We start from the raw sequence: 242658 nt of genomic DNA, 5'->3' as shown, positions 1-242658 counted from the left end.
TATTGTCCATTAAACAACCCATAATGATTATTCAGTTTGTCATACAGAGTATGAGATAATACAGTAACTGCTTGGATTTTAGTACAGGCCTCTAACTATTTGTGTGACCTTGGTCATGTCACCTAATCTCTCTGAGCCTCACATTCTTCATCTGTAAAACAGAGTCATTCTGGTTACCTCCCAAGACAGCTATGGTCAAATGAGATAACACATGGGAATAGCATCACACCAATACCTTAAAAAAACTTGTAGTTACTGAAAATTTCAATCATGTACTAAAGTTGAGAGAAGAAAGTAATATCCTTCTGTACCTGTTACCCAGCTTCTACAGTCATTCATTCATGGTCATTGTTCGTCTACCCCCCCATTCAATGTGCCTCTGTCCCCAAAAGGAGTATTAGAAAACAAGTCCCAGATTTTTAGACTTTTCATCCTTAATTATTTTACTATGTATCTCTTTTCAAAAGCACAACTATAAAACCATTATCATACATAAAAAAATTAATAAATATTCAGTCAGTGTTCATTTCCCCAATCGTCTTCATGGTAGTAATACAGTTTTGAGTTTGGAAACCGATGGTTCTGTGATTTGTTGACTTGGCTGGGCCGCACTCCAGTCCCCGAATTTCTTTTCCAATGTGCTACCTGTTAGGCCGGATGATGCAGGATCTTCTCATGTAAGAGCTGGAGGAGCAAAGGGAGGCAGCCGCCACGTTGTAGTATGACACACCTTCTCCCAGTTAATCTTACATAAGTTAGATGCTACTGTGTACAGATTTTACAGTTGTAATGAAAATCCCTCAATGATTGACTGTCAATTAATTAAAAGGGAGATTATCCTGGGTGGCTCTGACTGAATCAATTGGCAGACTTTTAAAAGAGGGCTTAGTCCAGGCCCAGCTGCCTTCACTGGTAAATTCTATCAAGCATTTAAAGAAGAATTACTATCACTTGGCTGGTGTGGCTCAGTGGATTGAGCACAGGCCTGTGAACCAAAACATTGCCGGTTTAATTCCCAGTCGGGGCACATGCCTGGGTTGCAGGCCATGTTCCCTGTAGGGGGTGCATTACAGGCAACCACACCATTGATGTTTCTCTTCCTCTCCCTCTCTTCCCCTCTCTCTAAAAATAAATACAATCTTTTTTAAAAGCCAATAACAAAATTAAAAAATAAAGAAGAATTAATACCAATTCTTCACAAACTCTTCTAAAATATAGAAGAGGGCTGAACAATCCTCAACTTATTCTATGAAGCCACTATTACCATGCCAAAATTGAAGACATCACAGGAAAAGAAAATTAGAGAATAGTAGTATCTCTTCTCTAAGAGACATAAAATTTTTCAACAAAATATTTACAAACTGAATCCAGCAGCATATAAAAAGGATTATATTCCATAACCAAGGAAAATTTATCCCAAATTCAAGGTTGGTTTAATACCTGAAATGAGTCAACATATCACACTGTTTTAATAAAATAAAGGATGAAACCCATATAATTATTTCAATAGTTGCAGAAAAAGTATTTGATAATATTCAACATGCCTTAATGATAAAAACAATCAATAAACCAGGAATAGAAGGGAACTTCCTCAACCTAATAAAGGATGTCTACAAAAAACTTTCTCTGGAGAGCCCACACTTTCCTTTGTTTTTCATTCCAAAAATTTTACTTATACCTGATTCCTTGTAGGGCCTTCTGAGATAGCCCAGTGTCTGGACCCTGGATGGGTGAGATTGTCTTCTAAGTGTGAGGTTCAGTTTTAAGAAGTCCACTTTCTCACAGGTATGTGCCATATTTTTCACTCTAGTTCTTATTAGTATTAAAGGTGATCTTTTGCCTTTTCCAGGCCCTGCTGCCTTATACTCTACATTATACCTCAATTGGTTCAGAATTAGGTCAGGGAAGAGGGGTGCTAGGTGCTGGCCCCCTCAAAGACCCCAGCATGAGGCAATAAAATAAACAATTTACAAAAAAGTTTTAGACATGCATTAGTGATTAGAATCTTAGATTGACTTTTTAAAATTTTTATTTATTTTTAGATAGAGGGGAAGAGAGGGAGAAAAGGAAAAAAACATCGATGTGTGGTTACCTCTCGTGTGCCCCCTACTGGGGACCTGGCCCACAACCCAGGCATGTGCCCTGACTGGGCATCCAACCAGCGACCCTTTGGTTTGCAGGAAGGCACTCAGTTCACTGACCCACACCAGCCAGCCAGTCTTAGACTTTTTAAAAAGTTGGAAAGGATCCTAGAGATTATTCAGCAGATAGATTCTCACCCACAGAAGCTGAGTATTGTATACAAGATTACCCAGTCATCTAGTGACATATCAGAACCAGAATCCAAATTTTCTTCCAGTCCACTGCCCTTTCCTCCACACCCTGCTGCTTCCTTAATGTGCTGAGATAAAAATAGCCCATTATGCTGTTTTTATCATCTACTTCCTTGAAGATCGTAATTTTGTCATTGCTATAGGTAAAGAAATAAATGCATTTAAGTTCAATAATTTTCCTGTGGTAGTAGGGCTCACCAGAGGTTATACTGGAAATGAAAAATAGCGCCCTAATTTTAGTTCAAAGCTGTACTCATGAGATCATTTTTTCTGTCAGAATGTCACACTGAAATAAATAGAAAAGTGGAACACCATGGAAATACAGTTACTGTGGCAGTCTCTGGTTCACACGGTAACTCAACAGACAATCTCTGGTTCTTTTTCTAACTTGACGTCATAGTGTGTTGTGGTATTAAAATTTCCTCCTGTAAGAATAGAAGGAAATAAGTAGAGTGGGTGTCACTGCCTAACTCCAAAGCCTGTGATCTTAATTAATTATGATGTTAACTGCCTCCCCAGATGTGTAAGGTACAAAGTCAAACATTTAGACCAGCAGTTTTCACCTGGTGTGTCACATGGGTGTACTGCAAGAAATTTTAAAAGATGCAACACCTAATTATTTAGTTATGGGCACTGACTTTTTCCCTTAGCTTGTCAGTAGAAAATGACAACAGCCAACACAACAATAGCCATCTGGTATGAGGGAATCAAAATTCCTATTTTTGTCAGATCAGCAAAAAATATATATTTTGGTGTGCTGCAGAATTTATTTATTTTCAGAGAGAACAGGAGGGAAGGAGAAAGAGAGGGAAACAGCAATGTGTGGTTGCCTCTCGTGGGCCTCCCACAGGGGACCTGGCTCACAAGCCAGGCATGTGCCCTGACTGGGAATCGAACCAGTGACCCTTTGGTTCACAGGCCAGCACTCAATCCACTGAGCCACACTAGCCAGGGCAAATTTTAGTAATTAATTTTCTGTGCTGTGAGATGGAAAAGATTGAGAATTGCTGCTTTATACTCACTGTAGTTGACTCTTGGCTGATTAAAAAATAAAAGCACACCTTGTTATGTCTTTTAAATCTCTTTTAATCTAGGTTCTCCCCCATTCTTTCTTTTTCTCAGAGTTTATCTGTTGTAGAACTAAGTCTGGTTGACGCACAGAGCATTTTACAGTCTGGATTTTGCTGACTGCACACTCGTGATCTCGTTCAACATGTTCCTGTGCCCTTCGTGTTCCCTAGAAACTGGCAGCTCAATCCAGAGGCTTCATCAGGCTCAGATTCAATCCCTTTGTGTCGTTTTTTAGGACAGTCTGGTTTTCACAATTGAAAAATTTTTAATTTTAGCAGCCTTTGAGATTGAATTCCAATGTACAACATAAAGAAACAATATACAGCAGATGAGATTTTTTAAACTTATTTCTATTCTTTATGCAAAAAAGTATCTATGCAATTTGGATTGCATTACATAATTTATTATAATCTTGAAAATTTGATTTTGTTGTAGAAATTAATACCATCAATATTATAACTGGATTTTTTATGTGCAATTGCTGACTCTGTGTTTATGGGTTTATGACACTGTGAGAATATTTGCTCAGATGCTTTCTGAATATACATCTAAGAGTTTGATAAATGAGACCTGACCAACAGGGAAAAACATAGTCACAACTAAAAAAAATTCAACTAACCACAAAAGTCATTTATGCTGTTAAAGAGCGATCTTAGAAAGTGAATGGAAGTTTCACATCTTTTTTATTTTTGAATTATTTTATTGTTCAAGTATACTTTTAAAAATAATTTTTATTAAATTTATTGAGGCACCATTGGCTGATAGGATCATGTAGGTTTCAAGCATACATTTTTATACTAGACCTGTGTATTTGACTTTAGGTGGTGGGCACACAGTGCAAGATTCACATCTCATTTTTACTCAATAATTTGTTTCTAAAATATCAACCTTGTTTTATAAGTTTTGTTATAATCAGTAACTGACTTTCACCTGCATGGATGTTATGGCTTACAAAGCACTTAACAACCATTATCTCAATCTTTTCCCAGTTTTGTGGAGTAGAAGGTATTATCTTCATTTTACAGATAAGATTACAGGCTTAGAGACGCTTTGCCACTGTTAAAGATGGCCCAACTATTAGGTGGCAGAAATGGGATGTAAACACAGTTATTTTAATGCATAATTCATTGTTTCTGTTTTGCTCTTTCACTCCTCTGAATTGAGACTTTCTCCTCACTTTTCCCCTGTCCCATTTGCCACATTGCAAGTGGAAAACTGCTTCCCTAAGTAATTTACTAATTAGTCACCAGCCTGAGATCAATCAACTCTAACAGATCTCATTTCTTCAGAGTAGAAGAGAAATCTTGTGCATCAATATTTATTTTCCCTTCACTCCACAGTAGTAGAATGGTTAACTAAGAAAATGGCCACCCAGAGTCAAGTTCATTTTCTGGCACATTTGGTAGGTAGGTATGGTCATAAAGGTAACCATGTGTGACAGCTTCTAGGAATCGTCTTTCAAAGATGCCCCTTTGACCCTTTTTCTTTGTCGCTTCCTCCCACATGCTGTCTGGAGCAGAGATCCTCCTCTTCGATAGTAAGAATTAGGGCTGTACCCTAGGAATGTCACCTGTGTAGTGAGCTAGAAGGAGATCCTGGGTCCCAAGGACTTTTGGAGCTGAGCTGGCTGCTGTAACCAATCCTGTAGCAAAGTTCCAGACTTGTAGGCAAAAAATAGAGAACTTCTACCATATTAATGTTTAAGCCATTAGTATTTGGACTTGCCCAATCACATCCTAATACACACATTCAGTATACATCTATGGAAATCTAGTTATCTTCCCAATATTCATTTAAGCTTTCTCCCATTGCGAGCCAGCCTGGTGGTTGAATGAGGCTGACCATTCACCCCACATTTAGAGGGCACACTGGCTGATTTATGGCCAATCCAGGTAATTTCAACACGTGGCAGCAGGGAGCACCTAAACCAATCACTTCGCAGCCTTCCCTGGCCTCAGTGGTTGGTTCTGGTATGATAACAACAGTGTGTGGTTTGGGAGAGGTACCTTCTCTTCAGAGAAGGATATAACCCTACATGTAAACATGGAAGCATGGTTACAGAAACCTGGCTGAGGATATGCTGGCTTTGGAAGAAGGTACATTCAAGAGAATTGTGGGAAAATGGTGTTATTTCTCGGACTGGACCAACCCAGCCAACAAACTTCCAGTTACACGGTTGAAGCTAATTCGAACTGGACCCAAAGACATGTTTACACCCAAAGACATGTTAACTGATATACCTTCCAGTGGCTTCAGGATTATATCAATATCCAATAATGTAGCTCAGATTTCCAGGAAAGTATTCTTGACAGGACGTCCTAATTTAACGTGATGTTTCCACATTGTTTACCTATCATCACTTCATTTGTTAATTTCATTTTCAAAGCCTTGTTTTCTTTTTTAAAATTTTAATTTATTTTAATTTTTTTCATCATCATTTATCCTCCTTATACCCTGTTCCATCTCCACCCACCCACCTCCCCCTGTATTTTCAAAGCTTTGAAGGCTAATTTGGGAAAGGCTGAAGTGTATAACGTTAAAATTCAAATGTAGACCTTATCCTTTCTGGAAACACCCTTTGGTTTTCTTATGCTGTCTCATTTCTTCACCTTTTTTCTTTGCCCATTGCTTAGGTTGTATCTGTGCTGACCCCCTTTTAAAAATTTTTTCTCTATTTTTTCCTATAGCTCTCTAATGGTGGGCGTGTCTTAAGGCTTAGTCCTGCCCCCCTTGATGTAACATGAAGTCTTTCTCAAAGGCGCTGCTCACTCGTATGACTTCAAATGTTCCCTCTTCCAACCAGGTCTCCAGCCTGCTCTGTTTCACACCTCCCTCTCCTCCTCCACCAGCAGGCACGGGAGCCATTGAAGAGCAGGGTGCCTAACCCTCACTAACCTTTCGCCTAAAACTAACTCTCTTTAAGAAGCTTCTCTATGTTTGCCTATGCACCACCATTTTCTCAGTCTCTCAATTTCAAAATTTTGAGGTCTTCCCTGTCTTCTGCTCTCCCTTTTCTACCACATTTACCCCGTAACCAACATACAGTTTCTCCCTCAGTAAAGAAGGTTTTCAGGAAGCTCTACCCTGGAGCAGACCTTCACAATCTTGCACCTGGATAACTACATTCATTTTCTAACTCCTCCTCCTGTCTCTGCCCCTCCAATTCATGTGATGTGTGAATTCTGAAGCACGGCCTTGCTAAGAACTTTCAGAGGCTTCTTAAAACCTGTATCCTGGCCGTAGAGGCCTCCAAAGTTGGTTCCTCCCTCAGCCTTTCCAGCCCGTCTCCCTTCACTTGCTGACATTGACCAGCAAAGTGGTGTAATCACATCTCCCCAACTTCCACATTCCTGTCTTGTTTGCTCACATCCTTCTCCACCCTCTTATGTACCCTTTTCCTTGTTTTCCATTTTTTCAATCTTATTTCTCTTTCAAAGTGAAGCTCAAGTTTTGTTTCTTCAAAGAAGTTATTTCTAAGGTAGTAGAAGGCAGTGGGGGGGGTCCCCTTTTTGCCTTCTTTCTTTCTCTTCCAGAGTCAGACATATGTCAGAAAGACGTCTGGCCTTTTAGCAAATTTTCCAGCAAATGCAGGAAACACCTACCGGATGTTTAACTTTATTTGCCAGCGATCTGATATTTTAGAGATACCACAACCCGAGGGCAAACCACTAAGAAGGCCTCTTTTCTCTTTCCATCTTGAGCCTCCAGGCTTGGAAACCCCAGCGGAGATCTTGACTAGGTCAGAAGACTTGACAATAGGCAGGAGAAGCAGTGGGTCCTAGGAACCAGGAGAAAGGGGGGTTAAAAAATAACAAAAAACCTCTGTAGCTACAGGGGAGGAAGTTTCTCTGATTAAGGGAATGAGGGAGGGTGAGGTTAAGGTCTGGCCCCCGTGAGAGAATTTGGGGAGTAGAACTGATAGAAGAAAACAGGAGTTACTCCTGTATCTCCAATGCTAGGAATAAGAGACTTTTGTACATTGTTTCACAATTTGTGAACTTGACCTGTCTCCAAGTGATAAAACTCCTTGGGGACAAGGACAATGATACCTCCTTCTTTCTAGAACATGGATATGTTGTATCAGCCAGGGTGCTGGCTGGAAATAAATGGCACACCCAGCAGGTTTAACTGAAGAATTTTAGAAGGGGCTATTTTCAGAGGTGTGGGCAGGGTGCAGGGAGATAACAAAGGATGGCGAATTAACATAGGCCTGAACACTTAGAAAGTAAGCAGTGTCCTGAGAGCTGAGGCTCTGAAACAGTGGGAGAGAGACTATCCAGCAGAAGTTGTGGCTATAGAGTGGTAACACAGCCCTTGCCAGAACACATAGGGTGGTAGGGAATAAATTCCTGTATATCTCCCTCCCAATCATTCTCAGGAGCAATGCTTCTCTTTGGCCATTCCCAGAGAAAAGCCACTGGATAAGGGAGCATAGGTCATGCAATCCTTGGAGGTCATCCTCCTAAGGCACAGAACAAGGCAGAGAAGAGCAGGTAATGAATGAATCTGTGGTGAGGGGGCAAACCCAGAACACCTAGCACACTGGGTTTATATAACTGTGAGTGTTTTCTATTCTGAATCCCATAGCTCTTACTGCTTATACCTCATTTCAGTGTTTGACAAACGTTTCTTGAGTGCTTTCCATAAGTGCTAGATGCTTTGGGATGACACACAAGTGATTAAACATTGGTCTGTTTGGAAGCTCAAATCTGTCAGTCAACCAGGGGACACTCAAGAGGTTTGCTGTGCTTGTGGTGGGTGCTGTGGGTTGTATGTTTCGGATTGCAGGAGCAGAGATATATGTCAGGCTCCATATAAAACTAGAATGCTAGCCCAGACACTGGTAAATCTAGTGACACCACAGTGGCTTTTGCAAGAATCATCTCTGGATCTGGTGGCTGTGGCTTTCTGCTCCCTGCTCTTGTCTCTCCATTCTTGTAACCCTGCTTTTCTGTCTGCTAACTGCTGACCTCTTTGTTATGTCCCTCATGTTTCCTGAGAGAGAGGATTCAGTTGGGTCAGTTTGCTCTTCTCTGTCACTATTTGACAGGGTCCTTCCATGAGGCACCCCACAGAGTAAATATTTTTATTTAGTGAGTCTTTTCTTAAGTGAGTCTGTAGGTGAAGAGTTATCCCTTGAGAAACCAGGTCATGTGACACAAGTATGGCAACTGTAATGAGCATTTGCCATTCCCGGCTGCCCCAAATCTTCTGAACATTTTCCCCATAATCACAATTCCTCACAGTGGAAATCCTTCCTTCTTCATGTAGAACCATTTCCCTTTCCAGCTTTCCTTCTTGTCAGAGTGAAGACATGATGTAGATTCTGCTCATCAGATTCAAGACTTGGTTTCAGAGTGGGGTGAAATAGGGAAAGGGGGAGACTGTAGGGTATGCACTTTGCAGGTGGAGATCTGGCCAAGGTGGTGCGGTTATGGAGCTGGTGAAGGGAACTGTAGCAACAAAAGAAGAAATGGGCATCCACATTGCTCTTCTTACTCTATATCCCAGGTCCAAGCAGGCTTTAGTCTTCCTGAGGATGAAAACTTTATGGAAAGAAAAGAAAAGGCTGTCAAAACAGTATGGACACCTCACAGCCAAGGGAAAGCTTAAAAAATGCAAAGGCTCACTTGTGCCTGGGCTTTCCTACTCTTTTAGGGAGAAGATGAGAGACAGGGCAGATCCCAATGCATAGCTGGGTTCACTCTACATCAACTGATACCCAGCTAGCCCCGAGAGACATGGAGCTAGTCTAGCCTGGCCCAGTCTACATCAGCTGACCCCAAGACATACGAACAAATCTAGTCAAAATTAATAGAGCTGCCCAAATCAGCTCAGAGCAGCAAACCAAACTTCAAGTAACCTTGAGATGCATGAGCAAGGCAAACTGAGGACAGCAGACCTACCCATCCCTGCCCAGTTAAAGTAAGCCAACCCCCAGCCGACCCATAGGTTCATTGCCAACAAGAGTAAATTGCTATTTGAGCTGGACGAGGCCTGGATCCCCCATGGCTCAAGCACCAGGCTCTCCATTAAACAGATGCTCACACAGCTCAATACTCCTGCCATTGTGAGGCAAGCTCCAGCCACCACCCAATATCCCGTAAGGTTCTCATTCTGAACAACAGCACCCAGAGGGTCTTGTATATTGTCAAACATTTCACCTCTACGTGCAGAAATAGTTTGAAAGTCACGCTTTCTTTGTTCCCAATTGGACTTCACATTCTTGCTTGAAATGTGAAGGCTTTGAAAATGCCACTCACTGCTTCCTTAGAGTTTCAAGGTGAAATTTGCCAAATGAAACTCTCTGTAGAGCCTCCCATAACCCCTATAACACTCCTCCTTACATTCAAAGGCCAGCCAGACACAAAACAAGAAGAGGAGTTAAGGCTTGGGAATTGTGTGTGTGTGTGTGTGTGTGTGTGTGTGTGTGTGTACTTTGTGGGTAGGACAAAGGCTCAGAACAAAATATTTACTCAAGAAAGGAAGAGCCATTGGGCAGGGTCTTACTGATCTCCCTCCCCACCTCCATTGAGATCTGCGTGTGTTGCTAGATGCTAGTTTCTTTCTGGGCTGAATGTTCTTCAGTGTTCTCTGTAGTCTGAGGTAGGCAGAGCCCTGGCAACCTGAAGGGTCCAAAGTGTTGGCTGTAAGGCTCTGTGTCACACCTGTCCTGCAGACACTGTGCTGGGTGGTGGCCACACAGACAGTGGACAGAAGACCAGGACCAGATCTTCATAGATTGTTGGGGAAATGATGTAATTATATCAATAGTCATATTTTTGCATCAAAAGAAAAATAAATGAATTTTTACCTAATAACCAATTTGGAGAGAATTTACTCTGTGAAGATAGAGGACAACCTGTCCAAAGCAGATACAATTAGTTGTGCTTGTGAAGAACTAAAATAGAAACCTAAATTCTTTCAGAAAAATTCAAAAGAGCTGCTGGTTAGTATCAAATCTCATTCATTCCCCCATGAAAGAAAGGCTATGATAATGGGTTGAGAGTGTTGTTTGCTGAGAGAAACTTTGATAATTAAAAAAGAAAATACATGCATTGGGGTATTTGGGAAACGATCCTAATGTTCCTGACATTCCAAATGGAATATTTGACAGAGGCCCAGGGGGATTGTTAGGGATGACCAGATTCCCGAGGAAGAAGAAATATCCAATATCCAATAGAGACTCAAGGTCCAGTGTGTGTTTGTCCAGTGTCTTACATGGATTAGATACCACTTCCACGAGGGCAGGGTCCCGGAAAAAAGAGTCCCTCCATCAGGCCAATTCCATCTCTCTGCAGGAGCAAAACAGAGCTTGTCCAGGTGCTCCTCACACTGGCTGTGTCATTTAGAAGCTTTTTTGGGTTCAACTTTCCACCTGAACTGGGAGCCTCTGACCCAGGCAGTTCCTCTCTCGTTCTCCTATCTGGGGAGACGTGTTGCAGAGGAAAGAGAGGACAGTTCCTGTGACATAGGTCCCTCCAGTCTTCCATTCTCCTGGAAAGTGAGGCGGACACTCCCCAGGAATCCTCCACCCTCTCCATGGGCACTTCCTGACCCAGCCCATCCTCCACTGGCAACAAAAAGTGCCCGGACAGAGACCGGGCTGTGTCTCTGTCCACACAGGCACAGACAAAGTACACCACCTTCCCAGTTTCTCTCTCCGTGACTCTAATTCTGAAGAGCCAAGACCACAGCAGGGTTTTTTCTCCCTCTCTGCTACGCTACATTAGATTTTTTGCTTTTAGTTTTACTGCTACTAAGTGATTATATAATGGTTCAAATGGAAACTTGATAGGATTATAGACTTTTAGGATAATAAACTTTTACAACAGTATGCTTGAATAATGTGAACCTTGAAAATTCATTGTTTCCTTGTTATTTATAGATAGTATAATAACAGTGTTTTTGTTAAAAAGTTCATTAAAATAATTAAGAAACACATGTTTTTGTCTTCTCAGATATTTTTTTCCTCTTTTGGTTTTATTGTGTAAGTGATTATACAATAGCACAAATTGAAATTTAATAGGACTGTACTTCTTTGACAGGTTTTCTAAATGTCCCCTACATAATGTGAATCTTGTTAGTAAATTGTTTTTATCTTATTGACTTCTAGGTAGTGTATCCTATTTTTGTATTGCTATCATCTAACAAGTCTCTTCCACTGATCCAGAAACAACATTTTTTTGGTCTCTTCCATAAAGTGATTTTGAATATTCTCTCTTTTACTTTCACTATAGGTAAGTGATTATACAATTGCTCAGATATAAGCTTAATAAAATTATAATTCACAGGATAGAGTTTTAGAAATGCAGTTTATTTAAAAGTGATTTACAAGTGCATTGTTTCCTGTTCTATTTCTAGGTGTCATAAGAACATTTTAGTTGTTTCTGTCTAGCCAGTCCTCATAACTGTTGAGCTGTTGTAACGGTTATACCTGAGAAGTCTCACAACCAGAAACATTTGAAACTCATAGTTTATTTCTGTATGCCAAAGATGAAATTTGCTCTGGTTATAAGACTGATATGTCTACATAAGTTGTTTAATTAAAAATGAGCTAATTTCAAATATTCATTATTGGTAAAGTGGGAAAAACCATGTTTATGAAACTAATATTTTTAAATAAGTTTTGGCTTTAAAAATAGAATGGAACAAGCAAAAACTAATGAAATGGTAAGCTAAATCATTGTTTAATCTAATTTAATTGCTCCATATAGTCTTTAAGCTGAGAAAGGTTGAACTCTGACTTAAGGTTTTATAGTATGTAATAAGGCTCAAACAAATAATATATTGGTTTCTTACCCCTTACTATAACTTTATCATCCAAGGCCCCTGAAAGTGGAGTGCTGGAGTTAGCCCTGAGGCGCTTAGGAGGGCTGCTTCTGTACCTCTCTTCCCAACCCTGGGCTCAGTGTCTTCACAACAGTAGTTTGAACTTGGCCACAGTGAGAGTATTTACACCAAGAAATAGGCACACGCTATATAAATCAGAACTCCCAGGAATAACTCACCCCACCTCTGAGAGCCAGTTTACCAGCATATCCTGGCCATAAGGCAGTCATTCTTAACCGACACTGTGTGTCAGAATTGCAAATGCTTGGACTCCTCCTCCCAGAGATTCTGATTCAAGTGGTCTGGGATGGCACCTGGGCATCCTACTTTTCAAAAGCTCCCTAGATGATTTTACTGTGTAGCCAAGGTTCAGAAACACTGCCTGTTAACACTTTCAACCAGCCTTTGATCTGTTGATTGTGAAAGAGACCTTTAGATGTTTCCCCAATTCTTCTTTAGGGAAAAACAAACCTACCTTATCAAGTTCTGAGATCTCATCCACTGGGACCCCTCCAGTAAAGAAGGGTTTGTGAAAACATTGTAGAGGCTTTTCTCTTCTCAGCTGGAAATTGCTCCTGATAATACATAGCTGTTGTTAGCTCTCCTTCCCATCAGGTATCTAACATCATCACAGAACAGTTTCTTTATGTTGGGTGTTGCTTTTAACATAGGTTTCTGGCACTAACTCATTGTAAGTAAATGGTACCTTTTTTTTTTTTCATAAGACGTTTAAATCTTTCAGGCAAAAGTATTAAAGGTTTTAGTGATTATTCAGCTTCTTGTTTAGAACTTGTTGAGGTTTCATTATGTATTCCTAACAATATATCGAAAATTTATTTTGCATGAAGCACAGGAGTCAAGGCCTTGGGTGCTTGGGTGATGGCCATAGACACCGTCTTTGCCGTCGTTCCATAAAGACACATGATGGAATCCTGTGGCTTTCTTCTTATGTACATCTTGGCTCCCTGCGCCTTTCACTGTGATTAGCCATTGAATGATGTTGCTTTCTACCACTTAAAGGTTAGCCGTGTGTTTCTGTGTTTTCTGTGTGTATAGCTCTGGAGGATATGGAACAAACCAGAAAAAAATGCTGATAGGAGGATGATTTAGGGATGAGAAAAGAGCTGTGTTATTCTGTCTCACTGCCAGTTCTGTGTATGCATTTAACAGTGATATGGAAGCATTTGCCCCTACAGTTCAAATTCAGGTGGCTTATAAATGCCTGGGATTTGTTATGGTCTTCTCACTGGAAAAATTAGAGTAGAACTTTCAGATAAATAGAGACAAAAATTTTAGCTTGACTTCCTCTATTTGACAAAGAAATATTATTTTTGTTCAGTAAGACTTTTATGCCATTAGCTAGTAAAGTCTAGGTTTTTAAAATGCTTTGGGATAAGGAAATAGGAATAAACTTAGAGGTTTTTTGCTTTGCATCAATATTACAGGTAATAATTTTAATTATTAAATTATTAATAAATAATAATTTATTTTCTTCATGAGGGTATTCTTTACATCACAACCTCTTGTAAAATTTTCAAGTGTATTGAAATTGTTACACTTATGAAATACCATATTTTTAGGACTATAAGACACCCCGGACCATAAGACACACCTAGGTTTTAGAGGAGGAAAATAGAAAAATATTTTGAAGCAAAAAATGTGGTAAAATATTTAATAAACTATAACTCCGCTCCACCACTTCCCCCCACCCTCAGAAAGCCAGGTGAGCTACATTCAGACTATAAGACACACCCCCCAAATTTGGTGGGGAGTGGTGCGTCTTATAGTCCGAAAAATACGGTACATGTAAGGTGAAAAAAATTCCAGAGTAATATTACAAACACCTATGTATTCACCACTTAGATTTTTAAAAATGTGAAGTGATCCAGCTATATTTGATGTAGATATTTCCTTCTTAAGTAAATAAAATGTTACCAATATGATTGAAGTTCTCTATGCCTCTTTCTAATAATTTATTTTCCCTTTTCCCCCAGAAGTAACTGTCCTTCTGAAGTTGTTTTGGACACTTCTCACCCATGTCTTTATATATTTATTGTAATTGTAGCTGTCCGTGAGCCACACCTGGCATTGTTGAATGTGTGTCTCTTTGCCTGTTAAGGTTTGTGTGAATGGTAATGTACAGGGTGCATCCATCTGCCATGTGCTTTCCTCACTGAACCAAGTATTTTCTGAGATTGTTCATGTTGATACACATGGATTTAAATGATTCGTTTTAAATGCCGTTTCTTTTTTTTTTTTTTTTTAAGGAGTAGTGATTGCCTTTCCAAAAGTCACACTACTTTGAGTCACTAACTTTAGCAGTGCCTCCTTTTATTTATGTTTTTAAAGATTTTATGTATTTATCTTAGCAGGGAAGAGAGGGGGAGAAACATCGATGTGAGAGAGAATCACTGATCAGCTGCCTCTCCTATGAGCCCTGACCAGAAACTGAACCTGCAACCCAGGCACATGCCCTGATGGGAAATCAAACTGGTAACCTTTTGTTTGGGGGACATTGCCCAATCAACTGAGCCACGCCCGTCAGGGCTAAATGCTGTTTCTTATTCCATTGTACCCATATTCCAAGTAGTCACCTAGCCCCTATTGTCCAGATCCTGTTTTCTGCCCCCCCAATAAATAGGGGCAGATAATATATGGAAAGAAAATAATTGACTTTTCCTTAAGTATTTGAAAACAGGTTTCTCCTCCTGCCTCTTCCCCTTTCTCCTCCTCTGCCGTCTTCTCCTCCTCCTCTTTCTTCGTCTTTTTCTCTTCCTCCTCCTTCTCCTTTATCTTTAGGTGCTTATCAGTCCTGCTCCGGACTTACACCTGACTGACAGTTTTGTGTGAATGATGGGGGAAAAAAGGAGTGGGAACTCAGACTGGAATAAAATTTTACATTTGCAGGTTCAACTGCTGCCTAAATCAATTAAATTGTGCTTTAAAGTCAAAAATAACCACTGCTACAAACTTATTAAAATATAATTTAATAATACTTAAGGAGATTTGTATCATTTATCTTTGATAACAGTGTACAGATTGCAGTCCCATCCAGGATAAGGCCCAGTCTGTTAACTGACCGCCTCAGACTCTCCAGAGAGAGGGTGGGAGTCATTTTACCCTTGCGGAGGCATAAGGAGAACGAGAGCCCTTTGAAAGCAAGATTCACTCCAGCAGCGGTCCAGTCCTGTAAACTAGTTAATGGCCCAGGGAAGAATCACAGAGCTTTGCCCATTGGAGAAGGCCACGGTCTTTAATTTAGTTCCATTTATGTGAAATAAACAAATTTGGCAGCTTAAATATTGCACGTAATGAAAAGGCATTTTTTCCTCTGAATATTTTGGTGTAGTCACTGAATTGTCCTCATAGATCATGTATCCATTCACTGATTCAACAAATCAGTAATGCATGTCCTTAAAGAGCTCACAAAGGGATAAGACATAGATAAATGACATTGACATGTTGTAACTGAAACAGCAGAAGTGGATCAAAGTACGATGAGATCATAGATTGTGGGGATGAGTCACTCTGCGCAGCGACTCAAGGGCAGAGATATTTGGTAGGTGGATGACATGTCTGTGTGGACCACAGCTGGCACCTTTTCTCTGGGCAGCTTGATAGGCACCCACATGTAAGAGAAATGGCAAAGGGAAAAAATGAAGTCTAATTTTATTCATTTTGTGCTTTGTATAGATTTACAGAAATTTCATTTATTTATTTTTTAGAGGGCAAGGGAAAGACACAGAGAAGGAGAGACACACTGATGTGAGAGAAATATCAGTTGGTTGCCTCGTGCACACCTAAAGCAGGGGCCTGGCCCACAACCCAGGCAATGCCCTGACTGGGAATCGAACCGTCGACCTTTGGTTTTGCAGGACGATGCCCAACTAACTTAGCCACGCTGGTCAGGGCTGTATAGACTTATAAAGGATGAGTGGCCTACCCAATCATTTTAGAACTTGAAAAACATTTTTTTCTATGCTATTTCAACAGGGCTTTAAATATCAGAGCACAACTTCTTTCTCAAGGCAGGAAATTAGGAATCAACTGTGCCAATATACAAAATAACACATATATGTGTGAAAACACATTTAGGGCATTTTTAAGAAGTACTTAATGAATTTAAGAATGGGGCTGTTATCACACGTTAATCACGTACCGGTTTTATTCAGAGAGTGCAACTTGAGAGCTTTGCCAGTACTGGAAATGTGAAAAAAGAAAATGCATGCAGCCGTGCAAAAGCACCCCTTGAATAGCAGGGAATGGAGGAAATAACTGAGAAAGGGAGAGAATACAAGTCTCTACTCAGTATGCAGAGACTCTAGAGATGTTATAAATGGACCAAAATGAGTCTATTTCTTGGCTAGTGATGACTATAAAGTTCAAGTCACTTGGCAAGAAATTCAAGAAATATGGGAGAAATAGTGAGGACAGAAGCAGAATAGAGAAAGAAAACACACAGAAAGCTAGAAAAGTGCAACTACAGTAAAAGTAACAGACGGCAAAGTCATAGGAGCCATGGGGACTTAAGGAGCATACAATGTGTGAGAATGTTGGCTCTAAGACACAAGAAAACCAGAGTAGCTCTCAGCAAGGGGGAGCAATCAGACGCCCTCACTCTTTTACAAGGTCATCATTATGCTACTTTGAAGGCACACCTTGGCTTTGTTGAAGAGGGAGCATCGAGAGCAGTGATTTTCAACCTTTTTCATCTCATGGCACACATAAACTAATGACTAAAATTCTGCAGCACACCAAAAAATATCTTTTTTGCCTATCTAAAAAAATAGGTAAAACTGATTCATTCACACTGACGACTACTGTCTTGTTGGCTGTTATCATTTTTTACTTTGACAGTCCAAGGGAAAAGAGGCCAGTACCCCTCACTAAATAGGTATGTATTGCCTTTGAAAAAATTCTTGTGGCACACCAATGTGCCGCAGCACACGGGTTGGAAATCGCTGATCTAGAGGAAGGGCAAACAGGCTCAATTTACTTTACTAATACACAGATGGTGTCTTGCTGAAGGCACACAAAAGAAATCACATGTAGCTCTGCAGCCTTAAGAAGGGGCAGGAAGTGAGGTGTGGTGACAGATGCCTGGGACTCCCTGTTAGAGTACCGGTAAACTAACTCAGCGGCCTGAGTGACCAGATGGTGGTGCATTCAAAAGAAGCCAGACCACTGTTCACTCTTCCAGAGAAAATAACTAGTTCGGGTACATTATTAATCAATAAAACAACTGACTTTTGCAAGGAAATGCTGGTAGCTGAGCTCTGTACCTTTTGAAAAGTGTCTTTGGTATTTCAAAGCCAGACTTGGCATGGAAAGCATAGTTATGCCTGGTAAACAATATCAGCAAATTCTAAAACTGCAAAACAAGTTGGTGGCCTTTTTATAGAACTCAGTTCTGAGCAAAGTCTGCCCCTGGACCATTTTAGCAAGGTGATGTAACTAAGTTGTTTTAGCCAGGCAGCCTCTCCTCTGCCTCTAGCAGGTGCCTGTGAATTAGTGTGCTAGAGCTTTGGGAGAGTGAGGACAGACTCGCTGGTCTCGTTCTCATGCTGCAGGCTCCCCACATTCAATTTTAATGATTGGAAAATGTCATTTCCTGAAATATTTCAAGTGTCACATGAGTTCCTACTCATTTATGCATTTATAGACAAAGATTCTTTTCCCACTGATTTTATCAGCTTCTGGTATCCTTAGTTAAAGATTACTCTGCGAGAATAGCAAAACAAAATTATTTTATTACTAAACTGTCATAGAGCTTGCCTCCAAAGGAGTAGGTTAGTGTCTCCCCTTCCGTTTTATTTCCTATTCAACAACCCCCAAATACACACACACATATAATGTGTATGAGGATATTTGCAGCTACTTTGTAATTTTTTAGAAAGTCCTATAAATGACTTAAATAGAAATAGAATTTATTATCCCACAGAATGAGAAATCTCAAGGATTGGCTGTATCAGAGTTTCAATGATATCATGAAGGGTGCAGGTAACTTCCACCTTTCTGCTTAACCATCCTTTTACGTTCTCTTCAGCTAACAACTCTCATGGTCCTAAGAAGGCAGTCACAGTACCAGACACCACACACACAGTGACATCTAGCAGCAGGTGAGGGACTGTTTCTTCTTGTGTGTTTCTCTCTCTCTCATTGTGGGTAGTTATTTTATTTTGGAAAGTGATACATTTCAACAGAAAATGAATTTCTTTCTTTAAGGGTAAGAAAAACCTTTCCCAGAAGTATCTCAGTAGACTTCTGTTGCATTTCGTTAGCTAGATTTGCATCACGCACATGTGCCTGAACCAATTACTGACAAGGAGATTAAGACAATGCTGATTAGCCAGGTTTGCCAGTCTTGGCACTACTGGCATTTTGGGAGGAATAATTCTTTGCTTCGGGGACTTCAATGTACTCGTAGGATATTGAGCAGCATCCCTGGCCTCTCTTTACTATATGCCGATGGCCTCTCTTTACTATATGCCGATAGCACTTACACCCAAGGGGACATTCAGAAATGAATGGGGCCTATCTTTTTCTGAAGCACAGAGAGTGTGCTGGAGATCAGGATTCTGTTAACAAGAAAAAGGAAACACACAGCCAGTGGGCAGTAATCTTCCCTGCTTCATTTTCTTTCTTGACATTTTCAACAGACCACAGGACCTTATTAAAAATAAGAAATATGTAAGAATGAATTACTTGGTATTACTCAGCAAAATCTAGTTCCTGTCTAAGTGCCAAATGGGCAATGTTAGTATCGTTATAATCAATTGGTGATGTAGAAAATTTAATCAAGAGTAATTTGCATTGAAGCACCAAAATCATGACTGGTTGTGTTCTTCAGAGTTCAGATGTTCCTACTTTTGGACATATTCTTGCAGCAGTACATCAGATTTTTCCTTTATTTATGTCCTATTTTTAGTGTATAAGACATTCTACTCTTGTGACTCTTATTAGTCATCTACTGGTGATGAACACTTGCATCCTGGATTAAATCATTTGAGATTTAATCTCAAATGATTTAATGAGAAAAAGTATGAATATTTTTATTAATTCAATAAAAATTTATTGGTTGCCAATTATGTGAAAGAAGGTGACAAGGCTGAAATACTACATTGGAGACTTAGAGAAAGCTCTCTGAGGAGGTAACGTTTCAGCTAAGACAATGGACTGAAGCAGGGGACAGGTCTGATTGTAATGGGTTATAGTAGAGTTCTGATTTTATCATAAGTGCAGGAATAAGAGTTGATGGGGTTGGGGATGCTGTGTGACGAGCTGCTTCCCTTTGTCTGTTGTATTTTTTGTATTTGGAATGCAGTAAGATTCTCAGCTGGATTTAATTCCTCCTGGGCTACAATTAGTGGTGTATGCCAACCTGCATTCTTCTTTTGTAATTTTTTTCCTTCTGTTTCTTAAGGTAACATTGCTGTCTTGGCTTCCAGTCTCTTAAGCGCAGCTCTTAACCCTCCTGGTCCTCTAAGAAGTTCCAACCTCTAGCTTTAGACCTAGTGTTTCCACATCGAGTGGCTTCAGGCTACAGGGTCTTTGGTCTTACCTGGATCATCACATTTGATCTAACTCCACTGACTGTGGGGAGAACATCTCCTGGGGAAAACCCCACTAGAAAAACTCTTCTTCTAGGAGCAGACCACCTTAATCTTGGCCCTCTTCCAGCTCCTTTTGAGTCCTGTGGCCTCATGGTGCCACACCAACCCCACCAGGTGCTCCCTCCAGAGGTCTTGTCACAGGGCCTGTGACCTGATGCACACTGCCCTGGTCCTACGGGCTTTATTTCTCAGAAAGCATACCCAGTGTATGAATGAACAGAATCAAGGGAAGGACTTGCCTAAAGTGGTATCCTGGTCTCTTAGTCCTATTTTCTCTCTCCTAGACCAGTGCTATTCTAAGTGTGGCCTGCTGACCAGCTGCAGAGCTAGTCTATTGTCAATCTCAAAGTTTATGTATGTGCTGCTAGGTATATCTGCCATGGTTTGCACAGAAAAGAGTGACAGTTAGAGGGACTCTCCCAATTCCCTCATTTTACAAATAAGAATTCTGAAGCCCAGCCTTCCAAGCATGGTAGCAGAATCAGAATTGGAACCCAAGTCAACTAGGGTATATAATAGTAATCTAACAGCATTTATAGCTCCAGGTCTACCCATGAGTATTAAACTTGTTAAGTTTATTGAATGAATACTGGTGTTACTGGCATTCCGTTTCGCCTCAGGGTTTGATTGCTTTCCCTACAGATCGTGCTGGAGTTTCATTGTTCGCCACCATTTGAGGGCCCACAGATGCTTCTCTCAGTTCTCCCTCTAAGTTCCTCACTCTTCGTTCTCAGAGGCCGAAGTACACAAAATGCCCGGCAGGGGGCGGTGCAACCCCCGATCCCGCGGCCCCTCCCTTGGCCAACCGTCGATTGGGCCGGCGCGTGACGTCACGCCGTTTTAGCCAAACAAATGGGACTCGGGGCGAGCGTTGGGCTTCGCCGCGCCGCCGTGGGCGCTCGGTCCGCCACAGCAGTAGGGAACGAGCCAGGCCTCCTGCCGCCGCAAGCCGCTGCTGCATCGCGGTGTGCAGCCCCGGGCCAGGCCCGGGCCGGGACAGGAGCGCAGGTGGGTCGGAGCCGGGTGGCGTCGCGCTAGGGCAGCGCGGTCGACGCTCGGCGGCGGCCACCGTGGCCATTCCCCGCCCCCCTCTCGCCGCTCTCCTGAGCTCCCGGGACGCGGGGCGGGTGGGGGCGGGGGCACCGCCCGCGAGTCCGGAGCGCGAGGCGCTGCGGGCGCGTTTGGGGCAGAGAGCCAGCGGCCGGCAACTCCTCCCGGGCGGGCCTCAGCCCTCACACGGGCCGGGCACTGCGCGCCCCCGTGTGCCACAGAGGGTCTGGCGGACCGGCGGGCGGGAGAGGGGTCCCCGGTCCGGGCTGAAGCCTAGCAGATTACGGATAGGCCGTGGTGAGACGCGAACCGGCTCTCCCACCTCTCGGTCCCACGGCCAGTGAGGAAGTCGGGCCCTGGGTGGGGGTCGCCTCGCACGGTCGCGCCCGCTTGGGCTCGGCCACCCAGTTCTTCCTGTCCTGGCGCAGGTGAGCTGGAGCCTGTCCTTAACCTTTCTCGGGACCGGGCAGGACGGAGGCTTGGAAGCTTCTTTAGCCTCCCGGCTGGCGCAAGGTGACAGTGGGTCGGCCCCAGTTGGTGATGAAGTCAGAGTGCTCTGAATCCGCGTGTCTGTGACGTCAGGTGTTCCAGGAGATGGGCTGTGATGTCACTGCAGGCCCTGCCCGGGACCATGGTGCGGAAGGGTAGGTTGGTTCTGGAGGGAAGAGAAAGGAAGTTCAGTCTGGAATCGTTGCGGTTTTGAATTGAAAGTTGTTCGATACCTGCCTGCAATTTACAATTTTAATGTAATGGTCGTCAAATTCTTTAACTTCAAACAGGCATTGTTAGTGCATTTTAATGTAAGACGCATTTGATTTAGAAACAGCTACATCTAGAAACAGCTACATCAGGAGGGTTTTTTGGGGGGAGGCGGGGGGGGAGGGCTTAATGTAAATGTCTTTCAAGAAGCTAAACTCACAGTTCGATGGTTTGTGATTGGAATTGTGGAAAAAAAATATACCCAATTTGAGTGCTGGTAATTCAGTTCCCTTACTTATTTTTTTTGCCAGATAGTTTGGAGATCATCTATCTGCTAGTTCATAATTTGGTGGAGAATGGCCTGGAAGGGGGAGAGCAGATCTTGAGTGAACTTTCTCTATTGTAAGAGGCATGATGTTTGAATTAATTCAGTTCTTAAGTAATAATTACTTGAGGATTTAACTTATCCAGATTGTCTCTGCCCCATGCTACCCTGGATAATTGAGGGGTTCCTTGGGTTATAGCTCAGCAACAAGCCTTTTTCATGCTCACTTACTAAGGATGGGCTCTGCAATATAATAACATCTTTTGGCTGCTTGTTTGGACATGTAACTAAAATTTTTGTCTGTGGTGCTTTCAAATATGAAACTACAGAATTAAAAAAAAAGGTTTCTTGGTTTTCTTCCAAACCTTTCAAGAGCTCAGACAGGAAGAGAAGCTAGTCATTTGCCTTTCCAGGTCCAGCTTATCAATACTTCCATCCATTTCTTCCTCTGTAGAATCATTTATTGGAATCTAGTTTGAAAGGTAGATGGCTTAAAATCGAAGGGTAATTACAGTTTTGTGTTTTCAGCAGGAAGCTTGGATAGGAGTCTTCAATCCTTCACTGACCTTTGACTTTTAAGGTAGGTTTTTTGTTGTTGTGGTTAATACTCCGCCCTCCCCAGTTGTTTTTTATAGATAATTGATAATGTATCATCTCCCTGGATTTTGCATTAACCTGCAGGTGAAAGTTATGCTGTGCTTTTTAATGCAGGAAATGAAAGCAAAAATTTACCCTCATTAATTACTGTTAGATTTGACTGGAAGTTCACAAAAACAAAGCTTTCCTATAAATCCCATTTTAATCCTCACCATACCTTGGAAATTCAACAGCATTGTGTGTACTCCTGAGAGTTATTAATTTTTTTTTTAAATTGGGAACTGTATGGTGACAATGTTGAGTGAAGATTCTGGAGACAATATTTGAGCCTTCGGGTCCTCAAGGCTGATAGGTACTGCTGCTGTTGAGGGTGTTACCTACTTTTTAAGATGAAAGAGTCGTGACAAGATATGTAATGACATTGAAGGAGGTACAAAAAGACCCTTGTGTGTGTGTCTTTTCTAGGTGGCCTTTCTGGGTCTACGTGTCTCTGTGTAAATTAAGTGTTCCTCGTGTAAATAGGAAGGGATGAAAGTGAAGCTAAATGTGAGTTGAAAGATAAAATAGCTCCTCCTTGGCAGTGCATTTCAAAGAGAAGGGAAAAAATACAAAGTAGGAGAAACTTTCATTTTTCCTCATGGAAAATGAGTTAATAGGTGGAGAATAAATGTCTTTGTGTATTTTGATGTGGCTGAGGGAACAATAGCAGCTATAAAAAAGCCAGGTTATGCATATAGTTGCATAACAAGCCATAACTCTTCTGAAACATTTTTACAGTTTGTTACTACTTTCCCCAGGATATTTTTCAGCTTTGCTGTTTTGGGCCTAGGAAGCATCTCTTACTTCTTATAAGTGGAAATTATTTGAGATCAGGTTTATTATTATTTTAAAATATTTTGTCATTTTATCCAGTTATAGCATATGAAGGGACTAAATCAGCCAGTTAGTGATACAGCATTTTTTTCTGACAGATAAAAACAAATATGAAGAGTGAAAGCACCAAATTGTGGAGATTCTTTAGGGTGCGTTTATTGGATCAATTATTCTCTGAAGATACATTGAATTGAAATTCTTTTGCAGACTTTCTACTTTAGTTTCTAAACTTAAAGTTTATACTGAGTCAGTTTACCATGTTTCTGATGTTCTAGCATTTGTTCCATATTAACACATATTCACAACAAATAATAACTTGTTTTCATATTTGTTGGGGCGAGAACATACTAATCGTTAGAGACATCATTTGGTGTTATCTTCCAAAGTTTGCAGCTGTTTAGAACCAGATACTTGAGGGAAGCCGCTATGGTATAATGAATGCCTTCCTTGTTAGGTCATGTGTGACAAGGGCAAAATTCAGCAAGTGCATAATCTGTGGTCTTTTGGAAACAACAGCAAAAAAAGACCAGATTAACTCCAACTACGTTGTTTAGGTCATTTGGAAATTGAATTCCTATCAATCCTTATCTTTGCATAATTTCTCTTCTTTCCTTAAGTTCATGCTTATGGTATTTTGAAGCTGATGAATTTACTGTGTTATCAGGGAAAGTATTCATGGTTAAAGTGTAGGTGTTTCTCAATGATAGTTGAGGGAGTTTATCAGCCTGTTGTTTCCAACTCCACCTTCTGTTTAGCTCCACAAAAGAAGCTTCAGATCTTTGTAAATATTGACCTTCAGAATTCTAGCATATATTTACTCTCCTCAGTACAGTGTAGGTATAAATGTGAAACTAAGCTGTGTATGTGTATTGTCAGGTATGGGGTTCATTAATCCAACAAACATTTCTTGAGTAATGCTAAATACCCGGCATTACTCTATGCCAGGTATTTAGCCAGGCACTCAGATGAATTGCCCTTACTATAAGGACTCTTTGTTTTAACATTGCTTTGCTGTGTAGGGCCATGGGTCTAAGGGTCCAGAATTGGACCAAGAGGATAAACCATTTGTATTATGTGAGATTGGCCAGAGATCTTGTCTAAAGGTCGGTTTAAGGAAGTATTAGAAACTCAGGTAAAAAGATTGGGGAACAGATTATTAGAGGGTCTAAAATTCACAGATTTGGATAGTCTTAGAATGAATGGAGTGAGTTTAAGAGAATAAGCTCTTTCTCTGAGGCAAGAATAAGCACTTAAGGCCAGAACTAGTCTGTATATGCAATCTAAAATTGGAGGTAGCTAAAAAAATAAAAAATAAAAAATAATTTGAGATAGAAGAGGGAAAGTCTAGACATCACACTCTCAGAGGCATGTATATACCTTCTTCTGTGTTAGTCCTTTGACAAACTCCTGAAATACATGAGCCTTTCACAGCCTTCATTTCCATTATTTGCTTTCTTTCCTTATTATTTTATAATGAAAATTTTCAATCACAGAAAAGTTGCAAGAATTGTTTGTACATTGAATATCTAAATATCCACAACCTGGACTCTGCAATTCATATGTTTATATATGTACATATATATGTATATATATTTTTTCATGAGGACATGCTTAATTGATTTTAGAGAGGGAGACAAACATCAGTTGATAGCCTCTGGTGTGCTCTCTGATGGGGCACCTAACCTGGAAACTAGGCATGTGCCCTGACCAGGAATCAAACCTGCAACCATTCAGTTTATGGGACAGTGCTCCAGCCAACTGAGCCAAACTGGCCAGGGTTCTGTAATTCATATTTTATAGCATTTGCTTATTTATCTGTCCATCCTGTCTTCCCTTACTACTTCTATCCATTCATTAATTTGTCTCATATTTTTGTTGTGTTTCAAAGTAAATATGCATTATCCCTAAACTCTTCAGTGTACCTATCATGAATTTTTTTTAGGCAAAATTTATATGCAGGAGAACTACAGATCTTATGTGTATTCATATGTACAGCTGTGTAACCCATAATCTTGTCACACTATAGAATTGTTACTGTCACTATAGAAAGTTCCTTCATGACTGTCCTAATCAATTTAATTAACTTTTTAATTTCCTGCAATCTTACTTCCAGTACTGCCTGTTCTTTCTGAAACTACCTGTTTAAAGGGCCTGCCTTGTTAGCAGCACATTTGAATGGCATTATGCTAGGGGTACAGAACATAAGAAAATCAAAAATATAGTCCCTGCTCTTTTTAAGCGTATAAATTAGTTTGGGTTTTAATTAGGTGTCAAAGAAGGATAAATGTTACATGGATTCAGAGGATGCAACTGATTATTGCCAGAGAAAGCTTCCTAGGTGTGGGTTTTGAATTGGGCCTTTATTTTAGGATCCAGATTCTTTTTTTTTCTTTCTTTTTTTTTTTTTAATAGACTTCAATGAGAAGTTATGGTATAAAGGAATAGATCCAGACAGGGTGGTTGGGACCCAATTTTGGAAGGAATATGAGCATTATTTAGTACCCAATAACAATTTTTGAGGAAAAGAATAATGTGAAAAACAGATCTTTTAGTTAAATTCTTATCCTGTTTGTCATTTTTGGTATTTAGTTGTATAGGAGAGCTCTTCATCTTTTCTTTTAAAAAAATATTTTATTTTCAGAGAGAGGAGAAGAGAGGGAGAGAGAGGTAGAGAAACATCGATGTGAGAGAGAAACATCAGTTGGCTGCTTCCAACCAGGGACCTGCTCTGAAAGCCAGGCTTGTGCCCTGACTGCGAATCAAACCAGTGACCTTTTGATTCACAGGCCCATGCTCAGTCTGTTGAGCCACACCAGCCAGGTCAAGACCTCGTCATCTTCTGACCTCTCTTCTCTTGGTTCTTTGCTTGCCTTTGATTTCTTAGCTTTGTTGGTAACTTTTTTCTAGATCCAACTATCTGATGTTCTGTTCTTGACTTTTTGTGGTACTCCTTGTAATCTGGCCTTACCTCTTAGGGCTTGTTAATTATAGTAGTTTCCAGGTCATGCCTACATCTGAAAGCATAAGTTGTTAACAGTTATGTTTCTAACTGCTAATGAAATGCTTCTTTTTGTATATCCCTATTTACTTTGTACTTAACTCACTGTTCAGGGATTTGTAGCAAGAGCATTTGCTCTAAGTAGTTGTAGCAAATGGGACTTATTGGGAAAGAAAGATATGTAAACTTTAAGTGGACTGAATAGACCGTTTAGACTGAGCTTCTTGGAACCAATGCTAGAACGACATTGCAGACAGAACTTGCGTGCTGCTACCATGGGCCGGGTTGTTGAATCAGAACACTGCTTCTGCCATACTTGGCAGCAGTTTAACTTGCTTGGACAGAGCCATTATATGGCTGTGCCCTCCATATCCTTTCTACCCTCCATATCCTTTTTTTTTTTAAGATAAATTTAGTACATGTGATTGGCAGATAGATGTTGCTGATGCTGTGCGTATCTTTTGCAGGTATGCCTGCCTGGCCACATTTAGATCATATGTAAAACCTCACCTTCTGGTTTTCCATCCTCTATAAAACAAGAAGTTTTGTGAGAATAGATTGGAGTGAGTACTGAGTGTTCAGTACACTCAGTTTTTGAAAAACGAATTTTCCCTATATCCCCTCAATGTGGCAAAGTTACACCTTTTCTAGTTTTGCTATTTCTATACAAAGACAGGGATATAGTTATAGTTTCCTGAGATAGATACTATGGAAATCAACTGTATCATTTAAATTTTTTATGCTGAGTATAAGGAAAAACCCAACTCAGATTTACTGACAATACTAAAAAATCCAGAGGTGAAGCTTGAGCTACTTGTATTTATGTGATCAGAACCTCATCCTCCTCTTTCTTTTTCTTAATGAATTTTGCTTCTAAGGTGTTGGTCCCTTTGTGGTTACAGCATGTTTGTCCACACCTCAAGTCCCATGTCCTCATGCCATCGAGTCCAGAGGAGAGGGGAAGGAGAGTGCTTCTGCAGAAGCTATATAGGGCAGGGCTCTTGACTATTTTGCTCAAGAGACCCCTTTCCGAGTAATATTTTTTTAACAAAACACATAGGACTAAAAACTAGTTATACTGAAATACAGTTGGCTTCCAGTCAAGACAGTGGTATAGGTAAATGTGATACTAGCATTCTCCCACACTACATCAGAATTACAGCTAAACTATAGAACAATCATCATTCAGAACCAGCTGAAATCTAGCTGGACAGCAGTCCTACAACTAAGGATATAAAGAAGAAGCAAGATTGAGATTGGCAGGAGGGGTGGAGACTCAGAATGATTTGATCTCACACCCACATGTGGCAGATAAAAATTGAAAGGTCCCCTGTGAGGAGCAAGGGGTCTTAGCCCTACAGCAGATCCCCCAGCCCAGGGTTGTAGTGCCAGGAAGAGAAGTCCCCATAACTTCTGGTTGTAAAAACCAGCAGGAATTGAAACTGAGTGAGACAGGTGGGCTTCTGGAGTCTGAGGCAGTTCCTCTTAAAGGGCCTTCCCACAGACTTAAAAGTTCCAGTGCTGCAGCGGCAGCTTGAAAGGCATCAGAGACATACAGGGAGGTACCAAACTGGCTGGCATCAGGGCTAGAGCTGGAGGGACAGCTTTCTCCCAGGCAGAAGTGCTGGCAGAAGCCATTGTTCTTTTTCTGACCCTTCCTCCACAGAGCCAGCTCGGGAGTGCCATGTCTGAGTCTCCATTAACTTGGCTATCACCTGCCCTGATGGTATGCTGACACCCAGGGACACCCCGGTGGCATTTCTGTACCAATGGCCTGTCTTGGCCTATGCTTCAGACTTCTCTAAAATTGCTCAAACAAGCAGTATCTGGCCTTGGCATGCTCTAAACCTCTCCTTAAGTGGCCCCAGCACTAGCGGTAGCCAGCCTTGTACCTCCTGAGAGGCCACAGAGCCAGCAGACTGAGTGGAGAGCTTCAGACCATGTTGTAGCACCAGCCAGCCACTTCCACAGGTGACACAATCAAGGATGGCCTTAGCGGGCATCAGAGCTTTATGGAAGTAAGTCCTACTCCATGAGGTGGGCCCCATGGCTGTGGGCATCTGTCGCAGCCAGTGCTTGCAGTAGCTTGGTCTAGGGGTAAATCCCAGGTGTAGGTGTGCCAACAGTAATCAAGGCTCAAATTACATCAGGAGGGTATACATAACCCACAGTGCAGGGGAGGCAGTTCAGGTGACTAGTGAGACTGTGCCACTGGATACTACAGAACACCTATACATTAGGTCCTGCTACCAAGCCAGGGAGACGTAGCAGTTCTACTTAATGCATAAAACAAACACAGGGAAGCTGCGAAAATGAGGAGACAAAGAAACATGTCCCAAATAAAAGAACAAAACAAAACTCCAGAAAAAGAACTAAACAAAATGGAGACAAGCCATCTACTAGGTATAGAGTTTAAAACACTGGATATGAGGATGCTCAATGAACTTAGGGAAAGAGTAAGTGAACTTAGAACTTCAACAGCATAATAACAGTCATGGGAACCATAAAAAGAACCAGTCAGAAATGAAGGAAACACTAACCAAAATGTAAAATAAATTACAGAGAATCAACAGAGTAGGTGAAGCTGAGAATCAAAGTAGCGATTTGGAATGTAAGGAAGCAAAAAACAACCAATCAAAACAACAAAAAGAAAAAAAATGAGAGGATAGTGTAAGGAGCCCCTGGAACAACATCAAGTATACCAACATTTTCATCTTGGGGGTGTGCTGGAAGGAGGAGAGAGCAAGACATTGAAACCCTATTTGAAAAAAAAAAGGTTAGAAAACTTCTCTAACCTGGTGAAGGAAATAGACAATTTCAAAAAGTGCAGAGGTTCCCAAACAAGATAAACACAAAGAGGCTCACACTAAAACATATCATAATTAAAATGCAAAAGGTTAAAGACAGACAGAAAGCAGCAAAAGAAAAGCAGTTAGTTACCTACAGGGGAGTTCCTGTAAGACTGTCAGCAGATTTCACAACGGAAATTTTGCAGGCCAGAAGGGATTGGCAAGAAAGAATTCAGTTTGAAAAGCAAAGACCTACAACCAAGATTACTCTGTATAGCAAAGCTGTCATTTAGAATTGAAGGACATAGTAGACTTCTGGCTAAGATGGAGGCATAGGTAGATATATTTTGCCTCCTTGTACAACCAAAAGAAGGACAACAACAAATTTAAAAACAAAAAATAACCAGGACTGCCAGAAAATTGAGCTGTGTGGAAGTCTGACAACCAAGGAATTAAAGAAGAAACATTCATTCAGACTCACTGGTAGAAAGGGGCAGAGGTGGGCCACTGAGGTGGAGAGAACATGCGGCAAGGCACCAACTGGATGACTGGGGCGGGCGAGGCGTCAGCCTGTGGACTGTCGGTCCCACATTTGTTTGTGGATAAACCAGGAGGAACAACTGGGGAGTGAGACAGACTGTACAACTCAGGGTTCCAGTGTGGGAAAAGAAAGCCTCAAAACCTCTGGATATAAAACCTGTAGGGGTTGCAGCAGTGGGGAAAACTCCCAGCCTCACAAGAGAGTTCATTGGAGACACCCACAGGATCCTAGAATGTACACAAACCCACCCATTCAAGAGCCAGCACTACAAGGGCCCAGTTTACTTGTGGGTAGCGGGGGAAGTGACTGAAAGCTGGCGGAGAGCTGAGAAAGAGGCACTACTCCCTCTTGAACCCCTCCCCAAAATACAGCACTACAACACAGGGAAGTGAGTTGCCCCACCCTCATGAATACCTAAGGTTCCACCCCTTACAACAGAACAGGTGCACCAAGACAAAGAGATATGGCCCAAATGAAAGAACAGATCAAAACTCCAAAAATAGAACTAAGCAATGAAGAGATAGCCAACCTATCAGTTGCAGAGTTCAAAACACTGGTTATCAGGATGCTAACAAATGGTTGAGTATGGTTGCAAAATAGAGGAAGAAGTAAATGCTATGCAAAGTGAAACAAAGCACAATGTACAGGGAACCAACAATGAAGGGAAGGAAACTGGGATTCAAATCAACAATTTGGACCAGGAGGAAGAAATAAACATTCAACCAGAACAGAATGAAGAAACAAGAATTCAAAAAATTAGGAGAGGCTTAGGAACCTCTGGGATAACTTTAAATGTTCCAACACCCAAATCATAGGGGTTCCAGGAGGAGAGGAGGAAGAGCAAGAAATTGAAAACTTATGCCCTGGCTGGTGTAGCTAAGTGGATTGAGCATGGGCCTGCGAACCAAAGTATCAAGGTTTGATTTCCAGTCAGGGCTCGTGCCTGGGTTGCAGGCCAGTTCCCAGCAGGGGACGCACAAGAGGCAACCATGCATTGATATTTCTCTCCCTCTCTCCTTCCCTTCTCCTCTAAAGATAAATAAATAAATAACCAAAAGAAACGGAAACTTATTTGAAGGAGAACTCCCTCAATCTGGCAAAGGAAATAGACTTCCAGGAAGTCCAGGAATCCCAAAGAAATTAGACCCAAGGAAACACACACCAAAGCACATCATAATTATATTACCCAAGATTAAAGATAAGGAAAAGCAGCAAGAGAAAAGGAGACCATTACCTACAAAGGAGTTCCCATAAGACTATCAGCTCATTTCTCAAAAGAGACCTTATAGGCTAGAAGAGGCTGGAAAGTATTCCGAGTCATGAAAGGCAAGGACCTACATCCAAGATTGCTCTATCCAGCAAAGCTTTCATTTAGAATGGAAGGGCAGAAAACGTGCTTCCCAGACAAGGTTGAGTTAAAGGAGTTCATCATCACCAAGCCCGTATCATATGAAATGTTAAAGGGACTTATCTAAGGAAAAGATGATCATCAAAAATATGAACAGTAAAGTGATACCAAAGTCACAACTGTCAGTAACTGAACCTATAAAAACAAAACAAGAATTAAGCAAACAGCTAGGACAGGAGCAGAATCATAGAAATGGAGAGTTATCAGCAGGAAGGGAGTGGGGGGAGAATGGAGGAATTGGTAGAGGGAATAAGAAGCATAAATGGTAGGTACAAATAGACATGGGGAGGTTAAGAGTAGTATAGGAGATGTACAGCCCATGGACATGAACTAAGTTGGGGAAATGATGGTAGGAGAAGGGGGTACAGGGCAGAGGGGAATAAAGGGGAGAAAAAATGAGACAGCTGTAATAGCATGATCAATAAAATATACTTAAAAAATAGAATCAGGACATGTAAAGAGCTTCTCAGACATGAAAAAACTAAAGTTCATTACTACTAAACCAGTATCACTTGAAATGTTAAAGGGTCTTGTTTAAGAAGAAGGCAAAAAATATATATATATATATATATGAGTAATAAAATGGCAATAAATATATGTCAACAATTGAATCTAAAAAATAAACAAGTAGAACAGAAACAGACTCGATACAGAGAGCATTTTGATGATTTCCAGATGGGAGGGATCTTGGGAGGGTGGGTGAACAAGGTGAAAGGTTTAAGAAGTACAAATTGGTAGTTACAGAATAGTCATGGGGATGTAAAGTACAGCATAGGGAATATAGACAATAATATTCTACTAACTGGTATCAGATGGGAATGAGATTTATTGGGATGATCACTTACTAAATTATATAATGTCTAATCACTGGAGCGTACCCCCGAAACTAATATAATAATGTATCTCAACTGTAATTGAAAAATAAAAAAATTTAACTTAATAATCTGTAATCTAGTATAACAAATCAGAATCACATTAATCAGAGATCTTCCCCAGTGTCAAGCTTCACTAATAATTTCAAGGGTAGACAATCAAGAAGCAGGCCTTGGACGTGGAGGGTGGCCCCTGTCGTGTGAGGTGCCTTTCCATGATCTCATGGCTCAGAGTTGCATGTCTTACAGGAAGAAAGTACCTGAGAGCCATCCTCTACTATGTGGTTTTTTTTCTTTGACTTAGTAGTATGTAAAATATTCGAGTAAATTCCCAATGATATAACTATCTTTGCTTTGTGATGGTATTTATCATTTCTAAGTGTTTTGAGCTTTTGAATTTAAAAAATTACTGGATTTATAATTTTTTAAAAGAAAAAGCATAGTTATGAAAATATCTTTTAAGTTATAAGATTAATATGTGCTTTATTAAATAAGATTTATTTAATAATAAATCTAGTAAATTCCAAGTAGCAGTGAACATTGTTTGCAGGTGTGTGTCACCGGTGATCATGTGATAGAAAGTATCTGTGATTTCTGCTGGTGATAAGGTCACATATTGCTAATATTATTGTTCTCTGTTGACTGAATTCACAGTGGAAGAAAATACTAAATTTCAGTTACAGGTGAGTGAAAGATACAATTTTACCCCTTCATCTGAGTTTATAGGTCCTGAATTCTATACCTAAACCTCTTGGTGGGGTGTCTTTGAGGCCCAGCTTTAGAAGCCCTGCTAGAAGAGCATGCAGTTCTCTTCCCAGAGGCTCCAGGAAATGTCTTGTATCTCTCATTGATTTTGAGTTACATTTCTGACATTTCGGAACCAGTCACTGAGACTACAGATACCTAATTTATTTAGTCAGCATGGGCCTACTCCTGGAGCAGGGGCTGGGGTCATTGCTACCTCCCTGGCATGATGAGAGAGAAGTAGATTCCAAAGGGAAATTCGGGGACTACTAGATGCTGAGTAGCAAACGGTAGATGTCCATTATGTCATACTTAGTTCATCTTTTCTCCCTTGCTCTCACAGTTAACCAGTCACTAAATTTTTAGTGAATCTTTCACTTGGATTTGTCTTTTCCTAGTCAGTCATTCTGGTAACATCCTAGGCCCCCACAGTGGAGGCTGTGGGATAGTCCATTGCATTGCAAAAAGCAAAATGTTAGAACTTCTATATTTTTGTCATCATTTCAGTATTTACTTTTGCATAAGTTTATTCTGTATATAAAATATATTAGTACAGGGGTGTATGTGTGTGTGTATTTATGGGCACATGTTATATTGTTATAAATCATGGGAATGAGAGGGGGAAGGGTTAGGAAAGTAGAGTTAGCCAGAGAATAGTTCAGTAGAAAGAGCTACATGTAATTAAAATTTTTCTTAGCCACATTTTAAAAAGTAAAAGGAAACATCTGAAAATAATTTTAATAATACATTATTTAACACAGTATATCCTAAACATTGTGATTTCAATGTTATCAATATAAAAATTGAGATAGTTTACATTCTTATATAAAGTCTTTGAAATTCAATGTGCATTTTACACTTAATAGCTCGTCGCAGTTTAAACTGGTGATATTTCAGGAGCTCAAAAGCCACATGTGGCTAGTGGATTCTGTGTTGGGTAGCACAAATCTAGACCAATGATAAATCTCAATTTAGATTTCTATAATTGTCTGTGTTACAGTTTTAATAATCCATTACCTGCTGTCTTCAATCGTTTTGTGTAGTTGCCAGGTTAATTGAATAAAAATTCCACTGGGATGTTACTCTCCTGCACCAGGTTTCTGTGGCATCACATTTAAAAGCAACTTTTTAGACTTCCTGTAAAATGGTGCATCCCATCCTCCTCCTTCACATGACTTTGGTACTGCCTGCAACAAACCTGGTGGTGCTCAATTAGGCAGTTTCCTCAGCCTTGCCTTGTCCTTCCCATTTGTCTAAATATGATCATCCATTATAAGAAGTCTGTTCTGGTAAAACCTCCTTGGAATCTCCAATCCCTCTGGAGCCTTTCCATTTTCCGAACTCCTATGGGTGTATATTGAGTACACAGCCACTTAGCACTTCATTAAGTATCATTATTTATTGCTAATTATGTTCTGTGTATTAGTCTTATCTCCCCTACTAAATTCTAAGCTTCATATCTTAAGTCCCTAAATTATAGACATAATTAATTAAAGGCTTAGCTTTTTTTTTTTAAATCTTTAGGGACATACCTGGGCTATTTAAATTTATAGCTTTAAGTTTTTTTTGAAGTTAGTATTGTTTATAAAGTTGTCTCTTTGTAGTTGTAAAATCACTGTTGTAACTACAGTAGGAAATTATTGATTAGCTGGAGTTTCAGAATGTGAAATTTGAGTTTGACGAGGAAGTCTCAAAGGACACATTTGCTCTATTGTCCAGGAACTGGGAGAGTTCAACTTGTTTCCAAAGTAGGGCAAGAGATTTTATTTCAAGTTCAGTAATCAGAATTATTCTCTGGAGGTTCTCTTTACTTTCTACCCATCAGTCAGTTTAGCTGTAGGGGAGAGGTTTCTGTAGTTCAGGCAGTCTTCCCATACCCTATGTGAAGAGTTCACCACCAGCACCACCACTATCACCACTATAACCGCCACCATCACCACCATCATCATCACCATCACCACCATCATCACCATCATCACCACCATCACCACCATGCTTTAGCTCAACCCGGGAGACTGCAGGTAGGACTGAAAAGGGATCCTGAAAATAAGTCCAGAGAAGGTCATAGGCTTTATGCTTTAGGAGTCCTGTCTTTCATTTGACATTTTCATTGCCTGTGTTTTGTTTAACATGTTATATGGTTAGCTTAATAAACTAGCTATATACCCACTATTTTTAATTTGTGGAATTTCAAGGCCTGTTTATTATTCATTTACTAAAAAAAGTACAGTATGTTTTATATGCAGGCACCATGCTAAGTGCTTTAGTTCACCTGTGTCATTTTTCATCTTAACACTGTTTTACAGATCTTCTGTGTATTATTTGGCAAATAGTAGTAGCCTTTATTTAAGAATTCATTTTTTAGTTCTGGCTGGGTACCTCATTTAGTTAATGTCAGATACACCAAGGTTGAGGGTTTGATCCCCCATCAGGGCACATAGGAGAATCAACCAGTGAATGCATAAATAAGTGAGACAGCAGATCAGTGCTTCTCCTCTCTTCCTCCCTCTCTCTCCCTCTGTCTCTTCCCTGCCTCCCACTCTCCCTCCTTCACCCCTTCTCCACTCCCCCCCTTCTCTCTAAAAAGAAATAAAAATTTAAAAAAGATTTTACATATATATATATATTTTTAAAGATTTTATTTATTTATCTTTAGAGGGGAAGAGAAGGAGAGAGGGAGAGAAATAGCAATGTATGATTTCCTCTCGTGAGTCCCCTGCTGGGAACTGGCCTGCAACCCAGGCATGTGCCCTGACTGGGAATCGAACCGCAATTGTGTGGTTCGCAGGCCCGCGCTCAATCCACTGAGCTACACCAGCCAGGGCAAAAAAGATTTTATATTTTGTATTATTTAACGCCTTGCAGGTTTTCCCTCTCTTTTTGGCAAATATTATTAATAAAATTTATTATTAGTCCAAACAAATATTAACATTTCTAGAAAGTTACCTTTTGTTTTACTAGCAAGAGGTTGTAACTTTCCCTCAAATTAAAAGATTACATTCTAGTTGCATATATTTATTTTTAAAACTATAATATAAAATATTTTTATACTTAAAAGTTCATGGCCATGCTAGTTACCATTTTATTTATGAATCTAAAAAATCAAATATTTTCTTCCTTCTTTAATTGATCTAGGGGCTCACCCTGTGTATTGAAAATTTTCTTGGTTACTTAAGATATTCTTGGGTTTATTACCAGAAAAGTCACTTGATTCTTACTGTAGTTGTTATCTTGTTTTATTTTGTGAGTCTACTGTGTCTTTCCTGCTTGAATTTTAATTATTTTAGTAGAGAATTAAGAGTCATGAAGCTTCTTGTAAGAATTCTTCCTTTATGGAAGTCTCACATATTTCCCTTCCTTTTAAGGGACATAAAAAGGGGGACATGATTCTTTAGAAGGTATCATTAATTTTGGAGATTAATATTTACTTGCTACGCTGGCTGGTGTAGCTCAGTGGATTGAGCACGGGCCTGCAAACCAAACAACCACGGTTCAATTCCCAGTCAGGGCACATGCCTGGGTTGCAGGCCAGTTCCCAGCAGAGGATTCACGAAAGGCAACCATACATTGATATTTCTCTTCCTCTCTCCTTCCCTGCCCCTCTGAAGATAAATAAATGAAGTTAAAAAAATATTTACTTGCCAACTCACTTGTTGGACTACTGGAATATTAGTTTTATGAGCCCCCAGTGTGTCCAAGTATTTATTTTACCAGACCCTTGTTGAATCTTTTTCTTGTTCATTGGCTCTGATTTTAAATATATTTTACCTCTTGACCAGTCTTTTTATCCAGGGGGAATTCCTGTTGAAAATCATAAGATTTTGGCTTCTTGAGTAAGTTCCTTAAGGACAGGTCTTATAGTTAACTAATCTTTTTTTCCTGTAGAATCAAGTAAAAATTTTTTAGAATCAAATTTGAGTAATCCCTGTCCCTGTGTCATGCTGTTTGTTTAGTATTTTTTGTAAAATACCATATGAAATTAATTTGATTAGTCCTTTTTTTCACCTCCAGATCAATCATTTAGAAGTTAGGAGAAAATCTTTACCTTTTCCCTTTCCTATTTAAAAATATAATGAACACAATTTCCCACCTTTCTACTCTCAAAGCATGTTAGTCTTATGGGTTATTAAAGTAACAGTGATACTATTCCCCTTTAGAAAAAAACCCATGTCAAGTCTTCATCAGTGACCCTCAGTATAAGTAAGTGCTCAGTTTAAGAAATTTGCCATTTGTATTGTATGTTTATAGTGTAGGCATCTTATTCAGAGAAGTAAAGCTTAATTTTATTTCCCTGTGCCTTGTATTATTGTTTCTAAACTGTTAGTGTTCAGTTCACTCACCAGGTGTTAATTGTGTGCCAGTTTTGAATTTGAATGTTCATTTAGTCTAAGTTGCCAAAATTCTACTTTATAGGGTAACACAAAGAACTGTATTGGTAAATGTAATCTTTGCCCTTAGGAGCATACACCAGTGCTTTGAAGGGGTTAATGATTATTGTCGATACCTACAGGTGTTCAGAAACCCCAAATGAAATTTTCACACCCGATACTAGAATTTCTAAAGGATTAGTGAATTTGTAACCCTCCAACCCATCAGAAACAATTTGATGTTTGTATATACTATTATTAGCCAGAGGATGTAAATGATGTCTCCTTTCTGGGTATGAATATTTGTATTTATCACATAAGAGGTTGTTTGTAGTTGAAATGGATCAGTAGATGGTTGGTGGCCTATGGGACCTGGATAGCCATAATCTGGCATTGGTGTGAGCAAGGGCTTTCTTATTGACTTACCTTTTAAAAATGAAAATCTAAAACTTTATGGATATTTATAAAGTGAGCAGTTTTAAATTTTGTGCAATTTAATTATTACATAGAAATAAGTATGAGAAAGTGAAATATAAAATATATATACACTGATCATACAAAATCATACATAAAAATCAATCATAAAATACATGTATGTACAGGCTGAGACTTGGGCAACCAATATAAAATTAAATGGCATATTTAAGACTGCAGAAGATTTTCAGTAACTCTTTTGTTATATTGCTTATACCATGAAAAAGGTAAGAGGGTTTTTACATAAGCAGTATTTAAATAGTGTTAAGAAAACCACCTAAGTTCAGTTTGATAAATTTCTAAGAAATTCTTGTTTTATTTCAATTTACAGTCCGATTCATAGACTTTCATGTTACTTTTTAAAACAGTTCTTCATAAGCTGTATTACTCTAATGAGAAAAAGAACCTTTTGTATGATTCCTTCAGCTAATCAAAGAAAAAGCCTTCTTGGCCATGTTGATTTAGCTAGCTGCTTTTGTTTATTCTACATTAAAGCAGATAATGAGAAATTAAAAGATACATAATATATTTCTAACAGTAGAATAAGCCCAATGCTTTTCTTGCCTTTTAACCAGGAAAAAAAGAGTTCTCAGCACTCTCCGTCCCTTTTTCCCCCTTCCAACATTTTTTTATTCTTTTGTCACATTTTTGTCTTGTTGTTCTTGGGGTAATTATTTCAGTGTGGGATCATTTTGAAACTAAAGTCAGTATAAGTCTTCAAATCATTAAAATCTTCATGTACTAAAATTTGAAAAAAAAAAGAATAACAGGGTTAAAGAACATTTATTTATTTTTGAGTAGCTATAGCTAGTTAGTGTGTTCAATCGACATGGTTCAAAATGCAGAAGGTGCACAGAGTTTTCTCTCTTCTGTTCCTCAGGCACACTTTAACTAGAGGCAACCAGTTCTATTCTCCCTACCTTATAAAACAAAAACAAATGATAGCATATTGTACATACTCGGATCTTACCTTTTTAAATAGATTGTGTGTGGGTTTTTTTTATATACTGGTACATGAAGAATGTGTTAGTGATAGAAAACCTAAACCAACAGCGGGCTAAACAAAGTCTGCAAGGTCCGATCTAGGGTTGGTATAAGCACTTGAGGTATTGCTTTCATGCCCCTCTCCCTCAATTGCCTGTGCACTTTCTGTGTGTTGCTGACATTCTCATGCAACCCAGCTGGATCTTCAGTTTTTGCAACCCATTCCAAGCTGCAGGATGCAAGAAAGGGCAAAGATTACATGCCAGCCTTTCTTTTTGTCTTTTGCAGGAAGATTTCTAGAAGCTGCCGCTTCACAACACTTCCCATCATGTTGTGTTAGCCAGAATTTAGTGTCACGTCTGAATGCAAGGGAAATTGCGAAGTGGAGTCTTTACTATCTATCCTTTTCTATTAGAAACAGCGCTGCAGTGAATCACCTTGTCCATAGGTTGTCTTGTGGAATAAATTTCTAGAAGTGGAACTGCTGGGTTAAAAAGCATTTGTAGTTTGAGAGTACACTTATATTTCACATCTTTGTTGATACCGATTTTGTATTTACTAACAGGTAAAACATGGTGGCAGAGGGAAGCTTTAATGTGCCTGGTAGGTAGAGAGAAAGGACTTCCACTCTAGCTCAAGATGCCTTGAAAACATGGATTACACAACCAGCTAATATGCCACATTTGGTGAAGCACATTACAGCATATTTTCATTTTATTTAGGCCAATGCTAAGAGGAGGAGATTGATAGTTAAGGTGAAAAGAGAGACCTTTCTACCCGTAAATACTTCACAGGAAGACAGCAAGTAATGTGTTTTTCAGGAGTTACTCTCTCAATTAAAAAGTAGACAAGGTTAAAATTCATTACTTTTGTCCTCCCTTTTCTCTCACATACATTATCACGTACATTCCTTAGAAACATGTTTTCAACTAATAAAACATTTTTTCAATTACAGTTGATGTATGGTATTATATTAGTTTCAGGTGCATAACATAGTAATTAGACATTTATATAACTTCCAAAGTGATCACCCCAATGAATCTAGTACCCATCTGACACCATACTTAGTTATTACAATATTATTGACTATATTCTCTATGCTGTACTTTAAACATCCCCATGACTATTTTTATAACTGGCAATTTGTACATCTTAATCCACTCACCTTTTGAACCCATGTTTTCAACTAATCTTAAAGTACCCTTTAGCTTATTTGGGAGGAAAGAAACTAGTAAACAGATATATTCCATTTGGTTCCTTAAATTAAAAAAAATTTAAATGCAGTTGACATTCAGTGTTTATATTAGTTTCAGGTATACGGCACAGTGGTTAGACATTTTGTAACTTACAAAGGGATTCCCCAGGGAAGTGTTGCACCCAGCTGACACCATATGTGCTTATTACAGTATTATTCACTATGTTCCCTAGGCTGCACTTTACATCCCCATGACTATTTCGTACCTGCCAATTCGTACTTCCTAATCCTTCCACCTTTTCCTCCCAGCCCCAATCATCCTCCCTCCCTGCCCCACACCCCCTGTCTGGCAACCATCAGTTTATTCTCTGTATCTACGAGTTTGTTTCTGTTTTGTTTTTTTAGATTCTACATATAAATGAGATCATGTGGTATTTGACTTTCTGTGACTTAATTTCATTTAACATAATACCCTCTAGGTCCATCCATGTTGTCTCAAATGACAAGATTCCAGTCTTTTTTATGGCCAAATAATATGTTATTTTATATATGTAGTACATCTTTTTTATCCATTCATCTTTTGATTGGAGCATCGAATCCATTTACCTTTAAAGTAATTATAGATATATAGTTATTGCCATTTTATTGTTGTCTGGTTATTTTTATAGTTCTTGTTTGTTCCCTTCTGATTCTCTTGCTGTCTTGTGTGTTGATGACTATCTGTAGTGGTGTGTTTGGATTCCTTTCTCTTTATTTCTTGTGTATCTCTTATAGATTTTTGCTGTGTGATTACTATGTTCTTTATTTTACTAAGCTATGTGGATAGCAGTCTTTTTTAAGTTGATGGTCACTGAAGTTTGAACACAATCTAAAATCATTACCATTTTTACTCACCCCCTTCAATGTTTTTGTCATTTTTTACTTTTGTGTGTGTGTGTGTGTCCTTTAATTTACCGTTGTAATTACACATGGTCTTCCTACTTTTGCCTTTAAGTCTTTGTAGTAGCTTTAGTGTTCCTTGATCCACTGCTCTTATGACATGTTTGCTTTTGTCAATGAGAATTTTTTCTTTGCAGTATTTTCTTATTCATAAAAATTTTTTTTTTTCTTCTTAAGCTCCTTTAACATTTGTTATAGTTCTGGTTTGTTGGTGATGAGCTTCAGCTTTTTTCTGTTTGGTTATCTAGTTCCTTTTATAAAATATTTCTTGTGGTTCTCAACTTTCTAAAGTTTTACTTCCATTGCTAGGTGGGCTCAGATAAATTTTATAAAATATATTCTGCTAAAGTTGTAATTTTTATAGAATAATAAGTGTTTTTAAAATGTGCTTTTTAATTTTATAAGATTTGATTGTGGTTTGAAGAAAAATTCATAGTAATTTTCTATGCAACCAGGTGTTATGAGCTGTACCTAATTTTGAAGTAGGAAATGGCATAAAAAAGGATGTATATGCTTATGTTTTCCAGTACCACATGACCTGAGACCTTGGAGAGCAGAGATATCTTTGCTACCACAGTACACAGCATAGCACCTTGCACTTGATAGATAACATTTTTTTCTGTAATTGAAGTGAATTTTGGGAATGTGGTAGAAAAATTATTAGACTACTGGTAGCAGTGTTTTGGTCCTTCACGGGCCTGGGGGAATGCTCTTGAAATTATTACGTCTTTAGATAAAGAAACTCAAGGGCTAATCTCTGTGCTCTGAAGGTGGAGACTTTGAGATACTTTCAGTATGGTATCATGCCCCTTTATCTGGAAGTCAGATTTCTGTAAATCTCTGTATTTTTTTGAAAGCAACAAACAAAGGACAGGAAAAAACTACTTCTTATACGTAATAAGTGGGCTATATCGATGTTAATTTCAATAAAGTATATTTTAAACAGAATTAGAGCTGACTCATAACTAGATCTTTCTTAGACTTAGTTTAGCTCATAAATAATTCAGATTACCTCTGCGGCAGAATCTGTTTGCTCTTCCTTCATCTTCCCTAACAGTAAGATTCAGCAGGAAAGCAAAAGTTGTAATGTGGCTGTATAGGAAATATAATTTAGTGGAGGAGTAGTGGGGTAGACAGTAGGTGGGTTTTCCTGTTCTTCTAGATTTTTAAGAAAAAACATCTCTATAATTTGTATAAAATTATACTAATGGAAACAGTCATTCACTGCCTACCACACAAAAGGATTTAATTGCAAAATTCTAGTAGAAAACTTTGATTATTTAGTGTGAATTACTTTTTGTACCTCAATGGGCTATTTGTCTGTTTTTCCTTGTAAAATAGCAGATTTTTTCCCCTGCTTTTTATAAAAAATATTTCTGCTCTGTTCTAAGGAATTGCAGACTATACCTGATTATCTCCAGTATCGTAAATTAATTTTATTAAGTTTTAGAATAGAACTGCTGATTTAGATGGATAAGTCAGAATCTACGATTGCAGGAAATTATGCTTAAGAACACACATTTACATACTGAAGCCTGTAATGTGTTTTGCGTAGGAGAGATTGTAGGACACTGTTGTGTACATGGCTAGTAGAATCATTTATTTATTATTTTTTAAAATTCTCCAAAGCAAGACATGAGGTACTTTTTGGGTAATAATGTTGAGACTGTTCTCTGGCTTGAGGTGATCATTGGTGAGAGAGTTTCCTGTGTAGCTTTCTAGAACTGGGATGAGTACATCATAGTTAATTAGGTACTTTCCTTAATGCTCACATCCAATTGTACACTTCTCTTTTTTTTTTTTTTGCTTTTGAAGTAGACAGCAATACTTTCTCAAATACATGTTCGTGGTGGGTGAAAAATGTAATGGTTCAGAAGAGTTTATGATGAAAGCAGTAATCCCCTTGTCACACTCACACCTCCCCACCTCAGTTCCCTCTCCTAGGGGGACCGGTTCAGTTGTTTCTGTGTTTGAGTCTTCTAGTGACAATCCCCTGTTTTCATGTGCTTATTTCTCCATTTCCCAGTTTATCAGTTTTAAGCATTATTTATTGACTTTCTGCAGTGATAGTAAAGATTTAGCTCCCATTTAGAATTGTAAAGGGTCTGAGATTTTACTCTCTACCTGAAGTTAGCCTGTCACAGTTTTATGGGTGTTGGTAGGAAATGCAAACTCGTGTTGGTGGCCAGTGCAGAGGCAGAGATGGAGTACATACAGTATTACTCAGCCATAGCAGTGGCCAGAGTATCAGCATTCATTCGTGCCAGTGTCCTGAGCCTCAGTGCCCACAGGGCACGGCAGAGAGGGCCAGATAACACCTGTTCACCTAGTGGGCTTTGTTACTTGGGAAAACTGCGAGTTTAAGGATTTCAAATAATTTACAGTGCTGTCCTTTGCTACTGCTCCAGAGGGAGAGATAGTGAAGTGTGCCTGCTCTCTGCATTGGAGGAAGACACTCTCTTTCATCCAAGGCTGTTTGCTGTATGAACATCCTTGAAAATACCGTCCAGAACGAAGAGCAAACAGTGCCTCGTTTGTAAGACAGAGACCCATGAATTATTTCCCACCACCACTACCCCATTCACCACCTCCTTTCTGATATATCATTATTTGTAGCTCTCTGGTCACCTTGATAAATACTGTGCCTTTATTTTGATATCACTAACAGTAGATGGTATCTTTTGATTTCTTGCTTTGAAAGAGGAGTATTTTCGTTAGGGATCCTTGTGAGTGTTAGAAACCCGGCTTAAACGTAATTTAAGTGAAAAAGGAATTTTTTTCCGGTAACTTAAGAATTCAGAAGGATGAAGTAGGATTGGGTCTAGGTGCTCAAACCTTGCTGTAAAGAGTTGGTCTTTTACTATGGCTGCTTTCCTCCTTTTAGCTTTATTTTCAGGATCTTCCTCCTTTACCTCTCCCCCCACCATTACTGATTCTAGGCTGTGGGTTATTTCTGAGCAAGTTACCATAGCAAGGTGGAGAGAATTCAATTAGAATAGGTAGGGCCTGGTAATACACCTGCCCTCGGAGCTGGGTGTGAGATCAGCCCCATCTAAATCACTTGTACTGGGAATGGGGTCTCCATGGTTAACTCAGGTTGCCTCCCAACCTCAGTGTTTTCACTTGTATTCCTTGTTTTTGTGTTACTTGCTTCTAAAGCTTCCTTAATTTGTCCATTTTCTGAAAGATGATATCAAGTGTCTAGTGTCTCCTTTTTTTATCCTTACCTTCCTCCTGATGCCCTCCATCAGTCTGAGCTTTATTTAGCACTGCTGCTCTGCTGACGTCCTATCACTTGCCTTCATTATGCTCGTATTTCCCATATATTCCTCTTTTTTTTTTGCTTTGTTTTCATGGGGTACATACTAAGGTAAGATGTATGGGAGGTAAAGTATGAGTAGTTCCATGTCTGAAAATATTTTTTATTCTATTTCTAAAGTGGGGATAGAATTCTAGATTGAACATAAGTTTCAGTCAGAACTTGAAAGGGTATTGCTCCAGAGGTATTGCTCCATCATTGGCTAGTGTCCTTAAAGGTGAAATGCCTTAGGCCCTTTTCATTCTTGTTCCTTTGTTAGATAAGCTGCCTTTTCTCTGAAGGCTTTTATATTTTTTATCATTGTCATCTGAAATTTCCCAATGTCTTGGAGTGGGCCTCTGTTTATTTGAGCACTGAGTGGGCCATATTAATTAGAAGACTTCTGTAAACTCTTCTTTTATTAATTTACTATTCTTTTAGTTGTAGAAAATTAATATTTCTTTGAAAACTTCCTCTTTTTAATTTTTTTGTCTTTTTGTTCTGGAGTTCTTGTTAGTCAAATGTTGACCTCCTGGACTGATGTTTTTGTCTCCTTTGATATTTTTGTCTTTGTTCTGCTTCCTTGATTTTTGTGTCTACAACTTTAAACCTTATATATACTGCCTTTTTTTAGAGAAAAATTTCATTCTGTTTTGCCTTTCACAGCTTTCTGTTTTGCTTTATGGATGCAGTATCTTGACTCCTGAGGATCTAAATTAGAAGGCTTTTTAATAAGTTCTATTCTTTTTTATGAATTGTTTCTAACTTTGTCAGCGCCTTTGTCTCTTTCATGTTACAGTTGTTTGATTCTGATTTAACCAATCAAATGGAAGAATGAAGAAATATGAAGCTTACTGGGGTCTCTGTACCTACACAGGGTCTCTTAACTTGCGAGCTTTGCATTAGGGTGAGCAGGTAGAGGGGCCCCATTATTCTTGGTGAGTGGTGCCTATAATTCTCTCCAGACAGTTTAATTTCATTGAAGAAGGACCTGCCAGTTTTTTTCCTTAAATAATGTAAAGTTTCCAAGATAACTAGGATTGTGAAGAGGATGAATGGTCTGGGGCCTTAGAACTGTTCAAATGGTCATCTTTCCTGTGTTTTAGAGGGAAACGTTGTAGGGTAGAGCACAGTATTACAGAGAGTAGCCCAGACATTGGAGCCAGGCTGCTTGGGTTCAGATCTGGCTTTGCCACTTAGTTATGCCTAAGTTACTTAACAAGCTACGTAACCTGTCAGTGCCCCTTTTCTCATCTGCAATATTTGGACAGTAATACTACCTGCCTATCAGGGTGGTTAGGAGGATGTCGTTGAAAATACCTATATTAAATGCCTGGCATATAGTAAATTCTCAGAAGGTGTCACTTTTTCCTTTTCTCCTGTCAGTAATAAAGATTATGTGATTTAGATATGGTGGTGATTGTCCACAGCAGAAATTTTTATAGGATTGGGTAGTTTTAGATTGCATTTTTCTCTTTAGAACCTCAGAACATTTGGTATCACTACTTAAAATATTGAAATGCATATGTGCAAATATTTTCACAAAAGTCTTTAAAAGGTCCTCCTCCTCCCTCCTTCCCAAAAAGGATCTCAGTAAAGATAACTTGATAAGGATAGTACAACTTGATAAGGATAACTTGATAAGGAAAGTCCTGGAGCACAGCCAGAAATTAGGAATGAAAAAATACTATTTTCACACCCAGAAATTATGTACAATCAGAATCATATGTGCTCAGGATGTTAGGGAAGTTTTGTTCCCATACAAAACACATGCTGACAGTCTTGGGTTTTGCACTTCAGAAATGTTGAAAGTTTCTTTGTAAATGGACATTTAGGGAATGCCCCATTGTGGTGGAACACTGAGACTCTCCTTACCCCACACTCTGTGGACCATTTGTAAAATTTAGGTGAGTTAATGAATATAACTATTATTTAGTGGTTCCTGCCCTCTCCCCTCCCCCAGACTTGACCCTGTTTTGAACTGGGGTGTTTTAGTTTATATTATTTATCTTGGTTTTTTTTTTCCCCTCTCCTACAGGAGTGGAAGAAGTCATTGAAATCTAGTAATGTTACTCTTCTGTCTTCAGTAGGAAGTTTTAGGTATAAGGCAGGGAGCCAGGGAAACCATACTCATTCTAAAGGGTTAGGTTGAGCCAAGAACAAATCTGTCAGAGTGAGCCAGGGTGTCAATCTGAGCCACTTGGTCAGGACAGGTTATGAAACAGCTGATTACGACAGGTTAGTCATGTCATATGTACTCGTAGTCCACCATTACTTGTTCCCCACCTCTTGTCACTGACTGGCAGATAGTACAGTTCAGAAAATAGGCATTAAATCAGTTCTTGGAATATAGGAACGACAGTGATTGGATTACTAGGAAGACAGAGCAGCAGGTGGGGCCATTGGGAGCTGGAGACCAAGCAGTAGACTGGCTGTGAGGTGTAGCTCCAGCAGCAAGGAAGTGCAAGGTGGTCGCAAAGCTGCATGCAGAAAATCTAATAAGAACCAGAGTAAAGGAGTAATTTTTAGTTTCTTAAACAATAGTTTCTTTCCTGAGGCCTTAGAACATCAGAGATGATAAACATCTCTTTAACAGCTAGAATCAGACGTTTGGGTCTGGATATAGTGGTCATCTGCTAGTTTGTTTCTGCTTGGTGGTACTGGAAGCTTGTATGGTGTTAGACTAATTAGTAGGATAGAAATTAAAATGCCCTTGCTCACACCAAGTGAGTCTGTAGTTTTTGTTTGGAGGAAAGTATTGCAGGTCCTTGACTAATGTCATTTTGTTTAGCATTGTTTTGTGATGAGATGCTGCAGGAAATTAACTCTTGTTTACATTAATTAGCATATGGCAAAATTGGCTTTGTTATATGTTGTGAACCTACTGAGGATGTTAAGTGAAGACTTACTGTGTAGGAATAAAAGGAGTCTTCTCAAGGAAACTTCCTTTAGTAGTTATTTTTCTCATAATAGAAAAATGTGGATCTGAATAATAGAAGAGACTTTATAAAAAGAAAGTAGTGCTAAGCGGTTACTTATTAGACATGGAAAAATCATTTTTTGTCTTTTCTTGGGCTTAGAGAAGAATTGATTAAAGGCTAAGAAGTTGTATTTTCTTCTTTGGCAAGGCTCTTTCTAAATCCAGGCTAACCACTCTGGGCAAAGATGTCAAAGTATAAGTAAGCAACTTGCCTGTGATTTGAACAAGATCCATTTTCTTTTTCCGGTGAAAAATGGAAGTAGTAAAGAGGCTAAGAGTTGTCAGAGCTTATGAAGAGATTCTGAGTCAAAATCTTGCCATCAGTGTTTGCTCCAACTGTTCCTTAATTTAAGCAGGTAATTTCATGTTCCTGTTCTGGAATAAACTGAAAACAAATAGTATGTTGAGCACATTAGAACAGAGTATAAGAAATAGTCAAGGACATTGTGCATTCATTTCCTGGAGTAAAAGCTACCCACAATGGCCTGGGTTATTTCGATAGAGTAGAAATCACTCTTCAGATGTGACAAAGAAGAACAACAGAAACATTTCTCAGCTCCTTAAATATCAACAATTTGTTTGGAGGTCCATTTGTAAGAGTAAATATATTTATAAGTGAATTGAACTAGCAAGTTTTTGCTTGGTTGTTCTTTCCCTACTAGGAATGTGGGTGGACTCTTGAGAAAAAGGTTCTTGGTTATGTCACCTGACTTGGCAGTCTGCTGAAAAACACTTGAGATGTACTTCTAATACCTGCATGGACTTGGGACCTGGAGCTTACCAGGGTCCAGTACTATGATGGTATTGAATAAACTTCCTTTTGCATTAGGCTTTAAAGTTTGAAAAGCATGCTATTAGTCCTTTGGCACAGCTCTCTGAGGTTGAAGTCTTTGTTGGAATGACTTCTTTACCATTGGAGAGGTTGAGACTCTGTGACCTCTTGGGGATGGGTTATAAAAAGGAATCAAATATAATATTGGAAATAGGTAAACTTCAGATTATATGTACATTTTGTTCATTTATAAAATGTAAGATTTAAAGACTTCCCCAAATCTCGAATAACAAAACCAGAAAATGTCTTTTTTTTTTTTTTTAAGATTTTCAATTTATTTATCTTTAGAGAGGAAGGGAAGGAGAGGAGAGAAATATCAATGTATGGTTGTCCCTCATGAGTCCCCTGCTGGGAACTGGCCTGCAACCCAGGCATGTGCCCTGACTGGGAATCGAACCGCAATCATGTGGTTCGCAGGCCCACGCTCAAATCTACTGAGCTACACCAGTCAGGGCATAAAATGTCTTTAAATTTATTCTCTCCTCGCTCCTCACCCACATTATTAGGCTTTTATAGCTCCAGTTAATATCTATGTTTCTCTCCATTTAGAAATATTGTAACTACATACATACCTAGTTCTTTAAAAAAGGGGAGAGCAGATACCCTCTGTTTCCCACCACTCACACACCTTTAAAACTATACTGTAAACTTAAATAAAGCTTACCTTCCTTGAGTCTATTTTGGCTAAAAACTGTAAGCCCTCTCCATTTACCAGACAGTCAATTTTTTTGAAGATGATGGCTTTTTAGTATGTTTACATAATCTAGTGGTATTTACACATACACATTATTTTTAAAATATATGGTTTAATTGTCATTTACTTGCAATACTAATTGTTTAGGTAAAGGCAAACACAATAACCAAATAAAACCAACCTTACCCTTTATTCCAGTCTTAATGTTTGGTAGCTTTTATTCTTTAGTTTTTCTGACACATTTCTGGCTATTTGTGAACTATCCTGTTGTGCTCAAGCTATGAGAAACTGGCCATCTTGGGGGAAAATGGCAGACTTCTATAGCCTTAAATGAACTAACTCACTGACTCACTCAGTGATTTGCTGATCTCTTCGGATCTTTTCAGGGGAAAGTAGACAGGTTTGCTAACATCATCGGGCAAGGGGCACAAACAAAGCATTATACTTTGGAAGATAGCAGCTGTTTTAAATCTTCGTCACTCTCTTTTGAAAATACTCAAAATACAAAATAGCACCAAAGAGGAGGGGTGCAGGGGTGTTTTGATATCACTACAGAGTTGAATGTCTCATTTGTAAACACTTTTAAGTAATGTTGTATAATGGTTTTCTCCTCCTAGCTTGTTTGCATATATTGGGGTATCTCTCTCTCTCTCTTCCATTTATGGCTCATCAGTGTCTCTGTGAATGCCTTTGTGAATGATAGACTTCACTGGTTTGTGTTCTCTTACTCATGGGCCAGATTTCATCTAGAAGTTCATGATTAATTCCTTTATAAATCAACTATAAGCATTCAAAGGAAATTTGGGAAAAGTTGGAATAGGAATTTGAACCTAAATTTTGTAAATTTACCTTAGAGAGAGAGACTTACAAATACATTTTTTTGTGTTTCTTTTTTGTTCATGAAATAGTTTTTAAAATGTTGATTAATCAGAAACTTCAGAAAATATCTCAGAAGAGCTGAAATTTGAAGTGGTTATAAAATAGCTCCCTTTTATTGAGTGTTCCTAGCATTTTTGCTAAACATTCATGGTTGTTAAAGGCAGGACAGGATCATTGTTGTCATACCATTAGACCTATGAGTGAAGTGCTGTTCTTTTCAAGTTCCCTGGGAGGCTCCAGTATGCAACTAAGGTTGAGAACAGTTGCTTTAGGAAGACTCATAGATTTCTGGTTTGGATCTTTGGGTGAATGGTTGAGCTTTTGGGGGAGACAATTTGGAAAGAGGCTTTGTGTGTTAATGTCTCCTTGGGCTTGGCAGTTGGAAATAGGATCTGAAGCTCAGTGGCAAAGTTGGTACTAGAGGTATGGTGGGGTGGGGAGGGGAGGGGAGGGGGGATTATTGGCCACTAGATGTTACTCAGAATTTTAGGATTAGGCGAAATTGCCCTGGGAGAGGTTGCACGATGAAGACTTCAGAATCGTGGGGAAACTTGAAAATGTTTTGAGTGGGTAGAAGGAGAGAACACAGATCTAAATGTTCTAAAAAACAGCATCAGCATCAGCAAGGGAAGTATTGCAGAAGCCAAGGGAGAAGATAGTCAGGTGACAGGGGACTATCCTGCATATGGTAGGTGCTCAATAAATAACTTCTTGCAAGTAGAATTTAGTGAGTGTTTAAGGAGTCTTAAGTTATTATCAGTTAGGAAGTTGCTGGTGACCTTGGTAAAAACAATTTAAATGAAGTAATATTTCTCCTACTTTAGTCTGGGCGGCTCCTAGTCTCCTTTATAAGTTCATTATCCTCTATTTTAACTTAAGAGTTCTGTGGAGCTTTGCTTACAGGCCATTGGTTCCCCAAGTATGGTTCTCCAAACCAGCAGCAACATCAGCATTACCTTGGAGCGTGTTAGAAATGATATCCTTAGGCCCACCCAGACCTACTGAATCAGAAACTCTGGGCATGGGACCTTTTGTAATAAGCCCTCCAGGTAATTGTGATGCTTGCTGAAATTTGAAAATCAGTCTTTTAAGGCCCTTTCTCTGTCTGTGCTTTCTCCTTAGGCATTTAGTCTTTTATTATGGCTTGAATTACCATGCTTTGTGCCCAGACTTCCAAAGTTACCTCCTTGGTCCAGTTCTGAGGACCAGGTCCACAGATTCATCTGTCTTTTTATTCATTTTGAGTTTGGTGTCTCATAGTTCTTCCTGCTCAACTTGTCCAAAACTGAGCTCAGAATTTTTCTCTTAAACATCTTTTCAGGCACTATCATCCTTGCAGATGTTTACACTAGAAACCTAAGCTTGAGCCGTGTTATTACACAAATACTAGTAAATTCTAAGTACATTTCCACTATATGGGTTCAGAATACACACACACATGTATATACATACAGACATACATACAAATGATATGGTGATAATTTAAATAACAAAATGAGTAAATGCCCCCCCCAGTTAAGTGTGAGACAGGAAGTATCTTTTAGGAAGTCTCAATTCTCAGAACTGCCAAGTGATCAACCTGCCTTGCTGAGTGTGATTCCAGAGTTTAAAAGCTGGGTATTTATAAGACTTGGTATCCAAATTCAAGTTAAGTACTTTATTTGCTCAACCACATAAACTTGTGTGTAAGTGTATGATATATCTGGTTACTTTATGGGATCAAATATACAAAACTATGTCTGCTGTAATTGATAGGCAATTTCCTGGAAAAGGGTGTATGATGAAGTGTTAAAGATTGTGGAGACTCTGGGGCCAGAATGCTTTGGTTCAAGTCATGATAGCACCACTTGCTGTGACCTTGGACAGGTTACTTTCCTTCACTGTGCCTCAGTTTCCTTAAATGGATAATAACCATCCATACGTTAATGAGTTATTAGAATTAAATATAATATGTTTAAGAGTTTGGAGTAAGCAGTACCTGGTTACATAGGTAAAGGTTGAGTAAGTATGAGCTGTTATCACTTTCTCTTCCACCTCATTACCCTATCTAGTCATTCTTGAATTCTTTTAGCTGCTAATAGTTATTCAGACATGCCGTGCCTGTTTATGCTTTAAAATGCTTATGCATCAGGTCTTCATCGTGTCTTCACTTAACTATCCTTTAATTCCCCAAATTCAGTCAGGGTTCCATTTTTTTCTGTTTCCTTAATGCTCTGTAATTCTTCACAGTGCTTTGTAAACATTATTACTTTATATTAACAGCTTTATTGAATTATAATTTCACATAACCACACAATTAACCCACTCTTTCTCCTTCCCTTTCCCTCTCTAAAAATAAATACATAAAATATTTTTAAAAACATTTTAAAAACTTCATTCTTTTTTATGACTGGATAATCCATTGTATGTTTATACCACATTTGTTTATTCATTTATCAGTTGATGGACATTTAGGTTGTTTCCATTTTTTGGCTTTTATGAATAATGCCGTTAAGAAAATGTGTTTATAAATTTTTGTGTAGACACATTTTTATTTCTTGTGAGAACATACCTAGAAGTAGAATTGCTGGATTATATGGTAACTATGTTTAACCTTTTGAGGAACTGCCAAACTGTTTTCTAAAGCTATGCTGTACATTTTCCAACTCCATTGTATGAAGGTTCCAGTTTATCCCATATCCTTGCCAACAGTTTTTTTTTTTTAATTTTATTTATTCATTTTTAGAGGGGTAAGCAAGGAGAAAGAGAGGGTGAGAAATAACCAATGTGTGGTTGCCTCTTGTGTGCCCCCCACTGGAGGCCTGGCCTGCAATCCAGGCATGTGTCCTGACTGGGAATAGAACCAGTTACCCTTTGGTTCGCAGGCTGGTGCTCAGTCTACTGAGCCACCCCAGGCAGGGCTGCATTGTAGTTTTGACTTGCACTTCTTTGATGGCTAATGAAGTTGAGCATCTTTTCAAGTATATTGTGTTTGGGGAAATAGCTATTCAGATACTTTCCCCATTTTTTGGGGGGTTATTTGTCTTAGCATTTTGAGTTATGAGAGTTTATTGTATATTTCAGGTACAATCTTATATCAGATATATGAATTGAAGGTATTTTCTCTTATTTGGGGAGGTTGTGGTGTTTTTACTTTATGGGTAAAATTAAAAATTTTTAATTTTGGTGGAGTCTAATGATCTTTTCTTCTCTTGTTCGAATTTTTGGTGTCAATCTAAGAAACCATTGCCTAATGCAAGTTGTGAAGATTTATGCCTATGTTTCTTCTAAGAGTTTTATATTTTTACCTCTCACATGTTATATACCAGTAACTATTTTCATCTTCCCTGTTAGACTCAGCCGCCATTCGTGGGCTGGGCTGATGTTTGTCTTAACTTATTTTTCCTTTGGGCCTAGTTTGAAGCTTGGAAAATGCTAAGTGTTCAATAAGGATTATTAGTAATTTTGGAGAGACATTTTAAGGAGCTATTATTAAAACATTAAATCTGTGAAGGATTTAGAGAGGCTTTCTGCACAAATGAATATCTTTAACTCTTGAAATACCTTCTTTGTTTTGTTATTTTTTTTTAAGCTAGGAACTGAACTATTTTGTTTGGGTTGCCAGGAATTGAATTAATGCTGCAGAATAGGTTTAAGAGACTAAACAAGTGTATTTATTATGATTGTCCTCATTAGTTCTCAAAACTTGTCTGTTTAGCTTTACAAAATTGGGCTTCGTAGGTGAATATTTAAGGCATTTGCTTTTAGATTTGGAAAGTATTGTTTACTATTCTGTTCTTTATCACTGCTTCTTAAAGAATGAACTAGTGAGCAAATCCCATGTTTCTTTGTCATAAACAAAAATTTCATGCCACTTTCCAGAAATCTGATATCACCCTCTGTGTGTGTATTGGGAGAGCCTGTTTTCTTATTATTTCTACCAGTAAAGAGTATTTTGTGGGGTTTTCCTACCACAGATTGTGTTACTCGCTCCTGTAATACTGGCTTTGGAGTTAGGGTGCCACCTAAAATGAGGGCTTGACATAAAATAAATTCATCTGTCATGACTTTCTTTCGAGAATAATGTAGACTTTTATCACTGTAAAACTATACACTTAATTTTTTGAGGATCGAGAATTTGTACTTTGGTAATGAGTGATTTTATTGATAAAGTACTTGACAAACAGTCCTTTTTATTGTTTTTTCAGGGGATTGATAGTATGATTTTAATGAGAAGTGTCATAATCTCGTTCTTTAACCAAATGTAAGTGCATTGCTAGATATACTTCAGAAAGAATTGGGGTGGAGAATTTTTAGGATGAAGCTAAATCACGGAAGACTAGTATGAGCATTTAAAAAAATAATGTGAGTTTAAGATGGCCTCATAATGGGTATTTATTAAAAATGTATATGCATTTGTATATATTAAAACAAATTTGGGATTTTATGTCAGAAAATGAAGCAATCTGAACCTTTTAAGGATACACAAGGGAAAATAGTATTTGGATTTATTGCTTAGTTACAGTGACATGTCTATTGCTCAAGTGTCAAAATTGCTTAATATGACTTAATATATATCTCATTTCTAAAGAAATGGGCTCTATGTCTATGTTTATGCTTGTGCTTTTAGTTTTTACTATGGTAACCTCTCATTCTCTCATTAAAAACTACAAAAAAAAAACCCCTGCCGGATTGAGTGCTGTACTTTCTGTGTTGAGAATAGCACATTAAATGAAACAACAGCCTCTGTCTCATTAACACCATCACTTTCATCCCATCCATGAAAATATCCTTCAGATAAATTTGAGTACTAACTAAACGTAATATTAAGTCATTTTTTTGTGAATAAAATCTTTCTTCCTTCCTTTTTTTTTTTTAAATAAAATCTTTCAGAGCCCTGGCTGGTGTAGCTCAGTGGATTGAGTGTGGGCCTGCGAACCACATGATCGCGGTTCAATTCCGAGTCAGGGCACATGCCTAGGTTGCAGGCCGGTTCTCTGCAGGCCAGTTCCCAGCAGGGGATGCACAAAAGGCAACCATACATTGATGTTTCTCTCCCTCTCTCCTTCCCTTTCCCTCTAAAGATAAATAAATGAAATAATAATAATAATAAATCTTTAAAAAAATAAATAAAATCTTTCAGTGAATTCTTTTCTATACAAACAAATTTCTAAACAAATGTTTTCCCATACCTACCTACCACTTAATTTTATTGCGAACTTGAGTAATTTTGTTTTTGTGTGATTTTTTTCTGTGTAGCATAGCAGTCAGTTAATTGCAAAGCAAAAGCAACAAAACAGAATACCCCAAGCTTCAGCTTCCACAAATAACAGGAGATAGTGTTCCCATACTTCAAAGTAGCGATTCGTTTAAATCAAATCCACTTCAAAGGTATGGATTTGATTTAAATGAATTATTTATTAGTCTTTTGTGTTCTGTTTAATCTTTCCTTTTGACTTTTAAGTAGGTTCCAAAATACATAAAATTGATGGAATTTTCTCATTTGTATTTTCTTATTTTGTTAGTCTGTTTTAAAAATAATTGCCTCCCTCTCTGTATATAATTTAGAAAAGGTTTGCAACATATTCTACATATTTTTTTAAATTATGTATGACCGTATTCTTCCCTCCTCCCTCAAAGGGAGAAGGATTACATAGTCTAATTTTTAGAAATAAAGAGGAAAATAGAAGCCATGATAGAAAATTTTGCTTTTGGCAGTTTTTTGGAAATGCATTTTGACAGGAGATGAACCTCTTGTTTTTTGCAGTGCTTGGTGCAAGCGCTAAACTTCTTGTCTCGTCTCGTCACCTAATTGCCTGAGAAGTGTAAAGGTATGGCTTCAATCTTAAATATGGTAAATGATATTGCGCCCTGGCTGGTGTGGTGTGGCTCAGTGGATTGAGCATGGGCCTGTGAAGCAAAGGGTCACCAGTTCCATTCCCAGTCAGGGCACATGCCTGGGTTGCAGGCCAGGTCCCCAGTGGGGGACACACGAGAGGCAACCACACATTGATGTTTCTCTACCACTCTTTCTCTTTCCCTTCCCCCCTCTCTAAAAATAAATAAATAAGTTATTTAAAAAAAATAATGGTAAATGATATTGCCTAAAATACACTGTAAATAGCAAGTAATTTAGAGGTCAGCCCATCATCATTGTAATCATCTTTCTAGGGCTGGAGCTGTGTGAGACTGGTTGGTTTTTTAAACATATTTTTTAATTTAAAAATTTGATTTTTACTTTGTGATTTTTGGTGGAAATTATTATAAATGGTTTCTGTTGTTAGAGCAAACTAGGGCAGTAGATGCTGAATCTGCTGAAGAACTGCCCGAGAAGTGGTTAAAAACTCTTTGGGGTTCTATTAAAAATAGCTGGTCTTAGAAGACACTCCCTTTTCAGCTTAGTTTTAGAAGTAGCTTTCTCACACTCGTAGTTAACTGACCTAAAATACAAGTTCTAGTTAATGTATTAGAATTACAACAGAAAAGACTGTTTTAAAAATGAGTCTTAAAAGTAAGCTCTTGAAATTGTCTTATAAAAATTTTTACTAAATCGATTCAATAGTGGGGTTTCTCACAAGACCTGAATTTTATCTCCCATTTTTCACCTTGCTACTAGGTACTATATCTATGTATAAGGTTACATTGATATGATTATAAAGTCATACTTTATGTTTTTAAAGCTCTTTTTAATTTCCTTTGTGATTTTTGCCTGAAAGTCAGTCAGTAAAATATCGACTAATGTAATTAAGACAGTACATTGGATAAAATACTGACATGCCACAGGACAGATAAAATGCTGTGTTTTAAACCTATGTGGTCTAGTAGTGGAGAGGTCAGTGTTTTAGCAAATAAACTTTACATTTCAGCTGAAAAGTCCTACTTTAAAATATGTGTGCATGTATGTAAACCATAGTTCTCTTTTCATAACCACTTACAAGACAGATACAGTTTTATACTATGCTTGAGAGTAAGCCATGAAATTGAATTATGTTATCACCATACTTTTTCAAACAATTGCTTTATGTTTTAGACTTTATTGTGATTAGGTAACATAGAGTCAGGAAAACCTTATGGGAGAATAATTTGCTTCCTGAGGAATAACAGCAGCTGAATACCCACAACAAACGAAGCATTTAGTCTCTGTGGTGCTATTTATTGCCTCATTTAATTTCCACTTTTATTAAATGTTTCTGAGACACTTGTTTTTCTTCTGGAGTTGCAGTGCCAGTATTTAAACTTTCCCACTATAGTTGTTTCTACAAAGCATCCTTTTGAAAATTATGTGATATCAGATCTGATATCCAGTGCGTATATTTTAAATTTACAGATAATACAAGTAAGTAATACAGATCTTTGTGCTTTAAAACAGGCCATATTTAGGTTTTAGTAAATGGAAACTTGCTTCACTAGTACTTTTCAAATAGTAAAAATTTTTATTGTGTTAAGGAGGAAGAGAATTTAGCATCTACATTAGGATCATATTTTCCTATATCCTATTAGCTAATTCCAAGATTGTTTAATATGGTATCCACCCATTTCATTTGGCTGCAACCTTTGCTCTCATGAAAGTAAGACCGATTGTTCTGAATTGCTGTGTGTATGTGCTTTGGCACAGCATGAAGGTGCCCTTAATAACATTGCCATTGTCTTTAAAGCAGCTTGCAGTTATGGCTCCAAATAAAGGGTGCGACTGAGGGCATGACAGATGATGGTTCTTTTTTCCACCGCCTAATGTTTAACAAATTTGCTTTGTACTAGGAGCCTTTGTTTTCTCTGGACTACCTACTGTATTTTATGTATATTGTTTCTAGTCAGCCAGTGTTCGCATGTTTGTCACTATGACTTTGAAATGTCTACAGTTGACCCCTTTGGATTGTTTTTCATGGAGGCAAACAAAACAGTATATAGCAAGAAGTTGAGTGGCTTTGCCTCTATTGGCATTTTTCCCCAATTGCATGCTCTACTACTACTGTGCTTAAATTATTTCATATGACTCTTGTCCTTCAAATGTTTGTTTACTTCTGTCTGGTTTAGAAATTTAGGAATGGCTTTTGGTTTTAATTCTTTTCCTTTTTCAATACACAGTAATAATATCTTTACTGCGTGATTTCTTTTTAAATAAGGAGTTTCTATAGAAGAAACTTGCTGTTTGAATGGCTCTGTTTTAGATTGCTGAGAGATTCTGTACTGACCATGAAGGAAGGATATTATTTGCGCCATACTTTTTTCTATTATAAATAACTTTATCAAGTGATGTAGGAAGAGAAAGTAAATATTCATAATGCAGAAATCAGAAAATCTTTCTTATTACTTTATGAGATTATCTTTGAATCATGTGTTCCTCATTAATCTCTTTAAGAAAATGAGACTGACAGTCACCCTCATGGTGATCCTCCAGTCACCTCTGAAATGGAGGATCAGAGAAAAGAAGCATTTGCCTAGAATTACAAGCACATGGCTTGTTTTCCGGGGCCGGCCTCCGACGCCAAGGAAACATCTATGCGAGATTTGATGACAAAGGAAACAAAATGTTTATTTAATGCTATTCAGGCCTAATGCCACCACTAAAATATCAGAGTCCTTTAGGGTATACACCTACACCCACACAGCGCTCCCTTCTCCCACTGTCCCAACTCCAGGTACCGTAAATCAGGAAAAGAGCACACGTCCCTTTTTCAGGCCGCTGGTGCCATCAGCTGTGTCACTGTGCAGGATCTCGAGTTAATCCAAAGTACTGTGGTACCCTCTCATGGTCCACTGGCAAGAGTCCTTTGTACCCAGTTCCAGTCAAAGTCTCTCTTGCTTTTTCAGGCCACGCGGCCAAAGGGGGCACCCCAAAGCCGCGTGGGCCTCTTCTGCCAAAGCTGCAGGAGTCCACACTCCACCAAAAGCATGTGGCTTTCTACTTCACCTGGCTGCAGGGATCTCCATTCTGGCAAAGCTTCGTGGTTTTTCCCTTTCACCTGGGAAAGAGGGGGTCTGCACCCTGCCAAAACCACGTGGCTCCCTCTTTCACCTCTCACATGTTCAGTAGACTGACTCCAAAGCCAGTACCTTTTGTTCTTAATGTATCATTGTCCACCTAAAGTGGCTTACTTCTAGGGTCAATTTGTAATTTGGGAGACTCACTGGATAATATAAAATATTTAATGTTTAAGGATCCAAACCCAGGATTATCTCATCCACCATGCACACTCTTCTTAAAATATTTAATGTATTAAATTAATCAGCCCTGGCTGATGTGGCTCAGTGGATTGAGCACAGGACTGGGAACCAAAAAGCCACTGGTTTGATCTGCAGTCAGGGCACATGCCTGGGTTGCAGGCCAGGTCCCCAGTTGGGGACATGCAAGAGGCAACAGATTGATGTATCTCTCACATCAGTGCTTCTCTTCTTCTTTTTTTCCCTTCCTTCCTCTCTTTCTAAAATGGTAAACAAATAAAATCTTTAAAGTTAAACATTTTAAAAATAAATAAACCAGGATTTGATGATATTTAAAGTATGAGGAGCCCCCCCCCCCCGGAAAAAATTCTGAAATTATCTTCTGGAGTTCAGGCCCTTCATAGTACAGGCTTCCACCACGTTGTAAGTGTTCTAGGAACCCATCTGTATCAGAGTAACAGCTGGCATTGTTGTGAGAGGCTGCGTTTGGCTTCAGTGAAAAATTGCTTTGAAGACTCTCAGGAGTTTGCTCATTTCATCATGGGTGATTTGCGAGCACACCTGCCCACACCATGATAAGTGTTCAGTAGTTTTCGACCAAAGGCATGACCCTTGTGTTCCACCCTCCTATTCACCCGATTGCTTCCTTGTTGGAAAAATTACTTAAAGGGAAACGTTTTGCCGGTGCAGAAGAGATAAAACAAAAAAAATGGCAAAAGCCCCAAAAGTCATAAAAATTGAGTTCAAAAATTGTTTTTATCAGTGGGAAAAAATGATGATAGGTGTATTTCATCAAATGGACAGCACTTTGAAGGTGACTATAGTTTAAACATGTAAGAATATACATACAGGCCCTGGCTGGTATAGCTCAGTGGATTGAGCGTGGGCTGTGAATTAAAGGGTCACTGGTTCGATTCCCAGTCAGGGAACATGCCTGGGTTGCAGTCCAGGTCCCCAGTGAGGGTCATGTGAGGGGCAAACACACATTGATATTTCTCTCCCTCTCTTTCTCCCTCCCTTCCCTCCTCTCTAAAAATAAACAAATAAATAAATAAAATCTAAAAAAAAAGACTATACATACAATTTGTTAAAATAAATTCCAGGGTGGGTTTTTTTTTTTTTTTGAGCCCCCTCCATATACTTAGGAACAAGAATAACTTGTTTTTAATTTATCACAAAATTCATTGGTAATAATCTTACCTTTAAAGGTACTGCTGTAGTACCTTAACATGGATTTTTAAATTAGATTTTTACATTAAGGTTCTTCCATAGTTGGGTCATCATCTTCATTTTACAGATGATGAAACTGAGGTGGAAGCTGGAAGTGTTAAACGCTAGAAGTGAGGTTCAGGTTTACAGAAGGAAACGGTGATTTGCTGTAAATAGAACCCATTGATATGGAATCAAGATAACTTCTGGCAAGTAGTATCAAGTCCTCCTTAGTTCCCTTATCTTTGAAATGAAGAGGTTGAACCAGTGATCTCTAAATGTCTCTTTAAATGCTTTAAAAGCTTCAGGGGCCATGAATTTGAATGAGAGACTGTTAGATACTTATTTTCACTAATCTCTAACTGAAATTTATCATTTTCTTTAAACCACAGCAAATCAGCAGTCTCTGTGACCTTTTATTTGAAATCACAAATACTCTTACATCACACGCAATTGTTGCAGATATTTTTAAAATATCTTTTATGTTGGTCACAATTTGGAAATTATGTAGTTAATAGACTTGTCATTAGAGTTTGTTACTTTATATATTAAAGAGTGTGTTTAATATTGTAAGTTTCAAAAAATTTTGATAACTATATTTTAATGTATTGGTTTATGTTGTGTCGTGGGTATTTTTGCTTTAAAAGTTCCGAGTCTGTCCCTGGCCAGGTAGTTCAGTTGGTTAGAGCATCGTACCCATATGCCAAGGTTGTGGGTTTGACTGGGGAGTCAGGGCACATCCAAGAATCAACCAGTGAATGCATAAGTGAGTGGCACTACAAATTTCTCCCTCTCTTCCCTCAAATCAACAAATAAAAACAAACAAACAAAAAAAGTCAGAGAGAGTCTGTAATCTCCATATACTGCCAAAAGAGTGTATAGCACAAAAAATGTTAACTACCCTCAAGTTGCATGTTGCCTGCAGTGGCTGCAAAATGGCCCAGACTGAGTCTAGTTGTGAATGAAAGAACTTACTGGACAGTTTCGGGGGAGCTGTGTGTGGATTGAAGAGGAGTTGCCTTTGTGCCTCTCTTCTGTGATGGAGTATGATTATGTGGCTTTCCACTAATACTGAGCAAGCTCAACAGGAGCAAAATGGTGATGATAGAAATGAGTTTATGATCATCTCTATTTTGCATGTTCTTTCTCAAAGAATTAAGTTTCCAAGTTGTTTTGGTTGAGGGGTATAGGAAAGACCTGTTGAGGTTATCTACTATTGATTTTTGTAAGCAGGAGTACTAGCTTGCTAAGAGAAAAAGTTACCCGCACAACACATACACTGTACTAAAATATTTCTGAAACAAAAGATCAGTTGGAAGGCTGTATAACTTTAAAAATATTATTGTATTTGTTGTTGAGTTTTTGTGTGTGTTTTGTTTCATATTTTTTTTCTTGGCCCTTAATATATAATTTATGTATTAATTGAATATGAGGGAGGAAGTAGTAAATTCTTCATATTAGTAAGAAGTAGGAGTATACACAGGACTCAATAGCTTAATTGGAGCACAAAGACTGCTCGAGTTCTGTCCTGCCATGAGGCTGTTATTCCATTTGTAATGCATTTATCTTCGGGTAGGGTGGGATTTACATTCCCAAAGTTACAATGAGTTTCCAGATCCTTATCAGTTGGTATTAGGAGTGATTGTTTTTAGTGGTGATAATGAGGCAGCTATTCCCGGGAGGAGACTTAGTCACTGGCAGATTTGTCAGAACCCTGAAATAGTTTGTGAAAGCTTAGGGTGGAAAAAGCAAGCTGTTTCAAAAACAAAACAAAACCACAACAAAACCAAAAAAAACCCTCAAGCTGTTTTTGGGGGAGGGTGAGATATGAGGATGGATGGAGGTGGCAAGAAACCAGATGAACTTCCCTGAAGTCTGCAGGCTATCTGGAAGACGGGAAAGATTAGTACTGTTTACCTAAAGCACTCTAGTGTGAACATGAAGTTTGAGTGTGGTAAGATTAAGTTGGTTAACAGCCACTAATCTGGAAGTATATTGTCTGTGTACATTGGCAAAGTTTAATTTGAGAAGAAAAAATTCTTCTGGTAGCAACTCATTTTTGTTGCCAGTTTGAGAAAAGTTAGTTTTATGCGAAGAGGATATTTGATTGGCATTTGTAGTGTGTGTGTGAGGAGTGTCCCTGATCATGCAGGCCGCATTACCGTGCTGAGGTTGACGAATCCCGAAGACCAGGTAGTCTTTTCCATGACTAGGCAGAGTTAAGATGAGAAATGTGGATCATGCCTTCAGGTATGTATTCCGTCTCAATTTTGAGTGCAAAAGGAATCTTTTTTAAGATTAGGGTTTCTTCATAGCTACCTGCCTGCCAACATAACAAGCTATAAAACTTTGTTTAGTTTTTCTTAAGTGCAGAAATCCAAACAAATCAAATCACTCTTAGGGAAATAACTGAAAATGTGTAGCTGCCTTGGCTGGACTACATCTGTCTGCAGACAGGCTCAGTTCTCTGTGCGAATAAGCACATTCCTTCTTAAACATCCTGTGGTGGCCATCGGTGTCAGCATCATCCAATATGGAGGTGACCAAGGAGGTGACAGCATTTACTCATCTAAACTGTGTTGTAAACTCCGACCATAACTACTTTTCTAGGTAGATGAGAGTCAATGTGACAGCTATATAAAAGATAAAAAATAAATTCTATCCAATTGTGTTAAAATAATATATTATATTGCAATTTATATATACCGAAAGGTTTTAGTTTAGTGTTGACAATAATAAAGGTATAAAAGATATTGAAGATGTTGCATCCTTAAAGGATGCACTATGGAGTTGATTGTGTTCATTGAATTTTTTAAAAAGATTTTATTTATTTATTTTTAGAGAGAGGGGGAAAGAGAGAGAGGGAGAGAAATGTCAGTGTGTTGTTGTGCCTCTGCATGCCCCCTTTTGGGAGCCTGGCCTGCAACCCAGGCATGTGCCCTGATGGGAAATTGAACCTGTTTCCCTGTGATTCATAGGCTGGCACTCAATCCACTGAGCCACACCAGCCAGGGCTATTCATTGAATTTTTCATGAGGTTAAATGGAAAGTCTTGTTGAAGTAAGCCAGGTCTAAATCTATAGAGAATTTTTGTAAAATTTTATTTGAGCCAAACTGACCATATGCCTGGAGGCAAGATCTCAATAGACTGAGAGTTTGCGGCATCAGGAATTAAGGAATTACGCGTTGAGGCTGGTTACTTTGAAAAAGACTCTGAAAGGTGTGTCAAGCTAGGTGGTTTCCCTTCGGAGGGGTCTGAAAAGAGGAATTGCAAACATGCATCCACCTAGTTGCACAGAAACAATGGACAGGGCTTACTTAAGGCAGAACTTCTTTACTAAAAAAGTTGTATTCCTGGGGCATGACTACCTACCATGACCTGCCAGTCTGGAATTTATGATCCTGCTCTTCTGTGAGATTGAACCCTCTTTTTGTCCACAGTCTCTGTACTGTTCTGGAAGAATGTGGGCTAGCAGAAAGAAATCCATTGTGAGATATGGAGTAATTTGTTCTAAACTACTGAGGAGACTTCTGGAGGGGAACTGCCTTTTCCTTAGCTAGGTCAGATTGGGTATCATATGACATAAGAACATTCCTAAATAATAGTTGGAGTTACGGGTGATTTTGAATATCAGACAGTAGTAAGATGATTAGTAGTGACAATAAAACATATATATTTTTGTCAAATATATATTTTTGACAAAACATATATTTGTTTTAGAAAAATTGGAAAAAAATTTTAAAAGATTTTATTCATTTATCTTTAGAGGGGAAGGGAAGGAGAGAGGGAGAGAAATGTCAATGTATGGTTGCCTCTCATGCGTCCCCTGCTGGGAACTGACCTGCAACCCAGGCATGTGCCCTGACTGGGAATCGAGCCTTGACTGTCTGGTTCGCAGGCCCACGCTCAGTCCACTGAGCTACACCAGCCAGGGCTGGAAAATTTTTTATAATAAATAAAGTTTACTTTCATTTGGATATAAGGATGCTCAAGGCACTTAGGACCTTGATAGCATATAAAAGATCCAGTCAGAAACAAAGGATGCACTAATTGAAATAAAGAACAGTTTACAGGGGACAATGTAGAGTTGATAAAACAGAGAGTCAAATCAATGATTTGGAACATAAGGAAGAAAAGAACAGCCAATCGGATCGATAGGAAGAAAAAAGAATCCAAAAAGCAAGGATAGTGGAAGCTGCCTCTGGGACAACTTCAAGCATTCTAACATTTGCATCATAGGAGAACCAGAAGGAGAAGAGAAAGAACAAGAAAATTGGAATTCTATTTGAAAAAAATGAGAGAAAACTTCCCTAATTTGGTGAAGGGAAGTAGACATGCAAGTCCAAGAAGCACAGAGATTCCTAAACAAGTTGGACCCAAAGACACATCATAATTAAATTCCAAAGTTTAAAGATAAGGAGAGAATCTTAAAAGTAGCAAGAGAAAAGCAGTTACCTACAGGGGAGTTCTGGTTAGACTGTCAGCTGATTTCTCTAAAGAGACTTTACAGGCTAGAAGGAACTGGCGAGAAATACTCAAAGTCAAGAAAAGCAGGGACCTACAGCCAAGACTGTTTTACCCGGGAAAGATATCTTTTAGAATTGAAGGGCAGAGAAAGAGCTTCCTGGACAAAAAACTAAAGGAGGTCATCATCAAACTATTATTATATGAAGTGTTAAAGGGACTTACTTAAGAAAAAGAAGAAAGTCAAAACTGTGAACAATAAAATGACAAAAAATACAAACCTATCAGCAGTTGAATCTAAAAAACAAACTAAGCAAACAAGAAGAACAAAGACGGAATCATGGATGCGGAGAGCATTTTGATGGTTGCCAGATGAGAGAGGGGTATAGGGGAATGGGTGAAGAGGTGAGGGGATTAAGAAGTACAAATAGGTAGTTACAGAATAGTCATGGGGATATAAAATACAATATAGGAAATGGAGAAGCCAAAGAACTTGCATGCATGACCCATGGACATGAACAATGATGTGGGGGTTGCCTGAGGGAGTAGGGGGTGCTGGGTGGGGGGAGGGGAAAAATTGGGACAACTGTAATAGCATAATTAATAAAATATAATAAAAAAAAGAATGAGATCCTGAAAAGTTGATTGGAATCTCTGCCTATGCAAGTAGGACTTATGATATGTGAGCTACACTTATGAGATGTAAAATGACCTGGCTAGACAAATTTAGTTAGAGAATTTGTCAGTGTTTTTATTTTTTTGCTCTTAGACTAATCACTGGTCCAGTTCCCCAGGGAAGTCTCTTCTAATCTCCCCTGCTTGGAAGTGAAGCGTTTTGGGAAGACTATTATGGCTTGTGCTGGCACATCAGAACCAGTTGTTAAGTTTAAGGGACTTTGTGAGCCTCTTGCTGAATACAATAATTATTAAAGTTATACAAACCTATACATAAATGTTAAAATCAAGATGTGATAAGTACTAATAACTTACCATATTTTAGTTATCTTGAGATTATGTGCCTCTGTATGGTGGTAGTATGTGTAGTAATAGGGTACTGTGCATTTTTTCTCAACTCTGCATTCAGTGACATTATTTGGTAGCTTGAAAGCAGCCAAAGAAACAGTATTTATACCACAGGAATCAGCAAATATCACACATAATATTGCCCTTGTACTGTCCTTGCCCTCATGCCCTCACCCCCACCTTTAAGTAAAACATTTATTTACCACCAAACCATGGACTGGGATCTAGTACTGTGTTAAACTGCTTTCGCCTTACCTGGTGGTCTCTAGTCTAGAGACCCTCCTTAGCCCTCTTTAAATTTAACCCTTCTTAAGTTACCTTCAGCCTTTTGCAAGGATGAGGAAAGGGCATTTGTCTGCCTACCTGAGAAAGCGAGAGAGGGGATCTGGGAAATGCATTTCAGAAAGATCTTTTGTTAATCCTTCCCATTTTATCCCTGCTGGATCTTTTGGGGGAATGCTCCCTGACACTTACCTTAGGATTCAGTTTTCTTGGGTGTTTGAGACCTTTACCTCTTGTCCACTTATTTTCCAGCTTTCAAAAATGTAGCCATAGTCTTCATTTCTCTGCATCTCTGTGGGTTTATATCTTTAAAAAAGAGTTCCTTGGTGTTAATCCACCATCCTTACTCAGAAGTATAGGATATAATTCTTGGGGGGAAAAGGGGTAAATAGCCTCAACAATTCAAAGGGGTTCTAAATAGGCTTAGCCATTCCCCTCTTGGTTTGCAAGTCACATATAAGTACAATCTGAAAAAAATTCCACTGATTCTAGAATATTTTTTATTTCCATAAAGGGAGAAGTAACCCATGGTAATCAGGTGTTGAACCAGATGATCCATTGTAGTTTTTATATGGATGTGTGGGGCACATAAAGACACCCATGAAACAATTTTAGGTCACATAGTTTAGTCTTGAGGACAATTGGAACAATAGTATCTACTCGTTGCAAGTTCTGTAGCAATTCCAGTTGCCCATCCGTGGGTGGATCTGGTGACCTGTTCACCTAATCCTTTCTGAAGCAGGCTTCCTCCACTGATGAATCTTCTAGTTTTGTGACTTTGTCTTCACTCTTAGCCTCTTCTGTTCAAATTCAGTGTGTACCTCCACCATTAGGTTTAATGTGATTGGTTGGGTTGGTTAGATGCTCATTACCCTTCATTTCACAACAGGCCACCTCATAGTCCACTAAGTTCTCCTTGGAGTATTGATGGTTACTTTTGATTAAGGCCAGAGTAGAAAACTCATAGGATATACCAGGGTGGCAGCTTAAGTGGAAGAAATTGCCTGTCATCTCTCAGAGGGGTGTGTGGGCCTTCAACACTTAAGGAACTCCTGGATCCCTCTTTCTGAGGAATATATATATTTATGTATATTTTAAAAAAGATTTTTGTGCTTCAAGACAATGATAGCTGTGGCCAGAAAGAATAGATACCTGATCAAGTTCTGTTTGACACTGTACATGTGAGACAGATTAGATGATCAGTGAAAGCTGCTTCTTCAAAGCTGTGAAGATGGTAATTATTTCTAAAGATCTAATGTATAGGAATATTTAATTGCTAAATTAAACATTTGTGGAAAAAGAGGGGGTTCTGGCAACTACTTTTTGTTGGTCATCCTTGGAGTCTCCTTCCTTCACCATCTTTTGTATTACAAATAAAGGTACCCTTCTCACCCCCTGCCCTTCACTTCATAGAATGAAGCCCAGGTCAGACTTGTTTGTATGTGCTAATGGCTGTTTTTTAATTTGTAAATTCCTTGTAATTTTTGATGAGCTCTTGCCTGGGAAGAACTGCTTCTCCATCTCAGGATATATAGGTGGGTGGGGGTGGGGGGATGGGGAGTTAGGCCAGGTTTTTCTATATTGCTATATGCTCAGGAGCAACGTTCTGTAGTCTGAAAGAATTTTTTTCTGGGGTTTTAACCTTTTTAATATAAAGTTCATACAAAAAAATTTTCAAGAGTGCAACTATTAAATTATCTATCACTTATTTAACAAATCACCTTATGTTTAAAAAAAACCTACAATATTGAGACTGTCTTGGGATATCTAGATTCTGTGATGGTCGTGCTTGCTGTAATTTCTTCCTCAGAAGCTGACCTGCATTTGCCTTGGTATTGCTCCACAGTGTGCATTTGAAATGGGAAATCCATAAATAAGGGGCCTCGTTGACCGTCAAGGTGATAGTGAATGCCTGCTTGATGAGCAACCTCAGAGGAGCTCCTTTTCTCAGCCCTGGGTGGTAAACCAGGTAGCCCTAAGGCGGTGCATCACCAGGAGCTGCTGCCATGTCTCACATTTTTGAAATGCCCTAAGCTAAATAAATGGTAGGGTGAATTTTTTGCCAAACTTAACAGTAGGTTCTTTTTTCTGCCTCCTTTCACTGATGGGACAGTTTTATTTGGAAAAAAAAAAAAGTCTTAAGGTGAGAAAGTTAAAAAAATTTATGCACATAGTATTTATTAAAACTTTTGTCGAAACTGTCTTACTGTTGAAATAGCAGATGGCTGTGATAAAATAGGAATGTGTGAACTGTGAAAAAGAAACCAATGCAGATTAAATCATAATTTAAAATATCACTAATAAGATTCACTAAAATGTTTTTTTCCTTGGGTTAACTATTAATACTGTGTTCTCTTTTCATTTACCTTTTGACAAAACCAAAGAATAAAAAAATGAACACAGAACAAATGACCACAAGTGGCTTTGAAATTTACTCATTCAGAGATTTTTAGGAAATGGATTTTCCAAAGTCAGAGAATCTTGAAATAAGACAGTAACTTGTAAGAGCAAGGCCGAGTTGTCAAAAAAAGGATTATAACTTTAACAGATACCTGGTCTTATAATAAAAAGAGTATCAAAAGGATATTTTCACAGATGCCTTAAACTTGCAAGGGCTTTAACATACATCCCCTCGTATCTGCTACCTTAAAAAAAAATAGATGATTTTCTTTCTATTCCTTGCACCATTTCTCAAAGTAGGTGTAAGTGACCTTCTGCCAAGACAACTTAGAACATTTCTAACAGGTCCCAGTGCTTACTTAGCTCAGCGCCAGGCCCTATTAGGCATTCAGCAGTTGTTGAATGGAGAAATTAATCAATACTTGCTTCTACTTGTGCCTCTCATATCCATTCATTCTCAGTAAAGTTCAGTAAAAAATACTGACCCAACCATGCTGCTTCCCTTCTAAATATCTTTCAGTGGCCCTCAGCTACTTAAAGGTTTTGCCTCTCAGACTTTTCTCCTTCTAAAATTGTTTTTTATTTTATAAAATTAACATATATACTGTGGTCAAAAATTCAAACAACACTGAAAATAGATGTAAAAAAATAATACTTCTTATTCTCCTTTCCAAATATTTAGTTTGCTGGGCATATACTATATTGACTGGTCTTTCCCATTTACTTTTTAATTTTGATGTAAATTATATACAATAATATTCACCTTTTAAAAGTGTATAATATAGTCACAAAGTTGTGCAGTCATAACCTGTCATTCTAGGGCATTTTTATTGCTCCCCAAACAAGCTCTATACCCACTAGCAGTCACTCTTCCTCTCTGCTCCTCCTGTCTTGCCTGCCCTGGTTCCAGTCACAGTCCCTGTGCCGTGTCAGGCTCTCCCCTGTCAACACTGTCCCTAGGCAACCACTAATCCATTTTCTGTCTCTATAGGTTTGCCTGCTCTGGATGTTTGCCTGCAGTTGGAATCATGACAATATGTGATCTTTTGTGTCTAGATTTTTTTTTTTCAGTTAGCATGATGTTTTCAAGAATCATCCATGTTGTATTACATACAGTATCAGTATTTCATTTCTTTTTATGGCTAAATAACTCACTATATACATACCACAGTTTATCCATTCATCCACTGATGGTCATCTGGATTGTTTTTACTGTCTGGCTATTTTCAATAAACTGCTATAAATTTCTATGTACAAATATTTGAGCGCCTGTTTTCAATTCTTTTGGGTGTATACCTAGGAGAACTGCTGGGCCATGTGTTAATGCTGTTAAATGTTTGTTTTATATGATATTTTTTATTTTTTTCTTTTATTTCTTCAGTCTTAATTATGAGAATAAGGGTTTTTCTTGGTGATGATGAACTCCTTGATTTATTTGATCTTATCTGAGAAGCACCTTATCTGTCCTTCCATTTTAAATGAAAGTTTTGCTGGATAGAGCAATCTTGGTTGTAGGTCTTTAGATTTCATGACTTGGAATACCTCTTTCCAGCCCCTTCTTGCCTGTAAGGTCTCTTTTGAGAAATCCGCTGACAGTCTGATGGGGACTCCTTTGTAGGTGACTGTCCTCTTAGCTCTTGCTGCTTCTAGGATTCTCTCCTTCATTTTAATCTTGGCTAATGTAATTACGATGTGCCTTGGTGTGTTCCTTCTTGGGTCCAACTTCTTTGGGACTCTCTGAGCTTCCTGGATTTCCTGGAAGTCTATTTCCTTTGCCAGCTTGGGGAAATTCTCCTTTATTATTTGTTCAAATAAGTTTTCCACTGGTGGCTGTGCCTTTCCCCCTTCTGGTACCCCTATAATTCGGATGTTGGAGCGTTTAAAGATGTCCTGGAGGTTCCTAAAACTCTCCTCATTTCTTTGAATTCTTGCTTCTTGACTCTTTTCTGTTTGGCCATTATTTGCTTTCTTCTGGTCCACTCCATTGATTTGAGTCCCAGTTTCCTTTTCATTGCTATTGGTGTCCTGTGCAATTCCATTCATTTCAATTAGTTTCGCCTTCATATATTTGTCTAATTTGTCCGTATAATCAACCAGTTCTGTGAGGATCCTGATCACCAATGTTTTAAACTGTGTGTCTGTGAGTTTTGCTATTTCTTCATCGCTTATATTTATTGGCTCTGGGGCTCTGAGATCCTCCTGCGCCATTCTTGGTCTTGTTCAGGCCCTTTAAGTGTGAGAAGCGGTGCCTTGGATTCCCAGGTCGCTGGGTTGTGATGCTGTATGTGGGGGCGTGGCCAGAGCGGGGAAATGGCGACCCCCTCTGCCGCTTCTCACAGCTGGGTGCGGAGGAGCAGTGCCTTAGGTGGTTCACCTGGGCTGGGCCACTCAGAGTCGCAGGGTTATGACGCTGTATGTGGAGGTGGGGTCAGAGCAGGGAAATGGTGGCGCCCTCCACTGCCGCTTGCCGTGGGGACCTGCCGGCCCGGTCCAACCGCCCACTCCCTCGCCTGTCCACCCTTGCACAAATGCGCGACCTCAGTCAACACGCAGCCCTGGGCCCCCCTGGGCCCCGCTGTCTCCCCCGCGGTCGCTCGCCTGGTCGCTCGCCTGGTTGCTCGCTGGGTCGCTCACTAGGTCTGACCCTGCGCCTGGATTCCGCGGGCCTTAGTGTGTCTGGCCGAGTCCTCCTGTGCAACCCTGCTCCGCCAGCCGCTGGTTTCGCCCCTTACCGGTCAGGCTGAAGAATTTGTTGTTAACGGGCTTCCGAAAAGTTCAATTTTCCGTGTTCTGGCTGTGTTTTCTGTTGCTAATATTTAGTTTTCTCTAATCTTGGTTGTGTGAGAAGGCACGGCACATCCACCTATGCCTCCATCTTGGCGGAAGTCCCTGTATTATATTTAATTTTGATATTTTAGCTGGTAAATTTTTCTATTAGAGCAAATAATTTTTAAATTGTTTAACTTGAAAGCCCCAGATAACATGTACTTTTCAAATTATGACAGATTTTTGTTTCTTCCCTTTGGCTATTTTAATCTTTTTGTGATATGATGGCTGGTATCTCTGTTTTATTCGTGGCTCTAATTTGGGAATGTTTTTAGTATTTTGCTATTGTGAATGCTGTTTTCTATACATTTCTGGTAGATTTCTTTTATTTGGGTAGTTTTTTTTTTTCTACCTCTAGTTTGCTAAGAATTTTTTTAAAAACCAAGAGTACATGCTAAATGTTATTTCCTTTTTAAGAATATGAGATACACATCTTCCCATTAAATTGTTGGTGTTTCAGGAGCTTGCATTCCTATTTGCCTTGGGTTTTTCCTGATTACTTCAGGGATTTTTCTTAACATTCAGACTGTTGGTCACAAATGTACAAACTCTGAAAACCAATCTGAGAACATGTGTTTTGGAACATCTGTAGTGCCAAGTTCAGTGATGCTATGGAGCTGTACATGTTAGCATATAGCCCCACATGTTTATTTACTCAGTCTTCTTAGTCCCTTCATTTTTTCCTGTAAGCTAAACAATTTAAATTCTTGCTATTCATATTCAAGAAACACACTTTGTATTTGGTTCTGTTTCTCCCACCTTATTCCTGATAAAAAATAAAAAACAACAGAGCTTCAGTGAAGTAGCAAATTATCTGTTTGTTAGGTGTTAGGGTGCTCATCACCATAGTAACAAGGAGCCAGCTCATACTTGAAGTGGGGCGTAATGCAGATCTGTTGCTTTTCTAAAGGACCTAAGACAATCCAAATACCCTTTTATAGATGAGACAGCAGGCTTGTGCAAGGTGTATCTCAACATCCTCAGCATGTACGAGATACAGCTGAGGTAGTTTGCAGAGGAAATAAAATGCGCTGAGTTGAGGTTCCATCACATCTTGAAGACTCCAAAACATATCCAGATGTCCTTTATTTTCTGCCTGAGGGTAAGCGTGTAGCTTCCTATTAAGGCTTATTAACAGCTCCCGATTCCCCAAATCCACATCAAAGATAACTGGTCTGGGGGAGTAGAGAATTCAGTGAGGCAAAGGCAAAAAAAGTGATTTTACATTTGGGTCAGATTGTATAAGTAGGGGCCACAGATAATCTTTGGTTTAAACATATTTTGGTTACATTTTGAAGTGCTCTGTCTTAGATCTTGCTTTGAAAAAAGGATTTTTGGGATCTGCATCTTAGAGACTTTTCTTAACAGGTTTAAAGCTAAGATCTGGGGAGAGGGTTGGTGGGGAGAAAAATAGACCAGCATTTGAGATTTTTTGCCTGAAATATTTTCCATGATTTTTGGAGAACATCAGAAATAAAATTACATTTTCAGGAGCCTACAAAATATATCTAATTTTTAGTTTGGTAATAGAATTAAAGAGCTTAGGAAAATCAAAGTATAATTTTGGACTAGCCAAAAGGTAATAAGTTTATTATCAGGAAAATAAGAGACTTTGAGATACCGTATAGAAAAATTCCCAATAATACAAACTCTGGGGGCAATTAGAAATCAAAGACCTCATAAAACAATTGGTATAGTTTTTATTCAACAAATATTGTGTCTAAAGTACACTCTTTGGGCCCAGTAGATACAGCTGTAAATAAAACTAAGTCTTCCCCTAGAGTCGTGCACCAACTTAGGAAGAGGCACCAACATGGAACATCAGGAGGAAGGAAGGAAGTGCTGCAGAGAATGTAAAGAAAGGACAAAAGGAATAGGGAAAGTGGGGGGGGGGGGTAGGACTCCTATAAGTGGATGAGCAAGGAGTGCCTCTTTAAAAAGATGACATTTGAGCAGAAATGTAGAAGAAATTCAGAGTGACACGGTAAATGTCAGGGGGAAGACAAAGGAAACAGAATCAGGTGTAAAGGCTTTGAGGTGGGGTTGTTCTCTGTTAGTTTGAGGAAGAGAAAGAAGCCAGTCTCATTGGAGCAGAATAAGTGAAGGGGAGAAAGACAGGGAGAAAATGAGAAATAAGGAGGGCTATCTTAGGGGAAACAAGTGGAGGGTGTGCAAATGAAGTGATGGGACGTCCCTTTTTTCTTTTCTTACAGAACCATTCTGCCTGCTGAATTTCTGAGTAGGTCCTGTGGAGAGCAAGATTTGCATTGAGAGACTGGTAGGAGGAGACTAATGCAGGTAAGAAATGATGGTCACTTAGAACAGGATAGTAGCAGTGATAGGGGTGAATGATAGCTAGATTATGAATATATTTTGGTGACTCAGGGTTTTATGGTTTTAGCAGTTGGAAAAATAAGGTTGCTATTTACTAAAATGGGGAAGATTTTGGGAGGGTAGTGGTGAGGTGTGCACAGGGAATCAGGAGTTTGATTTTGGACATGTTGAGTTTGAGATGCTCATTAGACATTCATATTTTGAGTTCATGCATATTCTGAAGTTGAGATTTTGAATAGTCACTGTTGTCAACCTTAAAAATAAAATGGCCAATTATTTTACCAACAAAATTGAGTTTATTCAGAAATGTAGAGAAATTGCAATTTGGGACTCTCAAACTATGGCAGACAATACAGAAGCCTGTAGAGAACAAAGAAGAGGATCATTATAACAAAAAAGGAGAGAGTTGGGAGAGGCTGTTATAAACAAGATGTTTATTGAAGGAAACCAGGAGTTCAAGTGTGTTGGTTTCCCATTGGCTGAGCCATGGCAGTTTCTCATTGGCTGGGTCTGTTGCCAGGCAAGGAGAAAAATCTCCCTTCTTCCTGTTGGAGTCTACAGTGGGTGCTGAGTGGTAGTGCATGAGGGCTTCCCTTCAGGACTTCCCACTCCATTTTAAATAATGTTTCTTTGATTCAGTTTCACAGTATACAGACCTGTAGTCCTGAAGATAATTTTTAAAAAAATTTTTGTACCTATGTGGTTTGAAGAGAGACTGACTACTTGGCACAGCATGTAGATGGCATTTAGAGCCATTAGATGGGAGGCAGGTGGGGCATTTAGGGGCTATCTCCTGAACTATTTGAGGAGCTCTAGGGCATCTAGCAAACTCACAGGGTGTGCTGAAGGATATTTAAAAATTTCCAGGGAAAGCAGCATAGATATGTATGCTTGTCATACATCTGTGTTTTTAAGAAGTTTTGTGTGTACATGTGTTTTGTATGTTCCTGTACATCTGAGATCAGCTGGGTGCAGTTTTGTGTATATAATAGTGTTTCTTACAGAAGAAGTCATGTAAGCATATACAAAATTCACATTTTACTCAGATGATTCCCCAGTGTTCTCAGTCGACCCCAGATAGCAGAGTTGGTTGTGCTGGTAGAGAATCTGCCCAGAAAACTAGAGAACTGTGGCTGAGGGGCCCAGGAAAGGGCTGATGAAGATTTGTGCAGTCTCTTTTTTAAAAAGCAGTTTATTTCTAAAATACATGCATTTTTTTTGAATTCTTGCTTTAGTACAGTATTCTATTCTTAAAACTTAAAAATTTAAAAGCAATTCCACAGATTAACATTTGTTGCAAGAATGAGTGGGTAAGGAGGCTGCTTTCTTTAACGTGAGTATCCTACCCTACTATGAGATAAGATGGCTCTTAGAAAACTGGGGAGGTTTGAGTCATAATGGATAAGGTCAGACATCTTTAGAAAGAACAGCGTCTAGTAAATGAGTGCTACAGAGATTTTTAAATAGTCAAGGGAATTAGTTTAAACTCAGAAGAGTATGAATATCTAGGAAGTTAAATAACATTTAGTTATATCAGCTGAAGAAAGTATGTAATAAATTGAAGACTAGGCCTTTAGGAGGAGCTTTGAAAAACAAAACCAAACCATGTTTGTTCTGCCTTTAGAAGAGAGGGCATGGGTGGAAGAGGCTCAATCTTCATTGTACTGAGTGAGCACTTTGGTTCTTGGGGGTGGGGTATAATGTTCTGGGTCAAAAGCTGTATTTCAAGAGTCATTATATAGCTTGGTTGAATTGTTCCTGAGATGACTCTTCTTTCTTTGCTTTTTCTTGCATAACCCAAACTTTCTGGTTGAATAATTTTAATACCAGGAGAGGGGACAATATGAATGGAAGATTCAGGCATTCTAATTTCTGAAATCGGGACTTGGGTCTCCATTAGGACTTAAATAGGCACACTAATTTATAGCATGAACTAACTTTGGGAGCCTCATTAACTTGGAGTGCAGTGATAAGTGGGTTTCTGATTCTGTATTAGTATATGAAGTCATGACTACATGGTTATCATGATTTCTCTATGATTCTCAAGATTTATAATTCTAGCTGTAAGGAGGTCCTATTCAGGAAACCAAACTTTTTTAAAGGCATTTTGGGATGTAGTAAGTCCTTTCTTAAGACTAAAAAAATTTCCACAGTAATTTGACTTTTTTCGATAAAATATTCCTAATATTGAAGGAGATTTCCATTTCCTCTATTCCTAGTTCCGTGCTAGGAACAATGTTAATTTCAGGGTTTTTTTTTCTTTTTTTTTTCTTACCTATGGCTAGCTTTTGTTTTCATGTTAAGTTCAATCAAAGATAACTTTTTTCCTGTTTGACTTGCCTGTTTTTTGTTCCTCTGCTGATGTTTTCCCCTTCCTTCTCCCATCTCTCCAAATGAGAGCCTGCGATAGGCATTTACCTTTAGTTTTGATCTGTGTGTTTTCTGTAACCATGCAGGAAATTTAGAGCTGAATGGCATCAGGTGGGCAAGACATCACTTTTCTGTATCCATCCAAATTTAGTTTTTTTAAATAACTATTTTATTGTTCAATTACAGTTGTCTGCATTTTTCTCCCACCACTCCCCCACCAGCCAATGTTTCCACCCTCCCCCTTGGTTTTGTCCATGTGTCCTTTATATAGTAGTTCCTGAAAACCCTTCCCCTCATTATCCCCTCCCACCTCCTCTCTAAATTTAGTTTCAGTATTGAAAACTTAGGAAATACTGTACACTTATGCTAACAGTGAGGTGAGCTCAAGAATAATCTACCAATTTAAAACTTGATTTCTGGGTGTTCCCTCTTTCCCTATGTTGTCTCAACCTGTCTTAAGTTTTTGCGGGGGTCTGCATAAGTGCAAGTCAGTTCCTGCCGTAGGATATACTGCAAAATGTTTTCATACGGGGAACTTGGTGTTTATTTAAATCTTTTATAACTCAAAATATATTGTGTTTTGAATTCTTTAATGTGTCAGAAAATGTCAATTTGAAGCAATAGCTACATCACTCCAGTGAGCTTGAGCAAATTTCAGGTTCTTAACTTTTATCCGCTTTTTGGCTCAGTGGTTGCAGACTGTGAGGTTGCAATACAAAAGTATTGAGGGATGCGAGATTTGTGGTGACATGGGAATCCCATGGGGCTAGGCATGCAGAGACTGGAGAGAAAGAAGAAGCAGCTGGTACAAAGACCCAAGATACAAATGAGCTTAGGAACAGAAAGAGAGCCAAAAGAGATGTTTGTGAAAGTGCTTTGTAGATATAAAACAATCCTGTACAGCTCAGGTGCTGTTAGGCTTAGGGAAGATGTGAGTGTGTGTGTTTTCTTTTTCTACTGAGCTATGGTTTGTTAGCTACAGGGCCACCTTGCCTGGGGAGTAGGCGCCTGCCTTGAGGATGGAAAGGAAAAGCAGGACCCATGACTCACAAATTTCAGCAGTTTGTATATTATGACAACTGTTACTTTATTTGTACTAATAGTCTTTTTTTATAAGATGGGCAGTAGGAAAGAGAGGAATAGAATTATAACTAGAAATGTTGGGTGAGGGAGTTTTGTATCATTTCTAACTCTTACAGTATTTGGCTTTGTTGTTTGGTACGTATAGTTTTGCCATCTATAAACCTGTCACTAAAATCCGATCTTGGGTATTAAGTTCTCCTTTGTGGTTTAGTTTGTTAATAACTGAGGTACCTAAGGGTTCTGAGTGTGAACTCTGCATACTTTATAAGTAATTTAGGACCAGGGAAGTTAGAATTTTCTGTTAAAGTAATTAATGAAGCACTGTGGCTTCAAAGTAACATTATATATATATAATTTACAGGAATAACCAAAACTTGATAATAGGGCATAGTTTCTTTTTATAACCCTTAAAGATGAAGTATTTTTAAACTTCTTGGTGTGCTCCTCCTTTCTAGTTAGGGTGTGTAGGAGTCTGTTTATCAGAAATTTTGGTAGTGCTGATTTTTTTAATCTTTGTAAACATGACCCTAGACAGCTGTGTTTAGTGTAGTAAAGACTCATGGGGAGACTTTATAGTGTTTCTGTTTGGGACTTAGTGTCTGTATTTAAGGGATATGGCTTGGGGCTTGCATAACTCATAACTGAATGGCTGCATATGTAGACTCTTCTGTCCTGGAGGTTATTGTGCAGAGGAATATTGTTTTTACCTTAGTTAAATTGACAGTTTTGAATTAAATAACTTTGTTAGGAAAAAGGAAAATGTTTGCACATGGCTGGTGAGTAGGATTTTCTTTAAAATATGATATTGTTTAGGAGTGATTTAAGTAACTAGAGTGTTGGGAAAATGCTGTTACTCAGGCCAAACTACTTACCGCCTCACAGAAAAGTAAACAAGATTAAAGGTGACCAGGGCCTGGAGAGTGTCCTCTGTGCTTTCACCTCCCACCTCCCACCTCGGAGAGAGCAGGGTGCTGAACCAGGAAGGAGATGGGTGGGCGGAGTTGCTTAATTGCATCCACTTCTGGGCTACCCAAGTATCCCTTAGTTAGACACTTGAAGTGTCTAGCTAATAACAAGAATTTTTAAAGTATGCAGTACCTGACTGTTTGGTCCAGGGCACTGGACTCTTTTCCCTTAGACTGTCAAAGTAAAAAACAACAGCGGCCAACACAGCAATAGGCATCCAATGTGAATGAATCAAAGTTCCTATTTTTTTTTTTTTTGGTCAGATTGGCAAAAAGTATATTTTTTGTTTGCCATAGAATTTTAATAATTAGTTTATGTGTGCCATGAGGGCTAGGTAATGCCCTTTGATGACCGAGGTATTGATTTTTGAGGCTCTGTAGAGAAATGAGGATTTTCTGTGGTAGAACAGTCTTCCTTGTGGGTGGTATGGTGGGATTTGGGGAACTGAGTTTAGGCAGTGTCTCCAGAGGGCTCCAGGTTGCCTTGTCAAACTGGGTTTCCCACCCAGCAGATTAGGTGAGATCTGTTAGAGACTCCGTGACGGTGAAGGGCAGGTGTTTTTCAGTCAGAGGAGTTTCTTATCATTTCCCTCTTTATTTGGAAGCTAGGTATCTCCTGAAGAAGATACAGGAGACTAGGATGCTATTGTAGGATAGTTTTTGGCATTTACTTTTCACTGAGCTGCTCTTCTGTGTGAAGTGTTTCGTGCTGGATCTTGTGGGGGAATCTGTAAAATAGCAGACAGGGACCCCTGCCTTCAGGAATTGATAGTATGTAATGCTTTCCTTTAGGTTTTTTGTTCATCTTGGATCTACATACATTCAGCTATTTCAGGGTCTTCAACCATTTCCTGGGCAAAGAGAAATATTTCTACTAAAATGATCTTGAAGTGACTTTGGTTTACAGCTTATTTTTCCTTAAAGAATGGAGAACCACTGGGATTTGAGTCATAAATAATACTGTACATATAATTAGGAGCCTCTGTACACCTGATTTGACTCTTCTGACACTAATCATTCGTTATGTAAATGTATGTGTGTACACACACACACACAGCTCATTTAAAATACTTTAAAGCACATTTAAAAAAAGGACCAAGCACTTGGTGTTCTAAGGTGAACTGCCACTTGTATATCTGATCACAAAATTAAAATATTCATTAAATTATGTCATTAAATATGTATTTATGTTCACAAATGTAATATATTCATTAAATTAAAAGGATCAAAAGCCATATATGTAATTAAAAAATGGATTGATTGTTCTTGACCACTGTTGGCTTTGTTCTTTTTTATTTGACTGTGAGTTTGTCTCCCTTTCATTTCATCTTTCCTGTTGCTTTCTGATTTATTTCCTGTCCAGCTTTCAGTAATGGGTGTGGAGTAGGACAAGAACTTATGTTGGTTAGTGCCCTGTGTCTGAACCAGGAAGGAGTGGATGTACCAGACAGCCTGTGGCTTGTTGGGGAGGAACTTACTACAGTGAGCTCAGCGGAGCTGCCCTGCCAAGGAACTACAGAATTCCACAGTTTCTTCACTCCAGATTGAATCGGATGCAGCTCCACACTGTGTGTGTTTAATGGACATTTCTAGGCTCATTCATCCAGTGTTTTCCAAGTGTTTCCATTTATTTATTTCTCTCTTTTTAAACCAGTAATTATGGGAGAATTTAGTTATGTACAAAAACACAGAAATAGTAGAGTAGTAAATCCTCACTTAGCCATTACCTAGTTTCGTGGCCATTCTCATTTGATCTATATTCCCAACCATTTCTTCTCTCTCATATTGTTTTGAAGGATATCTCAGACATCATATAAGTTAATCTAAAAATATTTTAGGATGTATATCTAAGAGATGAGGACTTAAAATTCATATATGTACATGTATATATACACATATACTAATTTTTATATTATATCTGTTTGAGTCATGATCCACATATTGGTTTCTTAAATCTCTTTTAATGTACAGGCTACTCTCTCTGTTTCTCTTGGAATTTGCTTGAAGACACTAGCCTTATTATATTGTTCTACGGTTTCTCCCCAATCTAGATTTTTGCCTTTTTTGTTTGTTTGTTTTTCAGATTTTATTTATTTATTTTTAGACAGAGGGGAAGGGAGGGAGAAAGAGAGGAAGAGAAACTTCAGTGTGTGGTTGCCTCTCATGTGTCCCCTACTGGGGACCTGCCCTTTCATACGTGCCCCGGCCACCAAACCCACAACCCAGGCATGTTCCCTGACTGGGAATGGAACTAGTTACTCTTTGTTTCACAGTCCTGCACTCGATCCGCTGAGCCACATGACCAGGGCGATGTTGCTGTTTTATATCCTTTGGGTATTCAACTTATTTCTCTCGTGTTCACTGTAAATTGGTAGCTGACTCTGAGGATTGAACAGATAAGAAGTGATTTTTTTTTTTAAGTGCTTTTTTTCTCTAACCAGGGGATGTAATGTCTGGTTGTGTTTCAGTTTTGTGATGTTAGCAAGGACTGATGATTAATACCTTGATCTGTTAATTCACTAAAAGTTGGAAAATGGTGATATCTATTTCTGTCATTCTATCCATTTATATTTGAATTGAAACTTATGAGGAAAGAAAATTGTATTTGAGTCATTTAATATCTTTAAGTTATTTTGAATTAGTGTTCTTTTTCTCTGACTTAGTAGCAGTGATTAAAACATAGTACATGATTTGGTATTAAGATATGCAGTATACTTTATTGGGTAGTTGATTACTGCAGAATGACTTCACACGCATACAGTTCATTTAGTTAGGAAGTTGTCTTAGAGCGCTTACTGATGGCTATTTCCCAGCTAGAAATACTAATTAGGGATAAATATACATAGTTACATCTAGTGTGTAACTTCCCTACTTGTATAATATAAAGTGCTGTTTTAAAGTCTTGCCTGGTTATGTAAATTATTATTATTTTTACATAATATGCTATTTTTTTTTTAAGATTTGATTTATTTATCTTTAGAGGGGAAGGGAAGGAGCGAGGGAGAGAAATATCAATGTATGGTTGCCTCTCATGCGTCTCCTGCTGGGAACTGGCCTGCAACCCAGGCATGTGCCCTGACGACTGGGAACCTAACCACCAACTTTTGGTTCGCAGGCCCAGGGCTGTAAATTATTATTTTTTAATGAGCCTAATGTACTTGATTTTCTGAAAGTCAATTTTAGGCTTGATTTGGATTAAGAGTAAAAAAGTCTAAAATATGTCTCCTTACTACAGTTAGCTTTGGTGTTACTTATTGATAACCTAGGTTTCAAAATTGTGCAGTTTGCCCTGACAGGTGCGGCTCAGTTGGTTGGGTGTGGTCCCGCAAAGCGAAAGGTTGCTGGGTTCAGTTCCTGGTCAGGGCACATCCTGGGTTGTGGGTGTGGTGGGTGGGGCACATATAAGAGGCAACCAGTTGATGTTTCTCTCTCACATCAGTGTTTCTCTCCCTCTCTTTCTCCCTCCCTTCCCCTCTCTATAAAAAAAAAATTGTGCAGTTATATTTTGTCTGAAATTATAAAAGAGGCTTGGAAGATAATCTGATTTTTTCCTAGTTTTCTAGTTTACAGTAAGTCCCATTACATAACTTCTGCATTTTGCACTTGAGTACTATCTAAGGAGGTCCATTTGGTATCTTTAAGAACCTTCCCAATAGTTCCCTATTAATATTTATAATATGACAATATGCTTTTATTTCTGGAAAGAATTTGTTTAGGGGAAGAAAAAAAAAACCCAGTCACCTGATTGGTATTCATTTTAAAGGAAGCAGCTGAGCTGGAGCACTAGAAAGTGCTCTCAAGCCTAAGGTTTGACCAGCTCAGTCAAGTTCAATAAGAATGTCTGTGGAGGAACTAATGGGAAATTTTCAGGTGACCAGATAGTTGACTTCTTTCCCCTCATATATTCTTACTGCCTTTCTTCTTTATTCTCTTCAGATCTTGTTCAAGCTTAGTTTTCTTTAGTTAGAGCTAGTAAGTATGGTCAGGGTGGAATAAAACTGATTTTCACTTTTCCTTGGGGGGATTTTGTGAGTCTGCCTTCCAGATGAACTTGGATTTTTGATCATGTAAATGGACATAGAAGGGCAATTAAAGTAATAGATCAGGAAATAAAATTTAAGTTTTTCAGCGGTTTGCCAGATGGGTCTTCAGCAAGTTATTTTTTAGGTAACTCTTTAGAAAATAATGGTATAATAAATCTCTTTGGTGAATAGCAGTTTTATGGGGCTTCATCCTGCTGCTAACACAGGGTGGGGAAGGTTTACAGTTGTGAGTGCACAAAACAGTGTATTCCTGTATTACTGTTTATTTATTGTATTGTTTTCCATATGAACAACTGTAAACCTACTTTGCCCTACCCTGTACTTTGTTAGATTCAACACAAGGTTAGAGCGATCTGTTGAGGTGCTTGTGCAGTAGAAATGGATGTTACATTTTTACCCTGTTTTTCAGATTCAACTTGTTTCATTTAGAGTAAAACATCATCCACTCAAATTCAACAGACATTTTTTTGTGTGAGGCTCTAGGGAAGCAGTGGTAAAGCAAGCAGACAAAGGTCCCCATCCTTGAGAGCTTCCACCTTGCTGAAATTACCCACAGAATTCCCGAAGTGGAATGGTGGAACTCCACATCCCATTTCTCTTCTCACCAGTTGTCCAGAGCTGCTGTTTGAGGAAAGTCTGGGACAGCCTTTGAGTAGAGAGAATAGAATACAAGCCAGGTTTTTAAATTTTATAACATTATGTTTGTTGGCTTTGAGTTGAGTTGGGTTCTTTTCCAAAAGAAAATAATGGATCTTTTTCAAGTAAATAAGAAACCTTGTAGTGATTTCTATCTATTGTTATTTTCTCTTTTATTCTAAGATTTTGTGCTGAACTTCGGTTGGTTTTCTAGTGTAGATTTTCTGAAATATTATTTCTTTTCGCTTTTCCTGTCTCCCTTCCTTTATTGTTGGTGGGTAGGATTAAAGTTTATTCTGATATTATTTGGTTGATTGTTAACAGCCTCCAGTCATTTGGGAAGTAGCTAAATGTAAATATGGTTACCACATATCCTGTTTTTTTTTTCTTTTTAAAAATTTTTTTAAAGTTTTCCCCCCTGTATTTTTCAAGATAATTTTAATTTCAAGTATTTTGTCCCTTTTTTTTGGACCCTTAGTTTTTAATTTAGATAATAAATGGTCTGTTGAGTCAGTGCTCTTTAACCCGAGTCCAGGGACCCTGCCGAGCTCTAGGGAGATGATTTGTGACTTGTGAACAACGGTACCAAGCCTGGTAGATAGGAGCCCTTTTCTCAGGCGAGCCTCGTTTGATTTCATCAGAATTTCAAAGGGCTTGGTGGCTGCAAAAAAGGATCAATAACCACTGTTTTGTGTATAAATGAGATTTTAATGAATAGGAATAACAATTTTTTCCCTTCCAGACATATTTTTCAGAACGTTAGATTACTACCCAGCTGTTTATTATTATTGGGGCAGCGAGTCCTTGAACCATTTGAAGTGTTCTCTTGAGCCAATTTAAATGATACAGAGGTCAAATAAAAAAACTTTATTTTTATTTTACACAGTCTTAAAACATCAAACTGGAACCTGTGAGTTTCTTGCATTTACCTCATTGTTATGAACTGAATTGTATGCCTCTCCTCACTTCGTGTGTCAAAGTCATAACCCCCTGTACTTTGGAATGTGACTGCTTTGGATAGAGAGAGGGTGGGCCCTAATCTAATGACTGGTGCCCTTAGAAGCAAAGGAAATTTGAACACAAGGATAGATAGGAGGGGCCATGAACAGAGGAAAGACCACGTGAGGACACAGTGAGATGGCAGCCACCTGCAAGCCAAGGAAAAAGGCCTGTGGTGGGAAAAACAAATCTAATGCCATTTTGATCTTGGGCTTCTAGTCTCCAGAACTGTGAGAAGTAACGTTTTTGTTGTTCAAGCCACCCTAGCAAACTAATACACTCATGATGAAGTAGCAGTTGAGTGACATTAAAAAGTATAGCAAAGTAACTTTATCTTTGCCACAGTACATTTTGGGAGAAATGTTAAATGTTGTATGTAGCTTTACATAGTCTGGTACCTGAAAGAGATGGTAGGACCTATGAAATTTAGACATAGCATATTAATATTAATTCCTATTCTTATTGCTCTTATTCTTTATAGATTTATCATTTTACAGTTTTCCATTTACCTGTGGTTATATTTTGTCTTCTGTTCTCTAGCACTTTTCATTCTACAGAACTAATTTTTATAAATAAGTCTATTATAAATCAACACCAGAACAGCATCCCTGTGTTTTCTCCCCTGTGTGTTCTGTACAGTCATTCCAGCCCAGTGTTATTCTCTGGTGATGTCACCTGTCCTTGTGCCTCTTCCAGACTTCATTTTTGACAATACAAGCATACCTCAGATATTGTGGGTTTGACTCCAGACCACCCCAGTAAAGCAAGTCTCAACAGTAAAAGCGAGTTGTAATCTTTTTGCTGGTGGAAGGCAGGGGCTTGCCTTCACTTTGTAGGAAGTATAATAAAGCGAAGCACAATAAAACAAAGTAGACTCGTATATTCATTTCTTGAAGTTTCTCTTTGCAAAAAAAAAAATTTGAGTGCTTCTAATGATGTCTGCTTCTATTGCTAACTTGATTCAATAAATTGGAAACTTTTAGATTTAGAGATCAGTGAAAGGCTCAGGATGAATGTGTGTTTCTCAAGTTTGCCATAGGGCAGGAATTCTGTCAGTTTTTTTCATGCTGAAGCTCCAGAGTCTATCTAGCACAATGCCTGAAACTTAGTGGGCTAATAAATATTTGATAAACACTAGATTAATTTTAAATAAGGCATCACTTAAAGCATCCATATTAAACTCATAGCCTGAATTCTGCTTCCTTTCACAGTTAGATTTCTAAGTCTTCATTTACGATACTGAGTAGTACCTTGCTAAGGAGTACCCTATTCCTGTGTTCCTCATCTGCTTCCTTCCTTGCATAATGTGGTAGGTGAGATATGCTTTGGCTCCTGACCACATGTGCATCCAGGTTCCTTGATGTGCTTGCTGTGTGATCTCAGCAGGTTCTTCAGCTTTCCTCTGCTTTGGTTTCTTCATCTACAATTAGAGATAGAGTATGCACTCAAGTTTGGGGGGATATTCTGAGCTTAGAACAGTGCCTAGCACGCAGTAAACATTTTAGAGCTGTTAAAGCTGTTGTTATTCTAATGCAGAAATAGCTATTCTGTTCTCACTTATTTGTATCTCCTTTCTCTAGTTCTACATTGGTTTCTTTCTTTAGGTATAAAAACAATTATCTTTGAATAACAAAACCTTTGCCATAAAACTAACATGATTTTCTTGGTGGTAGCAGTGTAAGTTAACACTACCCCTTTAGAGAGTGGTTGGACAAGATATATCTGGTCATGAAAATACTCACACCCATGACTCTGGGAGACTTACAAGGATATACCCTTAAATGCACAAGAGATTGTATCCATGAAGATGTTACATTATAATGTCCAGGGTTGGAGAGAATGGTTTAATAAATTCTGGCACACATTTACAATTGATGGGTTTGAAGACCATGTAATTATATGGAAAATACTTGTTATGAAAAGTACAGCATTGTATGTACACTATGATTACAATATGTTAAGTAAATATATCACCTAGGAATTTCCAGAGGATAAGACTTAGTAAGAGCTTTTTTAACCCCATGGCTTCGTTTTAAAGTCTAGATTTATGCAAAGCCAGTTCTAAAGGCCCCAAGCTTATCCTGAATTGAGAGTTCTTTATACCTTGTTATAACTGTGTCTTTCATATTTGGTGTTAGGAATTCCAGGTTTAGTCAAAATCTGCAGAGTGGGCTGGCCATAGGGTACAAAGAAGAAAACACACCTTCCATGTACTCAAGGGGTCGTTTTATATGAGAGACAAGACTAGTACACAAACCCCACAGTGTGGTTTTTTAATTCTTAAAAAAAAATTTTTTTTTTGTCCAATAACATGACAGTTTGGGCTTCTTGGTGCCAAATGATTAGTTTTCTGCAGTGTAGATTTATTACATTAACCTCTTAGAAATACTAATTTTTAACTCAAATATTCAAATTGGCTTTGGTGAGTTATACAAACAGGCCCCAAAGCAACAGGGTTTTTGTCTGTTTGTTTGTTTCTTTGTTTGTTCAGTTTTCTGTTGACCATAAACCTCATTTCTTTTCAAGTGGTGATCCTTAACAAAGTGTGCCTTGACCAGCCAGTACATAGACTGCCACCTCTGTCCATGGTTCAACAGATGCTAGAGGAATGTGGTGGAAGGATGAGTGAGTACTTACCTGGACAGCTGGGCACAGTCAGGACTGTGGTCAGTAAATGCTTTATTTCCTTGGTGAACACTCTGAGTCTGATTTCCGAAGTAATGCCCCGACTGCGCCCACCCTTACCCAGGCTGCTGACGAAGTCTTGCTCACTCTTTTGTCTGCATTGGTACTGCAAGCAAACTGTTTCGCTTGGTTCCTTAATATTTGTTACCCTGAATTTTGACCTTTCTATTTCCCTTTTTTCTTTGAGAAGCCATTTTAAAATTTAATTACTTAAAATGGTGCCAATGGGCCAGCCTGATACTTGGCTCAAGGTTGAGGCACCCAGTTCAGAGGTGTGTGTGTGTATGTTGGCAGACAAGCACAGTATGTTTTTGCATTGACACTGTAGAGTTAGTAGCTATTCTCTCATTTTTCATATCAAACTCTACTTGGCACCTAGTGGGTTTTTGAACTATTCATTGCTAGTATTATTATAGAATCTTTAAGATTTACTTCCTAGGAAAGATGACATCCTTTTGTCTGAGCTACGTTTTGGTCAAATAGGGCATGTGGTTAAAGCTCTGATCAGCTCTTTGAAAGTACTGCATGTCACATACAAGTCATGTCCAAAATTGCCTTAAATACATATAAACTTACATGCAGTATATGAGGAAGGACCCCCCCCCCCAGAATTATCTCATGGAGGGCAGGCCCTTGTAGTATAGGCTCCCCCCTGGTAGGTGGGTGTTCTAGAACCCATTTGTATCTGCTGGTGGTGTGAGAGGCTGTGTTCGGCTTCAGGGAACTTTTTGGGAAAACTCTTGAGTTTGCATATTTCATGATGGGTGATTTTGAGCGTACCTGCCCACACTGCACTGATTGTTCAGTACGTTTTGGCCAAAACACTGTGACCCCCCCCCCCCATGCTTCACCCTCTTTATTTACCTGATATTGCCCGTGGTGACTTTCGTTGTTGTTTCCCTGGATAAAGAAGGTCCTCAAAAGGAAATGTTTTGCCCATGTGGAAGAGGTGAAACAAAAAAATGGCAGAAGCACTAAGAGGCATCAAAATAGCCAAGTTCAAAAACTTGTCTATTTTGAGCAGTGGAAAAAATGTCTCAATAGGTGTATTACAGCAAATGGAGAGTACTTTGAAGGTGACTGACCGTTTAAATATGTAAGGATGAATATACAACTTTTTATAAATAAAATCATTTTGGGGGTTCTCTCTCGTATGTGGAAGAATGATTGGTTTCAAAGTAGAAAAAAGCATCAGTTCACTCAAGGAAGTTAACAGTTTGTTATGCGAAAGGTTAAAGGTTTTCTTTTCCTTTGTTTTCTGTAAGAACTATTAGGATAGGGAAAATAAGCAAGAGGGTTTTAACGGGAATGCCGAATATCTCAAAATCTGTGGAGGCAGGGTTTTCTTGGTAATACACTTTTCAAAATATAGTAATGATTTTTCAGGGGAGGAAGGGTGACCAAACTTTTTTTTACTGGGTTTCATTTGGATTTTGGTGTTTATTCTAGCTGGGGCTACCAAATTGTAGATGTCTTATCTGACTAGGTGGTGATAAACTGGGACTTCGCGTGTTTTGTGTTGGGCATTATGTCACAGGAGCAATAGGAAATAATTCTGTGAACTGCTGTTCTCTGTGTTAATTTAGGTAAACATGGTACATTGAACCAGAATGAAATACTTCATCTTTGTCCCCAGCTGTTACTTAATCATTTGTAACAGCCTAAACCAGTATTCTTTCAGGCCCTCCTTTTTTCTTCCTACTCTGGGAAAAGAAGGGAGGGGGAACCCATGTAAACTAGCATATCACTAATTCAGTATTTTGTAATACTGTTGAATTGTGTTAGGGGTCACTTCTGTTGTGATCGCAATAGAGTAAACAGCAATGTAGTGGCTACCATTCCCAGCTTGTAATACTCCTTTTCAGTATATTTTATATACTTTGATGCCCCATCAAGCTTATCATAACCTTTATTTCCTGGAAATTAGCTTTGTTTGGTATATAATCATGATATAGAATCTGTATCATAGATAATTGTGAAGCAGGTATGTGCTGTACTTAAATACCATTGTGAATTCCAGGAATGATGAAAGCTGTGAGCGGTGAGTTCCTGAAAACCTTTCATGATGCTGTTCTCTGTATTACTCAGTACTATTAACAGACTGTAAAGGGTTTTCCCATTAAATTGTGCATTACTAACCATCCAACTCTCCTGAGGCAAAGTTCAAAATTCCTACGAACTAGCTTTAGAGAATACTCCTTTAAAAGAAAAAAAGGAGTGAACTAACTAACTCACTGAAAAAAAGCCCCCAATATTTTGGAGCTCAGTTTGAGAAATACCATCTTTCCTGGCCTAGAGTTTGTTCTGTTGTTTTGTTAAGGTACTTTGCTGGGGCTGGATGCATTTTGTCAGTGCCTAGAGCCTGTGGGTTAGTCTTTTCTAATGCCTTTGCCTGTATTCACACCCTCCTGGTCTTTGCATTTCTACCACTTTTACATAAGAATGTATGGCTTCCTATGTGATGTATGTCTACTTTAATTCATCACAGTTCTATGTAGAAGTTTTATGTGACACCTAAGAAAAATTGTCCCAGTTTGCAAGACGAAGGCTCTTGAAGTAGATGCTGTCAGAGTTATTTTATTTGTGTCATAATTGAACCTAAGATATTATATGCCTTCTTTTTTTTTTTTTTTTTTTTTGTAGCAAGGAAAGGATAGCTCCAGGAGATTCTTATCTAATTCCTATCTTAATTCTACCACTGTCTAACTTTGGGGCTTCAAAAGTTGTTTTAGCCCTGTCACTTCATTTGCAAAAACAATGGCTTTTGTTCTGTATGCCTTACTGGAGTTGCTAATCATTTCTGTGGTGGTTCAGTGAAGAAAGCAAGACAAGATGTTCTTTGGAAGCTTTTACATTTTTAAAGCTTCCCCTCTAAAGTATCATTGGGGAAGAGTCTTTCAGAGACTGTTCTATTTTATTCCTCTAACTTTTTATAAATAAAGAGTAGCTCTTATGCTAATAAATGGTAACTCCTTTTTGGCATTAGCATTCCAAAATGTACCTTTAATGTAACAGAAAGAAACAGAAAGTGCTTTATCTTTTAAACTGTTTTGATAGAAAGGCACCATAGATTGACAAGTTAAAAAGCGGGCATCTGCCTTTCATGTTAGGTTTCTTGTTAACATGAAGAAATTCTGTGGTTTCCTTATTCTAACCTCATATTGCCATTCGATTGCTCATTGATCAAGTTCATCCCTTCACAGACAACAATTAGTGTGATTCTTTAGACTTTGGGATTTACCCAAGCACTTTTTTTCCTAGGCAAAATTAAGTTCTCTTCAGGGTCTTCATTTTGGTTGTATACTGTGTTTAGGTGAAGAGTTTTTCCAGGTTTTTTTGAGCTGAAATCAGAAGTTACAGACTAAAAGGAATGCTGGAATTACTTGAAAGCAGGATTTTGGCCTCTGTTGGAGGAAAGTTGTTCAAGTTTTAATTGATTCACTGTTATATCTCACCTTATTCCTGGAAAGGACTTAAGGTGACAGGTATGTACAAGACTTTCTCCACACCCAAGCTTTGTTAAACAGTTGCTAAGATTCACTTTCTCACCTTCCAGTCACTGCTCCACCTCGAACTCTGGCTCTGTCCTCCTCACAGAGCTTTGCAGCAAGGTCTTCAGGGATCTTCTTTGCTAACAGACACAGTTCTGTATTTGACCTTGCTGTCAGGTCTAAAAGTGGCTGCACCTTCCTTTCATGCATATCTTTTTCTGATTGTAACAGTGGTATATGGCCATTGTAAACATTTTTGGAAAAAGACACCGGTAATCTCAGTCCATAACACTTTTTCCTCACTGAAATGTTTCTAAGACAACTGCCTTGTTCCTTTCCTCCTATTCTCTTTCCTCCTGTGTCAGTTTACTTGCTGGATACCTCTATCTTGCAGGTGTGGGGGCTAAAAAAATTAGTACTTTTTTTTTCCACCTTTGAAGTTTTTCTAGTTGAACTACTATTCAAATTAACACAGACAGATAAAGAGGAGAAAAGTAAAAAATTTTAATACTTGTACATAGGGAATTCACATATGCATGAAAATTCCAAAGACAGGCAACATTGGGTATGTATGGCATTTTGGACAAAAGAGGAAAAGGCAGCAGCGAGGGCAGGGTGGGGACTGGTATTAGATTTCTGAATCGAGAATGCGTGATTTACAAGTAGTTGAGGAAGAGCCAACTATGTATGGCAGGAAACTTTTTGCCAGGCAACTCAAAGACAGCGGGACACAGAGGCTGTCTAGCTAGCCTGCCCCTTCCTAAAGCTCTCTTTTTCCCCCCCATACTTAATTCAAATTAGGCTACTCGGACTAAGGTGAACATCCTAAGACTGTCTTCCTGAAAAGGAGGGGGTAAGGTCCAAGGTTCTTTCTGAGTTTTGTTTCTTAATAAACGTATTAAAATCATCTCCAAAAGGGGGATGAAGAAGCTTCTGGGTAGCAAAATTTTGGTTCCCTTCACAAGCAACATCTGTTAAAATGGAGCTTACTCTTGCTTTCCCTGCTCCAAGTGTGCTCTGCTGCCTTTGCTGCCATCTCAGTAACAGGCGCTCCTCTGCATCCAGTGGTGAAGCGAGGAGATGCGGACTGTCTTTGACTCCTCTCCTTCAATCCCCGTGTATAATTAGTGGCTAAAACTCTGCCTTTTCTTCCTTGCTGATCCATTTTGCTTGTTGTCTTTCCACTCGGGGCACCTTAGCTTAGACCCTGATTCTTTCTCACCGACCTCAGTTTTCTAGAAGCACCATCTACGTTTGAACCTCTTAGGTCTTCATTATATCCCTCCAGGGCTGAGTTTAGAAAATCAGGGCTTCTCTGACCTCTTTCTACACCCGCAAAACTGAGTTTGGTGCAGCTGGTGCCTTCTCCTCCTTTCAAACACTCCTTCCTTCTTTTTATCCTCCCACGTAGCCCACCCAAGTCTCCCAGCACCCCACTACCCTTATAACATATATCACATTCTGTTGTAATGGCCTATTTACTTTTCTCTTTCCTCTAAAGCAGAGGTTAGGTCTTATTCATAATTGTACCAGTAATAATCAGCCCAGAGTGTTCAGTAAATTTTTGATAATGGACAGGAGGAAATGGGTGGCAGTTAATATGAAAAAATTTTGAATCTGTTTAAATTTTGTGTCTTAAAGTGGTACGTTTGGCCTTTCTTCATCTGTTCCTATAGTGATGGCTCTGTGAACGAGCTTCCAAAGTGTGAAGCATGGTAGTAGGACAAAGCAGGAGTGAAGCTGGTCGGCTGGCTGGGGCAAGCTCCACCACCTGGCATTGTGGGGAAGGCTAGGCTTTCCTGTAGGTAACAGCAGTGTAGCAGAGATAAGGTGGCTGTTGAAACTAGGGTGGTTCTGCCAGGGATGAAGAAAAGGGAGTATATTAGTGACCTGGTGAATGGGTGTGGGGTCAGGGAGGGGGAATCGAAGTGACTGACTCAACTTTCTGGCTTAGTTGACTAGGTACTTGATGTTATCATCAACTAGTTGTGTTGATTTTTGAGATTCTTGTTGACATCCAGGTGAGTGTGTCTGCTAGGCAGGCAGGATACGAAGCTTGGCAGAGCCCAGCAGTGGAGGGTCATCAGTTTGTAGTGGTGAAAAACTACAAGGGATCACTGAGCTACTTGGCTTAAGAGTAGGAATAGCCTAGAAAAACGAGGAACTCTGAGGAACACTGATTGAGAGCTGGGGGAGAAGAGGAGAGAGTTGGGAAAAGGCAGTATCAAAGAAACGAGGAGTTGAAGTTGAAGGGGAAATTTGATGATAAGAAAAAGCCATAAAATTTTTCCTGCTTTAAAGAGAATAACAAGAAAATGGGTCTGTCTTTACCCAGCTGTCAGCTGTCAGAATATAAATGCTTCAGCATGGACTTCTGCTTGGCTCTTTGCTGGGCAGTCCCACCTCACCCCTGTGGGGGCCGCCCAGCAACGCGGCCCAAATCTGGAACCCCCAGCACTCCCGCACGAGGTCTCACACATGAGCTTTAACGTTCTGTCCTAGTTAAATCTAAGGTTAAAAACAGATTCCTGGGCCCAGTCCCAGAAATTCTGACTCAGTGGGCCCAGGGGTCTTAAATTTTTACAAGGACATTTCTGAGCATATCAGAACAGTCATGTGTAGGTAGGTGCTATAACCCTACATTTATTTGCAAGACAGCAGGACTTTTTATGGTGAACTTTAAAAATACAATTGTGATAAAGAGATTGGCAACCATGGAAACCTGGCTGGAGCTTCTCACAGTGCCTGTTTGAGGGAGTTAGGTGGGGGTGGGGACGGTGCTACCATCTGCTGTAGTCTGTTGGAGATGGAAAGTTTTTATTTTATGGATTTTGCAGCAAATACTCCTGGTGCCCTGCTCATGTTGGTGGGGTCCACCACTGATTTCAGCCAAAACCCAGTTTCTTACTCTAAAGTGTTGCCAATACATTTCTATTTCCTCCCTGGGGGCCTTCAAGGCTTGCAAAGGAAGGAAAGAGGTTAATCCAGGACACCTTCAGCCAGTTTGGAACTTGAGCCTAAATGTTCTTTCTCACTCAAGGGACCCACAGAATTGTCCCCCACCCTCCAGCAGTCACTCTGATTGCATCAAATGATCTTATTAGCTAACCCTCTTGTACTGTTCCTTCCCTCCCTTCTGTTCCCTGGGATCATCTCCTATTTAATCCTGCTAAAACCTTATCTATTATTAATGCATCATTTGAGCTGACTTCACAGGTTAATAAATGCAAGCAAGGCCTGCTGTAGTCACTTTCATTTCTTCCTATAGTCCTTGTCTGTCAATTTAGCACCTAAAATAATGTGTGGGGGAGGAAGGCGAATAGAAGAACATATTGTGCAATGCAGAATGGTACACACATTGCTGAAGTTTAAATTTATCCACAGACATTCTGTAATGAGATCATTATGTGAGAATGTATTAGATTTTTTCAGCAAACTCCATTTTCATTTTACTTAGAGAGGAGTTGAAGGGATATGGAAAAACCAGAAAATTGTTGATGAATAGATAGCACTATATGTGTCTCTTGTTCATTTTATCATTTTTTATTTTATTTATACATCTTCATCTTGTTCTTGAAGAATTCTGACTGGTTCTTTTGTAAGACCAAATTATAGAATATATAATAGAAACTAAATGTTACAGTCCAGGAAAGGGGAACATCTTTATAGGTTTAAGGTATAAATTGCCAAAGATCTATTTCAGGGATAACTTTCAAAATATACTTTGTGTGCCTTAAATGCAAGACTTCTCTTTACCTAGCTGGAAGATACTCATTTCCACATTCCTTCTTTTAGCAGAGACTGGGCTGTAGGAATTAAAAGTTGAAATGAAAGGTACACTTGTTCTGGATGATCACTGTCATTCTTCATGATTAAAACTGATAACTGAAAGCAGTTACCGTAGAGGTGCAGCAACACTGCAGTAAAGGTCCAGACACACTGCAGTGAAGTTTAAGGAGCTAATGAGAGAGGAATGTGTGTGCTGAGTTGCCCAGAATGTGTATCTTAGACTGGTGTTCCCATGAGTGAGAGTAGGTAAAATGCCATGTTCTTAACCGCTCTTGCCTCACTGCCACAAACTCGGAAACTGAAGATGTTTATGTTGGTCTGTAGGTTTATTTTGTAGGAGAGCAGCCCATCCCTATAGTACACTTTCTTCAGGGTGCTCTGTGTAGCAGTGGGCTGTTTTGACATACAAATTGATGACATCATTAGGTAGATAACCTAGGAGTCTAACTCCTCAGTTAATGTTTCAGTGCAGACTTGGAAGGAGGAAGTGACCAGGTCAAGGTAGAATAACCCTGTGTAGTTAGTTAGTGATATGGCAAGTACTAGAACTCAGATCTCTGCATGTAATCGTTTTTCTGTCTAATTTCTAAAACAGCTCCCAGCGCCACCCCAGGTCAGGGAACAGAAAAGGGAAGGCACTTGTTCTGAACTAGTTCCAAATGGGTTTTAGAATTAATAAGGATTATGGGTTCCAGATTTGATTTATGATATTTGCAGAAAAAATGGCAGTTAAGAGCTTATACAAATAGATTATTTAGAAAATCAAGACTAATAGATGGGTAAAGTACATAAACAAACAAGTAAAAAATTATAAACATCTAAATATGCAACAATGTGGGAATAGTTTAGAAAACAATATAACGATTTTGATAGTCTTTTGCAACCAATAAAACGCTAGTTGCAGTGACTTTGAAATAGTGTTAATCTTTCTAGAATTCTGGATGAGTTCCTTTTCTATTTTCCTTTCTTCCATTATGTGCCTTTTACTTGGTTATATTCTGTTAGCTCAAATTTCTTTATTTAATTATTTTATTTTAGGTATAGGATATTAACTAAATGTCACCTTTCTCTCTCATTCTCTTCATTGAGTCTGAAATTCACCATGGCCTATACAGCATGGAAAGTGGTTAGCTTTTGTTACTCTTGATCATTAAAAACTAGCTGAAATGAGAGTTGGTAATGATTTAGTGAACTGATAGAAAATGTTTCTATCTCTTGCTAGAACTATCTGAGTGTGAGTTTTTAAAAAAGCTTTCCTAAAAACAAAATGAGTATCATAATCAAATGTGTATTTCTTTCCTATAGAGCCTCTGTTATGCACCTAAAACCATCTTGGAATCTGCAGAAGAAAGCACAACCTCTGGAAATTAGCAAGGAAACTCGGAGAACGCCCATGAGCCACCAAGAGTCTATACATGATGGAAAATGCAAAGCTCTCTCCATGACATCAGGTGTCTTTCCTTCCACCTCTCCTGGTAAAGCATCATCTCGAAAGCCTTTTGGGATTCTTTCTCCAAATGTTCTGTGCAGTATGAGTGGGAAGAGTCCTGCAGAGAGCAGCTTGAATGTTAAAACCAAGCAGAATGCCCCACCTGCCACAATCCACCAGGGCGAAGAAGGGGAAGGGCCACTTGATATCTGGGCTGTGGTGAAACCAGGAAATACCAAGGAGAAAATCGCATTCTTTGCAGCCCACCAGTGTAGCAATAGGGTAGGATCTATGAAAATAAAAAGCTCCTGGGATATTGATGGGAGAGCTACTAAAAGAAGGAAAAAATCAGGAGATCTTAAAGAAGCCAAGACACAGTTAGAAAGGATGAGGGAAGGCAGCAGCAGGTGCTTTGAGCCCGAGCCTTTCGCATGCGGCATTGAACACTGTTCTGTGCATTATGTGAGTGACAGTGGAGACGGTGTCTGTGCTGGGAGGCCTCTGTCAGTCATACAGATGGTTGCCTTCCTGGAGCAGAGAGCCAGCGCTGCTCTGCTAGCCGGTTGTGCGAAAAACTGTACTAACTCACCTGCCATGGTGAGGATTTCTGAGCACTCCAGGGGTGTGCCGCCAGCCTCTGAGCCCTTGTCTGCCCCAGGAGCTTGTGAAGAACCCACGGAAAGGGGAAATCCTGAGGGCGGTGAACCCCAGAGCGAGCCATTGCGTGTCCTCGACATGGTAGCCAGGCTGGAGTCTGAGTGCCTGAAGCGGCAGAGCCAGCGTGAGCCTGGGAGCCTCTCGAGGAACAACAGCTTCCGTCGAAATGTAGGCCGGGTGTTGCTTGCGAGTGGCACTCAGGCTGATGAAGACAAAGCAAACAAAGGCGCTTTGGAGACACCTGGCACTCGGGTGAATCCTGTGGGGTCTGTATCTGTGGACTGTGGCCCGTCTAGAGCTGACCATTGTTCTTTTAAGGGGAAGCAGGCCTGGGATGGGGCTCCTCAGGGCTGTCCCTCATTGCCAGCAGGTGTGGCTTTCCACGTGGATAAAGCAGAATTAGAGCCAGATCAGCACACTGCTGTGAAAAACAGCAGTCGATATGATGTAGAAATGACAGAAGAAATCGAGTCACCTTTTCCTCCTGGAACCTGTCCCCAAGCCATTGAGTTGCCCACAGATGCTGTTGATTGCATGAGTAGCGAGCTCACGCCACAAATTCCTGATCGGAGAAGAAGAGAGTCTGTGTGCGTTAGCATCACTGTGTCCAAGGTGGAGGAAGACCAGCCTTCTCATTTAAAGTCCTGTGAAGACCCACTTCCAGGGAGGCTGTTTTTTTTGCCCCTAGGTCAGCAACAGTCGGACTGTTCCCAGTTGAATGAAAGCACAACAGAAGAGTCTTCAGAGGCCAGCCTGCTTGCAGATGCTGCTGAGGGTGGCGGAGCGTCTGAGGGCAAAAGTGTTTCAGGCGATTCATTCGGGCCAACGCCAGCCTCCCCTGTGGAAGGTACGGTGCCGGTACTTGAGGTGTCCAGCTGGAAGAAGCAGGTGTCTCATGACTTTCTGGAGACGAGGTTTAAAATCCAGCAGCTTTTGGAGCCTCAGCAGTACATGGCTTTCCTGCCCCACCACATTATGGTGAAAATCTTCAGGTTACTCCCCACCAAGAGTTTAGTGGCTCTTAAGTGTACCTGCTGCTATTTCAAGTTTATCATTGAATACTACAACATCAGGCCAGCAGATTCTCGCTGGGTTCGAGACCCACGCTACAGAGAGGATCCTTGTAAGCAGTGCAAGAAGAAATATGTGAAAGGGGACGTGTCCCTGTGCCGCTGGCACCCCAAGCCCTATTGCCAGGCATTGCCCTATGGGCCGGGATACTGGATGTGCTGCCACCGCTCTCAGAAGGGTTTCCCTGGCTGTAAGCTGGGTCTTCACGACAATCACTGGGTCCCTGCGTGCCACAGCTTTAATCGGGCGATTCATAAGAAAGCAAAGGGGACTGAAACTGAAGAGGAATACTGAAGTCTGTGTGAGAGGTGACCAAATGACTGACTGTTAAAACTGCAGAACACCGCCTAGACACACCGTTCAAGTGTTGCCTTTCCCAAGTCCTCGCTCTGGGAGAGTCTGCGCTTACTCCTGCAGGACTGCCATTGCTCGGGCACTTTTTAATGTACAGGCTGTACAAGAAAACTGGCCTCATTGTTTTACAGTGGCGCTCACATTTGATCCAAGGTGGAAGCCCACAGTTTGGTTCGCTCGGCTGTGAATAATCATGCCGGTTTTCCCAGATCAAATCCATTTTTAGAGGATGCAGACTTGCCACCATCAAGGACGTTTAGAAAAGTCCACTGCAGACTGTGCAGGCATTTCCCCAAAAGGGGTTCCAGAAATGTTGTGAGCACTGGCAGCGTATTTGAAGTGAGTAGTGTCCTGTGAAAAGAACAGCAGCAGTCGTGGATGAAAAGGATGCTTACGAAGGAAAAGTCAGGCACCTTACCTTAGACCTTGTATGCTTGATCCTGTGAGATTGATGTTGTGGTTGGAGGTGGATTTCATGCCCTGTGGTGTTTACAGTGTATATAATGGTTGCGTTTTCATAGGGCTGTGAAAGTGCACATTAAACCTGAGCGCCTTTACCTGAGATGAGTGCTTTTGGCCCCTCTGTAAATAACACTTAAAAATCCGGTTGTATACAGTGGACAGCTGACTGAACACCATAATCACCACAATGCAGCTAGGGTAGTGTTGCGGCTATAACTGTGTGTGTGTGTGTTTTTTTTTTAGTCTCAAGTTTGTATATCCTGTATAAAATATGAATGTTTCCCAAATAAACTATGAATGTTTTCTGTATAATATATGAATGTTTCTGAGAAGAAACTCTAAATAGTAAAGAGGTTAACCTGTTGAAAAGATACCAAATAATGGTTTAACTGGACAACTTTAAAATTAGCATAGAGAGCAATTCTCTGTTATATTTTAGTGATTCAACAAGAATGAGAGATTATATAGTCAGATTATAACATTCTGTCTATTCTGTCTGGTTACAATTTTTTTTTTAATTTCAATAAAAATATGCATCTTAAATGGGACCTGAATTGCAGATTTTTTCCTCCTTTATTGAAGTAATGAAGGATATTATAAATTGAGGTATAGGAATTAAAAACTATTTTTGAATTGTTATGGAGAGGAGGAGAGAATATTTTTTTTGCTACTGAAGAGAGACCATCTTAACACACAGGCCATTTGCACAGCCCTTTAACACTTGGAGTTTGTCATCTGCCCAGTATTTCCTGTTAGATGAGGCATTATCTGGGAGATTCTTACAGCTTCCCTGGGCATAATTAGTTCATTGTTCAGCAGTCATTAAGGATGTATACAGGCCTGTGGTTGTGTACTGCTTGGTGGGGCTGGGAGATACTGGGCCCCAGAAAGATGCCGTGGAGGATCTAAAACTAGGTGGCTTGAATTAATTACCCACCAAAAAACTGCAACCCGTGTGTGTTCTGGGCTGTGGAAAAGCAATGGTAAATGACCAGGGGAGGGGCTGATGGGTAAGTGGTGGGTGAGGGCAGTGCTGTGATGGTCCCAAAGGAGAAAGATGTGAAGGCCGAGTGGGCTTTGGCCAAGCCTGCCATGCAGAGCACTGGAGCCGGGCGGGGCCGGGGTCGCCTGTGGCTCAGGCAGTGTGTGGCCACAGCAGCTTCCAACTGGGAATCCACTTTGGTTTCCTCTCCCCTTATCCATAGGCAGTATCTGCTCCTTTCTGGGAAGAGAGCCCTAAAATTGAAAAGTGTTTCTTGATGTTGAACAGTTCTGCTCTTGTCAGACACATGATAATAATACCTCTGATAGGCTGGAGCCTGCAGGCCCTTTGATTGTGACACAGGACTGAGGAGAGGCTGAGAACAGCGTGCTTTGGTCTTCGGCCACTCCAGAGGCCCTGGTGGCGTCCTGTCCTTACCCCGTGAGAAGCTAGTGCTGCCATCTACACACCAGGAGGGAGCTGTTGCTCTGGTACCGTCTGACTTTGGCCACCAGCAGCAAGAACTAGAAGAATCCTTACACATCCCAGAACCCAGGGTATGTAAGGGATAGGTCAGGGTCAAGAGTACAAAGCTAAACAAAACACAGCCCTTCTTGGTTGGAAGAAGGGCTATTTTGTGTTTGCCTGGGGCCAGGCTATCTGACAAGCTCTTAAGAATTAGGAAACCAAGTCTGACCCAGTTGAACCCCTGCTGAGCCAGCCGGGCTCCAGCACAGAGGAGGGGATTTGGGGCCGATAAGCTCCCTGAAGCATGTATGGCCAGGGGTTTATCAGGGTTACAGCTTTGCAAACATGTCTGTTTTTACGCTGTTTTATTTTCCCACTGGATTTTAGTAATGTTATCAGTGTTCTTCCTCATGACTCACCCTAGCTGAAGTATGTTGGAAATGCTTTTTCTTTTTTAATTAACAAATATAATTACAGTTAATATACAACATTACATTAGTTTCAGGTGTGAAAGTGGTAGACATGCATGTAACATATGACGTATGTAACTTATGTAACTATGAATGGTGGAAATGCTTTTCCACCTCGGAGTCCCCTGGGCTGTTTCCAGTGCTTGTCCTCCCCTGCGGTTTGCTCAACAATGGCAGTTATCAACGTACCCTCCTATCATAGGTTTGTTACCTTTCCTAATTTAGGATTAAAGGAGACAGACAGGACTTAGAGTACAGTTTGGTGTGTCATAAGTGCCCAGTAAATGTTAGTTACCATTATTATTGGCTTTTGGTCTGTATTTGCCCAGGGTGGACACACAGGATAAACACCCTTGGTTGGTTTTCCCAGCTCAGCCTTTCCAGGGCTGGTTTTCAGTGGGACACAAAGCTGTGACTGTGAAGGGTTGAACGTACCAGGAGCAGAGGACATGGTAAGAATGGCCTAACCTCATCTTGGTGTGTAGTTCTCTCTTTTGAACGGGGTGGCAGGACCCAGTTCCCAGTGTTGTGTGTGGACCGAAACAGGATTTTAGCAGGTGGCATCAGAGGGTAGCCCCTTCCCGGTCTTTATTGCTCCCCTTAGGAGAAAGATGCTGTGCTGCAGAGCCCCCTAGTGCCAAGCCGGGGAAACCAGCCCACTTTCCTTTCCCACAACAGCCCCACACTAGCCCCTTCCTGCCTTGCTGTAGACCTTAGACTTACAAGCTGAAACAGTGTGGGCAGCAGGATCGGAGCTGCTTCCCCCTCCCCTGCCCAAATGAAGGAATCTTCCGCTTGGCTTTTGACCAGAGGCTCTGGTGCACCTGGTCTATCTACTTTTTATCTCCCATCCCTCACTTCATTTGAAAGAAAAAACAGAAACAGAAGAATCAGAGGGCATCTTCCCCATCTCTGGGGCAGTTTGGCTTTGTCCCTTGCCCAGCCGTTGAGCTGTCCAAGGAAGAGATGAATTGTACAAAGGGCTAAGATTTAAAAAAAAATTTCCGACCTTGTCAAAATAACTCTGGCTTTAAAATAGCCATGTCATAGGATCGTTGAAAATTGACCTCATACCCTGCCTTAGCACATTGATAGCTCTGCTCAGGAGGTCTCGTCTTTCTTTGGGACCCCACCTCATCCTGCCCACCTTGTCTGGCTGGCTTCGCCCTGCGTATCTGTCAGTTCACCGCCCTTTTTGTATCTGGGCTCAGAGGGCAGCTTGGTCATGCCGTCCCCAGTGCTGGAAACAGCACACGGCCCGTAAGACATTTATATTCCTCTCTCGTAACCATCTTAACATAAGGGGTACTAGCCAGTTCTTACTGCTCTGGGCTATCCCTAATTTTCCATCTAGTCTGAGAAACCTAAAGCAGAGTGAAGGGATCTAGGAAAATCTTTTCCTTTGGCCACAGCTGGCTCCATGGGCGCATCCTTGGTTAGGGATGCTCCATGGCAGCTACTGTCAGGTGTGTATTTGGTATGATCTGTGTTCTGTTCTTGCCAGTGGCTCCCCTGGTGGCACTGCAGAAGGCAAGGGTTACCCGTGATCTAGGAGTTCCCTTCCTGGTCTCTGTCCAGTCACCCCTCCTAACTTGGACTGGTCAGGGCCTCCTTTGGACTGGCCTTGGACAGTTTTTATTATATGGGCATTCCCAGGCGGTCTCCATGGCTTTAATTGCCTTCATTCCTCCTTCTCAGCAGGCTGGCTATGCGTTCTCTCCTTCATCCCACAGCCTGCCACAAAAACAAGGACAGAATAAAGCCAGGCTGTACCAGAACTGTCTTGCTGTGTACTGCAGACTGCACCAATAACGAGTAGATGTTACTTAGCTCTTAGTGTCTGTTGGGGACCATGCTGCTTTAAGTGCTCTCTCTGCTGTGCTAAGCACCGGACACTAGGGACTCAGATATTCTGTCCCTGTTTTTCTTCAGGTTCAACAAGCTAGTGTTGCAGGCTCTGAGTTGCTGTAAGTACCTGTGTGGGAAATGAACAAACCCTCTCCCACTGACACAAACACCGTTCCTACATCTGCAGTCATAGCTGGTATTTGCACAGCCTTGTGGGAAGAGTAAACACCACTGTGGTCTTGCACCCTTGGGTGACTTCCAGTGTATTTACACCTAACTGGCTTAAGCAAAACCAGTTAGGCAGCACCCCGATTCTAGATCATGTTTGACCTTGGTGTTACTTTAGAGCAGGAGTTGCTAGCAGCTGGGGAGTGGGAACAGAGGCGGGGCACACACTGTAGCAACCCCCTGCGAGGTGGTGGTTTTCTATATAAAAAGCAAAACAAAACCTACCCCCCTCAAAGGCCCCCACACCCACTCTTTAATTTTGGGTCTCTTTGTCTCAACTTTTTTGGATTAAGGTGGGCTATCAAAAAGTTAAAAATTAGCAGTTCTAAATGTTTTGCCAGCAGAGAGTAAGTTCTAAAGTTAGCAATTTGGGAGATAATGACATACAGCTAAAATTACTCTTGGAAATCCTTTGTGTCCATCAGCCAGTAGAGGATGATACATACAGTGGTGGGAAATGTGGGAGTCGGGTGGGATGCGGTGCTCTTGCTGAGTGTGAGCGGTGTGCCGGGACAGACTTGGTGAACAGAGCGTCCCACCTGCCAGTTCACTGACAGTATGACCTGTGCTATTTAAATTATTTCCCTTCTGTCTGCACAACCACCCATCAGAAAATCGAACAGTTGCTTTACAATCTGGAATTTTCAGATGTCTATTAAGTAGTATAAAGGGACTAATCTAGTTCTTAAAACATAAATTAAAAATCAGTTAGTTACCCAACAGTAAAAGGTAGAGCAAGGTTGTATTTAAACTGTCAGCTTCCTGCCCATTAAGTTACCACACTGGCCCAATGGAGTGAGGTCTGGTGGGAGGGTATGGATGAAGCCAGGCCTGGCTCCCCAGCCTCCCCCTTCTGGGACCGGGCTGTGGTCCTTCCTCACAGAACTGGCTATGCAGGAAGCGGAGCAGGATTCTGCTACAGGCTGTGTGGCCTGCACAATCGACTCTCCTCCTACTTTAGGCCTGGATGCCTCTCTCAGCAGAGATGATGACTTGGCTACCCTAGCACCCAAGCTGGGACCTTTTGTCTGAGCTCTTTTCGATGACCAGTAGTCTTGGCTCTGGGTCCCTTGACTTGCTTCCATTCTGTGCCCTGAAGAAGTTTTTTATTGCAGGGGGTCTCAACAGGAAACTGCTGGCACACCCAAAATGAGCGAATTCGAGGAGGATTTACTACAAGGGTAAAGGAGCAAGCCCTTTTCAATATTTTTGTGGCCCAGGGCCCATATCTTTGTTCATATCGATTACATGTTCAAATATTTGTGGATATCTTGAGTTAAAATATAAAAAATAAATTTTACTTTGTAAAAAGCAACTTTATTAAGAAATAATTTACATACTGTAAAATTCACCCGTATTAAGTGTAGCATAGATTTTTTAATTTCCTGAACTGTGCAGCAGTCACCACAATCCAGTTCTAGAACTTTCTTATCACCCTCCATTATATGATCCCTTTGTGGACATGGATTGTTTTCAAGATCCCCAGGTGATTCTATCCTGTGGCTGGGAAATGGGAAAGTGATGTAAGGTGGCCCAGGTGCTGGAGCACCTAGTTGACATTGAAACAGATGTGAATGGAATTTAGAAGTATGTAAACGAGCATTCACAGGGGCAGTTTTGGCTGTGGTGAGACAAAGGACACCAGTGGGTGAAATGGGTTGTGGAAGCCCAGGTTTGGGCCCAGAAAGGTTCATCTGGGCTATGGATAGTGCTGGGGGGAGAGAGGGAGGGGTAAGGAAATAGTGGGGCACACTCCACATTTCCACCTGGAAGGAGGATCCTGTGCCTCCCCTGAGTCCAAACTTCCTGTCTCTGCTGGAGATTAGGAGGGGAGGTGGAGGATGGGAACTGGGGTGGGGGGGGAGTATGCAAGACCCCCTGCATGGCCCAGAGCCAGGTACCTGGGAGTCACTTTTACCAGAGGGGTGAAATACCACCTGAGACACAGTGGGGCAAAAGAAGAGAATGAAGGACCCAGGGGTTCTCTTTCTATGTTGGCACAGTAAACGGTTCTGTCCCGCTTGGTGTCCAGGGCTGATGGCTGTCTGGACTCCTGAAGTACTTACTCCCTTGATGTCCTTCCAGCAGGACCTTGCCCCACCCCATCACTCTGCCTCCTGTCAGTCACAGCGTGGGCCACTGTAGGCTTGATGGAATCTCTGCCACTTGGCACCCGAGTTCATATCATCCTGTGATTGCTCCTGGTGATTCATCTGTTTGTGTTATATCTAGTCTGTGGCTCTGGCAGGCACTGCTGCCCGCAAGGGCTGGGCTGCTGACCAGCACTGCAGCAGAGGCCTCTGCAGTGTGCCCAGTTCATCCTGCTCTGTCCCTTTGACCTTGGAGAGAGCAACTCGACTGGTGAGTGACACACACCACGTCTTCCAGAATTCAGCTGTAAACAGACCCACCTAGTCTACTTAAATCAAGAAAGAGATTTGTTAAAAGATAGTAAATTCTCCCCAAATCTGTGGGAGGTTTAGAACACAGGCTCCAAAGCTAAGCAGCAGGAAAAGACTGCAGTCACACGGTGGGGACTGCTTCGTAACACTGTTCTGATGAAGCTGGGTCTGGACCCAAAGCTCAGCTACGGCTGAGCCCCTGGAAGAACCACCACCTTGGTGCTGTGTTTACTCCATGTGCAGGTCCCTTGGCCACCAGCTCCATCGTGAGTCCCTCTCTCAGGAGTGTCTGGCGGAACCCGGACACATGACTGCATCCCAGATGTCCACTTATGAACAGCCAGGCCATGTAAAATTCATCAATGTGCCCCTGGTCAGAGAACCTCAGTTCTGACTTTAGCTTCCTGTTACTTGATGTTGGGTCTCTCTAGTTTGTTCTCTAACCCTCTGGTTTCTCATCTGTAAAATGGGCACAAAGGCTCTTCCCACTCTGCTCACTTGAGACATGACATTGTATCTAATTTTACCTTTTTTACCTCTTCAATGAGCCTACCAGAAAAATTTACATGTGGGTTACCATTTCCATTGGACAGTGCTGTTCCAGATCAGTGCTTCAATATTAATGTACATAGGAATTAATCGAAATGAAGATTCGGATTCAGTGGGTCTGAGATGGTACCCAAGATCCTACATATCTTCTTTTAAAGTGAAATTTAGAAGAAAATTAAGTTTATTGGGATAACACTGGTTAATAACATTATATAATTTTCAGGTATACAAGACTATAATTTGACACCTGTGTAACTCTATTGCATGCTTACCACCCAAAGTCGTTTCCTTCCATTAACATATATTTGACCCCCTTTACCCACTTCCCACCTCTTTCCTCTCTGGTGACATTTTGTTGTATCTAATGAGTTTGATTTTGTTACTTTTTGTTTTCTATTCCAAATGAGTGTAATCATGGTTTATGTCCTTTTCCTTCTGATTTATTGCACTTAACATAATTCTCTCCAAATCCATCCATGTTGTCTTAAGTGGCCGTATTTCAGCTTTTCATGGCAGAGTAGTATTCCATTTGCATATATATACCACAATTTTATCCACTCACCTGTGGAGGGACGATTAGGTTGTCTTCGTGTACTGGCTATTATAAAGAATACTGCAGGGAGCATGGGGTACATATCTTCATAAATACATGTTTTTGCATTTCGAGGGTAACATATAGTAGTTCTAGTTCTTGTTTTTGTTTTTAAGAGGAATCTCCATTCTGTTTTCCACAGTGGTATTCCCACCAACAGTGTACGAGGGTCCTGTTTGTTCCGCATCCTATCCGACACTTATTTCTTCTCACTTTGGTAATAGCCCTCCTAACAGGGGTGCTGTTGTGATTTTGATTTTAATTTCTCTAATAACTAGTGATGTTAAACATTTTTTCATTTGCCTGTTGGTCATCTGTATGTCTTAAGTATTTATACAGGTCATCTGCCCAATTTTGAATCTGATTTTGTTGTTGTTGTATGAGTTCTTTATATTTTTTGGATATCAGACTCTTATTGGAAGTATCATTTATAAGTATCTTATACCATTTCATTGGTTCCCTTTTTGTTTTCTTGATTTATTTATTTTATTTTATTTTTTTGTGCTGTGCAGAAGCCTTTTTTTTAGTGTGATTTTTGCCTTTGTTTCCCTCACCTTTGGTGTCAAGTTCAAAAACACCTCAGAAAACAAAATCCGTAAGTTAAGCGTCTGCTTTTTTCTATGTATTTTATTGGTTTAGGTCTTAGATTCAGCTCTTTAACCCATTTTGAGTTAACTTTCGTATATGATTTAAGATAGTAGTCATTTCATTCTTTTCTATGTCACTCTCCAGTTTTCCCAACACCATTAATTGAAAAGATTTTCTTTTCTACCTGTGTAATCTTGGCTCCTTTGTTGAAAAGTAGTTGCCCACATATGTGTGGGTTTATTTCTGGGCTTTCAGGTTTGTTCAACTGGTCTTTTTTTTTTTGCTCACCACCATGCCGTTTTGATGACTATATATAGTTTTGTAGCAGTTCAGTATCACAGGCACAATACCTCTGACCTTTTCTCTCCCAAAATCGCTGTGCCTGTGTCTGTCTTTGAGACGGGCCTTCTGAAGGCAGCACGTGGTTGGGTCTTGCTTTAATCCATGGTGCCACTCTGTACATTTTGACCGGTAAGTTCAGTCCACTTCCATTTAAGGTGATTATTGATATATGAGGACTTACTACAGCCGTTTTATCTTTTGTGGTTGCCCTGTGTTTCCATTGCTTTTTTTCCCCTGGTGATTCATTAGGTTTATGTTAAAAAGTGTTTCACACATGGACCCTATTCTTTTCACCGCATCTTATTTTCATTTACCTGTGCAAGTTCAGTCCTTTTCTTCCTCCCTTTGATGTTTTGTCACAAACGACCCCTCTACGCTGTGTGCTCATTTCCAAATTGCAGAACTTAGTCTTAAAAAAAAAAGTCTCCTTTCACCTTCATCAAGTTATTTGACAATTAGCTTCGGAAACAGAGTTGCAATTTCCTGTTTCTGTCATCTCACTCAAGCTGTGTAGACTCCGCCTTTGTTTTGGGTGAAAGCTCCCCTCATTTCTTATAATGCAGATCTGCGGTGGCAAATTACTCCAGCCTTTTTTTTTTTTGCTCTGGAAAAGCCTTTATCTCTCCTCTGTGTCTAAGGGATAACTTCGCTGCATATATTCTTCTTGGCTGGTTATTTCTCTATTTCAGTACATTAAATATCTCATTCCATGTTTCCTTGGCTCGTAAGGTTTCTCCTGAAAAATAATCTAATGGGGTTTCCATTGTGGTTTACAGCCGCTCCCCACCCATCGGCCCCAGCCTCCTTGAGAATTCTGTCATTAACTTTTGCAAGTTTTAGTATAATGTGTCTTGAAGAAGGTCTTTTTGCTTTGAGGTGTTGTTAGCTTCCTGGATTCTAGAAGGGTCCAGCTCTTTCCATAGGTCTGGGGATTTCTCGTTGGCCACTGCTTTTAGTACGCTCTCGGTTCCCTTCTCCTCTCTGTCTGGTATTGTTAGGCCCGGAATTAGATAAAAGTAGCCAAGAGGAACCCGAGGGAGGCACCAGACTGCCTCAGCAAGGAAGATAGAAAAGTGAAGAAAGTACAAAGAGTGCTGAACAAGATAAACCGCCTGTACATGACCTTGTCTTTGCATGACCTTGTCTTTGCAGAAAAGTATCATTATAGTAAGCAGAGAGCATAGCCATGTGTGTGTGTTCTCTCAAGATAGCCAATTGCTAACAGCTACGTCTGCTTCTGCATTTGCTGCTTGCTTGCTTGCTTGCTCACCCCAGTAAAAACCCTAGGCTGTAAGCGCCCGGCACAACTCTCATTTGCAGCCATTTTGGCACCGTGTCTCCGGACACCCCAAGAGTTCGCCCCTGCACAGGTAAAACTCTGGCCAATAAAGTTCCATCTTAAACTCCTGAAAGTTTCTGACCATTTGTTGCTCGCATTGGTGGATGCTACAGTATACCCATTGCCCATACGTTGCCCTTTCTAATGGAGTCAGACAGTTTTTGTAGAGCTCATTTTCTAAACTTTTAAGTCTCTCTCTTCTTCCACTTGAGCCATTTCTAGGTTTCTGTCTTTGAATTTACTAATTCTCTCTTCCATCTGGTCTGTTTCATTTCCAGTACTCCCTAATGCATTGTTCATCTCAATAATTGATTTCTTAAAACTCCAGAATTGTTTTTTAATCCTCACCTAAGGACATTTTTTTCATTGCTTTTTAGAGAGAGGGGAAGGAAGGGGGGGGTGGAGAGACAGAGAGACAAGAGAGAAACGTCAATGTCAGAAATGTCAGTGGATGCCTCTCGTACATGTCCTGACTAGGAACTAGTGACCTTCTGCTTTGCAGGACACGCCCAACCAACGGAGCCACACTGGTGGGGGCTGTTTGGTTTTCTCGTAGTTTCAATCTCTTTGGCAAAGTACACCTTTTGTGCATTGATTTTATTCTTGAGCTCACTGAACTGCCTTTCTGAGTTTTCTTGTATCTTGTAATTCATAACTACAATCTTTAATTCACTTGTCATTTAAATCACAGCCTTCCATATCTTTGAGTTTGGATTCTGGAGACTTTTCATTTTCTTTTTTGCAGAGAGAAGAATTTACTGCAAGGCTGCCAGACAAGGGTAAAATAGACAAAACTCAAATATGTCTCCTTGAACCCAGGCTTGAGACAAGTTTTACAAAGTGAGGTTAGTAAACCGTTATATATATTCATAAATTCTAATTCAGGAGGCTCTGACTGAATGGTTCTGAAACTTAGCCAATTAAGTTAAGGTATGGGAAGACAGAGTACAAAGTCTTCCCAAACCTTAGGACAAAGGAATTCCAGTTTGGTAGCATTTGATTGGTTGAAGTCGTGAACTCCTTGTGGTGTTTGGTTTTCCTTTGGCCTGGGCAACAGTTCCAGCAGGCACTCCTCACTTTGGAAATGGGCCTGTGAGGACCAAATCTTCAAAGCACTTCTGTGGTAGTGTGAAATCTGGTTGTGCTGAGGGCTCGAGGTCACATTACAGACACTCAGTTACTCACTGTGCATTGTGGCTCAGGTTGGCTAGACTATTTCAGCTGTCAACACAGGAAACATTCAAGCCTGTACACAATTTTTATAAAAGTTTGAGCCCAACTGATGACACATCAGGGACCTAGATCACAAAGATCACAAATGCTCCCTGACTTTTAATTTCATGTGCTACTCTGTCGCCTTGGTTATTCCCAGTACTCGATACATTGTTTCTCTGCCAGCACATTGGAGGTAGTGAACTCTTCCTTTTCAGGTGTTGTTTTGCTGTTAACAATGAGCATGCTAATAAGTAGATGCCCTTCATGCTCCAGTAGATGTTGTGAAAGTGCAAGCCTCGTTTTCTCTTACCTGCATTATTAGCATTCCTGGAATCTCAGTGGGGCAGTGTCACCGTGGCTGTGGAGAATGCACTGCACTCCCCAGCTGGTGAGCATCCCCTGTGCCCAGGCTACTGAGTCGTGGCACCGCCCCGTGGTGTGGTGTGGCAGGCAGCAGGCCTCCGTGCTGGGAGTTCCCGGCACCACCTCCTTGTTACCAGTGGCTGCCCCAGTGCTGTGCCATGTGAGGCATCTCCACGACCTCTGGTAGGTTTACTGCAGTGGGTGGGTGAGGAGAGCAGGGTCCGTGAGTCTGGTGGCTTTGGCTGCTAGTCCTCACCAGTCACACCACTGTACTGTCTCCACTTGTCACTGGGTTTAGGCACAATGGGCACTGGCTTCCGAGGCAGTGATGTTGCTTTTGCCCCACCCCACCCTCCAAGCTGTGGTGTGAGGACTGCAGCCAGAGACCTCCACATCCACCATGTCAGTTGGGGCTGCGGTGGGTGCCAAACTGTGTCTCTACCCGCATCGCTGTCCTTCCCCCACCTGGCCTCCTGTGCCCATTCCAATATGCCCACCTTCAGAAGTATCGACATGTGGACCTTTCAGACACGTTTATGTGTTCAGCAAAGGACCCTTGGTTGAATTGTAGTTGGGTGTCTAACTTGTAACTTTAGGGGGAGATACAGACGGGTGTTCTCACTCTGCCCTTATGCTGAGGTCATTCTCAAGACCATGCATTTCTAACAAGCTCCCAGGTGATGCTGGCATCGCAGGTGCAAAGATCACTCCTCGAGCAGCAGCAAGGCTGTAGAGAAATTTAGGAGCTAAAGGGTCTTGGGCATGGTGTTCACAGAGGTTTCTGTAGTCCTTCAGCTCTTAGCAGGTTTTATCTCAAAGGCCCTCGGGGGGGTGGCAGAACTTCCAGCTGAAGCCAGTGTCAGTGCCCTGGTAGGTCCCCCGTTTGTGGGTGCTGGCGAAGCCCCCCCAGCTATGAAGGCAACTACTAACGCCGACATGGCAGATACGCTCTGCGCCTGTCGTTTCTTAGCCAGCCTTGGACCGGGATGTGTGTCTCTCCCACCTGCTACTTTCAGATCACTCGGCACTTTCTTACCCAGATCGTGACCTGTGTATTTGCTTGTGCTCTATAAATGTCTTCCAGATGGTGTTTGTAAATTTAGGGAAATAAGCCTCTGGGAATGGTAGGAAAGCACCTTCAAAATCTAGGTATCTCCGGAAGTTGTACAGCAAATGCTAAAGCCACACACCCAAAGGGGGAAGTAACGAGCAAGTGGACGTGGATCTGGAGACATTACTGCCTCAGACGCAGGACTCTTAACGACTCTGAGCTTCTGGCACTGACTGTAGCCCATCTTTCAACACGTACCTAGTGCTGTCCAGTATCTCCTGCCTATTTCTTACTCCTTAAAGGGGACTGTTCAAAATCTCCAACAGAGTTTCCCCTGCCACAGACTCTCTCACCCTGATGTATTCCTACGAAACTCAGCCAAAAGGTCACTGATGCGGCTCTTGCTGTTTTACTATCCCTTTTCTTCCAGAAAAGATTGTCCCTAGAGGAATGAAACTGGTGGTTTCTGGTTTAAAAAACCCCCCTTTACGTCCGGAACTCTAAGCGGACTGTGAGCTCCTTCCCCAGAGTGTTTCCTCACCAGAACCTCGAATGGGGCTGGAGTTGGCCTTCCCTCGTTACGCATTTCATTGCTGAAGTCGGATGACTGCTCAAAAGCCCAGTTTCCAATTTCCTGGCACATTTTGCTGAAGCAACTTCCAAATAACCTCTTTGTTCACAAAGGACAAAGTTACCCATCCCTAGTTCTATCCATTTGCTTCAACCTGATTCCTACATCAACCACAATGTAACACCGGGGGCTGAAAATTTCCATATGCGCACTGGATGGGAACATGTCTGTAACTCACACAGAGAGACTGAGGGACATTAACTGAGGACATGCCCCATTCAGGCCCCTCCATCTCTGTGCCTGCTTTCCTCCTGCTGCAGTTGAGGAGTAGGACGGCCACAGCGACAGTTCAGCCACAGCGACAGTTTGTCACCATTTCTCCAGGCTGGCCTGACTGTTCCCCTGTAGTCAGTCTTGGTATCCCTGAGCCTGCAGGATTATCCATCTGGGAGAGACCAGTTACTGGGGGGTGGAGAGGAGAACCCCCCCCCATAACTGGATCGACAGATTCCCTTTCATCTTTATCATTTTTCTTTTTTGTCCTGAAGAAAATCTGGGCGTGTTCATGTGAGCATCCTAGAGACTGCCCTTCCTTCCCCAGGTGGCTGTCACAACACCAAGTCACCACAGGGCGCAGGCACCGTGCAGTGGCTACCAAAGAGAAATCCATCTTTCAAGAAACTATGTAACTAGTCAGCAGCCAGTTTCCCAGATCACTAAAGATGGACCATTATCGTGACCAACCACCATGATAATAATTTTTAAGAAGTATTAGTGGGCATATTTTCTCATCTGGCAAAAGATTATCCTGTAATTTAGATAAAATATTCCAGTGTTAGACCTCATTCTTGCTACCCATAACGTATCAGTATTAAAAAAAGACATATGTATTAGCAAAGTACTGTTAAAAGATTTATTATAATAACAGAATAAAAGTTTAGAAAACATTTGTATGACTCAAACTAGTTTGGAAGTTGCAGAGCAGTGGGAAACTTCTGCAACGTAACACCAAGGGAGATTCTCAGATACTGTAGTTCTTTCAAGAGCGTGCGCCGAGCGCTCTCCTCCAGCTCACCAGCACACGAGTCCTTAAATGAATGCTGCCCGCCACACCCAATGCCGACATGTTTTTCATCTGAACTTACAGACGTGCAAAACTTCTCTCAGTCACACTCCATTACAGAAAAGTCCTCAACACACTATTTTAAGCAGCCTATTTGGTGCCGCTGGGTTTATTATTAGTATTACCTTGTGTCAACAAATCATTTTAATATGGAAAAAAGGACCAAGTTCTATGGCTTTTTGTTTAAAAATAAAAACCAGATTCGATTTAAAAAAAGCTGTTTACATATGGTTCTGGCACCTACATGATATATTTTAATGAGCAGCAAAGAGAGTAGAAAACAGTGGTTGAAATGTATACTTCAGAATATTTACAGGGTGGATCCAGTGCAAAATAATGAAAACCAAATACTTTAGCAGAGTAAGCCAGTATGTTGGTGTTCACGACCACTAAAGGGTTTGATCATTTAACCCAAAGTAAAGTGCCTCTAGGTGATAGTAAGAAACGTACCCCATCAACCCCCAAATTCCCCACATCCTCGCAGGTTCTGTAGAGTCACTCTTGATATGCGTCTGTGACCTCTGGGTTGTCCTTCGGCTTCGTCTCACAGTCACGGCTCCACAGGAGGCTCACCCGAGAGAAAGCATGACCAGCGTGCCTTCCAGCTGAAGCCAGCCTGTGCCCTTGTGCCCCAGCTCCCGGTCTGTCAACTCTGGAGACTGAGCTCTTCTTTGTAAGGGCTGGAAGTACCTGGATAACTCCCACCTCATGGGATTTTAAGTTCACTCGGTCATTGGTTCAAGTCTACCACTCTGTGAGTTACAGGCCTGAAGGTACAGTGCACGCAAGCCACAGTCACAAAGCTGAGTGGTTCAAACAGGAGAGCCTGCTTCCTCCCGAAGTGGAAAATTCATAGAGCGGGGGAGCTTGGGACTCCTGGAGAGGGACAGACACGCTGCTGCAGCTCGACCCAAAACTCGACCAGACACCATACCAACAGCAAGAGCTACGGAGCACCTCGGATTTGGAGGCAAAGTATCACCTACGATAACTACGACGGGAAAAGAAGCGAGGGCAGGGCAAACCTCCAAGTGAGTCCTCGAGGTACTACCATGCTAGTCACACTAATAAGATACGGTGATGATGCCTGTTAGGAATTTTTTCGTAGGACTTCTTTTTGTAGTTGTTACATAGAATTTTTTTGCAGTTATTAAAAATAAACCACTTATATTTGTACATAATGCCTCTCTACAGTTTTCTTATAAGATTGTCACTAAGAGAATGACAAGACACATTAGCTGAAAATGATCTCTTGGTGAGGAAAATTCCTCCCACAGATCTTTCCCCAGGAAAGAGAAGGGCAGCATGGGCTCTAGCGAGGGAAGGTGGTGTCCTCAGAGCCACAGAGACCTCGAGGAAACAGACAAGCAGGCGGGTTGCCCTGGAAACCGGCCACCTACCGGACCCCTCAGGAAGCAACTGGGACACCAAAGACAGCAAAGGCCACTTCAGTGGCTTTTGACCTGCGCAGGCAGGCATTTAGCTTACATTAACGAAGACCTTAGTGACTTCATCTTTCAGTCGCAGAAAATAAGTTCAATTTCAAAATGCACATAGTGTAGATGGTAGGAATTCAATAATCTAGTTAAGAAGGAACTTAATTCCCCTCAGAGTATAAGAAAATAGGTTTAAAATCTCTAGGACATTATTGCAGCCAGAATGTCTTCTGTTTGTGGATATGGGTCCTAAAGAGAAGACCTTAGTTTCTTTGGTGCGTGGGGAGAAAAACAGGAATGTCTCACAAACTATGACGGAGCAGCACAAGTGGAATCATTTTTAAACTACCCATCTTCCCCCAAAACACTACCTTTCCAAACAAAACCAGAATCCTTGACCTAAAAAGCAAACATGACAAAATTATAAAGAAATCAAGTATTTCAAATTGCTTGCTGGTTCTCTGTACAAAACCAATCGCATAAAAACAATTCATATTAAACAGTTTTTTAATATTTCAAGTCCTAATCATCAAGAATCACTTCCCCGTGACTCAGCCTCTAAAATGCAGAGTGTGCAGGAAGAGTCTTGGCGTCGGCGAGGACCGACACAGCAGCCGTGTCCGGGGGCCCTGGCTGTGATCAGAGGGAGCCCAGCGCATTTCTGCCTCAACAGAACTGTCCCGCTCTGGTCCTTCCCCCACCAACACTAGTCCAGGTAGCAGGACCTTTGACCCCTCTGTTCTATTAGTTACCATAAGGATGTCGGTCACCACCACTGGCCATTTGACAAACAGAAATGCTTGCCTCCCTGCTTTAAAATAAAACAAGACAATAAAAGTTTAAAACCTTTTTGTTCCAGGCATGATCTTACCTAATACATAAAGTCTGCTAGTTTACTTTCCTGATGCAAATCTGGCATGTTTTGATCCATGCTTCTTAACGGTGTCCAGTGTAAGCTTTAAACCAGGAGGTCACCGAGGCTGCAGCGGAGGAGATCATCCCGCCGGCACTACTGCTCGCGATGGGCAGGGACGCCTGGGTGCTCTGGCTCTGAGAGACTTCCACAGGCTGGGAAGGGATGTCACAAAACCGGGGGCTTGGCAAGTTCTCCCAGTCTGTGCCCAGGTCCGTTTCCTCGTCACTTACGCGCTCCTCTCCGCTCTCGTCTGATTCTCCGGCAGCCCCGGGATCCACAAATTCCATGGACTCCTCCAGGTCTGCTCGCACTTCAAAGGGTCCTGACCTGTGTGCAGACAGACAATGCGGGCCTCTTTGAGACAACCAGTGTTCTCACAACGTGTGACAATAGGTGATGGAAGACCTGATGGCATGTAGGAGACCCAGAGCTACGGCTGCACCTGCTTCCCAAGTCTGCACTGTATTCAGTCACTGTTGGTCTGAGTTGGTTTTTTTTCCTTTTAATCTAAATAATAACTCCCATCCAAGTAATGAGCAGTGCACCATACCACACTTCTCAGTTCTACCTACTTAACTTGTGAAGACCCTAGATGGAAAAATCCGTCCACTGGTATCATCAATTCTGGTCCAAAGTACGATCTTCTGTTTTAAACAACTGCATTATCTATGCGTTCCAATGACACAATTCTGACAAAAAGTCACCTGATGTATATACTCGGTATGTTAGTCATTGGAGCAAGTACCAAATGGCGTACAAAGAAAATGGTAAGATGTTCTCTGGCTTATGAAACCCCCCGATTATTAAACTCAAGACTCAAAAGAGCTAAATGACCTGGCTGTGTGCATGTTAGCACAGCTTCCTGGGGAAGGTGTCAGCAGCAGCTGCCGAACACGTTCAGGTATCACATGATTTTCTAGGGACACGTTTATAGCACAGAATGAGATAGGATTATTCAGAATATATTCATCTGGAATAGTGCGTATTTCTATACTCTTCCAGGAAATACTTTTTTATTCCCCAAAGGTTCCTTATAATGTCCTCGGCTCCAATAACCTTTCTTTCTCAGGCCTCACTCCCTGTGACAGGCCTTCTGCTGCTCCCTGTTCAAGTGCCTCTGGCTCCGGCCTCCCAGGAGCCGGGCTGCACCTCCTTCAGGTGGACAGTCACCACAGTCCCCCCAGGGGAGTTCCCTGCAACCAGTCCCTCCAGCAGCCCTTAGCTATCCACTGTTGCCCCCAGTATAATATGGTCCAATGCCTTGGTTCATTTAAAAGTTTCACTAGTAATTACTTTGGGGAAAACGACAGAGGAGAGCAAAAATAACAGAGAACTGAGAACTATCCTAGAATTGGACAGCCTGCCCTTTTAGTCCTTGGTCCAAACTTCTTAGTCTTTACCATGATAAAGGCCTAGTGTTCGCCTCCTATGCGCCTCACCAGACCTGCACCTGCTGACTCACTTTTTCCAGGGTCGAGCAGCCTCCTTCCCTCCAAGGCAACCACGCTCCTTCCCAGTTGGAACACAGCAACAGGAATGGCCAGTGATTGTAAGGCTTTGCAAGTATTAATTAAATTGGAAGGTGTGCCACAGGGTTTCTGTTGGTTGTTAGTGAACAATTTACATTCCAAAAAGCCCCTCAAACTAGGCCTCCACTCTGTGCCTTTCTTCCATCACTTCCAGCATAATCTACTACCTGCCCAGCACCCTGTGCTACACACACCCCCAGCAAAATGAGCTAGCACAAAAACGAAGTCTTTCTGCTTAATGTCTTTGGGGAATACAGATTATAAAACAAAGCCAGAGAACTTATTTTCTCATGATACAGGGACTTACCCTTATTGATTAAGGCAACAAAATGATTTTTTTGGCTTTTTTAAAAGTCTCATTTCGCAAAACAGCTTATTTCAAAAATATTACAGAATATACAACATCAAGTGTGAACCCTACTGTAAACTCTGGACTTTGAATGACAGCAGTGTGTTAATGCAGCTGCCATTGCAGTAGAGAAAGACTAAATCCTGGGGGGGTTGATTAGAGGGATAACCGCAGTCTCAGTGTCTCCCACACACAGCCTGGCAGGAGAATAGAGGAATTATACAGCCGAGAGATTACACAGTGTCCTACGTGACTGAATTCATCACCGATAAGGAGGGCCACTGTGGGTCCCCAGATGTGACGCCCAGGAGACACTCTTGCCCAACCTGAAACGTAGAGCCTGAATCTCACTGCAAGGAGACACCCAGTCTCAAAATGAAAATTCTACTTAAAAAAGAAAAAATGCTAACGCTGTAAGAGGAAAGACGAAGTAGGCTGTGAAAATGTTTCAGACTTAAAGAGACACAGCAACTGAATGGAACACCCGCCCCTGGACTGGGTCCTGGAGGGGAAACGCCGTGAAGGACTCCATCTGGTGCACGGACGAAACGTGCGCACCGGCAGGAAAGTGTCCCACCGGTGTTAAGTTTGTTGACGTTGCTAACTTTGCTGTGGTTAAATAAGAAACTCCCTATTTAGAAGAAATACACATCGAAATACTTAGGGGTCAAGAGCCACGGTATATGTAATTATCCACAAAGAGTTCAGAAGACACACTGTTGTGTATCTAAGGAGGGAATACAGAGAGGGAGAGGGGAGCACAAGCGACAAAGCCAACGGGGTCAAACACTAACAGCGGGAATCTGGGTGAAGGGTAAATGTGTCTTTATACTATTTTTAACTTTTGGAATTTTCCTGTAAGTTTTAACGTATTTCAAAGAAAAAAATAAGTCCATGTTGGATTCAGGATAGAACCTAGTTCAGCTGGTCTCAATGGAAACAGGACGTCCCATACAGTCTCCATTATCAGTCTCCCTAGGCCGGACTGAGGGAGGCACCCAAAGCTCCAACCACTGGGTTCACAGGCTTGGAGAATGTGGACATGGTGACAGCCTGGGGTGGGGGGTGGGGGGGATGGGTGTGTTGTGTGTGTGTGTGTGTGTGTGTGTCTCTCTCTCTCTCTCTCTCTCTCTCTCTCTCTCCTGCAGAGCACAGCCCTCCAGATGGAGGGCAGACTCAAGGGCAACCCAGAGAAAACGCCAGATCCTCTAAGGAAGTAAAAGCCATCAACACCGCACATCATCAATCCTTCCCTTTTTGCTAAACCGATAGATGGAAAATGGAAACCTGGTTTGAAGTGCTTTTCTTTATTCTTGGTTGAGACTAAAGAGTCTTTTTCATTTGAATTCTGACTTGCATTTCTTTTGGGTGAGCTGCCTGCGTGAATACTTCTCTATTTTCTTGAGGGTGTTTGCCTTTCTTTCATTGACCTGATTGAAGTCTGGATTTTAATCCATTGTCTCTTACAGATACTGCAAAATCTGTTGCTTGTATTTTAACAGTTTATAGTATCATTTAACGAAGACAGAGTTTTTACACATTAAAATGTGTAACTCCTTTCCTTTATGATTTTTGGGTTTAGTGGCTTGTTTGGGAATTCCTTCCCCACCCTATGATTATAAAATGGTCTTTTCTCCTAGTTCTTAAAAAAAAAAAAATGGTTGCTTATATCATCTGGAATTAATTTTTGTACGTGGAAATGTGGTATGAATCCAGCCTTTCGCCCCATATAACTACCCGACTGGCCCACCACCGAGCTGCTATCTCTGTGATTGGACATGCCACCCGGTCATGTACTAATTCCCACACGTGCACGAGTCTGTTTCTGGACTTTCTTCCTCTTCTAATTGGTCTTGCCTATTTGCATGCTAACAGCACCCTACTTTAATTACCTTTATACTGTTTTAAAGGGACAAAGACCATCCCCTGTTACTCTCCGACCAAATTTCTTTGCAGACTGTTCTTCCAGTTAAACACGAGAATCAGCTTGTCTAAGTGCCATGACGTATCTGGAAATTCTGACCAGGTTTCCTTTTTGGGAAAAGGGCATTTGTACAACTGAGCCTTCCCCTCCTGGAAAATCAAAAGGGTTTTCACTGCGTTGGGCCTTCTTCCATTTGATGCCACATCTCACACGGTGCCTGGCGGCCATTCAAGAATTACACGCTGATTTTTGTGTGTTTTTTTTTAGGTTTCATAATTTGCCCTCATTGGTGTGGCTCAGTGGGTTGGGCGCTGTCCTGCAAACTAAAAGGTCACCGGTTTGATCCCTGGTCTGGACGTGGGCCTGGGTTGCGGGCCAGGTTCCTCACTGAGGACATGCAAGAGGCAACCCACTGATGTTTCTCTCTCATACTGATGTCTCTCTCCCTCCCTTCCACGCTCTCTCAAAATAAATAAATAAAATCCTTTAAAAAAGTTGCATTTTATTCACATAGGTTTACATGTATTTTGTAAGGATTACTCCTCTCTATATAATGTATAGCCTTTGTTGCTAAAGTACACGGGCTTTTTCCTCACTTCATCTTTCAGCAAGTTGTTGTAGGCACATAAAAAAGCAACTACTTTTATATGTGTTGATCCTATATTTAGCCACCATCCTAAACTGTCATTTCTAACAGTTTCTTAGTTCTTTTGGATATCCGGTTCAACAATCATACCAACTACAACAATGTCTACTTACTTTCCCTCTTTCCAACATAAAGTACACCTTATTTCTTTGTTAAAACGTACTGCCTTGGCTGGGCCTTCAGAGCAGTGTTAACGTAGCAGTGATTGATAGTAGGGCACCCTTGGCTTTCCCTGATGCCGGGGACTGCCTCTATTAAGTATCTATTTAAGTAATATGCCTCTAAGTACAGTTTTGCTATGTGCTTGTGGTAGATATCCTTTATTAATAATCTCTTTTAATTTCAGAGTTTCATTAATGGGAACAATTTCATTCATTGCTTTCTGGCACCCACCAGGTTAATGTTATGTTTTCTCTTCTTTAATATGTTCATGTGATAAAGCGACGTGCACTGGTTAAAAGCGTGAGCCTGCACTGTTGGGGCGCTGTCAGCCCGAGGCGTGCCGGGCGTCGCCAGCCCCAGCACCTCTCCTGGCCCTGCGGTCACGGGCATGAGTTACCGGCCATGCTCGGCCTCAGTTACTCCCTGTGTAAGGAGAATCGTCCTACCTGGACTTAAGGCATGCCAATAACTTAGCCCAGTGTCAATAAATAATGGCTCAATAAATACTAGTTCTTACTATTAATGTTAAATTTCCTAATGTTGAACCTTTCACAGATGTGGTACAGAAAGGATGGCCTGCCAACCTACAGAACTGACCACTAAAACGGGGGGGGGGTTTCAGTGGGTTTCTGTGGCTCCTAAACTAAGGAATGGATTTGGGGTGAGGGGCATGAACCCCCTATGAAATGGCACAGAATTCTGGGGTACATGCAGTTTCCTAGGGAAAGTCTGCAGCTTCCTCCAGAGTTAACCACTGTTTTAAGCAGGACGAGGGGGGAACAGAAAACAACGGTTAGGGGCAGACTGTCGCAGGGAACTTATTGCACTGCGAAGGAACCCCCCAAATCTTTGTACCTTTTTATTTTGTCTTCTTTCAAAGTGCAAATATATTAACCAAGCTGTACCTCCAGAAATGTACGGACAGAGTGCTCAGAACGAGGAAAAGAGGTAAACATGCAGAGAAGGGACTCTTGGACAGTACAAAAGTTAAGCCTCATCAAGGTCATGCGTTTAAGGGCTGAGAAACTGAGAAGATCCCACAGACCAGTTTGGGATGGTCTTTTTAGTTACCGAGTCCTGTTTTTAAGCTAAGGATTTTAAACCACTTCATCCCATAAACATCTCATAGCCTTTGTCCAACAATGGTAGTCAGACTGACTCAGTGACCAGAAGTGAACTGTGAGAACTGTTATGATGGGAAGGAATGAGCAGGCACAAAAGAAAATGCACGAGCAACAAGGTCGACACCAGGCAAGACTAGAGAAGAAGCAAATGTGGATTCAAAGAGATGGTGTGTGAGCTTCTGAGACAGCCCAAGACAGGCCCCAGTCCAGGAACACCTGGGCTTTTCTACTCCCTTGTAGGTGTTAAAAATGCTTGCTATTCATTTTTTCTGGGAAATGATTATGGAAGGACCATGATGGTTCCAGTATGACTAACCATCGTCTCCTTCTATTCCAAACTGCACTATTTTTGTCCCCGTGTGAGATTTTGGCAAAGAGGAACTGGGCCCTGTACACTGTAAACACACACAACAACCCCACTTTAGGGCGGTCCCAATAAACACCCTGCTTACCTGCCTAGGTGTTCAGAATTCGGGCTGACCAGGTACATTAGATTCCTGAGGGTATGCAGTGGTTGTAATTGATCTAAATTTACATGCTAGAAAAAGTAAAAAATTGATTACTATTTTCAACCATGTTAAGAAATTAAAAATTAGTTCACAGCACATTTTCCATACCTGAGAAAAGCACAGGTAAAGAATATTTGCATTTAGCTTCTTTACTGCTCGAGTAAATTTCTGTCTGCTGAGATTTTCCCCACAAAATTCACTGTAAAACAAACATATAATTTATAAAGCTGTATTTTTTTTGAGGAAATTCTATGTTAAGATGTTCATTTTGAAGAGTATACTTTAAACTACAATTCAGTATAAAACCTACCCTGTGGACTTTGCCTCTTAAATGTCCTTAGAAACTTTCTAAGAATGAACTATTCCCCTCATGGGGCAATTGCACTGCACCTACAGAAGTCACAGGTGCATATACTCTTTGTCCAAGCAATTGCACTTCTGAAAATTCATTCCACAAAGATACTTGCAAACTAGTAAAATGATGAATACATAGGGTATTCCCTGAGGTATCAACAGAGGACTGGGAAGACCTAGAACATTTATACAGAAAAACCCTGCAACCGTCCACTTCATGCAGAGTGACAGTGGAAGGCTCCGTGGGATTTGCACCCCACCTTCCCTGCTGCCCTCGGTCTCCACTGCTCTCCTCGCAGCTCACTCTTCCCAGGGCTTTGCGCTGGCCTTTCTCTCTGCCACGCCTCCTTCCCCAGGGTCCACTGGGCTTGCTCCCTTCCTCCCTCAGTTCACACACGACCACACACCTGCCCACTCAGACACAGCGAGCCCTTCCCTGCTTCCACGTCCCCTTTCACTCAAGCTGCTTGAATGTTCTCTACAACATTTGTCACCATCTGACGTACTGTTATTATTTGTCCCTTCATTAAAATCAAGTGCCAAGAGAGCAGGGATTATGTTTTCATCACCATTGTACCCACTTAGCACCTGGAACAGTGCCTAACACATTAGGAGGCACGCAATAAATATTTGTTAAATAAAAGCTTAAAAAAGAAGGTGCAAAACACCTTAGTACAGTATTAATGCCTTCTGTGTTTAAAACGGGGGGGTGGTGGTGCAGGTGATGGTAACCATGTATGTTTATATTTGCTTGAAATGCAAGGATAACCACAGGGTGGTAGGATGGTCTTAGTGGGAACTGGGTAGACTGACAACCTTTACATTAAAAAAAATTTAAACACGTATTTTAATTTTTAAGAAAAGAAAAAAAATTCAAGTGTTTCTATTTACCTAGTTCTTGTCCATGAGTATACCCTCTGAATAACCTGCTTTCTTCCTTCAATTCTTTTTACAAGTGGGAGGATTCTCTGTGGTCTTCCCAAACACTTCACGTGCAATTGCAGGATAACACAAATGTTATTTGTGTTAATTAATCTCAGTATCTATGGCCAGACTGCTTCTGTCTCAATAATACTTACATTTTTTCTTTTTATTTGATTGGAATCAATGAGAAGACAGTAAGAACAAGAGAGATCCATGACAGACATCACCGCCTTCAATTACTTGCCTGTTGCACAGCTTTTTGGGAAGATTTACGTCGAGTATGTGAGACAAGATGTTGACGAGCTGAGTCGCGTAGCACAGGGCAGCACTGATCGTGCACGCAGGGTTGTTACGCTCCATGTCTAAAGGGTAAAAGCCACCGCCATGCACAAAAACAGCTTTAATGTCAATGAAAATATGAATGAACCTATACTTTATGATTTCTAGCTCTATCATTACATCACTGATGGTTATGTTTTACTCCTTACTAGTAAAAGGTCCATGTTGCATTGTTTATGCTTTTTACTGAGTGAAATGTAACTTCAGTAAATGGGCCTAAAGTGGCCCAGCATAATGAAAGTCTGAACTGCTCGAATCTGATAATGTATTGGCTACCTGAACGATTAATGCCCAGAGAGCCCTCCCTTAACTTCCCTGTGGAAAAGCAGCCCCTTCCTGTTCAGCCCTGCCCGTGATGCTGCTGGACCCACCCACGGCACACTCAGTGTGTGGTGCTTCTGATCACTGCGTGCCTCCTGCCCTCCCCGCAGAAAGGCAAAGGGCCACCCCCGTCTTGGTGACATCACTTCCATATCACCAGCACACAGTACTGTGCATGACAGAAAGCACAGACTCACAAAATACTTGCTGAATGACTAACTGAGCAATCCTTTCCCACCAAAGAAAAGCCTCGGGAGTTTTAAAGGGTTTCGCAATTTTGGTATTCAATATCCAGTCAGGACTGCTATACAGGCTATAGATACACTGCTTTAAATAGTGGGACCTTATTATGTAAATAAAGAAGTTACTGGCTCCCAAAATGTGAGGTGTCTAAAATATGTTTTCAGCACATCTACAGATGGATAAACAATATGTAATATGTCCATACAATGGATTATTTAGTCATAAAAAGAATGAGATGCTGGATATACACAAACCCTGAAAACGTGCCAAGTGAAAAAAAGGTCAGATGTGAAAGGTCACATGTTACATGGTCCCCTTTATATGAAATGTCTAGAACAGACACAACTGTAGAGACAGAAAGCAGGTGACTGCCAGGGGCTGGCCTGGGGGAGGGGAGTGCGGGAGTGACTGCTTCATGCCTTGGAATTCCCATATGAAGCGATGAAAATGTTTTGGAACTAGATAGAGGCGACGGTTGTACAATGCTCTAAGTGTACTAAGCACCACTGAATTGTTCACTGTAAAATTGTTCATTTGTTATGTAAGATTTATCTCAACTAAAAAGTACGTATCTATACAAGTTTGCAAAGAGCACTCTGCTCCTCACCTGGACCCTGCGTGGTTTTCTTCTCTTCCACCCAGTTATAGTAGGCGGAGTAGTCCCCGTTGCTGGGGAGGCTGATCCAAGGCCCCGTTATGCTAATGCTGGTGTCCCCGTTGTGGTCGTCACAGACCCATCTGCCCGAGTGGTACGTCGTCCTCCGGGCTTCGGCCAGCTTGCTCACGGTGCTGGAGGTCATGGCACTGTCGCTCTCTGAAGACACATCTGCGGGGTCTCTAAAAATCAGAAGATGTGTACGGATTTCAAGGGACTGGGTTTTAAAGAGCACACAGTATTGTACTTGCCAATATGCAGAACACTGGAAACAAGACCAGAGTCACTTGGAATATGTAGAGATAAGTGACTGCCATCAGAGATGAAGATCGAGTCATCAGTGGCACAGAAGCCCAACGAGTATAAGGAAGGTGACACCGTGAGTCAGGGCCTCAAATATCAGGTTCTCAAATGATTCGGTCTCAAGGTCTCTTTATGTGCTTAAAAACTTGAGGATCCCAAAAAGCTTTTGTGTATACAGGGTAGATCTATTGAGATTTACTATATTAGAAATAATGAGAACATTTTAAATTATTAATTCATTCAAGAATAATAAATCTATTACACATTAACGCAACATGTCTTTATGAAAAAAAATAATCTGTATTTTTCAAACCAAGAACATTAGTAAAGAGTGACAATACTGACTGGCTGAGTCACACAGTAAAATGCAACACTGATCGAGATTTTTTTTGAAAATCTCTATGGTACCCAAGTCTTTCAGTTGTTCTTTCAAGGAAAAATCGTGCCCTGTGAAAAAACCTACTACTGCTTGCAGCTCAAGTGCTTTCCTTGGGCCGACCACTGCCCTTCAGTCTGCAGCAGCAGCAGGTTCTGCACGCTTCCCACGTCGTCAGATGTGTGTGCGGGGCCAAGACAGTAATACAAATAGTTTCTATTGCTTCATTAAGAACATTCTTGGTGCAAAACTGCTTTTCTTTTTAAAGCAAGCACATGGTGGAATACTGTGTTACTGGAGTTGGGTGTCACTGCCTTGAAATGTGCCAGGGCTGAGAGGCTTCACCCACCATGGCTTGTGAGCCACCAGGGCCAATCAAGTGTTAGTATAGAACTGTAAAAACAGCTGACCGCACGGGGACCCCCTGAAAGGGCTGCAAAGGCCCACTGGAATCCACAGACCGTAGCTGGGGAAGTGCTGGTCTAAACAGTGGATGGAAATGAGAAGTCAGGGCAGGCACACAAGCGCAGGAGGGAGAACGCTATGTGTCTGGAAGTAGACATGAGTGAGGGGCTGTGAGGGGCTGTGAGGGGCTGTGAGGGGCTGTGCGTAGCGTGCGTAAGGAAGTGCCCGGTGACAGTGGTGGCGAAGCAGGTAGGAAATGGGAGACTGGCCAGGGCCTTCTGTGCTGCACTACGTCCAGACGCTGTTCTATTGGCCAGTGGTCCTTGACCCTTTTTCCTTCTGCCACAACACACAGGTGGCATCACTCCTACCGACTGTCACGGATAAGAAGGGGTGAGGGCTCCGGCCAGCTCTAAGCTGTCTTGCTACTCCTTTTTTCTCCCACTGAAGAAAGTTTGAGAAATGTGAATGAACAAGAAATCTTATTATAGGGCGAAATTCGAAACCATCAGCTTAAAAAAATTAATACTATGAGATTATATTGTCATAGAGAAACTCAATCAGCACAGGTAGGAAGGAGGGAGTCTTCCTCCATGTCTGCTCCCTGCTGTGTGTGCAGCTGTCGGTCTCTGCGCCCTAAAATCTGCAACAGCGTCTTGGTTTTTGTTGGCCGCAGTATGGCCGCAATACTGATATCCTGGCCCGTGAGAATTTTTTGACCATTACGAAAGTTTATTTAACAAAAGTTCAATGTGCAATGTACAAACTCTATTTTTGCCCTGTAGTAAAACGGGGGCTGTGGGAAGGGGACGTGTGGGGGCAGCCGATTGCTCTGGCGACCACGGCCGTCCCCCCTGCCCGTCCCCCCTGCCTGTCCCAGGGCTCCGACAGGACAACACGGACGGCCCTGCTGCCCCGCTCCAACCCTGTGCTGCGGCCCACGGGGCCGTCTCCACACAGTCGTGTGTCACAAGACTCACAAAGGGGCCGAACCCCCACAGCAGTCCTTGGACACGTCTGCCACCGTTTAATTTCCATGGTAACTTCTTGTCCCTAAATGTTTTAACTCGGGAGGGTGAGCTTTGCTCATGGTGACCACTCAGCGCATCCAAAAATAACTCCAAAGGGAATCCGTGGCCTCTCCCAACGTTCCCGCAGCAGGCCCTGGCCCACCAGAGTTTAATTGGGCCTAATGTTTCTACTTTGTCCGCTTTTAAAATCCCCTTTTGCTTGGCCAGTTGTCTACACCAATTTTGGGGTAATCCAACTTTTCCTCACTCATCCAAAAAGCCACCATACAAGTTTATTTCTGAAAGTTCTATTCTACTGCATTTTGAACGTGCCTTTTTGGTTTACTACCAGCTATTGTGAATGACATATTACTTGGTAAGAACTCAGAGAGGTTTTCAAACTAGAAGCAACAGACTTTAAAGCTTAGGAAGCTAAGCCTGGCAACAGACGAGCGGACACACTGAAGCAGAGGCAGAAGAACGGTCTCGGAGCTGGCGGTAGCCTGCCGACCGTCCGGTTCCGGGGGAAGGGGGCTGGAAAGTGAGGGTGACGGGACGGACAGGAAGAGCCCCAACTGAGACAGCCTAGTGGTGAGTGAGGAGGAGCACGAGACTCTTGGTGGTGTTTCCGGACACCTGGCTGCTCATCAGCATCGTCTGGGCAAGTTTGAAGTTTTTACGAAGTATTATGAGACAGACTGGGGGCCGAAGATGTGTCCTGTGGACCTGCATTTTTCCAAAGCTCCTGGGTGACTCTGAGGAACAGCCAGGGGCGGAACCACAGTGCTGCCATCCCACAGATTCTGGACGGTACCCACGTACTACTGCTTGAGAGCAGACTTAGGATACGTAGTGCTCAGCAGCAGCTAGTCACCCGGAAAAGGCTGTCCCCAGGTAAGAGACACCAAGCACCAGATGTTTTCTTCCATTTTAGTGCATTGAGTTCTCTCTGAAGTAGGCATTTACGGTATGACCCCAAACAGACAAGGAAATAAGACTTCGAGGTCTGAGAACCTGCCTCACAGCAGACAGATAACTAATAAACAGCCCAACTGGGACTGCAGCTGACACCGGCCACCAGACGGTTTCTGATCAGGAGTGAGTCAGCACCTCACTGGAAGCTGGAAGAGTACACAAGCCCAGGCCCACTCCGAGGCCTCCACCCTCTACCTTGGCTGCCTCCTGCTTCATGCAGTGTGTAGTGTTTGCTGAAGCAGATAAGCCTTCATTCAGTTTAATTACCAGGAAAACCAGTGGCCCCAGAATGAGGTCAATTGAATGAGGTGCTGACACGCTTAAAAAATACTTGATCTTTGGAACCTGATCTGCTCTAGAGTCGAAAGAGTTGCTTACTGTACCTCACACCAGTCTTTACTTCCTCGATCGGAAAAATGACAGAGGTGAGCTCTAATATATGAGATCGCCGAAGATTCGCCAGACGCTCGTAATGACTTTTTAAGTCAATGATTTTTTTTTCTACTAGGTCACCAAGTTTGCGATTGTGCCTCTGGATCTTCTCCTTTTTCTCTTGATGCCGCTCTGCTCGAGTATAAAGCTTCTGATTCTTTTCCTTGGTCTTGAGAAGGCCTTCAGAAGCTAAAATAAATCACACCCAATAGTTATCTCTAAAAAGAGTTCTGGAATCCATTAACTCCCTTAAGATTTGTTTGCAAAAGGTCATGGGCACGGCAACTAGCCTGTGTTTCTGTTCTGAAGAGCAGGGTTCCCAACCCAGCAGGCCACCAGAACCTCCCACCGCAGTGCACTCAGTGTGACGATGGCCCATCTGCCGACTTTTGCCAACCAGACTAAGTACAGAAACACAGACTAAGTTTAGGGAATTTCCTTTTGATGTTGTCATAACATTGAAGCATGCAGTCATTTTTCTAGTGATTAATTTTATTGTACTCTATAAAAGTATTGGTATTGGTTCATGATAGACAGGAAATCGAAGAGAAAAAGACTGGCCTTCCACTATAGACAGTTTAAGAAGCACTAACCCAGTCTCCTCTGAATGAGACTGTAATTTCCTAAACCTGGGGTGGGTCCCAAGATTCTCTCTGTAGATTTTTAAAAGGTTACCAGGTCACTCTGCTAGGGATGGAAGCCACTGTTATAAGTCCACTGCTTTAGAACCACGTCTTTTATTCTCTGTGGTTGTTGCTTTTGTATTCTGGTATTACAAATCTATTAGAGCTGACCAAAGTTTAAACTTGCTCATCAGACACATGTACAAGCTCAGTAAATTCAGCAACTTCAGGAGGTTCTCAGATGCCCAGGAGCAAACTCCTGGTACAAACACCATGGGAGGGTGGGGAAAGAGGGTGAACTGAGGTTGAGGGACAGTCCCTGCACTGCTGCTGAACCCGAGTCTTTGGAGCATGCAGGCAAAACTCAGTGCAGAATCGGCTGCCCGTAGTTCTGAGCACCCCTCCATCGTGTGGCCCCACTTCTCTAGCTCGTCACCTCTGTGAAACTCCTCTGGGGTATTTAAAGGACAGACGTTTTCAAAGGAAGCTTTTACACTACTGCATACCACTGGAGGGTATTGCTTCTGAAAGCAATGAATAGAGATGAAAGAGATTCACAAGGTATGATGGTGATTCACTCTAAACTTTAAACAATGACCTTCAGAAATACACAAAGTTTTTCTAAGGATACAGGGTTTCTAAGAGGATTCTCCTAAACTTTGCTAATCACCTATGACAGAGTATATGTAAAAATACAATGTAAGATTAATACAGATTAAAATATGTGTAAGACACACTACAGAAGAAAAAGAACAATATTCTGTGCTTCTAGTATGAATAAGTGTAAATGGTTACCAAGTTAGACGCTGAGTCTCCTGTTAGCTAAGGCAAATGGAAAACATACATTCCTTAACCTAAAAAAAATTTTTTAACGATTTTAAAATTTTATTTTTAGAGAGGGGGAAGGGGTAGGAAGAAGAACAAACCAAGAAAGAACCATTGATGTGCGAGAAACACTGGGTTGTCTCTCACTTGCTCCCCAACCAGGGACCAAACCTGCAACCTGCCCAGGCACAAGCCCTGACCGGGAATCCAACCGGCAAACACTGGCTTTACAGGGCGAGACCCAACCAACTGACTGAGCCACATCCGTCAGGGCACATTCCTCCACTTTTTGAAGTAAATGAGAACGACAGCAGGTTATTTAAAGGTCCTTATATAAGAATTCCTTACACAACCATTTTATAAGCAGAGAAAGGCAAGCAGTAAACTTTCCAGGTTGCTATGGCCCCCCACCCTGCCTCTCTGTCTCTCTAGTTCACCAATCCCATGAAATTCCTCATGAGCCCCTTATTAGGGCTGGAGGGAGGGGGTCAAATTACTTACTTTTCTTCATTTCTTCATTTCCTTTACATATTGTTTGTTTCAACTGTTCAATCCTCATCTTGCAGGACATTATTTTCCATCTCTTAAAAAGTATGCAGTAAGTATCAGAAATGTTGATCTCATAATTAATGATTATCTACATGTTATCATTACCTATTTTTAGGTATATCTTAGAAAATATAATGAAAAAAAGGACCATTATATTTATTATAGTTTTGTAACTATGGTAGATTACCAAAAAGAAAAAGTTATTTTGAGTCTATGTAGAAGCTGCTAGAAAATTAAGAGAAAAAAAATTCACAGACAAAAATGTTAAAAAATATTCTCTTAACATGCTCTAACATATAGCTACTCGTCACACATGGCTATTTAAAAGTCCATAAAAATTACATTAAGAAAACCCAGCTGCTTACTCACACTACCTGTGTGTCATGTGCTCAACGCCACACGTCTAACAGCCACCATGTTGATCTGTGCAGACACAGAACACGGGCATCCTCCCAGAGAGTTCTACTTACGCCCTGCTCCAAACTCAGCGCTAGTGACAGAGGAGACCACGAACACCCCTGTACTGCCTCTCTGACACAACACACACTTTCAAAATAATTAAAACTTCAGTAAAACAGAAGTTTTTAACAAGTATATAGCTCATATAAGATTTCCTGAAAAGCCTCAATTATACAAAACATGAAATTATCCCCCTACCACCACAAAAAAAGAAACCTGAAATTTCCTCTTTACATTACCAGGATGTAGGTATTACTTCCCCCCCCAAGGTAAATAAAGGATCATCAGTAAAAATGTGACTTAGTAATCAGTTAAAAAGTGTAACTATTCTACAATGTCTCCATAAATGTGGCCAATTAAAGCTTCACACAACATTCAAAGGTCTGTGGTGCTTGATGGTACGAGATGCAGAGCAGGTCACAGGGATGTCCGGTGGGTGAGATGCCAACCTCCCCAATGGGGTGAGAGAGACCTCTGCACACAGGTTCTCGGGGATTGGTGGATTCGGGAGAACTGGCAGTAAGATGCCTTCACTTTTAAAAGGTATTAGTCTTTAAGAATCGGTACTGAAGTTTTTGACAGAAAAATTAGAAAACGGTACAAGGAATATAGAAAAATGGGGATGGGATTCTTTACAAATGGCCTTTTATGATCTTTTTTCTATGGAATATTTTGTTTCTATAACATTAAGAGCATGAATAGAATTCACTTCTGTCAAAAATACTTTTTAGGTTATTAAAAAATTATGAGTTATTTAATGATTCTTATTATTGTGGAAAAATTAGATATCACAGGAAAAAAAAGTGACTGCTAGCCTAACTCCTTCCGTTCCTTAAGGGTAATAAGCTCGAAGCCTGGAAATTCCAGGCTCTTTAGAGCACATTTATATTTAAAGCACATACTCACAAACATGGATTCACACTTTGGCCTACTTTTTTTTTCATTAAAAAGTTTACCTTGGACATCACTCTGCATCAATACACATGGACTGACTGCACTCATTTTAGCAGCTACGCACTGTCAGATTTAGTGCATCCTGCTTAGCACTGAGTTTATTTACACATTAACTTGACTCCTCGTGCTGCAGACAGTCAACGTCTTTATCCACAAATCTCTGCATTCGTGTGCATCTCCTTAAGAGGGAAACTGCTAGACGTACCACATGTGCATCAGGAACCCCCCCACAAAATGGTCCCCCAAGTATGTCAATGTGTATTTCCCACCAACAATGAGTAAAACTGTTACCAACCAAACTCCTTATTTTCATATGTTGTACTCAATTTTTCCCAGTTTATGTTACGTTTGTTTGGGGTGTTTAACATAAAAACACCTTTTACATAGTCTGTTGAAATGTTTTCCTTTATGGCTTATCAAAGTCCTCTCATCCCCAGAATATATAACCCCTTTCCCATACTTTCTTTTCATATTTTTGAGTTTATTTTTTCACATGTAATCACTAACCCACCTGAAGTATGTGTGTCTACGATGACTGAGTTTTCTCAAAATGGACAGGCCACTGCTCTTATGTTTCTATGGCAATACCAGACTTCCTAATTAACCTTTATGGTGATGGCTCCCTACTTGGCTGTCGATACTCCGCTTTTGGTATCTAGATAAAATATTTGAAAAGCCCACACTACAAATATACTCAGAGAGGACTTTGAAAAATGAGCAAAAACAAATTTAGATTCACAATGATTTTTTAAGCTCTGCCACCTTAAAAGCATGCAACCTCAAGTCAAAGAATATTATTGAAACAGCTCTTACAGCTTACCAACTGATCTGTTATCCATTTTCCTTCCATAGCTTTTAACACTCTGTATGGAGAAGAGACAAAGAGACATACAGAATGAGCTCTTAAAATAATTCAATTTTGTAAAGCTCAAAAATATAAAATCAACAACTTTTAAAATAAGTTCTTGTAAATGGCTGGAAATACCAAAGTATTTCCCAAATTCTGTTCTCTGTAATTCTTTCTCACCTCCTTCCTTTTGCACTTCTGACACAGCCCAGAGCTTTCTATACACGTTCATGATAAACTTCCATAACAGCCAGAGCCTTTGTCCTCAGTTACAATAATTCCCATCAATCATAATTAACAACGATGACAGTTACAGGAGAATGCATGACTGAAAATGCTACGATCATCTCCCAAAGAAAAGGCACAAGCCAGTATTTGTAAAAATTTGTTTTTATGGAGTCAAGTATTCTAGAAACATAAAAGTTTCAGTGATCAAATCAATTAGAGAAATAACTGAGCTAAATTAATCTAAGTAGGTTTCTCTAATGCCAAGGAATCTCAGAATATTTAATCCACTTACTAATGTGTCACTAGACTTGGGTTGTATGTGCCTGCAGAATGGGGACCGGGTCAGTTTGGGACAGAAGGTTCTATGTGAAAATTCTCAAATCTAAAGTGACAGAGGTACATTGGGGTGCTCGGTAGTAACTCAGATCCCCAGGCCTCCCCCAAGACCTACTGAATCAGAATATCGAGGATGGGGTTTTAAGAATCTGCATTTAACCATGACCTCAGTTACTGAATTCTGATGTAGATGATCGCACTCTGCAAACGCAATGACAAAAGAAGAAGGAAGGTAAATGAAAGTGACGTCCTGCAGGAGCCACTAACTTACATCTAAGCAGCCTACTCTCCTGGACCCATTTGCCACACATCAAGGGTCAGGGCTGGGGCTTGACTCAACACCCCCTCCCATCACTGAGTGCCTACTGTGTACCGGCCCGGACTGATCCCAGTATTTTCTAGAAACTTACAACTCTCCTATTTTGCTTCTAAATTCAATAAGCTAGTAATTAATCCATCTATCTGTATACCATAGCAGTGAATTAATCCACATAGGGGACTGGACAGCTCCACAGATCAAAAAGCAAAATGAAAACTCACTCTTTTTGAAATTCTTCTTGCTTGCTCTTAAGTTGACTTAACCGCTCCTTCTTATCTATAAACCTGTAAGAAAAAAAATTCAATGATTTAAATACTCTTTTTTTTTCAGTTCAATGAAATTATACAAACTACTGGGAGCCAATCATTTCTGCAGACTCATCTGGGAATGCCTGTCTTGAAAGTAAGTACTGTATACTTCTCAATGGGATGCATATGGCTGCTTACCACTTGCTTATTTAACTTTTTTATAGATTAATTTATTTATTTTTAGAGAGCGGGGAAGAGGAGAAAGAGAAACATCAATGTATGGTTGCCTCTCATACACCTCCTACTGGGGACCTGGCCCGCAACCCAGGCATGTGCCCCGACTGGGAATCAAACAGGTTCTAGGCTGGTGCTCAATCCACTGAGCCACACCAGCCAGGGTACCAGCTGGTTATTTTAAAACTAAGTTCAAATTCTCAGCTTTAAAATTCTTTCATGGGTTTATAAAATTTGTCTATAGATTTCCACCCCTAGGTTAAATTATTTTCCAAATGGGCACAACTGAACACTAACACAAATTGGAGTTAAAAGAAACTGAGGCTTCTGTTATAAAAAATAATTTTAATTATAAAGCTTAATTTAATTCTGCTCTTAACTACCAACTTGTTCCTTATAATTTTTAAAGGACTATTTTTTCTCACTGATTTTATTGCTAGTCATTGCAGTTTAACAAGATACTTCGTAGAAGTTATCAAAGGGAAGGGATCTCATACTGCAGTTCATTTCTGTCGGTCTTCTACTCCCCTCTCTCTCCCTTCCCCTCCAAAAATAAATAAAATCTTTTTTGAAAAAGTTATAAATTTCCAAGTACTGCTTTAGCTAAATTGAAAATTTTGATACAATGTCTTTTCATTACCATTTACCTTGAAATTTCTAATTTTCCATAAGATTCCGTCTTTGACTCACAAATTACTTAGAAGTGTATTGTTTAATTTCCAGATATATTGGTTTTGCTAGATAACTTATTGTTATTATTTTCTTATTTAATTCTGATGTTGTCACAGAATATACTGTGAGATTTCAGTCTTTCGATGTGAGACTGTTTTATGGCCTTGAATTTGGTTTGCCTTGGTGAAAGTTCCATGTGCACTCGAAAGAACATGTATCCCACAGCTGCTGGGTAAGTGTTCTACAAATGCCAACCAGCTGACGGAGGCTAACAGACTAGATCCATGCTGTTCAGTGTGGTAAACACCAGTCACACGTGGCTACTGAACACCTAAAATGTGGCTTATTGCTTAATAAGGGTTCAGTTAAAAAAAACTGTAGGACTGACAATGTGCAACTGATCTTTGACCGAGCTCACAGTGGCTCACTATCTGCAAGGAAACCAGGGTAACGCCACATGCTACAGTAACAGGGTGTGGAGGCGGAGCAAGCTTTCACCTGTCTCCTTAATTTCTCTCTCACTGAAGACAGTTTAACAGAACCTAAAAATCTCTTCCTTATAATAATCTAGAACAGCGATTTTAACTGGTGTGCTGTGAGAATTTTTAAAACATGCAATACCTGTCTATTTATTCAGGGTCATTGACCCCTTTCCTTTTTTATTTATTGATTTGAAAGAAAGAGAGGAAGGGGGTGGGGGAGAGAAACACTGATTTGCTGTCCCACTTATTTATGCATTTACTGGTTGATTCTTGTATATGCCCTGACTGGGCATCGAACCTGGGAGCTTGCTGTATGGGGACAATGCTCTAACCAACTAAGCTACCCAGTCAGGGCATGATCTCTCTCCCTTAGATTGTCAAATAAAAAATGACAATAGCCAGCACAACAGTAGCTGTCTGGTGTGCATAATGCAAACTCTATACCTATTTTTTTTTTTTGGTCAGGTCAGTAAAAAGTACATTTTTTTGGTGTTGCACAGAATTTTAGTAATTAGTTCATGTGTGCTATGAAATGAAAAAGGTTGAAAATCGCTGATTTAGAAGTCTCTCTAAAATACTATTTCTATAACCCCATTTTGAAACATACACAAAAATATCTGCTTCTAAATGGAAGGGATTAAAATGGGCTAATTATAATCATTTAACAGTCACTGAAAAGGTACAATATGTAATACATTAAACAAAAAAGCCAATGAAGCAGTGTTATATGTGACACAATTATATACTTAAATGACTGAGTTAAAATTAAAAATTCAGTTCCTTAGTTTTACTACCTACTGTTTCCATAGCCCCAGATGGTGACAGTGTAGTGCAGCTACAGAACACCACCGCAGAAGTTCTACTGGCTAGCACTGCAGTGGCCAGTATGGTGGGAACTGCGTGAAATGGTATTAGAATAAACTCAGAAACCAGTGAGTTACCAATGAGTAACTCACATATTCATCAGTCAACTTATCAGACCTTTACTATGTGCCTGCACAGCAAAGGATCTTCCACAATATTCGGAATTAGTGAGGTAATATGAAGAATATTAAGACTATCTAATGATATATTCGGCAGCTGACTGTATACTCTGGGATATATTACTTAATGTGGACCTGAAGGGGATGACAGACGGACAAGACTCATCAACCCAGGCACACACAGGACTGGCGGGATAAAACCTCGCTTTCGGAAGCTATAAAGGATCTCCTTTCAGACCTGTCATAAAAACACCACTCCACTTTGCACTAAGGCAAACCGGGATGACGAAGAACTCTGTCCAGCTCTGTACAGAGCTGGCTGATCCTCCTGGGCTTTGTTAAAAACGACAGAAGAATCAAAATTTAAAACAAATATATAGAGGACAGCAGGAATAATAAAGAGAAGAAATTCCTACTGTACCAAACACTTCGTGAGTCGTGTTATCTTTCCTGAAGGAAGTTAAAATTAAGTGGTGTTAACAAAGCTAAACAGCAGACGATATCAAGCGACGTGGCTGGGGCAGCATTTCGACTGCTCATCCGCCCGCTCATCCATCCTCAGCATTCTCTACCCCACCACGCACGGAACTGCGATCCAAGTCTCCACAAGTCTGTGCTATCTCCACCTGGTTTCCGACAAGTGGAAAGATTAATACATAACCATGATATTCAAACACTTAATGACACATATTTTGTGTTTAAAAAAGGGGGGGAGGAATATTTTAGGTACTTTCATGTTGAGTTTATCACATAAAATATCTTGTAGGTTTTTCCTTCTGTAACAGGCACACAGAATTTCACCAGACAGACATCATACAGTTTAGAAATACAGAAATAAGGCGGTGCGGCTTCTCAGGGAGGTGAGGACACAGATGCTCCTGGGAGAAGAGGGCACGGCAATCAATCTCCTTACTTCGGTAGAGACGGTTAAAAAATGAAGTATTTCTTAAATTAGGCTACTAACAAAACTACTACCCATCAGATTTTTCTCCCTTAAATTCTTTAGGCATACAAGGGTATGATGTTTATGGACAAATGCAATAGAGAAAAAACATGGTCCTTTCAGGATGGTTCTTTTGTCAGAATATTTAGAATAGGAAAGTGCAGTAAAAATACTCCCCTGGCAGGAATGAAGATTAAAAGTCATTAACAGAAAACAGAAACAAGCTACTGTTTAGTTTCCTCAAATGGGGATAATGCCTATGTGACTTGGTTACGGGGATTAAATAAGATAAACGCAAAAGCATCAGGCAAAGGCACTTGGCACATATTCTTATTTCCCTTTTCTCCATTGTAACGAGTGACTTACCACTTAATCTTACTAATGAATTCAATTGAACTATATATGTATATAAATACAGTTCGGATCTGGAAGTGAATTTCAGAATTAGCGTTGTCCAGGACTAAGACATACTCCTCTGTTTCTTTTTTTTAAAAAATATTTATTTATTTATCTTTAGAGGGGAAGGGAAGGAGAGAGGGAGAGAAACATCAATGTATGGTTGCCTCTAGTGCGTCCCCTGCTGGAAAGTGGCCTGCAGGGAACTGGCTTGCAACCCAGGCATGTGCCCTGACTGGGAATTGAACTGCGATCCTCTGGTTCGCAGACTGTTTCTTTACTTTTAAAACAGGTTAATAATGCCTGGGTTTATGGTAGGGAGTAAGTGGCAGATAATACATGTGAAAACCTTTTATAAATTCTAAAAGGTATAATGATGACAGCAGCCAGTGATACTGACTAAAAACAAAAGTTACATTTTTGTAGGCGCTCCACAAGTGTGGGTGTGTGATTACTAACTGCACAGGATGGGGGCTCTTCCCGAGGGACCCAGTCAAAGAGCAGTAAGGCCAGTGAGTTCCTGTCTAAAGCTCCCCCTAGAGCTTTTGTTCTGCTGCCTGGGGCATACGAAGGTGGCTCCGAACTCAGTTCTCAAGACAACAGATTCTCAGAGGCAGGCTATAGTTACTGACAACCAAAATACTACAGGCAGAACAGAAATATCTAAAAGGTAGTTTTTTGGATGTCTTCCTCTTGAAATCTTCACTAACATCTAAATTTCTTGCTCATCCTTTATCCCACTTCAGTGTGTTTAGTGATCATATTTCTGTTTTTTGGTAAAAGTGTAATCATACATTCTTAAAACTCATCAGTGAAGGCAGTGCTACCTCATTCCTGAAAATGTACTTATAAGAGCAATATCCATATGCTGATAATAATGTGTCTGCCTTTTTAACCGACACTTTAAAATAACTGCTTCCGCCCTGGCTGGTGTGGCTCAGTGGCCTGCAAATCAAAGGCTCACAGGTTCGATTCCCAGTCAGGGCACGTGCCTGGGTTGGGGCCAGGTCCCCAGTGAGGGGGTATGAGAGGCAACCACACATTGATGTTTCTTTCCCTCTCTTCTTCCCTTCCCCTCTCTCTAAAAATAAATAAGTAAAATCTTTTAAAAATAATAAAATAACTGGTTCCAAAACCAGGAGGCTGATTTTCCTGTAGCTGCAGTTCCTGGGTGTCCTCAGGTGACGGTCCCCATCCCATCCTACACCTACTATAAACCAGTAACCGACTGGTTTCCAGTTTTGACTGGAAAGATGACTCCAACCTGTCAGTTTCCTGCTGAGTAACAATGCTATTTTTGGTGTCAGATAAATGTATAATGCAGAAAATTATGTTCCTGTCAAAAGACCTACAATTTTAAAATGTTCACCAGTACAAGATCCAAAGACTGTGCTGACAGTGCTGCTTAATATCCCTCCTCTTCATCCCTTGAAGAAGCACACAAGTTAAAAGGCAGATGAAAAGGTGGAGAAGTGGGTATTGTTTTTGGACTGGACCCAAAGTGGGAGATAAGGAAAAAAGAGTTGGTGAGGACACCATGGTATGAGGAAGTCTTCCCACTACTGAACACAGAACAAAGAAGTAGTGAGTTTAGATACTTTCCAGTCTATCTGCTAACTCACACTTTTCACAAAATTATATAGACACATGCTCCTTTCTTAGGAGGCAAAGGAACTAATGATTGTGAGATTTAGTCTTTAATATCTAATTTTCCTTGAAGTGTTAAACCATTAAAACCTATATATTCAGCTAGTCCATTAATGAAACCTACAAGAAAATACCTTCACGGGAACTTGCGTGTGCATTGCCACATTCACAACCCGCGTAGGCACAGCTGACCTGGCTAACTTACTGAAAAGATCTGAGGTTAAACAAGGGTTTTTAAACTGCCATTACGTCTCCATATTTTACTAAGAGTGATTTCCCAATTAGCAAGCAGCTTTTCATAGAGTCTGAAAGCAAAACACAGCATACAAAATTTTCATAAATACAGACAAACTATCTCACAATGTACCTCTGACCCACAGAATTTAAGGCTTATGAGTAAGTCAGTATAAATCCTTGAGAGCAGAGACCTGCCCTTCTCCTCTGTAAGACTATTTATGCAGAAAACTGCACCCAGTGAGAGTTCATTAAAAACGATTTGGCTATTAGGATAATGGTCCTGGGTCTCAAGAGATTCTTTCATCCTAGTAGATACTTGGCGTTGTTCTGGGAATGAAAACAAACACCTCTTCTTAAAGAATACATAGTTCAGAAAAAAGAACAATGAAAAGTGAAATGCCACTGTGGGCAAGAGCACTTGGGCAGTTTTGTTGACCCTGAACCCTAAATTTTCTTTTTTATTTCTCAATTTTGAATGTTTCTGGTATTTGTTCTTTATTTTTCATAGTCAGAAAAAAATCCACCAGAACACATTCCTATTCTGAAAACCCACTTTAATGCTCAGATTTAGCAAAGAATTTGTGTTTTTAAAGGTCTATTACCTTTGCCATTCCTTCAGTGATGTGCCCACTACATGAATCACTGGTGATCTGATTGAACAAAACCAGAATTCATGTCCTGATGGAACTACATTCTGGACGTGGAAATCTTCTTTATGAAATAAATAACATTACACATCATGCTTAGTACCAGAAGCAACTGAGTAATGCAGTCGGAAATAATGGGGGGAAAGCGGAAGTGTGAACCTACCTCAGTGAAGGTCATGGAAAGAAGACGAGCTAAAGAAGTCATTTAAGTTAAGACAGAAAGACAAGATGCCAGGCAGGAGGTACAGTGTTCCAGCAGAGGGAACAGAAAGGAGAAAAGTCCAGTGGTAGGAAAGTTTCATGTGTTTGAGGACTTGAGAGGAGGCCCTGACTGTGAAGCAGTGAATGAGTATGGGGGAGAATGCATGGCAATGAATTTATTTTTGAGTAGTCAATATATGCTAGACATCACTCTAAGGACCTTAATGCATGCTCTTATGCAATCACTACCAGGTACCTATGAGGTTAGATACCCTGCCATTTTCAAAATGAAATAAGCAAGCATAGGCACGGTTAACAAACTTGTTCAAAACCACAGAGCAAGTGGTGGAGCTTGTACTCAATTGAATGCTGCATGAATCCAAAGCCTACATTTTTAACTCAACCTTATAGTCAAACTTAGAAGGTAAGCAGTGGCCAAGTCACATGTAACTTTATTATGCCATAGTAAGGCACTTCAAATTTTGTTATTAATTAAATTTTGAATTTTATCTTAAATGCAGTGTAAAGTCATTAAAAGGTTTGAGCAAAACAATGACATTATCTGATTTACATTTCTACAGTGGCTGCTGTGTGGAGGCCAGAAGGAGGGTGGGGAGGAGTTGTATAGGTTTAAAAAAAGGTGGGGAGGCTTCCAGTCAAGATGGCAGCATAGGCAGACATGGCTCGCCTCTTTGCACAATCACATTAAAATTACAACTAAAATATAGAACCATCACTCAGGAATGTCACAAATTGAGCTGAATGGAAGTCTGACAACTACAGAATCAAAGAAACCACATCCATCCAGACTGGTAGGAGGGGCACAGACATGGAATGGGCTGGTCCCTCACCCACATGTGGTGGATAAAAATCCAGGAAAAATATCATGGGAGTGAGGAGTCCCAGCCCCACACCAGGTCCCCCAGACTAGGATTCCAGTGCCAGGAAGATAAGTCTCCACAACTTCTGGCTGCAAAAACCCGCAGGGACTGAGTCAGGGGAAGAAACTGCTGGAGCCCCAAGAGTTCCTGTTAAAGACCCACACACTCACCTACTCAGACTCACTCCCTCTGAGCTCCAGTCCCACAGTAGCAGCTTGAAAGAAACTAGTGGTATACAGGGAGAAACTAAAGTCTGTCATCAAGTCAAGCAGAGGCCATTGTCCCTTTGCTAAACCCTCTCCCCATGGAGCTGGCAGGCTAGTGCCATATCTGAGACTCCATCAACTTGGCTGACATTGTTTGACCTGCCTTGGAGATTACCAGAGGCTATGCCCCACCCAATTTACAGGTCCACCCAAGCTGCTTTTCCATAAGAATGGGCTCCTAAATCCTATCAAACAAGTAACAGCTGGCCTAAGTGAGCCCCAGAGGCATCCAGATTAGAGTCACAGTTTAGCTTCACTTGGGAATCTCCAAGCCCAACACAGGTAGCTGCCATCTCACATTGCTTTATAGCTCAAACAGGGCATCCCAGGCAAAACACAGTTGGGGGCTGATCTTAGCCTGTACCACCTGGGAAACCCCAGGGCCAGCACACCCAGTGGACAGCCACAGACCACATCAGAGCACCACCACCCAGCCCCTACACAGCTGATCCTCCACAGAGGGCAGAGGGTGGTGGTCAGTGGTCACAGCCAATCCCTGCAGCTGACTGGCCTCTCCCATTGACCTGCCAAAAGCAACCAAGGCTCAACTACAAGAGAAGGGTGTACTCAGCCCACATGAAGGGTGCCCCTCGAGTACCCAACTTGGATGATAGGAGAGGCTGTGCCACTGGATCCTACAGGACACCTACTACGTTAGGCCATACCACTGAGACATGGAGTCAAAGCAGCTCTACCTAATACACTGAGAAAAAGACAAGGGGCTGCCAAAATGAGCAGACAAAGAAACGTGGCCCAAATGAAAGAACAGATCGAAACTCCAGAATAAGAGGTAAATTAAGTGGAGATAAGCAATCTATCAGAGGCAGGGTTCAAAACACTGGTTATAAGGATGCTCGAGGAACTTTGTGAGGACCTCAGCAGCACAAAAGACCCAGTCAGAAGTGAAGGACACATTAACTGAAATAAAGAACAGTTTACAGGGAAACAACAGTAGAGTAGATGAAGCTGAGAATAAGATCAATGATTTGGAACATAAGGAAGCAAAAACAACCATGCAAAACAAGAATAAATAAGACTCCAAGAAAATGAAGATAGTCTAAAAAGTCTCTCGGACAATTTCAAGCATTATAACATTCGTATCATAGGGGTACCAGAAGGAAAAGAGAAAGAGCAAGAAATTGGAAATCCATCTGCAAAAAACAGAGAAATCTTCCCTAATTTGGTAAAGGAAATAGACATGCATGTTCAAGAAGCACAGAGTCCCAATTATGATGATGCAAAGAGGCTCACTCCAAAACACATCATATTTAAAAGGCCAAAGGTTTAAAATAAAGAGACTCTTAAAGGCAGCAAGAGAAAAATTAGTTACCAGATAGTTGCCACATAGGAGAGGGGAGGGAAAGAATGGGTGAAGAAGATAAGGGGATTAAGGAGTACAAATAGGTAGTTACAGAATAGCTGTGGGGATGTTAAGTACAGTACAGGAAATGCCAAAGAACGTATACACCTGACCTGTGGGCATGAACAATGGCAGAGCAATTGCTGAGGGAATAGGGGGTGCTGGGTGGAGGAGCCAAAGGGGGAAAAAGTCAGGATAATTATAATAGCATAATCAATAAAACATTAAAAAAAATAAGAAGAACCAAGAAAGTGGTCAGGAGAGAAAGGATGGCAGTCTGGACTAAAAGTAGTTTCAAGGTCTATTTTGGAACAAATCAAATTAGACCTGCCTATGATTTGGATCCCACGGAATAAGAGAAGAGGAAAATCTAAAGTGAACTCCTTAGTAACAAAGGGATTATAACGAATAAAAATGAAATGATTCAGGATCAGGCTAAGTTTGGGAAGGAGGGAGAGATTCATTCCATCATTCAACAAAACTTGTAAGCATCTACTATGTGAAGATACAGCAGAGGTCAAAACTGATGAAAGTCTTGCCTTCATAGAGCTTACACTGCTGGAGTGGAAGGCAGTTAGACATATTAATATGTAAGCCATAGATGGTGAGAAATGCTATGGAAGACAATAAAGAAGGAACTTAGAAAGGAGATAACTATTTTTAACGGTCAAAAAGAGTTTCTTTAATAAATGGGCGGAGGCCTAAAGGAAACCAAGGAGGCAGCCCTTACGATTTCTGGGGGAAGAGCTCCTGGCAGTCTGAACAAGACTGCAATGCCATGAGGCAGAAGTGTTCTTGGTGTGTTTGAGGACTGGCAAAGAGGCCAGGGTGGTATAGCAGTGTGAGCAAATAAAAACTATTATTTAATTGATCAGAGAACAGGCAATACAGAACTCTGGTTAAGGACTTTGGCTTTTTTACTTTTTGGCAAAATCTTTCAGGAACCCCATGAAAGAGTTCAAACAGGAATGATGGTGAACTGTACTCTGGTTGCAATATGGAAATAACAGTATGAGGGAGCAAAAGTGGAAGCAAGGGCTCAAGAGGCACGATTCCTTTGGTGGATCAGCCCGGGTGGTGATAGAAGGACTTAGGCTTTGAAGAGTGGACAGAATTTGTTTTAGTTAGGGTGACTTTAAGAGAGTCGTCAAGACTGGTAGTTTTGGGTTGTTTTTTTTTTTGACTTTACCAAAGAATGAGGCAACCATTTAGTGGATTGGCATGAGCATGGGAGGAACGGATGCATGATGGAAAAATAGTAAGCTCAGTTTGCCAAGACAGAGATCCTTATTACTAATTTAAATACATATTTTGAGCAGACAGCTTTTTTCTATATTTCAGAGAGGTCTGGGTTGGAGATACAGTGTGGCAGTTTTCCGCATATAGATGCTCTTTAAGTCATGAGAACGGATGTGGGAAAACACAGATAGAGGGTCCAGAACTGAATAATTGAAAACCTCCATCAGGTAGACATTTCCATCTCATACCTAGTATTCTTTAAATGAAAAAACTGGTTTAATTTTTAAAGCTACCACTTATTATTTTCTAAAGTCATCAAGTGCATTAATGAGACACAACAACGAACCAACGATTATATCCTACAAATCTCAAGAGAAAAAAAGAAGCGAACTTCATTCATAATTAGAGGAATACTAGGAACTCAAAACATTTCCAAATATAGAGGTTGTACAAACTAGTGGTTAAGTGCATCGTATATGGGTTCAGGATGACTGGATCTTAATTCTGCCTCTACACTTATCTCTGTGACCTAGGGAAAGGCACTTACAGACCAGTTTCCTCAGCAATAAATTGGGGATGATAATTTATTGGGTTACTGTAAGTGAATTAATACCTGAGCTTTTGCGATAAAAAAAACCTTGGCTATCTTACTATTATTGACGCTAAGTTATTGAAACAAAAGTTAGGAGAGACCCTTCAATTTAACACACTAACTCTTCAACTACCTTAACCATAGACTTACAGCTCTGTTTTGATTTCCAAACAAGGCCGAAACAGGTTCGTAAATTCAATTCTCTTAATTAAGGGCTTACAGCTCCTCGTCCGGAGTTTAAAACAAAGCCAGAAGGCATCCCCAAAATCCTCAGCATCCCCCGAAAAGTCAGGGAACTAGCTCCTCCCAGTTCACACAGAGTAAGCAGGTCTGATAACAAGATCCAGCTGTGGCACAGGGCCCCGGGGCTCGAAACCCTCTTGATACCCTGCTGGCCTCTTCTCTAGAGAATGAATGTGTTTTCGATGACAGGGAAAGGTTAAACCAAGCCTTGAATGGGTGTGCAGCAAAGTGTCAAGAATCCAACTCTAAGGCGGCAACAGGGGGAAACTTGTCTAGAGTCTCTATCTATCCCATTTCACTAGTACACAGGAACACGGTGGGGTCAGGCTTTCCTCGAGAGGATTATGGGGCAATGGCAACTTAATCTAGCCCCCAACTCCGACCCTGTTCCCTGGAAGCAAATTAGCTACACTCTCTGTCTCCACCTCCTCTCGCGGGATTCCGCGGTCCACACCTGGGCCCCGGCCTCCAAGCTCGAGCCTCCAGCCTCCAGCGCGGAGCCGGAGGAGACACCCGGGGAAGAAACAATAGGGCCGTGACGGCCCCCGTACCTCTCATGGTCGCGGCCGTCGAAGTACACGAAATCGCCGTTCTGAACGCACTTGGCGCAGGTCAGCCGCCGGCGGGTGGTGTTGCACAGCGGACAGCGCTCGACCGCCACGTACAGCCCCTCCGCGTCGTCCTCCGAGTCCACCAGGTCTGCGGCGAGCGGCCGAGGCCCGCAACCAGGAGCCTCCGGCGCTCGGGCTCCCTTCCCACTGGGAGACGCCATGATAGCCTGAGAGCAGAGTCAGTCACGTGGGATTTTGTTTTCAACCAGATGCATCCTGGGCGAGGAGGAGGGGCTTGGGGAGGCGGCGGGAGCTTGGGCGGGGGTCTGGAGATCCTGGGCGGGGGTCTGGACATCCTGGGCGGGGGTCTGGAGATCCTGGTGAGCTACCTTCGCTCTGGCGGGCCACGGTGTTGCTATACCTGTTCGCGCAGGGGCAGCCGGTCCCGTAGCCGAAGCTTGTTAGAGGGGCTAGTCAGCCAAAGAAAATGCCATCACCTCTGGATTACGCCGAGGCTACAGGTTAACACCTCTAATTTTGTGCCCCAAGGATTCCGGGAAAACGTGTTGGGAACCAAAGGGACTTTCTTTGATTCTCTATGGATGCTTTAAAATTTGGTTAGAACTACAGCTGGATCTTGGAATGAGGCTTAATTTTGGCTCACCTACTTCCTTAACAGCTGCGCGATTTGGGGCAAATTCCTAACCTCTCTTGGCCCGTGTTTTCACCTGTTAAATGGGGAAGTACCTACCTAACCAACGTCTTGAGAATTCCTGAGCAAATACGTTGAATGGTAATCTAATAAATACTTTAATAACTAACCAGTGGGAACCAACTATACTACTGAATGTGGAAATCAATTTTGTATCTTTGTGAAAAGAATTTTAAGTACTGGCCAACATTCCGCCCTTCCCCACCCCAAACTACCCTGGGGCATGCTCTTGAGGAAGAATGTGAACTGGATAGGATTTAACGTAGATAGAATTACGTGAGGTTTTTTTTTTCCAGGGAGGGGTAAAATAGGGTGGGTCAAAAGATTTAGTCAGAATAATCAGTGTTAGAATATGCTTCTAATCCACAGAAGGGAAAGAGAAAAGTGGGCGTATAGGTCAAATTACTTAGACCAGTGATTTTCAAAGATTGTTTTGGTAGGCTGTCAATTGATCACTCCTGCCCTGAGTTCTATCTCTAGCAGGGACTTTTCCCCCAGGTTTCATACCTAAAGATTCATAAATGCCCGCTAGGCATCAAGTGATTTACCGTCGCCACCATAAGCTCAGCATGTTGGAAACAGAACTCTCCCTCCTCACAAATGATTCCTCCTCTTGGTGAAAGACATAATCACTACCACTTGGGACCACAAGTCATGTTAGCTCAGCCCTCGTTAACCTCCACATCTCGGTAAAATGCTAATGATTCCACAGACTAATTAGGTTTTGAATCTAAACCCTTTGCTTCATCCCCTTAGTCTTATCTGGTCTGTTTTAATACAATTACATAGGATTATAAAGGCATACAAAAAGCAAAAATCCCCCATACTGTTTTAAAATACAGCTTACATTAAACCTGAATGGTTCCTGGAAGTTTTAAGATTCATTTCTTAAGTGAGAGAAATAACTTTCTCTGATCATTTTTAAAATTTTTGATTTTTCTTAAGGTTTCAGACTTTCATATTTCATTTGTATTGTGACAGGACCCTTCACAGTGCCTACACTTAATAGCTGGGGTCATCTAATTCAGTATTTTAAAGAAAAAAACAGACATATTAATTTCTAGCCTAGATATTACAGATAGTATCTGTTTTATGCAATTATTTGCAATTTCTATATAGCACTATGCATTTTCAGAGAGCACTTGATGCACCACATCTTTAACAAGAGCGGGGTGTTAAATTTTAATGATGCTACAAAATCATTCTACCAAGGCCCTAAATCTCTCACATTCTGAAATACGTTTACTTGTTGAGTTTTAAAAATAACATATAAGTCATTTAAATATGAACTTTTCTTCATAGGCATGGTTACTCACATAGCATCACTCTTTAATAAGTAAAGTCAAAATATGCATGGAACATCTACAATTAAAGGTAGAAAAATCCAGTTGTTTCTGTGCTGAGTTTATGCACATAAACCAATATACTGTGAGATGAATGATATACTCAGGCTTTTTTAAAACCCTTTAGAATAGGATAGATGTTTTCAAATGCTTCATAGATCTCAGAACGTTCTTTGGCACCTGTAAAGAAAACCCAAGTTTTATAATCTTTAATATAAGAACATTTCCAAATTTTTCTTAAGCCTAAAATTTCATTGTTGCCCTGCCTAGTGTGGCTCGGTTGGTCATCATCCCACAATGCTCAAGGTTGCTGGTTCAATTCCCAGTAAGGGCACATGCCTGGATTGCACGTTTCATAAAAGTCAACCAATTGATACTTCTCTCCCCTTTTTTCCCCTCCCTTCCCCTCTCTCTGAAAATAAAAATGATATCTTAAGTAAAATGTCATTGTCATCTCCGATTACTTTTAATACTGTGACATGTCTTGAGGTGTATCTGAGGAGTGGCATTTATTCCTGGTAAAGGCAAAAGAATCTGGTGACGACATCCACATTTACACACACACACACACACACACACACTCCCTCAGCAGAGTTTTCTAGTACTTCCACTATGTGGGGGCATCAGATCATCTTTAGCCACACAGGGCTCAATAGGAAATGTGGAACGTTATTTCTAAGTGTGCCATGAATGTCACCCCAGAACCTGACCTTTCAGCAGCACCCGTAGGCATTTAGCTGCCCGCTAAATGGTCTTTCATCCTTTGGTCCACTCATCCCTAGTTAAAATTTTGTTTCCCTGATGTTGACTAACAGACAAACTGGAGCTAAAGTTTTAAATGTCAGTGTATGGGAAGGGATTATTAGAGGGAAATATTGTACTGGGTTAGCCAGAAAGTTTGTTTAGTTTTTTCCATACGATGGCTCTAGTAATGCTTAGTTGTCTTCAACTTCATTGGAAAAAATTCTGTTAGATTGCTTTGTGACTCCTGTCACATCAGCATGCATGTTTAAAAAAATCAAAATTGGTGAATTTTTGTACAGCCATGTTAATATTGAATAGGAAGAAAGTAGGCAGCATTTTTGTTATATTATGCTTTATTATTTCAAGAAAGGTAAAAATGCAACTGAAAGGCAAAAAAAAAAAGATTTGGGCAGTGTATGAAGAAGGTGCTGTGACTGACTGAATGTGTCATAAGTGGTTTGCAAAGTTTCTTGGTACTACTGACACTTTAGCCAAATAATCCTTTGCTGTGGGGCTGTCTTATGCATTGGAAGATGTTTAGCAGCACGCCTGTCCTCTACCTACTGGAAGCAAATAGTGGGAGGTAGCTGACATGCTCAAAATATCCAAGTCAATAAAGTTATTGGTGGAAATTAAAAATGTATCTTTTATAGAAAAACTAAATGGACTTTTTTTTACCAACCCAATACTACTGTCACCCTTAAGAGTCTTCAATTTCAAGAGATCTTTATAACAAACTGCTGTAGGAGTTAAAGGGATAAAAACATGAATTAGAGATGGTCCCCACCCTTGAGAGATGATACTGACTGATACCAGTCAGTCCCCACTCATCTCCCACCACCAACAGCGACCACTAACTACTCCCACCTTCAAAGCTATGCAGACACAATGTGCTAAGTAAGGGTTACAGCCTGGTATTACTTATGTATATGGAGCTGTCTGCTAAAATTATTATCTTATATTATTGTGGGAAGGAGGCAAGGAGATTAATGAAAGGAATATAAAAACTTTGAAGAGGAATGAAAAATAGCTTAAGTTGCTAAAGGCTTCTTTGAGGGCTACCAAGTTGGAGAGGGAGGAGGCTCAGTAAAAGAGCAGAAATAACCTGGGAAGTGGTTATCTGCCTTAATTACAGGACTAGTCACAGGGAATTACCAAAAGGAGGATCACCAGATTGGAGGCATGGGTAGAAATCAGGATGTAGAACCAAAGATGAGCTGTAATTTAAAAAATGGAAAATGGCAAACATTGGTAAGGCTAGAGAGAATTTTGGATCCTCAGACATTGAGATGGGAATGTAAAAATGGTTCAGCCACTATAGAAAACCATTTTGTGGTTTTTCAGAAAAGGTTAAATAAGAATTAGCACATGAACTGGCAGTTCCACTCCTAGGTATATCTCTCTTCCAAATTAAAACCAGGCACTCAGATAATACCCGTAGACTTCTGTTGACTGCAGCACTATTCAAAACAGCCAAGAAGGGAAACAACCTGAGTGGTGTATATACACAATGGAACATTATTCAGCCGTAAAAAAGAATTAAGTACTGATACATGCTGCAATGCAGATCAACCTACAAACTAACTGAAAGCAACCAGACACAAAAGGTCACAAACTGTATGATTCCATTTGTATGAAGTAACCAGAATAGCTCAGTCCAGAGACCATGCAGATTGGTGGTTACCAGGGGCTAGTGGGAGGTAGGAATGGGAAGAAACTTCTTAATGACATGGGATTTTACTTTAGAGTAATGGCAATGTTTTGGAACTAGACAGAGGTGGTGGCTGTACAATATTGTGAATGCACTAAATGCCGCTGAATTGTTCACTTGTTGGCTAATTTTATGTTATGTGAATTCTTCAATACATTTTTCAATGTTTTTAAAGAATCAAAGATAAGTCTTTATGAGTTTAAATTATATGTGAGAGATAAGGGGGAAAAGTTAATTTTTAGTAAAAGCCAAAGCATTTACTACTCCACCCTCAAAGATCTGGGATAGGGATGAGCAGTTATTGGTATAGTAGAAACTCTGTATATTTGGAATAGAAGAAACCCCATATGTTTCAGATCAAATCTTAGTTTCTAGAGGGAAACTAAGATTTCCCTTAGAAACTAATGATTTTGTAGAAATCAAAGGGTGAATTGGGGAAGAAATGAAACACCAGTATATAAAACTCTGCCTCTGGTTTGATGGACTTTTTTGGCTTCTGAATACATTTGAATGGAATAGACTTGTTAGGAGACAGTGACATATATATAGGAAATACACTTCCATTCCCCACCCCACACTCTAAAAATACCAAAACTAAGTTCTTTTTGACATTTCCTTGAGGAACAGAGTGTCTAGGTCCAGAATTTTGGATAATTATGCACTTCAGTTTTATCATAATGCTTAAAAGAAAAAGTTAGAGTGAAGAGCACTGCATTCAAGTCCAAAGACTATAACATTCTGGTATCCCCTGGGGAGCAAAAACACCCATCATCCAAGAGGGACCAGGCATTGAGAGTAATCATTACTGTATATCATAGGAAACCTTTAGACACAAAGGGCTTTAAGGAGATTATCTAGTACCATTTTTTCACTCCATGTGTGGGAATACTGGGGCCCAAATGTTGAAGTTTCCTTGAATAATGAGTAGTAGCTATGGGAGAAGACCTCATGTATCTAGTGTTTTTTCTTTTACACCAAAAGTTGTCAAATAAACATTGCCAGGATTTGTAACTGGGTATTAAAATGAGCAGATTTGGTCAATCTAGTCAAATATCTCCACTGAAATTACTGGCATCAAAACTTTAAGGGAGAGACTTCCGCCAAGATGGAGGCATAGGTGGAAGCACTGTACCTTCTCGAACAACAAAGTTTAAAAACAACAAAGTTTTAGCAACAAAAATGCAGCCAAACCACAGAAAATTGAAATACACGGAAGTCTGACAACAACGAAACCTTCAGCCAAACCGGTAAGAGGGGCAAAGCCAGCAGCAGAGCAGGGTCGGGCAGGAAAGACCCACTGGACCAACCTGGGCATGGGACCCAGGTGCGCAAGCAGCCGTGGGCAGATCCCAGGCATGGAGAAGCAGGCGGACCCACTGAGGGCGCAAGGCAGTGGACACACTGAGGGCTGATCTCGGTCACACATTTGCATGCAGATAAACTGGTGAAGGAGTGAGCAGTGAGTCAGACCGCACAGGCCCCAGAGGCGGGAAGCAGCAGAGGGAACTGCCATTGTCCCTCTCTGACCACGCCCCCACATACAGCAGCACAACCCAGCCACCTGGGTGGCCCCACCCTGGTGAACAACTAAGGCTCCGCTCCTCATACCTAACAGGCATGAACAGATCAAAATATGGCTTAAGAACAACTCAGAGCCCCAGAGCTGATAAATCTAAGCAATGAAGAAATAGCCAAACTTTCAGATGCACAGTTCAAAACACTGGTGATCAGGATGCTCACAGAACTGGTTGATTTTAGTCACAAATTAGAGGAACATATGAAGGCTAAACTAATTGAAATGAATGGTAATGCACAGGAAACCAATAGTGATGGAAAGGAAACGGGGACTCAAATCAATGGAGTGGACCAGAAGGAGGAAAAAATTGACCAAACAGAAAAGGATGAAGGAACAAGAGTTCAAAAAAATGAGGAGAGGCTTAGGAACCTCAAGGACATCTTTAAATGTTCCAACATCCAAATTATAGGGGTACCAGAAGGGGAAGAGGAACAGCCACGAGTGGAAAACTTATTTGAACAAATAATAAAGGAGAACTTCTCCAATCTGGCAAAGGAAATAGACTTCCAGGAAACCCAGGAAGCTCAGAGAGTCCCAAAGAAGTTGGACCCAAGAAGGAACATCCCAAGGCACATTATAATTACATTAGCCAAGATTAAAATGAAGGAGAGAATCCTAGAAGCAGCAAGAGATAAGGGGACAGTCACCTACAAAGGAGTTCCCATCAGACTGTCAGCAGATTTCTCAAAAGAGACCTTACAGGCAAGAAGGGGCTGGAAAGAAATATTCCAAGTCATGAAATCCAAAGACCTACATCCAAAATTGATCTATCCAGCAAAGCTTTCATTTAGAATGGAAAGGCAGATAAAGTGCTTCTCAGATAAGATCAAATTCAAGAAGTTCATCATCACTAAGCCCTTATTATATGAAATGTTAAAGGGACTTACCTAAGAAAAAGAAGATTAAAAAGATGAACAGTGAAAGGACAGCAAGCTCAGTTATTAACAACTATACCTAAAACAAAAGCAAACTAAGAGGACAGCTAGATCAGGAGCAGAACCATAGACATGAAGATCACATGGAGGGTTAGCGACAGGGGAGTAGGAGAAGGGGGAGAAGGTAGCATAGATGGTAGGTAGAAAATAGATAGGGGAGAACCCAAAGGGAACCCAAAGCAATCTACAGGTTCAATACAATCCCTATCAAAATATCAGTGCCATTTTTTCACTGAACTAGAACAAATAATTCTACAATTTATATGGAACCACAAAAGACCCTGAATAGCCACAGCAATCTTGAGAAAGATTAGTGTTGGAGGTCTCATGCTGCTTGATATCAAACTATACCACAAAGCTATAGTAATCAAAACAGCATGACACTGGCATAAAAACAAACACATAGATCAATGGAACAGAATAGAGAAACAAGAAATAAACCTGTACCTATCTGGTCAATTAATCTATGACAAAGGAGGCAAGAATATATATGGGGTAAAGACAATCTCTTCAATTAATGGTGTTGGGAAGACTGGACAGACACCTATAAAAAAATGAATACAGACCACTTTCTTACGCTGTACACAAGAATAAACCCAAAATGGATTAAATACTTAAATGCAAGACTTGAAACCACAAAATTTGGCTCCACAAACCACCAACGAAAAAAATGGCAATCCTCCTTTACATGGTGCCTTGTAGGTGACCAGCTGCTTCAGGATGGAGCTGAACACCTCTTTTCCAGCCACTGGCTGCCAGAAACTCATCGAAGTGAATGATGAATGCAAACTTCGTACCTTTGACAAGCAGCGTATGGCCATGGAAGTTGCTGCTGACACTCTGCATGAAGAATGGAAGGATTATGTGGTTCGAATCAGGCGTGGGAATGCCAAACAAGGTTTCCCTATCAAGCATGTCTGTTTGCTGCTCAGTAAGGGGCATTCCTGTTATGGCCCAAGGAGGTTTGGAGAAAGAAAGTGCAAATCTGTTCAGGGTTGCAGTGTGGGTGTCAATCTCAGTGTTCTCCACTTGGTTATAGTAAAAAAAAAGGTGGGGTGGGGGGAAGATATTCCTGGTCCCACTGATACTTCTGTGCCCTATTGCCTGGGGCCCAAAAATCCTAGCAGAATTGGCAAACTTTTCAGCCTCTCTAAAGAAGACAACATCTGCTAATATGTTGTGAGAAAGCCCCTAACAAAGAAGGTAAGAAACCTAGGACCAAAGCACCCAAGATTCAGTGTCTTTTCACTCCATGTGTCCTGCAACACAAACATCATCCTATTGCTCTGAGCAAACAACATACTAAGGAAAATAAGGAAGAGTCTGCAGAATATGTTAAACTTTTGGCTAAGAGAATGAAGGAGGCCAAAGAAAAATGCCAGGAACAGACCACCAAGAGATGTAGGCTGTCCTGTCTGAGAGCTTCAACTGCTGAGTCCAGTCGAAAGCGAGTTTCTAAAAGGTACAAATAAACAATAACAGGCATAAAAAAACCCAAAATAAAACAAAAACAAAAAGGCAAACTACTGAATGGGAGAGATATTTGCAAATAATATATGCAATAAGGGGTAAACAGCCAAACTATATAAAGAACTTATTCAGCTCAACATTAAAAACAACAACAAACAATCCTATTAAAAATGGACAGGGGACATAAATAGACATTTCTACAGAGAGGACATGCAGATGGCCAACAGACACATGAAAACATGTTCAGCATTACTAGTCATTAGCGGAATGTAAATAAAAACCATAATGAGATATTACTATACACTTGTCATAATAGCTACCATCAATAAATCAACAAACATGTTGGCAAGGATGCAGAGTAAAGGGAACCCCCATGCACTGTTGGTGGCATTGTAAACTGGTGAAGCCACTGTGGAAAGCAGTCTGGAGATTCCTCAGAAAGTTGAAACTAGAACTACCATGTGACCCAGCAATTCCACTTCTGGGTATTTATCAGAAGAAATCTAAAACACTAATTCAAAAAGATATATGCACCCCTATATTCTCTGAAGCATCATTCACAATAGCCAAGATATGGAAGCAGCCTCAGTGCTCATTAATAGATAAGTGGATAAAGAAGCTGTTGTGCATATACACAATGGAATATTACTCAGCCACAAAAAGAAGGAAAGCTTGCCATTTGAGACAACATGGATAGACCTAGGGGGTATTATGCTAAGTAAAATAAATCAGAGAAAGACAAATACCACATGATTTCACTTTATATGGAATCTAAAAAACAAACTAACAGAACAGAAACAAACTCATAGACACAGAAGCAAACGAATGGATGCCGGATGGGAGGGTGACAAGGGATAAGTGAAAAAGGTGAAAGTAATTAAGAAGTGCAAATTGCCAGTTATAAAACAGTCATGAGGATGTGAAGTACAGCTAGGAAATAGAGTCAATAATCCTGTAATAACTATGTGTGGTGCCAGATGGGTACTAGAATTATAGGAGCGATCACTGTAAGGTATATAAATGTCTAATGACTACATTGTACACCTGAAACTAATATAATACTGTTTGTCAATGTTAATTGAAAAAACATATAAGTCGCAAAAAAATTTTAAGCGATGCTAAACTGATCCCATACTCCTTTAAATAATCAATCAATAATTAAACATCTCAATTTGTACCACCAGAATCCAACTAGATGACCCTTGCCTTTTAAGCAAAACTTACCAGTCCTTTCCTTCAGGTTATAATGACCACCACTTTGCGGGATAAACATCATTCCTAAGCTTGGTGACTGAGGTGGAAATTCTGTGGCTGGAAGTTCACTGGAGAAAAAACTGGCTTTGAGATCAAATGATAAGCGCTCAAAAGCCATCTCCACCACTAACTAGCTATGAAATCATAGGCACATTGTTTACCTTCTGAGTTTCAGTTTCCTTACCTGTAAAATAAGGACAATACCTTTCCCAAAGGGTTGTTAGAAAGGGTGAAGTGACGGGAGGTTTGTAAGAAGTCCTTTGTGAACCTTATTTTACAAAATCGAAGCCATTTTCATTGCTCTGGAAGAACGTGCAGTACTTTGGGGTTAGGGACACTGGGATGGCTGGCCCAGGTACACATGGCTCATCGTTTGGTTCTGTAAGAGCCAGTACCACGAAATTTGTTTATGCCCGTCTCCTACGGCAGGGCTGGATTCCTGCCAGATGGGCAGTGTACTTTTATAGCCTCAGCAGCTAAAACAGTATGTGTACCTGGCAGGCACTCAAAAGTTTATGAAATATCAATTTTCAATACTACTTGAAATTCCTAACTATTTTTATACCAGGTCATAGCTACATGTTTTATTTTCTCAGTAATATCATATATATACATATATTCACATATATATATATATATATACACACACGTGAAAATCTTACAAATTGAGAAAAATAGCATTAAACTCTTACAGGCATGTGTTTCACAGAATATTAGTGGGAGATTACCAGTAATGATGGACAGGGATATTCTGGTCTCTCTCTGGACTACTCACCAATCAAGTCAGTCTTGCCCTTTTCATGCTACTCTCTGACCAAGAACCACTGACATCTGGCTGACTGAGAGTGACCCTCAGAAATAAAGACCCAGCTTCTCAGTCCTCTCTGCTGGAGGGAAACAAGTAAACATGAAGCATGGTACTAAAGCCTCTTTAGACTTCATATTCCTATCATCAGGGCAAGGCCTCACAGACAAATCCTGGTCTTCTTCAACGCTAGGGCCAACAGCAAGGAGAGTGGGCTTTCACAGAGAAAATAATAGCTAATGTTTACACTATGCTTACCTGGGCCAGGCGCTGTTTCTGTCTCCTCATGACACTTAGCAGGCAGCTTTTATGGCCACCTTCACTTTACATATGTGGGAATCAAGGTGGAGAACTTAAACTCACTCAAGGTCCTACTGCCAACAAATGGTAATGCCTGGATTCAGAGCGGACGGTGGCCTGCACAGTCCGTCGTCTCGGCCCCCACGCCACTAAGAGAGCATTTACCACACCTCAGCTGACAAGGAGGAAGGAAGAAGGTGCACAAAAGACCACACAGGTGTTTCCATAGGATCATCATAGTATAATTCTGGAGCAAAGGCAGAACCGGAGAACAGACCCATGTACAAAAGGAGACATCGCACATTGATAAGGAGGGAGGAACATGCAGCGTTCAGACGGCCAGCTAGCTATTTGGGGCTGCAGCATGCAGATCAGTTTGGCTCCTGCCATATAAACTTGACATTCATTTTGGCAGAGAAGAGTAAAATGTGTAAAAAGTCAGACAGAAATAGCAAACTTCAGTAGAATGGTATGGAAAAAGGAGTCTCAACTATTTACTTCAAGAATTTTAAGAACTCTTCTTTATGTAAAAATAACTCGACTGGAAAAAGTCACAATTATAACAGAGTAATTATCTTTAATGTTATGGTAAATTCATACAAATCCTTGGTGGGGGGGGGACTAATAAAAACTAAGTAGACAAATAGCATAAGTTATTTATAAAAGATAAAATGATCTTTGTTGGATATAGTGAAAGTAATCAATTTCTATTTCTGATTACCAGTAAGGTTAAAGCAGTGAGATTGTTTCCACTTGTAAAAAAAGTTTTCTTATTTACAAAAAACTTTTCCTGTAAAAAAAGTGTTGGTTTTGGTTTTGAATGCTGCTGAGGGTTTTTAGAAGACACTTAGGTACATCGCTAGTAGGAACGCATGACATCTGAGAACTGTGTTGTCTGTCTCTTCAAATACAATTTGGTGATTCGTGTAGAGAACCTTAAAAATGGTCACATCCTTAGACAAATTCTTATTTCTGAGCATCCAAAATAATAAAATAATTCTCTCCACATAAAATAGCCAGTGCCTGTGCCATTTACAAGCAGCAGACAAAGAAGGAACGTTTAAACGCCTGACGGTGGGAGAGTAAGTCTGATGCAACAACACACCAGAGCAGAGGGCAGGGAGGGGAGCTGCCGGCTCGGTCTGGTCTGCCGCCCGCTTTGGTGTAGCCTGCAAACTGAGGATGAGCTTTTTATTTCAAATGCCTGGGGGAAGCTTTTTTAAAAAGAAGAATATTACACGACACATGTAAATCGTGTGAATTATGTTAGATTCACATTTCAGAGCCCTCTCCTTTTTGACGCCTTTAGCCAGTTTTGGCACCACCACGGCAGATGGTTCAGGTGTGATGACAGTGACCCGCTGGCCCGCCAGCCTGTGATGTTTAGTATTTGGCCTTTACAGAAGGAAGTTTGCTGACCTTCCTGGGAGAACACTGTTTAGCCAATAAGAGCCTTCGTAAAGAGTGTGTGAGAAGGGGTTGAGTTCCATATGTTACAACGGTTCATGAGAAGGCAGGATGTAAAGATGAATGTACATGTCAAAATGACAAAACACGTGAAGAAGTTACATTGTTTTGGGTATTGGGACTGATGGGTGAAGTTATATTTCTTTCTATTTTGTCATCTTTTCCAGGTGTGCATTCTATAATGGCTATTTAAAAGAAAAAGCCAAGCACACACATCGCTGTTGAATTTTGTGAAAGTCAGAAAATAGCTTTAGAACTTACCTGTCAATACAACTTTTCCAGATACAAAGATAAGCAGCACAATTCGTGGTTTTACCATTCTATAAATAAGGCCAGGGAATAGTTCAGGTTCATAACTGTTAAGATATAAAAGGAAAAGGTTAAAAACAGCACTACCCAACTATTTTCCTGTGATATCTAAGACCCAGTAAATATTAAAGCTGCATATTAAAGCAGATTTAAAAAGCTTCTTTTGTCAGAAACCTTTTGGCCATCTTGATAAAAGTTGTCTTCAGTGTCCCAGGTAATTTCTTGTACAATTTGGGGTCATGGCTTTTTTTTCAAGTGCAAGTCATCCTAAGCTATTAGAAATTAAGGTCACTTAAGGCATCAGATCTTGTTGGTTCCATTTTTCAAAAAAAGTCTGTCGGTAAAAATTCATAGACACATTTTCTGAATTTTCCAAGTCCCCCCAATAATGAGCATACTGTGCATGCATTTATAAGCTGATAAAGTTATTATTTTTAGTAGATAGAGCCTAGAAACTTTAGCAAAGAGAGCCACTGGTATTTGTCTTTGGACAGGTACTGAAAAAGAAAGAAAATTAAACTACCCCAAGTTTTAAAAATTCAGGCTTTGTTCCTGTAGATAGTAACTCCCTCATATTTACCACGACATAGTGAGCTGGCTGTTCCACAGCGCGGAGGATGGTAGGGCTGCGGACTGCTAGTCCACACTCGGGCAGAAAGAAGAGGAGAGGGAACTGGAAAAGCTTGGGGAGGCCACAGAAAAGAAGTCAGGAAGCGGAGGCTGACAAAGTATAGCTACTCTCCAAACAGTGGCTAGTGGAGAACAGATAGTGGAGAAAGAAGATAGTTGAGAATTGGAACACTAGCACACACACGAATCACTGCACTTAAGGAGTAAGCCCAGATGACATGAAAAACTCCATTCCGTTCTGTAAAGACCCAAACAATAGAGGGTCTTTATGTGAAGCCTCTGATTGACACCAGAAAGAGACATCACAGTGGCTACCATTCTGAGGTATATGGAGGTTGCTGTGGGTGGTCCTAGACATCACCCTAGTCAGGTAAGACCTAGTCAGGTCCTGGTCAGGTAGACATCACCCTACCTGACTGCAGAATGCCTGTCAAGACTTCTCCCCACTAACCACTCCTCACTCCGGGGAGACAACGAAACAAGAGGCAGCCTTGGCAAACCCCATGAGAACTACAAGGTTTGAGCCAAGAAAGTGAGGCTGGGGGAATGGAAGGGATGTTTCCGTTTGATTTTCCAGCTGAACCCTAGCACTTTAAGAGGGAAAAGAGAACAGGAAAGTATGTAAGTGATGGTGAACTGCATTTGGCTTTCAGAACCGTGGTTTTAAGGTGCCAGCCAGATAATCTCCCGATTAAACACTTAGTTCACTTTATTTATTCTCTGCCTTCATTTCAAAAGAAGGTTGAGGTAGAACAAAGAAAAAGAGGTTATGGTTAGGGATGGAGAACACTTCCTGAGGACTGAGCATAACACACACCTGCCAATCTCTTGGCCAAGCCAGGTTCGACTTATTGTTCAAGTCTCAGCTTAAATGTCACTCCCCTTCAGAAGTCTTCCTTGAGCTCCACGCCTCCCCAATATCATTATCCTGTTTGATGGTACCAAAAGCATGCCAAGCTGGGAGGGAGTTCATCCTTCATTGTTACCCTCCTTCATTATTGTCTTTGGTTTGTGTGTCTTCCCTGTCAGACAGTGAACTTCATGAGGACAAGGGACCATGCTGTATTGATTGTCACTGTCAGCGTAGCATCTTCTACATAATAGTCACCTAGATTTCACTCACTTAAGAAACATTTATTATCAGGATATCTTTGACTTTAAAATTAAAGAGAAGGAAGAAAAAATGCTCAGGGAGAATGGAGAACAATTACAGCATAGGGAGATTGATGGAGAAGATTCCAGTGTTATCAAATGCTGATCAATACACATTTGTGGAACCTGGGAAATCCGATAAACTTGAGGCTGTGACTTAAGGCAAACTTGATCTGATCATTAGAGCTGGTGTGCGCCACGATGTCATGAACACACACGCCAGAGTTGTCATCTGTGACGTGAGGAAGGAGTCTTGATGGAGAGTACTCAGGAGAGGCCAGAATGAGACTAGGAAGAGAGAGCTGTGGGAATGCAAGGCAAGCTTCTTTGTCAAGTTAAAATTTTTAAAAATGGATGAGATCATGAAAATGGCTCAGAAGGAAGACAGAACAGTGACAGGCCCCCTCCAAGTGGCAAAAAGCAGTGCATCTGGTGAATTTTCTTCTTGCTCTGTTATCTTCCAGAAGGTAGCAGTGGTGACAAGGGGGCTCCCACTCTAGATTTAAATCTGATCTGCAGCGTTGGTTGTAATGAAACTCAGGAGGAACTGCACGCATCATTTTAGAGCCCTAACTAGCCAGAAAGGAGAGTGCCAAGTGAAGTTAGAACTCAGGCAGAGATCTTTCCCATGTGCAGAAAGTTGGTTCAGAGAGACACGCGGGAGGCCCGTGTTTGTGAATCTGGAAGAGAAGATGGCTTGTATGTTAAAAAAAAACTCTTAGAAATGAAGATTTTAGTATAAACCTACAAATTATCACAAAGTTGAAGAAAGAAAATGATACCTAAAGAGGCAATTTGTCTTGCTTGGGAAGCCTCCCAGGGAACTCAGTGAATACCGCCATGGATACTCAACAAGTATACGTTGAAAAAATTTGATGCAGAGGAAAAAAGAAAATATAGTCAAGGGGAAAATAAACAATGCCTGAAGAATATTGTAAAAGCTAAATCTCAAAATGAACTGAAATTCTTTAAATGTTAGGGGAAAACAATGCAATTTTTAACTTCAGATGTCTCAATAGAAAGTTAGTAAATGTTAGAGAACACACGGCTTTATGATCCCCATCCTCCAGTAAACAAAATGAGTGCTCAAAGGCCAAGAGAAGGAAAAGTGACGGAGTGAAAGGACTTAAGTTGAAGCCAGATCCAGAGCATGTGGGATTCTAAGCCAGTTCAAGTACCCTGGCCCAAGAGTATATCCCAAGGGGTGGTGAGTTCTGGTGTTGATTGTCAACCTCCATCACTGTTCTCTCAGATGGATGGAAGAAGCACCAAAGTAGCTGAAGGAGGGAGGGGCAGGTGGGGGAAGGTGGAAGGAGAAGGAGCAGGAGCAGGAGCAGCAGCAGCAGCAGCATTTGCTGCTAAGATGAAAAGTTACATTTAGGACTCTTTGAGCTTCCTGGATTTCCTGGAAGTCTATTTCCTTTGCCAGATTGGGGAAATGCTCCTTTATTATTTGTTCAAATAAGTTTCCACTCGTGGCTGTTCCTCTTCCCCTTCTGGTACCTCTATAATTCAGATGTTGGAGCGTTTAAAGATGTCCTGGAGGTTCTTAAGCCTCTCTTCCTTTTTTTGAATTCTTGTTTCTTCATATTTTTCCGTTTGGTCATTTTTTTCCTCCTTCTGGTCCACTCCCTTGATTTGAGTCCCAGTTTCCTTTCCATCACTGTTGCTTTCCTGTGCATTTCCTTTCCTTTCACTTAGTTTAGCCTTCATTTGTTCCTCTAATTTGTGACTAAAATCAACCAGTTCTGTGAGCATCCTGATCACTAGTGTTTTGAACTGTGCCTCTGATAGGGTGGCTATCTCTTGGTCACTTAGAAGTATTGGCTCTGGGGCTTTGAGCTGTTCTTGAGCCATAGTGTTTGGGTCTGTTCATGCCTGTTAGGTATGAGGAGTGGAGCCTTAGATGTTCACCAGGGCTGGGCAACCTAGGTCGCTGGGTTGTGCTGCTGTATGTGGGGGTGGGGTCAGAGAGGGGAATGGCATTTTTTTTCTGCTCTCTCTCAGATTTCAGTCGCCTCTGCTGCTTCCCACAAGCAAATGAGGGCCCCCCTGGTGCTGGCTCCTGGGTGTGTTGGCCTGTGCCCTCTCCAGGACCCTGTGGGTCTCTCCAACAAACTCTTTGTGAGCCTGGGAGCTTCTCCCAGCACCTCAACCCTGAAAGTTTTTCCAATTGATGGTTTTAGACTTTAATTCCTATCACTGGGGCCCCAAGACACATCATCATTACATTAGCCAAGATTAAAATGAAGGAGAGAATCCTAGAAGCAGCAAGAGATAAGGGGACAGTCACCTACAAAGGAGTTCCCATCAGACTGTCAGCTGATTTCTCAAAAGACACCTTACAGGCAAGAAGGGGCTGGAAAGAAGTATTCCAAGTCATGAAAACCAAAGACGTACATCTAAGATTGATCTATCCAGCAAAGCTTTCATTTAGAATGGAAGGACAGATAAAGTGCTTCTCAGATAAGGTCAAATTCAAGGAGTTCATCATCACCAAGCCCTTATTATATGAAATATTAAAGGGACTTACCTAAGAAAAAGAAGATAAAAAAGATGAACAGTGAAAGGACAGCAAGCTCACAGTTATTAACAACTGTACCTAAAACAAAAGCAAACTAGGAGGACAGCTAGATCAGGAGCGGAACCATAGAAATGGAGATCACATGGAGGGTTAGCAACAGGGGAATGGGAGGAGGGGAAGGGGCTGGAAAGAAGTATTCAAAGTCATGAAAGAGAAGGACCTACATCCAAGATTGCTCTATCCAGCAAAGCTTTCATTTAGAATGGAAGGACAGATAAAATGCTTCTCAGATAAGGTCAATTTAAAGGAGTTCATCATCACCAAGACCTTATTTTATGAAATGTTAAAGAGACTTATCTAAGAAAAAGAAGATAAAAAACATGTGTACTAAAATGACAGCAAACTCACAATTACTAACAACCACACCTAAAATAAAAACAAACTAAGGGAACAACTAGAACAGGGACAGAACCACAGAAATAGAGATCACATGGAGGGTTAGCAACAGGGGAGTAGCGGGGGGAAGGTACAGAGAATAAGTAGCATAGATAGTAGGTAGAAAATAGACAGGGGAGAGGGCAAGAATAGTATGGGAAATATAGAATCTAAAGAACTTGTGACGTGGACATAAACTAAAGGGGGGGAATGGTGGGGGAGGGGTGTGCAGGGTGGAGGGGGATGAAGGCAGGGGAAATGGGACAACTGTAATGTCATAATCAATAAAATATATTAAAAATGAAAAAAAAACTATACCAGTTGGCAGAAGATAATAATTCCTAATCTTTTTTATTACAACATGTTATGGATAATTGACTGACTCATTCACAAGTTTTCAACTCTGTCACGTAGCAGAGAAGGACAGACACATGGACATAAACTAAAGGGGGGAATGGCAGGGGAGGGGGTGTGCAGGGTGGAGGGGAATAAAAGGCGGGGAATGGGACAACTGTAATGACGTAATCAATATATTAAAAAAAAAAAGGAAAGTTACATTTAAAGCAGTCAGTGAGGCTGGAGATACTCCCCTGGGGATACGAGTGAAGAAGCTGCTGGACTGCGGCTGCACACGCACAAGGGACACCCTTGAACAACCCAACGGGAGGAAAACTAGATGGGACTCACCTTCCCTTCAACCCTTTCTCTCCCCACCAGCTGCCAGTCCCTTCTGATTTGTCTACCCCATCTCACACCTCTGGTCTTCCTTCTGTTGCCACCAGCCCCAAGTCAGATGGACTGTTTTAGAAATCTACAAGTCAGTGGGTCTCATTGTGTGGGTCACCACCCAGCAGCAGGGGCATCGCCCCGCCCCCGTGAGCTCATTGGAACTGTGGAGTCAAGCAAAATCTCTGCTGCTACAGCCCAGGCAGGAATGCACTTTATTGTTGTTGTTGTTTTAAATGTTGTTCAATGACAGCTGTCCCCAAGGAATGGGTTTTAATGAGCCGTCCAGATGATCACTACTTAATTTAAGAACTATTATTCCAAAAGGTTGGACCTATGTGGTAACCGAGGAGTTATAGCATCTTAGCCCTTTCACGTATTGTGCCTTTACCAAAAATATTATACTTCCTCTAAAAGATACATTGTAAAAGCAGCCTATAACACAACTTTAACATGTGCTGGTGAACACAAACTTAAGTTACAGAACAATCATACCTACTGAACTGCTGATGGGTTAGCACCAAACCTTCCAGCCTGATGGGAAATCTCACATCGCAGCTTCCAACCATGTTCTGAATTTTAAAATCGAGGAATCTGGCGGGGAACCCAAGCTTCTGCACCACCCGGGCGTATTTTCTTGCTGCAAGTCGAGACTGCTCTTCACTGGAGAGGGGCAAATAAATGTGTTTAAAGATGACTAATCATCACATCCACCATATGACACAGGCTGTTTTCACACACCCCTCTGGCTGCATTTCTGCCATTTGTACCATGTTTGTCTCTCAGTGCACGAGTGTACTATGAACCTGTAGACTTGCAGGACGAGGACCTACATCTTCGACTCTTGCCCCTTGCACCTAGTGAAAGGCATGGTGTAACTTACAGTTGAACTGAATCATAAACAGGTTTTTGTCTAAATTTGTCATTTGTCACTTGTAAGATATTATTTTCTTTTACTCATTTCAGGTGCTTTTAGATAAGTTAATGATTCCTCTGGTTCCCAAAGCATGTCCTCAGACCAGCGGCAGCACCGCCACCTGCGGACTTGTTAGACATGCAGAGTCCTGGGCCCCGTCTCAGACAGGCAGACACTCTGGGGGTGGGGCCCAGCATCCCGTGATTTAACGAGCCCTTCAGGGATACTGATGCTGAGGCTAAGGTTTTGGAGCCATCCATCTGCTCTAAAAGTGTGTGTCATTTAGATGGAAACAACAGCAACAACAATGAGGACACTTTGTATGTAAAGAAAATCAGCATGAGGAAGATATGTGCCAATGGAATGGCACAGACATGATGTGGGGACTCGGGTCTTTCTGGGGCCAATTAGATATTAAGACAAAGATGAAAATACCTCAAAATCTGCCCAATTTTGCTCAGACTTTCTCACACAATTGTCACCCAGTCATATCCAATATGAGAAAGAAATTCATTCAACTTGGTGGCTCAGTCCTGAGTGTTTGCCCTACTCCTGAGACCTGAGGTTGTAGTTTTCACTGGGCACTTTTCAATGGTCCCTGTCCCAACAAAACAGTGAGCAGCAGGGCCTGCCAAACAGGGGTGACACCTGGAGGGTGCAGCATGTCCAGGGGCGTCCAACTATTTGGCATCTGTGGGCCACACTGGAAGAAGAAGAGTTGTCTTGGGCCACACACTAAATACATCGTGACACGTAATCACAAAAATCTCACAACGTTTTAAGTAAATTTATGATTTTGTGTTGGGCTGCATTCACAGCCATTCTGGGCTGTCTGTGGCCCTCAGGCCACAGGATGGACACCCCTGATTAACACTACCCTCTGTTATAGATCGGCCCCATCTTTCAGCTGAAAATCAGAAGCACCTAAAAGGGAAGCTAGATTGGACATGTTAGCTGGACCAAAGGAAGTGTTCAATTCTCTTTTCTATCTGGATCCTTCACACTTTATGCTGATTCTCCTCACTCATCTCTAACTCCTGAAATGTCCCTACCAAGGCCATGTCTCCAAGTTAGCAGTGAAACAAAATGTTCCCATTTCGAAAAACTACATTTCACCTAATTGACCCATTACATTTCCCATGTGCTTCTAAGGTCAAATTTCAAGAGTTTGCATAGCCCTGTAGTTTCTTGGGATATTAGTTGTGAATATCACATAGAAATTTTTGCTCAAAAAACTACATACATGCTATTGTACAAACACTATAAAATAGATTAAGAACCTTGAACTGTCACAACCAGCGGTGAAAAACACTGATAAACTTGACCCTTCTGCACTTTTCCTGCACAAACACAGGCATCTCTCACTGTGCAAACTCTGGTTATTATAACTAAAGAGGATAAGTTTGGTAAATTTGTGGAGATAATTCTGATATCTCTTATACTTACCAAATGTTCACAACTCTCTATCCAAAACTCGAGAACCAGAAGATCTGGGTAACAGTATTTCTTTATCTGAACTCACTATCCAAGCTTTCACTATCAGATGTTAGGAACCCAATAAATTCAGGTAGGAAGAGATACTCCTAAATGTGTGTGTAATATGAGCATACTTTAAAATGCAAGTTGGATAATAAACCTACAATTTAGTTGCCTGCTCTTCCATCCCCAGACTTCAGCTGATGTGACCATACTTCCAACTCAATATACCTATGTGCATTTAATGGCTAAATACAATTTGTCTTATGACCCAATCAAATAACTACATGTTTAGTTTGTTTCTCCCCTGTTTTAAACAATGTTGAAATGAACATCTTTGCAGATATCTTGCAGAGTTTTCCAATAATGACTTAACAATGGGGGATTTCTAGGTCAAAAAATACATGGAGCAACAGAAGAAAAAGCCTAGAAACTAACTCAAACACATGTAAAACTCTTAACCTGTAAAAACAGGTGGGGGTGGGAAGGATGAAGTAGGAATAGATCTTCAAAATATGTACTGAGGCACTGTCTCAGTGAAATAAAATTCTACACCTGCTCTGCCCAGTATGGTAAGCACTGGCTACATGTGGCTATTTAAATTTAAATTGATTAAAATTAAATTAAAAATTCAGTTCCACTTCCAGTCAAGATGGCAGCATAAGCAGACATAGCTCACCTCTTCACACAACCACAACAAAATTACAATAAAATATAGGGCGACCATCTTTCAGAACTGACAAAAATTGAGTTGAATGGAAGTCTGACAACTATGGAATTCAAGACACCACATCCACCCAGAATGAGCCAGCAGACTGATGCCTCTAAGGTTCCATCGACCCGGCTAACACTGTTTGACCCCATCTTGGAGATACTTAGAGACTCCGCCCCACCCAATGACTGGGCCGCCCAAGCTGCTCTTCCATGTGAGTGCCTGGTCTTGGCTCATGCGTCACAACTTCCCAAGTCCTCTCAAACAAGCAGTAGGCTCCGTGCACCCCAGGCCCAGAACTAGCAGCCTAGATTCGCAGTTTGGATTTGCTTGGGAATCTCCAAACCCAGCACAAGAAGCGGCCATCTCAGATTAATTTATAACTCCAGCGGGGCATCCCAGGGCAAAACACGGGTAGGGACTGATCTTGTCCTGCACCTCTTGGGAAACCCCAGGGACAGTGCACCCAGTGGACAGCCACAGACCATGTCAGAGCACCACCACCCTACACAGCTGGTACTCCACAGAGAGCTGAGAGTGGTGGTCAGTGGTCATAGCTGATCCTTACAGCTGACTGGCCTGGGTAAATCCTTCCCATTGATCTGCCAACAGCAACCAAGGCTCAACTACAAGAAGAGGGTATGCTCAGCCCACATATAGGATGCACCCTGGGTACCTAGCTTGGGTTATAGGGGAGGCTGTGCCACTGGACCCTACAGGACATCTACTACATTAGGCCACACTACCAAGACACAGAGTCAAAGCAACTCTACCTAATACACAGAAACAAACACAGGGAGGTTGCCAAAATGAGGAGACAAAGAAACATGGCCCAGATGAAATAACAGATCAAAACTCCAGGAAAAGACCTAAACAAAATAGAGATAAACACTCTATTAGATGCAGAGTTAAAAACGCTGGTTAAAGGGATGCTCAAGGAACTTAGTGAGGACCTTAACAGCATAAAAAAATCCAGTCAGAAACAAGGATAGACTAATTGAAATAAAGAACAATTTATGAGGAAACAACAGTATAGCGGATGAATCTGAGAATCAAATCAATGATTTGAAACATAAGGAAGCAAAAACAACCAATTAGAACAACAAGAAGAAAAGAGAATCCCAAAAAATAAGGATAGTGTAAGCAACCTGTGGGACAACTTTAAGCAATCCAATATTCACCTCATGGGGATGCCAGAAGGAGAAGAGAAAGAGGAAGAAATTGGAAATCTATTTGAAAAAATAATGAAAGAAAACTTCCTTAATTTGGTGAAGGAAATAGACATTCAAGTGCAGGAAGCACAGAGAGTCTCAAACAAGATGGACTCAAAGAGACCCACCCAAGAAACATCATAATTAAAATGTCAAAGGTTCAAGTTAAAGAGATTTGGGGGACTGTGGGAGAATGGGTGAGAGGATCAAGAAGTACAAATTGGTAGTTACAGAATAGCCATGGGGATGTAAAGTACAGTATGGAAAGGGGAGTAGCCAAAGAACTTATACACATGACCTGTGGACATGAACAAGGGTGGGGGGATTGGCTGAGGGAGTGGGGGGGGCAGTGCTGGATGGAGGGGAGTAATGGGGGACAATCGGCACAACTGTAACAGCATAATCAATAAAATATAATTTTAAAAAATTCAGTTTTTCTATTTTATTAACTGCCTTTCAAGTGCTCAATAGGCACAAGTGACTAGGGGCTACCACACTGGACAGAACAGACACAGAACATCATCATCTAGAGAAAACTCTAGAGGAATCAAAACATCAACTTTTCTTCCTCAGCACAAAGTAGGACCTGGAAAGGGCCAGAAAAATATATGAAGGTCAATATTTATATCATGTTGTGCATGGGGAATGCCTTCCTAAGCATGAAGCCAAACATTGAAAATATAAAGAAAAAATTGGATAGACTGAGTATACACAAAAATATTTAAATCATGTTTTTAAAAGAATCCACTTTATAAAACACTATAAACTTTATTCTGGGAAAATAGTTACAGTATAAAATGGTGAAAATACTTAAATGTCTTCACAGACTATTGGGCAAAAGATGAATATCTTCATAGAATGTTCGTCAAAAGACACAATAGGCAGTTTATATGGTTATGGAAAATTAGCCTCACTAGTAAATCAAAGAAGTGTAGTTAAAGTAACATAGCTTTTGCCGATCGATTTGGAAAATAGGAAACATGTGAACGCCCATGCTCATTGGAGGAAATGAACACTCAATGCACCTCTAGAATGAGGGGACACTGGCACGGCCTCTCAGGAGGACACTTTGCTACCACTCATCTCTGGTCCTCAAGAGGAAGAGCAGCTCCCTGAGGCGGTGAAAGGCTCTGTCTGCATCAGCACAGCTGCCTGGGGCTTCCTCTGAGTGAGGTCCAGGAGACAAGCCTTTTAAGGAATTGCCTCCTGGGCTAATGCTCAAGCTAATGGTCAAGACATGTTTAATTTCCCTCCTTGAAAAAGTTCCATCCATTTATTTATCAGCAATGTGGGAAATACAGAGGAACTACGTCCCTGGGGTGTCATGGGCTTTATCACTGCGGTTGCTTATTTCCTTTTTAATGCACCTTAAGAACAAGTTCTAACAAACAGCTTAGTGAAGCCCCCTCAGTTTAACAGAAGGGACTGGAAAGTATGTTATAAGTCAGTATTATGAGGCTCAATGTTTTTAACCCAAAACTTGGTATTTCATGAACTAAACTCTTCAACCAAGTATTTTGCTTCTCTGTGTGTTTTAGAACATTAATGTGACCTTCCTGGCTTTGCATCCTGGATTCTCCCTCTGGTAGGGGCAGGCGGTTGCTCCTCATACCTTTTGGCTCCTGTGCAGACCATTTTCCCCGAGCTGAATATGAGGGCTGTTGTCCTGGGCTCTCGGATCCTCATTATGACAGCAGCAAACCTCTACACACAGAAGCCCAAAAAACAATTAGCCTCTGCTAGAGTTAGCATGATTTTAGTTGAAAAGCTGAGCTGGACATGAAAACCGTCTTGAATAAATTGAGATTGGATGGGAAAACTAAACAATTTCTGGGTCTCTTCTGCCCACATTAAGATTAAATAACAAAAAAAAAGGTCACAATTCTGAACTGTACTTAGAAAAAAGCAGGTAAGAATAACAACAGGAAAGCTAACATTTGAGTGCCTGGTATATTTCAGGCCCTGTTCTAAGAGCTTTACCAGTTTTCTCTCATTTATCCTCACAACAGGATCCAGGTGAGTCCATCGTTATCCCCATTTAGTGCACAGGGCTATGTGGTTACTTAACTTCCACAGGCAGCGTTACAGGTGAGATTGGAAACCACTACTAATCGGACTCTGCCTTTTACTTGGAAATACTCCCTTTTTCTTTCAAAGAATCTTTGGAGAAAATAAAAGGAATGTTACAGACTTTCCAGACTCTAGAATGTACTAAAAAGCAGCCAAAACATAAAAAGAGGGGGGGGGAGAGAAAAAAAATATATTTAGGGATGTTGAAAATGAATGACAAAAAGTTCACTTGTCAAGTTCTTGCCTGCTGTAGTAGATCTTAAAGTGTGGGCCACAGACCAGCAGCACAGACAAGCCCTCTGGGTGGTGGTGATGCTGAGAGCCACTGGCCTGCCATACTGACGTGTCACTTAATGACCTGCTCTTCCTACTTGTCCTACATTGACACGCCCTTCTCTCTCTCTCCCACTCTCCCCATTAAGTTGGGAAGGGAACTAGCCTGGGAATTCTGCATGATTCTGAGTCCTGTTGGTCAGAGCTACTCTACAGGACCAAGGTGGGGCTGGCAAGTTTGAAGTGTTAGCAGACAGTGAGAGAACCCAGAGTCAGAACCACACAGAGCTAATCAAGCCCTATTAATAATTTCCAGGTGTTTACTAAAAAATGGCACTCTTGCCCAGTATTCATTTTCTTATAAGAATGTAAGAAAATATGGCAGGTTAAGTGCCAAGATAATTTCTTTGGCTGTCCAGTCCAAGGTTGGACAGGTCCTATATCCTGAAATAAAATGAGGGGAGAGCTGAGGATGGTACAGAATAAAATATGCTTAAAAAGCTGATTGCTCAATAGTGTGGGCAATTATTGCGGCAGCTATAAGAATCTCATCATGTTTCCATCCTCATCATAGCCAGATATATGAAATACAAAAAGAAAACCTATATTGCACTTAGGTAACATTTGGATTCAGATGTCAGCAGTGACACCACCACAGTAAAAACAATTTAGAAAGAACTGATGCTGGCAAGGTCTTCCGGGTTCCTCCTAACATGGTCTTTTTCAAACTCCATAAATCGTCTACCACCCAAGGTAGTAGACTTTTCCCCAGTAGGGACCAGCTCTTACTCAACTTTGTGCTAAGTACAGAGTCTGCCAAATCATTAAGTGTTGATCGAATTAACAAATCCATTTCCTGGGTAAATAGGCCATTGAAAATGGGATGGCTTGCCTTAGCAAGATACAAGAAAGAATAGATTTTGTTAAACTTTTAGGGGAGCTCTGGATGGTGTTGCTCAGGGGATTAAATGCCAGCCTGCGAACCAAAAAAACAGGTCGTAAATTCAATTCCCAGTCAGAGCACATGCCTGGGATGCAGGCCAAGTCCCTTGTTGGAGGCACGTGAGAGGCACTGACTGATGTTTCTCTTCTTCTCTTTCTCTTTTCCCCTTCCCCTCTCTCTAAAAATAAATAAATAATGTCTTAAAAAAATAAACTTTGAGGGGGAAAAAACTCTTTGAATCTTACATTAGTAAGTAGAAGCTTGAACTTTCCATTTTAAACAGTTTAGCTTTCACAAAGAAGAGAAATTGTAACTGGAAAAAATATAGAAGTGATGGCTAGGTGGACAGCATTTAGGAAATATTATTTCCAGCATTAAGAAATGTCATGTCTTAAAGTGATAGCATTTTAAGAAAGTTAGCACCTTATAGTGAGGCTGAAAATGGTCAAGCTGAAAAAAGTTTTTGAATGAAAAGAGAAAGATCTTGCCCTGGCTGGTATAGCTCAGTGGATTGAGTGCGGGCTTGTGAACCAGAGGATCGCAGTTCAATTCCCAGTCAGGGCACATGCCTGGGTTGCAGGCCAGTTCCCAGCAGGGGACACAAGAGAGGCAACCATACATTAATATTCCTCTCCCTCTCTCCTTCCCTTCCCCTCTAAAGATAAATAAATAAAATCTTAAAAAAAAAAAAAAGAAAAGAGAAAGATCTTAACATTTAGGAACTGCTCAATTACTGCTTTATTCAGGATAGAGAAGAAGATTTTTTTTAGAACTTTAAAACAGAGAATGAGACCACTAAACTTTTCAGTTGCCAAAAGCTGTTTGCTCATAAATTTGTTCCTTTGAAAAAATAAAAACAAAGGAATAAATCAGTATCTTGATCATGTGAAGGAAAGTAAGTCTAAATGGAAGCTAATTGTTGGAAGGAATACTGAGAAGGCTTACCTTTGGGTTATATTCTGCATTTTTTGCCTGTAAAGCTATTTTCTTCAAATCCAATTTACAGGCCAGGTTTGCAGTAGAAACTATATTCCTAAAGAAATAAGTCAATTAAAAAATTTGATCAGATATAAAAAGAATTAAAACTAACTTCCTCATTTCATAGGTTATGTATTAGTGACTTTGTGGAGGGAGAATTATTCTAAATTTGAAATACACCATGACATGGTCCCTAATAAAATGTAAAACTTCCAAAGTAAAGTGATAACATAAAATAGCTTTTCCCAAAATGACATGACTAGTTGACTAAAATTAAATCCTAAATACTTTTTTAAAAACTATGCCTTAGAATCACAAGTACAATTCCAAATCAATTTGCAAACTGAATTCAGTTTTACATCGTTCTATTCTTTGTGTTTAACCAACCCCAACCACAATTGTCAGCGACTGGAGCCTTAGTATAAATATAATCTTTTGAAAATGTATATACTCCTGAATGAGTGCTTGATTTTATAGAAAACCAAACTGTCCAAAACCACAGTCTAGTAAGAAGTGATAAAACAAAGAATAATAAAATCCGAAATTCTCTTCCCTACACTATTATCCTGAAATTAGTTGTCATCACATTCAGGAACATAAAACGTGTACCCAGAAGCATCACGCGTCTCAAAGCCCCCAACGGACAACTTACTGTAGTTGAGGCACAATTTCAGAGCATTCTGAAACCGGGGTCATCGGTGTCATAGGAGTTATGGACGCCAGAGGCAAGGAGTTTGGTTTCTCCGGAGAGGGCTGGACTGAGTCAGCGTCGCCAGGGGGCAGAAGTGAGTGGGAATTTGCTGAACCGCTTCTGTTTAAGCCCAAGCCAGTTTTCTGTTTGCTAGATAATGGCAGCCTCCTTTGCTGACTTTGAGCTTTACAATTTTCGTCAATTTCATGCTTGCTTCTAATGACAGTCTGGTCTTTATTTTCTTGGGTAAGTTCATCCGGTAGAAAGCTAAGATCCACAGCCGAGAAACCACCCGATGTTTCTTTGACTTGTTCGAGATGTGAATTAAACACAGCCTCTGGATTGGATGAATTAGATATGTAGACATCATAAGGTGCAAGGGGGCTCAGCAGGGGCAACCCAGGCGGGGCGAGGTCATCCTAAGCCGTTCCCAAAACAGACAGATAAAACACAACAGACAGAACAGTGTGTCACACCACTGGGATAGTACCATGGCCAGCCGGCAACATGTTCGGGAGAGGCAGTACCATACAGCTGATATTCATGCTCTGTCCTTCTCCACAAAGTGTCCTGTGACGGTGTCACAGCACACTTAGTAGAAGCAGAAAAGTGCTTAACATCCAGAAAAAGCATTTTTCATAAACTGCTTGTCCTACTTTAGTTAGATCTGAAGTAAGTTGCCACTCTGTATCCAATTTTGTAATAAAAGCAACCATGCTCTAAATTATGTATAGTTTGGACAGAACAGAATTACTCCGCTCCTTAAATTAATTTTAAACTTTAGTTGATTTAAAGATTTTTTTTAGAGTTTTACACTCATACTTTAAATAGAAGAACAATAAGTGAAGGAAGTTTTAGGACACAGCTTGTGTGCTAATCAAGACTGCACTGGGGGAATCACTGTTATCCCTTCTAGGCAAAGGATAGATAAAAGGTTCTAGTTTTGCAAATTTATAATAGGAAAAAGCGATTGAAATTTAAATGGCAAGGATAGTTCAAATCAATATATTGTATTTTCAGTCCAGGAAAGGTGGCTCAATTTCCATTAGTATCAACTGAGGGAATGAGGCGTGTAACTGAGGGAAACAGCTAATGTAAAATTCATGGAGTTTTTATGGGAAAATTGATTACCTTGATGCATATATTACCACCTGCTTTGCCCAAGTTGCAGGCCCAGGTTCTAGATTTTGAGCATTGCTTGCAGGATAACCTAACCCTTAGCTCTCACTGCTGACAACTGAATAGTGACAAATGCCTCTTCGTCTCTTTGCATCTTGCGGGTGACACAGCCACCTCAGCTAAGATAACAGTGTCTGGCCAGATCCTGCCCAGTTGCTCTGGTACTGCAAGCCCAGCAGATGGCAGGGGTGACTAAGTGATCAAAGAAAACACACTCAGAAGCATGTAGTCATCCTCAGTGAAATATGATTTTTAAACTTATTTCATTTTAAATTGTGTAATTAGCCCTCACCCCCCACCCCACAGATTGGCTCCAGGAAAAGTGAGGTGGGGACCCGGGACACTGGCCCTTACTCCTCTCCATTGCTTCCTCCATCTCTACTGTCTGGCGGGAAAAGATCTCACCAGCCAGTTCACACCAAAGCCCCACATCTGCAACAGTCAGTGTCTCCCCTCCTTTTCCCCATCCGGGCATTTTAGCAGGGGCAAAACTCTCACCCGAGGAAACTAAACTTCAACAAGGAATTTAAAATGGCGGTGGAAGGAGACGTGACTTGGAGTGGTGAACGCAAAATACAACACACAGATGTGTTGTACAATGGTGCACCTGAAACCCATACAACGTTATTAACCAATGTCACCTCAATAAATTCACAAAAAATAAAAATAAGTTTTTATAAATAAAGAGTAAAACAAGGAATTTAAGGCAGTGGCAACAAGATATTGAAGGGGGACGTTGGATGGCAATGGAACCTTGCGTTTACCTGTAGGAACGCACCTCAGAGAACGTACTGATGGTGTATGTGCTGCACCCTTGACCTTGTATCTGAAGAAGCTTTTTGTTAAACGTTTTTGCAGAACCATAACTCACTCATCTTTCCCAGAACCTTTGCTGTGTGGGCTTTCCTCTGCTGTGTTACTGGCTGTGGGACGTCACTCTCTCTACATCGGCCCTACTGTTGTCTGCTTAAAAATCCTCCCTTCACTGCAACCCCTGCCGCACCCCCCCCCCCGCCCCCGCCTTAAGTTGCTCTCTTGCTTTTGTTCTTTTGAAGACTCCTTCCTCTCTTATCTACGATACTTGACTCTAAAGATTTTAAAGAGTAAATGAAACCACACTTAAGAATTACAAATGGAAAGAAGCCACAGGTGCTTCCAGTTCACATTTTGGATTCAGCCAGGACCAGGTTCAAGGCTTGGTTTGCAACCGCAGGCAAGTGATTTCACCTCTTGAAGCTTCTATTTTTTTCTGGTGAAAGATGGAGCCAATCAAGTCCACATTTTAGAATCGCTAGGAATTTTATGAGATAAAGCAGGCAAAGCCCTTACAGAGCAGGACTCGGCGCGCAAGGAATGGAGCGGGACGCAGACCCTGACTCTGGGACAGTGCGGCAGCCTCCAGGCTCACCTGGGCAGCGCACTGGTCCAGGTAGAGCTCCAGGTATGTCTCTTCGTCCTCCATGAGCGGAGGTCTCACCCTGAGGGGCGTGGGAACAGATGCGCGGAGGCACCCGGGCCCGTCGAACTACAGCGGAGTCCGACCAGGCTCACAGGGCGCCCAAACCATTTATGAGCCCGCAGCGGCGCTTGACGGGGCGGGCCACGGGTCTGGGGCCCAAGCGTGGGTGGGGCCGGGCCTCAGCGCCCGCCCAGTCCACGCTGCTGCGGAAGGTGCTAGTGAATTAGTGATGAACCAGAGAGGGGGTGTGCAGTATGTGCACCCGGCCCGCGGGCCACTAGGAGGAGTAGGAGGGCCAGAGCTGAGGACCGGTCTGCTCCAGGGGGCCAGGGGCTGGGTCTGGAGCCGGGGGTCGGCTGGGAAGAGGCTCCTTGCCCGGGTGCCGTCACCACACTCGGCCCACAGCTGAGAAGGAACGCGGCCTGCAAGTGCAGACTTTCCTCCAGTGCCTGCAAATCTGCCCCACGGAAGGCGCGGGCTCCGTGTTAGTAGCGTAAAAGTGAACGGGTTGCACAGTGAGAAAATGAAGGATTTTTCTTTTTCTTTCTTCTTTTTCGTCTTTTGAGCGGAGCGAGTGGAACGTGAGGCGCCTTACCTACTCAGATGTATGAGTTTTATGTAACTATTGCCTCTCACCTACAAATCCCTGCTGATTGTTCTCCAATCGCAGAGACTTTAGGCAAAGCCACACAGAAAAGAATGTCGCCACGCAGTGAGGGTGAGGCAGCTCAAGAAAACCAAATATTCGTAGGAATTTTCTCTTTTTCGAAATCCTTATTTTGATTTTCAGTGCCTCAGCCCGCATAAGAACTTAAAAGTGCGGAATGGTTCTATAAATATAACTGATTTTAAGATATTTCAAAATGTACATGGGGACACACATAAAACATGCCTCTCCTCTCCGAGAGCGTGAATTTTGGTTACTCATCTTTGCGTCTTTGCACCAAGCTCATAGTTGATCAGTGAAACTTGGTGAGTGAAGCCGTACTCAGAATGGAGCACCGGAAGCACATGATAGTAGATACGTCACTCTAACAATCAGATAACCATTAAAATCGTACAGGATTTCCAATCAAGAAGAGTAAATATTTTGATAAAGCTGGAATTTTATATAATGATTATAATGATATATAATTTAATGATTCATGTTAATGAGATAGCCTACAAAAAATTGTTTAGTTCAGTACGTGTCTGGCAGCTCAAATATTAGCTCTTCGTTTTGCTATTAGACTGTTAGGGATTGAATGTATCCTCTACCCCCAAATTTATATGCTGAAACCCTAATACCAGGGGACTGGTGTCCTAACAAGAAGACAGAGAGAAAGACAGAGAGAGACCCTGGGGAAGTGTGTACCCAGAGGAAAAGGCATGTGAGGACCCGGTGCGAAAGTGGTCATCTGCAAATGAGAAGAACCTCAGGAAATACCAAACCTGCCCATGCTTGTTCTGATCTTGTACTTCTAGTCTCCAGAACTGTCAGAAAATAGACTTTTGTTGTGTAAGTCACTCGGCCCGTGGTATTTTGCTAATCCTAGCAAACTAATGTGTAGACTAATAAAGCACCTCATATGTGGTCAGTCGAATTCTGACATGGCCCCCCAACTCCTGCTCCCCCAGTGCATATGCTCCTCTCCCACTTACTCAAACACTCATCTGTGTGCTGCTGTGAAGGGATTTTGCAGAAATTAATCGCCCAAATTACTTAACATTGACGAAGAGATTAGATTATCTCTGGGTGAGCCTGGCCTGATCAATTGAGCCCTCAAAAAAATTGGGGCTTTTCCTTAGGAGGAAAATTCAAAGATGAGGGAGATCTTTCATTGTTGGCTTTGGCAATGGATGGAGCTGCATTGAAAGGAAAATGGGTGACCTGTAGGAGATGAGAATGGCCCACATTTGACAACCAGCAGGGAAATGGATACCTCAGTCTCACAGCTGCAAGGAGTTGAATTTAGCCCACAGCCAAGGAAGGACTCCTTTCAGCCTGGCTAACATCCTCCTTTTGTCCTGGTAAGCTCTGAGCAGAGAACTGTCATGCTGTGCCCAGGGTTCTGACCATGTACCTCTGTGTGCTTATAAATAGGTGGTATTTTTAAGGCCCCAAACTTGTGAAAATTTGCTCCTCAGAAATGGTAAATAAATGCATCATCAACTAGAAATAAGAAGTAGGGACACAGATTTGAAGTGATCTGCAGTGCAAATGATAAAGCAGATGAGTAATACGTTAACAATAAGCAAATTTGTGTTAAGGGTACACGAGTGTTTCTTATGCTCTTTTGATTTTTGCATCTTATTTCCAAGTTGGAAATTATCTCTAAAAAGTTTTCAAAATAAAATATGAGAGCGCTTTTGTGGATATTTTCAATCGTGTTGATTTATCCAAAATCTTAAATTGCTCTATTTCTGAGAATCAAAAATTGACACGGCTTGATTGGATAATAATTAACTGCTAGAACTTATTGAACTGCTACTATGCACCAAACATTACCTGACTGTTTCATATATATGAACTGATTTAAACATCACAACAACTCTGTGAGATAAGTATTCTGTTATCCCCATTTTACAGTTGAGGATACTGAGGCACAGAGAGGTTAAGTAACTTTTCCCAGGTCACACAGCTCCCATTCAGAGTATCTGACTCTGGAGTCACATGCTATGCATTGTCCTCTGTCAAAGTCTACATACGCAATTTCAAGTGAGAAGTTTATTTTTATTTCAATGGTGATTGTTAGTATGTTTTGGATCTAGGTTTTTTTCTTCAGAATTTGTAATATTTTGTACTTTGGCCAAAAAAGAAACCCTAGCTTATCCAAAAATTTTAATTCATCCTTTCTTTTAAAAATATATTTTATTGATTATGCTGTTACAGTTGTCTCACTTCTTTTCTCTCCATTATTCCCCTCTGCCCTGCACCCTCCCCTCCCACCAGCATTCCCCTGCCTCAGTTCATGTCCATAAGTCTTACATATAAGTCCTTTGGCTTTTTCATTTCCGTACTATTCTTAACCTCCCCCTGTCTATTTTGTACCTATCATTTATGCTTCTTATTCCCTATACCTTTTCCCCCATTCTCTCCGCCACCCACTGATAACCCTCCATGTGATCTCCATTTCTGTGATTCTGTTCCTGTTCTAGCTGTTTGCTTATTTTGTTTTTATGGGGTTTTTTTTAGGTTCAGTTGTTGATAGTTGTGATTTTGTTGTCATTTTACTGTTCATAGTTTTGATTCTCTTTTTCTTAGAGAAGTCCCTTTAACATTTCATGTAAGGGCTTGGTGTTGATAAACTGCTTTAACTTGACATTATCTGGGAAGCACTTTATCTGTCCTTCCATTCTAAATGATAGCTTTGCTGGATAGAGTAATCTTGGATGTAGGTTCTTGCCTTTCATGACTTGGAATACTTCTTTCCAGCCCCTTCTTGCATGCAAGGTTTCTTTTGAGAAATCACCTGATAGCCTTATGGGAACTCCTTTGTAGGTAACTGTCTCATTTTCTCTTGCTGCTTCTAAGATTCTCTCCTTCTATTTTATCTTGGGTATTGCAATTGTGATGTGCCTTGGTGTGTGCTTCCTTGGGACTCTCTGAGCTTCCTGGATTTCCTGGAAGTCTATTTCCTTTGCCAGATTGGGGAAGTTCTCCTTCATTATTTGTTCAAATAAGTTTTTGATTTCTTGCTCTTCCTGTCCTTCTGGCACCCCTATGATTCAGGTGTTGGAATGTTTAAAATTATCCTGGAGGTTCCAAAGCCTCTCCTTATGTTTTCGAATTCTTGTTTCTTCATTCTGTTATGGTTGAATGTTTATTTCTTACTTTTGGTCCAAATTATTGATTTGAGTCCCGGTTTTCTTCTCTTCATTGTTGGTTCCCTGTACATTTTCCTTTAATTCACTTTGCATAGCCTTCACTTTTTCCTTATTTTGCGACCATATTCAACCATTTCTGTGAGCATTCTGATTATCTGTGTTTTGAACTGTGCATCTGATAGGTTGACTATCTCTTCATCACTTAGTTCAATTTGGGGGGCTTTGATCTGTACTTTCATTTGGGCCATATTTTTGTCTCTATGTAGCTGTTACATTGTAAGGGGCAGAGCCTTAGGTATTCACCAGGGCGGGGCAACTATGTCACTGCATTGTAATGCTGTGTGGGGGGAGGGGGTAAGAGGGGGAACAGTTTCTCTTGCTTTGGTCTCCACCTGCTTTCAGTCACTTCCCCTCACTACCCACGAGCAAATTGAGCCCTTCTGGTGCTGATTCCCAGGTGAGTGGGTTTGTGTACATTCTAGGACCCTGTGGGTCTCTCCAACGAACTCTCCTGTGAGGCTGGGAGTTTCTCCTGCTACTGCAACCCCCACAGGTGTTTACAGTCAGAGGTTTTGAGGCTTTACTTCTCTGTCCTGGAGCCCTGGATTTGGCAGTCTGTCTCACTCCCCAGTTGTTCTTCCTAGTTTATTCACACGTGAGTGTGGGACCGCCTAGTCTGCCAGCTGCTGCCTTGCCACAAGTCCTTTCCTACCCAGTTGCCTGTCTCCACCCCTCCTACCAGTCTGGATGAGTGTTTCTACTTTAACTCTTTGGTTGTCGGACTTCCATACAGTTCAATTTTCTGACATTTCTGGTTATTTTTTGTTTTTAAATTTGTTGTTGTCCTTCTTTTGGTTGTGCAAGGACACAAAATGTATCTACCTATGTCTCCATCTTGGCCGGAAGTCCTAATTCATCCTTTCTTCGTTAACTATTGTAAAGATTAAATGAGTTGAATGGGAGTATATGTAAACTTTTACCAGGCACTGTGCATATGTAAAGTATTGCTTTTAATATCTTTAAAGAGTAAGATCAAGATGTAGCTGGACTGTGTTAATGGTCATGAACAATCTAGAGTCTTTAAGAGAGATCAACTCTATGGAAAATGGGCCTTTACTGTTATTTTAAGAGGCCCTGTCTTTCATCATAGAAAATATTAAAATGAACCCACATTAAGTGCTATTTATATATAGCTATTTAAGAGTTGAATTTCTTGTGACTAATTGACATGTCACATTTTATAGATATTTAATCAAATTTACTAATTTCAGTTTTGGAATTAAACAAAAATTTAGAGCTGGTAGATTTTTCTCAGGTTTCAATTTTATTGGCCCTTGAAAATCTCATACACCCTAAGCACCGGGGCTCAGCCTCTAAAATGCACTCACATGAATGATGGGACCCGAGATTGTCTGGCTAGAAAAACTGAGATGGAACTTCCATGTTGAAGGATGGTTGTGAAACATTTTTTCACTAGGTGGCGCTCTTTCCCCTCCAGAAAGGGACTATCTTCTGGTTTGGAGAGCGAACAGCTTTTGGAGCCAGAGTACAAAGGGGTGGTTCTGTGCATCCCTTAGATGCTAAAATAAAAGGGGCTATTTCTCTGTGGCAGAAGATCAGGGAGTACTTACAAAAATAAATAAAATTAGTCACTGTACCAATCAATGCAAATATATTGTACATATTTATACACAGTGATTCAAATTATGGTGGGAAACCAAGAGAATGTGTTTGAAGAGCAATCCACACACTACCTAGATTTGCACTATATGAGAAGGGCAATTTTGCTGCCTAGGGAAAAGCTGAAAAGCAAGAATTTGCATAAATGTGATTAGGTTTCTTGAGGCCATGTTAGGAGACCGCATTTCTAAATCTGGTGGCAATTTTGCTAGACGCAGGCTTCTCTCTCCCGCAGGAGCCACGGACATTCATTGTGATTAATCTCTATACTGAGCTGACAGTTTCCTGACAGGGATTTCAACACAAGATTATGGAGGTGGATTTCAGCATTGCTTCAAGGTCTTGTCTAGATCAAAAGTTGATGAATTCTTATCCTTTTAGTAATCACTTGAAATAAAAATATCTCACAATAACTCATCCTTTTTCAATGGCTCTGGAGCATAAACGTCAGCATCTGGGAAGGAGCCTATGCAATGGCTTAATCAAAAAGGCACAGGAGCACTGTCCAATAACCTTAGTCACCGTCGCCTGGCTCACCCACCTCAGTCCGTGGAAGATCTTGAATGGGGGTGGGGCCGGGTCCGCTGGGGCGCTGCTGTGCCCTGGGCGTGAAGGAGACTTGCTGTATTTTAATTTCCCCAGGAAAATGGCTCCATTTCATGTAAAATTAAAAATAAGAATTAAAATTTCACAAGTCCCTTTTTCTTTTATTTCTAAATATTTTATTTATTTTTAAACAGAGGGGAAGGGAGGGAGAAAGAAAGGGAAAGAAACATCAATGTGTGGTTGCTGCTCACGTACCCCCTGCTTGGGACCTGGCCCGCGACCCAGGCATGTGCCCCAACCAGGAATTGAACCAGTGACCCCTTGGTTCACAGGCCAGCACTCAATCCACTGAGCCACACCAGCCAGGGCTCCTTCTTCTTTTTTTTCTTTTACTTCATTCTTATTATTTTCTTTTCCACGTGGACATCTGCCATCAGAGAGTTCTGCAACAAAAAAATACATTATTCTTAAAAGTGTATTATAAATAGGAAGTGTTATCAATGAGCATAGTTTTGGCAACTGTTACATGGACACAGAACCAGTGCTGGGCAGGCAAGAGCGGCTTTGCTCTTTTCCAAACTGAATTCATCCAGGGAAGTCTGAGCCCTGATGACAGCTGCCGGCCCCTGCCACACACAGCAGATTATAGGTTTTACAGAATTTGCTTGGGAAAGTATGTGTAAGCATTTCAGCTTCTGTCTCCTCACTGACTCCACTCTGTACACACCTCACTAAAATAAGAATCTTTGCTCCTGTCTGCACTTGCACGCTGTATAATTAGAGTCAAGTTGGGAATGACTCTTCCGCACTATCTTTCCTCCCCAAGAACTAACATTTAAGGATTTATTTCTGATAGATATTCTCTGGAAACTCGAAATATGTTTACATTTATTATGCAAAGTCAAAGATGACTTCTGAGATTTCAGCTGTTTACCCATCTTTGAAGGGTCTGCCTCAATGTTTCTAACCTGGGAAATGTAAGAAGACTATTAATTTCCTTCACTACTTCTTTTTTTTTTTTTTTTAACATCCATGTGTGAGCGATGCATCAATCAATTGCCTGTCACATGCCCTTAACCAGGGACCTGGCCCAGGCCCCAGGCATGTGCCTTGATGGGACTCAAACCAGTGACTTTTCCATTCGCCGGCTGAGCCACGCCCACTGAGCCACCCAGCCAGGTGATTCAGTACTTCTGTATAAAGTGTACCCACCTCATCTGTGCAGTTGTGGAGAGAGCTCTTCCTTTCCCGCTGTGTGGAGGCACGTGGGAGGCAGTAGGCACGGGAGTTTAGAGGCCGAGTGTGGGAGTTAGACCTCGATTTGAATATTTGCTTAACTGCACACAAGCATTGTAGTTTGGGCACATTATCTCATATTTGTAAGCCTAACTTTCTCCCCGTGAAATGGAGCTGATCACAGGTCTCCCCTAGAGCTGAGGTGAGGCCCCCCCCCCGCCCCCGGGGGGATCAGCGGAGCACTCAGTACAGGGCCTGGCGCATAATGAGAGCCAGTCGGTGGTGCTGCACCGGCTAAGGATACGATCCGCACTCAAGTGGCAGAACAAAACAGAGAACCATTTGTCAGGAGTCCCGGCTCTTCAGAAGGCAGCTTTACCAAATAGCCCGTGGGATTTTGTCCGGGGTGGGTGGGGGGAGCAGCAGCTCCATTAAAGGCCCCCACACCTCCTGAGAGGCCTTCCAGGGAGCAGCGGTTGGGAGGAGGCCAAGGCGAGTCAGCACACCTCCTCAGTTCCTGAGAGAAGGCGTCCTGGGGTCGCTGAGTCACTCTTCCCTTAAACCAGCAGTCAGCCCTCTCGCCTGCCCCCTTCTTCCTTTCCGTTTCAGAGTCAAGTCCGTGTTGAGAGGTACAAGGGAAATAACAAGATATAATTACCATGATGACAAATTCACAAATGATGTTCTTTATGAAAATGACTTCTCCTTGGATATGCTATACTTACTTAGAAGGGCCCCTGGGTGGCAAATCTCCAAGATGTACTTCTCATAAGTCAAAGGGAGTAACTGCTGGCAGAAATATCTTAGGAGTGACTAAGAGACTCTCCCCTCTGGAGAAAGACCTGAGCCCTTCTCTGCTGATGGGGAGACGGATAGAGAGCTCACTCTCCTCCTAACATTCCCCAATCCGTCTCCGTGTTCACTGTTTTATTTCAAGATATCTTATGTGTCATGTTTCCCATCATGTGGTCACTCATCCAAGATGTGCAAGACACCCCATAGATACCACAGAGGATTCAGATGCCCCTTGTTAAAGAACTTACAGTGTAGTCGGGAAGAAGCTAATACAATGGCAATAATCAAGATCATGATCATATGGACTTAGTATGATAACTGGTGACTTACTATGTCTGGCGGGCACTGTGTTTCAGTCCCTGAAAACTTGTTTTTATTGAAACGGTGCTATAAGTAGACATAATTTTCATCTCAGTTTCCGAGATGAGCGAACCGAGGTGTTGTGGAAATGAGGCAGCCTGTTCAAGGATAAGTCCTGCATACAGTCACCGTCACACCAGGCAGAGTTCAGTTAGACACTCCGGCAGTTCCTTGGCAGGAAAGATAACTTCCTGTGGATAGGCATCGGGGCCCACTTCACAGAGGAGAGAGCGAAAGAGCAAAGGCTTGAAGAATGTAGGGGTTCAATTGTGGCCCCTCCAAAAGACACATGTATCTACCCAGAACCTGCAAATGTGTCCTTATTTGGAAAAAGGGTCTTTGCAGATGTAATAAATTAAGGCTCTCGAGATGAGCTAATCCTGGATTTGGAGGGGGGGGTGAGGGGGGTGTGGAGGGCTGAATCCAATGAGAGGTGTGCTTCCAGGAGAAAGGCAAAGGGAGATTTGAGACCGGACCCATGGAGAGAAGCAGGCCATCTGAAGACTTAGGCAGAGACCGGCAGGCCCACTGCAAATTGAAGAACGACAAAGATGACTTGCAGGCATCAGAAGTGAGGAGAGAGGCATGAACCCAATTCCTCCTCAGAAGCAACACTGCTAATAACTTGAATTTGGACTTGTGGGTTCCAGGACTGTGAGAGAATAAATCTCTGTTGTTTTAAGCCACCTGAGTTGTGGTAATTTGTTATGGCAGCCTTGGGAGACGAATATACAGAATGTGGGAATCCCTGGAAAACAAGAGCTCAAGCAAAGACACTGAAACGGAAAAATACAGAGGTCTGAGTGTGTCTATTTTGGTTTGGCTGGAGCATTAGGATTCTGAAGGGGAACCGGCTGTTTAATATGGGGGTCATATTATGGAGGGCTTTGAATGTCAGGTTAGGAACTTCAGATTTTATGTGATGAGCCCCAGGGAACTTGATGAGAGTTGTATACAGAGAAAATTAATGTGTGCCCGAGCTAGAAGGAGGCGGTATAGGCCTGAATCATGGCAAGGGCTGTGGGAATGAAGAGAAGGGACATCTGAGATTTAGCAAATGACAGATTCCCAATCTGACTTGCTAAATCGCTCGATTCACCTTTTACCTGCTGTTGTTTACGTGCCTTTGTCTTCTGGGCTGCACAGCACCCACGCTTTAACTGAGCTATCCTAAGTTTCCTGGCTGCCTGTCAAGTTGGATTATTAACTTGTTCTGGCTTCCCGGCAGCCAGGCTGTGTTCTACATTGAGGACTTCCCTTCACTGATCATTTCTTTTGCCTTCTCTGGTCCCGAGTCTCCCGTGTGAACTAACCCTTTGGAAACTGTTTCAGTGGCCGCAGCCACCTCTTCCTGGCTCCTGTCCTGCCTGAGCTGGGGGGTGGGAGGCAGGGTTTCTGGGCTGCTGAGCTCGCCTGTCCCCAGCTTCCTGTTAGGGATCCTATCCTGACATTTGGTGCTGAAGTGTGATGGAGAGGCAGCATTGATCGAGCCGTGACATCTGGAACAGATGCAAATCTTTGAGCCATGTCAGAAGTGACACACTGCCAATTTCCCGCAGACCTTTAATATGGTCTGAGGCTTTAAGCCTCATTAGCATCATATCCCCCTGGTTAGTTTTTTCAAAATCACCCCACCTCTCTTGGTCTGGCTTGAGAATGTGAGACCAAGGGGAGGAAAAGAAGAGGAAGCCCAGTACTGGAGGCTTAGTCAATGCCAGTTATCATGTGAGGTGCTTTGCCTGTGTTATTTTATTTCATCTTCGTGTCAGAACAGTGAGGCAAGATCCATTATCCTCATTTTACAGATGAGGAAATTGAAGCTCAGAACAATTAGGTCATACAGTCAGTAGTGTTGCCAGGACTCAGCGCTGGGATCTTCCCACGTACCGCACCACCTCTTACCTCGGAGGTGATTTTATTCATGCTATACTAAGGTGGGAGAATTCAGTTTCTGGCACATGTGCAGGATTCGCCTCCTGCATGCTGGTTTTGGTCTTCGTGTCCTGGTTTTGCATAAACGTTTTTCCTCTGGTCCCTCCTAGAGCCCAGGCACTGACCTAGAACTTCCTGGATATCAGTTTCAAGAACGTTTGAGGACTTTCCAGACCGATGAAGTTGTGCTGTTTTCCAAATGAACAAACATCTGCTTTAGCATCAGGTTGCACTCTGCAGTTTTCTGGGTGTGTCTCTAGGTTGGGTTGTATAGGAACGAGTAAATACAATGGGTTGTCTATGTAGCCCTGACCTCTACATTGGTTTGTAGAAAGGCAATGGCTTTGGTACAGAATCCTGGGTGGTACTGTCTACAGAATTTATGAGGTTAGGACTTCGTTCACACACTCTAGTTTTCTACCCCAGGACCAATATCCTCGGGACCCCAAGCCACTGCCCTACCAGCCTGTGCATGCTGTTTTTGTCCCACCCTCCTCCTGCTCAATCCCAGAATGTACGTCTCCCTTCTTTCTGCAATTCCAATCCTAGACTTTGCTCACTGGCTCAGTCCCAGCTCATGTTCTCCATTAATCCTCTCCTGATCAGCTTTCCTTCGCTGAGGTCCTGAAGCCTGTTGCTTATCAGTGCTCTTCCCCAGCTCTCTTTCTGACTCTGGGTCTGTGCATTATCTTTTTTACAGCCTCTTACAATAAAGACTGTGGTCTTCCTTTTGGCCACATGACACTTGGCAGAGCGCTGGGCATACAAGAAGGGAGTTAAATATTGACTGAGTCTGTAAGATGCAGATACACATCTAGAACACAGAGTACCTTGCAAAATGTGCGTTGCTTTCCCTGATGTGTTTAGAATAAAGTACAAATTCCTGAGCGTGGATTACAACAACTACTACTACTGCTACGAAAATGTAATAAAATCTCTCAGCTTTCAGTTTCCAAACTATACTTCCAGGCATTGAAAAGGCACTGTTATTGCTGCTCCTCCAGTTCCATCAGTTAGAAAGACCACTTCTGGATTTTCTGCCCCTGGAAATTCTTCCAGGCCTTTGGACCCAGCCTTCCGTGTGTAGCCCTCCTTGATCGCCCAAGAACCAGCTGAGGCAGTTTTTCCTCTGAACACCCAAACCACGTCATTTTTGCCCAGTTTGGCCTGTATTTAATTCAACCTTGTCCTATAGTTCATTGTTTGTTTTCAATGTTTTATTTATTTATTTTTAGAGAGAGGGCAAGGGAAGGATAAAGAGAGGGAGAGAAACATCAATGTGCAGTTGCCTCTTGAATTCCCCCTACAGGGGACCTGGCCCACAACCCAGGCACGTGCCCTGACTGGGAATCAAACTGGAGACCCTTTGGTTCACAGGCTGGCACTCAGTCCACTGAGTCACAGCAGCCAGGGCTCTATAGTTCATTGTTTACACTCCCTTCTGGACTACCCACTCTTCAAGGAGCAGCTCTCGATTTGCTTTCGCATCCAGTTAATGCCTTCAGTGGGATGGGCAGCCTTCCATAAACATTAGCCTTGCTTACGGTGGTTCCTATCTGATAGGAATCAGCAGCAGCTCTAATGCTTTTTGGCAACAGCTCTCTTGCAGAGGAGCTAAAAACAAGGGAGGGCTGAGAGGCAGTGTACCCACTCCTTCCTTATTCCCTCCCTGCCTTGTGGCAGAGACAAGGTTCTTAGGTCTCTGTCTCTGGATGCTTAGCTGCCCTTTCTTAGCAACCTGACTTTGTTAGAGCGGAAATGGAGATAGTTCTGACTCAAATGCAACAGCGCATCAGAGGCAGGCCAGGGCCCGTGTGTCTTCTTAGTCAGCAGGCATTAAACCAAACTCATCTCTCCCCTAACCTCTAAAGCCCACAAAGCAGCAAACTCATTATCGCTGTGCAGGGGATAGTGAGGATTAGGCCAAGCACAGAGCAAGCAGCCTGGACTGTGGCAGGGACTGCTTTTTTTCAGGGACGGTGCAGTGAGCCATTTTCCTTTAATTGCTCATGACTTATATGCTACTCACTGCCACTGTGAACCAGAGACGCCCACTTGACATCATTAGCTGAGTGGGCCAGATGTCAGCCACTAGATGTTTCTAACTTCCCCAGCTTGCTGAGCTCATCTGGTCCTTGATGATTTAGTAAAAAGTGTCTCAAATCTCCACGCCTTATAAGTAGGCCAGATTCTGTCGCAGCAGCTCTGAGAATTCCTGCTGGCACACGTGGCAGGAGCCTGTGTTCCCTCTGCCACTGGTCTCTGCTCCCACTGCTTTCTTGGTCTCCGCTTTGTGCTCTGCTTCCTGAGTGCGCTGTTCCTTTTGCGTACAGCACCTACTTACTGGACTTCTTACAGACCCAGAGCGCCACTCTGCACGGCTGTGTGTGTGCTGCAGGCTTTCCTGAGGAATTGGGCATTGGAGAGTGTGTGTGTGTGTCTGTTAGGATTATGGACGTTACTTTACAACACAGAAGGGCAAAACACATGCAACTGTGTATTTCACCATCTCAGTTTTCAAAGTCCTTCAGCCACTCTGTCCTCCGGGGAACTGCCTGGGTTTGTCTCTTCCCCAGCCCCCAGCCCCGTTGCTGGACCCTCCTGACCTTCTTCTTCGACCTCCTTGAATTCCTCCTGTTCCTTCAGTGACAGGTCCACTGCATATTTCTGATGCAAAGCAGTTCAACTATTTTGCTTTCACTGCAAACCATCTACACTTGGCCTAACGAACCATCCCAATAACTAAAAACTGCATTCGAGATGTTTCTCACAAAGACAATCTCTGCCTGGAGAGGAATTCTGTGATTAGCTCTGATAGAAATATTTTGTTTCCTCCTTTGATCCACAAATAAAATGAAATTATTTTGCCCTGGCTGGTGTGGCTCAGCGGACTGAATGCCGGCCTGCGAACCAAAAGGTTGCTGGTTTGATTCCCAGTCAGGGCACATGCCTGGGTTGTGGGCCAGGTCCCCAGGTGGGGGCGTGCGAGAAGCAATGAATCCAGTATCTCTCGCCCATCAATGTTTCTCTCCCTCTCTTTCTTCCTCCCTTGCCCTCTCTCTAAAAATAAATAAATAAAAATCTTTTTGAAAAGAAAGAAATTATTGATCTAAATATTTTAGGGACTAGCTTCTGTTTATTCCTGGGGTCATTAAAAAAATAATGCCTCCTACACAAACGAGAAAAATAACAGAAGTGACAGTGAGCATAGGCTGTGCTTCACAGGCCAGAGTGGACGGCTTATCATACCTCCTGGTTCTGGAAGACATACCAGTAAATGCGGCACTCTTCCTTCTGGGCAAGGGTGTGGCTTCCGGATCTCTCTACAGGGCCGATTCAAGCTTTGTTAGGGGTTTATTAGCGTTGACATGAGAGATGAAGCTAACTTGCCCCCACTGCTCTAGACATTCTATGGAGGGAATTTCATGCTTCTGGGAATGACTTCTATTTATGTTTGTTAACAGTTGCCAGTCTGGGAAGCATGAATAGAGGGTAGAGAATGTGGTTTCTGTATTAGTCAACACAACCTGGGTTATGCTGTGCTAACAGCTGACCCCCCTACTCTTGCTATTTCTTGCTCATGCCGTGTGTCCTTTAAGGATCAGCTGACACTCTGCTGTGTGTCCCCTTTATCCTGGGAGTCAGGCTGACAGCAGCATCTGTCTAGAACATGCTGGCCTTGCGACAGAAGGAAACAGGTCACGGTGAACCATGACTGGCTCTTTAAGCTTCTGCTTATAACTCATGTCACTTTTACTCACCTTTCATTGGCTGAGGCGAATGTCAAGGAGGTGGGCAAGAGTAATCCTTTTTCAGGGATGAGCAGCAGAAACATTAATTCAGTTTATATCTGATATCTACTTTTTTATTTTTCTTAAATGTCTAAGAACTGAAGTGAAAGAAAAGGGAGACCTCTCTTTTTCAAGCTTTAATGGCTATTCTTTATTCTTTTTACTATCTATGTTAGAAAACTTATTATGAGGTTTAAAGAATAGAAATACACATTTTATGTGATTAGTATCAGAACCTTTATAACAGAGGCTGTTTAATGGTCAAACGAGGTTTATTAATGCAGATGAAGACAATAATATAAGTGGTTAAATCTGGACTCTATCCAACACAGTAGTGATGTCTTTTTTTTTAACATTTTTTATTGATTATGCCATTACATTTGTTCTATTTCCCCCCCTCTGTTCCCCTCCACCCTGCACACCCCTCCACCACCATTTCCCCCCCTTTAGTTCATGAACATGTGTATCAAGTTCTTTAGATTCTGTATTTCCCCTACTATTCTTACCCTCCCCCTATCTATTTTCTATCTACTGTCTATGCTACTTATTTTCTGTACCTTCTACCCCCTTCTCCTTCTCCCACTCCCCTGTTGCTAATCCTCCACGTGATCTTCATTTCTATGGTTCACTCCTGATCTAGCTGTCCTCTTAATTTGCTTTTGTTTTAGGTGTGGTTGTTGATAACTGTGAGTTTGCTGTCCTTTCACTGTTCATCTTTTTTATCTTCTTTTTTTAGGTAAGTCCCTTTAACATTTCATATAATAAGGGCTTGGTGATGATGAACTCCTTGAATTTGGTCTTATCTGAGAAGCACTTTATCTGTCCTTCCATTCTAAACGAAAACTTTGCTGGATAGAGCAATCTTGGTTGTAGGTCTTTGGTTTTCATGACTTGGAATACCTCTTTCCAGCCCCTTCTTGCCTGGAAGGTCTCTTTTGAGAAATCAGCTGACAGTCTGATGGGAACTCCTTTGTAGGTGACTGTCCCCTTATCTCTTGCTGCTTCTAGGATTCTCTCCTTCATTTTAATCTTGGCTAATATAATGATGATGTGCCTTGGTGTGTTCCTTCTTGGGTCCAACTTCTTTGGGACTCTCTGAGCTTCCTGGATTTCCTGGAAGTCTATTTTCTCTGCCAGAATGGGGAAGTTCTCTTTTATTATTTGTTCAAATAAGGTTTCCACTTGTGACTGTTCCTCTTCCCCTTCTGGTACCCCTATAATTCGGATGTTGGAATGTTTAAAGATGTCCTGAAGGTTCCTAAGCCTCTCCTTATTTTTTTGAATTCTTGTTCCTTCATTCTTTTCTGTTTGGTCATTTTTTTCCTTCCTTCTGTTTCACTCCTTTGATTTGAGTCCCAGTCTCCTTTCCATTGCTATTGGTTTTCTATGCATTACCATTCATTTCAATTAGTTTAGCTTTCATATGTTTCTCTAATTTGTGACTAAAATCAACCAGTTCTGTGAGCATCCTGATCACCAGTGTTTTGAACTGTGTATCTGAAAGTTTGGCAATTTCTTGATTGCTTAAATTTATTAGCTCTGGGGCTCTGAGTTGTTCTTGAGCCATTTTTGGTCTGTTCTCGCCTGTTAAGTATGAGGAGCGGAGCCTTAGCTGTTTACCAGGGCGGGGCCACCCAGGTGGCTGGTTTGTGACTCTCTATGTGGCGGCGGGGTCAGAGAGGGACAATGGCGGTCCTCTCCGCTGGCCCAGTCCGTCCCACCACTCACCCCCACCTGTTTATCGGAGCGGAAATGTGCAAGCCTGCCACCCTGCGCCTTGCGGTCTCAATGCTTGCCTCTTCACTGGTTTCTCCGCACGCAGATGCGCGACCGACCGACCGACCGCAGACAGCCCGCCATGCCTCATCCCTGTGTGCGCCCGTAGCTAGCCCGCACCTGGGATCCGTGCCTTCAGCTGCTTGTGCACCATCCTGTTCGGGGATCTTTTTGGCCAACCCACTCCACTGCTGGCTTCGCCCCTCTTACCGGTTTAGCTGAGCATTTCATTGTTTTCAGACTTCGTTTTGTCGATTTTCTGGGTGGTTTGGTTATGTTTATTGTTGTTAAAACTTTGTTGTTTTTAGATTTGGTTGTGCGGATGCAAGGTGTTTCCACCTACACCTCCATCTTGGCAGAAATCCTAGTGTTGTCTTTTATTTACCTTCAGAGTGGAATAAGCTAACCCTAACCATATTAACCTCATGACCCTCCCGTTAACCTCTCCCCAAAATGTTTTACTCTTATACATAATTTTAACAGGAAAAAAGGTTTTTTTGTATTGAAATATACTAAAGCATATATAAAAATAATGGTCACGTGCTGTGATAATTATTCCCTTCATCCTATTGATATTAGTGTGTCAGCAGGTGATGTACAAATCAGAACTGCTAAGAGGTGTTTGGAATAACACTAGTTTAGAAGAATGTCAGTAGGTATCCCACTGAAAAAAGGCTTAGTGATGCCACGATCCACTTGATCTTAGCAAAGGCCAGGAACAATAGTAATTCCGGGATTCAGAATGTGCTTGGTGAAACAGAATATAGGTCTCTGTGATGCAGGATGTCTCAGAACCTTAATGATGCATTCTCAGTGCATGAGCCATTTGCCTGGTCCTGCCCTTCAGAATGCACTCTGAGCAATGCTGACTCGCAGCTTTCAGCTGGTCCCATTGCAACCCCTTTCTGACCTCACTGGAATGCCCATCCTCCAAGTCCTCTATTTACTTCTAATCAATCACCCCTCTGCCTTCTTTACTTCCTCATTTAACCACATTAGACTGAACGAATCATCATTTTAATAACATACCTGGCCGATGATCTAAACCCCCTTATGTCTTAGTTGTACCCACCTGGCAAAACCCAACTTTGGATGGATCCAACTTTCTGCTTCCTCTGTGTCCTGCTGGAAAAAGCCATGTGACCATTAACTTCAAACAGGCCTTTAATATCTGACATTTCTTACTATCTGATATTTCCTGTTTAGTTCAGTTCTGACTCTCCCGCTCCCTGTGATACCGTCTCAAACCCTTTCTACTTCTGGATTCTACCGTCACCTCTCTCCACTCCCACCGCACGCCCTGTGCATGCAGCAGCTTTACAGATTATGGCTGTGTCTGCTGTTCCCAATCCTACAGCTATGCTCAGCCGCTCTCGTTCCAGCCTCCTCTTCCCTGTTGGGATGGTGGAAATGTCTCTTTTCTGTCTGACGACCCCTCTACTTGTACTATGATTCCCATACCTGCAACTTTCCAAGGACCTTACACTGTTGGTTATACTTTCTTTTTCTTTAGTATGGAGTCAACTTTACTTTTCACCTGGTCTTTCTCATCAACTATCAGATTTACATATGCTTAAGTTTTTTTCATTATAAAAAGAAATAAAAGAAGGAAGGCAGAAAGGAAGAGGAAAGGAGGGAGAGAGAAACTCTCAGCATTACGTTCCATTCCAGGTAATGCTGCCTCTTCATGGCCAGTTCTCACTCTTTCCATTTCCTCTTCTCTCACTCTTTATTCAATTTACTCATATTTACTTCTTTTTAGATTTAATGTACATGTGGTAATGTGTAACTCAGTGAAATTTTAAATATTTATACACCCCACGTAGCTACCACCCAGATCAAGCTATAGAACATTTCCAGAGGAAAAAAAGCACAAATATCCTCCACATTTCATAACTTGATATCTTCACTTGCCAATACACCCTGAAGATCACTCCCAGGCAGTATATTGCCTTTACCTCTTTTCAACGGAGTAGTGCTTCAGTATGTAGCTGAACCACAATTCATCAATAGTCTGTTGATGGACATTTAGATATTTGGCTATTGCCAATAGTGCTTCCACAAAGAGTTTTGTATTTCTGCCAGTGTGTGTTTGGTATGGATTCTAATTAGAAGTGGAATTGCTGGGCCAAAGGTTAAGTAGTTTGTAGCTTGGCTAGATATTGTTGAATTCCCCTCGCTAGGGGGTGTAGCATTTGCATTCCCACCAGCACTGTGTGAAACTACCGGCTTCTCCACAAACTCACTAACAACATGAACTAATACACTTTTGAATTTTATAGGCATAGCTTTTTCTCTTCTCTTTATTTTCTTGCAGCTTAATTGGGATACAATTGACATACAATACAGTACACACAATTTGAGGAGTTTTGCCATGTGTATGCAACTATGAAATCACTTCTACGATCAAGATAATGAATACGTCCCTCTCACCCCAAAGAGTCCTCATGCTCCTTTGTGATCTGTCTTTCCCTCTCCAATCCTATCTCCAAACATGAGAGGTCTCAACAATTTTACTTCCCATACAGCCTTTCTTGAGGTATCAGGAGTTATGCCTCCCAACAGGAGGGAGTGAATTAAGGGAGAGGAGAACAGGCCCAGAAGGCCGGGAGGGAGGAAGGGCCATCCTTAGCAGGACAGTGAGGAGAAACCCCGACCTATGCCCGCTGCAGTCCATGCTGCCGGCGCCAGTACAAAGGGCTGCCAGTTTGAACCTGGAGCTGGTCGTAAGCCTCCAAGACAGACGAAGAAGATAAACCAATATAAAGGCTGATATATCAAAAAACTTGAAGTAGAGATTTAGAGACTCAGAATCTGCGGCTTAGAACCAAACAAATGAAAGGAAAATGACATCTAATAAGGAAAGAAAGGAACAGTTATCATGATACGCCAAATGACTCAACTGTAAATAGCATTAACATTGTAACTGTAACATAACCGATGAAGTTGATGTAACCAAAATTATGCTGTGGCTCTCTCAGGGGAGTGGCAATGCATGTGGAGGAGGTGAAAGGAGGCTAAATCCTTATCTTCCCACAGGACAAACTGACAGACCATTCCACGAGAGAAAGATCAATAAGGAGCAACAGAAGCTTGTTCTCGCTAATTCCTATATAGGTTTACATCTTGGCTTAAGTGACATGTTCACGGGCCACTTTCCTGACTGCCCTGGGCGGCTCTCTGTCAGGCAATTTTGTGCAGACATCTATTAAGGCACTACGATCTTTTTATATTTATTTTTATATATTTTTAAATTTATTGATTTGAGAGGGGGGAGAGGGAGAAAGAGAGAGAGAGAAACATCAGTTTCTCTTCCATGTATTTTTGCATTCATTGATTGTCTCTTACGCGTGCCCTGACCGGAGATGGATCCCACAACCTTGACGTGTCGAGGTTGTGCTCTAACCAACTGAGCTACCTGGCCAGGGCTTGACCACTACCGTTTTCTCCTTTTCTGTGTCTCCAAGAGACTGTGTGCTCCCTTGGGGGGAGGACAGTGTTTTACAATCCCTTGGTATAATGCACAGAAAATGTTAAGTAATGAACAATACTACAGAGCACCGCGAAAGCAGAAGTTACAAAGTCTTGGTAAAATTAAGAGGACTTCAAAGAGTCTGTTAGAACCAGACACTTTTAATAAAATCAAAATCAAATTACAATGACTTAAAGAACATGAAGTCATCTTACTTCCAAAGTCTTAAAAGATTCTGTCTTCCATGGTGTTCACTTGCAGTCACGCACCCGTCTCCACTCAACTCTTCAGACTGCTGTGAATTTTTCTTAATCAGACTAAGTGCTCAGGGCTCTTTCCCAGAGACATTTATTTAACTTTTCTCATTCATTAATGGGAAGGTTTTACATTCACATTTCTGTAGCCTCCTGCTGGGATAACTTCATAAACCTAGTTATCTCATTAGGAATAAGAAACCACTCTTTCCAGGAAACAGTTTGGGATATTAAACTGTGGGTAAGAATGCCAGTGTGTATTACTTTTAAAACTCAACATCAAACAAGGTAATGAATAAAACATATTAATTTTCATGGAGGTGGAAAGCAGCTGGGAAAAGGACATTAGAGGGTGAAAAAGTGACTATTTGATTAATATAAATAATTTTCCTTCTGCTGAACAATTTCCTTAACTTTATGAGCTCCCCAAATGCATTTAAAATACAATTCAATTTGCCACAATTTGACTAACAGTTTTTCTCTGGTATGAGCATATCAGTCTGTCTTCCTAAAACTCAGTACTGTATGCTCCAAATGACAAAGCGGATGGATGGAGGAGGCACCTCTGACCATTATGCTGTATGGCCCACTTGCAAAATTTTTAGTGTGTATCTTCAAAGTTCTGTGCTTTGCTTCATGCCCACGGGAAGAGTGCTCCTTCCAGCAGACACAGCTGTGGTTCCAGTGGATTGGAAGGTGAGGTTTCCACATGCCACTGAGTGAGCAAAGAAAGAGGGGTTACCATGTAGATGGGGTGACTGTGCCCACTACCGAGGGGGAAATGGGACTGCTGCTTGTGGAACACAGGGAGGCGAGTCACCCAGATCCCCTTGAAGGACGGACTGGCCGCCCAGCTACTGGAGGTTCTGTTGGCAGGCTGCTTCCAGCTATCAGTTCCTTTTCAGCTACAATGAGCTGCCTCTCCCAGGGTCAGACCCTTCCCGGGATAGCCCACAATGGGCAGTGGTCCCTCCAGACCTCGCACCAGGCTGCCTGAGGCTTTGCCAGCCTCGCACACTGCTCAGGTCTGCTCAGTTCTGCTTCTGCCCCTTAACACCACAGGTGTCTATCACTTCCAGAGAACTCAATGGGGCAACAGAGCTCACAGTGAGGGGGACAAGGAAGATGGTTGGGACTCCAGGGAACCACCAGGGTGCCTCCTCCACTGCCACAGCCGCTGCCAATGGTAAGAATGTCGTGGAATACTACAGTAAGTCAGCAGAAACCGGATCATTAAAGGCTCAGGTCCCGCAGAAATGAAGGTTTGGTTCACTTCATCGTGTAAAAACATCCAGTTAGCTGAGATGCTGGTGAAAAGCCAAGGGACCATGAACCAGGTGGTGGAAAAACAGGTCATAGAGCATTGCAGAAATAAGTACAATTTCAGCAACATGTGTTTTCTCTGCTGTGTCATGTTGTAGATACACTTATGTTCTCCAATTTCTCCTTTCTTCTCCCTTCCCCCCACAGTTACATATGGGGTATGTTAACTTTAAATATTCATCTACATACAACAGACTACCAATAAGAGCTGTGCCAGAACAAAAGAGAAACAGACATCTCTCAGATATCTGGACTTAAAGCTGGATGTAGTGACTGTTTAAGTTTTGAGACTTTAAAGATGAGATGAGTACATTTTTGTCTGCATAGGATGATTTAATTTTTTTAGGTGAGAGCACCTCTTGGATTATAAGTGTGTAGAGAAATATATATACTGATATTGAGCGGAGAAGGAGCGGAATGTGAGAAAAACGACTTCAATATCTAACCTTTACTGAGCATTTGAATGAACTCATTTAATGAATTAACTCATTTAACCCTCACAATAGCACCTGTGAGAGTGGTACTATTATTATCTCCATTTACAGATGAAACCAAAGCTCATAAAATTGAAGTAACTTGTCCACAGTTGCAGAGTGTTTGCACTGTGGTGTTTTGTGCAGAGGCTCATACTCTTAATTTAAGATTGCCTTATTTTACGGTAGAGGAGGTATGTCATTCTTTTAAGTTGCCCAGCATCTGAGTCCTCTTACCGTGCATGGGAAATTCTCCTCTACATGACTCAGGGTAGGAGACAGAGTCTACCTGACACCACAAAGCTGCAAGAGCAGACACTCACTTCCCAGTGTTCCTTGCACCTTGGTTGCGAACATGTGATCGAGGCCCTCCCACAGGTACACTTTCTCATGGCCATTGCAGCAAGACCAACTTTTAGGAGCACCAGGGGCGGCAGTGCTAGTGGTGGCCAACAGTGTCTGTGTTGGGTGTTGGGGTCATAAAGTGCAGCATCTGGTCCTCAGGTGCCGAAGTAGACCATCCTCACTAGATCAGCCTTGTCGCAGTATTTTAGGTGATGACTGGGAAGCCATCAAGGTTTCTAACCTTCCCAGCAATTCAGTGAGGTACCCAATGTTCTGATTTGTAGCAACATCTCATGGTTGTTCAGACTTATTTCTAAAATAATATACTATTATACATGTATAGCTCATAGCTCTTTTTCTGCACCAGGTACGGTTCTAGGCACATTACACATGTGAGTCAAATGAAGTCTTAGAAAATCTTAAGTTCTACTATTGTCCTCATTTTACAAGGAGGAAGCTTAGGTGCAGAGAACTCAAAGGACTTGTCTGAGGTCACACAGAGATGTGATTGGAGCCCGGGGAGTTGGTCACCAGAGTCTCCTCACCCAGTCGTTCTGCCAGGGCCCCTTGCTTTTCTGAATCCATTGTTTTGATTCTGCCCTTCTCTGGGCTGGGTTTCATCTTCAAAGAGTTTTGTTTTCTTTTTCAATAAGAGCTCACAGAAGATGTTTTGTTTGAATTCTCTCATCCTGGAGAGTGTCTTTTTTTTTTTTTTTTTTGGTCTTTTTATATGAAGAGAACATCTGCTGGATGTAAATTTTTAGGTCACACTTCCTTGTGAACTCTCTTAAGCATTGTTCTCTGTCTTCTGGAATAGGTGATTTTTGGTGTATGTGGCAAAGTCTGAGGACCATCTGATTTTACTCTGTTGTGTGTAACTTCTCCTTTTCGCTTTGTAGGTAACTTTTGCTTTTCTCTGGGTCCTCTTTCTGTCATTAGGATATGTCTTGGTTTCGGGCAAATTTTCTAGTTTCTTCCCGGTCCATATGGCTTTTTGTCCAGAAGATTCAAATCTTTATTTTGAAATATTTTTTCTTCTATCATTTTGGGGAGAAGTATGAAAATGCATTTGTTTGATTCTATTCTTCGGGTGTTACCAATTTCCAAATTGTGTGTCAGAGCAGTTCGCAATGATGAGTCTCTTAGATCCGTTTTGACTTCCGTATCTATCATCTGTAATATTTTTTATATCATTGCCCCATTCCATCTCTTCAAGAAAAAAAAAGCCTGTAATTTATGTCCTTTAAGTGGTTTGGTGGTTTTCTCCACCTTCATTTCTTACGTGGTATTGTTTTGGTAATGTTTTTAGATTCCTGTTAAAGTGCTATTTCCCAGGGCTCTGCTGGCTTGCCTTCTACCCCGAGTGTTTTCTGAACCCTTCCTGTTTCCTTGGGTAAGTCCTTTTTTGTACTTATTCTTTATCTGAAGCTTGATTGCATTTCTTTACTGTTTTCTTTCTTTTTTTAAAAAAGATTTTATTTATTTATTTTCGAGAGACGGGGAAGGGAGGAAGAAAGAGAGGGAGTGAAACATCAATGTGTGGTTGCCTCCAGCACAACCCATACTGGGGACCTGGCCTGCAACCTAGGCATGTGCCCTCCCTGGGAATCAAACCAGGGATGCTTTGGTTCTCAGACCGGTGCTCAGTCCGCTGAGCTACACCAGCCAGGGCTATTCTTTCCTTTCTTTCTGAAGAATATATGCAGAGGGTCTGAGCTGCTTTATTTCTGATGTCAACAGGGGGAGATTTGTGAGGGGAGAAAGTGAAGAGTGAAGTGGGACCGTCTCTAGCTTCCCACAACTACACTTCCTCTTTCCTAAGGGTTCATGTACTTTTCTGGAGGTGAGCGTGGTGTACTCACAGTAAAATCCTTTAAACCACCTCTGGAAAGCCCCTTCAACTCTCTGTCAGCTATCAGACCGGGTTATGGACAACATGAATTACTGTTATCATGGCCTCTCCTTCAGCTGTCCTCACCCCTACCACTTAACAGTGCAAAATTGGTGCCTGTCCGGGGGGACCTACTGCTTCTCCCATGGTCTCACCCTGCCCCTTGGTTTTGGTGCTTTAATCAAAGACTGTTTGGAACTGTCCCCTCTTCTCAGAAATACAGATACCTGAGGTCCAAGGCTCACCACTGTTTCTCATCGACTGGAAAGAGGTTGGCGAGTATTCTTTATGGTGGTCGTTTAGAATTTTAGTGTTCCCCTGTTTCATTAAAGATGGGATTAGGGGTTGAGGAGTGGCTTAGCTGGGTGATTCCACACCAGGGTCTCTCATGAGGTTGCAGTCATTTCAAGACAGGAGAATCCCCTCCCAAGCTCACTCTCACGGTTGCTGGCAGGTCTCAGTAACTGCTGAGAGGCTTCAGTTCTGCATCACATGGGCCTCTCCATTTGGCTGATAGCGCAAGGCAGTGATAGTGCAAGGCAGAGCGCTCCCCGGGGAGGCTGTGATGAGAAGGAAAGGAAGAGCAAGCACAAGACAACACCCAAAATGGAAACCATATTCTTTTACAACTTCATTTTATAAGTGACATAGCACAACTTCTGTTCGAGTCTGTTGGTCACACAGACCCAGCCAGGCACAATGCAGAAGGAATACACACGGTGTGAATATGGAGCCAGGGATAGTAGGGGTGATTTTGGAAGCTGGCTACCACAAGCACATATATGTATGTGTGTATATTTATAAATGTATGTATGCATGCATATGTATATATAATACCATATATACAAGTTGACCAGAAGCTGTTTGTAATAATTCTGAATTTGAATGTCCTCAATAATATAACTTCAAAATATATGAATCAAAAATTGATAGAACTACAAAGAGAAGTAGATATCCCTCATCATAATGGGAAATATAGCCCACTCGCCCAGTAATGAACAGATCAAATGGATGAAAATATCAGTAAAGATAAATAAATTTTGAATAAGATAAGCTCAATCTAATGACATATATAGAACCCCATAAAACAATTGGAGGATGCACACTCTTCTCATGCCATGCAGAACGTTATGAAATTTGACTATAGTGATCCACAATTCAAGTCATAATACATTTTAAAAAATTGGACCCTGGCTGATGTGGCTCAGTGGATTGAGTGCCAGCGTGTGAACTGAAGGTTGCTGGTTCAATTCCCAGTCAGGGCACATGCCTTGGTTGCAGGCCAGGTTTTAGGGGCAGGTTTAAGAGGCAACGGATCAATGTATCTCTCATGCACTGATGTTTCTCTCCCTCTCTTTATCCCTCCTTTCCCCTCTCTAAAACTAAATAAATGAAATCTTCAAAAAAAAATAATAATTAGAACCACAATTCTTGACTACAATGCAGTTAAGATTCAAATCAGTTTGTAAAAAGATGACCATGGAAATTTTAGGTGAAAAATTTTAAAATATTGTTCATTAATAAAAAGTAATATTCAAAATTTATGATGGTCATTGTAGATTTTTAAGGGGAATGATGTCGTGTACAATTTTGACTAAGGCAGCATGATAATGGATAACTTGAGCTGTAGTTCACATTGGTTTGTTACTATTTATTTCTATGTAGTTAGAAAAGGGAAACTCACAATGTTAAGTTGCTGAGAGTAGCAGCAGGTGTCAATTTTTCTTTTGGATAATTCAAGCTATTGTTTGGACTGATATGGGCCCCATATTTCCACACAACAACATCCCCCACCCCACGGCCATCTGCAATACGCCTTCGCTACTCTCTCGCCAGGAGACGCAGGCTATGCCATCCTCTATCTCCCATGGGCTAGTTTTCACTTGCTGTGTAACAAAGCACCACAAACTGCAGCTTGAAAAAATAACACGTATTTATTGTCTCAGAGTCTTCTTGTGTCAATAGTCCAGTGCATTTTAGCTGGTCCTCTGCTCAGGGTCTCACAAAGTTGAAATCAAGGCATGGCCTTTTATCTAGATGTTCTGCCAAAGAAAGATTCATTTCGAAGCCCCCTTGGACTGTTGGCAGAATTCATTTCCTTTTGGTTGTAGGACTGAGGTCCCCATTATCTTGCTAGCTATTGTCCAGGGACCACTCTTAGCTCCTAGAGGTCATGCTCAGGTCTTGGCACGTCCCCCCACCTCAGCAGTGGAGAACGTCCCTCTCATTGAATCTCTCTCAGGCTTTCAATCTTTCTGACTGTCCCTTCTGCTACCAGAAAACTCTCTGCTTTTAAAGGCCAGTCCCACCAGGATAATAATGCTATCTTCAGGTGAATTGATTAGTAATCTTATTTAGTAAATTTTAACCAATAATATTAATCCACAAATCCCTTTTGCCATGTAATGAATTCTCTTTACTATGCGGCAGCAGCATCATGGGAGCAATGCTGTGGGCAAAGATCAAAAGAGGCATCTTGGAATCCTGCCTGCCAGACTCAGTCTGGGCTGGCCTAGGACTTTCTTTGCACAGCAGTCTTCTTGTGGCCCTAGGCCTCAGGAAGCCTTGTAACTTCTGGTTTAACCCCTTTGAAATGCTCCTTCTTGGAACCTAGCCGTCATTCTCTGCAAAGTTCAAGCTGGCCGTGTGGAGGAGAACCGAAGTGCACTGGCTGTGTTTCCAGCCAACAGCCAGAACCTACTGCCAGCCGTGTGACTAAGGCCACTCTCAGATAGTCTAGCCTCTGGGCAAGCAGTCCCAGCCCAATGGCCCAGAGATAAGCTGTCCCAACCACGCCCTATCCAAATTGCCGCACTGTAAACACATAAATGATTGTTGTTGTTTTAAGCCACTAAGATTTGGGGCTGTCTGTTATGCAGAAGTAGAAGCTATTTTTAGGGCTCCATCAGATACCAAGGCTGTAGCATACCACACTTAAACACTGAAGTCTGAACAGGTTGGGTTTAGGAGAGAGGATAAACAAATTCTTAATTCATTCTTTGGTTATAGAAGACTCTGGAAGTACTTGATTCACTCTTGTAACTTTTGAATATGATTTAAAATATGCTAAATAATATATCATTAATTTATCTTCCAGATGTCTGAAGAATCATCAACAGTTAGTGAAAATTTAAGGTCCTTGCAATTGAGCCAATTTTTTAATCTCCTGAAGAAATCCGGATATTTTACCCTCAGCATTAAAAATCTAGATAATTTATGCCTGAAGCTAGATTCAAGTCAATTTCAGACACACCTTTCACTCTTCCTGAGATTTTCTTGGGTACCACATGCTGAACCCTTAGCCACGAGGAAAGCCACCCAACTCTGCTGTGTCCCACACGGTCCCGTTCTCTGCGTCTTACTAGCCTATCACTGGGAGTGCTGGCTCAGTCCTCTTGCTGCCATCCTGCCCCCAGGCCAAGTACCCATGTGCCGGAGAGTTCTGGCTCCTGTCACTTCCAGACCTGGACAAATGCTGTACCCCAGGGCATGGGATCTGCCTTTGCAGAAGTCACCAAAGAGTTTGTAACTAGTCTGCATTCTCTAGAGAAACAGAACCAACAGATGTATGTAGGGTGCATGCGTGTACTGCCTGCCGTTCTCTTTGAATAAATATGGATTGGCATTCAGGTACAGCCTCTTCTATTTGAATATCCTTTTTATTGCATACCTGCCTGGTCAGTGCAGGTATCAGCATATGTTTGCCTATTAAAATTATGACTCACAGAACTTTGGTAACCAAGGGAACGATTAGCATGAATTTTCAGGCATAAGGAAAACAAAAAGTCATCCAGAACTTCTCACGCACACGTTATATCATAATATGCTAAGAGCTGGTATTCAGAGTGATTTCCTCCTACTGTGAAGTACTATTGTGCACAACTGATGGCAGCTGCTTTTCCCCGTAGTATGCCATGATTATTAAGGTCTACAGTAGAGTCATTTGCGCAAGGATTTTTGCCAATAGCTTTTTCTGTCTTCTCTCTGAATACGATTCTTATCATTTGCTTTGCAACTATTGTTCAGCAATACCACAACATGTACCTACTTTTAATAAGACTCACAAGAATGAGTGATAGTCATTGTTTCCATCTAGCAGCAAATTTTGTCGCTTTTGTGTTGGAGAGCATTATTTTCTGCTTGTTTGGGGATAGAGCAGAGGCTGGCTTGTCTGAGTGGTCGTGATCATTGGTTTGAATATGATTCTTATACAGAGGATTCATGCTACTACTTGACACCATTTCGAAGTACACAAGACACTGAGAACTAGAGAAGAGTAGATTGACGGGTGAGTAACATTTAGTTGCAAAAACTCATGGGATTTTCTGTCACACTTTTCATCTTTGGTTACTTGTGGAAACTCAGAATTACTCAGATTCATTTATCTCTGTATGGAGAGACTTACGTTCTATATTTGCTCTGAATTTCTGCTGGCTTTTTGTATTTATGCTGTTCTCAATGATAATGTTTGTATTATTGTTTACTACATTTATTTACACTTCATTAACCTTTAAGCTACTATTTCATTTTTGTGACTTGGACTTAAAATGTAACAATTTCAAAAAATGCAAACTCAATAATTATAAGCACCATCAAGTAATATGAAAGAAAGTATGCTTCCTGAGACAAGTGATGCTGCATTAATTGAATGTAAGCTGAAGCAAACTGACAGTAAATATTTACAGTTTTAAGAATATAACAATTATTGTGCATGAAATGAAATTAATGGGAAAATCATATTTAAATATATGAATACATTTCAAATTTTTAGATGTATAGGTAATGGTTGACTAGGTTTTGCTTGAGGATTTAAGGTATGATAAGTCTCAGATACGGAAGGTTCTGAGATGAACCACCATGCCTAAACTTTAAGATAGGTGTTCAAGAATCACTAAAACCTGCCCTGGCTGGTGTGGCTCAGTGGATTGAGCACAGGCCTGTGAACCAGACGATCGCAGTTCTATTCCCAGTCAGGGCACATGCCCGGGTTGCAGGCCAGTTCCCAGCAGGGGACCCACAAGGGGCAACTATACGTTGATATTTCTCTCCCTCTCTCCTTCCCTTCCTCTCTAAAGATAAATAAATAAAATCTTTAAAAAAATTTTAAAAAGAATCACTAAAACCTTCTACAAAGACGGAAATATTCTGTATCTGTGCTTTCCAGTATTGTAGCCATTAACCACATGTAGCTATTTGAGCACTTGACATATGATTAGTATGATTGACTTTATAATTTTATTTAATTTTGATTAACTTAGATTAAAATAGTGGAGCACAGCACAAGGTTATATGACTCTTAAACCCTTCACCCACACTGAGAGTATAGACAGGTGGAGAGAGGAAGGATTGGAGAGAACCACTGTGGATTACCCAACTGCCACCATAGAGTGGAGCCACGCCTAGTGAAATAGGCTCTGTTCTAGAAACCTAAAGGATGCGAGTGGGGCTGGCCAGATGCAAATAGAAGTTTAGCGGGGCTACATCTGCCTGAATGTTTCTCAAGACCGGGATGTGAGAGAGAGAACGAGGTGTGGGTACCTATCTCACATATTGAACATTGTGGAGGGTTGACAAGCGCCTAGCAGAAACTCTGAAGAAATCACCAGGTTTCCAGAGTCTGTAGAAGAAGTAAAGGATTCACATATTTGAGAGGTAATTGCTCAAGTATAGGAAGTGACAAGTAAAAGAATCTGACTGGGAACCAGGGTTCCCAGTTTCTTCCCTGTAGAAACCAGGGAAGTGACTGACTCCTTGTCTTCCTCTCGTTTTCAGAATCCGACTCTGGTTCAGGTATCCAGTAGTCAGGGGCTTAAGGTTAAACTGAGTCTCTCCCTTACGGCAAGGGGTGAATCTTAGTTGAAGCCAATTATGTAATCCCAACCCCACTGTCAATGATTTCTTTAGGAGTGAGCCTCGACTTAAGTTTTAGCTAATAAGATACAATGCAAGGCCCTGGCTGGTGTAGCTCAGTGGGTTGACCACAGGCCTGTGAACCAAGATACAATGCAAGAGTTTTGGGAAAGTTTTCTTCCCCTTAAATAAAAAAAACAGGTAAATGAAGAAAGAACCTTCTTCAGGGTAGAATCCAGGTTGTGGAGCTTGAAGCTTATACAATTCAAGGGCCCTCTTTAAGAAAAAGGTACAACATTATCTTTGCTTTTTCACAGCTTACAAAAATGCATGATCAGAAATATATGACCAGGTGAATGCATTGGTAGGATCCTCGCCAGGGTCTTGGAAGGAGCCTGTGAAACTCAAGTGTTCGAAAGCTTGAGCTTCTTCGATTTCTTGGTAAATCACCACTGGCAACCTATTTATTTATTTATTTGTGATTGATTTGAGAGAGAAGCATTGATTTGTTTTTCAACTTATGTATGCATTTATTGGTTCATTCTTATATGTGCCCTGACTGGGGATGGAGCCCACAACCTCGGTGTACTGGAATGCTGCTCTAACTCTGCAGCCCAGGTAACACTGGCATCCTTTCGTTTTTTGAACCTCATTGCCTTCATGGGACAACTGGACCTGTGGCAGCCATCTAGGGACCATGAAGAAAGACAGTTTAAGGCACAAGCCAACACACAGAGGGTGGTACAATGTGGCAAAAAAAAAAGAAATATTGTTGGAAATACATCACCAGAATTTCTCAACCTTGGAACCTCTTTAAGTGCTGGCTTCTTGTATGAAAAATAGTAAATATCTTTATTCTTTAAACCATTCTTCAATAATTTGTAGGCAAAAACATCCAAACAGAGACAACTACCCCCCTGTTCTCTCCATTGTTTCTCTCTGCCCCCTCTGTCTGTCTGTCTGTCTGTCTCACTCACACACACACCACTAAATATATGGAAAGGAGATAATCTCAGAACATAAAATGATGGTCCTTTAGTCAAATTAAATTAGCTTTATGGAAAGCTCAATTCATTACCCTAGTTTTTCTCATTGGCTATATATACCCAATGGAGACTTCCCCAAGTGCAGTCCATGGATTCGTGACAGTCCATTAACCGTTCGTTACCAGCATATAATGAGGTAAGGACAGAAACTGAGAGCAAGAATTTAGAAACTCTTCATAGCATTTAGAGATTTGACAGAGTACTTTATGTCTGTTGGATGTAATCATTTAAAATTTTGGGGTGTTGTACTTTGTATGTCTTTGATATTTAAAAAATTTTAAGTGCATTTTTATTTTGGAACAGACAAACAGAATTTATGAAGGCATACAGCACGTTCCTGTGTGCCGCACACCCCATTATTCTCATCTTCCATTAATGCGGCACGTTTGTCACAATTAATGGGCCAGTGTAGACACATCATTATTAATAAAGCCCATCCTTTATTCCTATTTCCTTCGTTTTTATCTAATGTCCCTCTTCTCTTTCAGAATCCCATCCAGGATATCACCTTACATTCCAGTTTCGTGTCTCCTCAGGCTCCTCTCGGCCGTAACGGCTTTTTAGACTTTGCTCGTTTCTGAGCAGAGCTGGTCTGATATTTTGTAGAATGCCCCTTAAGTGAGATTTATCCGCTGTTTCTCGTGATCAGTATGTCTTTGTTTTATTATTACATTTTCTAGAGCACTGTGATGAATTTTAATTGTACTTTACTTAAGTATCAGTCTGCAACAGATTAGAAAAAACCTGGTCCTTTATCACAGAGTTTGAGATGTGCTCATGTAAAGAACTGTGGTTCCAGCCTTCGTGTGTAAAACTCTCAAACAGTTTCTCCTAATGAAACCAGTGGTGTACCCTTTTATACCGTTGTTTTCTGAATCAAAGTATTCAGGGGGCCTTCTAAATTTCAGTCTTATGAAACGGTAAATCACCTTCTTAGAAGATTATCTTTTTGGCTAGCTACAGTGTGCTAGTCCACTCTTCACGGCTTACAGAGCATTTGAAAGAACACACACAAACTCTCAACTCTGAACAAAATGTAACATTTCTGAATCAGATTCAAGACGGTTTCCTAACATTTAAACCAGAAACACTAGAGGTATCGTACAAACTGGAACATGGCCATAGTGACTATTCCTCTACATTCTGTTTTGTTTTGTTTTGTCTTGTCTTGTATTTTTCCCCCTCTTAATTTCACAACAGTAAGTATGTTTAGAATCAAGAGCCAAATTTTTCCCGTTACACTGCATTCCTCAATAGGTTATCACTGCCATCTTTACCTTTATTTTCTCCATGTCTCCTCTGATATACTCACTTTCATGACACTTTCATGCCCCACCCCTTGTTTCTTTGGGGATTTTCTCTTTGATCTCAGAGTCTGGAAACCTTGCTATAACGAGCTTGCTTTGGACTTTGATGATAAAAGCCCACTTGATAGGCACTTCCTCTCTGGAAGCTGATTTAACACACTGTTTAACCCACATTTTCCACTTGTAAAATGTGGGTTAAACAGTGTATATAAACCATTGTGTGCCACTTCCTTTTGTTTATTTTTGTAATTCATGAAAGTATAGCCAGTTTTGTCTTTGTTTAATGTTAACAGCGTTTAATTTTTCGTTTAGACCTTCCTATTGCTTTTGAAGCTTTTGAGTTCATTTTGAAAAGTTGGTTCTTATTTCTTGCCTCACTTATTATAACAGGCACAGCCACAAATTTGGGTTCATTTGTGTTGATTGTCCAATGAATCTGTTGAGTAGCCAGAGAGGTTTTCATCAACAATTTACCTTAAGACTTTTGAATCTCATTTTTAAATTGCGGTAAGGCTGTCCTGCCCCTTACTTGATCTTTACATAATAGTTGCCAACACAGAAGAATGAAGAAAAACACACATAACACTGTATTTTTAGTCATTCAATGATATTAGTGTGCAACATACAACTACTGCCCCAGTATTGTTGGGCTTGCTTGAAAGGTAACTTGCCCCTGTTTATTGTGGAAATGCAGTATATTTTAATTTCATTTTTATTTATTTTTAAAATGTTATTTTATATGCTATTATAGTTGTCCCAATGACTCCCCTTTTGTCACATTCTCCCCAGCACCCCCCACTCCCTCAGGCAATCATCACATCATTGTTCATGTTCATGGATCCTGTGTGTAAGTTCTTTGGCTACTCCATTTCCTATACTGTACTTTACATCCCCATGGCTGTTTTGTAACTACTTATTTGTACTTCTAATCCCCTCACCTCTTCACACATTCTCCCACAATCCCTCCCACCTGACAACCACCAAAATGCTCTCCATATCCATGATTCTGTCTCTGTTCTCCTCATTTGTGTACTTTGTTTTTTAGATTCCATTGCTGATAGATATGTATTTTTGCCCTTTAATGGTTCCTAGTTTTTATCTTCTTTTTCTTAAACAAGTCCCTTTAACATTTCATATAATAATGATTTGGTGATGATGAATTCCTTTAGTTTTTTCCTGTCTGGGAAGCTCTTTACCTGCCCTTTGATTATAAATGATATTTTTGCTGGGTAGAGAAATCACGGCTGTAGGTTTCCAGTTTTCTTGATTTTGGATACTTTTTGCCAGTCCCTTCTAGACTGCAAAGTCTCTTTGGAGAAATCAGCCTTATGAGAATGCCCCTGTAGGTAACTTAGCTGCTTTTTGTTTGCTGCTTTTAAGGTTCTAGCTTTATTTTTAACCATTACCACTTGAATTATAGTGTGTCTTGGAGTGGACTTCTTTATATCCAGCTTATTTGGGACTCTGTGCTTCCTGGAGTTGTATGTCTATTTCACCAAATTAGGAAAATTTTCTTTTATTATTTTTTCAAATAGATTTTCAATTTCTTGTTCTTTCTCTTCTCCTTCTGGCACCCCTGTGGTGCAAATGTTGGAACACTTGAAGCTGTCCCAGAGGCTTCTTACACTAGCCTGTTTTTTTTAAGATTCTTTTTTCTTCTTGCTGTTCTGATTGGCTGTTTTTTGCTTCCTTATTTTTCAAATCATTGATTTGACTCTCAGCTTCATCCACTCTACTATTCTTTCTCTGTAAATTGTTCTTTATTTCAATTTGTGTGTCCTTTGTTTCTGACTGGATCTTTTTTTATGCTCTTGAGACCTCACTAAGTTAACTGAACATCCTTATAACAAGTGTTTGGAATGCTGCATCTGATAGATTGCTTATCTTCATTTCATTTAACTCTTTTTCTGGAGTTTTGATCTGTTCTTTCATTTGGGCCATGTTTCTTTGTGCCCTCATTTTGGCAGCCTCCCTGTGTTTGTTTCTATGTATTATGTAGAGCTGCTATGACCCCTGTCTTGGTAGCATGGCCTAATGTCATAGGTGTCCTATAGAGTCCAGTGGCACAGCCTTCCCTGTCACCCAATCTGTGAACTTGAGGTATGCTCTATGTGTGAACGAATACACCCTTCTCTCATAGTTGAACCTTGATTGCTGTTGGCAGGTCAATGAGAGGGGTTTACTCAGGCAGGTCAGCTGCAAGGAATGGCCATGACCACTGACCACCAAGCCCTGCCCTCCATGGAGAATCAGCTGTGCTGGGGGAAGGTGTGATGGTCCAATGTGGTCTGTAGCTGTCCACTTGGTATGCAGGTTCTAGGGATTCCTGGGTAGTGTGTGCCAAGAGCACTCCCTACCTGTGTCCTCTCCAGGGCCACCCTGCCTGAGCTATAAAGCAACCTGAGGTGGCTGCTACTGGTGTTGGGTTTGGAGGTTCCCAGGTTAAGCCAAGCTGTGAACCTAGGCTGGCTGCTAGTACCAGGCCTGGGAGTTCACTGAGATCTGCTGTTGTTAGTTTGAGAGGATTTAGGAATTTGTGAATCATAAGCCAAGACCAGCCATTCATATGGAAAAGACACTGTTACCAGCTTGGGTTGGCCTATAAATTGGGTGTGACAGAGTCTCAGGGGATCTCCAGGGTGGGGCAAACAGTGTTAGCCAGGCTGATGGAGTCTCAGATATGGTACTCATCTGCCAGCTCTTGGCTCTGTGGTGGGGAGGATTCAGAAGAGAAACAATGGTCTCTGCCCTCCTTTCTGTCTGGGAGAAAGCTGTCCTCTTGCTCTAGCCTTTATGCCAGTCACTTCAGTTCCTCCCTCTATGCCACTGGTGTCTTTCAAGCTGCTACCCTAGTGCTGGAGCTCAGAGGGAGTGAGTCTGAGTAAGTTCATGTGTGGGTTCTTTATGAGGAACTGCTTAGGACTCCAGATATTTCTTCTACAAACTCAATCTGCAGTTTTTTGTAGCCAGAAGTTATGGAGACTTATCTTCCCTGTGCTGATACCCTGGGCTGGGGCAGGAGGGGCTGGCGTGGGGCTCAGATTCCTTGCTCCTGAGATATCCCTTCCAATTTTTTATTCACCACATGTGGATGTGGAACCAGCCCCTTCCATGTCTCCGCTCCTCTACCAGTCTGGATGAATGTGGTTTCTTTAATTCTGTAATTGCTGAACTTCCATTTGACTCAATTTCTGATGATTCTGAGTGATGGTTAATCTGTAGTTTAGTTGTAATTCTGATGTGGTTGTGCAAGGAGGTGAGCTGTGTTTACTTATACGTCCATTTTGACTTGAAGTCTCTTGTTTTATTTTTTAAAATAATTTTTAGAATAATTTTTGGTTTTCAATTATAGTTGACATGCAATATTATATTAGTCTTAGGTGTACAACATACTGATTAGTCTTCCATTTAACTTACTAAGTGATCACCACCATAAGTCTAGTACCCACCTGACAACCACACAGTTATTAAAATATTATTGCTTATCAGTATATTTTTAAATGTTCTGATCCAGAACATTTAAAAATGTTCTAGATCCAGTTTTTCCTGAACATGTTTCTTTACAAACATTTTCTTGCTACACTTTTGTCTATATTTGCCTGTGGTCTGAAACTCTGAATTTCAGATTTCATTCATGATTGGTTTCTGTATTTCCTTTCCCCTTTCATTTTAAACAACTCATGGAAAGACAAATTATATACTTTTCTGTAGGTCTGTCTAGCCAAATGTGATTTATCCTTAGGGCCATTTTATTTATGTGTTTATTCACTCATTCACTTTATTCCTATGTTCAGCAACTGTTTATAGAGAACTTACTATGGGGCAATGCTAATGCTCATGTAACCACGTGGAAACATCATTTCAGTTTGGGCCATTGCTAGGCACCTGTGTCTTTCCACCCTGGTGACCTTTTGTACCTGGTCTGTCATTCCTACTCTGCTCATGTCTGTCTAACTGCCTACTGCATTCCCCCACAAGGATTCTTGGCTCTGAATTCCTTAAGGGAAACGTGTGTAGGGTCTCTGCTGTAGCTGCTTCCTGCTGAAGAGGGATGAAGTTTTCCTTCAGAGCCAAGTGATCCTTGCTCCCTGTGAGAGGGACAATGAGGCCCGGGCACAGAAGAAGGTTCTGATGGTGTCTAGAGTTGGTAAGAGGCAGTATTCCCAGAATATGGGTAGAGTCTGTAACCTGGGGGAGACAAATTGTGTTATAAATCTTTTTTTAAAAGATTTTATTCATTTTTCTTTAGAGGAGAAGGAAAGGAGAGAGGGAGAGAAATATCAATGTATGGTTGCCTCTCGTGTGAACTGGCCTGCAGTCCAGGCACGTGCCCTGACTAGGAATCGAACTGCAATCCCTTAGTTTGCAGGCCCGCGTCCAATCCACTGAGCTACACCAGCCAGGGCTATAAATCTTAACATTATTAATATTAGGGCAAAAGCTAGAATGACAAGGATTGTGATAAATGGTCCAAAGGGAGTACACAGGCAAGGGAATGGGGGGGCTGCTGAGGCTGGTTGGCCTCAATTTTAGGCGTTATTTTTTTCCATCAACAAGTAATATCCCTGGCGATGTCATTAGATACTCAGGTAAATTCTGCACACCAGTTTCAAGTTAAAGGAGGGGAGAAAAATGAAACAGTAGTTTGGGGGTTGTAGCTAAATATATAAGAAAACTAGAAAGATTCAGGGTCCAGTGCAGTTCATATAGGTGAAAAAGAGAACTTTGGAGACAATTAACTGCATAAGGACAACAAGAATAGCAAATGATTGTATGAACTCTCTTAAATCTGCTCTGCTGGAATCTCATAAGGAATCTGCACTGAGCTCTAATCAGCCTCTCAGGGCGAGGAAGCCAAGCCACATGCAGGTCATCAGGCTTTGCTTGCAATACCTATACCTTTGGGTAAATTCCTCGGGTTCTAAGGGTCCCCCCAAAAAAGAACCCCCCCTCCGAGGTTCTTTCTTTGTCATCTCCCAGGAAAGCAACCTTCATACCCTACCTGGAAAGACTGCTGTGAACCATGTAGAGAAGCAAGGTACTAGGCTGTTTTCTCAGAAGGCTTTTATTGGCTTTCAAAATCAATCTGAATTCCTTAAAGCTTTCTGATGACATCCAGAGTCCAGGCATGTTTCTCTCAAATATGATATTCTGGTCAAAGTCTTGGTTAATAAAACCACATTTGGAAACTGGTTTTATGTGTCCTATTGCAAAGAGAACAGATTCTTACTGGATTTATGCAAATAAACAATTGACATGAGGATAATACTACTTGTTAAGGGTTTCCACCTTCTGAAGGGGTCATGTATGGCAAAAAATAAAAATGCTTTAACAAAAAATAAGTCTCCTTATATCTGGAAAGCAAAAGGTAAATCCTTGTCCTTTTAAAGGACTGAAAAAGAACCCAACTCCAACTCTGTGTTGGCTCACTTTAGATATTTAAATTCATTTACTTAATTATATTTATTATTCTCAAGATTTCTTTTCACAAACTTTTCTGATGGGGGACTCAAATGTTCTCAGATCGCCGTCCACCTGAATAAGGCACCCACAGATTCAATCTCTGTCGCTGCTTATTGGGCCTGGTAGGTGACAGGCGGCGCGGATGCCAGCTTTTCCGGCTTCACTTCTGCAACTTTTCTCATCCCTTTTAACTTACTTCTTCATGCCCATTCAGAAATAACCAGCTTTAGAACAACTCCCTTTCTTCTTTTTCCTTCAAAAAGTTGTTTCCATACTTTATATCTTCTATTAGGAAAACCATACAGTTCCTTTTCAACTTAATTAGAATTCTTAAGTCTTAGCAACCTTAATTTTTTTTTTGATAGTTTTTTTCTGGACAAAGAAAACACTTTCATTCCCAACGAGTCTCGTATTTTCAATTATAGAGTGCTGTATAAATACCAGTTGTACTATTGTTTATTATTTCCCTAGGCATTAACTAACAAAGAGTTTTTCATATTTCCACAAAAAAATATGTAAAGGTCATGGAACAGTTGAAATATTGCCCATTGATTTTTAAGATTGTGATGCAGACTTTGAGCTTGTATGGTTATTCTTCTAAAGATTTTATTTATTTACTTTTAGAGAGAGGGGAAGGGGGGAGAAAGGAGAAACATAAGCGTGTGAGAGATACATTGATTAGCCACCGCTTGCAAGCCCCCAAACAGGGAACCAGCCTGCAACCCAGGCATTTTCCCAACCCCGACCGGGAACAGAACCAGCAACATTTTGGTTTGCAGGCTGGTTCTCAATCCACCGAACCACACCAGCCAGGGTACTTGTATGGTTGTTTTTATGCTTCCACACTGTGGTGCGAACGGAGCACTGCCTGTGCTCATAGTGTCTGAGGAAGACACTGTAAACTCAGCAGTTTTGCTTTCAACAACTTGAGTGTGAAGGATTTTATAAATAGTGAGATATTATTGCCAAGCTCAAAATTTATATCTGAATGGTAAACTGTTGGGAAGTTCCTTTTTCTTTCTCAAGTAAAAAAAGTAAAGCGTAACAATGTGTTGCTTATTTAGACCCCCTGAGGGAGAAGCTGAACCATTGCTGCAGTGGGTGATGAGCGTCTACATCAGCGGAGTTCTGCTGTTTCATCTTCCTTTCATGTGCTTCTGGCCTTTTCCACACCTGTTAGGTACTTTATAAGTTGCCTTATTTTCTCCAGAAAACCTTACTTTTTAGTTGTCACTAAAAAGTGAGCAATTAGCATCCTTTAGATAGGCAAATACATTTCCTAACTTCTGGAAGTAAACACACACTTGTAAGAAACATACTTCAATAAAGAATAAGACATTCATGAACAACTCTGTATCTATTTTCTAGCTTCTCTGTAATAAAAAGCCAAAAGTAGGTGAACTTAAGACTTGTCTACCAATTAATGTTTCAGTATTCCATGTTATTTCAGAATATCTAGAGATTCAATGATATTTATTCTGCTCAGATGGCTGAGTTTTCCCTTCTAATAAGATTTGATTTCCAGAAATTTGCATTTTAAAAGATGGCCAAGGTAAGAGTCCTTGAAAGAGACCAGGTATTTACATCTCAAAATTACAGGGAAGAAATGCAGACCCCTCCTAGGAGAACTTTAGTTGCACGCTGGATTTTAGTCAAAAGGCTGAGAAGTGATTGGACTTTGGTTTCATAAAGCCAATTATCTATAAGCCTTTGAGATGAATAATAGTAAAGGTTTTGGGAAGGTAAAAGGATTTGATGTGCTTTGAATTGTTTCTGGAGCTATTCCTCTGGCCCTTTAAAGACTTCTTTTGTAAAAATAAAGACGCTTTTTAATATCTCAAGAATTAGGTTGCCACCCAAACCTTGGCGAGGACTGACAAATACATCCACCCATTTTTTGGAATGTTTCTTTCCATCTGGGTACATTTTTCTAGTTTACAGGTAGTTCATAGCTTAGGGTTGTCTCTTAGGGTTGAGAGATGTAAAAGTTTGTGATGGGGGGGACTCAAATGTTGGAAAAAATTTTAGTTTCAGGTCATAGCTAATAAGCTTAGCAATCAATGCATGTGAAAAAAGCTATTGTTCTAGAAACTGAAGGTGTGACCCGCCCTGACTCCAGGAGACCACAAGCAGTTCCACCTTGGTGCCTCAGGAGGACTGTGAGCAATCCAGGTGGTGTCTGAGCCCTTCTGCTCCAGGGTGAGACTTTCCACCCAGGGCACAGATGGAAGAATGGTGCAGCTTTAATCTGATTAACTTTTCTCTTGAATTCCCAATCCCTTGCCTATACTTTTCTTCTCCTTATAAAAAGGAGAAGTTTAGAATGGAATTTAAGACAGTCTGTTAGGGCACAAACCCTTTGTCTTCTCAGATACCAGCCATCTGAATAAAGCACTTGTAAAGATTCAGCCCCTGTCTCAGCTTATTGGATCTGGTAGGTGACAGGCAGCAGAACACAGGCTTTTCTGGTTTCACCTAGATGGAACCTCTGCCTGTATCCCTCGGGAACTGCAAAACAGGTCTAGCTGCACATAATATTAAAATGAATGGTGCCATTAACTGGCCAAACCTCTCCATTGCCTCATTTTTTAAATCCTCACTTGAGGACATGTTTATTGATTTTAGAGAGTGGGGAAGAGAGAAGAGAGTGAAACATCAATCAGTTGCTTCTCACACAGACCCGACTGGGAACTGAACCTGCAACCTAGGTATGTGCCCTGATTGGGAATTGAACACACAACCTTTTGGTTTGGGGACAGTGCTCCAACCAAGTGAGCCACACCAAGCCACGCACCAGGGTGCAGCCAGGTCCCTCCAGAATAGGAAATTGTAACGGGGTCTAGAACTTGGGTTGTCCAGGAAAAATTAAAAATATAGGCTATCTTCACCCTCACAAGTCTGGACTGGGGGATAGGACACATGGAGCAGGGACCAGTAAGAGTTGTTTTGCATATCAACAATTGGCCAGATTCCTATTGATATGCAAAAACAGGTAGCTGCAGCCAGCTTCAAGCCAGGGACAGGGGAGTAACTTCCACCCAGGATGTAACTGGGAGGTGTCTCCCCGCAGGGCCATTGTGAGAGCCATTGTGAGAGCTCCCCACCATGTGCCCATGCCTGCCCAGACTTACTATGGCAGCCCAGAAAAGCTGGAAAAATATGGGAATGCTGGCAGGTGTAGTCGACTGTGGGAAGAGATGGAATGGGGATTCAGAGGAAGATTTGCACCTGGATTTAAACCCAGGCATGTCAGCCATGCAGGGGGAACCTCACAGTTTTGGGGGTTAACCACACAGCTTAGGAGCAGGAAAGCAAGATATATCAGCTATGCAGAGCTCTCTCTTAGCAGTTTGGAAGAATGTGTAAGAGACATTGCAGGAAGGACAGGGGTGAAAGGACTATTGCTGGTGGGCCAGGGGGAGGTACCATGTGATGTTGGATTAAGAGCTGGAGGTCGTGTCAACACAGCTGATGGTGCTGGGAACCACAGGACGCCTGCCAGCCAAGCACGAATTAATGGGAAAAACTGGAAGCTAGCCAAGCCACATACTTCTGATTTTTTCCTGAGATAGGGTACCCCAGATTGGGCAAAGGGGGGAAGGACTGTGTGTGTTTGTGGGTGTTTTAAGGGACTTTGAGGTTTTAATGAGGACATTAAGTCATTGCTCTGTATTTATTCAAAAGTCTGTATAACTTTTGAATAAATAGTTCCTTTTCTTTTCACCAAACTCTGGCATTGAGAGGCATAATTCCAATCCCCTGGCTGCAGGCAAAGAATCCACAGTGACAAAGGGACCCCAGGTGGGAGGGGGTGTGTTTCGGTAACAGTATCTTGGCACCCCACGGAGGGGGGGCTCACTCAAGGATATGTCTATTGATCTGAGAGAGAGAGAGAGACAGGGAGAGAAACAATAATGTGAGAGACATTGATTGATCCATTGCCTCCAGTCGCACCCCAGCTAGGGATCAAATCTGCAACCTAGGAATGTGCCCTGAGCAGGAATGGAACCCACTCCCTTTTGCAGCATCCAGCCAGGGATCCATCACCCAAATTACATTGCGGCCAGGCTGTGTTGCAAAAGATTCACTTTTCTTTTGAGGATTGAAACTGAAAAGCCTGCGTTCGTGCTGCCTGTCACCTACCAAATCCAATAAACTGAGACAGGGGCTGAATCTTTATGGGTGCTTTATTCAGATGGCTGGTGTCTGAGAAGACAGAGGGTTTGTGCCCTAACAGACTGTCTTAAATTTCATTTTAAACTTCTCCTTTTTATAAGGAGAAGAAAAGTGTAGGCAAGGGATTGGGAATTCAAGGAAAGAGTTAGTCAAATAGAAGCTGCAGCATTCTTTCATCTGTGTCCTGGGTGGTGGGCATTTCACCTTGGAGCACAAGTGGCTCAGATACCATCTTGAATTGCTCGCAGTCCTCCCCAGGCACCAAGGTGGAACTGCTTGTGGTCTCCTGGAGTCAGGGCGGGTCATACCTTCAGTTTCTGAAACAATAGCTTTTTACATGCATTGGTTACTAAGCTTATTAGCTATTACCTAAACTGAAAAAAGTCCCTACATTTGAGTCTCCCATTGGACTCAGAATCAAATCTCTCCCCCTTGGGGAGTGTGCACCCCAGAAGGGGTACCTCGAGGCACTGTCGACTGGTTCCTCATCTACAGAGAGACAGGGACATAAAAAGCCAAGCGTCAGAGGTGTCCCTGCAAGTCTCTGGGTTGTTTTGGGCCATTTTAAGGTACAGCAGGGAACTACCTGGGGTGTGGAGTACAGAAAGAACTTTTCACAGTCAACCCAGCTACTGGGTACACTTAGTTCTCTCCCCTTTTTTTTTAGTTCAGAAGACTCTGCTTATTCTCATAATATTAGAACTCTACTATATGCCAGGCAGAGATAAACCTGTGTGTGGAAAGCATCTTGTTTGTGTTGAATATGCTTACTGACATAGGGGAATAATTTTATTTAGGATTCTGAGTTCTTTTTTTTTGCCTCTTGTGTTTATTTTTCCTCCTATTTATTTCAGTAATTGGGAGAATTTTTAAATAAAACACTAAGGATAGAGGGATAAATTTGTCAATGTAAGAAACATTTAAACCTGTAGAGAATTTTTATGAGTTTATTTGAGCCCAACTGACACTTGCCAGGAAATAAAATCTCAGTGGATTGAGAAACTGCTCCAGACAATGGCAGTTTTGCATCTTACTCTACATGGTACAATAAAGAAGGAGGTGTAAGGGGTTAAATGAAACCCACTGGCGGTGGATGAGGGAAGTGCAAGAAAGCGAGCAGGTCTCTGGGGTTGGATAAAAAAGTAAAAGGAACAGACACAGACTTTTTTTCCATTTGTGGGTATACGGTAGTTAACAGTTAACAATTAACACGGTAACAATAACAATGAGGGGTTTGTGGTCTCAGCTCTGGTGCTGTGAGCGGTGAGGGGTTGGGGGAAGGAAATTGCCCTGACAGTCCAGGTGTGTATTATTGTAGAGGCAAAAAACCAGTAGACAGGCTCAGCTGGGGTCCAGACTGACCTCTGTTAGAGGGTATCCCCCAGGACACCACTACCTGCATGACCTGCTTTTCTTTAGGAAGTCTGAATTCCAGTAACCTTCCTGTATGGTTACTCTATGTCTCTGAGTTTGTAAGGCCACCATCCAGGCTTTCCATGTGCTTGCCAGATTTAGTTCGTGGCCCCTTTTTCATCCACAAATTGTAAGGCTAGGCACGCACAGAAAAAAATCAATAGTACTCTTGGACTCATTAACAATCCTGCTGGGTTTCAATTTTTCCATCTTTAATAGGATGAGCTGGACTAGACATTGTGCAAGACTTCTCCCAGTTTCAAGTTTTGGTTAAGAGCCACTAACTTTCAGTATCTGCCTATGAGAAAGAACTCAGGCAGCATTAGATCAGTTTCAATACTCTAAATGATCACTTAGATCATTTTGTAGGAAATATACAAAAGAATTACTTCTATAAGTATACTTTTGAATTATATGAAGTTTGCACAATCCTATTTTAATTTAGCTGTCAGTAAATTCCCTGTCATGATTTCTTCTTATTTCTTAAGGTAACTATTACTTGGAAACTTAGTTAATTATGTAATAAATTCCTCTTTGAATCTGTTGCTGTTTAAGCCTTAAGATTTAAAACTGTTACTTGGAACTGGAAAGCAAATTTTAGTGCCAGGCTTTAGAATGTTTTCCCCTCCTGCTCTTGCAGAAAATTATATGATACTAATTCTAGGCCTTGTAGTACTGTTATAAAATGGTACATTTTCCATATAATCCTTTGTGTGTACACATATGTACACATATGTCATTTGAAGAGATGTGAGAACACCGGCAAAAGACAGAGAGTGCCCCAGCATTTTGCCTGTTTTAAACCTCCTTCCACTCCTCTTCTGATTTCTGACTGAAGCATAAGCCACCTAGATAGCGTCAGTCCGGCTGTGTCCTCATCAAATTAATTAACAAAGATTCCAAATGAGTCATAATTTCACCTAAGGGGTAATGTTGGCAAGAGGATGACTTGGCTGAACTCTCTTGCTTCTTTCTCCAGGGAGAAAATTGGTCCAGGAATCCTGGCCACATGTCTGTGATGCATCCCTGCGGACCACCACCTGCCATTGGATCTTGTGGGAGGTCTCTTTGAAGATGATAATGCAGAAAACGAAACCTCCACTATCTCACAGTGGAAAAACAGATATAAGAAATGTTTAGGTGGGAGAGGAGTTTGGGGTCTGATAAGGCAGGATTGCAAGGTTGTTTCCCTCGGTTGTTTGCTATATAACCTTAGTGTCCCTGTCTAAAAATGGTGTGATAATTCTCTAATCCACACGCAGGTACTTCTTGTTGATGGTCTCATGCTTTGTTAAGATCCAGGTTGGTACATGGACATCTCTGGGAAAAAGTAAGCCAAAATTCACATTGAAAAGTAATGAAGATCTTGATGGCAGTTTACTGAGGAATAAAAAAAATAAATGGATTGCATTGCCCAACACACAGCAAGGCTCTCTTTTATCTTTTAAGATTTTATTTATTTATTTTAAAGAGAGGGGAAGTGAGGGAGAGAAACATCAATATGTGAGAGAAACATCATTTGGTTGCCTCTCGCACACCTCCGACAAGGGACTGGACTGCAACCCAGGCTTGTGCCCTGATTGGGAATCGAACCAATGACTTTGTTTGTGAGACAGCACCCAACCAACTGGGCCACAATGGTCAGGGCAGCAAAGCTCTCTTAAGTTTCTTCTTCAACATTTTTTCTTTCTCCCTGATTTCTGTGCCTACATCCATTTTCAAGTGCGTTAGGGTAATGACAAGATACTGTAACAAAATGCAGTGGTTGAAAGAAAAACGTTCTTTCTTTCTCTTCCTCTGGCTCTTTTTTCCCCCTCTCTCCTTGTCTCTCAACAGCTATGTTATAAATAATCCTCGTCAGAGGGACGGGCAGTTCTCTCCCTTATTACCCAGGAATCCAGGCTCTCTGTTGCTCTGCACTGATACCATCTGCATAATAAAGTCTGATGGAATCCATACGGTGGGAAGGGAGAAGAGAGAGTGGAGGAGGCACAGCCCTGTGTCTGAAGACCCAGGCTCATAAATGCATTTTCTTGTGGTTAACAGCTTAATCACTTGACCACACCTATCATGGCAATTTGCAAATTGACCATAATCCTTCACTCTGTCCTGTACCCAAGCTCCTTTTAATGTTGGTACCAATGAGTTTGGGATCTAGTCTCCTGGTATGTAAAGATTTAGACCTGGGACACTGATAAAAGTGAAGGCAGATTTATTGAGGCTCTGCCGAGGGCGAGAAAAATGAGACGAGGCCTCAGGTTCTGCGTCACGGCTGTGGGGCTTACAGGTTTTTATGGCTTGGCTACGCGGAAGTTGCTGGGGTTAGCCAATCGGAGGGTAGGTTGGCAGGCTTTTCCTTTTTTGGAACACTGATAGTATATGGACACTGATGTCTTGGTATATATTAGGGAAGCAAAGCATTCTGGGGTTGTACAGCACTTATTATGGGATGTAGGAAAGGACTTTCCCAACCAGGTATTGAGTTGGTTTCTGTGGTCGGTGACTTGGCTTTGGATCTGAAAAACAAACTTACAAGAAGTCATGGTAGTTCCAGGACCATTGTTTTATAACTGCTTATTGATGGCTGCCACAGTTCTGGCAGGGCTCGACTCGCTTGATTCAATGGAGCAATTTGTTCTGCTAGGGCTTGACTAGAGGGAGCAATTCCTGGGAACATTTTATTTTACCCGTTTCAGTATGACTTTACAGCTCTTCTGATCAAGAGGTAGTTTCTTTTCCTCTTGAATCTGACCTGAACTTGTGATTTATTTTTGCTAGTAGACTGTGGCAGAAGTGATGTTGTGGTTGTTTAGAGCCTAGACTTTTAAAGAGATCTTCTACTTTCTCTCTTGGAATCCTTTCCAGCTGCCAGTGAGCAAGTGAACAAGTCCAACCAACCTGCTGGAGCATGAGAGACCAGGTGAAGCTTCAGTGAGCCATCCCAGCTGAGTCCAACCCAAACCGATGACCCATAGAATGATGAACTGAATAAATAGCTGCTTGGTACAAGCTGGGTTCTCTGGGAAGCAGGTGCTGAGATGGAGTAAGGAATACAAAATACTGGTGAAAGGAAAAGGAAAGGAAGCAGGGGTTGGCTAGAGGGGCCACCAGAGCATGGTGTTCCTGACAAGTCTTTGTCTGCCCAGCAAGGAGTTCTAGGATGAAGACAGCCTCCACTGGACAGAACTGTCCTCCACTGGACAGAAATGGTTAGACCTTTGAACCACAGCCTCGCTCGGTCATTGGCTAGGTGCTACCCTGAGATGTGAATGCCCTCAGTTTGAAAGCTATTAGTTAACTCTACTTTGGTGAGTCCTCACTTGAAGAAGAATCTGAGAGGTGTGGCCACACATACGCCCCATTGTTTTAAGCCACCAATTTTAGGATTGTTATGCAGCAAAAGCTAACCAATTCACATAACTATAAGGAGGTCTGAGAAATATATCTGAGGTGGGAAGCCTCTGCAAACAAAGGAACTACTATCCTTTAAAAGAAAGAGCGTGGGTACAGGTGCAGATGATCACTGATGCTTATCAAATTTTTGCCCTCTATGACCTACCTTGTGTAGTTGAGAAAAAATTAGAGCTGGTACATGTAAAGGATTTGGTGCTCAGAGGTGGATCCAGATTTTGTTGGTTGACAGCGTATAGAATTTGCAGGTCCCTTTTTTAAAAGAAAGAACACAAAATTAATACATCTTGGAAAGGGCTGTTGTAAGTGAGAGCCTCTAAGCTTATCTTTATTTAGCTTCATGGTAAATCTGCCCCTGATGATACTTGACAGATGGTAGATAGTTTAAAAATTATTATTTGTTCAGTAAACATAAAATCACATAGCCAATGGTTAATTATCTAGTCACCATTTGCACAAACAAGGTGTCAGCAGGTTCACGTAGGTGCAAAATCCGTACTAACTCTCAGTTTCCTCCTGCAGGGAGTGAAAGGTCCTCCTCATAGTCCTTTGTTTCTGCCTTCCCATCCTACGAACCTCCTGTGGTGACAAAGGAATCTGCAGCCTTGTGAGACAGAGTCAGGCTTGAAGCTGAAAATACCAGAAATGCCTTTGTGAGCCTCGCCTGCAGCCAGGGCGGAGGCTCAGCACCAGTCAGTTGGGGCAAAGAAGGAGCCCAGCAGATCACTGTCTGGCAGCCGTTTGGAGACACAGAGGCAGTCAGTGTCTCTGGCAACAATGGCCCACGTCCATGGGCAGGGGGTGCCAGTAAAAGTGGCTGCACGCAGGGGCAGCAGCAGTGCCAAGGTCCCTCCACCAGTCTGAGTGTAGATCCCAGCCTGGTTCATGACCTCCCAAAGAGTATGAGATTCCAGTACCTTTCAGTAGATTTCCTTTCTTGCTTAAATCAGCCAACGCTTGTGACTGAGACCCTAACTGACATACAAGACAGGGGTTTTGAATTTCAGCCCACACAACAGGGGAGCAGGAAATGTTCCCTTTCCCTTTGGATGAATTCTTATACCTGGATATGCTGTGGAAAGAAGGAAAGGCTTGCATGAGAAGCCGATAGAAAGAATTTTTCCTCATTCAAGTCAGATTACACAAATTCAGCTCATGTAAAATGTCTTTTGCCATTTATTTGCTCTATGACCTTGAGTAACTCACAGTTTCTAAAAGTCTCTAAAATGTCACTTAGAATATGCACCTGTGGGTGTGAGGCTTAATGAGATGGCATATGCAGGAGTGATCTTTAAATTAAGTACTTCACAAGTATAAGGTATTTTTAAATTGAAAAATCTACCAAGCTCTTGCTCCAAACCTGATAACGCTAATTCCCCCTTTTGGATAGTTTGGATAGTAATTAAAGTCAGTTTACAAGCTTGTACACATTTTTTAACATAAATTAAGCTTGTTCCAGCTTGTTTGTGTAATTAATTGGTAGCACTTACTGTGCCAGATGTACCTGGGTAATTTTCTTCTTGTTGTATCAGCAGTAGGTTACCCATTTTGATACCTCTTAGGTATTTTTCAAAATTTGTGAAGAAATAATTTGTCATCACTTAGAGAAATAAAATTTATTATTTGGTTTCTTAAAAGGAAAGAAATTTAATGTGGGCAGAAATAAGAATTACATGATCACTGACACAATCCACAGGTTGATCTTAGCTCTTTTCCATTCTTAGTGTGGAGTTTCAGAGTTTCTCTTGGAGATTTTTTGGGTTTTTTGGAGAGTGTGGGAAAAATTTCCCATGGTGTATTGAAACTGACCTCCAAGAGACCAAAGAGAGAGGCTGATAACTCCTTTTAGTTTTAAGCGATAGCTCTAAGTGATTACATGCATTATTAGATATAACTCTTGGACAATAATATAAGGCAGGGGTGTCAAACTAATTTTCACTGGGGGCCACATCAGCCTTTCAGTTGCCTTCAAAGGGCTGAATGTAGAGCTCCTTGCCCCTAGTTAAGGAGTAGTTACATTTATACAGTCCTAAAATTACATTCGGCCCTTTGAAGGCAACCATGAGGCTGATGTGGCCTCTGTGAAAATGACTTTGACACCCCTGATATAAGTGAAATACTATTACTTACCCAATTTTTATAGATAGAGGGGCTCACTTACTTATGGTCACAGTTAGAAGATGTGGGACTGTGATCCCAATCAGCCATTCCAACTTTAGAGCCTTCAATCTGAACCCCAGGGTGAAACTGCCTAGTCTTGCTAGTTTTCTTCTCTCTTTTAACATAACATTATGAATTATAATCATAATTTTAAAACAAACATGAAATTATACCATGCATATTATTTTTTTATGTACCATGCAAGTAGTTTATTTAGGGAAGAATTCCACCAAACTGGAGTTGGGAGAATTGCAAAGAACAAAATAGGGAAGGAGGCAAAACCAATACAATGATGAAGTACTGAGCTGCTTCCCACTCTTGGCAACTGGGGCTCCATCCCAGGACCTATGGAGGATGTGCTTCAGAAATGTCCACTTGAGATACACATTTTCTACGGGCTCCCATCACTCATTCATCTAGGGAGGTGTTAACTTCTGTTTCCAACGTTAATCATGGCAGCCTGGCTGAGGGGATCTAGAGCCTGTGGAGTGCGCCCCAGAGTCCCCAGGACAGCAGACGAGAGATGCTCTGTGCAGCTTACAGGAGGCGCTATCAGGCTGCACCTGTGCATAATTAAAAATTTAAATTGAAATTACCTTACAGATTAAAAAGCAAGTCTCTCTAACCATTAACCTCTACTCATCCATCTCTCCTTCTTCAAGAGCAATTTTTGTATTCATTCCTGCATATCTTTCAGAGGTCCCCACATTTATATGCAAACCTATACTTAGTATTTCCCTTTAAGCTGTTGATGACGCACTGTCTACTGGGTTGTGCTTTTAAACATTTATATATGTACATCTTGATGGTAATCATTTATTTATGTTTAGAACTCCCTCTTCTTTGGAATGACCACAGTATTTTCTTTATGGCTTTACTGTAATTTGCTTAACCACTCACTAATGATATTGATATTTCCAATATTTCTTTATAAGTCAAGCTGATTGAGGTATAGCATAGTGAAGTTCACCCTTTTATGTGTATAACTGTGAATTTTGGTAGACATGTATAGTCATACAACCACGCCAAGATAAGAACAGTCTCCTCACTCCAAAGACTCCCCGATGCAGCTCTGTAGATGGTCCCCTGCACTTATCACCAGCCCCTGGAAGCTACTGATCTGCTTTCTGTCCCTATATTTTGCCTTTTCCAAAATGCCCTATAAATTGAATCATGCAGGATGTAGCCTTTTGAGTCTGGTTTCTTTCACTGAGCACAATGTAATTGAGCTTTATCCATGGTATTTATGTATCAGTTATTGGTTCCTTTTATTACTGAGTAATAGTCCATTGTATGGATATATTACATTTTATTTATCCATTCCTAAGACCAGTCCTAAGACATTGGGTTGTTTCCAGTTGGGGGTAATTAGGGATAAATCTGCTATTATTACATGCTAGCTTTTATGTGGACATAAATTTTATTTCTTTTGGGTAAACACCTAGGAGTGGAATTACTGGGTTTTATGGTAAATTTATGTTCTACTTAATAAACAATAACCAACCTGTTGCCCAAAGTGACTATACCACTTTGCTTCCCCACAAGCAATACAAGGAGGGACAAAAGTATTGTCATGACAAAAGTACATTTACAATGGTTTGTGTGGAAAATAATACAATAATTAACAAATAGAAATACAAGAATAAACTCTATGTTTTGTGTATTCACAACTGTGACCCTACTTTTGCCCAACCCTATACCTACATGCTTGCCAGCATTTGGTGTTGTCAGTTGTTTTTATCTTAGTCATTTTGACAGGTGTGTATAGTGTTTGTCTACTATAAATGGTGCCACAATGAATATTTTTATACATGTATCCTTTGTAATTAAGAGTGAGTAAATCTGTAAGATACATTCTTATAACTAGAACTGATGGACCAAAGGGTGTGCAGGGTTGATCGGACAGTGTCACGCAGCTTTCTGTGAAGGTGGTGCCAACCAGGTAGTGCGTGTGTTTCCGCCCCTCACACCATCCTCATCACACCGTGTGTTACTCAATGTCAGCACATGTTTTTTTAAAAAATATATTTTATTGATTATGCCATTACAGTTGTTCTATTTCCCCCCTTCATTCCCCTCCACCCTGCACACCCCCTCCCCAACATTCCCCCTTTCGTTTATGACCACATGTCTCAAGTTCTTTAGATTCTATATATCCCATACTATTCTTGCCCTCCCCCCATCTATTTTCTACTTACCATCTATGCTACTTATTTTCTGTACCTTCTACCCCCTTCTCCTTCTCCCATTCCCCTGTTGTTAATCCTCCACGTGATCTTCATTTCTATGGTTCACTCCTGATCTAGCTGTCCTCTTAATTTGCTTTTGTTTTAGGTGTGGTTGTTATAACTGTGAGTTTGCTGTCCTTTCACCGCTCATCTTTTTTATCTTCTTTTTCTTAGGTAAGTCCCTTTAACATTTCATATAATAAGGGCTTGGTGATGATGAGCTTCTTGAATTTGGTCTTATCTGAGAAGCACTTTATCTGTCCTTCCATTCTAAATGAAAACTTTGCTGGATAGAGCAATCTTGGTTGTAGGTCTTTGGTTTTCATGACTTGGAATACTTCTTTCCAGCCCCTTCTTGCCTGGAAGGTCTCTTTTGAGAAATCCACTGACAGTCTGATGGGAACTCCTTTGTAGGTGACTGTCCCCTTATCTCTTGCTGCTTCTAGGATTCTCTCCTTCATTTTAATCTTGGCTAATGTAATGATGATGTGCCTTGGTGTGTTCCTTCTTGGGTCCAACTTCTTTGGGACTCTCTGAGCTTCCTGGATTTCCTGGAAGTCTATTTTTTTTTTTTTTTTGCCAGAATGGGGAAGTTATCCTTTATTATTTGTTCAGATAGGGTTTCCACTTGTGACTGTTCCTCTTCCCCTTCTGGTACCCCTATAATTCGAATGTTGGAATGTTTAAAGATGTCCTGGAGGTTCCTAAGCCTCTCCTTATTTTTTTTAATTCTTGTTCCTTCATTCTTTTCTGTTTGGTCATTTTTTCCTTCCTTCTGGTCTACTCCCTTGATTTGAGTCCCAATCTCCTTTCCATTACTATTGGTTTCCTGTGCATTACCATTCATTTCAATTAGTTTAGCTTTCATATGTTTCTCTAATTTGTGACTAAAATCAACCAGTTCTGTGAGCATCCTGATCACCAGTGTTTTGAACTGTGCATCTGAAAGTTTGGCTATCTCTTGGTCGCTTAGATTTATTGGCTCTGGGGCTCTGAGTTGTTCTTGAGCCATGTTTTGATCTGTTCTCGCCTGTTAAGTATGAGGAGCGGAGCCTTAGTTGTTTACCAGGGCGGGGCCACCCAGGTGGCTGGTTTGTGCCGCTGTATGTGGGGGCAGGGTCAGAGAGGGACAATGGCGGTCCCCTCTGCCGCTTCCCACCACTGGGGCCTGTGTAGTCTGTCTCACTGCTGGCTCCTTCACCGGTTTATCGGTTTGGCTGGAGGGTTCATTGTTATCAGACTTCCATATAGATAAATTTTCTGTGGTTTGGCTGCATTTTTGTTGCTAAAACTTTGTTGTTTTTAAACCTGGTTGTACGAGAAGGTACAGTGTGTCCACCTACGCCTCCATCTTGGCGATGTCCTCGGTACATATTTTCAATGAAGTTTTACTTTAGATGATTACTGTGTGAAGATCCGCTTCATTTGGTTGTTGGTGAGAACTTAATGTAAAGCTTTTAGAGCAGTGCCTGCTGCAGAGAATGGCAACACATGTTAATCACTGCCTGAGTGTCACACTGCAAATCCATCAGTCACATTATTTGTCTCTCTTGCTCTGAGTTCCTCATAGTACATCAAGGAATGCATTTCTTTGAAGAGCTCAGATACTTATACAGATACTTACACAGGCCAGAAATTCAGGCACTGTGTTGTTGTTGCTATATAATTAATGAACTTTATTCTTTTGAGCAGTTGTAGGTGAACAGAAAAACAGAGCAGAAGGTATAGAAATTTCTCATGTACCTCCTGTTCTCACATACACACATAACCTCCTCCTCTATCTACATCCTCCACCAGTGTGGTATGTCTGTTATAACTGACGAACCTGCACTGATGCATTATTATCAGCAAGTTCAGAGCTTACATTTGGGCTCGTGCTTGGTGTTGTACATCCTATGGCTTTTGACAACTGTATAGTGACCTGAATCTACCATTGTAATATCGTGTGGAATAGTTTCACTTCCTTAAAAGTATTGCATGTTCTGTCTGCTCATCCCTCCTCCCCTCTAGCCCCTGGCAAACATTAATCTTTTTTACTGTTTCCATAGTTTCTCCTTTTCTGAAATGTCATATATGGTCTGTAGCCTTTTTAGAATGGCTTCTTTCACTTAGTGATGTGTATTTAGGTTTCCTCCATATCTCTTCATGGCTTGATAGCCCATTTCTTTTTGGCACCAAATTATATTCCGTTGTCTGGATGTACCAGTTTACTTATCCACTCACCTATTAAAAAACATTTTTGTTGCTTCCAAGTTTTGGCAATTATGAATAAAGCTCCTGTAAACATCCAGGTGTAGGATTTCATATGAACATACGTTTTTGATTCATTTGGGTAAATACTAAGGAAACTAATTGCTGAATCTTATGGTAAGAGTACGTTTAATTTTGCAAGAAACTGCCAAACTGTCTTCCAAAGTGACTTTATCATGTTTTCTTTTTTTCTAGTTTTATTAAGACATAATGGACATACAGTGCTGTATAAGATGAAGGTGCATAGCGAATGATTTGACCTTACATATATTGTGAATTAATTAACACAGTAAATTTAGTTAATATATGTCATCTCATATAGATACAAAAAAGAAAGACTTTAAAAAAATGTTTAGAGAGAGGGTAAGGGAAGGAGAAAAAGAGGGAGAGAAACATAAATGTGTGGTTGCCTATTGTGTGTTCCTATTGGGGACCTGGCCCACAACCCAGGCATGTGCTCTGACTGGGAATTGAATCAGTGACCCTTTGGTTCACAGGCTGGCACTCAATCCACTGAGCCACACCAGCCAGGGTGTTTCCCACTAGTTTTCTATTACTGTTGCTCCACATCCTTGCAATCATTTGGTGTCAGTGTTTTGGATTTTGACAATTTTAATAAGTATGTAATTGTGATATATATATATATCAGCCACTGGTTCTTGGCACAGAGGTCTGAGAAACCTTGTCATTTTCTAAGTGATAAGAGCACAAGAGCATCTTTTGTTCTAATAGTTGGCCTTTGACCCTGGTTCCTGACACAGGGCTCCTAAATCCTTTGGAATTTCCTGGGTAATAGGAGTGTCTTTTGCTCTAACGAGGGGAGTCTTGGTGGGCTCCTGGATGGGGGCTGGTCACTGGAAAGACAAAGCCATGATTAGAAGCTTGGAATTTTCAGCCCTGCCTCCCATTCTCCAAACAGGAAGGGGGGCTGGAAAAGCAGTTCATGATCAATCAGGCCTACCCAAGTGATGAAGCCTCCATAAAAATCCCAAAGGTATGTGATCCCACGGAGCTGCAGCAGGAGCGGCCGCATGAGGGAGCGCGTGGGAGCTCCACTCGCTGTTTCCGCAGACCTTGCCCTGACACATCTCTCACACCCGGATGACTATCTGTCTCCTTTATCATACCCTTTTATAATAAACTGGTCAACGATACATAAATTGCTTTCCTGAGTTCCGTGAGCCACTCCAGTGAATCAATCAAACCTGAAGGGGGTTAGAAACCTCTAATTTATATCGGATTGGTCAGAAACACAGGTGACTGCTATTGGCACCTGGAGTTCGGTGGGGGGAGTCATGTGGGATGGAGCCCTTAGCCTGAGGGATCTGATGTTATCTCCAGGTAGACAGTGTTAGGATTGAGTTAAATTGTAGGACACCCAAGCTGGTGTTGCCCAGAATTGCTTGCCTGGGGAACCCCCACCCCACATCTGTATAGGAAGTGTGAGTGAGACAGTAGCGTGAGAGTGAAGGAGACACACAGGAGGAGAACTGAGTTTCTCCTATACAGTAGTGGTATCTGGTTGTTGTTTTAATTTGCATTTCTCTGATGACATGATGTGGAACATCTTTTCATAGGCTCACTTGCCATCTGTGTATCTTCTTGAGTGAGATGTCTGTTAAAATTTTGGCCCATTTTTTTAATCAGGCTGTTCGTTTTCTTATTGAGTTTTAAGAGCTCTTTGTCTATTTTGAATAATACCTTTGTCAGATGTGTCTTTAGCAAATACTTTTTTCTCAGACTGTGGCTTGTCTTCTCTATATCTTGACTCTTATATTTTCACCTTGTTCCTTTTTCACCTAACAGTGCATTTCTCCTTGATTATTTTTCACATCAGGCTTCATTCTGAGAGGGTTGCTTGCTTGGCACAGACTCTGGGCACTGGCTGGCACTCTTGGGCTCAGCTCACTCTCTTTAATAAAACTTACAGACATTCTTAGGGCTTTAAAGAAAAGAGGAAGATCAGTTGAGATGATTGACTCCGTATTATGGAATAAACTATGTATAAATATAGCTTAGATATAACTCTGTACTATGTATAGAGTTATAATAACTTATAGGTATAATGAAATGACTCTAAAAATGTTTCTGTTTTCTACAAAGTACTTACCCCCAGCTCAAAATTATGTTTTTGATCATTTATTTTCTACCTCTTCCAATAACACATAGTGTTAAGGTTACAGGGACATGTTTTGTTCACCTTTGTGATCCTAAACCAGCATCTGGCACATGGTAGGCTGTGCGTTCATAGCTGATGAATAAATTTATGAATAAGCAACTCTGGGACCCTGTAGCCTTCAGATATTGGTGAGACTATAAGGCAGCTGGGCCACCCTCTTGTCTGCTTGTCCTCAGACCTGTCCGTACTAAGTGATGGCCGCATCACTTTCTACTGTCAGAACAGAAGCCCTCATTGCAAGGAATCCTTTGTTTCCCTGTCTGAAATTGCTCAGAGCCCAAATTTAAAGTACAGAGTATCCAAGGACAGCATTTTTATGGCTCTTGTTATAATATAAGTGACTCTAATTCTGTGAAATCCGTGCTGCAGCTGCCAGGAAACGCCTGCCCCTGACGGATGGCCATCAATTGCTTTCTGCAAGTGCCTGGAAGCTGGAAGAGTTTCAGGATGACAACAACTTTCCATCTCGGCGTTCTGGAAGATTCCCATCTTACTCCCTCCACTTGAGAAACTTTGTTTCCATTGTCACCTCCGTTGTCTTAGCTGGCATACATATGGTGTATTAGGCATAGTAGAAGGCACTCATTACATGCTAATAGATTAAGTCACATTATTATTATTATTATTATTATTATTATTATTATTATTATTATTATCGAGGGTCAATAATTAGAAAATGTGTATTTAAGAAATTACATTACACCAAAGAAGAGGTACAATTGGCCAATAAGCACATGAAATTCTTTTTCTTTATTTTTATTGGTGACACTATTGCAGATGTCCCCATTTCCCCTTCTTTGCCACCTCCAGCCAGCCCCTGTCCCCCTCCCCTCTGGCCATCACCACACTGTTGTCTGTGTCCGGGTGTCACGCATGTACGTTCTCTAGCTAAGCCCTTTGCTTCCTTTCACACAGTCCCCCTGCCCCCTTCCCTCTGGCAGCGGTCAGTCTGTTCCATGTGTTCATGCCTCTGCTTCTGTTTGTTCACCAGTTTATTTTGTTCATTAGATTCCACATACAAATGAGATCGTGTGGTGTTTGTCTTTCTCTGACAGGCTCATTTCATTTAGCATAATCTCCAGGTCCATCCACTCTGTCAAAAAAGGTAAGATTTCAAAAAGGAAGGAAACTCTGACACATGCTACCACATGAGTGAACTGTGAGTACATTACACTGAATGAGATATGCCCATCACAAAATATTAACGTACAATTTCACTTATATGCGGTATCTAGAATAGTCAAACTCATAAAAAGAGAATGCTGCTTGCCAGCACCTTGGGAAAAGGGGAAACAGTGGAGCTACTGTCAACGAGCTCTGAGTTTCAGTTCTGCAAGGTGAAGTTCTGGAGATTGGTTGCGCAACAGCATCGACCTACTTCACACTAGCAAACTGAACACTTAAAAACAGTTAAGATGGTAAGTTTTTGGCTTTTCACCACAATAAAAATGGTTTAAGCTTTAAAAAAGACCAGCTATTCCAAGGTTTCTTATTAGTATATGGGAAGATGTATGAATGTCTATGATAATTATTTTATTATTATTATTTTAAAAGATTTTATTTATTTATTTTTAGAGAGAGGGGATGGGAAGGAGAGAGGGAGAGAAACATCAGTGTATGGTTGCCTCTCACACACCCCCTACTGGGGACCTGGCCTGCAACCCAGGTGTGTGCCCTGACTGGGAATTGAACCTGCGACTCTTTGGTTCACAGGCTGGAGCTCAATCCACTGAGAGACACCAGCCAGGGTAATGATAATTATTTTCGGATGCAAAGTGAAGACAATGGTTGATTTTTCATTTTAAACTAGTCCATGAAAATTATGGGGCTCTTGATAGATGAAGCTGGTTAACAATGTTTTTACCTAATGCCAGATTTGCTACATTTTACCTGTGAGCATCTATAGGATTCGAATGAGGTCGTTGTATGCTGCTTCTAGAACGGATAATTTTCGAAGACATGTTGAATTCGGACTGCTTTTTATCAGTTTAATGAGCTAAGAGAGAATTCATACTGGTAAGTGGTTTTTTAAAAGAATAGCAGCTTTGAGGATGGTCCCTTTTAACTTCTCTCCAGGCCCAAATACCCTAATGAGCAGTTTCCATCAAAATCAGGACCAGCTTTCTATCTTTTTTAGTTTTGATGCTGCTGTATCTTAAAGTGCACCAAAATATTTGTTTTATTCCCCACTGTTCTAGAGGTGAAAGGAAGTTATGCCTCTGTTCTTCAAATGAGGAAGGATTAGAGATATTTCATATAGGGAGGTATCGTTGAGTTCGCTGAATGGACACCATGAACAAAGCTCACCCCCCTGAGCTAAAAAAAATTATGGACAAGAAGTTATCATTGAAATTAAATGGTGGCAGACATGTCCAAGGAATCTTGTGGGGATTTGATCCCTTTATGAATCTTGTGATAGATGAATGTGCGGAGATGGCAACTAGTGGGCAACAGAACAATATTGGAGTGGTGGAAATACGAGGCAATAGTATCATCATGCTAGAAGCCTTGGAATAAGTCTAAAAATGGCCGTGTTCACCAGAGAAACCAACCGCTTCCGCGTCCCCTCTTCACATGTCCTGTTTTATTTAGTACAATATAAAAATTGAATCTGGTACATTTCACATTGAACTTTTGTTAAATAAATTTTTGTATTGGTCAAAAAAAAATGTCATATGACCAGAGTAACACTTAAGCCTCATTGCTAATACTGTATGAATGGATGCTCAAAGGTGCAGATTTAAAGGGTAACAGCATAAGAAAACACACAGGTGTGTTATAAGACTTAGGTAATTAATTATTATGTGTCAGAAATAAGGAGATCAGAAAAGCAAAAAGGAAGAAAGAGTCCAATAATACTATCTGTAATAAAGAAGCTTCAAGATCAAAGAATGTAAATAAGGTCTTAAAAGGCTTCAAAGTGCATTCTTTACATAGGAACTATAGAAGACATACTCTGTTCTCAATTATTCTGTATTTAATTCCATATATTTAATATGAGTGCTAAGTATTTATTTTGAAGATATCTGTCTAGAGGTAGGGAGACTATCAGTGAAAATCATGAGGCAAATTTCCAGTTACCCTTTTGTGTCTTTGAAAGATTTCAATTTGCCTTGTTCTTTTCCGTAAATCATGTTTCACATAGTTATGACCTTATCATTTTATTACTTCATTTTATTACTCGTCAATAACCATGGGTAATTAAGACTATCTTTTCAATTGATTGGTTTTAAAAAGTGCCTCATTCATGACCACTCATTGCTGAATTAGCTCATAAATCATCTGAGGTTGTGATCAGCTGCCAGGAGGCAAACGGGTTAATGTTTCCGGTTACAAGAATTCCAGAGGCTTGTAGTTGCTAACAGCAGTTGAGTAGCTTAACTGGTTGGGATCGTTGTCTGGGTCAGTGGACCTCAGACTTTGGGTCTACAACCTCGTTATAGGCTTAAAAATTACTGAGGATCCCCCCAGAAGGTTTTGTTTATGTGGGTTCTATCTATTGATACTTACCATATTGGAGAATTTATAAATTAAAAAATTATTAGTTGATTTGAAAATAATAATAAGCCCATTACATATTAACGTAGTTTTGTGAAAAATAACTATACTCACAAAACAAAAAAGGAAATCAGTGAGAAGATTGGCATTGTTTTGCAAATCTCCTTTATGTCTGGCTTAATAAAGAACTCGATTCTCATAGCCCTTTCTGCAGTCAGTCTGTTGGGCCATGGGCATTTGGTTGAAGTATATGAAAGAAATCTGGCCTCACACAGATGAGAGCTGGAAAAGGAATGATTGTGAGAACCCCTGAAAGTGCGTGATGGAATCGTAAGGGTCCTTGGACAATTCTCTGAGGGCCATCAGACTAGATCATTCTTTTTCCATGTTTGCTGCCTCTTGGTGAAAAGATAACTGTTGTGTCTCTGACTTTTGTTTTCAAGGAAGGAAGAAGAGGGTAGAGTAAAGGGCTTGTCTGGAAGACTTTTCAATAGATTTTCCCCTTCATCTCAAGAATCATAACTGGGTAATAAACCATTATCAGGCCAATCGTTAACCAAGGGGAGTAAGAAGATCATGACTGATTCGGTGGTACTGGCACCAGCCTGGGTGCAGGGTAGGATTTACTATCCCTGGAATTAAGAGGTCTCTGTTTAGAGTTATTGGATTGGTCAAAAAAAAAAAAAATGTCATATGACCAGAGTAACATTTAAGCCTCATTGCTAATACTGTATGAATGGATGCTCAAAGGTGCAGATTTAAAGGGTAGCAGCGTAAGAAGCAAATAAAAATATAGAACAGCCCATCAAATTTGAATGTCGGAAGGCAGAGTGGCATTTTGCTTTGGGGGAGCTGTCTCTGAGGCAGGAATGCTTCCGGGGGTGGGAGTCGGGGATGCAGAGGGCAGAAACCAGCTGGAGGAAGACAGCTAGCAGGCCTGCTGTGGGGGGAGGGGCGGGGGCACATCGGGCCAGGGTCCTGCAGGAAGGCAGCGGCAAGGGCTGACGGCAGTGTTGGAGGAGCCCTGCCTGCAGCGCCCCATCCTGAGGTTTGCTCCGTGTTTCCAAGGGCCGAAGAAGACAGAGACAGACGAAAGAAGGCTAAAGTAGAGGATGTTGTCTCCTTCCCCATCTCATTTCCAATCGCTCCCCCCCCCCTTTCAGGGCAGAAGCATTTTTATTTGCAGTTTCTACTGAAGAATCTGCATTCATAGATCAGATTTCAGAATTTGTTCCTGCCTTTTCATCAACATTCTCAGTACTAATTTATGCCTCCATAAGATTGTAAGTAAGCAAGAAAATCAAAAGAACTATGATGCTTAGGTTTTTGTTTTAAGTAAACCCTTCCCTTAGGTAAGAGTGAAATGGCAGAATAAGTTCTTTTAATACTATTTCCTGGCAAGCTTGCATGAATCATTACCATCCTAGGGAAATGAGGCAGGAAGCTATTGTGAGAAACCCGTGATTAGTAAAGGGAAATGAAAATCAAGTCATTAGAATTTGTATTTTTCTGTGATACCATCTATGACAAGGTATTGAATCTTTTTTTTTTTTAAACTAAGAGGTCTGAGAACCTAAATATCATTGATTTATTCACTCAACATTTATTATATGCCTTTTCTATGTCAGACCTTGTGCTGGTGATTATAAAGGGTGAATTAGACATGTTCTCAGGTGGTTAGTAGAGTGAGGGAAACATGTAAAGAAATAACTAATAGCAAAAAAGTGAAATAATTCTAATAAAATACTTTAATAGATAAGTGATGCAGAGCTAACATTTATTGGCAAACACTGTATGAAGTGCTCTAAATCAAAGGTCAAATTTAATAACCAAAGTCAATATCAACAACTAAATTTAACCCTCACAACAGACGTATGAGGTAGGTGTCATTATTATCGTCATTTTGCAGATGAGAACACTGAGCTCAGAGAGGCTTCAAATTTGCCTAAGTTAGTAAGTATCGAAGCTGCATGGGGTTCAAACTGGTGACCTCTGGCAGGTGAGAAAATGTTTCAGTAGGAGACCCTGAAAAATAGGTCTTTCCTGCTAGGAAAAACGGAGGGGATGGGGAGAGGGCATGGCAGTCCCAGGAAGAGAGAAGGAGGTGCAATGCACCCAGCCTGTGGGGAGCGGAGAGCACTTCTGAGGGAGCAAAGGCAGGTGAAGGGGCAGGGGCAGAGCACAGGGGCTTGAATGTCTTACTGAGGAATGGCAGGTTTGTTCCATCAAAGGGACTGAGGCAAGGGAGTGACCGGATCAGCTTTGCACTTCAGAAAAATTACTCTGGCAGAAGTGCAGATTAGAGAAAGGGAGGCAGGAAACTATTTGTCTGCCTGGCTCAGGGGACCAGGAAAGTAATGCCACTCCTGAGAATACAGCCTAGAGAAACTCTCAAACATCTGCTCAAAGAGAGTAATGGTGCACTTTTTGCATTAGCGAAAAATCCTAAGCATCCTTCAACAGGAACTGAATAAATAATTTGTGGCATAGTCACCTAATGGAATACCACATGGTAGTTAAAAGGAATGAATTAGGGCGACATGTGTCAACAGGAAAAAAAGTAAAATTGAGTGAAGAAAGCACTTGTGGAGAACATGCAGTATGATGTCATTTTGGTAAAGTTTAAAAACCTGCAAAGCGATGCTTGAAGTGTGTTTTTTTTTTTTTTAGATTTTATTTATTTTATTTTTAGACAGGGGAAGGGAGGGAGAAAGAGATGGAGAGAAACATCAGTGTGTGGTTGCTTCTTATGTGCCCCCCCACTGGGGACCTGGCCTGCAACCCAGGCCTGTGCCCTGGTTGGGAATCAAACTGGCAACCCATTGTTTCACAGGCCAGTGCTCAATCCACTGAGCCACACCAGCCAGGGCTGATGTATTTTTAATCAATTCATAGCATGAGAAAGCATGAAACATGCATGAGCTTAATAGCAAATTCACTAGAGTGTGTTGGGATGTGGGGCAGGCTAGTCAAGGTGGGCTAAAGTATGGATACCTATGTAACTTCACTTAAAAATAAAATTGTAAATATGACAAGGTTAAGATTTTGATAAAACTGGTATTCAAAACACAGCTGCTTGTTATATTATTCTATTTTTTCAGCTATATATTTGATATATATTTTTAGCTATATATTTTAAAGGAAGGTTAGGCTTGGACCCAAAAGTATACAGTGAAAAGAAAGAAAAAAAAAACCAGAAAGCAGAACTCTGATAGCAGTGTAGCCAAGAGATAGGGAACTGGGAGACCACTGCCCTGTCCAGGCAAGAGGTCATGAGGACGTGAACTGATCCAAGTTCAAGGCAGTGGGAATGGGAGGCCATGAGAGATGGAAAGTAGGTGAATGTTGGGAGGTAGGAAGTAGCAGAGAGAGTCCAGTCCAAATGGCTCCCAGCGCCTGGCTCCCATTACTGTGTGGGTGGTGAGTGAGGCCCATCGCCAAGAAAGGGAATGCAGGACTAGCGACAGGTTTGGCCTGGGCGTGGTGTGTGGAGATCAGTTTCAGACACGTTTGATGAGAGGTTTTTCCAGGAAGAAACATCCAATATACCACCTGATATTCTGGCTAGGAGTTCGAGGTCCGGAGTAGAAATACAAATTTGGTTATCGCCAGCATTTGGGAGAGACCCAATAATAATAATGAGGTTATGCGTCCTACTGTAGGAATAAATACAGATGTACAATATGGTAACAATTAAAAAAAATTAATGGATGATGAGCTCAGGTGTGAGAAATATATAAATAAAATATAAATCCTGACTTTTACTCATTGCATTTAAAATCTTTAAAACAAATAGAAACCTACCTCTGACAAATTACATGTCTACGACCTGGAGTACGTGTTGACTTAACCTCTCATTACCATGAGGAGGAACTTGATAACCCCCGCACCTCCTCCCTGCACCCCGAAAGTCTGCGATCTCTCCGCAGGGCGTGCTGGAACCAGAAATGAGGGACCAGAAACGGCAGAAATCGACCTGATGTTGGTAGCCCAGCTCATGCTCAGGTTGCCTGGGGAACCTGCAAAAGCAATGCAGGTTCCAAGCCCACGGAACCAGAGGCCTGAGGCCGGGACCTGGAAACTTTGAAAAGCTCCGCAGGTCAGGCCGGTCATCAGCTGGTCATAAGAGCCGCATAACAGCTTCTGGACAGCAGCTGTCCTCTAATGCCAAGGAGTCTGTCTGCTTCCACTTGACTACTGACCATCCGCTGGAAACTTGGACAAGTTACTTAACCCCTTTGGCCTCAGTTTCTTCATCCATAAAATGGGGACAGAAATAGTACCTACTCTTGGGGTAGCTGTGGTACTAAATGAGTTCCTTTATTTTGAGTATCTATAACAGTGCATGGCATAATACTGTAGACAGACGATAAAGAAGAGTTACTACAATTATGACTTTTATTGACATGTCACAGGGCTCTGCAATACCATTTGTTACCACCCTTGCCATATAAAATCTTTTAATTATTTTTTTAAAAGAATAATATTTTACACTTGAGTCCTTTGTACCAAGATCTTCACTTCTCCTGTCTTTAAAGCCTCCCGAAGTAGTTGCCTTGTCCCGTTTATTTCTTTGGCACAGGAACATTATCCTGAAGCTATAAGAAGCATGAAGGCATATTTTGTGCATGAACAAGTCTATGAGAGTTTTGGTGTTGGACAGAAGATGGATTCATATTCAAATGGCTCTTATTACTATCCAGGTGCCTTGGCAGACCCTAATGATATTCAGAGTTTCTGGCAGTTTCAGAGGAAGTATTTCCATGCTTAACAAACTTGTTTCTAAGCAGATTTTGTTTGTTAAACTTCAGGTCCATGCATGCCCTAGAGACTTAAATTATATGGACTTCCTGAGGTAGATGTATCATATTACACCCACACTTTAAAAGAGAACACTTCCCAAATTCTTACGGGGCATACAGAATCTTATTTCGAATACATTCATATGGGTGAAAAAGAACACATATGTCTTTAGTATAAAGACATGCTCTTTACCAATGTCGTTAATCATCTCATGCTAACCATGAGTCTTGAGTATGTTTTATGAATATTGTGTTGACTCATTTTGTTAGTTAGAATTTTCTATATTAGAAGTTACTCAGTAGTTTTTGACAATTAAATGGCTAATTATTTCTAAATCCTTACTAAGGCACATTTAGAGAGCTAAGTAAAATATGTAGCCAATTGAGAGAGGTCAGGAAAGAATGCAACATTAAAAATTCAACACGTGGGGACTTCTGGTCAAGATGGCAGTGTAAGCAGAGGCTGTGCTCGCCTCCTCCCACAACCACATCAAAATTACAACTGAACTACAGTTCAGAACTGGTTGAAATCTAGCTGACTAGAAATCCTACAACTAGGCATTTAAAGAAGAAGCCACATTGAAACTGGAGGGAGGGTGAAGACACAGAGGGGCAGGTCCCACACCCATGTGGGGTAGATAAAACGTGGGAGCTCACATGATCACTCCTTGCCAGGTGTACGTGAATCACAGCAAGAGCCTGAAAACCGACCCTGCAGCTCGTCTCTCAGCAGCTGCTGACCACGCTGGGCCCTTTGCCCCAGAGCTCAAGGGCGGTCCAGTTCCATTTCATCACTGAGTCCCTCAGAGTCCTCTACTGCGCCATGGGCTACATGCATGTCTGCCACATGGCCCCTGTGAGGGGTGCCCACTTATGCTGCTCTACTCCTCCAGGGAGATCTGCACAGGCCTCATCCCCTTCCACCAGAATATCTTCATCAACAGTATCTGGCAGGTAGATTATTGTCAACTACTAGCAGATTCAGCAGCAGGACTTGGAGCAGCAAGCACTCTCCCCTTCCCCCACGCCATGGGCCCCATTCTGGAGGACCAAGCAAGGCCCTCGCAGAATCTTCCCCAGCTCTGCCCACCATGGCATGAGCCTCGGGGTATAGTGGGGGCCTCTGTGGCTGCAGGGCAGCCAGAGCCCCAGGGTGCTGCCCAGACACCCCCAGGCATGGTTCAAGGCCCTCCTGAGGCAGCTACCAGTCCTCCTCCTACTGGACCTGTCGTCAGCCCCAGAACCCTGGGGCCAGCATCCAACTACAGAGCCTCCTCCTCAACCTACTACTGCCCCCAACCAGGGTACCCCCACTGCAGGCTTATCTCTACCACCTCCACCCACCAGGGGCTGCTGCATATCTGCCCCAGGACACCAGGGCTGGGGGCAGCCCCATCTGGGGCTCCTTCTCCTGCATCTACCTCCCACTCAGTCCTGGCCTGTAGAGCTTTCCCTGCGGGCTCCACTGCCAGCTCAGTGCTGCTGAGTGGGGAACCAGGTACCCCAGCAGCCCAGCGTCACGAGGATGATATCCTCCTGGATCGCATCTGAGCCCCTGCCACTCAATAAAATTCCTTTTAGCATACACACACAGTTGAACACATGAAAAGATGTGTTCAACTTCCTGTTAATGACAGTAAGTTCAACATTACTGTCATTAGGGAAATGCAAGTTAAAATCATAAGGAAATGCTACTCGACACCTAATAGAATGGCTAAAATCAGAAAAACTGACAGTACCAAGAGTTGTCAAGAATGTGGAGGAATTGTAACTGTCATGCACTACTGGTGGGAATGCAAAATGGTACAACCACTTTGGAAACAGTTTAACAGTTTCTTATAACATTAAACATATGCTACTATCTGACCTAGCAATTGCATTCTTAGGTATTTATCTAAGAGATATGAAAACTTACGTTCTCATGAAAGCCTTCATGCAAGTATTTATGGCAGCTATATTCATAATTGCCTTAAACTGGAAATGACCCAAATGTCCTTCAGTGGGTAAAGGGATAAGTGATCTGTGGCATATCCATATGTGGAAGGCTGACTAATGGCACTATGGAAGACAGCATGTCCTAAAACCTGAAACTTACACGTGTTACCTTTATATGGAAAAAACAAAACAAAACTGCAGATGTGATTAAGGATCTCGAGTTGGGGAAATTCATGTGCATCGTTATAAGAGGAAGGCAAAGGGAGGTTTGACTCCAGACAGACATAAACGAAGGTACTGCAACCACAAAGGCAGGACACCTTTGTGGCGTCATGATTGGAAATCAGACTGAATGTGCTACATGCTGGCATGATTTCATTTAAATATTGTTCTTAAAAAGGCAAAACTGTAGGGACAGATAGTTAGTCGTGGCCAGGGGTCGGGAGGGGCTGGTTGTAAAGGGAGCCTACAGGAGTTTGGGGGATGATGGAACTGTTCTCAATTTTGACTGCGGTGGCGGTTATACTCTATTTAATTTGTCAAAACTCGTAGAACTGTATACCACAGAAGGAAAAATTTCCTGTGTATAAATTAAAAAAAATATTTTACTTATTTATTTTTAGAGAGAGGGGACAGGAAGGAAAAAGAGTGGGAGGAAACATCAATGTGTGGTTGCCTCTCATGTGTCCCCCACTGGGGACTTGGCCTGCCACCCAGGCATGTGCCCTGACTGGGAATAGAACCAGCGACCCTTTGCTTCACAGGCCCGTGCTCAATCCACTGAGCTACACTAGCCAGGGCTCCTGTGTATAAATTTAAAAATAAAATTTAAAAAAAAAAAAACTTAAGCTTTAGCGACCAGAAAGAAATGCCAAAGTGCTAAATTTAAAAAATCACGTAACACACATCTCTGCCTTAAGAATCTCTGGTTCTCAGGTAGACCTCAATCAGCAAATTTGTCTTCCCACCAAAGGAGAAGTTAACCCTTTGGTGGCTGGCACTATAAGAACATCAAAGAGCAGGACTGAAAGAATTTTCTTCAGATGACTGGAGAAAGGACACAAAGAACTCATACTAGAGGGAGAAGAAAGCTCCTGGGCTGGCAGAGGAGAGAGAAGCATCCTTCATAAGGCGCTTGGTAAGAGAGCTCCGCATGGATAGGTTGTACTGGAGAGAACAAACTTCTTCAAGAATTGTCATTAAGGTGAATTTTAAACAACCATATAAAACCAAGCATGAGACTTTCTGTAAAACGCCAAGGATATAAAAAACATGACATCCTATTGTAGATCTAGTGAGAAAAAACAGAAGGGCACAGTAAAATTTGGACAGCGCGAAGTAAAAAGGTGGCCCAGAGCAGACCGCTTTCAGTTGTGTTAACCTTGCTCTGGGTTTTCACCGGGAAGGGAGTTGTGTGTTTGTGGCAGAACTCTTCCTTGCCGCATCGATGGTCTGGGGTGTACAGTGAGGCTTGAGCATAGTGTTATTCTGTGTGCTAGTCCCGTCCTTGCTCCAACAGTTCTTGTGTTGCTTTCACCGAGTTCGAAGTTGAAGTTCCCTTTTAGATACTGTTGCCATACAGAGTTGTTAATGAGAAGCAAGAAACTTTTGGAAGGTGTTTACCCAAAATGATAGTTTGAGTTTGGAAACACTCCCTCTCTGATTTGCGGGAGCCTAAAATTTAAGCTGTATCAAATGGAGTCGTTAGCATGTGATTGATGAAATGGTTGAGGGTGAACGAGGGTTCTAGAAGTACAATGTGCCACTTTAATCTATCCTGATCCCCGCTAAAATTTGATAACACCTTGTGACAGTTTATTTGCGTTGCTGAAGATGCAAATTCTGGGTCTGGAGACTGGCTGAGTCTTCTGCAGCAGCAGCAAAGATTCCAGGAACCTCTGGGCTCCTTGGCACTTATTTTGATGGCTTAATCCAGGGGGATTAGACCAAGAGTACACTGTACATTCAGGAACTCACTTGCAAACTCTGCACTTCTTAAGACTGGAATCATCTGTGGGTTTTCCTGCCAGAGCTAGCCCTCACCTTCACATTTTTGTGCAGAAGGTAACACCCCCATTTGAAAAACAGGATTGGAATAATAATGAAAGCCAATTGACAATTGAATTATAGCTGAATTAATCTTATTGCAGGGTATGTTATCACTGTTGTTGGTTTTTTTTTCCAGTAAATGGGCTTAATTCATTATTTTTGACAGCAATTAGGAGCTGGCCAATTATTTGCTTAACCAATCCTGGCTTAAGAAGAAAAGGTATTGTTACCTTAAAATGTTGTTTCAGAGAGATCTGATCGGATCACTAGAAAGGAGTAGGGAGGGGCCATAGGAGGAGGCTGCCCAAGGCAGTGGTAAACCAACAGTCTAGGGTGGGACTGGCTGAGAAGCTGGATGCCTCCAGAGTCCGTGGAATTATGGGTGAGAAGATTTGAAATTAAAAAAGCACTCTTTGGGCTCTGGGGTGGGGCGCGGACTGGCTCACTGGCTCTCAGGATTTCTTCCTTGAGGATGCCTGGATGATCGTGCTGCAGCTGGCTGCATTTTGCAACCGACAGTACTTTGAATGTGAAGGAACTTGGGGCTCAGCCTAGGGTCTGGCTGGCCTGGCACAGGGTGGCAGGGTGGTACCTCTTTGGAGGTTCTACTAGAGGGGACAGGCTCTGAAGCAGAAGCCTGCCATTTTCCCCAAATTGTATAATTTTTGTATCTTATGTTGTTTTAGTTTGTAAATTAACCCTATAGAAATAAGATAAAACTAACAGGGGGAATGCTAGGAGAACTTAGGTATTGAAAGAGTTTAGTCTTAAATTGGTAGGCCTAAGTGACTAATGCATGTGGAAAGCTGTTATTCCAAAATTGTGAGGCTTTTGAATAAAGATCCTTTTTCTTTATCACCAATCTTGGAATTTTGCCTGGAGGGTGGCGGTGGGCAGTGTGACCCCAGCTTGCTGTTCAGTAACATGGCGATCCTAAGCCTGGGTCCTCCCAGATTTCTCATTCTTCTGCTCTGGAAGGAGGCCCTTGTTAACGAGGCCGTTCTTTCTATTAGAGTCTCAGTTTGGCCAGTAAGAGGCAGAATAATGGTCCCCCGAACATGGCCATGCCTTAATCCTCAGAACCTGTGAAAATGTTAAATATTACGTGGCAAAATGGAATTTATAGATGTGATTAAGGTTACAGACCTAAGATGGGAAGATTGTCCTAGATTATCACAGTAGACTCACTCTATTCACACGAGCCCTTGAAAACAGAGACACTTTTCTTATTGGGAACGGAAGAGATGACTCAGAAGGGGAGGTCTGAGAGATCTGAAGCCCGAGAAAGACTTGATTAGCCCTTGCCAGCTTTGAAGGTGGGGGGAGAGAGCCAGGAGACGGGGAATGTGGGCAGCCTAGAGGTTCAGGATCACCCCTGTTTGACCCCCCGTGAAGAAATAGGAGTCTTAATTCTACACCTGCCTGCAGCTGAAATCTGCCAACAACCTGAATGAGCATGGAAGCAGATTTACCTCTAGAACCTCTACAAACGAATGTAGCCCTGCCAACCCCTTGATTTAGGTTTTGTGAGCCCCTAGGACCCAGCTGAGCTACACTGTGCTTAGACTTCTGACTTACAGAACTGAGGCCCCTGGTTCTGTGATACCAGTTCTTCCTACTGTCTCTGACTTGAGGGTCTTAAGAGCTTTCTACTGTTGCTAAAATCTGGGGTACCTTCAATTCCCTGGTAGTCTTCCCACCCTTTCATCTCCTGTGCTACCAATTCACTGTAGTAAATTCCTTCTGCTTTAAATATTCTGAGTGGTTTCAGTTTTCTGATTTGAATCTGTGGGATAAATATAGGATAATTCAGTTTCTTGGTGGCACTTGGAAGGGGGTTACAATTATTCCTTCAACAAATATTCACTGAGAGTCTAAGCTGTGCATCAATAATGAACAGGACCTCGATGGACTTTACGCTGCAGTCAGGTAGACAGAACTATAATTAGTAATCAAAGTAAAGCATCAGCATTAACTAAGAACAAGGGTCTATGAGAACATACAGCAAGGTATTCTTAAACTTATGTAGAGGCTAGACAGGGATTCTTTGAAGAGGAGATATTTAATAATGAGACTTGAAGAT

General features: G+C 41.2%; 4 protein-coding genes and 1 pseudogene across 17 annotated transcripts; 3 read left to right on the top strand and 2 right to left on the bottom strand.

Annotated features, from left to right (window-relative positions):
* The first annotated feature begins 20707 nt into the window (after positions 1 to 20707).
* On the top strand, positions 20708 to 191455 carry FBXO34 (F-box protein 34). Of its 14 annotated transcripts, XR_005083992.2 has the most exons (6): positions 20708 to 20857; positions 22452 to 22503; positions 72947 to 73031; positions 107655 to 107754; positions 131635 to 131706; positions 191368 to 191455. XR_005083992.2 is itself a non-coding variant. In XM_053670156.1 (5 exons), exon 5 carries the CDS (start codon positions 94444 to 94446, stop codon positions 96577 to 96579), a length of 2136 nt encoding a protein of 711 aa, XP_053526131.1. In that variant the 5' UTR covers positions 20708 to 20857; positions 22452 to 22503; positions 55134 to 55197; positions 72947 to 73031; positions 94434 to 94443; the 3' UTR covers positions 96580 to 98085. The 14 variants fall into 14 exon arrangements, 13 of the variants coding, with proteins under 13 accessions (XP_053526131.1, XP_053526128.1, XP_053526130.1 ...); XM_053670156.1 differs by lacking the exons at positions 107655 to 107754; positions 131635 to 131706; positions 191368 to 191455 and adding exons at positions 55134 to 55197; positions 94434 to 98085; XM_053670153.1 differs by lacking the exons at positions 107655 to 107754; positions 131635 to 131706; positions 191368 to 191455 and adding exons at positions 21370 to 21543; positions 94434 to 98084.
* ATG14 (autophagy related 14) lies at positions 111009 to 143363 on the bottom strand. The gene is made up of 10 exons (XM_037155742.2): positions 143127 to 143363; positions 131526 to 131588; positions 130395 to 130437; positions 128114 to 128195; positions 126116 to 126353; positions 122616 to 122845; positions 121350 to 121467; positions 119936 to 120026; positions 119771 to 119856; positions 111009 to 113911 (listed from the first exon to the last, which is right to left on the bottom strand). Exons 1-10 carry the CDS (start codon positions 143345 to 143347, stop codon positions 113605 to 113607), a joined length of 1479 nt encoding a protein of 492 aa, XP_037011637.1. The 5' UTR covers positions 143348 to 143363; the 3' UTR covers positions 111009 to 113604.
* TBPL2 (TATA-box binding protein like 2) lies at positions 145285 to 173130 on the bottom strand. The gene is made up of 7 exons (XM_053670161.1): positions 173077 to 173130; positions 170451 to 170908; positions 169766 to 169853; positions 167147 to 167238; positions 161715 to 161882; positions 155705 to 155799; positions 145285 to 145361 (listed from the first exon to the last, which is right to left on the bottom strand). The coding sequence occupies exons 1-7, from the start codon at positions 173128 to 173130 to the stop codon at positions 145285 to 145287; spliced, it is 1032 nt and encodes a 343-aa protein (XP_053526136.1).
* LOC119056950 (40S ribosomal protein S6-like) lies at positions 150868 to 151619 on the top strand (annotated as a pseudogene).
* Positions 191456 to 230564: 39109 nt separating the features above from the next.
* On the top strand, positions 230565 to 230808 carry LOC119056046 (small nuclear ribonucleoprotein G-like). The gene has a single exon (XM_037155558.2). It carries the CDS (start codon positions 230575 to 230577, stop codon positions 230806 to 230808), a length of 234 nt encoding a protein of 77 aa, XP_037011453.2. The 5' UTR covers positions 230565 to 230574.
* The last annotated feature ends 11850 nt before the right edge of the window (positions 230809 to 242658 follow it).

This window comes from Artibeus jamaicensis, unplaced genomic scaffold, assembly GCF_021234435.1.
Source record: "Artibeus jamaicensis isolate MK-2021 breed Jamaican fruit bat unplaced genomic scaffold, CSHL_Jam_final contig_548, whole genome shotgun sequence".
Lineage (NCBI taxonomy): Eukaryota > Metazoa > Chordata > Mammalia > Chiroptera > Phyllostomidae > Artibeus > Artibeus jamaicensis.
This window is presented reverse-complemented; position numbering and strand designations above follow the sequence as displayed.

Coding starts and splice junctions, on each gene's coding strand:
- TBPL2 (XM_053670161.1), bottom strand. CDS start 173,130: ATGGAGGACGAAGAGACATACCTGGAGCTCTACCTGGACCAGTGCGCT. Junction 167,239..169,765: donor ATGCAGAATATAACCCAAAG/GTAAGCCTTCTC, acceptor TTCTGTGTGTAG/AGGTTTGCTGCTGTCATAAT. Junction 145,362..155,704: donor TGGAAAAGTTGTATTGACAG/GTAAGTTCTAAA, acceptor TTTTCTTTACAG/GTGCCAAAGAACGTTCTGAG.
- LOC119056046 (XM_037155558.2), top strand. CDS start 230,575: ATGGACACCATGAACAAAGCTCACCCCCCTGAGCTAAAAAAAATTATG.
- ATG14 (XM_037155742.2), bottom strand. CDS start 143,347: ATGGCGTCTCCCAGTGGGAAGGGAGCCCGAGCGCCGGAGGCTCCTGGT. Junction 126,354..128,113: donor AAATGAAGAAATGAAGAAAA/GTAAGTAATTTG, acceptor GATTTATTTTAG/CTTCTGAAGGCCTTCTCAAG. Junction 121,468..122,615: donor GAAAACCACGCAGGGTCCAG/GTGAGGAGCAGA, acceptor TTTACCCTTTAG/ACATGGAGCGTAACAACCCT.